Source organism: Falco cherrug, chromosome 12 (genome assembly GCF_023634085.1).
Source record: "Falco cherrug isolate bFalChe1 chromosome 12, bFalChe1.pri, whole genome shotgun sequence".
NCBI lineage: Eukaryota > Metazoa > Chordata > Aves > Falconiformes > Falconidae > Falco > Falco cherrug.
Window position 1 is genome coordinate 29,085,842 of NC_073708.1, and position 223,256 is coordinate 29,309,097.

General features: G+C 41.0%; 1 protein-coding gene across 3 annotated transcripts; it reads right to left on the bottom strand.

The window, feature by feature from the left end:
• Positions 1-4,261: 4,261 nt before the first annotated feature.
• On the bottom strand, positions 4,262-215,391 carry GLIS1 (GLIS family zinc finger 1). Of its 3 annotated transcripts, none has more exons than XM_055725190.1 (11): positions 212,839-215,391; positions 211,706-212,089; positions 117,547-117,745; positions 110,173-111,274; positions 47,064-47,225; positions 43,524-43,634; positions 39,569-39,701; positions 30,912-31,062; positions 15,882-16,066; positions 8,417-8,584; positions 4,262-4,838 (listed from the first exon to the last, which is right to left on the bottom strand). In XM_055725190.1, exons 2-11 carry the CDS (start codon positions 212,055-212,057, stop codon positions 4,702-4,704), a joined length of 2,700 nt encoding a protein of 899 aa, XP_055581165.1. In that variant the 5' UTR covers positions 212,058-212,089; positions 212,839-215,391; the 3' UTR covers positions 4,262-4,701. The 3 variants fall into 3 exon arrangements, with proteins under 3 accessions (XP_055581165.1, XP_055581166.1, XP_055581167.1); XM_055725191.1 differs by having other exon boundaries at positions 4,331-4,838; positions 43,536-43,634; XM_055725192.1 differs by having other exon boundaries at positions 4,331-4,838; positions 30,912-31,017.
• Positions 215,392-223,256: the final 7,865 nt, after the last annotated feature.

A 223,256-nucleotide genomic window follows, 5' to 3' on the forward strand; every position in this document is an offset into this window, starting at 1 on the left:
GATTATATTAAAAATTTAGAAGTCTTGCTGAATGTTTGGCTTGCATCCCAGCTGGTGGAAAGTGCAAAGAAGTGCTATAGCTGCTTCAGTGTCAACTTGAAATTAATTTTCTTTCTCCCAGCTTGATCAGCCACTGAAGGTCATCTTATTTCATTCGTTCCTAAAGTGTCCTGCATACACACAGAGTACATACATGGGGTAAATGGGGTTTACATTCACTGGGGAAATGATTTGTAGCTATTTATAAAGTAGTGTTGTAATTTATTATTTGAATTCTGTTGCCTAGATTGAAAAAGTATCTGACAGTCAACTGGAACCAGCAGTTCCATTTTAATTCCACAGGGTAATAATTTTCTACTATTATAAAGCCTCACTCCAGTTATTATACGTATTAGTTGGTAGGGTTTTTACAGCACCACAACGAGAAACTTGCCAAGCAATAAATTCCATTGAAAGGTTTCTTTGTGTCTTTAGGAAAAGCTTACATGAGATACTTCCCTACTTACATGTAATAAAAGGAAATAATGAAGTACACAAGCACACAAGTAACCATTAACTTGTGCTATTGTGTATTTTAATGGTTTTATTATGGATAACTTTCCAAACCATACAGACTTAAATGAGTGCCTTTGCATTTCTCTGAATCTATCCTTTTAATTTACAGAAAACCTGATTCACACAGATTCTGGAATTAAATCATCACTCCAGCTGCTATGCTTTAAGTTTCCCAGACCTTTGTGAATCATTGTGTGGTTTTGAACAGCTTGGTTGTTGTGACATAAATATTTTTGTAATTGATCAAATATGTTTAAGGTTTGGTTGGCTTGTATTTTTAACTAAAAAAATATCATTTTTAGAAGGATTTATTTAATTTTTAGGAAATGAGATTAATCATGGTTTTAAGGCACGATTTCCTTTTAATGTCTCCAACTAATTGAAGCACAGGAATTATTTTGATGTTTTTCTCAGCCATTATAGCTTTGTTGGGGTTTGGATATGTTTTTTCTAAGTCCTCCTTCAAAAGCTCTAGAGTTTTTTACTGTTTGGTAGTTGTTAAGCTACCTGCCTCCTTGTTTAATGTTCTAGGAAAGAGTTCTGGCTGCTTATGTCTGAGACCAGAAAAACCCAAAATTCTGAGGCATCGGAGTAGATAAGGAACAGGACAGAAAGCCAAATGCAGCAGTGATCAGAGCAAAGCCATTGTGTAGTCTTAAAGCACAATTTGGAGCCTTTATGCATTTTAATTCTAGGAGAGGAATGATGACTCAGTGCTGCCAGGGACTGCTTGGGCCAGGGAGGGTAGCCACAATCACCAGGTTTGCACTGGGATTGAGCGTCCTTGAGAGCTAGAGATCTTGAGGAACTGTTTATTCAAGAGTGGGTCATATAACCACATGCACCTTGTTCTGCAGTGACTAACTGTAAAACTTCCTGAATGTCTAAGTTTCATTCAAATTTCTTGAGGACAGAAAGCTAAATTGGATACAGAGGCACCTTCATGTACTCTTAACAAGATGCAACCAGGCCCTGGAGAAACAACGAAAATTCATCCCTGTAGGCTTTGTGGTTAGCCTGGATTATCCTCAGAGCGGTGCTAAATGTGCTGCTGTGATAGCATGGCATCCAGGGTTTTTCCCGTGTTTGCAGAGGCTTCCGTGGCTGAGGAGAGGAGGCACAGTAGCACTGAGGTGTTCAGTGCTCACGCAGGAGCAGACCCCTGGGCTGCTGGGTCCTGAGACTGAGGCACCAGGTGCCGTGGTGGACCTGACAGTGTCCCGTGTCTCAGGGCAGGTTGGTACGAGCCTTTGACTGTGACTGACTGCTGGTCGTCCTCCTTCAGTGTCATTTTTTTGTTTCTTTCTCAGCTGCCACCCGAGCACTTTCCTTTGTAGTAATTTCCCCTGCTGCCCTGTCCAGGTTTCCCTCCAGCTCCACCTCCACCTCTGTGTGAAGTGCCTGACAGAGGCAAGGAGCCATTGGCCTCAGGCTGTTGACTGGCCGCTGGGGTAGAGGGCAAGGTCTTGGTCCCCCAGGAAAGCTGCCATTCAAGGGTTGTCTGCAAGCATGGGACACCTTCGCTTTACCCGTCTGATCCCGTACAAGATGTTCGCCAAAGCTGGAAACTGTCAAGAGTTATAGCTGGCATTCCCTATTAGTGCTGCAAAGGACACGTAAATAGAGTGGCTGGGGCACTGGAGACCTCCAAGTTTATGCTGCTACTGTGTTTTCCCCAGTACTTTGACTGCTGGCTTCACACGTTGCCACCAAATTGTGCTTTAAAATATATATGTTCATTGTGGTTGTATAACTTTGTGACTGTAAGGGGAACCGCTGGCCTGTGGACCCAGTAATGCCACTTCTGCAAATGCTGCCAAAGAATCACCCCATTCAGCTTGAGGCCTGCTCTGTGGATTCGGATTATGCAGCTGCAAAATGTGGTATTTTCTTAACGTGCCACTGAATTTAGCATTTTTTTTCCTGTGGAACTTGCTATTTTGCTGAAGCCAGGTGCTTGACGTTTTTCTGCCAGGCCCATGGGGTGGGGTGGGGGAAGGCAAGAAATCTTCCAGCAGCTGCTTCTTGTTTTAGGTTATTCTCTGGGGAGCACCTAATTGGATTACAGGCCTGACAACTGAAAATATGGGGGCTTGGCACTGGCATACCTGGCACGAGGGAAGGACCTTGACAGCACGGCACGGGCATACTGCTGCTGTGCAGAGCCTGCTAATGGGGAGAAGAGAGGAAAAAAAAAGAAAGTACCATCCTCAGTCACTGACTGATTTCAGCCCAAGGTGAGCTTGTCAGTGGTGCCCCGTGGTAGCTTGAGTAACTTTGAGCTATAAATGAAGGGGTGTTTGCCAGACAGTGGTTGATGTTCAGTCTAGGCATCCTTTAGTGAATGGTGCTTGTGAAGATTTGCCTGGTGGTGAAAAACTTCTCAGGTGTCAGTGGCATTTCAGGTGTGCAGCCCTGACTTGGATGGGCACAGGACAGCCTCCTTGGGCACCTCTGCTGCTGCAGGCACACTGGTATGGGAACTTGGTGTGGGCATGGCATCCTTTTGCAGACTTTGCTCTCAGACCTGCTGTAAAAATGTCCTTCAGCCTTTTCACAAGAGCTCTACCCTGTGACCAAGCTCGAGCCCTCTGGCATCAGGCACAGGAGGCACAGCCAGTCACAGCTGGGCACTGCCAAGGGTAGCTAGAACATTTATTGTCATTTGTCCAAGAGCAAGTTGATGCCAGTTCTAAGTACCTTCCCAGGGATGTGGCACATCCTTTAACCCCAACTTCCAGCCTCTTTTTCCTTGGTGAGGCGGCACCCACACCTTCGGGTCAGCAGGTTCCACATGCAGCAGCATTTCCTGGGGTTGAGGTTTCTGTGTTTGGAATAAAGCCTTTCAGATAACCATACATTGCTCCTAGGGTGCCTTATTAAGCCCAACTAGCAATGGTTTGCAGATAAGAACTTTTTTTTTTTTTAGTTAGTTTTTCCTTATTGTTCTATCAAACCACCATGGGACATTTTCAAGAGCTCACATCTTAATGTGCCTGCATTGGCACACGTTGGGAGTGCCTGTTCACTTGCAGGATGCCTGTCTCTCCCAGGAATCATGACTAGGCTGGGAAATGCAGCCCAGTGGAGCCAGGGCCACTGTGTGACAGGGAACAAAGCCACTGCAGGTGACCTCTGGAAGCCACTGATGACAAGTGCTTTGGATCGACAAAAGCCCTCTGAAGGTGAAGGTGTCCTGCTCTTCTCAGTTCAGAGTGCCTGCCGGGTCTTGTGAATGGACCAGCCCCACACTGAGTGTGCAGTGTAAATGTGCCACTGATCTCGCGTGGGATGAGGCCGTATTTAATTTTCACCCACACTACTGGGACAGCTGCATGTGCTGGTGTACCCACCATGGCAGGGGCAGCAGGAAGGCTGGGTGATGGTGCAAGGCTGGTGGGTGTGCAGTGCTGGGAAGCCAGTCCATAGTGCTGCCCCATGCTGGAAGGCTTCTGGTCCTTTCACTGGAAGTCTGCAGGTCCCTTGGTTTTCTTCATGTACACTTGGGCTGCTTTAATTTCACAGTTACTGAAATGTTACTGCTTTGTTTAAATCACCCTCAGGCATTTTAAGAATATTAGGATTTATCAGGCAGACCTATGGTGTTAAGAAATGACAGTACACTTGTTTCCAGTTTTTAATGCTTTCTTGTAAAACTGAAAATATAAAAACCAGCCGAGCAAATGAAGATCTTTATATACATGAGGTCTGTGATTAAAAAAATCCTTTTAGTTAAAAAAAAAGGAAGAAAAAAAAAAAAAGAATTGACCAATGAGTTAAATGAAAACTGATTAAAAGGAACAACATTCTCAAAGTGAAACATACTTTTCAGGAAAAAAACCCCCTTCTTTACAAGTTTATTATATAACTTACATTTACACTTTACTGAGAGAACTTACAAAACAAGCTGCTTGAAATGCTCCTCATTCCCTTTAAAGCATGAATTTCAAAGTGCCACAGCAAAGGAACAGGTTCCAATATTACCTTATACAGACTATTCATGTATAAAATGGTTTGGTAAATGTGAGGTGTTTATTTAAATGAGCACATATAGGGATACAGACTAAATAAAAGTACTTGAACAACATCTTTGTTATTACATACACAGTTATAGGTATAATAAAGGAAACAAGGTCAGCACTGCTTTTAGGTATCTGTATAGATGGAAGGAATGTGATTCAAGCAGTGATCAAAGGCGCTGTTTTGGAAGAATCCATTTTCATCAGTTCCACTGGAGACCATGTCTTCAGATACACACTGCGCTTCAGAGATTGCATCATAGCCTGAAAGCATGACAAGTTGTATGGACATGATTTAGTACCACAGTACATATAAGGAAGGAAGCATAGTTTGAGGCTTGGGATTATACAGTACAGCACAGCGTTAATGAAAAGACAATAGGGTTTACCATCAAAGCCTTACCCAGGAGATATACAAACTAAATCTCCGTGGGCATTTGTGTCAGAGTAGATGAAGCTCCCATTCATTTCTGTGGAGAGCTACCCACTTGCAAGTGAAGTGCAAGTATCAGAGTATGACTCTCTTGGGACTTTACAGTCATTATCTGAATAGGATGTCAAAACAATGAGTGGGCAAGGATCCTAGTAAGTGCGCACTAAAAGTGATGCAGTCCTCTTGTTCTGTGTGTTTTTCCTTTTAATGGCACTTAGGAAAAACATTCCATGTGTCTCCCAGCTGCTCTTAAGATCCAGAAGAAATCTGGATCCTAAATTTATTGGATGCCCACATACTGCAGAAGTGAGGTCTGTGGAAGCCTGTCTGGGTCAGGCTCACAGGACATGTGGAAGGAGCTGTGTGCCATGTTGTTCTCAGCCCACCAAAGCCCACCATGCTGCTGGCTCCTCACCTGGCTGAGCTGGCTGGTGCTCGCCAGGCTACCAGAAAGCCACTGTGGTAGGGAAGAATTTCTCTGTCCTCCACTTATAATGCACAACTTCCACAGCGGTTACAAGCTTCCCTGAGCTATGCATCCCTGTGGAAAGGAACAGGTTTGCATGCTACCAGGCGCTATGGCAGCTGGAGTGCCAGGAAGTCTGAAACAAAAGGTTTATTGCCTACCCCAAAGGACATGAACCTTTCCTGTTATGCCCCACTGCAACCTGCTTTTGCAACTGGCCAGTCAAGGCTCACATGCACGTATTCATTTTACTGCAGTCCAGCTCTTCCCTTACTGTGTTCACCCCTTGCCCTGCCCTTCTTTCTGCATCTGTCCCTCTGCCTGCACTTCTCACACCAGCCAGACTCTCGTATCTGCCCCATGGCCCTGCTGTCTGCCTGGGGGCTGGGTAACCTCCTAAGCCTTCTCCTTCAACAGTTTTTTAACCCACCCCACTACTCTCTCCCCAAACTCCTGCATGAAACGCCTTACTTTCATCCTATAACATACATACTCTGTTGTACCCTGTACCACCTGATTTGGGTTGGGTCTTCAGAAAAGCATCTGTGTGAGCTTCAGTGCAAAGTTTTGACCCCTGCATCCTGCCCACAGAACCCCACCTATCTATTTTAGTAACCACCATCAGCACCAAGTCAGCTGAGGAAACACATGGAACAAGATTCTTCTAGTTAAGAACATGCCTGTGAACTACGTGCCTGATGTAGAAAATAAATCGCCTACAAATCACATTTGTGAGAATTGCAAGTCAAATGTGGATGGCTGATCCTTGTGGTTAAAGCACTGGGACCTAGCTCCATCCTCTGCTTGATGGAGGAGCTCTGTGGAGCCATGGGGAAACAACTGCTTCCCTGTGCCCCTGTTCCCCATGTGAAAAATGAGGCTTGGTCTTCTCTTTAGCCTTTCTCTTATCTCTTCTGCCTGCTTAACTCTGCAGGCAAGCATGTCTAGATATGGCTGAATCAAACACTCACACAGCCAGTCCTGATTTCAGAAAGAACCGTCGGCTCAGTCCTTAGAATTTAATTATAAGCATTTTACTATTAGGTATATTTTTATTATTTGAGACCAAATTCTCTACTTATTTACATTTCTGCATTTTCCTATGATGTATTAATTTACTGTTAGTTTACAGGTCAAATTCTGCTGCCTGCCGAAATCTGGCGTGTAGCATATTTCCAAAGTCTCTGGAAATGAACTTGGCCTGTTTATCTGCCCTGTGGTGCGTCAGTCTAAGTGGAGTGACCAGTATTTTGATAAGTTTTGCGAGTGTTTATGTTATGCTAATTTCTATTTGATGAGCCTGTATACAGGGTGGATATACAACCACAAATGGACAAAACCCAAGATAAGCATACACCCCAGAAATCATTATTAGATTCCAGATAGAGTAAACTCTCCAAAGTCCTGAACAGAAAATAAAAATTTATTGACTGTTAATGTGATTCATGGAACAGCTGTTTGCCAGTCACATTTGGCATTCCTGTGAGATGAGATCTCATTTAATATTAATGGTGCTATAAAAGCCTGAAAAAAATTAATGCATAGCCTTGATGAATCTTGCAAACCTGAATGGCTCTATTCTACGCACAAAAAGATGAGATAAGATTTATATATTTCATATAGATTTATGTTCCAGCCTTTTAAGTATTTGCATACCTCAATAACCACTCTAAAAACAAAAATATTACACAGAAACATTTCATAATAGTTTAGCCCCAGACAGAAAAATCAACTGTTGTTGAAGTTGGTGTCTTGCCATAGTATTATTCTTTGCTCCTACAATTTCTTTTGGAAAGTTTATTTAGTCTGTTCTTTAAATATTGCAGGCTGTCAATCTAAACTTGAAATTTGATGTTAACATGAAAAAACTATGTTATGGTAACATCAAACTTATGAATAACACAAAAGAATTCAAAGTTGAAGTTGAAATTTAATCTTAAACTTTTCCCTTGTGTTTGTTACTGATGCATATACTTTCTAGTATGGAACACCAGACAAATGCATCCATGCTCTCTCTGAACAGAGTCTCCTTTAATACAAAACAAACAGGAAAGTCAACTCTAATTTTGTGGTCTGACTCAGGCCCCATTTCAAAAAGCATTTAAACATATGTTTTCAGTATCGTCCTTAACTGAGATGCCCTCCTGAATTCAGACATGAAGAAAAATTTCTTAGAGATATGTAAGTAAAGATTGTAGTTAACAGTAGTGTTTCATGGCTCTAACAATACAATTTTGATTTCAGCAATTCTGTCACTTCTTAATTGTGTCTTTAAAAGTAGAAAAAAATGCTTTATAAAAATGAATACATAAATATTGAAGTATTATAATAATCTAGCTATAATGACTTCTTCCAAATTTTATATTATGTAAAGATGTAGATAAGTGGGAAAATACAATTGCCATGAATGTGCAACAACACAAACACAAAGGAACTGCTGAACAGAAACAAACTAATATTTTTAGCTGAATTTATCAAAGCAGTGCCTTTCCATTTTGTAAATGTCAGTAGTGCAAACCAAAGCCATCCTTTTATTCTTAGACAGACAGGAAGTCCCTGCTGCTGCTATTTTCTTCAGAGTTGTGTTAACTATCTTCTTAACTTTGATCTGATTATAAAAGCCTGCCTGGGTATACCTAAAGAGATGTACAATGAATAGCCCGCACAATAAATGTGAGAAGTGCCTTGTTTGTCAGCTCTCCTGAAGGTGTATGTTGCCTATGACATCCAGCAGAACAAAAGGAGAATTTGTCCATCAATCAAATATGGCAGGATTAAAGAAAATGTGCTTTCCTCTGGGATTTTTATTGATGCAAATGAATTTCAGCAACTGAGCTTTTTATGCAAACATACTTTTGTAATAACATCGACTATAAAATGTGTTCTTTTCTCCTCCTGCTAAAAATATCATATGGATAATTCTTTATAGGTGGAATAAATTACCTGTTGAAGCTAAAGGTGCATTGAGTATGTGATAGCCATTCTGTCTCAGAGGATTAAAGCAGTGGGATTCCCCTGTGAGCACATCACTGGTGACAGACTGGTCCATTGTTCTGTAGCAGTCTCCATAGTGGAAACAGTTTTGTATTGAGTGAAAGCTGCCTTGGTAACCTGAAAACAGATATTGCACACACATTTTAACACTACTGCAATGGTATCAGCTCCATTTCTGTCACGGTATTTCATTACTATTGTGGGGGCTTTTAGTTCCTCAGTTTTAACTATGGAAAAATGATCATGCTATTCTATAAGGCGTAATAATATAAAAGCTACATCAGACTTGGTCCCGCAACATGCTGTGGACTGTGATCCCCATCAAGCAAAAATCTCAGTGATGTGCTTCATTTCAAGCAATAGATTGGCTGAATGCAGTCAGCAGCCCACTTGTGTTCAAAGCTCAGTAGTAAGCACGCCAACTGAATCAGGTCCAGGATGCTCAGTTCCTAGAGGAATTTATCTATAATGAATTACTTTTAATTTAAATACAATAATGCAATATTTAAATGAACAGCACTGCTTTGTTTTCTGTTGAGCAAAGTCTTTTTCCCATCCAGTGCATTATGGAGACAGCACTATTTATTTGAAATACCTTTAAGAGTACCTTACACCTCTCCTTTCTCAGACTGTTCTTATTTCAAATGAAACCCCTTTCACTGAACAAAGGGGGCACAGCCTCCAAGTAAAACTGAACTAGAAGTGCAGGACTGACTCCAGATGGAGATCAGGTGAAGACTAAGTTCAGCTAGAGGCCCTTCTTGCTTCTGAAAAGTACTGAGATAAATCTGTATGGTCTCTGGCAGCCTCCATCATTCTGCTTTTGGGGTATGTTTGACTTTTATCCCCCACATACTCTACATTTCTTATGTCCTTTTTTATTTTTTTAAAGTATCGTATTAGCAGTGGACCAGCAGTTTTTGCCAGCAGTTGTGAATGAGTTGTACACAACAAAGTAAGATACTTAGCAGTAAAGAACAAACAAATTGCCAAGGAAGGGATTTTATGACTTCCAAGTTTGTGCCAACATCCTAAAAGAAAATGTTATTTGCTCCCATAAGGATGACCTCAAAGCATGCCACAAGATTTATACCAACCATGGCCTGATTTAATTCTCTTCCCTTCTCCTGCCTCAATAACCTCTTCCTGATTCTAGATGCATTGCATACTGATTGCACATTCATATTAATGATCCCTTTTCCTACTTTCTCTGAAAGTCCCTTCTGAAATAATGCTCCTTCCCGTAAATGCAACTGAAGTCAACCAAGTCAGGCTTAAAGTTTAGTAGAATGTGCTATCAGGATCATCCTCTAATTGCCAGAAAAAATACGAAGCTGTCGTCTTTCTTCCCTCAGTCTTACTCAGACTGAAACATTTCCTAAGGAACTACTGCAAAAGCTCCAGGTAGTTCAGTCAAACACAGACACAACCAGAACTTCAGCTGACAGAAGTCAGCACAGCTCCACTCACCAGTGGAAGCCTTGACTTGCTGGGCCAGTTGTGCAGCTATTCGGTCTGTTTGTTTAGAAATCAAATACCTCCGCCTATCACCAGAGCACCTGGGTGCTGTACAGGGTGGAAATTGTCCCTTACAAAGCATGCAGTATATAAGCTTTTTCCTGTTAAGAATGATTTCCTCTCTTTTTCTACATTTTCCCATTACTACCAAAGTTTGACCAAGTAGATGGTATCAGGCAAAGCTGAGGGTCTGTCTGTTCATTCTGGTCGTGTTTTCTGAGGTGGTCATAAATAAGTCTAAGTGAGGCAGTTCTCTAGTAGAAATGCAATGAACTCATCGAGTGCTGAAAGATGTGCTCTGAAGTTTCACAGTTTAATATGTGTTTTGGCAGAATCTGCAAGGATTAGGTGATTCATTTCTTGAGAACCTATGATCCTCCACCACAAAATACCTAAATTGTTGATATCCATGATTGGTGAGGTACTAATGGATAACTATATTAGATAAAGACACTATGCACACTGTACCAAAGCTGTTCATATTTGCTGCTATGTAGAAGAAGGCCCAGAAATTTGGAAAGCTGAGGATTAAATGATGCATGTCCTTCCTCGGAATAAATAGACAGCCACCTCTATTTAGTGCCTGGAGAGTCTGGCTCAAAAAACCAAAGAGCTCTTATGAGAAGTAGCAAAGCCATCTTATGATGTGGTTTTAGGTACAGTGCTTTATTGATTGGCATTTGGTAATTATCCTGACTTTTCTGTTTACAAAACAGAAGCTGTAAGCCTTCTAAAAATATATCCTTTTCAGATAAGCAGTGAAAAAAATGAGACTTGGCTTCAGATGAGGTGTACCTGGTTGCAGAGGGCACTTGTATGCATTGCTAGAGAAAAAAAAATGAACCTTTTCCAGAATCTCTGCTATACACATCACTTCTAGGGAAGGTATGACGTGTATTTTCTCTGTCTCTGTAATTGCTACCCTTTCGTCATGCTCCCAGGCTTGCCTTTGTTAAATCAATTAAATATCTTTATGATCTACAGGGCTGGCACAGTGGCTTAGAAAATCAGAGAACAGCCAAGCATGACAGAACTGGATTGAAACTAGTTGGATCCAGGGTTTTCTCAAGACCTGTGGGTAAAGGTTTCTTTTGAAGTGTTTTAAGTTAACACTGTCTAGCTGGTCAAAAAAAAATACCTGAGGCAGAGAACTGCCCCAGAATCAGAAGTCTGGAAAAGAACTGCCATAAACAATCAAATTCTCCCTTGGAGTGCAGTATCTATCCCTCAGCATCACTGTGTGAGAATCTGAAAAGGCAGCACAAAAAGCGTTACTGGAACTAGCCAATGAAGCAACATGGTGTAGGAAAACACTGGTGTTGTATTCACCAGGATGAGTTTTCTGCTAAGTGCTTCCCAAAGAAAAGACAAAGAAATACACCATTCCTGTTCTATTGTGCTTGCAGATGTGAGGTAGCAAATTAAAGAAAAAAGATGGAGTAAGGGAGGGGAAGGTTACAGCAGGAACACTGGTCAGGTAAAGCAAACCATGACACTAAAAATAGGACTTTTATCCCTTCCGACCTGAGCAGTATAAAGAAAGCTTACTTCCTTTTTCATTAGCTTCCTAGAAATCGTGAGACAGTGGGACCCTATAGGAAAGGGATAGAGGCTTTACAGAATCATAGAATTGTTTAGGTTGGAAAAGACCTTCAAGATCATCAAGTCCAACCATTAACCCAGCACTGCCATGTCCACCACTAAGCCATGTCTCTAAGTGCCATAACTGCATGTCTTTTAAATACCTCCAAGGATGGTGACTCCATCACTTCCCTGGGCAGCCTGTTCCAATGCTTGACAACTCTCTTGGTGAAGAAATTTTTCCAAATATCCAATGTAAACATCCCGTGGCATAACTTGAGGCCGTTTTCCCTCGTGCTATCGCTTGTTACTTAGGAGAAAAGACCAACACCCACCTCGCTACAACTTCCTTTCAGGTAGCTGTAGAGAGCAAGAAGGTCTCCCCTGAGCCTCCTTTTCTTCAGGCTAAACACTTCCAGTTGTCTCAGCTGCTCCTCACAAGACTTGTGGTCTAGACTCTTCACTAGCTTCGTTGCTCTTCTTTGTGTGTGGAAAAAGGCACAGGGATGGCTATGGGAGGAGTGGACTAAAAGGCAAGTAGGTGCTTCCTTGAGGATGAAAGGTGAAAGACAAAGACTCCCAATAGCTTTTGCAATTGCAAAAGGTGAGGAAGAGGTGGAGACTCAAGACAGCAATTCTGCATAGACAAGAGCACTGAGAAGATAACTTAAGTGCCTGCTTTATCCCTTATGCAGGGATCCTGCATCAGACAGTTCACGGCCTGTTGGAGACCTGTCAGCAAGCACTTGTATTCCTCTTCTGTGTGTTCACATGACTCATCGTCAGAATAACTTCTCACGTGACTGCACAGAGGTTTCATGGGGAGTGGCAGTGGCAGCAGTTTATTCAGGAGGACTCTGGCCTTGTATTTGAAACTAAAAAGGACTAAAGCTGCAGCTGCTGAGCCTGATCTGCAGTTCCACTACGAGGCTGCATAGGAACAATTTGGTGATGTTCCTTGCACTTAAACTGGAGATGAAACAACGCTTGGGTAGGAAGAATTGCGCTTGCAGTATTAAAAGCTGTATTTCAAAATGTAGCCAGCTGAATGCTAAACTTGAAAGGTGGACATGAGTCTAGGAGTGACTGAAATTGCATACCTCCAGGCTGAAGGACTGTCAGTGAGTTGCTATTTTAGTAAGATTTTTTTTTTAATATATATATTTTCTATACTCCCACCAACTGCTTCAGAGGCACCACTGGAGAGTTTCTTTTGGTACCAGGTAGGTTGGCTCTTGCTGAGGGCCTTCAGTTGCCTCGCATGGCTCAAGAGGCCAGTCAGTCTGTTCCACAGTATCTGAGCCTCACACATATTTTACACAATTAAAAAGGGAAAATTGGTAGCTTGTTTAAATGCTAAGTGTTCCCAAAAACCAAAGTAATTAGACAAGAGGTGGAAAGGCCACATAAGTTAAAAGAACCACAAGGACTTTTTGTAACAACGGGTGCTCTTGCCAGATAAAGTTTCATTCATTTTACAGAACCACAGGAAATGAAACTTGTTGCTTGCAGGCAACACGATGTTTGATTTGCATATGTCAACGCAATACAAGTCAGAGCTTTACTGCATTTATACATTTTTAAAATGTGCTGTATGAAACAAAGCTGCTTTTGGTTCATGCCATTTAGTTGTGGTTCCTTTAGATTTTTTTAAAATGCTTTACACAGAAAGTATTAAGAATTAAGATATGATTAAAATCCCATAACCAATGGTTCAATTAACAACCACATATGGTTGATTAGAGTAAACTAAACATGGAGCATTTGTTACAAGTTCTTAAAACAAGACTCCCTTCAGTGGTTAAAATATGAAGTAAGCAAGAAGGCTTGCTTGGTGCAAACATCCCTGCTCCTTCTAGGAGAGCAGAAGTGTAGTACCAATTTGGCAAGAAGTGTTTCACCAATATTTTCTTTTCCACATGGATTTCAGGTTTTCCTTTAGCTTTGATTTAAATCAAAAATTTTCTGAGGTTAATTTTCAAATGAAGAATTTACTAAATGCCCTGTCAGTTTAAATGATCACTATTAAATGTTTTATGTACAGTAGATGTAGAAATATAACAGTTAATAAGGGAATAAACTGAGTTCCAAACATAACACTGAGTTAAAATTTTGCTTTGAAATAATTTGTGACAGAAAAGCTGCAGTTAGCCACTTCACACAGTGCACTGGCTGCCTCTGTTCCTCTAACGCACAACCTAGAAAACTTCAAGCAGCTTTAAAATGTATGATGTAATGAGCAAATAATTGGAATATGCCTATTAAATGCCATCTTGTTATGTCATGTCATTTACATGTATGTGCACATAAATCTCAGCTTTTCAAATTCCATAAAATTTCTGACAAGAAATCATGTCAGGTATAAATAACTACAGGATTCCATTGCCTGCCAAATTCTTTCAGCATGTAATAATTTCCATGTGATCTTACTACAACTAGGTTTAAACATATAAATAATGTCAGCTTATTCTTTCATTATCGATATTTCTGCTACCAGCTTGATGAAGCTTGCTGTCTTCTAAAAATTTCACATCCACAATGTTTATATGCCTCTCTACAGATGCCTAGTTCTACAGCTAGGTTTATATAATGTTTCTTTTTTTCAGCAAAAATTCAAAACTCCCAAATTACGACAGACTCCATTAGAAAAATCTACTATTAATGAACTGAGATGCAAAAAAAGATGTAGAGTAGGTACAGCTAAGTACAGGTTACAGATCAATTGATTTCAAAGGCTGCTAATCAAAATTGATTTTTGAACGACCATTTCCATAATGAATTTATAATAATACTTCAACATTTGGCCAAAGTGGAAAATTATTGCTTTTTCAAAACCACACGACATAACACTTAGAAAGCAACAATTCATTCAAAAGGAAATGTGGTTTTCTTAAGGAATAAAGTCAATTTATTTAAGTGGTTCAAAACTTGTTCTGTCTATGCATTTGTTTCTGCCATAGTAATGAGCTGCTAAACTTTCCTCTTGTGGTTTATAGTTATTTAGCTCATTATAGTAACATAATCATATATCATTATATGCTATCATAAATCTGCCACTTTTCCCTTACAGAGTTAATCTTTTTAAATTGAATAATCTGTTGAGCATCAGGTTGAGTTAGTTTTTCCTTCAGCACAAATCATTTAACATAATATGCTTTAACTTTTCAGTCTAAGTCAGTCCGACCAAAGAGCAAAAATACTCCTCAGAGAATGAAGGGCAGAGGGAACTGTTGGGTACTGAACCCCATTACAGCTGTGAGTTGCTCATGGGGTTTGTGTTCAGCTCCTGTGTTTCAGACCTAACCTTAGCACATATTGAGGGAAAGCAAACCTCCTATTTTGCCCACTCGTAAATTGATTACACGTGATACTTTGCCAGCCAAAAATGATCTTATACAAATGATAGTACAGCTGTGAAACGAGTTTCAAAAAGCTGGTTATCTGCCTGTATAAACTTACACGCTTGGTTATACTTGCAACCAGACAGATGTCCTGCACACTTCTTTATTGTGAATATGTGCCACACTCAAGCAGCATACCATCTGGATTATATAACATATTTCTTAAATATGCAAGCTCCTGTTACTGGAAGAATCTGTGATAATAATATCTCTTGCTAATATATACCTCAAAAATTGCAGAAACATTAATTAGTTCCCACAGAACTCCAGAATAGGTAAATAAGCTCCCGATTAAAAAGGATGAGTAATTCCAAACAAAAAATGTTTTAAATTAAGCCATGGGACAGCTGCTTAGCTGCTCCCATTCCTGTCCTCAAATCACACGAGCACTCTACAGTTGTACAGAGTGCCTTTGCATATTACTGTATAAAATACTACAGATGCCAAACTTCCAAATAACAAAGAGCAAAACATTTTTTCTTTGTCTAAACTCATGTCCAGTGAGTCACTATCAGTGGACTGAGCCAAGGTGTGCTTCAGCCCATGTATTTTGAGACTAGATGGCTCTTGCTTTGGCAAGGTCACCCTCTCCATGCTGACGGAAGGCTGGATGACCAGTCAGATGAGGTGCATAGCTATTAGCTATCTACTGAAAACCTGAATAAATGCAATAAATCTGCCATTGTGATAGCTTTCCCCATTATGATAACATATCACAGGATGAACTGCTCTGAAAATTTTGCTCTGTATATATATCAAGCCACTTTAAAAACTGGAGTTCCTACTGAAATGCTGTCAGTCCCTTACTAAGACAGTATTGGCCAAACGTGCAAAAACTGAAATAAATTCTTTCTCCCCAGCTAGGAATTAGGAAAGTTTTAAAAAAACCAATTAAAACAAACAGGAAGATTTACCTTGAGATCCCTGCTGTACAGACTGATTTTGAAATTGACCGTATGGTTTATTTGGTATTCCAGAAAATTGCTGCCCATTTGGTGACTGGCTGTGTGATGACGGAGAGCCGTGTTTCTGCAATAGGGAAGGTGGAACTAATGCTTTCAGGGGGCTGACAAGTGGAGAGATTATGTTGGAGGCAAGCCTAGAAAAAGAAAAGACAGAATTAACTTCACCTATCACATCACAATATGGGAAAATGAAATACTTGAAAGGCCCTATTTCCACAATGGCCAAACTACTGAAATGTTTATTTTGCAGGTAGAAATTACATTGTTTAAAAAAACAAAAACAAACAAAACCAATTCAGTGCTGCTTTCAGGTATTCATTAGGAGGAAAGGGACTTAGAAAAAGATGTCTATTCCTCTATACTGACTTCCTGTAGTAGCCATGACAGGATCAAAATGACACCACTCCTTGGTTAGCAACTTAAACACAGCTCTGTTTTAATTTAAAATTTTGTAAGTTGAGATTCTTGTCCAGAATACAGAAGCGGAAAATGCAGTTAAGTGAGTAAATGCAAGTAAATTGTTTAAGTGCCTTTGTAGCAGCAACAGGATAAAGCTTTACACCCAAGTTGAAGCCAAGACAAAGAAAAGCATTAGTTTCAGTTACTCCTCACGTACAATTTTTTAGACTTAGAAATACAGTTTTAACTGCAACAGATGGTACTGTCCTTTCAAAGAAAAAATCTGAGAAAGTGTTTGCTTGTGGCGGCACTGCTCAGTGTAAGACTGAGAAGTGGTTATACCTGAGAGGTGGAAAATTCCCCCAGATGTCTGGGACTTGGGCCAGCACAGGAGAGATGTGGCAGTCCTGCTCAGGGAACAGACCCTGACCCAGTGCTCCCACCAGGAGCTGGAGCACCTGAGGAAGAAACTCACTAACTCACTTCCATGAAGTCCCTGGGCATCCTCTGCCACTGGCAGAGCAGAGAAGCTTCAGTGCTTCCTCCTTGCTGCAACGTGACCATCCCACCAAGGGGTGGTACAGCAGCTGGCCCAGAAGGGACGAGCCCTTTGCCAGAGAACTGCCTTTTGGCCATTTACAGCCAGAAGGATGGCATGGTGCATAAGGTGGGACCAAAACTTGGCCATGCATGTACAATCCTCTTTTTGAGCTGCTTTAAACTAACTGTAAATGAGTAAATAGGTAGAAGCTGGATCTTTTACCCTCCTATGGTAGCTGTGACAAATGGCCTTTTGCTGCATAGCCCAGTGCTACGCTGTCAAATGGGCAGGCTGTACAGACCGTATGTACACCATATCCTCTCTGCTGCCTCTGGAGCTTTTCCTAAACATAAGAAGTGGCAATTTGAGCAGCACTAGAACCTTCAGATGCTTAGAAAAACCACCTGTCTGTCTAAGAGCCACCCTGCTGAAACTTCACAGCTACAGGTCCTGAGGCATAGAAATAAAAATACCCCTGCAGGTTGTAATACATGTCACCAACTGGAAAAAAATACTGAGCACAAACCATTGCAGGTGTACAAAGAATCAACTAAAAACCAAATTAAATCTCTCACTGGTGCCGTCTTCTACCACTGCACAAGCCGTTCAAACACCATAAACTATGATTTGCAATAGCAGATCCTCACCAGTTTACACGACTGCTTCTTGGAGCAGTTAGCCTCACTCCCCAAGTTGAATCCTATGCTTGACTTAGGGCTAAAGCACTACATGGGAGCATTCAAGAGGTAAATATAGATGAACTGTGAATTAATGGTGACAACAGCTTAATCAAATTTAACATGAGAGGCAGAGAAACACTGCCAAAAGCTGTCACAGTGACACTCTATTAAAAGGGGTTTTAAATAAATCAACCCCAGTCAAAGCCCATCCTATGCTGAAATAATTCCATCTGCCAAAGCAGGAAAATAAGGCATATAATACAAACCACAGAGACTCTGAATATCCCAAAACTAAACTGAAGAATTAAACCAGTATTGTTAAATGGGTGAAGGCACAGATATTTTCAAGCCAAATATGTAAGAACTGGAAAATAATTTTTTTTGTGGGAATGACAGTACCCCACCTCCCCAATAAGCGATGAACAGTAATATGTAAACCGAAGAAGACTAAAGTAGAATTTTAAGAGCCAACATGCAAAGAAAAAAAATTCTTATGTGTTTTTTATTTTAAGTGCATATTAAAAAGAGCTCAGCAAAAGAGCTGGGGCGGCCCTTCCCGTACCCGAGGGTAAAGGCTTGGGGCTGCAGAGGTGCAAAAAAGGGCCGTGGGGAAGGCAGGGGCTACCTGTGCCCTCTTCAGGTCAGAGACAGAAAATGCTCTCTGGAGTCTGAACTGCTACAAGAGCAGATGCTTGGGGGAAAATGCCGAGTTTATTTGTTAAGAAGCAGCTAAACACTAAGGTCAGCTCCCATGTGGCTGTAGTTTTTCCTCAAATGTCTCAGCAGAGAAATAGTTTAACACAAATGAGCTGTCATGCAGCCCAGCTACAAGTTCATATCTTCTGTAAATGCTCTCAAATGCTTGTCTGTGGTGAACTACTGCATGAAGATGGGGCTGACATTATGTGCTGGGACCTACAGAAAGGCCTTTGCGACGGTCTCTTCCGAGGCTGCAAGCGAGTGCTGGCAAAGCACAACCACAAATTACAAAATGGTCACCAGCCCCTTCAAACGGCACACATGGAGACATTGTCTCAACATGCCAGAAATGCTATTAGAAGCCTGGAAATGCTTCTATCTGAACGGAGATTTAAAAGATTGCAGTTGTTTTCATTGGAAAGATAATAGCTAAAAGAGATCATGATAGTGACATTTATATGGCTAATGACCACACACACATTTAAAAGAGAAACAAAAAATGTACTAAAAATTCCAAGGCCTGGATGAGCCAGAAACCACTCTGAATGAGGGAGGAAAATACTTCTGGTGAGCCAGCACTCTGCAACTGTCTGTGTTGGGTTTCCTCAGCCTTCTCTTGAAATGTCTTGTCCTGGCTACTGCTGGGAAATGTAGCACCCCATAGAGGCCTGCTGGGCTGCTCTCTGTCAAATGCTTTGTTAGGATGGCTGAGCAATCAGATTTTTAAATTACATGCAAATATGTTGCACATCAAACAAAAATGGTACATTTAAGGTGCCCAGCTGTGGGAATACTGAAAAATGTAGCTTCCCTACCCAGTTTTCAACTACTCCTAGATGCTATTTAAATCTTAACCACGTGAGAAGAATTTAACAGTTTTTGCTGTTATTTTAAAAGCAGCGCTTCTTCCCATTCACTCTTTTGTACGCCTGTTTTCCTGTAGTTGCAATAGCGTTTGTGCCTCGACACCTAGGACATGTCTGGTTAAGAGCAGGTGAGACTCCTCATGCGGGGCAGGAGGTGGGGGGTGCGGTGGGGGCGTGGGGAGAGGTGGGTGCGGGCCCTGCTCCAGCTGGGCAAGCTGAGCAGCTGCACAGAGCTAGAGCTGCCAGCTCCCTGCTCCCGCTGGGCACTGCTGTCACCGTGCTGGAGCTCAGCACACATAGCTGTCTGCGGGCAGCCTGTATCCTAGGAACTTACTGTAGCACAGGAACTTGGGCTGAAACCCTGGAAGCACCGTGTAACACTTGACCATCGCTGCCTCCTCTGCATGAAGAGAGACTTCAATGCAATTGTGCTGGTCACCATAAAATCTACTATGCTCTGCTCAGTCTCTCCCCAAAAGGGAATTTAACATCTTTCCCATAACTTAAGGCACAGTTTTTAGCTAGGAAAGAGCTTTGCTCAGCAGAAAAAACTGGCTATATTAGCTACAAGTGGCCAACACAGGGATTTGTCTCCATAAAATACTCAGCACAATGCCTGAAGCTCGAGCTGGTCCCTAAGATATTATTTTGTGTGTGTGTATGCATGGGGAATGTGCCCTGGCACGCTCAAGGAGAGTATTTTCATCAGCTAACTGTCCAGTTCCAAGTGCCGTGTTTTTAATTCTCTCCTGAATATTTGCCTAGTAATTAGGTTGCTGTGATACTGAGGCTGTTAAAAGAAAACCAGAATCATTCCTGATACAAATTAAATAGATAATGCATTAGCAACAGAAAAGCGCTTAAAAGAAGATGCCTTGTGTGTGGAAGAAGAAACACTGAACTACTTACACCAGGAACTCAGCTGGATACATTAAAAATTCCCAGGCAGTAGCTCAGGCGTGTATGTTTCAATAACTAATAGCCTGGACATTTCCTGTTAATACCATACTACAACCACAATTTGCTTTGGTTTGGATATTAATAATAAATATATACCATATATTTTACTTTAATTGTAACTTGTATAATTCAGTAAATTTGCAGGTCCTTTCGGGGCATTTAAATATATACCTGTGCCTATATATAGCTATATATAGAGATACATAAATAAATACTCTCACACACATGTAAAAAAAAAATCCTTATCTTTCCTTCGTTCATTACATTTGAGGGCTCCTAGCTATGCAGCATGTTTCTGTTCAGGAGTGTAAATCTTTTTGCTATCTCCTTAAACCTTGTGACAAAGCTAAGAAGAATCAATGGTTCTTAGATTGCTTCCACTGATGATGTAGTCTGGCTGTTAATGGTGTACCCTGTCTTAAAGGATGCTTGATGGTAACTCAAGCAACAAATTAACCCACTGCAAGGTTTTACTACTCCATTGTTAGAAACCTATGTCCCTTACGTGAAAGATAATTTACCTTATTTCTAGCCATTACCTGCAGCAGACACTAATGAAGTTGACTAGCAAGCCCTCTCTGAATCCAGCAGTTTTCCAGTTGTCTACTGATGAAACTGCTCCTGCTAAAAACTTTGCTGTGTGCAAAATATGATGCAAGTAGGAAAGCTTTTTCACCTGAACATTCATTTTGGTGACTTCAGACCTAATGACAACAGGTGCTTTTCAATCCCTGTCACACAGAGAGGTACAGAATCATAGAATCTTTTAGGTTGGAAAAGACCTTTAAGATCATCAAGTCCCCAAAAGGTCTGTGTTCCTTACACGTGTTGACTGGTTTTGAACTTTCAGTGTCTTTTGGGAACGGCAGTGCTGTGCAACTTTCTTGAGCAGTTATAATAACAGAAAGGGATTACACAGTGGGATGCAGTAAGAATCTACTTATAAATGACCATATATTAACAGTGGTAAAACCAGTTCTGTTTTGATGGATTAAGTTATTGTGGGAGTTAAAAATATCTGAAGATATACTAGAATAGTAAGTAAAACTTCCAAGACTACAAGCATGCCATTGAAAGAACAGAATTTAAAATGCAGTTTTTTCCGATTACAAGGGTGCAGTGGAGAAGCCAGTCTTCTCTCCACCTTGTCCAAGACACAGGAGCAACAGGGCCTGTACCACAGAGAGAGGCAGGTTGGCTTAAAACAAAAGGAACATTTTGCTCACACAGCATGCCCTGGCCTGTGGCATTCATAGCCACAGGAAGTCACAGAATCAAACAAAATGCCTGTTTTTTTAAAAAGGGACTTAATAATTTAATGGGCAAAACCAACATTTCCATGCTAAGCGAGGGCTAATCAAATCTTGTGCTTCAGGATGTAAACTGATCACCCAAGGAGGCAGAGAGGAATTCTCCTCTCTCTTCACTCATCATTCAACTTTGTATGATTGACCAGGTATTGTGGGTTTTTTCAAATTCCCTTTGAAGCACCATGTGTAGGATGGCGCTGAAGACATAATACTAGTCTTGAGGGACCTATGATTTCAGGTGGAGCTGCAAAGCTAATGCATTCCTCTCCTGAGGATGCATCAGCAGACAATTAAGTAAAAGGGCTAATCAGAAAAATCTTGTTTATGTAATACTTTCATCCACACAACCAAGAGAAAACTACTGGAAGAACTGATCCTAACTTGATAACATCCCTTGTCTATGGTACTGTGCACATTTCTGCACTTTGCTGAACAGTCTTAAAATTTCAACTCAGCTTCACAGCCTTTCCTAAGGGAAGCTCTTTAAGTTAGATGAGATACCTCCCACCAAGTCATCAAACCAAATGTTAGACATCGACAACAAGCCAATTCCTCATGTCTACTGCAACGCATTTGTCGCACACATCAATGGGAATGCTCAAAAATCTTCATCTTAACAGGATTTTTTAAAAAAGAAAATGAAAAGTGACAACAGACAATATTAACCTGTCTTCTCTCTCATTTTATAAAAGTGCATACCTTTAGGAAACAAACATAAATCCCAATAAGACTTTCACATAATTTTTTTTTGTGATCATGTTTTAACAATACAATTTTGGATGGTGAAAGTTTATATTTAATTGTAAGTAAGGCCCATGTGAGGGAACTATCTAGGTACGCCATGAGCTAGCTGAGCTATAGAAAAGACATCTAATAGGCTACAAGTACCACTGCCTTGTTTTAGAATTACTTATCCTGCCTCCATTTTCAGCCTCCTGAAGTAGGCAGTGGTGTATAAGAATCTGTGTACTTGCAGAACACACACCACCAAATGTCTTGTCCCAATATTATCGCAACATAAAGAACCAAAAAATAAATACATATCAATATTGATTTTTCTGAGCTTTCTGTCAAGATGTCTAGACGCATATTTTCTATATTCATCCACAGTACTTATTCTGAGTAAGAAACAGATTCACACTTTAGTCTGTCTTCGTTCAATAGCAGTTCCTGGACAAACTAACACAGGGTAAGAAATTGTAAAGCCAGATTCTGAGCAGTTTTAAGATGAGCTTTTGCATGATCTAGTTGATCATCTCTTGACTGCCAAAACCTATAAGCAGTATACTTAATTAGTAAATATTGAATGGAAAATAGAAAAATAATGAAAATAAATTCAAACTAAGATTCTTGAATAGTAAGTGTAACAGCAAATGAAGTGTAACAGCAAAACAGAAATATCTAAGGTAGGGATGTTTCCAATATGAAAACTGTCTGGGTTTGGGGTTTTTTTTAGTGATGTGATGGCTTGATTGGCAGATTCCTCAGCTAGACAAAGAACCTCAACCCATATCCCATTGAGTTCAGTGGAAACAGGACCAAATCCAGACTGAAAAACATCTGTCCTTTATCTCAGATATTTTTTTGTATATTTTGGGTTATAAGACCATTCTGTAATAAAGTTCTCATGCATAGCATATAGCCATATCAAACAATCTTGACTTTGAGAATTACGTTTCACTCATATTAATATGAAGAAAAGCATATAATAAAGCACCAGAGTAAGAAGCACAAAGCAAAGAAGCTCCATGTTTTATCTTAAGTGACTTGTACAGTATTGCAGCTAGTTAAAAAACTGTGATTTGCCATGAAAGCAGGTTCTACCCTAAAATCCAGCATGCCAGCCATTTCATTCATAAAATCTCTCCCCCAAGCATTATAGTTACTTATATTGTGAGAAAGTCCAATTCAGTTCCAGGACCAGGAGATTATTTTTTTTTAATGGAAAAAAAAGTTAACACTGATTTTCATCTCTTCCCATAATATTAAAAATGATGTGTAAAGCTCTGCTAATCTGGTCTCTGGATAGCGCCCAATCTCTTGCCACGTGTTTCTGTTCTGGGTCTTGCCCTACGGGAATTTCTGTCAGCACATGCTCAGGAAACAGTTATACCGTTCACTCTTTTTTTTTTTTTTTAAGGCGGACTCTATCTGAAGTTTGGTGAACCTTTGCACTAATCACTGCCAGGTGCCTCTGGCTAGGTTTCTGGAATGCAAGGAATCTTTTCCTTCTCTCCCTCTTTCTTCCTTTCTCCTCTTCCCCCTCCTTCCCCTGATATATAATAAATCCTTCAGTGCAGATCACCTTGCTGGGCATCACTGCATTTTATTACCCTTTTCTACAAACAATGAGCAAACAAGTTACTGGGCTGTGACACAGTGCCCTTCTTACAAGGCCTTCACTGCAAGATATAACACTGTGTTTCTGATTTTCTCTTTTCTCACTGTGCTTGTGGCCAGCTTGAGTAGGTGGCTACTGTAAGAGACTCGGGCTTTATTCCTGGCTCTGCTACTAACACAGCGTGTGACATACCTCTCTCTGTAACATCTTTAAAGTAGGACTGAGGCACTGTCAGCCTTTTCCTAGAAATACCAGATAATATTTTTCATTCAGAATACTGTCTGGGATTACTTGAATCCAGCTCTGCATCTTCCCTCACCCACACTCTGAGCAGTGATGACAACAATTGCCTGTACAAAGAGTGCAGGAGCTAGTTAGCTGTGAGGAGTAAGAGGGGCTTCAGAAACATTATGGAGAACACCACCCATGGGACCTTTAATGTGACTGAAGAGTCTTAGGTCATTTAATTGCTCTAGAATATTTTTGATAATACCAGTAACAGTGATAGGAAAACAGCTTTGGGTTCAAAATTACACAGGAGCCATAGGAGCCCTTTCCTGGTACACTCAAAGGCTTTCTGTGTGGGCCTTCTCTTCAGGTACAGAGTGACGTACTGAAATACAGTCTTTTCTAACAAATACGCATGTAAGTCTCAGTTTGGTATAAAGCATAACTCAGTATTTTTTAATGCATTTCATTACCTACACAAACTCACACATACACGCAAACACATTTTTTCTATGTTAAATGAATATCTCACAATTGTTCCGACCTAATATGTGCAATTTCTGCAGAGCAGTTAATCATAGCAATCATGATGGGAACTGTGCCAATCTAAAAGACATTTTTATTTATAAGCATTTGTTCAATGGGTTTGAAATGAAGCTGATGAATCACTACAGTGGAAGCCACTACACATAATGGGAAATTTGAAAACTTAATCTTGCTAATAATCTACCAGGAAAATATATTTCAAAAGTTAAAAAATCCTTATTAACGTGGTCAAAGAAATATCAAAACATATTTAAATAAAGAGCACTGCCTTAGGTTCAAGTAATCGCCAGGAAGTCAATTACAAAGACACGCAATCAAACACTCAGTATTATCCAGCATGTACTGCATGCTTGACTGAGCTATCTTATTTTAGTCATTTAAGGTCATTATTGTCTGGCAAGTATGCAGCAAGATGCTTCCAGGTGCAGGTGGATTCTGTACAGGTAGTTGATGTCTGCTTTCAAGTTTACAGTCTAAAAGCCACTATACCATACAGTGGGAGATGTTGAGATAACTTAATCACTTGTTATACCCTGATAAATTATTGTGTTTGGCATATATGGTTTACATCTAACTGCAGAAATTTTGCTAAAAAGAAAAAGAAATTTGAAAAGGAAAGGAACAAAAATCAGCTTTACAGATGTTAAGTGTAAATTTAACTACAGATAAAACCAGTAATGGCTAAAATAGTTAATAGAATGCAGAAGACCTGTGGTTGAATCCACATTAAATGCTTTCTGAGTTACTCTGACCAAGTCCTTTAACCTCCCACCTTCTCCCATAACTTTCTTATTTCTTACTCTAAGATAGTTTTGCTTACAGTGTCTCTTCTGGGCAGGTAACATACCATTTAATTTGAGATGCACTGATGAAAGCTCCCTAATGAGTGTCAACCCAGCCCTTTCAGAAACACAAATTAAATACATGCCCACCTATTTCTATGAATGGCCAAACAATATTTTACCCTGCGATCAAGCACTAAGTTATTCTTAACCACACATTGTTGAAATAAGCCTATGCTAGTGCTAATTTTACTTTAAGGGCGGGGGGGGGCGGGAATTGTATAAGCCTATCTGGACATGATTATAAATGAATTCTGATCACATTTTCTACAATGAGATAAATGACTTGGGATTTGAAACCAGATGCTTTTAATTACCAATTTTCTTTGTTACATGAACCTCACTCAGCTCTGCACCTGTACATTGTTCTTTCTTTGGACAGATGTACTGATGCCCCTTTTGCGTGCTCAGATCCATAACACTGAGATAAATTATGATGGGTTCTTGGCTTCCAGCATTGAAAATGTTTTCAGCTGTCAGAGATATCTGTTTCTTGTTATTGGTTTTAGTGCTTTTGAAAGAAAGACTAAAACACCGACTTGTGTATTCTATTATAAATGAAGAGTATTCTCCAGCGGAATCCACAGTGAATGAGTGATGTATCTCCTTGGTCCTTGGAACTGTTATAAAAACTGTGTAGGTATTTAATTCTCCAGAGTACTTCTAGGGAGTAAAACTTTGTTTCCTACAAAGATTGTAGCAACATGCCCATTCCTAGTCAATTTATTTATGTGAGCTCACAAACTAAAATATTAATTAAAATTAGACATAAGTAGTTAATACACCTAATTGTCTCTTGAAGTAATGAGAATTAGGTACACAAATGCATTTTCACCTCCTGGTCGGGATTCCAACAGTTCAAAAAGATAGCATAACGGATTGAAAAGCCTCCTGCATTTCTTTTATTGGTTTTGGGGCAATTTCTTAAAACTTATCCCAGAAACAGTCATGCTTCAGAAAACTAGCTGCTTGCAAACACCACTAAAACTCTTACAGCCAGAATGTGAGTCTGGTCCCATCTGATGAGCAAGCACCCACCAAACCCTTTGTATACCACCACCACCTACCAGTAACGCTGAAGCCAAAACCAATCCCACAGAGAAGAGATGTGGGCTTGATCGAGGGTGCCATCTCCCAGCTCCGCAGCTCACTGAGAGCGGGTAGAGGGGCTGGGCCAGATTCTTATCTGAAGTGGAGGCACCTGACAGGGTCCTGGCTATGTATGTAACAGGGCTTACAGTCTCTTTTCTTGCCAAACACATACAAATCTAAACCACAAGATTTTATCCTGCATATTTGTTTTCAATCTTAAAATATCAAGAATTTCAAATCTGGTGTCCCCTGGTTGAGCAAGAAGAGAGGCTCTGTGTACTTTGTTTTACCTCACGTAAAGAAAAATGAAGGACTAAATTTTCAACAGAGAACCTTCACATTTAAGTATTTCTGTGGTGTTTGAATTAGCAGGTGCTAAGAAGCAAGCAAACAAAAATTCTGATGTTTAAGCAGCCTGATTAAAATGTCTCTTTTCACCTGACTGTTTTTAAGTCCTGTTTCTTGTGATGTATGGGTAAGTGGCTCTTCAGGGAAGGTCTGGAACTGGTTGCAGTTAGCTGGTGAGAAGCCCAGGCAAGCTCCTTCCTCTAACCTTGGTTACTTAATCCTTTATATTAAAGGGGCTCACAAGACTGGATTCAGAGTTCTCATGAATCATCACCTATGGACATCACAGGTGCCTTAATTCCACTAGTTCTTCATTTACTGTTGTGTTTACAGAGCAGAAATGACCTAAATTACCAAGGGAATATAAAAAAAATAGTTTCACTTTCTTTTCCCTTGGAGACACATCACCTTCCCAATAAAGTTATTATTTGTCAGTACCCCCAGCTTCTTTTGAGAACATAAGTGCTGTTTGTTATGGGTGACACAAGTGACAGAAGGCCTCACAGTCACATATAGAGGGACCATGTTCAGATCCTACAAAGTGACCTTGTTAGGTCATTAAGTTAAATTGGTGCAAATCCCTAACTTGGTGCCACCACTCAAACTCATTTAACTTTAGTCATATCGGTTTCATTTAAGCTGATAATTTATCACACTAAATATTCTAAACTGGAATTCACAGAGATAGTTTACAAGTGAAACTAATGACATTTTTAGATTACTTAGATAATAACAGCTAAAAAAATAGTAGAAAGCAAGCCAAGTGCAACATTCACCTCAGATGTAATACTAAAAGCTGTTTTTCTGTCTCCATTCTGCTACAAATCAAAATAGACTATTTTTGCAATGGGCAAAATGAAACCAAGGTAGACATTATACATGGCATATTCTACAAGAAATGCTAAAATAAACCTTTGCGACCTGAAATAAAAAATAAATACATATTTAAACCTGGATCACAACAAGCCCACTTTCTGGATGCCAGAATATTTCTCAGTCACACACTTTTAGTTTAATTAATATCAATATAAGTAAAATCTTTTGGTCTAGCATACACTTCATACCAGAATTTGAAAAAATACTCTCCAGATTGTATAAAGCCAGTATAAATACATTTGGTAATGAAGTCAGATTTTGTTAGAACATTTTCAAGTGAATTAGATAATTTTGTCAAACTATTTAAATGTCTTAGCAAACCATTTGGGAAAATTGACTGCTGCACTTGGTATTGACTTTGGCAAAGGATGGTATAACATAGGGCTTTTTTTTAAAAAAAAAGAAAAAGCCCTTAAATCAAATTCTGAATCTTATGTCAAACTTGAGTAGACTATTTGTACTCCGCCTCATGTAGTTTTTGGCATCTTGCATATTTGATGACTCAGTAATTAGATTTCTTGATAGTAATCATTTGGTTCATGCCGCAGACTTAAACTATGCAATCCAGTCTTGTCATCGTACTGATTCACAGTATAGAAATTCTTCACATTTACTTAAACATGAATGCTGCGACAGCTGACAAATGAGGCAAAACATTATATGTGTGCCAGAAAGCTGGAGCGGTTGATATGAGGAAAGGTAGTGTTAGGTGTTTCTTTCCTATTGTAAACTATATATATTTTATATGAGTAATGCCATACTGCTATGAACTGGCAAAGGTGTAACAGTTCTATAATTCAGTGGCTCCAAGCATTAGATTATTAAGTGATTTTGCCCAGTTAAATGGATGAATGCTTTAAACAAAACTGTGCTAAGTATAATTCAAGGCCTATTAGTTCCCATTATGTTTCTGTACTTGCAATTAAAATGTCATATACGGGCTGTATTTCAGGAGTCCTTAATATCGTAAGCATAAACAATTAATTTAATTAGCAAAAGGATCTTGGGCTGGATATTGACAAAGCTGAATGCAGATTACTTTGAGTTTAGGAAATGGTATTTGAGATGCTGAAAAATTCCAAGTAATTATGTCATGAAACTAGATAGCCTGTTTTAAAATAACTATTCAAAAATACATTCCACTTTCCATTTCCTGATGTTTGGTTCATGGTTAGAAATCTGTTATCATCTCACATTTTGTCATAGCACATTAACTACGGTGTTTCTGCAAAGACTTTACATTACTTAGGTATATAAGCATCTAGAACTGAAAACGGCAGAGAGAATTCTGATGTAACTGTGGCCTAAGCAAATGACCAAAATGTTGGTAGAAGGAGTTCCGTGAGCAACTCTGCTCACTCGGCTTTGTGTTTCTGCTGAGGGATGAGTGCCGTACTCTGGAATGGAGACATGAGGGGCAGCAAGGAGAATTCCTCTGGGAGCTTCAGAGCCTTAAACTGAAAAACTGTCTGTTGCCCTCATTCTGCTGAAGTCTTTGCTTTCATTTCGTATCAACAGTACCAGAACATGAAGTGCCTTAGGAACAAAGCCACCTTACTGACAGCCTGTTAAATCCTTCCCACAGTATATCCTTACTTCATTTTATTCTTGTTTGGGACTTTTTGCCTTACCTCCCCTAGGAACCAACTCAAAGAGGAAACAGCTGAGCAGCACACTGGGGAGCAGTGACAGGAGGGGATCCTACTCCCCCAGGCTCAAGTAGTCCCATTCTGCAGGGAAAGAATTGCTCATGGATTACCCTCACTTTGGACTGTCTGTCTCCCTTTCTTCCTATTTGCGCTCACTGCCTTCTCTGCTACAGAAAACTTCCTGTTTATCTGGTGTAGCTTCCATCTAAATCAGCATGCCCAGTGCCTACAAAAATGCCGTGACTGCCACAGGCATGAGTCTGCCAACAGGAAACACATAGTTGGGAATGTGGGTGCCATGGCAGGGAAGGCAGAGGATTGGGCACAGGCATCTCATGACAGGGACAGAAGTCTATTCCCGTGATGGGCAGATATGCATCATACGTTGGGAGGGAGCACTGGTACCTGCTGCTGGCATAGGTCAGAAGAGATGGTCGAAGGAGGAACAGGGTACAGAAGCTAAGCTTGCTACAGCATTCGTTCCCCAATTAAGAAAAAAAATGGAGTAATTTGTTCCTAATTGAATTCGCTCAATCAGATAGATTGTTCTTCAGCTACTCCAGGTGCACCTTTCCTTATCATGCCCCTTCCATGCCACATAGATTCTGCCTTCGGCCTTTTGCTTAAAGCATACAATTAAAAAATTTCCGGGCTTTTCTTTCCCCATATAAAAGAAGGGGTAGGTCAGCCCTGGACTAGGATGGGAAAACTCTGCATTCAATTGCTGTATTTGCTAAAGAACCCCAACATATTTTTAGGGGAAAAAAAATCTCTTAATCTCTCTGTATCCCAGGTTCCCATCAGTAAAGCAAAATCAGAGTCCCCTCCCTGCCCAAAGTGTGGGAATTAAAACTGTAACTTTGATATTTAATTTGCATGAGGCTAGGCACCAAAAAAAATCTGAGCAAAAACATTAGTGCAGAAGTTTGTGGCTTACAGAACATTCTTTACTGTTGAGAAGACGTTATGAGATCCTTGAGCAAATGGTCCTTTAGAAATATCAGGTACTGTAGCAATGCAATGCAATCCATACTGTAGCAATGCAATCGATACCATCAGTGGGATAATATATTCTTCCCTGATTAGGATCTTGCTAGTGAATGTCTGCTGCTGAGACATGTATTACAGAAAATCTTATCAGAGAGCAAGGAAGTGAGAAAGCCTGCCACTCTGACACTACCTAAGTCTTAGCTACGGCAAACACCCCTTGTTCCTGAGTGAGTCATAGTTTGGGTTTTTACCCTTTGTGAGATTTCTCATTTTTGCTGAGAAATGTTCTCCGCACTTATCCAAACCTACAAGAAGTCATCAAGGAGGAATTAAAAAAAAAAAAAAAAATCTAAGTGCTATGAAGAAAAACAACTCAGTGTGTTTTGTTGAAGACAAGTACAAGGACCTGAACAACCTGCTTTGCACAGGGGATGGATGACATCACCTTCTGAGGTCTCTTCAAAACTAAATTATTCTATGATTCTAAACCAAACAAAATTGCTTAGTTTGGGCCAGTGTTTTCCACTTGAACAGCACCCATGCAAAATAAAATAAACAATTAATCATTCATTATCATGCCAGACAAAGACTGCACATGTTTCTCACACGTACCCTTCCCTCGCACTCTCCAGCGGTGACTGATGGTGATGTGGACTGGAAAGAGTAGAGTCGAGTGGATGATGTCTTGAAGGGATGTCATGAGGAGGCGGCAATATACCTGGTGAGGGACCGTTATGGTTAGCGCTGGAACCACTGTACATGCCTGTGAACACACATCATTTTGCAAAACACAATAAGCAAGGAAGCATACAAATAAGTCCTTGACAGTCCCCAACTCCTTCCCTATTCCTCCACCGAACACTGAGACACAACCACACAGCAGCCCACTTCTGTTGGGGGAGTCATACTGCCAGGGGGAGTCACCTACCCAGAGAACCAGTATCAGCAAACACTGCTGTGCTTGGAACAGCACTCAAAGCTGTATCAGTGTGTTCTGACACATGTACATCTCCCCTCCAACCCTCTCAGGTGGTCCATTTCTTCCGTGCTCTGACAGCAGACCTGTAAGCGCTCCCCCTAACAGCTGGCAGGCCTTGGCAGGACTCTCACCCTGCCTTTACCACACTTCTGAGGGAGAGCCCGCAGTGCTCAGTTGTTTGCAGCACAATGGAGCTCATACTGACAGCAGAACAGTACATGATACCTTGCCGACATTACATCAGACATTGAACTTGGAGCACTGTACTTGCATAAGGGGGACCAGGACCTGGGTTTTTTCGTTGTTAATTTCAAACTTTTTAATTTGAATTTCAGTTAGTATGCTGCTGGACATCCCAGACAATTCAAAAATAGCAAATATTGTACAAATGAAACCCCAATAAATTAAATCCAAAGAGGAGTGAGGAGAAATTTTTAATAAGAGCATGAAAACAAAAGGTTTACTAGTACACAGAGGTACTGAAGGAGTGTGGATGTCCCATTTTTCTGGGGACTCTGGCCACTCTCCTCTACCGTGGCAGTCAGACACCAAGAGCCCACCACATCCTCAAGCACACACTTTGTTGAGGAAGCTTTGCCCAGCACTCTAAGATGCTGGGATTAAGTTTTTTTCTTACAGCCTTCCTTCTAAAGAGTAAGCCATGCACTAAAAGAGCCTGGGCTGTCTGGGGGTCAGGGCCTTGGCACTGACTTTTAGCATGAAGGCTGCACTGAGGGCAGGTCTCTGTAATGAGGGGAGACTGCAGAAGTGCTTGCTGCCTGGAGGTACAAACGCTGTTTGCAAATGCTACTCCATGGCAGGGGAAAAAAGGACTGGCTCCTAGATGCAATTCTTGGAAAAGTCTAGTCCTTCTGTTCTCAGTTTCTCTGTCTTTCTCCTCCTCTTCTTAAAGTCTGCCTATAAGACATCTCCCAGCGTCCTGGCCCACCAGGGCATGCCCCCCGGGGAATCTGAACACAGAGGAGGACTAGAGCAGCCACTCGACATTGTGTTCTGAAGGCTGTGGGGAGCAAATGAAGTTTGCCAGCTCCCACAGTGTCCAGCTATACAGCACAGAAGACCTCACGCTCCCTCCAAGACGTAGTTTCTTTGCCTCCTCTGCTCCTGTAGCATTCATCTTTCCTCTCCCACTCACTGTGTGCAGAGCTACACAGTCAGGAAGACAGAACTGTGTCAGCTATGTTTGGCCATGTCCCGTGTCACTGACAGGGTTCTGGATGGCACTGCTCCCAGACCCTCCCAGTGACATGGAACAAGCAGAAAGCAACATGAAAATCTGGAGCTGTGGGGAATGTGTGACAGCCCTCTGGGCAGATAAGCAACGGCTGAATGTCAGCATCTGTTTCTGTGTGACTGAACAGCAGAACCACTAAGGCAAGATTCCAGCCACCTTTGTCAGGGACTTCAGATGAGTCAAAAACCTCTCATGAACAATGACTCCTCAGCTGTTGACAGATCTAAAGCAACAAAAATGAACCACATCATCTCTGTCTCCTGCTAGACAGAACATTTGTCAACCAGCCAGTGAAACCAACTTGCTTTCTGCACGGAGAGCCAGACAGAAGGGGCTTTAAAGAAGTCAGATGTTCCCAGGTGATGCTAGGATTTATTTGTCAAAGCCTCTTCTGATAACAATAAGTCAGTAGCTAGAATGCTACATTGCAAAACCACTGTTTTTCTGCTGGTGGCTTCAGTCTATTTTATAATACAATGGTTTCACTTCCCCCAGATCCTTACTGTTTATACATTTATTATCAGGCTTGGAAGATGAGCCAAACACCAATTTGACCCTGACTGTGTAGTGTCATTTCACACTTCAGCTGTATCTCCTACAACATGCAGTTCAGGTATATCAGCAGCACAGCCCGGAGGAAACTGCTGAACATAAAAGGAGACGTTTATGCTCTTTAAGGCTAGCAGACTATTACTGGCCCCTGTCAGTAACTTGAACAAAAAGCTCAAAACCCCCCAAAAAGTAGTTTTAGCACTGTGGTGGCCAGTAAACACACTCAATGTTTTATCTCACAATCCCACCCCTGAACAGTTCATGAATATTTAATATGTCTCTCCTGGCCCCTTCCTTACTGTCTCAGCTACTGAGGATAGTTCAATTCTTTGCCTGAGGTGGATTAGAAAGACAGAGTAGCAGAGTGCCTCCAATCAGCATACCCCTGTAGAGAAGCAAGAAAATGTTAAAAAAAACACCCCACACATCCATATGTCCAGGAGCCAAGTCCTGTATGATCCCATGTATCAAACCCGCCCCATCAGAAAATGAAATGAAACCAGAATCCCTGTCACCTTGAGCTTCTGTCATAGCCAACCACTATGCAGAGGACTTTAATCATCTGTGGAACTACTAGGGTAGACACCCATTTCCCACTCCTGGGCTTGAGAAGTTGTCTAGCTGTGGACCTGCTCTCCTAGGTAAAGTGGGCCTTCTTCCATCTACCCTCAGTTTATCCATCTTTTGATTTACTGATCACACCTTCTGCAGAAAAGGTCCCTGCTTGGGGAACGCATGTGCTGAGGCTTGTAGGGTTTGCTCATCAGTGAGTTTTCCTTTTCCTGCATCTTTACTTACCACAACACCCTCGCTCACGCTCAGTTTGACATGCGGCATCTCTCGTCCTCACATCCCCCCACCCCGCTTCCACACCACAGCTTGTGCTGCCTCACCCCAGAAGCCACTGGCTCCCCATGCACTGACACCCCCTCTCCACGGCACTGCTAGATCGGCAGCCCACCGCAACGTCGGCTGAAGCATGTTGGGGTAAACCCAGCTGTCCCCATATCCTCTGCGACACTTAGACAAATGTGGCGCTACACGTGTGCTGCCTGCTGCCAAGCAGCATGTGTCACAGCTGAGCCCTGCCCGCCTCTCCCACAGTGGGAACACTAATTTTGGGTGCCACTCTCTGGTATCCAGCTGCCAGTATTCATGAAACTTGTCAGAGCGCAATTATCTTTGAGGCGTTTGTCAAATGTGGTTGAGCTCGGCTAATGGATTTAAGAAAATACTGTGGGGAAGGGGACTGCCACACATGTGGACAGAGAGGCGAGCAAAATGATTACGTAAGCCTTGCTTCCTAAGGAAGCACAACTAAACCCGGAGCCCTGACTTGTGCAGCATGCATCCCTCAGACACAGGGCTACTGGGGAGGGGTGGGGGGAGCTGCGAGGCTGCTCTGGCATCAGACACGGCGATGCGTGCTCCTGGGCCTGGTGGTGAGGCTCTGAGACTGCACAGCCGACCATTTGGATGAGGGCTGCATCTGCTCCTGAAGCTTCTGGATAGTGAGAAAGCCAAGACACGAGCCAACGTAGACAAAGAATCGACCCTATTGTTCACTTGCTTTGCTTGCATGGCGTGTCTGCCTATAATTAAGAGTACTTCGAGGGCCATGTGGCACAGACAATGGAAGATGGGATTTACTACAAGATTCCATGTGAGCCTGCAATGAGACATTAGTCATTTCTGTTGAGTCACTGAGGACCAAATTGGTACTTAAGTTTAAAGTTATTTATCTCACACAGTGCAAAACAGGGGCACTCCAACAGAACATAAACCTCCCTTCCCTCAGAGGGACAGACCTTTCTCTGGCCGTGGGCACTGTGCAGGGTGTGCTATACTAGGCACTATGAATGCTATCAGCTACCAGCCATTTATTCTGCTACCGGCATTCATTTTGACGTATTTTATTCCAGACTTAAGGGCACTCAGAGTTTGGAGCTGCTGTCACTGTGATTCCATGACTACCTAATGGTATGTTCATGGGTGTTAAGCCCAAAGATGGTGCTTTTAGAATGAAATATTGGCAGTGGCAGTTTATCAGGAAAGAGAGAGTGCGAACTGCCTCGTTCAGGGAAGCAGGAAGTATCTGCTGATATGAGGGTGTATGAAATCCTTCCCACTGCCAAGCCCTAATGGAAAGGAAGATCTTTTCGAAGGGAGAGAAATGCTGCCTTTGCTGCGTGGATCCCTTTGCCCAGGAAACTAGGTGCCTCTGTGGTAGAAGAACTCAAGGCGGGAAGAGCAGTTGCTAGTCCAGCCTCAGTATAATTTTCAATACTTCTAAAATTTCACTCGTTTTACAGTTTTTCTTCCTTTTTTTTTTTTTTTTCCAGCAGCAAGCTATAATATTCTGATTATTTGAAGCCACACAGAAGCCTTTATAGCTGTTATGAATGACTGCTCCTGCAAGTGCAACCACTTCAGGACTGTGCACCTTGAGCCTCTTCACGCATTGACCATCTTAGCTTGTAAATATATGTCATCAATCAATATTTTAAATGGCTTGGCCTTTAACCTTAACATCCGTTGCCAAAACAGTACTCTGAACATCTGTGACTAGCAACTTTTTTCCCCCAGCTCTATGCTGAGACCAGAAAAACAATAACAAAATGTGCCCAGAGAAGATGCCCGAGTGGAATTACCTAAATGGAGACGCTTCCTTTGCAGGGAGAGTGATAGGAGCTCTTGGGCACAGCTAGAGTTGAATGTATGCAGCCATGAAGCATCTTAGTTATGAGGAGGGAAAAAGGAGGAAGATTTAAGCTAACGATGGGTTCCTCTGACTGCAAAACAGTCTTTTGCTCACTGTCTTACCCAGTCCTAAGCACAAACCTGCTTTGAAGTCAGACACAAGGAATGAGAGCTTTTTAAATATTTCATTTTTTTCGGTGATTGGCTTTCATCCCTGACATATTTAAAATGTGCTTTAACTCGGAGAAAGACAAAACTGAAACTCTCCAGGAATCCAGGCGATCCCTAAACCCCAGAGCTCTGCACATTAATAATGTGGTTTCTTCAGGGAAAAAAAAAGGGGGGGGAGGGGGGTGGGAAACCCAAACTCAAAAGCCAAAACCATGAACATTTTCATAATTTGACCTGGAATCAAGAGGACATCATATACTGTATTGATCCATGTATATCCTATATAGAGTGTTACAGATGGTTTCTCCAGAAATATTACCTCTGCTTATTTGAAAGAGCCTATGTGCAATGATTGCAGACTATAGGTGGCAGCAAGAATGTCCTTATGCTTTGATTCTGTAAGGATCAGCGCTCTAGCTTATGTGCCCTAAAACATGACAGAGGAACAGTTTTGCCTATGGAATTGTACTATGCACAGTATGAAGCAACTTCTTTTTCACTGTAAAACAGTTGTTCAAATCTTGATTTATTTTCCCTGGCACTTTTTCATACTGTGCATGTGATGGGGTCTCATTGGTTGACCTGATGGAAGTATCAGGGATGATTTACTAGTTTTTTTACAACATCCTGGTGATGGATTGATATAATCAGCAAAGAAATCATATCAGAGAAAGCCAGTATTATTGATAGATAAAATCCTTAATTTCACAAGAGGTTCTCAGAAGTGACACAGAGAGGTTAGGGCTGGTCTGTTTATCTGTAAGTTAATAACTCTTTTCCTGTTTTATTGTTTTCACTTGAAATCTGAGGCTGTTTCTGAGGTTCTTAAGTGCAGACTGTTCCGAGGGAAATGTCACTGTCTTTCCTGTCCTGCCTGGAAGCGAGACGCCAAGCCATGCTTCAGCTACACTGGACTGCCAAGGGTGGAGAGCTGAGGCCACGGACTGCTCTCACAGATCTTAAAGAGTGCAGAGGACAAAGACAGAGGATGGAAATAATGCCCTCAAGTCCCTCCAGCTTTCTGCCACTTTTTGAGGAGCTAGGTATAAACCGTGAGTGCAGACTCCCAGGGGAACAATGTTAGAATGATGGGTTATTTCCCCTTCTACTCCGTTCTGTTAACAAGTCATATTCTGACATTTTAGCATAAATTGAACTAGAAAGGAGAATAGGACATGTCAACCAGGATGCATTTTTTACTTTTTAAGGTTTGGAGTGAGAAAAAAACCAGCAGATTCTTGCCTAAGTAATTTTTAGTAATTTATTACTTTGCTTTTACAAAGCAAAATGTATTAATAAAGTGCATCAGCTCTTCCCTGGGTGCAGGGGAATTATCACCAGGCATTTTTGTTTTCTAATCCTCATTTACAATTGGATTTCTCTAAGCCTCAACAGAAACAAGCTAGGGTTTGTCTGGAAAGCTTGTACTCAGTTACTAAATCGATTTTAAACATATTTAGTAATACCAAGTCAAGCCTCTCCTCCACAGTGGAACTGAAAGAAGATAAAGTGCATCTTAAAACAAGATAGATTAATTTTGCTTTAAGTTAAATAATTTTAGGAATAATTTTGGATTTTAATAGCACTGAACTTTTTATAATATTGACCAAGTTTGAGAGTAAAGTCTTCAAAAATGGCATCCCTCCCTTTTTGTGTCTCATCTTGGCTCTGTTCTGCAATCTAAACACCTCCTCCTATGAGGAAAGGCTGAGAGAGTTCAGCCTGGAGAAGAGAAGACTCTGGCGAGACCTTATTGCAGCCTTTGAGTACATGAAGGGGGTTTATAAGAAAGATGAGGTCAAAGCTTTTATCGGGGCCTGTAGCGATAGGACAAGGGGTCATGGTTTTAAACTAAAAAAGGGCGGATTCAGACTAGATATAAGGAAGAAAATTTTTTACCATGAGGGTGGTGAAACACTGGCAGGGGTTGCCCAGAGAGGTGGTAGATGCCCCAGCCCTGCAAACATTCAAGGTCAGGGGATGGGGCTCTGAGCAACCTGATTGAGTTGAAGATGTCCCTGCTCACTGCGGGGGGCTGGACTAGATGGCCTTTAAGGGTCCCTTCCAACCCAAACTGTTCTATGATTCAGACTGTCCTCCACTCTCAGGCACAGCATGTGGTATACCAGACTCCACATTCCTGCCCTAAAATTAGGAACAGTCTATCCAAAACTGGGTTTACTATGCATTATTATTTAAAGAACTACAGAATGAAAAAGTGATTCGTATCTGTTACATCTTTTTTCTGGAGATTCTCTCCAGACCATACAAAGTGCTAGATATAACATGTTGCCATATATCCATCCCATTTCTAATATGTAACTGCCATTAAAAAATTAGTAAGGTATTAGGATAGGTCTGTAACATAACAGACAAGGACACAAGGAAACACGACAATGACAGCTTATAAATCAAGTGAATGGTGTAATCTGGATTTTTTTGCATGGTATTGGTTACCCCATCCCAAAATGGGTATTACAGAGTTAGAGGACTCTCAAAGGCAGCAACATGAATGGTTTTCCAAAGAAGGTTCCACCGAAGCAGACCAGCTTAGAGTCCATGTGCATATTCTTTTCATTGAACATCATCTGAAAGTTGCACATGCAAAATTAACCAGGGGAAGTATTATTTTCACAGAAGTGTGGGCTTTGCAACTCACTGATACATGATGTTGCTCAAGCCAAAAATAAAATAAATATGAAAATTAGAAAAAGGGCTAAATAGTTACATGGACAGACAGAATCCAGAGTGAAAACACCTAAGTGAAAGGTTCCCCACTCTAATCTCTAGAATCAGTGAGGGGATATGGGTGCCTTCACAGCGTGAAGCAGATTGCAGTTAAACTGATGACCTTCCAGAGTTCCTCTTTCTCTCTGCTGGCTAAGCAAGAACCTGAGGTTGTTACACCCCTGATTCAGGATCCTCTACTGAGGTTCAAAAGTTGTGAATCTAGATCTCATTTTCAGCAGAAGGGAATGGAAGCATTTTTTCTCTTCCTATAAAACGCATAGAACAGTCTAACATCCTTGAAAGGGGCCAGCTTTTGTTGAAACCACAAGAAAGAAAGAAAAGACAGACAAGAAGGAATGAAAGGAAGATGAAATACTAGCAAAGATAATTAAAACACTATGTTTGACATTTGAAATTCAAGCTTTTGCTCCATTCATACATCACCATATTATTTGTTATAATCACACAGTGCATGATAATACACGGCCTCATCAACTTCTTTGCAGCTCCCAAAGAGCTGGAAAACCTTACTGCTGCGTGCTTTTGTCTTTGCTAGAGAACTCATTTGGCTTTAGCAAAGCTCATGCACCTGCATTCTGCCGAAGCCAAGGCAAACTTTTAAAAAAGAGAACAAATGGATAAAGGCAGACTTTCAGCAAGGCTGCTACCTCCTTCATGTGACATTAATAGGAGCTCTTGGGCTGACTAACTCTGAAAAAAAAATGTCAGGCCGTAGCAAACAACTCACAAAATTACTTCATTTTATTGGTTTTGGTGGGTTTTTTTCATCTTCCATAGTAGCAAATTAGACCCATAACTTTTTCTGTTTTAAATCCTGTATTATATGACATATGACACCATACTTATTAGAAGTATTCTTACCTGTAATTAAATCATGGTGGCCTACAGATCTACCACATTTCCCATCCAAAATGTGTTGTGAAGATGTGTGGAGTTGTTGTATAGCTAAGCATTCGCTTAGGACATCTTGTTCAATATCGGTACATGAATTTAGCTACAAGAAGAGGACAAAACAAACATGTTTATTTCAAAGCAAATCCAGTAACTTCTAATTAAATTCATCTGTCTCTTTGCTTAGAGATTATGCATAGAAGGAAGGAATAAAATGTCATTCTTAGGAACTTGGTGTAATTGAGGATGTATCTATTATTTGGTATTTTTAATTAGAGATTTTTTTGGTTTTCTTAAGTGCACAAGTGTGCTAATCTTAAATCAACAATAATTTGCTTCAGAAAATAATGTACCCTGTGTTTCTTCAAACCTTCCTGAGTAATGTAACTGCATATTTTCAGGCTTTCTGTAGTTTCTTGGGTTCTGTGGCAAAAGGATTGCATCACCTTGTAACTGTGACACTTGGAAAGACATTCGATAGGGAAAAGCGTTTGTGCTTATCAGATTAGAACTGGTGGAATAATGCGCTGTCAGTAACGTGTAAGAGGTATCACTGATATGTCAGCTGTTCTCCATGTAAATTAAAGCTCTGGCAGAAGTGTCTGAAGCAAACTCTTGCAAACCACAATGTCGATCATATTAAAAACAGCAGGAGAGGAGAATTAAGAAAGAAAAGCATTTCTAATTCTCTTTCAAACATGCTGATGTTGCCAAGCTTTTGTCATAATATAGTGCTCACATTACACAAACAGCCATCATATTCTATAGCCATTAATAAATAGTTATTGTCTTTACGTTTACAGTTTTGCATACCAATCTCCCCTGGGTTTGGTTATGCTAAATAAAAGGTCCAGGCAAACCTATTTAGAATTCTGCTATACAGCCATTTGTTGGTTCAAGATAAACATCTAACATTTGGACCACAAAGTGCATCTGCAGCCAATTAAACTTAAACTACTACTAAATTAACAGCTAACTTTCTCCTATTTTGTTCTTGTAAAGCCTTTCAGAACAACCCAAATATTATCACCGCAGTCATCTTCTAAGCTATGAACTAAATATTCAAGATTCTTTTGATGTAAGCCTAAGTTCAGGCATTTTATTTTATATCAGAGGTGGCAGATTTTGGTAGCATCTCTCAACCAAGACATGTGGGCAGAGCAGCCTGTCAATTTTTCTTTCTTGGCTAAGTAATTTCCACTCAGAACTCCTGGGAAGCTGATACCAACAGACAAGTTGCATCTTCTGAGTTAAACCAAAAATGACCAAGTGAGCATAAAGTCTTTTCCCTTTTTTCCTAAACCTGAAATCCAAAGTAGATTGTCACCATTTCAATAACACCAAGATTTATTTAGTTGTGAAAGGGGTTTTTTTTCCCCCATAATACATTTAAGTGAAATAATTGGGGGTGGTGGTGGTGTGTGTGTGTGTATTATTCTTTATGAGTCAGATTTGCTTTGGTCCCTTTTAAGAGAGCCTCATCTAAATGCACTTTAAATCTGCTGTTTTTTCAGATGCCTTTTAAGTTCAAGGAAAAAAGACACAGGATCAAGTATTCATGATGTTATCATGGATAAGTGAGACAGGAAATCTGAAGATGATTTCAAACCACTGGACGAGTGCAGATTTAGACTGGTCTACCAAATAAGGTGTGGGAGGCCAGGAACTAACATTATTTTAAGATAGACTTGATAAGTCTATGGGAGAGTATATATATGCATGGAGGGAAATTCCTCAAGCCAGGAGATTAAGAGATATGAAACCCCAGCTATTTGATGTCTTGGTACATCCAAGCAGCTTAAGTTTGCAATTGGTGTGTACTGCATTTGTTCTATATTGATTCTGTGCTTAAGGCCTCCCGCTGCTTATGCAAAGGAAGAACTTTGTGCCCCTTAAGACAAAGTTTGGATTTAGGGTTTTTTTTCCCACCTTTCTTCATAGAACTGGAAATAGGCCTCAGCAGGTGACGGTATAACAGTGGGGACTGTTCCTTTGTCCAGATGTAAAGGATGTTAACACATTAATGCATTCAGCGCAGTATACAAGCTGAACAAATGATACCCATGTTCAGTATTAGGAAATAATTCCCTCTTTCTTCCCCCAAGAAGTACATCAGCAACCACAGGAAGCAAAGATGGGGAGCTTCTCTCCTTTGGCATAGGGAGCATGGCCACTTTCCACAATCAGCTGAGAAGTTCCCGTAACAAAATCTTCCTGTCACAAAGAACTTGCTATTGCAAAATAACTTGGTGCCACAGTCAATCTTTTTTCTGTGGCCAATTACTGCTATGGCTTTCTGATTCTTACTCTCATGAAGATCTAAAGGTTGCTCTAGGGAAGCGTTGGGAATTTTGTGACCTGTGCTGTGGGAGGTGTGTGCACAGCACACCCTGTGGAACGTTCTAAAATAGAGAGCTGCAGTGAAACCACATGGCCAGATAATACAAAATTGGGCTTGAAAACTAGGCAGTCCTTTCCAGCTCTACCAAGCTAAAGAGAAGTTCTGACTGGACCCAATATATGGAGAAGCAGCAGACTGGACGGGTGCGGGCATTGGATGAGTGCTAGGCATGAATATTACTCCACGGCACAAAGCTCAGCATGTAATGGGTGTTTCTTGACTGACTATTTGAAATAACGTGCACAATTCTGAACACTGATATTGTAGGAACTGTTACTCAGACTGCATGCACCTGACACAGAGGAAGGTTACAGGAAGAAGTGGGGGACAGACAGCTGTCCTAGGAAAGTGGACTATAAGTTCAGACTGATGAATCTAGCCAAGTGAAAATTGTAGAAGAGGGGCAGCAGGGGGGAAGGAGTGTAAGACAGAGGGTATGGCTGGACAAATCAGTATGAACTTATCACAGTTGTATTCCAGCAGGATATTTAGGCCTTTTTGACATCCTTCTTACTCCTCCATGGCTCATGCCAAGTTCTGCAACTAAGATCACCTGTGTTCTCTTATTGTTTCTTCTCTCCACATGTTCCTCTCTTTGCTCTCTGGTACTTTGGTTCCAACCTTTGACATTTTTTCAAACTAGCTGCTCCCTAGCTCTATCTTGCCAGGCTGTCATTTCTGCTCTGTCCTCCATCCTTTAAACATGCTTTGCTGTCTCATCTGTGATGCTCTTGGTAGTGGCGAGGCAGCTGGGGGAAGACATCATTGCTGCTTATTGAACTAACTGTAAGTGTGCACTAAGGCTTGCATTCCTTTCCACTCCTGGGCTTGAAGTATGCTCATGGTCTGTTCTGTCACAGACCAGCTCTGTGGGGTCCCAATCATCTATTTACAAACTGTGTGTACAAATGTGTAATAAATAAGTGTCTGATCCTGGGCTGGTGTCCGTGAGCATCCCCATTTAATAATAAGTTCAGGATTTTGCCCACAGAAACCAAAATACTTATTTGAATCTAATACTAGTGAAAACATAACTACCAGTCTGGGTTTGGAATGATTTATAAATGCATTTTAAATACAGATGTGGTGGGAAAAGTGTGTGGGGGGTTCATTCTCAACTATTACAAGTGCTCCTTTCCCGACATTTCCATAGTATCTTGGTTTAGTTCCATTTGTGTTTTAGATGATCTGCCAACATGTACTTACTAGCTGATTGCAGAGACTCAATGCATGGCCAGTTTATGTGAATGACAGCAGAATTTGGGCTTGCGTATGAAAGATGAACAGGGAAGAAATGCTTGGAGAGAAAGTGGGGGGCAAACCAAAACCAGGGTGGTAGCCTTGAAAGTGCTAAGTGTAAGATGGACTGGTTAACAATAGTGATTAAAAAACAACAGGAAAATTAGCTCAACTTGTTTTCTTCTAGTGATATTGTAGAATAACTCTGATTTGAAAATATATAAACTAAAGGTAAATTCAAAATAACTGTATCAAGGAGATCTGGAGATGACTAGTGGGTCTTACCTTCTTACGCACCTGTTGTTCTTTGGCTGAATGAGCTTTCACATGTTTGCGCAGAGAGCTGGGGTCAGTGTAGCGTTTGGAGCAGCCAGGAATCTGACAGGCATAGGGTTTCTGTAAATGTGAGGAAAGGGAAAAGATTTCATATTCCTCTGCATCCCTACGATCAGCACACAGAGCGCCGAAGGATGGCAGTTTCTGTGAAACGCAGTGTTAAGCCTGTGCTGTTTGCTCTGTTTGCTGTTTCCACATTTGCTCTGTCTCCTCTGTGTACGCAACCAGACCTGATGCAAACAGAAGAACCACATTGATAGCTCTGGTTTTGCGCTCCGTGCAAGCACCGAGAGCACTTGACACATCTATACTCCGGCATGCTGGATATAGATTACTGGGCTGAGTTAAATGCTAGAGATGTAACTGGATGGGGTTTGAGAGCATTACTTTTTTTTCTAGATTTTACAGTAGACAAAATGATCATGAGATCACCCAGTATAGTTAAAAATATAGTAGCTCTGGTTTTGAGTTCTGATTTACGAAGTTTTTACAACAGCTCCATATGCAGCAGAGCAAAACCTGTGGCATAGCACACATTTGGTTTCCTTCATACCTCACCCCTCTTTTGAATAACAGCAGCAACGTCTTTCTTTTTATAACTCCTAACCAAACAACCTGCATCAAACATTAACATCTGAGCAAATCAATACAGAAAGAAAAATCCACTATTGTTGATTTTGTCGGGAAGACTTTCCAGCTGATTCTGGCATGTGGCAGAGCTTGCCACTTTTATGTAGCACAGTTTGAGCACTATCTCCTGGGAAAACCATCTGATTCTAGGCAGGCAGTTCCAGTGCTCTCTTCTCATAGGAAAATAAAATTAAAAATAAAAAAAGGATGCTCCAGTTTAACCGCTGATTCTGGAGTCCCAATGACTGAAAGCCTCATCAAGTTCTTCTCTTAGTTATGCCTAACTCCCAACAAATGAAACACTATCCCTGTGTTACAGTACAGCCACCAAATGAATGTGCAATTACCAACTGCAGCGAAGGGGCTCTGGTGCTTGTTATTAAGTAGCCGTCGACTTCAGTGATAGCGAAATAGCGCTGCCTGTCAAAGCTCACAAAGTTTTAAAGTCAAGTGGAACATTATTTTTTTCTGTTTTCTTGCCTCATCTGTCAACATTACCTTAGCCTTCTCACTTGGACTAGCAAGTCCTTTTGGAGTCTTACCAAAGTAGAAAACTGGTTTGTTGTGACCTCAGTGCCACATTCTTTAATCCCCAACTTGGTTTCAGAAAGACTATGCACAAAATGGAAAAAAACCCACCAGTTTTGGGGGAAGTGACTGAGAGGTCCTTTAAACAAGTTGCTGTGCTCCTGGAGGAGTGATGACATGCCCTTTTTACCACAGGGACAGACACGTTCCCTTTGTTCTGCGTCTACCCAGGAGAAGGATCTACTTCCAGATGATTTAGTAGAGATTCGATCAAACTAGCATACACTAGTAAGTCTCTGAAATGATTTGCAGATTCTCCTTTTGGAGAAGATAAATGATGGAGTGACCTACATTGAGCAGCTTTAAAACCAATTCCAAATGCACTCAATAAGGAATAAGCAGTCTATATAAACCCCTTTTCTTTGTAAGTACCTCCAGAGGATAAGTATTGCTGCTCTGTCCAGCCAGCAGGAAATTTCTGAAGGAATAATAAAATCATTCACCAATCCATGACCTTACAGGCTAACACCGCACCTACCCAGAAAGTTACAGGGCAGAGCAGATTTATTGAGAGTGTCTGGAACACAGAGAACTGACACCTGAGGAAAAAGTATGGAAAACTTTAACAAATCCCTTAGCAGAAAAACTAGCAGAGTATTTTTCACATCCTTGATGTCATTCAAATTAGTGATAGAATCATTCAACTTGGTGACAGGGAAACTAGACGAAAATCTGACTGCCCTTGAAAAGGTTTGTGGCTGTTTGCTTTGACATTCCAGGCAGTTACTCTGTCCACTGAGCTAACACAACGTGCAGTCTGCACAGTAGCACCATCCTGCAGCTCTGTTCCTTTTCACATTCACGTAAGCACACCATACAGTAAGCTAAACCACAGAACTTCAATTAAACCAGATAAGTGGAAGTTAGTTACTGTGTTGTAGGACTACAGAAACATTTTTAAAGAACCTGCAACAGAATAGCATGGAGGTTATTTTTAGACACTTAAGAAAGTTAGAAAATGAGTACTGTACCTTTTTCCTGATTTATGAGCATTTCAGACAATAAAGACAGAGATAAAGGGAAAGGAAAAGAAAATAGAAAGTTAAGAGATTTGTCTTCAATAATGCACAGATCAACACATATAAGAATTTCTACTTATTTGAGTAACCATTTGAATTCTCCTCCAAAACTATAAACGGGATGCCATTTGTGCCTTTCGCTAATACAAAATATATATCTATTAGAGTCAAGCAGTTAAATTTCAAAACTGTGCACCCAGTTTAGTATATCCACTTTCAAAAGAGACGCATTTTTTAACTAATTACAAATTCAAATATCTCAGGTTGACTCTCAAATAAATAAAACATTGTTATTGTAAGTGTGCTTTGGTTTGGAAAATGTGACTGACTCGCTTCTCTTACTTGTTTGTTTTTGCAAGGCATAATGTACATTAGACATTCCTTAATGCTGCACTGTCTGAAATGTGTAACTGCTTAAAAAGTAAATATCAATTAAACTCAAAAGTTCTGCCCCATAAACACTTGGCCAAACGTTAAACCATACATTCACTTCTTTGAAAAAGACAAAGGAACAAGTCTGCCTGCTATTCTTTAGAAGCTTTATGCTGAGGACTTAACTGGTCTGCAAAGTTGTGTACTTACTTTCCTTCCCCATAATAGGGTGATTTAATTTTATTGGAGCCAAAGACACGAGACAGGCTCCCATCTTCTCTGCAAGGCAAGTGAGAAGACTTGTACAGTTAAGCCAGAATCTACCAACTGTACATAAGGAAAGAATTTGTTTCTTACAGTTAATTCTGATAGTGGGCACTTAACAAATTTCATATAGTTATGAAATAGAAGCATTTTACCTTTACAAAATTACACCCAAAACTGAGATGCATTTACCTTCCACTGAGACGTCTGAACTGCATTCAGAACAGACGCTACTGAAGCAACACAGGACCGGAAGCAGGACAATGACACACATTTAGTACAGCAGCAATGACTCAGCATTCACTCACACTGTACCTTATTCTACTACTGCCTCCTTTTACTGGAAGAAGAACAATGGGAGAGTTTGCTGAGTAACTTGCTCCTGAGCAACTTATTCCTCAGCATGAGTGAGACAGATGAATTGGCTTTTCTGTGATCAAGATTTTTTCATTTCTCAAAGCACATACAATTCAAAACAGAAGTACAGTTTCTTATAGCTGAGTTTTCCAAGGCTTTTTTTTATGAAAAGAAAAAGTCACCCTCCAGTTGCAGAACTGATTGTGTACAAGGACCATTGGAAAACTCAGTGCCACTCTCAGTATGAAATCATGCTTACGGTATCCAGGTGTGTTCGCTGATGCTTTGCCCGGTCACTGGAGTTGCTGAAAGCTTTCTGGCAGCCAGGATGCTGACACAGGTATGGCTTCTCCCCAGTATGACTCCGGAGGTGAATCTTAAGGTTCTCAAGCCTAGAAAATGCCTTGTTGCAACCTTCAAACTGAAAAATGTCATAAAAAATTGTTGTAAAGTACTATTAAATAAACCATGTACAGCCACAATGAGAACAGTGTAAGATCCAAGTTGGACATGCAATAAATCAACCAACATTCAAACATCTGTTGAAATTTATGGATGAAACACAACATTTTGTGCTGTTCATTTAATCTGTCACTGAAGACATGGTGTGTAGCTCAATAATAATACAAGGGTTATAAATATCTCACATGTTCTGTCTGAAGTACTAAATGCTTAAAAGACATGGTGTCAGAACAGAAAATCTAAAGAACAAGTGTTCTGATGAGTTCTCTTAAGATGTTAATTGGCACAGGAACCACTGTGGGCAATAACAATTAGCTACTACAGACGGAGAGCAAGAGAAGCTATTTGTGGCGGGTTAGAACCTGGTTTCAGATGTCTGAAATACTATACACCGCAGCAGATGAGCACAGACTATTACAAGAAGACCTGATCCATTTGAAGATCAATCCAAAGGAACTCTGCTGTTATTCTGCACCCTTTTCTTTACTAGCCGTATCATTCAGATCTGTTCTCAGCATTTATACAGCCAGTAACCTGAGCAATTCTGATTTGTTAAGCACCCGTTTCATTAGGGAACTCAGTAATAAAATGCTGCATAGCATTCATAACACAAGTCACTGTTTCAAGTTAAATTGGAATAAATAAATAAATAAATGAAATTTCCAGCTACTAGGCCAAGGGAAAGGTGTTTCGTATTGCTCACTGATAAGTTTCAGTGTTACAGACAACAGGCGACTGCAGTGGAGGTACTGTCTCTAGGACGGGCTTAGGGAGCAAACTCAGGTGAGCACAAACACATGCCTGTGCAAATTCATGCACTAGCAAACCCCTAAAATGCACTCACTATACACTATACAAATACCTACATGCACACATACTCACAGTATGCATACGCTTTGCCCACTCTACATTGCAGCCTCATGGCACTGCAGGTCTTCTGGTGTCTCTATACAGATAAAAATCTGACTCCTTTATGATTCAAGATCTCAAAAATGTATTTGAGAAACACAACCCAATTCACCTTCATATCAACACTAACCACGACTCTGAAAGAAGGTAGTTGTATCTTCAAACCACTACTTCTGGAAGCCGGATTTTTTTGCATGATTCTTGTATGTAAGAAGTGAAATCCTGGCCCTCACAAAATTAGCGAATGCTCTGTCACCTCCTTCTGCTGAGTCAAGATTTTGTTCAGCAGCTTTCCATTCTCTAGCTGTGGTTTCTCAGATGGCATCACAGAAATTACCTCTTGCCAATCCCTGACACATTCTATTTGTTACACATATACCTCTTATATACATTGGTGTATGTGTAACAACCTTCTGACTCAGCTGTTGCATCCAGCGTTGCAGGCAGAGGGATGGGAAGGGAGAGCAGATGCAGATGGAGCCTAGAAAATGCTGTAAACCTGATCTGGTGCCTGACAAAGGCAATTAAAACTACTGATGGGAAAAGGTGCATCACATCCTGCTCAGACAAGTGTGTTTTAAGTACTTCAACGCAGTGAACAAAGTGATCTGGATTCTCCAGCTAGCACTTCATTCTGCAGGCTATGTTCCGTCTGCGGATGCAGATCAGCTCTGCGCACTACAAATTAAACACACCATCGCACTCCGACATACAGGGGGTTTCCTGGCAGACTGCAAATTTCTGCCTTTCTCACTCACTCACACATGAAAAGATCACTATGGCTTTTACTGCCCTAAACATTTTACTGCCTGGGCAGATATTTGATCTGTCTGAATGGCATATTTGGGTCTATGTGTGCAGACAACTATCTGATATGTATATATTTCCCTCTTTCCCCATCACAACTATTGTGATAGATCCACAGAGTGACCTGGAGACATGCAGTCTATGTCTTCAGAAGTTTGTTTGGCCATTTGTTTGACTCCCCTCTGAGCGCTTGAGCTGGTGCAGGGAGGCAGGGAAGTTTTGGAAGTGATCAAGCCACCAAGGCTTAAAAATAAGCAAACTTTCTTCTTGATCATCACTAAAAATCTGGCAAGAATTCAGAACGAAGCAATCTAAAATGTGCAAATATGCTGAAGTCCATGAAAAATAAAGCAGTTTGGCAAATCCCTACTTCTCATAAGACATTCCATAAAGCCAGTCTCTGGCAAATGGAGTGAATGTTCTGAGCTCCTAAAGACCACTTGTTTCTTCTCTGTTCCCCTGCTTGCTCTCCTCTCTTCTCCTCTCCCTACCTTTCTTTGGTCTCCTTTGATTAATGTTGTGTCCAAAATGTCACATCATCCCCTTCAAACTATTATCCTTCTCATTTTCAGTGCAACAGACCATCTCTCCTCAGTTTTAATTACCAATATATAACCACAAGGTAGGGTGAGAATCAGACCCAGAGTCTACAAAATTATTTTGCAGTTCAGCTCTGCAACTTCATTCACCTAAATCCCACATTAGCAGGAAGACCAAGCTTTTCCCTTCAGTTGTTCATGCTATCCCCTTCATAGCTCCCATTCCGTCCCGCCTACCTGAGCAGACTCTCTCCTGACTCTGTCACGAGCCCTTTTTACATGCTCCACTCCCCTCTGTAAAGGAGTTTCTGGTTCTCACATACAGGCATCAAAAAACCCAGCCCAGAAGGACATGATAAATATTCCTTGTTATTGGGTCTTCAGGACACTTTGTACCCTGCTGGCACCAGAATCACTACAGTGACACTCCACAAGATCCTTCTTGTCTCCATGTTGTCTCAGGTCTGAAGATCTGCTAGGTCACAGAAGTAATTTCACAGCCATTCAGGCACAAATGGAGGATCACAGAGTTATAGAATCATAGAACAGTTTGGGTTGGAAGGGACCTTTAAGGCCATCTAATCCAACCCCCCGCAGTGAGCGGGGACATCTTCAACTAGATCAGGTTGCTCAGAGCCCCATCCCCTGACCTTGAATGTTTCCAAGGTTGGAACATCTACCACCTCTCTGGGCAACCCCTGCCAGTGTTTCACCACCCTCACAGTAAAAAATTTTCTCCTTATATCTAGTCTGAATCCGCCCTTTTTTAGTTTAAAACCATGACCCCTTGTCCTATCATTATAGACCCTGATAAAAGGTTTGACCCCATCGTTCTTATAAGCCCCCTTCATGTACTCAAAGGCTGCAATAAGGTCTTGCCAGAGTCTTCTTTTCTCCAGGCTGAACTCTCCCAGCCTTTCCTCACAGGAGAAGTACTGTGGCCCCCTGATCATTTTTGTGGCCTCCTCTGGGCCTGCTCCAACAGGTCAGTGTGTTTCCTGTGCTGAGTGCTCCAGACTGGATGCAGCGCTCCAGGTGGAGTCTGGCCAGAGCGGAGCAGAGGGGCAGAATCATCTCCCTCGCCCTGCTGGCCACGCTGCTTTTGATGCAGCCCGGGATACAATTGGCCTTCTGGGCTGCGAGCACACATTGCTCATCCAGCTTTTCATCCACCAGTACCCCCAAGCCCTTCTCGGCAGGGCTGCTCTCAGTCCCTTCATCTCCCAGCCTGTACTGATATTAGGGGTTGACCCTAACCAGGTGCAGGACCCTGGACTTGGCCTTCTTGATCATTATGAGGTTCACACGGGCCCACTTCTGGAGCTTGTCTAGGTCCCTGAGGCGTGTGTCAGCTGCATCACTCAGCTTGGTGTCGTCTACGAACTTGCTGAGGGTGCACTCGATCCCACTGTCTGTGCCACTGATGAAGATACTAAACAGTACTGGTCCCAGTACAGACCCCTGAGGGACACCAGTTGTCACCAGCCTCCAGCTGGACATTAAGCTATTGACCACTACCCTCTGGATACGAGCATCCAACCAGTTCCTCATCCACTGAATAGTCCACCCACCAAATCCGTATCTCTCCAGTTTAGGGAGAAGGATCTTGACCATCAGAATGTTCTTTCTAATGGATTACCAGTCTTCAGCTTCATATCTACAGCCTAATGCAAAGTAGGAAAGTATGCAGAATAATCCAAACTAATTAAAGGTCCAGCTCCATTCTCATTGATGTCAGTAGCAAAAATTCCAATGGCAAATGTCCTAAAACATCTAAACATAAGCTTAATTTAAAACACATGAAAGCACATATGTTTAAGAGTTGCTGGATCGAGACTTTAGGAAGAGAAGGAACAGGCCCTACCATAAATGCTCAGAGCTACAATGTAAGCACCAAGACTCAAACAAATACGGACTTATTATCTTTTTACTGTGGTCAACAGCCTTTTTTTTGGTACTAACATATAATCCAAAGGTCTAATGCTTTCAGCAGTAAAGTTCCTCCAATACCACTGATGCCTGGACTTTAAAGGCTCTTCTTATTTATACTATTCCCTAATTTATATTATTTATATTATCGAGCTCTATTAAGTTAGATAACAGATAGTGGGACAGTTACAATGCTGTGATTAATTCAGTCTAAACATGTAAGGTGGAAGAATGCACTGGCAAAGAGAATGATACGGTGCCAAGGCTCCTATCTTCAAGGAGGCAGGGTTGGCTAAACAGGAAAAAAACCAATGGAAAAGTCAAGAACTTTGCTGGGAAGTGATGAGAAGGGGGGAAGGTGAGATATAAAGGTGAAGGTGAAAGGCCTGAGAGGGAAGGAGGAAAGGAGGTGGTACAAAGCGCTGAGAAGCATGGGGTTGGGAGAATCCACCCAGAGCGGCAGAAAGGTCTTTACTTTGAATGACTCCAGGAAAACCTATTCCAACTCTGTTACTTCTTGCTGGATCTGCTGCCTGTGTCCCTTGCAGTTTTTCCCTACAAGTCCACATGAGGAAACAGCATTGCCTCCCTAAAGTGGAATTGTCTCCCTTGTACAGATTGTACAAGGACAAGATAACTTAAACTGGATTGCTGAGAGACTGTGTTAGGATGACTTTGCAAGGTAATGCTTGGGCTTCATGGCTACTCACCAACACTTTTAACCCTTCCACCTACACTTGCTGCTTGGAGTGCATTTCTATTTATATATACACTAAATAAAAGTACTTGTGGAGAAACGGGGTGCTCATTCTCCTTTTCAAATAACCTCCAGAAAGACCCATCAATCCCACAAGTGTCTCAGCTTCAACTACAAAGAACAAATGTTCAATTTCAAAAGGGCTATAGGATGGTAAGAGCTATTTGATCAATTGAGAAGGCTACTTATAGTATCTCCCAGACATCTGGTCCCAATGTGTCACTGCTTAATCCTACAATCTTAAACATTTTGTTGACGTTTGATGCCTGGGATAACTCTAACAAACGCTGCATGATCCTCAAAGTCTGTAAATGTCAACAGAGCTCTTAAACAAGTTCATCATAAAAATAATAATTATATTACAATTATTTATTGTGAGATTGTTAATGTGTGCTTCAGACACTGCTATGCTACACAGATTTGAGCGCAGACACAAAACAATGCCACATGATTACAGTAAATAGCATGATGCAATTATTGGATTTTATAACTACTGCCGCTTTTAGAATAGCGCTTCTACCAGGAAAAACTATGTTGTGGAAATTTATGGGACTAAATTAGTTGACTACCATATGGAAATACACGTGTTATCTTTATTTTACACTAAAATCTCACCGGAGTGTAACTGCAGCAATACCATGCATTTGAAAGGCACATTTATGAAAACACTACATTATCTCACAGTGATCTGAATACATCACAACTTCCTAACAAAACACTTCAACAACTGTAATTGCTTAAAATGCTTTTTCTTTGCTTCCACATTATACTCTGAATGCACCTGAGAATGTTGCCGTGCAGAAATAACAGCATATTCTCATGAGAGTTTATATTATCAAATGTTTGCCATTTTCATAAGCATATTTAATCACAGTCATGTCTAGAATATCTGTCAGTGGTACAGATCAGAAGAAATAAACTATAAACTAAACAGCTCAGACCATAAGGTGAAGCAATAACTGACATTTTCTTAGGAAATGAGTTATGACTGAAAAAGAGAAGCCTTCACAGTTGTAGTGCTAAATAGGTCCAGTGTGCCATTAGAGAAAGCTCATTAATATACACCTCTGCTCTCTGCTGCAAGATCAGTTAAACAAGCTGCCTTTTATTTATAGACCTAAAAGGGAAAGAGCAGGTCATATTGGCTGCTGACATCTCAGACAGCCTACAGATGGAAAACCCAAAACATTTCATTCCAAAGCATTTAATACTATCAATAGGAAATCTTATGTCTGGTCAAAACATCTACAAGCCTTATGAACATTGTGAAATGTTCTTTCTTCCCAACTGATTACAAAATCGCTAACATTTTATTGAAAAACATGTTAGGAGAAAAAGGATCCTGTACGGATATGTATCCTTTCTGGAGGGGAGGAAATAATCACACTGCTCTTAAATAGCATCTGTGTTTTATAGCACACTGAGTCTAATGTTGGGGACATGGCAGGAAGCATACAAGGCTCCAAACTGTTATGAATGTCAGTAGCTTAAGCACATGAGTTGTCCTACCCAACACAGAACCAAAATGTCTGATTTGGTGCTTTGTTTTTCCTAGCTAACTCCTGATCGGATTAGTTTTTAATTCTCTATTGTAGCTACAGTGTAAAGCCCTGATCCTGCAAATACTTGCGCATGACTAACAGGACTCATGCAAGGCGTTTTATTAAACTCAACAGAACTATTTGTGGACACAAAAAGCAACCCATAGGACTGAGCGCTCAACTTCCTAAAGAATCCTCGTTCATATAGCCAGACTTATATTTACAGATTTAAATTGTTAGAAGCTGCTTTTTTTCTGTTGTGGTAACAAAAGAATGAAAGGTACCTGTAACAGAAAAAGGACCTGCCCATTTCTATGGGTTTGGGTTTTTTTTAAAGTCTGAATAATTTGTTTGCAAAGTGACACTTCTACATGATATTAATTATGAGTCCTGGGAAAAATTGCTTGTACTTGTTTTATTTCTATTATAAAAAAGCATTTAAGGCTTTAGCCAGACTATTGTACAGTTGCTGGTGAGTACAAGAAGAAAAGGTAAAAAGGTTCAGAACAGGAAAAAGAAAAAAATCTAGAAAAGTAAGCCACAGTACAAATGCAGCTACCATTTGTTAGCAACACGCTGTACACCAGCAGTCCATTTTTCTTTATGCTGTTAGACAGTTTGCATGTTTCCTAATTAACATGAAACTGGGAAATGCTAATACACTGAAAATCCTGGAGGAGGTGTTTGATCTGCGTATGTCACTGAATTAAACAAGACTTTGGGTTGTCTCTTTTATTTCAATTTTATGAATTTTATAAGCCCCTAAGTCTGCATTCCTGAACCCCCCCTCTGGCAGTACCAGGAGTTATGGGTGTGCGAGGAATGCAGACCTGGCCCACTAAAGGTGTAACAACAGACTCATTTAAGTCATGAGGCTTTCAAGAGCAACCAGGTCTGATTCTGCATACGAGGTAATTTCCACACACAAACAGACTACTCTGACTGCAAAATCCAACCACCTGCCTGCCAACATCCCCTGAGATGGGATTCCTCCACTCTCACTGCACTGTCTAAAAAATGAACGTCCTCCTTGTTTGAGCTCCCCGAGTCCTAGCGGATGGCAGGTCAGCCCAGCATGAGGTCGGCAGCTAGGAGAGCTCAGCGGGATGCATCCTGCTTGGCAGGTGCCTGGCCCTCTCCCCGGCTACAGAGGCAGCCTAGACTTGACTTCAGGGCTTTGTCTTTTTCAAGATAGTTGTTCCTGAGTATAGCGGGCATTACACGTGAGCTCTGCCCATCATCACTCAAGGTCTGCTGTCATACCGAGTGCAGAGGACCAGCTCGGCAGGACAGGCCTTGAGCCTTAGCCTGGCTCTAAGTGGCACTGGCATGTTTTCACTCTCAAAAGTCTTGCTCACGTAATTGTAAATTATCATCTGTCCAACAAAGGGCTAAATGTTGTTCAAAGCACTGAAATAGTCATACATTTATTTCTTCTAATACCAGTAGGTCAGGCACTTCAGTTACCACTTCAGTGAGCAAACAGAGCTTTCCATACATTTTCCAGCAACCCCCAAAATATCCGGGAAACTATCAGAGCATCCTATCATTTTCACAAGTCCTCACTGTTAGTCTTAAAATTCTTTTTAGCAATCCTTGTTTAATCAAGTAGAAGCATCAACATTTGTCAGAACAGGGGTACTTGCATTTATTTGCTGCAAAATACAACAATGAAGCAGGAAAGTTTGGGATATCTTACTATCGGCAGCATGACAGCCACAAATTTTGCCATAAGGTTTTACTAAATATGTCATTTGGAAACCAAACAATTTTCTGAAACCTCATTACAGCTGGACTGAATGCAGTATTATGGCTTGCAGGCAAAAATAACATTGCATGGAGCAACATTGTAAAAAACAAAATGTAAAATTCATATGGTCATGTAGTAAGCAAAGACAACACCCCTCCTGAAATCTACATGTCAGTCCCTTTATTTCCTCACATGTAATTGGGAAATTATTATTTATTTGGGATTTTCTGAATAGCTTGCAAGCTATTTGAAATTAAAGGACAACACACAATCCAAGATTTGCTGCTCCAGTATCTAAAGCCAGATCTGCTTGTTTTGGGGACAAAATGAAGATTGAAGAAAATCAATTAAAAACCCTCCCCAGCTGTGCCAGCAAAAAAAACACAAATAAAATTAAAATGCTTCCCTCCAGTTCTTTTTAATTTTTTTTAACAAAAAGTATAGGTTACTACACATACTTCAAAAACTTGTTCCTCTGGACCAGTAAGTCGTTGTCTTACCTCACTCTCCCAGGAAACATTTCAGTTCCAGTTTGCGTATTTACACCTATCTCAGCTGAAACATCACTGTAATTCTGTCCTACGCTCTTGCCTACGTCTTTGCATTCTGGTCCACATTTCAGTCACATTTTTAATTAACAGTCTGTGCTTTTGGTCTGGGAGGCAAGTTACACTGAAAACAGTTCTATACAGACTGCACCTCACTGACATGCAAGATGGAATAGGTGCTTATAATTTACTTGGAGGTGTAAGAGTTTGCAATTTAGGAGTGAAGAATTAATTTGCTTAAGATAATGAATGCAGCCCCAGGACACAGGGAGAATCCATTATAGTTTATGTAGACTAACCAGTTGGGGGGGGGAGAAGAATTAAGGAGAGGACAACAGCAAGAAGAAAAAAAAGTCACTACAAAAGGAAAAAAAAACCCACCCCGAAACTTATGGCTGATTAGCATAGTGTAGCATCTTAAAAGGCCAAAATACCACATGTGTGGCATGTTACAAAAGAAGATTAAAATAAAGGAAAAAATATCCAGAGAACCATGAAGTCTCAAAACATCTGGAGTTTTATAGTAACAAGGAGGAAAAAATCAAAAACGTAATTGAAAAAAGTCCACTGTGATACATTATTGTACAATGAAGCTTAATGGAACTGAAAGGAGAAGAGATGAAAAGGCAAAATAAGCGAAGGGGGGAGAAATAAAAGAAACAAGAAAAAGCATTTATATTTTAAAGATGTCACTGAGGGGTTTTATCCCAGTTATTAAAAATTACACACCCTGCTTCTGTAAGCTGTTCTGTTATGTGTTGAGCACTCTCTATCAGCGTACAACATTCATGCATGCTGGGGAATTCATCAACCCTTTTGTACCCAGTGTAGGGGCACTTTATGCTCCTGATCTTTGAGAGACATCTGCAAAGAGAATGGCAGAAAAACTGCCTGTCCTGGCTTATATTCTGAATCCAATGGGAGATCTGAAGAGAGGCAGGACAAACATGTAAATGAAAAATGTTTGCTACAAACAATGCACACATTCAGGAATTAAGCAAACAATCTTAAGCTGTTATATTGGCACCAGGCACTAGAATCAACTGTAACTGAAACACTCAGAATGTATTCACTAACAAACATTATATGGAAAAGCAAAATGAAAAACTTCCCTCTTTTTTCATATTTTTCTGGTTTTTTTAATGAACCAGTAAAAGAAGAGAAAGATCCACACATAGTCCAGTCTGCCTTTATAACATGCCCACAGTGCGTCCATGAACAGGAAGGGTTTCCAATGCGCCACAGGCACGAACATCCTGGATTAGGTCTGTGCTGTGTCTGTCCTCAGTCAGAAAGATTTGAGACAAGCATGTGCCAAACCCTGTCTGTTAAAAAGTACGGTGTAATCTGGCAACAGTGAGTGTCCATCCTAATTTCCCACTTGTCCCCAGACTACTATTTTTTTTTTAATCCTGGGAAACCCAGCTTATATCTTTGTCAAGGCCAATAAATAAATATGTTTTAGAGTCATGGCTTGTCACATCATCACAGCTAACAAAGCGGCTCCTGTCCTTGGCAGATCAAACACAGGAGGATCCTGTGGGTGAAAACTGATCTACGGCTGGAAATTGCTCGCTACAGCTCACTAAACCAGTCAACCACAACCAAATTCTCTGTTAGAAAAGATGAAAATTAGCAGCAAGGTAACTCTCCACCTACCTATGTGGTTTATTGTTGCAAATAAGTTTTTGTGTGTGGTTCAACATAGATCATTATTTTTCCTCACAAAATCTGTTTCACAAAGTGAATAGCTTTATTGCTGGGTTTTTCTTCTGTTTCAGATAGGGTGGGGGTTTTTATCTTAAAAGGTATTGTCTTCATACTCTACCTGTATTCATTTCCACATGCACATACTGCACATACTGGAGCTTTTATCTGAAATTGTTGTTTCTAAAGATCAGCTAAGAACAAAGCTTCCCTGCAAAAAGGTGCATGAAATGTTCAACGCTGGAATCTTTAAACAAAGTGGTAAGAAGGACATACAAATTTCTCCAGGGCTCTTCTTCGCAAGGGAGTAGACAACTCAGTGGGATTTTCTGTGCTCAGAAGGCTCCTGATCTTTTATGTGCCATGCTGGGCCAATTTGATTATCCATAAATGAAGACTGAGGTTCAGCCTGCAATCCAAGGAAGGCAAGGGATCTGCTAAGACGTATGTGATTATGCCCAATGCTTTCTCACGTGTAGAACTGAGCTCTGGCAAAAAGCCCTACAAGAGCTACTGGTGAACCACCAGGAAAGAGAGATTGCACAATGTGGTGGGAGCTTGTTACCATCTCAGGGCTGTTACTTTATTCTGCTTTTTCTCATCCCCTGGTTGTGGAGCAGCACCTCAAGAGACATGGCTCCTCCTTCACCCACTGACCCACTGCAGTCACGCTACAACAGAACCCCCCAAGGTGACTTTACACTGGGAGAGCTGGAGGGTAACAACGTGGAGAAGAATCATTTTCTCTTCCTGAGAGAACAGGCTTTCTTCCCTACAAATGAGAAACTTCTCCTCATTTCACCCGAAGTCATTAATTTCAGTCTTGCAGTGTTTTCATTTCATCTTGTGTAGCCATGCTCATTACATGAAAGAAAACTGGTGAGATGTATTCTGAGGAAAATGGCTCCGAGACCTCACCTCTTTAAAAGGAAGTCAGCTTTCCAGCTTTGCCAAAATCAAATCAGTGTCTAGGCTTGGTTGGGCACTGCATTGTTGGAAGAGCCACGGTTTAGAGTGTGGTAACACAGTTCTGGTTTTGTACTTTGTAAATGACTACCATGCTTCAGCTCAGCCGCAGCTATGGTCCATACCTAATCTCCTTCTCTCTGGTAAATCCAATAAAACATAAGGCCTTCTGTTAGAGGCTGAGCTCACTCCTATTACCTCACACTTCCTTGTGCTAATTGCACGCGCTTCAACAGTTGCACTGGCTGATGCACGCCAACCTGTGAAGCAATTATATTGGATTCTGTGCCTAAGCCTCCAAAGGAGAGGTTAAATCCAGACCGCGCTAATGGACACCTCAAATCTATGGCTACTTTTCACTCATGGTGACTTACTACATCCTAGCACACTGAACTAGTGTGGGTAGTTACAATCTTCACCAAACCCTGCTCCAGTTTTAAGTGGCGAAGTTGCCTTCTAAAGTCTATTGTGAAGATGAGCTCTCTGCTGAAGAGCAGAACGCATGGCAGCAGTGCCAGGTCCCTTCGTTCTCTATAGCACTGTGGGATCCTTTGCATAAAAGGCAGTATAGCAATGTTCTTTTCTCAATAGCACTTAATGTTTTCCCACAGTCTTATTGTTTACAGGGAGTTTAGCAAGTCACTTCACTAATTTAAAATAGATTGTATCCCACATGGGTGGATAACAATAACACATATTGGTGAATCATATGGCTTTCAAATGATATGTATGAAAAAGAAGTGCTACACATATTGTCTGAAATTTTATTGTGTGAAACCACAGCACTTAGCTCCCTACCAGCTGTGTCAACAATTCACTGTAATAAACTAATACAATATAGAATAACAGCAAGGTTAGTTCGAAAAATGAAAAGCCAAGATTAAAAAAAATGCAACAAGAAAATGCAAATGAATACAGATGAACAGTGTTTCAGGTGGGAATAACCAGCCTTGCAAATGACACAACCTCACAAAATTTAGATTCTTTGCTTATCTAGGTTGCCATCTAGAAGCCTAAGAGGAAAAGTGATTAAATGGATGAAATTATTTCTAAAAGAGAAGAAGAGCAGGTTTTGGTATCCGAGGAACCTGGTGTGTTAGACTGCACAACCACTGCAGAAGCAGTTTGTCTCACCACAAACTACACATGCAGGGTCAGCTTTAAAATGAAAGAAGAGTGAGAATCTTTCCTGGACTTTGTTTCCTAGATTCAGATCAGCCTCATATCCATGCTGACTCCTTCATACAGGCTGTTTTACACACATGACGTAGCTCCCAAGGATGCTGCCAAAGGACATTCCTGACATACTTGACCAATAGAAGCCCATGTACAGGAATGGCTGAATGAGCCAGGCTCAAATAACAAAGGTTCCACATTGAGCTGTCTCACATAGTTTTTAATATGCTGCTAAATAAATAAATAAATAACTTAATAAAAGACATTTTCTATGATAATACTTTTAGGGAAAACTGGAAATGGAACTCAACGGAAATAGGTTTTAAATTGAAATGTTGAACTGTAGCCCAGAAATGACAACAAAATTAAATCTCTTTTTCTCCTGAACCCCAATAAAAAAAGTCTTAAACACTCTGGGTAGACCACAGTTTTGAAAGAAATGAAATTATGTTATTGTCATGCATGATTATCCAACATTTAGAAGGTATCTGCAAGGTTTTCCTGAGAGTTATACCTCCATCCCATAACCTAGCAGGAAACCACAATCACTTCTGTACCTTACGTGAAGGACTTTGAAATGAAAGTGCCCCAAAATCAAATATAAGCAGCTTTCAACATGTGCATTTAATCTTCCTAGGTTAAGAAACACCCTGTGGCCACCACACTAAAGAACTGAAAACGTAAATTGAAGAAATTATATCCATATGATTAAGTAAGATTCTTAAAGAGAAACATGTTGTTAAGTACTTCATTGAGAATAAAATGAAATGCAGTAAAATAGAAGCTATTTGGAATAAATCACTGACGCACATGCTTTCTATGCAAAATGGCAGCGTTCAGCACTGAGTGGACATCTGGAGCAAATTAGCATTATGTTGAGAATAATATAAAATTAAAACATTTAGTTTCAGCTTCTAAAATTAAATATAAAATCAGAGACCAATGTTGTGTTGGACAGCTCGCCTTGTGACTCTGATAGCAAGAGTTTATTTTGTTTTCAAAGTTGTTTATGCCTCCTATCATTGTTGTTGGAGTCCTAACACTCCCAGATATGATCTATGCAAACAACACTGGGAAGAACAGTTGTATCTTGAAATGTGCTCCCGAGTCCTGCACTGGATCTTCAGAATGAGGAGTCCAAGGCCAAGCGTGAGCCAAAGCGGCTTGGGTAAAGCAAGAGGAAACAACCCAAAACTATACGCAGAACTCAGACCACACCCAAGCCAAACCTCCCAGGGCCTGAATACGTTTCGTTTTTACATTCATATGCTGACTCCGCACTTTCTGGCTTTGGAGAGCATCCAGGGTTGATGTGTTGAAGGTGCTGGATGACTTCAAGCCCTTGTGAGGCCTCTCTTAAAATATCCTGAGCTCCTCCTGGCTGCTGCTGCTGAAGCTACTCCGTTCACGTGAGGTCTGATACGGCCAACTGAACTCTCCCAGCTCCTACTGAAGCAAAGGAGGGAAGACTCTGCTCCTGGTGGGACCTGTCCCTATTTGTTTCAGAACACATGCTGTGCAGTAGGCTATCACAAACCTATTTCCAAACCCAAAGAAAGCTTCTGTCCCCACTCCTATCTCTTCCACGTGCAAACTCCAGGCACATAAGACAATCAAGTATTTGTACTGCTCTTTCTCTCGCTTCCTAGAGAGATTAACCACTATAAAGGAGGCGTATAGGGCTGTAAGTCCCTATAATCACTCTCCTCCACAACTGGGTCCTTGGAGTCACTTGTGGGGAAAGGCAGCTGCCTTCAGCTTTGGGCTTGCTACAGCTGAATACCTGGTCTGTGCACTCTGGTTCTGAAGCAGGAAAGGAGTGCTTCTGCTTCCTCAAGTTGCCAGGCTCAGCAACTGATAAGACAACAAATTTCAGGGGAGAACTAACTTTTTTCCTGGACATCTTTTTAGATCTCTTATTCCTGTGCTTTGCTTCACACAGCTTTCGGAAGTTACTGGCTTGTAAAACTGTCTATCTCCAACTAGACAAAACAGCTACTAGCAATAACATTTCTGAAAAACTCTGCAGCCAGAAGCCATTCACATCCCTAGTACATCTCTGAACCACTCATGCCTGATTCAAGGAGGCACGCTTGCAACTGGCACCATGCCAAGCACCCCTACTGCTCCTGTCTGCCTGTAGATCTACCTAAGGGATCACTTCAGATCTGCCAGCAGCCCAATAGCGTTAACAACAACAGCTGGGTGTCTAGGAAGTGTGGAACTGGAAATACAGTTCCATGCAACGGATATGACCTGGTGCTCAGCTGTGGGAGATCTGGTGTTTTACTAAGTTCTACGATTGCGTGACTCTAAGCAAATCCCTTCATCTCCTGTGCACAGTTGAGTCCTTCGTGCTTTCTCACCACCGAAATGCCTGCTGAGCAGGGACTATGCAACGCCAAGAGCCTCATGAGGTACTATCAGAGCATCCTGAACTCAGCAGCCACTAGTATAAAGCCACTGAGCTAGGAGCAGTGCTCTGGAGAATTAGGCCTTCCACCAGAAGATCACTAACCGTAGCACTGGAGAGAAAGCCAGACATAATGATCTTCAGGTAGTTTGCTAATGCAGCACCTTTATGCTTTGAAATATTCTCCTAGATGTTTGAAAAAGAAAGAACGTCAAATAAGCAACCACCATTTACTTTATAAAGCATAAAAGTAAGTTCTTTATAGCATGGTTTATCTCCTTTCTGATATAGTTGGGAATGTGCCAACCTTGCCACCTGTTCATGGCCGTCCTTTAAGGTAGCTCCGTCTTTCAACATGAAACCTAAATTGGATGTGCACAGACTTGCTCCTGCACTTTGCAATGTAAACACCTGCACATATGTTTCAAATAGTCACACACCTCTATATGTAAAATTTCAAGACACCTGTGAATTGGCTTTAAATAGCCCCACTGGGTTTTGTGGATGGAGAACAACTTCCAGGTGCAGATGAACAAGGTTATTTCAAGGGCACAGGCAATGTACAGCCTCCAGTCTGAACATACAATACTGCATTTCCAAACTTACAGCAAGACTTTAAACACTTGTCCTCTTTGTGACTCATTAATCGTCTAGAAAATGCGGATATAGATTTGTGTTTCTCTGGATTGTACTGAGCCTTAATTCATTGGGTTTTAATTCTCTAAAGCACCTTGAGATGTTTGCACTGAGTGTGCACTCCACAGGCAAGAGGAGTCACAATCTTGCTCTTCATACAGCTGCACAGCTAATTTTCATTGGTCTAAGGCTACACTGCTTTGTGATTCTTCTGGAGAGAACTTTATTTCCATGTCTCTATTATTAAACACTGAAAAGATTCTGTTGGTTTTATTCCAATTCTACCAGTACCTTCACACCAGAACCTCACAGGTGATTTCTTATTCCAAAATTTTAGCCCGGTTTGGCCTACTATTTACTCACACAGAATTCTGATAAACACTTCCATTACTTTTGCAAATGATACTCTATGTGAATAAAGCCTGAGAACTTGGAATTAATCTATAGCACGTTTTTTTAAATCCCTACCTTTCCTCTTGTGTCTCTTCTCCAGTCACCTCATAATGGAGAAAAAAATGAGAGTGTTTATTTTTCTGTGTAAGAGAGGAGTTCCGCAGTGACCACAATGCATTCTTTGAAAAGAATTAACTGTTGCATTTAATGAATGATTAGAACTTTTCCAAAAGCTACCATCATTTTTTTTAAAGTCATGCCCTTTTCTCCCTCCCCAAAAGATTGTCCAAAACAACCTCAGCTTTCCATATGCAAGCACATATTTTAATGACAGTGAGGAAAGTTTTGCTGGGAGAAATAGTACCTTTTATTAGATCAGCTAATACAGTTGAAAAGATAGACAGGCTTTCAGCACAAAAGCCCTTCTTTGGATGTAAAACTCTCTCCAGACTGAGCACAAAGAACTGTAGCCAGAGACTAGAGAAAAGATACATGCATCAAATTTCCATGCTGCTCTACAAAGAGAAGTCAAACGGGCAAGGGGGTCTTTCTGGCATATCTACACTAGGCTGAACAACGAGTGGCATGAGCTCACTTCTGCCTTTCAGAACAGTTCATTAATTCCGACTCAGGCCACCACAGCTGGGCTAGTAAGCTTCCAGCTGTGGAGCAGGCCAGAGCCAAGCTTTCTGAATGGGCACTATATAGCGCAGAGGCATGACGCAGGCCCAGGGAGATGACTGCTGACAGCCATCCTTTGGGGTGGAATGGGTATGCCTTGCCTTGAAAGCAGGCGGCCATGTAAAGACAGCCTCTGCCTAGCACTGCTCCCCTTTCTTTTTTACTTTTTACCCTTGGGACCGGGAAGGAAATTTTGTGTATCCCTCTTACTCCAACTCATCTCCCACTGGTCGCAATCCTGGAAATGCCAGGGCCCCTGGGAATAGAGAGATGCAGCCCTTCTTTCTGTCCAAACAATCCTGGATCAATGTTTTGTGTAGAGAAAAAAAAAATAAATCACATTCCTCCTTGTGAGCTTTCTGTGTCTTTTCTCACTGCCAAACATAAGCATATGAAATAAGAACTCTAAATTTCATCTTGAAGACTGGAGCCTTTTTAATTAGCCCCTAATTACAGAGCAGATAAAGAGCAAGCAAGTGAATGTGCAGTTGGAAAAATGCATGCAAGGAAAATAAAAAGGGCACGAGTGGTGGGCCTTCTAGTTTTTCCTGTCTTCATGATTTTTATATTCATGTAACCTCACCAATTACATGATATGACATCAACAGGTTCATTCTCTCTGCACTGACTGTCTTCAAAACATTCCTGGCCTGAGAAATTTATCTCTGAAACTGCTTGCTAGTATCAGCCTTCTGCACAACCTGAAACAGGGACTTCACATACGATCGTGCTTCTTCCAAATAACGAGAAACATAACAGGTTACAGAGCCCTCGTACGTGTGACCACACTCACAACTACTGATGCATGCATGCATGCGTTAAACTCACTCGAACTGTCACGGCAACTATTTTGCCCCCTTCAGTAGAAAATCTTTATAGAAGACTGCCTTAAAAGCTGAGTTTTGAGCTACTGGCTGGCAGTCTGTTACAGAAGCGCAGAGGACTGGGGTTCAAGATAGCACAAATGCCATCCCTTGCCGAGGCCAGGGGGCCTACAGGTGTTCACAACTACTTCAGCTATGTGACCTCAGCTTATCTGCCGTTAAAGCCTAGCCAGAGTGATGGGCTTCTGAAGTTCAGAATGGCTCACTACCACTAGAATGCCTTTTCCTAATCCTCACCAGGAGCCAGTACTTGGATACAGCAAATAATTCACCTCATCAATCTCCTAACATTTTCCACCAAGCCAGGCAAGTAAAAGAGCTACCCAGAACTCACTATGGGACAACCTAAGAGCCTCTATACACTTGAGGGTCAGGGTTAACTTCTGTGAGGCTTCTTTAGCTAAATGCAGCAGGGTAGATGAAAACACTGACTTTGAGAAAGCTGGACTACTGTTTTTAAGGAGATAAAAGGTAACTTCTTGAATGGCCTCTAAAAAAAAAGGTCTCAGAGAAAATATAATGAGATCTTCTGTCTGGCACAGGAAGAACAAAAGGGCATGCAATGAAATTAAAAGATGGCAAATGTAAAACTGCGGAAAAGGAATACTTATTCACCAAACACAGAAGATTGCAGAGTTTGTTGCTGTGGGGAACTGGTGTGGAGAGAAAGTGACATTTAGAAAACCCTTGGACCAATGCAAGACTATTCAGACCTGTCAAACTTCAAACAGTATGGAAAGGATATTAAACCTCCTGCTTCCAGGCCTACCACCATTCTAACACTTAAATGAGTACTATGTGATCACACCTGTTTATTCCAGTTTTCATACCTGTTGTAAAGCATTTGCTGCTGGCCACTGTCACCTGTTGTAATCTAGGTACCTGCTGTACTGTTGGGCTTCTTACCCACTGTTGGTTGGAGGCAGCTTTAACATTTTAAAGATCACAGACTCCCCAAATTCATGTTAACCAGCCATTCTGGGAGGACGCCTCTTACCCACTTCAGACAAGAAACAGCTAGTGGTCTCAGTCACTGACACCCTCCTCATTAACACTGAGGCAAAAAGGCATTCCAGAAAGTGACTGAGCCCCAAAATCCTCAGAGAGCTGTCCAAGACAGCTGGGATATACTGCCACCACATTCCTCCTTACGGACCATCAAGAGAACAATATAATTAGGAGAGCTCCTAAGGAGGTAAGGCTTAAAACGCCTAACAGACAAACAGGCTAACAAGATGCCACTGTGAATTCTGTGGCACCTCCCAGTCAAACAGCTGGTGGTGGCAGGACAAAATTTGAACTCAATTTGGTGGAGAAAATAAGGCTTGGAAGGACAAAGAAGAGAACAATGACCTCTGGGAGGGCAAGAGCAAAGTCTGATTGGCTTGGAGGGCAGGCAAAGACAGGGTGTGGGAAGATAAAATCTAATGATTTCAGCTAAGCAAACAGAGCCCTTGGGTCTCAACAGAGTCACCTGCAATCACTAACTTGCTTTCACTGTGGGGTCACCAAGAAAAGCAGAGCAGCACAGAAAAGCAAGACAGGGGAAGCAGAACAAATGCTGAGCCAACCTGTGTTGCAGACTGTCCCCAATGAACAGAAACAATTTTTAAATTAGAGCCCAAGGTCGGGATGACAGAAATCATAAAAGGGGTACAGGATACTCCTCCTGCCTCTGAATCCTGTTTACTGATGCTACTGATGTTGACATGTGAACCTAGTTCTGCTTAGGATCAACCAAGTCCATATACCTAAATACCCCATGTCAGCCAGTACAAAACATATCCCAACTTTTTGTTATTGTGTTTGGTTCTCCATTGACATTTTTTACCATAACTAATGCAGGATTTTCCCTCAAAGCTTACCATGACAAAATCACAGCTCTTAAACATAAGAATACAGCCCGCAGGCTCTCCGAGTTAAAGCACACCCTGGCACAACAACGACATGAAGGACATATTCAGCCACAAAGGATTACGCCAGCAGATTACTACAGACCCATTTGTGCATTTACCCTTAAAAGCCACACCTACCAAACTCTGGCAAACATCAATGACACCAGGAAATGACCCTTCATCAGGGCACAGAAAAGATTTGGCCAGCTGAGGAGAACGACTATGAGCACCGGGTAAAATCACCTTCTCCCCTAGGCTGGCCTTCCCTGCAAATCAGCTGAATCATCACACTGCAAGACAAATGAATCAGATCAGTGGGTTCAAGCCTTAATTAAGCTTGCAACCATTTCTTAAAGTCCTTTCCCCTTGCATTAAAATCATTTTTCTCAGCGTATAAAACATACTTGGCATAGGGCTGAAAAACAAAAGGGAAAAAGTATGTTCCTGTAGCCACGGCTGAAAGGGTGCTTTCCCACAGCAGCATCTGTGAGGAATATTTTGTATTATCCCTAGTTGCCTTGGAGACACTGTGCCAACCTGATGGGCTGCTCACAACCTCAGCTGTGACCTCTTAAACTGACCCACAAAAATGCAATGCATTTGGGCATTACAGGCTATCCACCTAGCCTACTATAACGCTATCCTGCTCTCTGCTGTCTTCCCAGGATCACTATGAATTTGAACCACCCTGGCTGTTGGGATCCCATCTTTCTATCCTACGAGGCACTAAATGGTATGGTCCCACAACATGTAAAATACTGACCACGGTCAAAAAAACATTTCTTTGGCTGAGAGCCTCACTTCTCCAGAGAATAATAATAAAAGAAACCCAACAAACCTACTCCAGGGGGCAAAAGAAAACAGAAAACTGTTCTCCCCAAGACTGTTTCAGAGCTATTCTGTGATGCTGCCTCAGACAGGGCTGACAGACAGAATGCTGACCTCTTTCTCTCTTTCTGGAGAGTCATCATAAACAGGACAACTCTAAAAAAACAGAGGCTGGAAATGGCAGCATCTTACTCCAAAGACTGCTCCTTGTGTAGAACCACCATGTTCAACTTCCCGCCACCTGGATTACTGGTTTCAGAATGGCCTGGCAATCGGCTGCAAGGCAAGCCAGCTCACCCCACGGACCTCAAAGGCAGACAGAGCTTGATGGCAGCATCAGGCAGCTGTAGCTGCTGGTCTGATTTCACCAAGAGAACTTTCTTCACAGTGATGAAGAAGGAACAGTTCAGAGTGAGTGTGCTGTCAAGTTTAATAGCAGGAAGAAATGATTTAGCTTTTACCAAAAGCATGTAACTGTTGTATCCATTTGCAGGTTGTTCTGAAAAGTCGCTTTTTTTTTTTCTTTTTAGCAAAACAAGTTTTGTGACTCCTTTCTTGTTCAAACAGTCAAATTACTCAGCTGTCCCATTTCAGAGAGACAAAAACAAATTGAGTGCTAACTCACAGGACTGCTCTCTTTTGTGTGTAACCCCCCTGACAAATAGCCCAGCACAGGAAGAGCACTGTAAAAATGCAAAGTCCACTGGGGTCCACACGCAATGTCAACAAAGCCCGGCTCCCACCACCCCACCTGGGATGCCCTGCCTTTCTCCCCTTAAGTTGTAGGGTTGGACTATTAGCAAAAAGTTGACACAGCTGTCCCAGATGCAAACCCAGTGGCACTTCATCTGATATCTTAAAGTGACAACAAATAAACAAAACCAAAAAGTTTTTATGCCAAATGCAACAGTCCAGCTCCAAATGCATGCTAACATTTATGGGAGGACAGGAGATTGGGAGGCAGGGACCACAGGATGTCAAAACTTTATTTTTTGGTGCTTTGATGCCAGCTGAGAAGTTGGAAAAAAACAGTCAATTCTAAACCCTAGGCACAACATACTGCTGGCCAAATTTCATGCCCTTCCAATGCTGGGTAGGTGATCTAGGATACAAATGTCAATGTAATAATGGTGATGATAAAAACACGTAATTCTAAAGAAAAGTAATTATGACACACTTTTTGCGGTTGGCCACTGTTCAGTAACTGGCAATTTAGCCACGACAGAGCTTATTGCTACGCATCTGCGATCTGTCAGAAACAGTTCTCAGTTGAAACATAAGAGTTACTGCTCTTCTTTGATCTACTGTTGCATATGGGACTTTATACCCTGTTTGTGCGCAGAGCGCTGCTAACTGGAAAAGCGTGTGCTCTTATAACACAAGGGCCGTACACTTTCTGTGATGTAGTACATTGGTTCATTTATAATATTAACTGGTCTTTTATTTTACTTTAATCCTTCGAATTGACACTATCAGCATGCAGCATACATGGTACACATTTCACCTGGTATCAAAGCCCCCTCCCCCCCCAAAAAAGTCCTAAACATTAAGTAATCTGAAGGTCTTTCTACTAAGGTTTTCATGTAATAGAACCCGAACAAACTCCATTTGGATTTTAGTCCAAAGTTTGGATAATGATTTTATAATTATTAAAAATAATAGTATTTTTTTAAAGATCTCCTTATTAAGGTTTTTTACATGTCCCCTTTTTCTCTACCACAAGTTCATTTGAGAAAGAAACTGAACTGGTTGAAGAGAGCACAAGCAATTCTTCCATCAAATCCTCTTCCAGATTAACCTAAAACCACACCACACTTCTTTTTTAGTAGATTTAAGTGTGCTTAAGAAAGATTTTCTTTTTTAAAAAACTGTATTTTCTTGTTCTTGTTTTCCAAATTATCTTTGTGGGTCTAAAAGCTCAAACCTTTGTTTTGTTTTGCTTTTAATGAAAATGTAGATTCTGGCAATCACAGCCATGCCAAAGGATCTGGGAGCTGCCATAGGAATTTGGCCCACTGTACGAATACCTCTTAAGTGCCTGTATCTGGTTTACTTATCTCACTTCCCTCTGACCCAGTAATTCCTATTTCAATACAAGTATTTAATGGATTTATGTGTAAAAGAGAGAGAGAGAGATATGTACATATTTTTGAATCCAGCCCAGTATGAAGCAATCATTTTCAATTAGCATGTCCTTAGATGAATACAATAAGCCAGTGTTTTTCATTTCCAAATTGTTTTGTTCTATGCAAAAGGAATTAAAGAGATAAAGGACATATAAAGACTGGTCCCAGATGCAGCTGTAAAGCGATTTATCAGTTAGTCTGTTAGAAGTACCAGGCTGGCCACCACTCCTAGGGCTTCAGATTCCTGTCTTTTAGTTGTATCAGGTTTTCTGCTTTTAATTAAATACTGAACATCAGGCTGGTTACTTGAGATAGCATCAAAATATGTAGCTGCACCCCAACATTGTTCTATAATCACTAGATTTAGTGGCATACACTAATTTATTTTAACCATCACAATTAAAGGAACACGAAGATGCACTAAATAAAGACCTCTTTCCATTTCACTTCTAGAGGGAGAAACTTTATAGAGCATTAGGTACAGAATATTGCATTTTAACAAATAATGCTGTTCTTACTTCATTCGGTACACAGCAAAGCCATCCTATCTTTGCACTCCCTGTGATGTCCCATAACACTGGAAGTCATGCTCAGCACTTGTGCTGAATGGGTAGTTCTCTGTTAGAGCAAATGAAACTTGAATGAGCTGCAATCAACAAAAGGCAACTATATTTGTCACATATAGGAAGTATGACCAAAACCCACTGTAGGTGTGTTCATCATGTGTCATCTCATCTGAACTCTGTAGGCACTTTGTACCAACATTGACTTAAGGAATTCTTGCCACTGGTTTCTACCCTTTTTTGCTCATTCCTACTTTGTTTTACTTGCCTTCAGTTTGGCCAAGACAAGTGTTTGCAGAGCCATGCTGTGAACCAGACTAGTGATTTTATCAGAGTGGAAAACTAAGAATATTAATTTTCATCAGGATCTGTTCAGTTCAAACTGTGGATCCCATAAACACAAATAATGGAAAGAGCGGACAGGAACAATTAAACGCTGGTGCATGAATGAACAGCCAGGGGAGAACTTTTTAAACAACGTTTGCTGCTGAAACCCCATGCACTGTGAAGCTATATTTGAAGTAGCAATGGACTAGCCCCGCCAAGGTTGCAGGGCGCTAATCAAAAGCATAGAGAATCACTTCCCAACCTCTTAAGTAAATATCATTCATACAGTAAAACTGCAGCCCAGTGTACTGCTCTTATCCTTGCCTAGCTCTGTACGATCTCTCTCTTCCTACCCTGAACTGCCAGAAGTCTCCATGCCCTGCAAACAGTGTTCCACAGACGAGCAGCCTGACCTATGCCTTGGTGAAGCAATCTTAGAATTGTTGAAATAAGACTCTATACAAATATAAGTGGTTATTACTGTCAGAATTTCCACGCATTTTCAAGAGCTTACATTTTCACAGGTACACAGACATTAGGCATCATATCCTCTAGTAGGTGCAATGGGAAATGTCTGCTACATTTTTAAAGAATATGTCTCGATAATGCTTGTCATTCCACACAGTAACAGAGGGGGAGAGAGCATCTGATTATCCTGACTTAAATCTCTGCAGACAAACAGCATTCTGTGTGCCCCTAGTATTTGCTGACAGAACCTTTTAGTGCTCTCTTCCTCAGTATCACCTAAAGAGCAAAGCCAAATTTCCAAAAGCTGAGAGGAAAAAACAATGTAAAGAGGGTCATAATTCACACTCGGAAAACCAGAAAAAAAGTGCTCAGCAAAGCCATCCTGTCTCTGCCCTCTCTATGCAATGGCCCACAACACTGGAAGTCCCACTCAGCACCCGTGCAGAATGTGTGCTTTTCTGATACAGCAAATGTAAGGTTTGCTGCAACAAGATGAGCTGCAACAAACAAAAGTCACCTATACTTGTCATATACACAAAGGCTAAGGTTTGATGTGAAAACGAACCCTGTCACCTTACCATAATTTCTCAAACACTGTGCCTATACCAACGGGGCTCTTTTAAGCAGCTGGTTGATATGCAGGTTAACATCCACACGTTGCCCCCATGCTGACCATCCTAGGTAAGAAGAGGCCAGGGTATCCCTGCTCATGCAGCTCCACACTGAAATGAGGCAAACCCTGTGAACACCTGCAGCTGTCGCCTTCTTTCCACTGCTGCGCTGGGAGGGGAGGAGATGAGAGGCTGGCAAAGGTAACTTCAAACATCCTCCCTTGACTGTGGGAATGGCCCTTCTCAGTTTGTCATCTATTCTTAGGGTGCTGAAGGCAGTGAGAAGGCAGGCAGACAATGCCCAGTGGCTTTTGCCAGCTCCTGCGGGACAGCTGAGGCTGCACTGGAGTCTGTGTGAACCATGTATTTTCTCAGTCTGGCTTACATTAACTCTTTGTTCCATGGTTTCCAGATGCTTGTGCTTACCTGAATATTCTGGATATTCCAGAAGAGAACGGGTAAGTTGTGAGTAGGTAACTTTAGCTCCAGGTTAACTAAGCTTCGGACTGGCAAGTCTCTAGTTCTGCTCTGTTTGATAATAAAATAATGGGGGGAGGTGTTAAACAGCTGAGACTCGCATGTAAATCTTCAGTTAAGTCTCTCCTGTAGCTAGACAGAGATCAATAATGCTAAGTAACTTCTATACATCCCTGTCCTCTCCTGTGTTATCTTAGAATAGCGAACTAGGCATAATCAGTGCCAGAATTCCTCATGTCTTAAATCTCAAAGGTGCAAGTTTAGCCACTGGGCAATCTCAACTCTGTGTTACCAGAATTGTGTGCCACTTGATTTCTTTGATTTTAAAACAATCATTTCTCATCACTCATTCACTATCCCTCTACACTCCCTCAACCCCTCGGCAACGACAGCCCCAGCCACACAATGCCCATTCTGTCTGTCTGCTCTGCTTTTCTCTGCCTCTCCAGTGCTGCTTGACCTTCCCTCCTCAAGCAACTTCCCCCAAAGAGACTACAGAGCTGGGAGAGAGCACGGAAATAGTGCAAAGCGTGGTGTGGTCTGGAGAACATTTCTGATTTTTCATGAGAGCAGTCAGAGAAGCAAGAGCAGATACTCCTCAGTAGGACAGGCAAACCCAAGTGAACTGTGCTGATTTGCCTGTGCCATGTCTGCTTCACCCCAGTAGCTGTGCTGCCTCAAAATCCTTCCCATGGCGCGAGTTGTAACCAACTTTCATCCTCTCTCCAGCACACCAGTGCTAGTGGTTCAGTCCATGCAATCTCTCTGTAGTAGCAGTTCCTGAGCGGAAGAAATGGCAAATATGCTGATCAATCCCAAATACATCTGTGAAGACTACACCACCTGTAATTTATTACCTTTCAAGAAGAGCCTCTCTAATGTTAGCTATGCAAATTAGCATGGCAAATCCCTACACACACATACACAATCTGCAGAATGAGGTCTGATCACAGTGAAGGACAGTTGCAATGGGATGCCAGAAGACTGTCAGTGTTCTGCCAAGAGAAACAGATATGGCAGTAGAGTAATTGGTCCACTTGCTCTGCTGAAGTACTGTGACCACACACAGTCTAAAAATTCCTTTGCTTGGTCTTTTTGGTATGTACCTGTACAGCCAAACTTTTTCTTTAAAAGAGTGTTCAAAGTTGTATCCCCAATGGTGCAATAGAAGCCCTGAATTAGCCAAGACAAATCTCAAAAGGGTGAGATCAGTCAGGGTGGGAGGTACAAGAAGTACAGTTTCATGACAGTACAAATACCCTGTCATAGTAAAAGCACCTTTTGAGATTGTAAAATTTATTTTTCTGGGTCCAAGGAGGAAGAGTTAGATCTGACACCTTGCTACAGTGCTTCGGTTTGGTGATATTCCACACAAAGAATTCAAGTCTGAAATAGGATTTACCTAGTGAGCCTGAGCCTAGTATCTCCATTATGACAGGAAAAGATACAACCTGCTTTTCAACAGGTCCAGTGAAACACGTAGGACGTCCCCAGCAGTTGAATTCATAAAGTGCCAATCTCCCCTCCTTTCACATTACCACAGTATGGATGCAAGACATTAACACAGTGTTCCAAATACATTTTCAGAAGGGTATTTTTCAAGAAAGATACTGCTTCACATATACTTAGATACCGAAGAACAAATTAACCAGCCCAAAACACTTTTGCTTGCTTAGATCCAAATGATGTGCTCAGACATGGCAGGAAAATGTTCTTCTGTATGTGCAACATCAACCTGCTCAGGCTCAAGTTCTCAAACATGGACACATATTTAGCATATTTTTACTTAATAGGATTAAGTAAAGCTGGTTAAAAAATGTGTACTGGTTTGCACAAAATAAGTACAGGTATTTTCTGTGATACTTTCACCATAAAACTAGAATTCAAAAGCTCAGTGCATGTAATTCCATCCCACAGAATTACGCATGCATAGGAGAGTAGGAGAGTAGGATAGATCTTGCACAAGATTTTTTCAATTTCCAAGTGCTTTGCTTTGCAATTCCAGCATTTCTTCTATGGTATTTAAAAAGCTGGGTTAAGAACTGTGCAAGGGCTGTCAGCCGGTGGGCAGAAGGGTGACAGGGAAGGGGCAGGATGTTGGCAGGTGGACAGGGTCTGGCTAACTGATCAGAATTAGCCTCCCAGTGTTCACAGATACGCCACACCATGATCACGATCTGCAAAGGCTGAATTCCTCAACCATAGCACTAGCTCTGAACAGTCAATAAACTGTATCCATGACTGAGCTTTCAGGTCAGAAGCTTTAATACAGTGATGGCTTAAACTGCAGCTGCAGAATTGCTTTCATTCCTGCCTGTATTCTCCGCATGAGAAAGGCTGTACCTGAAAATCTGATCCACAAGATCTCTGGTGTCTTTTGCAAGAGCAGATGCATTACATTGAATGGCCTGGTCCAAATTACAATCAGTCCTGCTGCATAGCTCTGCATTAGCTGCTTCACTTTATCCTGCTTGATACCTGTTTCAGCTGTGTTTCTGTACCCAGAAAGCTGGAAAGCTGCACTGGGATTATTCAGGCTGAAAGATGCTATACGCTGGAAGTATAATTACACAATATGCACAGTAGCCACTATTTAAACACTGATTTCTTAACTAGTTTTAATTCTTTGTAATACTCAAAGGCACCAGTAGATGTTTAAAGCTGTTTTGGGGCTAGAGAGTATTAAAAAATGAAAAAAAAACAACTTTCTGAAACAATTAGATTTCTATTTCACTCGTCACTCTCTTGCAATCTGAAAACAGGCCCATCAATAAACCAAATGTAGCTTAAATAAGAAAAGCAGTATGCTCTCAGGCTGGAACCCTGTGTGCCAAATTATAGCTTGCAGTAAATTTTTATGAGCAAGTTATAAACCCCTGAAAAATGGAGCTTACAGCAGAAACACTGGAAGAGCCATCACTGCAGCAGCCCTAACATGCTGCTTGTTCTTGCCTGGCAAAGTCTAGCTTCATCCCTTCCTCCTCTTCAACATCGATATGGCTTCCCAGGGTGACTGAAATCAGCAGTCACCTCTGAAACGGCTGTATCTTCCATCTCCGTTGCTGCACACTGCTCTTGGCACTGAAACACAAAGCGTTACCTGTCCTGTTACGCACCCTGCTCTACACTGACTTCTGTGGCTTATCCTTAGGGAACATCTCCCTCTCAGATTTGTGGTTTACCCTGTGAAGCTAAAGCCTACTGTTGGCCTCTCGCTTTCTACCTTGGCAGAGTAAATGTGCTTCTATTTCATGCATCACTGACTGCCTATAGGGCTAATTTTGGACTAGCATTTTCAGAGCAAGGGTATATAAACAAAAGTGGAAATTCAGAAGAGAAAGAGCATTCCAGAAAGAAGAAAAGCGTAACAAGTGAGCAACCAAATAACAGATGGGTGTTCATTGTGTAGTTAAATTGGCTGTTTCATGAAGTTGCCAACATAAAAGCTATAATGGGAATACACTAAATTTGCCCAATAGGATTTTCACCTGAGTTGAATGTAGAACCTTGTCGTCACAAATTTTCCCTGAAAACTGGGAATGGGAAACTTGGGTTCCCAGCCACAGACTGAAAGTAATGCAAGACTTCATCATCTCTACTTACACAGCAGGTCTGAAAACACACCTCTAAACTGATCAAAATCAAAGATGGATACAAGGGCAACAACACGGGTTAACGAGGAGAAAATGTGCAGGTTTAAAGGCAGCTGGACCTGCTGATCAGATTCAGAAGTACCATGTGGTTTGTTAGTTGATGTATTGACACAAAGATAGGTGGAAAATACGTTAGACAAAGCTATGCACTATTAACCTGGACACCATCAAAGTCTACAAAAAAACTATCTAATGGGAAAAAAAGTCACACTGGCCACATAAATAATTCTCCTCAATAATATCTTGCATTTGTTGTGAGAAGTGAATTTTTTAGGACCTGGAGCGGTCTGCTTTTTCTTTTTCCATCTTTAATTTTAAATGACATTTTCCTGTATCTGAAAATGTTCATGTGTTTTAGATTTTTCTAAAAGATTCCCACAAACTTTTAAATATTCTGTGCTGGTTTTCCTTCCCATTTTCCTCTTCCATATTTCTCTTCTTATGATCTGCTCCTTCTCCTTTTCCTTTTTTCATTACTGAAAAGGGACTGAGGGGAGACAAAGCGAAAAAAGCTGTATTTTGCATTGGGCAATCAGGACATTTTTTGGTCAGGAAATGCTAAATTTTTTCATGAAGCATAACTTGGCTCTTTTGCCAGCTCCAATCTGTGACCTCCTTTTTCACAGAAGGGAAACTTTCTACAACATCACCCTATTCTCATCAGCTTCAACAGCAAGTTGGGAGCATCTTCCACAACCATTTTTTACTTGTCCTATTATGTCACCACAATGAGCTGGTTTTATTCCCTCATATAGCATGGTATATTTAGCTTAAGTGAAAACTAAATACAATTAATGGATTAATACCAACCGTCATGACTGTACTTTAAAACCTGTTTGACAAAAGCATAGTCACTGTCATGAAAAACTACCTCCTTCAGGACTTCTGTGGTCTCTGTGCTAACAAACACAATGACAGTTGTACACAGCACAGCCTACGAGAGCACTCCTTATTTTCTCATTGTCTCAGTACATCCTCCATGATTTAATTACAGATTTTGGCTCTGCTTTGATTTCAGTTTATACTAACGATATTTGATTGACAGTAACTTAAGAAAAATCACAAACTTATGTTAAATTACCAGATTATTTATGTATTTTCTGCTGTACTGGTAACAATGACTTCAGTGAAACATATGGAACAAATAACAGGATATTTAGAAATCAGGAGTTTATAAGAAACTGGAAACAACTTGATATAAACCATTTAAAAACTATATTGTGCTTCATTAAAAAAGATATATATTTACCTAGTCTGTCTGGTATTACAGGAAACAAATAAGAGAGAGGTACTTGCAACTGTAATTGGAGTGACAACATATTTCATGGTAGCTGGAGATTTAAAGTATCTCTAAAGACTGGATTCACTTTAAAACTGCACAGCCTGCTCACATCACTGTCCAACTTCAAAACACACCTAATATTAAGAGGAGCTGGCAATATGTTCCTCAAGCCAGGAAAGTACTTTACAGTATTAAGGCACAGTTGATTTTGATTATCCTGTTGTTAAATGTCACCCTTTAGGCACAGCTGCACAGCCCCAGGCCATCATTCCTCCAGTGAGCAAGGTAATACTGAGCTTCCACGCACATGGGTTAGGCTAATCTAGTTTAGTATTCGCACTGCTGCTGAGTCAGTTCTGCTGCAGATGAGGATATGACATGTCTCTACTTCTTCTCACCCTGTCTGGTGATCTTCACAATTGCTGTACTGGCACAGAGCTTCCCACAAATGCTGAGAGTCCACAAAACACATCGTGTTAACCTACTCAACAACATCCCGTCCTCTTGGGCCCCAAAATCAAAGAGATCATCAAGCACATGCTAATAGCAAACATGGTAGAAAGCCAATGGCAATTGAAGACAGCACTAAAGTGGTGTGGCAGAATGATTAACACACTGCCAGACACCAATTAAGGTGAAGTAATAAGTTGAGAAGTTACATAATTAATAAATAGCTTGGTAAAAATACAAAGTATTAAAAAGTAGTTTATGTGCTCTGTCATTTTTAATCACCACATTTAGGAGCAATTATAAATAATGATCCCTCACAACACTATGAAATAACAATACAGCTGTGCTACAGGCAAAGTAAAAGAATCCCATCATTACTCCTGGCTGCTAGAGATGTCAATAGCTTCTACAAATTGGATTTGCATTAGGTGGCATCTCCTACTCATGTTGCAATCCAATTTCAAAACATACCAAATAGGTATCGAGGATATGTTTCCCACAACAGAACAGCTTAAGTGCCTTACTCGTGGCCACTCACAATCTCACTTTCAAAGCTCATCTAGAACTAGTCACTGTAATTCTCCGGGCCCTTTGCTAGCCAGTAGAGAAATGCCCTCCACTTCCCAAAGAGACACTTCTATTCTTAACAAAGACTGACTTTGATTTGTAACAGTTCTTCTGTGAAAGCTGGAAGGAATAGTATTGGTGGAAAGGCTTCTTACTATGTATTGCTGTGAGAAGACAAATCTTGCTCCTGGGTAGCTGGTAGGGAATACTTGATATTATTCCATGAATTATTTGGTAAGATGTAAAAATTAAACAGCCATTCAATAGCCTTGGAGAGGGGTCACACTGCATAGCTCAAGACCCAAACCTGCAATCATGCTTTAAACCCCCAACACAGATTCCCACCGCCACCTGTAACACAGGACTGTGTCAGCACTGGGCACAGCCCTGGGAAGCCACCAAAGGCTCTGCGTCCCACCCTGTCAAATTTGAACAGAAATGAACTCCGCGTTTATGACATGAGCCTAGTTCCTGGCTCTGTGAATACAAGGTACATTCCACTCCAATTATTCCTAATTGCCATGACTTAATGTGTAAATATTTGCAACACACGAATATAAAAGTGCTTCCATACTGTTAGCTACAGACACATTACCAGCTGCTAGCATGTCTCCTAAGTCTTTGCAGTTTCTCCAGATACAGGCCACAGAGCATGGCTCCTCAGCTGACATAAGCCCTTTGAAGTGAGAGGCTGTCTTGTTTTGTTGAGGTTTTCAACAGATAGTTGAATGGGAACCAGTGCAGTTCTGATGCCTCAGTTTGCACACACCATCTTCCCATAAATTTCTCTTTTATCCATTTGTTATTGTTTTCCACAGCTGTTGGACATCCATTGTTGTGCACCCCACCTACCCTAAATCTGCCTTTGCACTGTCCTGACTGCTCCCCTGGTATTGAATATTCTGCCTCTCTGCCATCCTGCTTACACTGCTCTGATTCTAGTATATCGGAGAACTTAAACGGGCAAGATGAGGCCAGCTGACAGTAGAGCAGACATGGCCCAAGCATGTACTTCTCAATTTAGTCCCTTTTCTCGGTAGAGCCAAACCTGCAGAGAGAGTCAGAGACAAATTCCAGGGTGGTCAGGGAGGGGGCTGAGCAGTGGGTGGCACTGGGAACAACTGAGACTTTGGCTGCCAATTCCAGAATTTCAAAGGATGGTTCTGGAGGCAGCTGCCCCAGGGCCAAGGCAAGCCTTTGGAACAGAGCCAAAAAAATGGACCATTCTTAAGGTTACCCTGAAATGCTGCAATCAAGTTTTCCATGTCCATCAGACCTACACCTCAAGTGGGTGTGCCAAGCAGTCTGGCAGCATGAATCCCTGTCTACAGAGGTCAGATTTATTGACTGAATGCACCGATTGCCATCAGCCGTCAAGCTCTCCTGAAGCTGTAATGATTCTCAGCCTCCTTCCACTTGGACCAGTAAATCGGAGCAGCTGAGACACTGTATGCAGACACAGTGCTGGAACTCACTACCAAGTCCCCTGAGGCATCTTGGGCCATAATTTATACAGCTCTGAGTACTTTTATATTATATAGAACTGAGAGCTTGAAGGAAAACCAAACCAAATGAAACAAAGCAAATGCAGACAATGAATAGCCTGAGAAATTAAAATAGCCTCAAAACTTGAAGAACCCAAACTGTCCCCCTAAATGACTCACACTAAAGAAGATGCCTCATTTATTAGGTTAGAAGAACTGTAAAAATAAGGACAGACTTAAAGAAACAGCAAGCTTTTAGGAGATTCATATGCTACTCAAGTTTTTCTTTTTTATTCTAATCTCTTATTACATGTTACATTCTAAAGCCATGTAGCTGCCCCAAGGCAGGGGCTTTCACTATGGTGGTAACAGGGCAGCTGGTTCTTCCTTCTTTCTTTGTGGGTAGGGAAGGTACCATAAAGGGCTAGGCGCTGTCACCACCTAACAATCTGTTTTTTCTTTTCCATCCCCCATGGCTAAATGCCTCTTCCCCAAGATGTGACACAGAGCATGTCCCACACCAGGCCCTGCTAAGGGGCTGGGGAAGAGGAGGGTGAGATAGGACAGGTCACAGGATGACTGAGGATGACAACGGCTTGAGTCATCCCCCCTGAATCCTCTCCTTGTCCACTCTCACCTCAAAGAGCTCACAAGGTTTTGGCAAAATTGAAATAATTTTTAATGAACAGTAATAGCCAACCTGAATTAGTCTAATAATACAAGCTAACACACACAGAGGTCATACTTCTCGCAGACAATACAATGCACACACTCTCCCGTTAATTCTCCTTATCCATGCCATTCTCCCCAGCATTATTCTGCAAGCTGAATGGGAGTTTCCTTCTGGGACTAACAGTCCTCAGCAAACTCTGAGTAATAAATAAGAATAATAAATAAATTGCAAAAGCCCTGAAGCAGTCTGCTTAGTCATCTCGTTAAATGTTACCAACACTTTCACACTGTTGAACAGGCTTTAGTCATTCACCCATTCCTGTAGAAGACATGGTTTTCTCATCAATAACCCTCTGCAAAAGTGCCAGAATGCCAGGGCTGGAAGGGAATTGCTATGAGCAGAGAAAGCAGTTCCCCTTTGACCTCTCCCACTGGTCAGGCAGCAACTAAAGGTTATTCTGCACTTTGGAAGCCTTTCTCTTAGTGGTGATTTCAACTATACAACAACATTTAATCACTTCTGATTATCAGTGAGCTCCCACACCAGCAAAAATGGCTGCAGCTCTGTCTTTGGCTACGAGAAAAGTAAGAGGAAGATGCTGGATATGAGCTGGTGAGGCACTGCAATTAATTTTTATACAAATTTGCTTCTAAAAATGAGCAAAATCTTTTCTCATTTTATGCAAAATAAAGCGGATATCATAATGACGAGGTAAAAAAGAAATCAAACAGTAACCCTCAAGGGTTTAAATTTCCAATGCTTTGAAGAGCAGTTTCTAAACCGTCTTTTGAATTTTAGAGCTTGAGTCACACGATCATCCTGTATGTGACCAGAGGTATTAATCAGAACGAATAGTAACAGCCTATCACAGTGGTAGTAAGTACATAAATATTATTTGACATACTTTTTCAATAATCTTATACGTGCTTTTTAACAAGCCTCCATAACACAGAGAACATATGAGCCCTGCTAGTATATACTGTACGGCAAGGTAGTTAAGAATATATTGCATTTATAAACTATGCACAACTTTATGAGTCTCTAGCTATAATTTCATCATAGCACAGTAATTGGAAAGTCTGCATAATTTTGGAAGGATATGTGTTTTAGTTAAAAGAACACTATTATTGCTAATTGGATACCAAGCTTATATTGTAAATCAGAGCAAAGTATGGGCTCCTAATTACAAACTTTTTTTGAAACAAGCACTGTATGTCTTTACATTATTTTTGGCTAACAAGTGACTTAAATAATCTTAGTGTTACAAAGTCCATAAATCTTTTCTTTAGCTGTGGCTGATGAAACGTTGCAGGATAAGAATGTGTGTTCCCAAGGTAAATATCTGGCTTGGCAGCCTCATCTCCTACAGCGAATCAAGGTAAAGGGGTATGTAAGTGACTGGCACTGGCACAGCCCCAAGCAGAAAAGGTAAAAAGTAGAAAGCTGGTATTAACTTACGTAGCATATTGCAGCTTAACACGTTTTAAACAGACTGGGCTCACTCTTTGGCATCTGGAGCTAAAAAACTTACAGCCGTGTTCTTATGTGGAACGAACTTGTGTATTAGAGTTTTACAACACCAGCAACAAGCTTTTATGAAGTTGTTAAGGCCCTGAATCCAGAGCTGTTATGTAAGACTATTTTTAAAATTATTTTTTCCAAACTGTTTTTCCTCCACATGCCTTGATCCACTCTTATCGCACCTGTGGCAGCGGAGACAGCACTCACCACTGAGCAGGGAGCTGGGCAACAAACACCAACGTAAATCAATATGCTTATTGGACATGATGCTTCATGAACTCCGCTAGTCTGACAGAAAGTGCCAAAAGCCTCAACTTCCTATCAGAGTCCATGGGAGTGGAGAACATTCAACAGAAGCTATGAGCCTCACGGGATCGGCTTGCTGAGCACAGAGGGGCCAGGCCGTATACATCAATCCTGCAGCCAAGGTACAGAGAAGGTGGTTCATTACTTGGGTAAGGACGTTAACACACCGGTTGTTCACCATGGCCTTAGAGCTTATCGCAATATGGACAGAGTGAAAAGCATTGTGTGTTAAAAGGCATGAAAAAGAGGCAACTTAAAAAACTGGGTCTCTTAGAACATGTAACGTGGCCCATGTAGTTCAACAGTGCCAAGTCTGAAGTCTATCTTTCATTCTCTCCCCACTGAAAGGAAATTCATGCCTATTTTAAGTCTTATGAAGACAATGTGCTACAAATCTCTGGAAATCCTTTTGATTTCTCCTTTTGATTTTCTACATATTATTTATTTACTTATTTATTTTAAAAAAACATAATGTAGCCTTTGCTATGGTGATGCTGTTCAAATGTCAGCCTGCACAGCACCAAGACAGCAGCCATGTGTTCCACATTTAAAAGCTGTATTCACTTTGTGATAATACCATTCAGCAAGGACTCACTGTCAGACAAGCCTTCTAATCTGTTCAGCATGTTTCCACCTCTTCTTCTTCAGGGAATGGTTGTGGTACATTTCACCAGGTTACCTAGTAATTTTGATGTCTTAACAGCCAGTTGGAGCAGAAGAGGTCTTTAATAGTCTCAGATAGCCTATGGATCCTCTAGGCTGGAAAAGTCCCCAAGGTCTTGGAGTTCAGCAGCTCTGCAGGGTATACGTATTTAACCTTTCATCCTGGCCAGGTTATTAAAGAGAGTTCACTGAACTTGATTCCAGAAGAAAAAACAGAAGCAGTGTGCTTGCACTGTTGCAGATGAGTAAGTATGGTTAAGTCCTGTTTTATGACCACCTTAATTCCTTTCCCATAAATTCACTGACCTCAAATCACAACTGTGAATGCCCCTGACAAACAAGACTTGTCTGCATGGCAGCAGAACACTGGAAGCTCCACTTTGCTTGTACCTTAAACTGGAAGAGTTCAGATTTAGATTAGATATTAGGAAGAAATTCTTTACTGTGAGGGTAGAGAGATACTGGCACAGGTTGCCCAGAGAGATGGTAGATGCCCCATCCCTGGCAGTGTTCAAGGCCAGGCTGGATGGGGCTTGGGGCAAGTGGAAGGTGTCCCTGCCCATGGCAGGGGGGTTGGAACTAGGTGATCTTTAAGGTCCCTTCCAACCCAAACCATTCTATGATTCTATGACACTGTTAATGCAGGGCCTGAAAATTATTTCTGTCACAAGTTCAACCACAGTCTTCGCCATCAAGGGTTAACCCAGGTTCAGTCTTGCAGCATAGATAACTCAAAATGTATGATTAAAAATACAGCGCTCCAGGCACATCAGCCATGGAATCTGGCTTGTAGCCTTCTTGCCACCACCAAACAGTAGCACAGCTTTATCCAAAACCTATGTATCTAGCATGGTCAGAGAGGAATGGCAGACAAAAATCAAACTGCACTGCCAGGCAGAGAGACTAAAGGTGAATTTCTCTGTGTTGATTTGACCACCTTGTCCAGGCTCAAATCTTTAATATTCAAAATCAACATTTTAGCATCCTCCTGATAACTGACGATACCATGACACTACCTTGTCTCTCCCAGAATGACTGGCTGAAGTACTACAGTGTGGGAAAAGCTGCTTTTTGGAGCTTTTCCTCAGTTTCAGGTTGGAGGCGTTTCCCATTGACCAGAAGAACTGGGAATTATTCTGGAACAGAAAACAAGTCCTTTGAGACCTGGTGTAAAATGCCAACTGGAAACCTTTAACAGGGCAAGTATGGCAGAAACCTTAGATTAAATCATTACTGTGTGATCATAAAAGAAAAGTGAGACAAAATCAGATGTGGACAGAAGGACATGACTCATCCTTTCTTGATAACTTTCTCCACTAGAGAATTCACCAGCTTCAAATAAGAACACATTCTTATGAAGCTGAGCATAACATGTGTTCTTCATAACCCCCAGAAACCCAGGACAGACCAGGCACATAGAGATGGGAGGCAAGCATATGTAGTTCAGACCTCATTGGAAGGTAATCTGTAGCCACCTCACATCACATGGGCAGCTGCAAACACACTCTGAGAAGCTCTCATCTCAGCAGCAGAGGAAAGATTTACTATACCTGGCAAATAACCTTTCTACACTGAGCAGAATTTGCTGTACTAAAACCAAGCTTAGACAGCCACAGATTGCACCATCCAAACTTCACCTGCGATGCATTTTTTCAAACTTCCAGGTAACCGCATTTGATGGTTTTATTTTTGTTCTGCTGTTCTGAAAATCCCAGTGTTTCTGTTTAACGTTGCTTCCAGAGAATCATTATTTTCAACTGAAACTAAGCCAAATTCTTCACCTGAATCCTTATTTAAACACCTTTAAATGTAGTCTGTTTTTAAAGGTGCTGAGCACTTTGCACCTCTGAAAAAAATCAGTGTCCTTCATTAGACACCATTTCTCTCTTGACTCAAGCTGACTGCATATTTCAGACAACTTGAAATACTTTGTTTTCAAGTAAAACTGTCTTCTCTATCCTTAGCGCTTTCTGATGATTCACTGGTTGTTTCTTAACAGTTTTTTGGGGTACAGCAATCACAATGTCTTCCCTGTCAAGATAAACACTTTCCTTTTCTTATTGACCACCTGAGCACACCAGTGAGGCTAGGTTCCAATTAAATTATTAAAAGAATTGCTTCAAAACCAGGTCAGGTAAAATCGCTGAGCAACCCTGCACACAAAAGAGCAGAGAAATAGCAGGAACTTAGAAGAATGCCTCTTTTGCACAGGATATCCTGACAGCACTGACCACTAACTCTGCTCTCAAAGCAAACTGAAAGAGTCTGCTAAGAGTGCTTTAAAATCAACTATTAGATCTCCCATGTGCATGTTGCATGCGCATGTTCTAGACTATCCCCAAGTAACACATGACATTCCCATTAGCTTTTGTTAACTGCCACATCAGAGTAAGCCAGAATCTTAAGAAGATTAACCTCTGTTCCTTCTAACTGTTCCTTAATTTTTATTAGAACAATTTTTTAGGGTAGTTTTGCGGGCTTTTTCTCCTTTGGATGGATACAGAAATTTCTCTGATGAAAGCTTCAGACTTTTTTAATTAAAAACAAAACAAAACAAAAAGCCAAAAAAACCCAACCCTGTAAAATTGTTTTCCTTAAAGAAATTGCCAAAACTCTAGGAATCAAATTACAGAACAGAAGCAGACGTCACAATTCCAGCTTTACTCTGCCTACTCAGGCAACCTGAACGCCTCTCTGAGGTGATGAGTTGATGGGAAACAGCACAATTCTGCACTGAGGAGGGAACTTCTATTTGTATTTAATGATCTTGGTGAAAGTGAAGCTTATGAGTATATGTAATGGATTTCTGTGTTCTTAAAAGCTGGAAAATAATTCTTTTACCTACTGCTGAATAACTCCTATGCACAAACCCACAGCCATCTCAGAAAGAAAAAGAATGGGTGTTTCCATCTGTGGTCTGCAAAGTGTTAAGGTTAACTCTCTGCAAGACTGCCGTAAAACATAATTACAAAAGCTGATTACTAGTGGACGTATGTTTACTATACACAAGTCTGCAATTCTACTCAACCATTTTCTAGAAATCTGAAAACTGAAAACTACTTCGAAGGGCCTGATTTTAGCCTTCTCCTTCACTCATGATACTGTCTCTACTTCTTAAATTGGCAAAAATTCTTCATTCATAAGCTTTATTGTTTAAATGGTCAGTGACTTAAGGAAAATAAGTCTGTGTTACATTCAATAACTGCTAACCCCATTTATCCAACCAATAAATAATGCTTCACCCTCTCCTCCCTCTTCGACTCCTAGGTTATTGTACTGCAACATCTTGGCTCTATGCCTACTTAATCTTGGTAATAATGACCAAAACCAGAGTGCACAGATCTCACTACCCTGATTAGGATCACCATCCAACTACACATAATGCACATACTTCATTAGAAAAAGAAGGTTCTGCCAGAGGTTGCCATATTCAATTGGAACTTGTACATTTCTCAGGATTTAATATTATCATCAGCAGTTTAGATCCCACTGGACTTTAGATGGTAAATCATTAAGCTTTATTAGGTTTTGCCATTGTTAGAGGCAAATAAGGAGGTGTGATTTTTTTCCTTTTTGCATTAACTTATGTCAAGAATGATGACTCTAATGTCATCAGAAAGCAGAAAATGGAGCGTGATTACAGTACCTTACAACTGACAAGGCTCTGTTCCTGCTCTAACAAATAAAAAATGTTGGTGAGTCTTCACAGTCACATGTACAAGAAACAGGACAGTCCAAATTTAATGTCTGGGTGATGTCTCTTTGAAGCTTTTTGTAGTAAGACATTCGAGAGTCCACTCATAGAGGACATGACTCATTTGCTATCTGTGACAGTGACCAAACATTTACCGACCAAAATTGTACGGGTTAAAGGTTTCATTTGTCAGTCTCATGCTATAAATAACCAGTCTCCAGGTGTACAGTCTAGTTTACATTGGCAAGGAGAAGATGGCATACTGATTTATACAATCCAACTACCACCACCATGTCTTGTGCACTGATGTGCAGCAGTTACCATTTAAACAATAATCCCCAATGTTTGGTCCCAAAACAGTGGATAAACAAAGGATGCACTGCAGTTATGTTGCTTACATTTTAAAGTAAATTCTACCTTCCAATATATGTGGAAATGACAGGAATTAATTAGGTTTCGCTGCACACTTACTTGCTGATTCCTCTGCAGATGGTGATTTTGTTGGTTAGCAGAGCCTTTTCTTCCACTGATGTGCTGCTACATTTAAAAAAATTAAGGCCTGAGGGTTAAATGCAATTGTTTGAAGGGAAAAATGCAAAGATTAGTTTTAAATAATGTTTTGCCATGATCCTGCCTTAAGTAGATTAAAATCAGCTTAGAGCCATATTCCTTTTTGCAGGGAGTTGGTGTCAGTGGGGCTCGGAGCATGAAGAGAAATACCAAACCTCCAGTCTTGGCTGTAGATGGCTTGAGATACCCAAGTTTGTGCTGACATGTCTCTGACTCATGACCACTTAATAAAAAAGAAAACATTTTCCTTACCAATAGGTTACCCTAATGAAAGCAACCTGGCTTTCCTGAAACACTTAGGTGTGCGAGACTTTTCTGTAGAGAGAGAAAATTCCAGGCAACTTTAACAGAGGATTGCTGGTTGCAGATATTAAGTTCCTACTAGTTTTTATGAAAATTGGCAGCTGAGCAGGAGAGAGGCTGAAGAAAAGCCCTCAATAGGAGACTAGCTTTTCCTAGACATCAGAGAATCCTCACAGGCACTTAGCCTTGAGACAACCGAAGGAAAATGGGCTTAATTAGCTCTTCTGTCCAGACTTGGTTTTAGGTTAACTAATTTATCTCCTCTACAGAATACTAAAGAGTCCCTTACTGTAAAAATCCCTGTGGTATGGGATGATACTGTACAAAGTGTTTCTATCTACTGTCTTTGCCCATAAAAATTATGAAGTCCCTTTGTCGAGTATGGACCGGGGAGGGCGGGGGCTGGGCAGGAATCGAGAGAGGAGAGATTTGCCTGTGCACATGGGTTAAAAGACATTTAATGAATCACAGAAAATAACAGCTTTACACAGTAAAAGCATTCCCTCTCCCTGCTTCTCTCCCCCTGCTTTTCCACATAAATTATGTGAACATATCATCAAAACATGATGATTTTTATTTTCATAAATAGGGCCATATGTCAGTTAAAACAGAAAATGTGTGCTGAACTGTGATGTGGGTTACATGATACACTTTAATTGGATGTCACTTTAATGTAAACAGCTTTACATAAAACTCAGCCTAAAAGAAAACTTTTTAAAATTGTCAAATATTAGTTGCTAAAACAACTTGATGCTGCATGTGTCTTTTGCATTGTCTAGTCAATCAAAGGATCTCAGTCATGAAGGGGCTAGATTCTGATCTCACTTACACCAAAGCAGTCACAGAGACTTTGCTAGAGGTACTTAGAATAGGGAGACAGGGAAAAAAAACTTTTTTGCAGAAACATTTTTGCCTAAATTTTCCATGGAAGATTATTTTTTTTAATTGCAGATGTCATTTGTTCATCTAAAAATTTAACAAGTGCAGTTCACTTGCGGTCAATGGTATGCCAGCATCCCTTTTTGCAGTGGAAAAGCAGTGGAAGAAATCTTAATCTGAAAAAAACAACCAACCAAAACCCAAGTACTGTACACACACTCTTATCTAGGTGAAACAACCAACTTTGCCTTATACAACACACAACCTCTGGCTACCCATACGGAAATAACCTCTGACTAACAACAAACTACCATAATAATGAACAGCTGAAATTAAAAAAAAAACCAACAACAAAATAGCTTTGGTAATGCAAATAAAACTTCAGCTACTTCTATTGGGAAACATTAAGAAGTCAGTATTTGCTAGCAGATACCACAAGGTTACCACATTCATTTTCTACCACAGAATCACAGAATGGTCGGGGTTGCAAGGGATCTCTGGAGATCACCTTGCAGGTTCACCTACAGCAGGTTGCACAAGATTGCATCCAGGTGGGTTTTGAAGGTTTCCAGAGAAGGAGACCCCACAGCCTCTCCGGGCAGTCTGTCCCAGTGCTTGATCAACATCAAAGTAAAGAAGTTTTTCCTCATATTCAGATGGAACTTTCTGTGTTTCAGTTCGTGCCCTTTGCCCCTTGTCCTGTGGCTGGGCACCACTGAAAAGAGCCTGGCCCCATCCTCTTGACGCTCACCCTTAAGATACTTGTATGCATTGACAAGACCCCCTCTTGGTCTTCTCTTCTCACCCACCTCTCTCAGCCTTTCCTCATAAGGGAGATGCTCCAGTCCATTCATCACCTTCGTAGCCTCCACTGGACCCTCCCCAGCAGCTCCCTGTCTCCCTTGAACTGGGGAGCCCAGAACTGGACCCAGCACTCCAGATGCTGCCTCACCAGGGCAGAGTAGAGGGGGAGGATCACCTCCCTCGACCTGCTGGCCACGTTCTTCCTAATGCACCCCAGGATCCCACTGGCCTTCTTGGCCACAGGGGCACACTGCTGGCCCATGGGCAACCTACTGTCCACCAGAACCCCCAGGTCCTTCTCCACATAGCTGCCTTCCAGCAGGTCAACACCTAGCCTGCACTGGTGCATGTGACTGTTCCTCCCCAGGTGCAGGACCTTACACTTACTTTTCATTAGGTTCCTCTCCACCCAACTCTATATAGCCTGTCCAGGTCTCGCTGAACGGCAGCACAGCCTTCTAGTGTATCAGCCATTCCTCCCAGCTTTGTATCATCATCATCATCATGTATAAGCATAGGAAAAATCAGTCACATCTCACCTGCTGCTCTATGGCAGCTGCTGGCAAAGCCTTATTCTTTGATGCCATTGTGCTCTACTATCATAGCAATACTCAGAATGGGACCTTCTGAATGATGCTGTCAAGTTCCGTTTCAAGTAACAACTGATTCTTACTACCTTGCAACAACAAACTGATATTTTTATAACAGATATGCAGCTGGATAGCACTTGCTATCTTTTAAAAGTACTTATGCATGTCAAACAAAACTGCTGGCATCAACACATATTCACAGTAAACCATTGATGGTTTTATGAAATATCTTTGGTTTCTTTTAGCAATTCATCAGGCTTGCAGGCACATACTGCTGTGTACAGACTCTCTAATCTTCAATGTTATCCCTAATACTTAAGGCAGAATCCCATAGCATTGTTAGAAGCATCCACTATAAGCTACTCCACCAGAATTCGAGGTCTGCTTTGCAGGAAAAATAACAGCTATCATTCCTTAATCTGCAGCTTTCTACAGCAAGCCCACTGCACTTCAGAGCCATAGCAGAAGCCTACATGATGCCATCTTAGGCCCAGACTTCTCTTAAAAGAAACGAAGCTGTATGCCCCTCTCTGAGAGCCATCTAACATATTTTGGAATTACATCTAGGACCACCAACAAAGCTGTTGGAGAAAAAAGGGGAGCTGTGTTGTATTACAAAGCTTTTCCCTACAGTTACTGTTCCTAGTTATTGGACATCATTATGGCTTTTATAATGACGGCAGCGTAAATCAGCAGGCAAAGGCTGAATAGAATGTTCTATCCTTGTCTCCTGATGAAAATTCCTGTCCAAAGAAGGGATAAAATAATACATTTGTTTTAAAAAATCACTTTTTTCCTCGGGTTTATTTTGGTTTAATTTAGCAGAATGCATAAAAGAAGGATAAAAAAAATCCATAAAGCCAAGAAAACCACAAAATCCCCTTAAAAATGAGATTTATGTTCAAGTTTGAAATGGCATAAACAGGCATTACAAACATCATCTCTGTTCCAATCGGAGTAATAAAAATTGTCTTACAAATTGTAAGGCTATAAAAATTGAAGATGACTGTTTCTGCAGTCCAGTTGGCTTGTGCTAACTTCAGTATTTGGTGTTCAAATGTAAACAGCGCTGCTGATTCTTCACATGCTGCCTGTCACTTAGGCTTGCCACAGTGAGATCACAATGTATGTAAGGCGGAATCATGTCTGCATGGCTGCTTCCTCAAACTGTACAGCACCTGAGCTGACCCCATGAGCAATGCCAGGGGCAGAAATGATCAGAAAGATACCCCCAAAGCAATGTGCCTTTTGCACTGGCTGGTACTTAAGAGAAACATACCCTCATCACGAGGAAAATTTAGGGGAAATGTATTGCTTTACAGCATCATTTTGCACATTGTCTGCTGAGATGGAAACAAAACTTTAAGCACATTTTGTGGAATGAAAGAATGTTTGAGAATCTTAATTTTTCTGGCTGTATTGAAGTGGGCACCTACTAATTCAGCCCATAATCTACAAAAAAGGCAAAACTTTCATAATAAAGCTGCTGTAGCTGCAACAACACAAACAGAAAAATCCAAGCCAGAATGGCTTTTAGCCCTCATATCAGGAAGACTTTGGATCTGCTACACCTGAGCAGGGCAATGACAGCCCTGCATATGCCATTTGTTACACGTAAGCATGTCTACAGATAATCATGCAGTACAGCCCAGCTGCCCATGCAGCAGCGTGCTACTCGTTCTTACACCTCCCATCCTGCCCGTTAGTCAGATGGATTATTTTAACAAAAGCGTATTTACATCAGCAGGATATAAAACTCATGCATAAATGCTCACTGGGGGTGGGCACTGCCCTAAGCAAAGTCTCACCAGGGATGGCTGTTGGACACAATATTTATCCCAGACACCCAGAGCCTGCAGCACTCATTTCCACATGGGGACTGTCCCAGCAGTGATGCCAAGGCTTGCAAGGGAGGAGGCATTTTTTCTTTCTCCCTCTGGCATAGCCCTGGAAGGCCACAGCCCTGCTGTTCTTCTATATATCTTTTCAGGTAAGCAGTAGGATCTAGCGTCTCATTATTAGCAGCTGCTAGGGATATAAATCCCTCTCAGAACAAGGGTTAGGGACCATTCTGCAGCAGTTCACACGAAAGGTTAACTCAGACACTGTAAAATCAGTTTTCTCACTCTTGCATTCATCTGCAGTATATAGAAGAGAACGGGCACACTGAGATGTTAAACATGCCTGGCAGCAGGTGAATGATTTAACTGTGAGTTGGTAACATGTTTTGCACAGGCGGTGGGATTTTGTATGTAAAGCATGACCCTAGTTCAGGGAATATATATATATATACCCTTCCTTTCTCCAAGAGCCTGGATGGGGAAAGGGAGTGGAAGGAGTATGCACATATATACTTACATATATATATACATACATGCATGCATGCACATATATATATAAAAAAATATCTATGCTTTAAAATATGCCCAGAATACAATACAGTTATCTAATGAAATTACTAAATTTTGTCTCCATTATAGCAGCACTGCAATCTACTGCCAGGCATTCCCTCTTTCATATAGAATTCGGTAAACATATCAATCCAAATCTAAGACCCATAGCCAAGGTATCAATAACAGTGACATATTATGAAACTTTCATTCCCCTTCCCCCTCCCCTTCTAGCCCAGTAATAACTGTCAGGCGATCCTGGCAATTTCACAAGCATAGCAATGATTCAGCTGGCAGATTTCAGTGGATTATTGTGGCCAATTTGGAAAAACACTCTAATAAGCATTACTTTCCAGAAACCAATATAAATCTGGAAGAGTGGATTATTAAACCCAGGGAAACTATAACAAAAGACATTAATTGCATTTTTGGAAGGACCTTTTGAATTAAATTATTACCTGTTAGTTTATAAGGCAAATATATAGATAAAACCACTGCCGTGACAAGAGTTTATTTATATTGGCCATATATACTGTAGGAAATTTATATATAAATACAATTTACACAAAAACACTATGTTAATTTATGGCATTATATAAGCAATACTTTTTGTTATATGTCTATAAGTATATCTTCAGACAATTAGGATAAAGTTATTCACTCTCACATACACACATATGCACACAAGTGATGTTAAGTAAAACAAAAGATCAAAGGTAGGAAGTGACTACAATGAATTATAAGCCTTGCTTTGTGTATTTGTAGGTATATTTTAGGGTTCCTAGATAGTCTTACAATAGAATACAGCAGTTTCTACTGTATTCTACTGCATCTACAAGACTTGGAAAACTTTCCTAATTTGCTTCTCATTTGCTGCTTATGCATAATATTTAAATATCACCAGCCTGCTCCAAAGTCTGTTGATGTATATGAGGAGCTTTCTCCTGACAGTAGTAAATGCTGGATGAGGCCATTAATATAGAAAGATTAATCATTGCCTCTAACTTTTGTGTCTTTGGGGATTGTGTGAGAAGAACGATGGAACAACCACAAGCCATTTGGAAGTCCAAACACGAAATGACTCAAGGATTCATCCCGCTGTTGAATAACAGTTTTGCAAACAAAATAATGTATCCTTACAATAATATGATGTAACCCCTGATTTTCTTATTTTCCCTGTTGTGAGACGGTTAGCTTGTATACATGTTCGTCACATTTTGTCTGCATACTCTATGTATCTTTCCAAACGCATCATGAGTAGCTTTGGAAGTAAAGGAGAAACTCTTTCACTTCACAGTGAACTTAATTCCTCATTGCATCAAGTGCTCTAGCAGGCTTAATAAGGCAGCAGGAAGGTAGTGCAATGAGCAAATATTTAAATAACAGAGATCATATAGCCACATATAACTAAAGCTGGTCACAAAGACTGCATTTATTTTGATAACTCAAAAAAAGAGCTAGGATTTTACACTGCATTATTATTAATGAATAGATCCGGAACAAACACAGGAGTAACTACTGCATAGGACACTGCTGCTAAAGCCCAAAGCACCAACCAAAGAGGTAATGAGATCAGAAACATCCAAAGAAAACACAAGCAGGAACTGCAGCTGAGCCATAGGACTCTCACACAACTACCTTTTGCCTTCCTGAAGGGGAAATAGAGCTTGTCTCCTGAACCCAAACACACTCAGCACCTCTCCTGTGCCAAACACCAGCCTCATCTACCCTGTCTCTGTTATTTCCAAGTCTGTGTCTTACTACCACAGGGACTGAGAAAACTTTAAGCTTCTATAAATGCAGGTGTTCTTCACAGGTCCTTTCCTGTTCTCAACCAGCTCCCTCCAGAGAGTGACCATTATCGAAGACAGGTGGAAAAGGGGTAGCTGAACTTTCTGCTGACCTTGGCAGTTGACAAGGTCTCCCCACACCAGCACAGAGGTGAGACTGCCCCTTATGGATGCTCACTGGCTCATTGTGCTGCAGCCACCTTGCAGGCCTGACTTCGATACCATCAGGAGCATGCTAAAGGGGATACAACTAACGAGTCGCCTAAGCAATACTACCAGCTGTCAATTTTATTAACTCCTGACTTAACTGATACACTGTGCTAATAAATAATGAATGGTCCTTTCCCCGCTAACTCTTAATTTTTTGTTTCCTGGATACCCCAAGATCAAAAATTAAATCAATCACTACCGTGGTAAAGTTAAAATTCTGCATCCACCATGAAACAGAGAGGGCCAGATTTACAAAGGAAGAAAGGATAAAGGAGTTGTCTCCCTTTCTTCTCCTTTTAGCACTGCGCACTGACACAGTCAAATAAGACATGCCCCCACCCCGCCCACCCCCAATCCCCAAAGGACCGTCAGACATGAGTTGTCTGCTTAATTTGATGAACGCTTGGCTTTCAGTGGGATATGACTGGCTGTAACAAAAGGCTCCAATGTCTTACACTGTTTTGCCCTAAACATTGCTCTAATGTGCAACTACCATAGAATTCACTGAGAAAACAAAGTCTCTGGATGATTAACGTTGCATATTTTCCCTAAACCTGAGCTAAAACCTTCAAAGCTTCCCAAACTGAATCGCCCAACTAAATCACCCTATTTTCAAACACATGGAGCAACTTACGGAGAGCAGCATTTGGAGGTACTGTACAATGGAACTGTGTGCAGTACAGCAAAGTCCAGGGAAAGCCATCCACATCTGCAGCAGAAGCACTCAGCATCTTGTGAACTGGGGCTTGATTATTAAGCTTGTATCATTCCAGCCTTGGCTATGCTCCTGCTTGTTTAAGGCCAGTGGGAATTTTGCCCCTGCTTTCAGCACAGCTGAAATTTGCTTTTAGGAATTGGCAGAGCCTTAGTTTGCAGCTGTGAAGGCTCCGTGCAGGTGCACAAAGAATGGAGACCCTGCCTTGCCTGGGGAGACCCCAGCTGGGGGCACCATGGGGAAGCAGAGGTGTCTCTTCCTCACAGCTTAGCATGGTCACTGGCTACTCGAGAGCAGACAGGCCAAAGCAAGGTGTACATGGGAGGCTGGGAGAGCAGCATTAGCTACAATCCCATCCGGAAGCTGCAATGGCCACTTTATGGCTGCTTCAGTGCATCTAACAGCAGAGAGCTGCCTTCACATCAGCGAGTATTTCTACATATTTAGCAGAATAATCACCCCCTTTGCTCTCAGCCCTTCCCATCAACCTCTCTTCCCCTCATATAAACCCAACAACTTGATAGCTAAATGATTTGTCTATAATTTCTACAATAACATTATGAAACATTTATCAAAAGTTATCAGAACCAGACTCAGGTCATGAATAAAGCTACTGTACACTGATAAATGTTGTAAAGAACTGGGAAGCAGGATTCAAAGGCTGTTTGTTCTTCATCTTTCATAATGTAGGTTTAAAAATGGCTGCAATCAGTCCTGGAAATTAGACAGTCCAGCTATGGTTGTTTACTAGTAACTGTATTTAAGCTACATTTGCCAGTATTCCATATTTACCATTTTCTTAAGTATACACTGGTGTCTTTGACTGTATGGAGGGACAGAGAGCTGAACCAACGACAACATTTTCAGTGCAAAACTGCAATCAAAAGCACTCGATTTAATATATAGGTTTGATAGTTTGTTTTGTCTAAGGTGGCTATTTTGCACACAGGGGTTTTTTGCTTGAAATGGTTCCTGGGCAAAGCACTGTAGATTTAGAATGATATGCTGTCATGTTTTTAAGGAAAATATGGTTTTGTTTAGGCTACAATTAGATGCTTTCACAATTTGTCTCTGGCAAACTGAGACTCAAAACTCCAGAGTCAATTTGTTTAGTGTGAACTAAAGTAATATCTATCTTAGTAAAGAAACTTTTACAACAAAAGAGCCTTCGTCACAGTAAGACCTAAGAGCTCTCCTTCTAAAAATGTAGGGCTGCTGTGCAATTCTTAACATACACCAATTCACAAGGCTACGAGCCATGTATTGTTTAGAAGCCATGGGGGTAAATCAAATTATTATGAATGACACTAATGATCCCATACTTGCCTGAACATAATGTACGTTATATAGTCTTGCCTTTAGGGATCATTTTTTTATATATATAATTAGTATAAATGCCTCACTCCTCTTTCGTTGAATTTACAAAGAAATGCACTCAGGTACAGTCTGCCTTTCCCAGGCTAATTATGTGAGCCAAATTGGCTGTGCCTATCATGTGAAAAGACTCCAGATAATGCCTTGGAAAGACCCAAGTGCAATAAATGAAGTAGCGTATCATAAAATGCATATGACTACCCTCTACTGGATAGAGCTAGAGCAGCTGAGCTGTGTCAGTGGATCCTCAAAGCCATGATTTAATTGAAGTCCTTTCACACTGACTGGGAAGGGTTTGAGTTTTCACAGAAGTGGATCTAAATGCAGTTGTCAAAGGGAATTCCTGGGCGATTGGGGTATGCTGTCATTGGACAAAGCAAACATTTCTGCTAAGTACAGGTCAATTATAAACACAACATACCAAAAAGTGAAGGCTATATAATGAGAGAAGACAAGCATCACAGACTTTCAAAAATCCAAATGGTTTCTTTGCCTTGCACTTTCCTTTCCCAGCAAAATCAGGGCAGATCCTAGCTGGTAAAAACTGGCAAATTTCCATTAGCCTGTGGGTCATTAACTCTGAAAAAAGGGCAGTTTCAAAACCAGTTTTGTGTATAGTGTTAGTTTCTGTCAGCATTGCTATAAACAATTGAAATTGAAAGTATCTGGGATGACTACAATACCCATTTCTTTCTCTTGCCATTCAGAGAGATGTGTTCTAACATAGATTTTCCTAAAACAATTTACACATATCAACGCCTATATCTGACAAGCTGAAATATTCAAAACAAGATTACTCTACCTTCTAAGTTTGCAGCGCTGGTGTTACACAAAGATAGTCCTCTGTTTCCCACCTATAACCATTAGACAAATTCTTAATGGGGGTGCTTTCACCTGCTGAAGGGAACAACTAATTCAAAATGGCCGGTGCAAGTACTGAGAGCAAATAGAGAGCTGGCATGCTCTGTACTTCCTGATCAGCAAGTGCCTTTGCAAGGAATCTCAGTACATGCCAAATGTAGAACAGGAAGGCAGCAGCATCACGATTCTCATTACCTTCCTTTTCTGCCATGTCTATCATGCTCAACGATGCCAAAAAAATTGACAAACATAAGCCCAGGTACAGATTTAGCAGAGGAGATGTCTAGAAAGGAGCTGGCTTTCACTCTCCCCAGATTCTGCTCAGCATTATCTGATTGTGAACCTGTATCTGTACAGCTCCCACATCCCCAGTGCAGCCGTGTTCCCCAGCCAAACACAGACAAATCCCCAGGGCTTTGGGACACTGATCAACGTACACCAAACAAGCTTGGTCCAAAACTTGAATTTCACTGCCTGAATTTTGAGGAAATTGGACCAGAAATCTGCACATGAAGCTGCTGTGTTCAACAGTCTACCTGCCCAACATCACAGCAGAAATAAATTATTCATATGTCATGGCACAGTCATTTCTGGCACAATGGTCCATGCAGTACCTTAGTATTCACTGGAATCAGTAAGCGAAGCTTTCATTCACAGCGAGGAGAAACTTTTTGTTCTATAAAGGTCAAATCTGGTAAGGGCAAAGCAAAACAAAAGGTATCTTTCTTGGCAAACTGACTGTTCTAGCTAGTCATCCCTGATTTCATACTTGCCAGTGTGAAAAGTAAGCATCCATTTGTGAAATGGTCTGAGAGTCTTGCCTGGAAGGACAGTGGGGCCTGCATCTCTGGGGAGGCTGAGCACCACCTCTCTGCATGATGACTATCCCCAGCTACCTCACAGTGAGATTAGGAGGACAAAATATACAAATAATATCTTGAGAGTACAGATACCTGAAGCTTAAATTGTACTCCTGCGCCTGCTAATGCAGGTCCTTGTCTTATGACTAATGAAGCAATCAATTTTCACAGAATGGCAGAAATGAGGAATAAGACAGTTTACCTTCAAAATTATTATCTACAATGTATTTTCCAGTTTTTCAGACAGTCTAGCTTGTATTATTCATACAGTCAGGCATCTTCTGTTTCCACTATGTAATTATTCCGCTCTAAAATACACATCATTTTTAGGAAACTTCTACTGAAACAGTAGCTTCAAGTTTTCCTTTGCTTGATTTTGCCTGATCACCCCTACTTATTCTCTATTCTCTTATAACAATCCCTTCCTTTCCTTGTTCTCCCCACCCCAGCCCTTGTTTAATTCCTTTAATCTTTCATTAAGACTGTCTCTCTGTCCCCTTAATATTTTTTTTTTATTTCCCATCCTTTAGGAGAGTGCCAAAGATGCAAAAATGAGAAATGGCTGCTTGCCGTACAGCAACAGAACTCATGTAACTCCAGAACAGCTGAAATCATGAGAACTTGCAAGCCATTACCCCATTATGTGAATGGTATTTTTACAGCACTAGAAATGAAGTAATGCAGCTACAAATATTCACGTTTTAAACATGCTGTCAGTTCTAGTGGCCCAGCTACAAGTTGCTTAAGCGGTACTGATGGAAGGTTAGGGATATCCCAGTCTAGAGTTAAGAACACCCATGCTTCATAAAGGCTCCTTCCACTCTGATCCCTTTAACTGCTTGGTGTTAAAAAGTCTTTCCCTTAGAAAGTCCTAAATTTGCTGCTTTTCAATATCATCTGTGAGGAGAGATGATACAGAACTCATCACCTGGCCTTTCCTGTGATGTTCACTGTATACCTCCGATATCCCTCCCTCTAAATTCAGCACTCTTCACACCTGGAAGTACTTCTGATTGCCTCCTTTCAAAATCTGAACAAAAATGGTCAATGGTCATCTAAGATAACTTTGGCATATCATTTCAGCCCAGAAGTAAGATATATACAACAGAAGGTCTGCCAATCTGAAGTGTAAGGCATGCTATTTAGTATCTACCTGCCTAAAAGACTTACACTAGCTAAGCTAGTGTGCTCTATGCATCTGACGCATATGTCTGGTTTCTCTATGTTTGCTGTCATCTTTTCACTCCTTGGCCTTGAAGACAAAGCACAAGCTAAAAATGTTTAGTTAGACCAAAGCATTGTAAACAGTGAACTCTCAGATCACCACAACCATGCAACTAAAAATGTCATTATGTTTGAGGATATGCAGGAAGATTAAAGTCTGCAAATAACTGTGATACTTTTAAATATTTTCACATAATCTGCTTTTTTCTGCTCTCCCCATGTCTTGTCTGAGGAGACAATTTATTGCATGGAGGCAAGTGGGCAATGTGTCAAGCATCAGATGTGGTTTTGTTGAGAGCACCCCACACTGAGTCAGGTCTACTGCTGTTTTTCTGTGAGTGCAAGCAAGTATCACAAGGTAGGTCTCTTGCCAGATCCCTTCTCCTTGCAGTACTAGAATGTGTTTTCAGGCATCACGACCTATGCCATTCTAGGAGTAGCCCCTTGAGCCTTGTTTTACCTGGAGATGGTGTGCTCGAGATCATTCCGGTAAATGGGTTGAGACTCTCTCTTTATAAGGGAAAGCAAAGCAATTCCTACAGCTGGCTAGCTCCTGCACAAAGGCAGACAAACATAGTTGTACCCATTTTGAAATCAGGGGAAAAAAGTGCAGGATTTGCTTCACATGGGTTTGAAATATCCTGACTTACAAGTCACAGTGTTGACGACACACCTTTCTCAAACCTTTATGTCTGTGCCTCTGGGTGTTCTGAAGGCATTATAGTGAGGTGACATGATAACCTGGGATCGCAGAGGCTGGGCTCAGTGACCCAGATGGCCCTACTAGTTCTGCCTTGTGCTTTCCTTTTTGTAATACTCCATCTTCCTCATTCTCTCGCTGCAACAGAGTGAAATCATATCAACATGGACACAGCAGATTAGTTTTACAAGGTTCCCACCAGTCTGACATTCATCAGCTTTCTAATCTAATAGTAACACAATACCCTTTACAAGTACATGTTGAAGCAGCATGCTCTCAGCCTGAGCCCAAGGACTGCAGGTTAAATTGATACCCAGGCCCTGCATCCTACCAGCCTCTGACTGACTAACGTTATTTCTGACATTCCCAGGGCCTGGCAGCCCTCCACGCAAGGGTTAAAGGAAAGTTGTAAGCAATGGTTCTAAAACACTTGGAAGAATCTCCTTGAATCAAAACCATTTCATAAAAGGCTCTCTGCCAGGCAATAAAGTATTTTTGATGGACTCTTATTTTATCATTACCCATGTAAGAAAAATGTATTGCAAGAATCCCAACACAATTCAGGGAAGTAATCATTTGCAGATTTAGTAGGCATTCTCAATTGGCAAAAATGAAAGATTTATTGTAGGCATGATGAAACAAAGAGCAGTTGTGCAAACTTTACTGAGCTGGATTATGAGAACATGCTTTTTCCATTTCCCACTTTTAAATGCTTTGGATGCAGTTTCAAAAGACAGATCAAGATCAATTATTTAACACTGCAGCTACACTGTACCTGAGTGTAGGATCTCTTCACACATATGTTATCTGTACACACCAATAAAAGAAGGAGATCGAGGGAAGACACTACTGTAGACAACAAAAGCAGACTTTGAAATAAAACTCCTATTGTTCCTTGATTCCACGATCAGCCCAGGGATGCAAACAGAAAAGTCAGGCAACGACAAATGTCTGTGATATAAGTGCACAGCTATTTGAAACTTTTGACTTACCCAAACACAGAAAATACAGGTGTCCTTGAGACAGAATAAAGGGTGCTGAATACTCTGTAATGGCAACATTTTCTTCGAAAGCAACTGCAGAGCTGAATAAAATCACTGTATTGCATACCCTTACTCACTGGAATCATGCTCTGAAGTAGAAGGGACTTTCTGGTCAGCAAAGGTGCATAGTCTCATGCTGACTTTAATAAATAGGTGGAATAGAAAACACTTTGGGAAGGAGGTCTTTTTCTTGCCTTTTCTGCCAGGCACTCGATGTGTGACTTTTGGCACTTTGTGGCTGAACCATTCTGGGCTTACATACCCTGGTGTAAATTCAAGGTTTCTTTACAATTACCCTAGTGTAAACAGGGACAGAAAGTAGCAGAGTAATCTGCCTTAACCCAACTGTATCTGGAACTTGGGCACAAGAGTTTTAACCACACAGAAAATGGCATAGGGAGGCAGAAGCTTGAGGGAGCTTTGAGATTCTCAGCAGAAAGAAACGTTAGAGATGCAAAATCGCATTATAGATGCATTACGTTACTGGCCTCACTACCTCACTGTGATTATTCACCCTCACTGTGCTCCAGAGAGATTTATTTCATTGTACTTGTGAGGAAATGGAGATCTAAGGTCAACATTTCCAGAAGTGCTGATGAAATTTCAGTTACTCAGTTACACACTGTCTGGTTTGAGAAGAGGACCTCAACTTCAGAGGTGCCCTATTACAGTGGGGCACCACGAAAATAACGCTAGCCAAAACCAGGGCCTGCTTTTGAAGATCTTGCTTAGTGTGAGTTGTCAGACGCCAGAAGATCAAGTTTGGATACATTTAGTTTAAATAGCACATTATTTTTTTTACAAGGCCCGCTGGGCTACTTGCTAAACAAGTGAGTGAAGGTTTCAGAATCTGGCCCATTGTGAAGCCCAAACCAACACAGACGCCCTGCGCTGTGGAAAGATGTTTTTTTGTATCTCACCTAGTTGTTAAAGGCTAACTGTTGCTGGTTTGCCCCCAAGTAACAAACAAATGCATCACATTTAGAACTGAGATCCAACTGCATAAATGACTGTATAAAGTTTTTAATGTGCACTAAATTCCTCTTTCTCCCCTGGGACTATACTATACAGCCTCTGTATTGCTTGCAAATGCAGATTAACATTTTTATTAAATGACACATGTTTCACTAATACCGAGTATTAAAATGTATTGGCCTAATAAGAAACATTAATGAGTATATCGTTGGCACCAGTTTTAAACAATATTTAATTTTACTGCTTTTTAATTTGACCAAGCCTTCTGCCAGGTGATTCAAACTATTTTTCCTTCTTGAGGTTAATCACTGTTCAGAAAGGCTAAATCACTGAAAGTTCAGAACAGTTCCGTGCTGTTTTTAATAATCCCCATAGAACACATACATAGAAATAAAATAAAGCCCAGCACTTAACCTCAAGAACACAATCACAAAGGGTTTGTTTAAAATTTTAGAACTTTCAAGCTCCCACCTTCTAAATGACAAGGCAAATAATATTGAGATGCATTTTTTAAAAAAAAAAAAGATATTTCAGGGAGAAAAAAATTCTTCTCTCACTGCTCTTAGATATTAAATAACTGCAGACAGCCTTCAAATCACTGAACGCAGCCTTCTTTCCCAGATCTTCTGAAGACAACTCACCCTGCCAAAATGATGCCGGACCCTGCAGAATGATAGTTTTAGGACTCAACTGCTGGACACATCTTTGAGGCATTCTTGAGGTGTATTAAGACATTCCTACAGGAAGCAGTTAGCCCACTATTATATTTACTGCTCTGTAAAACTTATGACTGGAGTGGAGAATGCATCTGACTAGTTGAGGGTCTATCACTTTACTACTGTGCAGATTCATATAGTGAAAGTGACGGACAACTCACTCCCAGACAGGATATATAGTGAGAAAGAAATCTTGTCACACTTTTGTTACATGGGAAATGGCGAGCTACAGAAATCCTTAAGAGTTATTACAAACCCAGTGCTTAGAGGCTGGAAAGTCTTCCCCTTTTTGCATCTTCACATGTGATTATTTGATAGAATTCATTGATCTGTATGGCAAAGAAAGTGATCTTGTGGTGCAGCTGGAATGAATTGGGAGTTAAGAGGCTGCCTGCAAGGTATCTTCAAAAGGTGATGCCCCATGAGAGGTTTATAGTTCTGTGCTGAGACTGGGGTTTGAATAAATCTGCATGTGGAGTATCATCCAAAGCCAGGCCACAGCAGAGCTGGAAAAATTCTGAGTGTCTTAAAATGAGAAAGAATCACTATTTACTGAATTCTGTGGGACAAGAGGATAAAGATAAAAACATGGTATCGAGATATAATTTTTGTGTGCAAACTGGGCAAAAGGAAGGGAAAGAAGCCTAGCAGAAATTTTCCAAAAGACCTGGGAGACATGCCTAAAAATCTGTCTAGCAACCAGACATAGGTCACAACTAATAAATTTCACTTTTCTAAGCTGGCCATACTTTAGCCTATATTATTTGACAAAGAACACAAATGACTTTGCTTGGTGTGGAGGAGCTCTGACACGACTACCTCTATGCTACGCGCCACAATGGTGCCAGACAGAATAGTCACTGTGGAGAACCTTCTAATAAAATGTTTCCTTCCTTTTAGATGTTCTCTGTCAATCAGACCACTGTTAGGAATTTTTCAAAAGCTCAGAGTGTTTAGGATTCTGACAAATACCTGCTGCTTTGTAGGAAAAAGGATCATTTTCCTTCTTCTCAAATCATGTCACAATTGGAATTGTAAAAAAATATGTATATTTTAGTAGTCAAATCAAAACACCAAAGAATGAAGAAAAGAGAAATCAGTCCAGGATGAACTGAAATATAATTGTTTGGGGGACTGCACTAATAAAAACACCGAATAAATCAAATGGGGAGAGCTTTTAAACAACAAAAAAAGAGTTTTTGTTTAATGCTTTTTCATTCTGAAATGGAAAGTAAAAAAAATATGGGCTAAAATATATTTCATTATTTCCAAAATAGTATACTGTTTAGAAAATGCCAACGGTAGCAAAAACCTCCAATCCTGTTCCCTGTCCTCCCATCACTCTGTTTTCCAAATTGAAGGTGACCCAGATTCACTAATAGTTTTCTTCTCAAAGCTCTGTTTTACAATGATACTACTACTGGTTTGAAAAAACTGGCACGGAATACCTAGCATATTTGCTAATGTGGAACATGGAAATGAATATCCATTCCTGTGTCACAAAGCTATCTGTTCCCTAAACCACTGTCTGCTTAGTCCTATCACCTTACCTTCAGCAGATACTAAGTATTGTTAGGTGAAATTATCCAACACTGAGGACCATAATAGTGGTAATTAATTACCTTCTATCCTATGGCAGTGAGTTTCATAGGGTGAGTACCCACTATGTGGTGGTGATATTACTGTTACTATCCCACTCTGTTTCCTACTTAAAAGACTGAATGAGCAGCAGTATCTACACACAGTGACCAGCTCAGCATAAATATGCCAGGAAAACTTCAGGGTAATTACGTTTTAAACAGGTCCTGAACTACCTAATAATTAATCACGTCAAATGAAACAAAACCTTGTGGAATTAAACGCTCTTGTAGGATAAAAAAGTATGTATTTGAAAGCTCCCTTCCATGGAAGTTCCATGCTATACCTCTAACTCCCATATTCCACTTATCAGATCTCTTCAGTGTCCTGTATTAACATTTTTAAGGCACACTACTAAATTTGAAAACCATTCTCAGTGCTGGCAGCAACAGTTGGAATTTACTTCATTTGTATTTATTCAGATTTATGCGAACAAAAAATCCTGAGAGCATGCCAGCCAGACCTAACCCATATCAAACCGCTGGAAAATAACAAAAAGACAGCTGACTCCGCTTGGTCAGAGCAGAAGTCCATCTGGCCCAGCATCCTACACCTTTTTCTATCAACCTGATAAAGCAGATGCACCTCACAGAATGTCCCGAAGGTCAGCAATTCCTGGGAAGCTGATAATCTCTCAGGGAAAACCCTGGCAGCTACTGTCTCTGCAGCTCAGCCCAAGAAGGCATGTCTGAGGCCCCTAAAGGCACCATACCATTGCGCTGTACTTGTCTCCACTAAGAACGGCAGATTTGCATTTCTGTCCTACTGCACTGAAACATAGGACAATCCCAGCCACAGTGGAATCTGGACCAAATAATTTCTACAGCTTTTGCTTTGCAAGATCTGCTGGTGTAGAGCTCTCCTGTGGACAGACAAAGAGTTCAAATTCACCAGCTGCCACTGGGCATGAGCTGACACAGTGCCAAGCCTAAAGCCATTTGCCAGCAGGCCCTCCAGTGCTGGTGCATGCTTAAACCCATTTGTACTGTCCTGTAATCTGTCGTGGTTTTTGTAAACAAACAAACATTGTATTTTCACAAAACCGCTGAACTGATGTCTCCCTCTCTAATCAGAGTGGTTTTAATGCTGCAGTTCCTTGAGAGTATCGGGAAATGCCATCAGAGACCTAATAAAAAGAGATCTCTGGTGAGGCAGCTTTGATAGAATGGATGTTTCCTACTATTGACTTCAAAGGAAAGAAAGTGAGGCCAATATTATTGGTTTTTTAAAGCACTCCTTTGGCATCAGTGCATGACACCCTCCACTCCAAAAGCTGAAAATACTTTCCAGACTTCCACAACATTCCCTTGAGTCAGGCATGGAAACCTATTGTTTATGTGAAGTAACTCAAAAGCATGTAAGCTGGTGCATGCAGACCTATTTTCCTTGCAGATGCAGGATTGTCCCTCAGACTCATCTGTAGATGTAGCCTGTAGAGATCTCATTACTCACCATGCATTGCTAGACACATGCTCCCCACTGACCACAGACAGCATAATACTTGCTATCTACAGAGAACAGAGATTCCGCATTGGTTTCCTTAGCAGCAGAAGCAATACTACTAATCTGCTCAATAGGCGCCTTTCCCCCGTAATTGTAATGTTCAGGTTGCTGCCCATGAAGTTTTACAAATGTAGCCGAGCCTTCTGATGAAAGTTTTCACAGGTTTATGACATGTTAAACCACCTGCGTCAGAGATGTACAGTAAAAATAAGAGGAAGTACAGCCAGACAGCTATCTTTTGTGTAATCTGTACAGAAATCTGTTTCATAGGTAAATGCAAATGGTTAGTTTGTGCGATGTAGTGATTTGAACACAAGATCTGCATTGGAATGCTGGAATTGCCTAAAGGTGCCTTTAGGCAAGTTACTTATCTCTTCTATGTCTCAATTTCCCCATGTGTAATGCAGTACCTATAGCGTCTTGCCCTTAGGGATTCAAAAGACCTGACTACAAACAGCACAGGTGCCGAATTTCACTGTACAATACAGCATCCAAATCATTGCACCAAGGCTATTCCCAAACTGATTATGTTGCAAATATACAAGAAAAGATTCTGCTTCAAAGTCTTAACTACCTAGGCAAGTACACAATGTGACAGACAGGTCTAGAATATACTCAGGAGGCATTTGATTCTTTGAAATACATGAACTGGAGACATGAACAATGGCTATTATCACTGTCGATCTCCCTTCATGGATATCACACATATTACGATACCAAATTTCTATAAACACTAATTGCATATGTAGAATTATGTACAGATAAATGTATTTATCTCAGTCATGTCTGTGGAGGCCTGCAACATAGGTTCCCTGAGCACATATGCATGCAGTGATGGGAACTTAATTTTCTACTCCCTATGAAGCCACAAGAATGCAAAAGGGTAAACTATTAAGCCAAGTATGGATTTGCCCAAATCAAACAATTCCAGACAACTAAATGAACAGCTCTATATTTACAATTGCAAGCAGAGGCTTAAACTAAGGATGCAATATCTAGAGATCAGCAGGGTTCTACCCACTAAAGTATTGGAAGAACTGAAAGATAGAAAAAGATGCATCTATGAGAATATATATATATTTTTAGAATAAAACCATTTAAGCTTGCTAATTTTTGCTGTCTCAGACAATCAAAATTCCAATTGTCTGGGACATCAAATCTAAAAAAGCATGAAATTAATCTTCAGAAGTTAAAGTCTTAAAGGCATTGCATCATTATTTTTGTTGGATATATTTTTGATTATAATGCAGATGAACCCCAAATTTAATAAAACTAAAATAACATGAGTTAAGTATGAAACATAACAGGATATTGCAAAGAGATTAGGTAGTTTCCTTTAGACTACTTGCAGAACCCAAGGAAAAACCAAACTGAGGGACACAATGACGAGAAGGCACCACTTAATTAGAATATTAAACAGAATATGAAAACAGAATACTCATAGTACCGGTTTTGGCAAGGAAACACAGCAAGCAGGATATGGACCCAAAACATCAGTAGTTCTCTACACTAGATACTGTTTTGCCTGTCGACTCGTAGTAAAGAAAGAAGCAGGCTAGCTAAATTTAAACCAGCTGTAACGATGAGAGTGTTACAGTTGGACTGAAGGAAGCTTACCTCATGAAAGTATTGTGGAAACTGCTGTTGGAAAGATAATAAAAGGATTAACTGCAGTTTTAGTGAACCATTTACTTTTCAATCAAAATGTCTCATGTATTTCCTGTTCTCAAGTAGCTTGAATTCCAAAATTCCTTTGTCTATTACAGTACATAGTAGCAAAGCCTGTCATAAGAAATTAATAATTTTACATGGAAAAGTACTTTTATGTATGAGGGTGGGGTGCTGCTCACTGTTAGCTTCTCCTGAGCAGTTCAATACATAGTCAGCCAGTAATCTTACAGAGGGGAACAAAATCAAGGGCTTAAAAAGAAAATACAATGGGTAATTGTGAACAGAGAAAGAAAATCTCCACTACAAATACCAAGAGATGTAAAGTAACTTTAACAGGGCTACAGCAAAAATGAAACAAAATCTCAGACCTCTATAGACAGAGAATGAATTGCCTTCCTAATTTGCAGGAATAATAGCACAATTATTACCACATCAAAAGAAAAACCATCATTTAAAATGACATGACATCACTGCACAATGAAACACTGCACAGCAACCCTTGTTTAAAGTGGAATGGAATTCACTGGGCAAATAATCCCTACTTGATATTAATAACTTTAAGGAGCTGTGTTGCAGCTTTGGATCTTGTCCCTGCCAGATCAAGGACTTTCCAGGGTAGAAAACTAAATTTGTAAAGACAACATATTTTTCACGTGCTTCCTTGGATCCAGCTTTACTTCACATAGGATTCCAGGTTGTAACATTTAATACATGGATACCTCAGCTGACAGTGGAAGGCTCTTACTCTGGGAATAGAAGAGTTAACTGCAACTTGTGCAATGTAAAACTCCTAATTCTGATTGGGCCATTCCATGTATGGGAACAACTACAATATCTGCTCAAACAAAACAGATCTTTATGTACTTATATGCCAAGGCTATATACATGTGCCATGAAGGCTGTCTGCAATATCAGGTGCAAAGGTTTTTCCAACCTATTCACAATATTAAGCCTTGAGATGTTATCAAAAGCCAGTTCTTTAACGCAGATGAAAATAATTGAAAGTTGGAAATTTTCAGCATTTGCTAAGATATTACATGATTTACTGTCTCTGGTTTATCCAGTTTCCTGCAGAAATGGGAATGTAACATTAGAAATCTGCTATACAATACCTGTCAAATATGCATTTGGCAGAAAAAGACAAAAGTTCCCTCACCCATGGAGGGAATGCTGAATCTTTCAGCATCATAGTAAAGCTAATCAGGGTTTCATATTTTAAGTATTTCTTTTTAAAAGTGTGAGATCAAAGTGGGAAGAAGACTGACCTCATTCCACATGATAAAAACACTAAAACCAAAAAGTAGGCTAAAATAAAACCTGTGAGTATGCTTTCACAGCTTGCTTATGCTTTTGTTTGGAAAGAAGCAAGTAACTTGCATTATCCTTTGATGATTTATGCCCAAATAAAAGATATACATAGGAAGTTAAATTCCTTTGTACTTTTACAAATTGTGATTGAGGTATTTCTGGAAATGAGCAAGTCAGTTCTTTCTCTCAAAGGAAAAAGAAACAGGTAAGTCTTAGAGTATTTCCATTTTATCTTGGACAACTCGATGGTGTTCTCTAAATATCTGCATTGTTTCCAGTATTGTTTTAGGGAACACCCACTGAACATTAAGATAATCATTCTTCATTTATCCAACAGAAGTAAAAAGATAATCAGGATGACCACTTAGAGAGAAAATTTTTCTCTGTAGAACATTTTGAATACTGTTGTTTTCTTCCTTCTCCCTTCCATAACCATTGCAGATCAGCAAGCTTTTTCTTGACTAAATGGAAAAAAGTAAGCTTTTTACATAAATATTCTGTCCTATTCCCCCATAGAAAGATACAGCTTGTCATGGAAAAGTTTGTCTTCATCTAACTTCCTTACAAGCATTTTCCATTATATTATTCTCTGATCAAAACAATAAAATAGACATATAGTAAAAAAATCTGCCTATCAAGAACCACAACCTGCTGCCATAACCATTCCCTTTGTTTGTACTTATTTGTGTGTATGTGCGTGCATGCACGCACGTGCGCATGTGGGTGTTACAAACAAGACTTTCCAAATTTCATGGCCCAATTTGGAAGCTTATGTCAAACTTGTTTTGCTTCATCTGTTTCAGTCAGGGTCTTATATCATTGTTGTTTCAAACATGTGGAAAGCTTAATGGAAGTAATTAACTTTTATTTTAATTTGGCCATATTGTCATCATGGTGGGCAGATGCAGAGATGGTGCTATTCCCAAGATCCTCTTTTTGGAACACTGATGTTGTTTACATCTTCTTGATCAGAAGAGAACAATGGGTTTTCCATATTTTTAAAGCTCTGTTTTGCAAATTAAAAAAGCCCCTAACAACCTTTGAAAATGTAATTAAAGATATTCCTTTAATTCTTTTAACTGTTTAAAATCCTTTAACAAGTTTCTTTTTCTTTTCTAAACTATCATTTGAAAAGTTTGCACTCATAACTCTATGGGTTATTGTTCAGCTGAAGGAATGAAAAGAATTTCATTAGATGTGTTTTATGTTTCTTGATTAAAAATGTCACCCGAGGCTCAGTGACTTTGTTTTACGTTAAATGACTGCTGCGTGCTTTGATCATCACTTTATTAATGCTTTAATGAATATTAAAAAAACTAAAGCACTGTATTAAAAGTTAAGCTCTCAAATAAGGAAACTGAATCTCTTTTCCAAGAACTACAGTATTTCTTACTCAAACACTTCCTTCTAGATTAAGGTTTTCTCCAATTCCCCTTCAGCCTGCTGCAGACTAAGTTACAGGAAAACACAACAATTATGTTGGAATAAGACTGAAAAGAGAGCAAGAAAGAGAGCAGAGCAGTATGTTTCTATTCAAACAAATATATTCCAGACTTACCATGCACTTGTTTGGTTTTTCTCCAGAATGAACCCTCATATGAATCAGCAGTTTGTAACGAGCATTGAAGGGTTTATATCGGCGGACACAGCCTGCCCAAAAGCAAGTGAAGTCCTCTCCTTTCCGTTGATCAATGTGGGTCTTTTCTATGTGTCTGACCAGTTCGTCTTGTTGGTCGTAAGTGGCACTGCAGTCAATCCACTGACAGACCTGTTTGCCATTGCTGAGGTCCTGATCGTCCCCATCGCTGGGCTGAAGGGACTTCGGAGACATAGAGGCGTGTAAGTGAGGCAGTGGCCCTTGAGTCTGGGTTAGTTGCTGGTGTAGATGGTAAGGCGGAGGCAGCCCCTGATGATGTCGGAAAAGATCAGCAGCAGAGGAATAATCATCAGCTGGTTCTTGTTTTAAGAAACTCACCTTCTGGGTACTGTGCAAAGTGTTTTGATGAGGAATGCTAGTACCATTCATCATAAGGCTGAGGCTTCCATTCTCCTCAACTTGCTGCATTGGTATCTGCTCACAGTCACTTCTGTCACATTCAGTGGAAACAGGTACAAGACATGCTGGAGGGGAGGGAATACTGCAAGGGTTTCCAGGCTGAGAGCAAGACTGGGGCCGAGAGGATTTTTGAGCACTGTGATGACTGATCTCCACTGGATGAGAGGAAATGCCAGCTGAATTAGTTCGCAGTCCATTCACACAGGTGACCAGTGACGTCTGTGATGTGCGGATGATAGCTGTAATATCAATTCCTTCAGCCGAAGACGGCACAACAGAGATGCATCTCTTCTTCAGATTGCTTGTTTGTAGCCTGGCTGAGTGCTGAGGGGTGCCAAGTGACAAAGGACTCAGGGAGGAGCTATGTTCATTATTAAACAAGTAGGATGAAAGTGAATTTGTAAAGCTATTATTCATTAGGTCTATTTCAGGATGCAGACTACCGGAGGTTCTCAGCTCCATCCCCTCCGTAATCCTCCTATGTGTGGAAGTCTCAGACAGAACCTTATAATCACTCGGGCATTCTTGTTTAATGTGCTGAGCTGGGTGACTTCCATTCAGGCATGGAGCAGCAGAATCTACTGAGTCTTGAAACCTGGGTGACCTGTAATACAGTGTTCATTAAACATCACTAACTACCACAGGATTTATGATTTTTGTATAAGACACAACACTTGTTAAGCCCTGGAGAATGGAAGCACTTGCTCTCTGCTGAATTTTGCCTGTCTAATACAGCAATTAAACCAAAAAAATCTGCAGTGCTTCCTCTACAACCCTTGTAAAGGCAGCATCATTTTACACAGGATTAATTTTACACACTGGGTTACGCACAGAACAGACAATCTTCCCTCCACTGCTACAGGCAGTTAATCAATCACAATCTAGGTTTTCAATGCATAATAGATCGGGCAAAACAATAGCTGAGAATGAAGTTTGAGAGCTTTGGGCATTTTTTAATTATTCAAATATCGGCATTTTCCTCAGAGCACACTGGGAAAATGCCTTGGCATTCTTTTTCACACAAATCAAAAAAGGCTAGCTGAACTTTGCTTACATGTCAGAGAGATGCCTTCCTTCACTAAATTAAACAGGGAAAAAGATCAGTGGGGGAAAAAGGAATACAAAGAGAGAACAGCTCGCTTTCAAGCAGTGGTCCAGAGTTAATAACAGATCAGCTGAGTATTTACTTCTAAGAGGTCTGCAAAAGATAACTAAATAAAGTTCACAACTGGTAGATTTAAACTGGCAGTCTATGCATTCCCATTTCCATTTTTCGTATTAAAGTCTACATGGGTCTGCAAATCAAAAGACTGTTCTGCAGAAGTGATTTTTAATCTTTTTTGGTGTGCACTGAATCCAGTCACTCAGGAAGCAGAACCTCAAGGAACGCCATACAGACATCTCAGAAAAACCTTTGGGAATGCCTTTAGGAAATGTTTCCTCCTAACATTTTCTTCCAAGCAGTTAGCAACTGGTTTATGCCTTAAAATAAAACATTTTATCTCAGCTATAAACATTTACTGTGGATGACCCAACTGTGTGGTTTTTCTTAGGACCAGAGGGTGTTTCTTACATATCCCTAAAGCATGGGAGGGTTTAACCTATGGCTTCATCATGCAGAGATGTGCCAGACCGAGAAAAGGAAACAGTACATCTGTGTGCAAGAAAGCTGTATGTGAACTAATAAACCCTCCAGAGAGGCGCTCCATGGCTCTTTTGCTGACATGTTCCACTTAAATGAATTTTATGCTTTTTTGATGCTAGCACCGAAAAAGCTGAAGAAAACCTGGCCATTTGGCAGCTTGCGTGTGACACAGCAGCTAAGACAAATCTAACACATTTTAAAGCATGAAACACAGATATGTAAGCTATTTTGGACACATAGATACATTAAACTGATTATATAATAAAAATGCTCAATAACATACATTTATTTTACAACTTAGATGATTTTATCACTATTATTTCCATTAATCCACCACTAACGTTAAGACAGGAAGCTGGGACAGCTTCTAACACCTCCTTGGTAACAGCTCTCAAAGAACTAGCAATTATAAAAAACAAAGCAGCAAGAAAAATCCTCAAAAAGATTTATTTCTCGTGAAATTAAGGTTGTCAAAAAATGACACCTGTGTGAGGCACACAACTGGCAACACTGCATTCACTAGTGACAGGTTTCTAGAGCTCAAATGGTTTGCAGCCAGTAGGGCTTGATATAAAAAAACCCAAACTTTAATGTCATGAGAGAAGTTAAATCCCCCACCATTCATTGCTATAGAACAATCAGATCTTGCATTTGCCACCAGAAATTTAAAAAGAGTACACTGCAAAATTTTAGAGGTTTCCATAAACCATTAGTTATAATTTCTCCCTTTAGGTTTGCACAGTTGGTCTCAGGGTAAACTTAAAGCACCTGGTTTTGCAGATGGTAAATTTAAAGAAAAAAACAAACCAAACAGTATTCATACATTATTTTTTAATATTTATAGAACCATATGTCTGTAAAGTATGTGTCATAAGCATACGTAAAAACCTTTTATTGCACATGTTTGGGAAACCCTGCCCTGCTTACTAGTAGCTTCATTGCTCAGTAGAAAGTGTGCTGTTTTGAACTCATTCTGAGAAAGGTTTTACAGAATACCATGCCAGGCACAGTATTTCCTAGTATTTAGTTTCTTCTGTATGAGAACTCTTCTAAATAATTCAGTTTGTATCACAGTTTAGTGGTCCCAAAGCCTCAGGCTAAAGTAAACACAACACACTTCTTACATCATATAAAGCTAAACCAAGCTTTACATTTCAGCCTGTGATAACTGGTGTCATATTATTAAGCTTCACGTAAAACTCCCATTTTGCCAGAAATCCAGGTGAGGAGTTCAAGCTGGAATCAGAGCAGAGTACCTGCAGGATAGATATGAACATCCCTGTCCTGAGAAATACTAGGTTCCCAAAACTCCAAGGGACATTGATCTGCATTTCCAGCGCAAGATCTTACTCAGGATCATATTGCTGTGATGCTGCAGTGCAGAATATAAGACACACACAAGAGGGGAGTTTTGAACCGAAAGGTTCAAAAGCAAATGAGATGAAGGCACTGACTTCATGCTTGCCATTCCCACAGCCATGTCTTATCCATGCTCTGCTTGCATAATGATAAGCACAGGCTTGGTTGTGCAGGTCAGAAGCAAGTCTTTTCCAGGAGCTGCATTTTTCTCTGTAGCACTGTATATTTAAATACATTATATACCCTGTGTTAGTTAACTCTGTTGGGAGAATCTGGCTTTCAATTTCCCAGTGTTTGAGTGTTTGGGTACTTAATGTCGAGGTTGCATTAATGCAAACTTCCTGTATTCCCAGCAGAATTTTGCCATCACTGTTCTAGGGAAAGCCCTGCTCGTTCCTTCCAGGCCGGGGGGGGAAGGGGATGGGGGCAGAGGAGTGGCACAGAAACTAAACTGATGTGAGAGGGAAACAAGGTGTCTGGCATCCAACTTGCTGGGTGACTCCTCTTATACGCATTTGACTACGGGATCAGGTTCCAGGCCTGGTACACACAGGCAGTGCTGGGTAAGGATTTACAATTGCTGGACAGTAGCCAAATAGAAATACCTATGAAACAAACAGCCAAGAGGAGAGCAAGAGGGACAAAGGATAGCAGGACAGTGTACAGAGCACTGTGTGGACATGCATATCAGCACGAGCAGCTCACAGAGGCTTCCAGATGAGCAACCCTGGAAGGGAGTGCAGTCAGCAGGAGAATACAACCCACAAATCTCTCTTTGTAGGGAACATCCATGTAACCAAGGATGGACAGTCAGAGGCAACAGAACTGCTGCTTAAGCACATGAAAGCTGAGTGTGAGGACTTTGAAGAGTAACAGCAGCTTCTCAGAGGATACTAAGGCAGTGTTTCCAAAGAGACTCCCTTACGTGGTAATTGGAGCCAGAGCACGAGGCCAGTAACACCATGCCAGAAGTACTGCAGTTCCCAACTGCCCTCAGAGGAAAAGACGACTGTATCTGAAATCTCCAGATTATTTACAAAACATACATGCCTTCAATTGCCACTGTAAATGTGCAATCAGTGATAACTGACAGTTTTAAGAAGCTGGAGGGGATTGTTCTGCTGCACATCCAGGGAAATTTTGCAACACTATCTGACTGCTCTCATGTCTTCCCCGGGTTTTATATGCCGAGCACTGAGCACAGTGTGGGCAGGTTTGTCGTGTCTGATAATGGATTATTTGACAAAAGGCCAACAGTAGCTGTGAGTTGACTCCAACTGTGGTAAGGAAGGTATTAGGACTCCAGTCCCACACACTTTGCATTCACAGATACCATGTAGCAGCAATTATGTTGCACAACTTAAAAACTATTAACTGAGTGGGGAAAAGGGGCCAGGAAGAAGAGTGACTGTGATTCTTGGATTAAGGCAGTCATCCCTAGAATAGTTTCCCAGAGAAAGTGATTCAAGGAGAAGCTGAAGCTGAAGGGGATAACAAGTTTCAGTGCACTGAGGGAAAAAAGGACAAAGCCAATCATAACCCCAAATCCTGAGGGAGATTTTGGATTGCTAGGGGAGGTGCTCTCTGGTTCGTTTGGGTTTTCCTTGGGCATTCCATATCCTAGAAATGCAGAGTGGTTCAAAGCTCAGCTCAGAGAGATTGTCTGAACTTGTACCTCCCTTTATTTCTGTGTTGGTCATTACAGCCAGACAGAACAACCAAATAAAGTTTGCCCTGACTTCTGTGCGCTCCAGTGTCTGTCCACTCCAGCTCTATTTCTCTCACCTATTTTCTAATGGAGGGTGAAATCTGGGGAGGCACAGAGCACTCTTGGCTCCCATTGACTTCACTGGAACCTGGTGGCATTCACCACCACCTCAGTTATGTTCTCCTGCTTTCAGATCTTCAGGGAAAGACCATGTTTTCTGTTACTTGCTTGTCAAGTCAAGAACCTTTAGCATCATAAACTCCATGAACAGAAATTGTCCCAAATGCTGTCCACCTTTTCTCACATGCCAAAGTTTTAGCTCTGTACCTGTGTCTCGTGAGTACACAGTGACAAAATTAGACACTGTGCCTATGAGGTCCATAGAGCAGAGGTGGGAATTGGCTTTACCTTGCAAATCCAGTGCAGACAAAAGTATTAGCCAGGTGGACGTACAAGCAGAGCATGACCAGTGACACACACAAACAACCCATAAAGGAATGGAAGGGTCTTTCAAGATATTCTCCAAACATTTCCAAACAGTTACAGCAGAGCTTCAAGGCTTTAGACCATGCTACAAAGCAAAGGGGAGGGAATCAGGCCTATCACCTGCTACTTTCTCATGTTATGCAGCAGACAATCCTTTATGTTGTTCTGGGAATCCTCTTCCAAATGGGGGCCGGAAGGGGTTCATATTTCTGAAGGTGGGTACTGTGATGCCTGGTATGCAGGTGTCTATCATTTCCTCATTATAGATTTTACAAAAAGGTTCAAAAAGATCTAAGCAGAGTACTCTCTTCCTCCTTTTGTTTGCTCCTTCCCTAATTATCTTTGTTTCATAATTGACTTCACTGACAGAATAAAAAAAGGTTGATAACTGCCCGTCCCACGTTGAACCATAAAGAAGCTAGGGAGGAGCAGACTTATATCCAGCTGCAAAAAGCATCTACAAATCTTTGTAGCAATAGCAGAATATTTTGTTTTATGGCATGGATATTATGCCCTTTTCAAACAAACAAACAAACAAACAAAAAGCTCTTTCCACTTGCTTGTCATATTGCCGTGCCTCCTCCTCCTGAAAACACAGATGTTCTTACCCAACCAGTAAATGAAAAAGGGGAAACAAGACATAAATACGTAGCATAAAATCAGAAACAGTCAGATTTCCAAGACCAAGCTATAGGCCGTATTTCCTCTTGTTGTGACCATGGAATTTGGGCTAGATAGTTCCATGCACAGAGTGCCAATTATTCCAAGTATCTAAGATAAAGGCTGCAACATTATTGAGGTTTTTCTTTTCTACAGCTCTTCAAAAACGTCAGGATTATTCCATATTACATCCCCTGCCAAAAATCAGTGTAATTAAAATAGATGGACAGATTTTAATTCGTAGCAGGCTTCTATTCACAATGGATGTCTGTTTAGGGTACTTGTTTAAAATCTGGTAATGTTAAATTTGTAACAACAACAAAAAAATAATGGAGTTCTGTGTTTTCATATAATTAATTTATAGCAAATGTTTAAATAGATATTCTGTTCATAGCATATCCAACTACAGTGTGTATATCAAAACCAGAGACCAAATTTTCACATTAGGGCCTTAAAAGCAAATACCAAGGATGTGGCTGTATGGGAACATTGAGAATACTTCATTAAAGGAAAGGCTGTAGAAATAAAAGTGGCATTGGCTTCCTGCAGGTTTGGTGGTGGCACGCCAAATTGCCATATGGGAGACATTGGTCTGAGGGTAAGTATCATCCCTGCCTTCCAGGCTGCAATTTGGAAACAACATGGTATTTGGGTGGAGGTATAGAGGAGGCGAGTGTGACCCTACTTAAGCCCCTAGCGAAACTCTCATTGACTTTTGGGCATGCTGGAAGAGCCCCCCCCAGAGAAGCTGTATTTAAACTTCAATTCAGGGGGCTGCGGCTTCATACTCAGTGACTCTTCCTGGCACTGCCTCGGACAGTTGCCTGTGCTCATGTGCAATGCGAACCTGCAAATGAGCAATGCAGTTAAATCGGCATCCAAAGGACTTCCAAGATGAAGTGAAAGCCAAAAATACTCTTATAAATGTAGCACCCACGGAGGCTATCAGGAAGCAGTTGCAACACAGAAGCACTCCAGAAGAGCAAAGTATATCAACTGATAAAACTTGCAGGGATACCTTATATCCGAGTGTGTCAAGTTCAGCTGACCAACATGAAGCAGTCTCTCACAGGACAGTGGGTGGTCTCGCATAAGTGAGTTTCCTGTGTGGATGAACAGACCTTGTCTGCAGACAGGTACTGAGCTACTTGTCATCTCCATGTCCATCATGTTCTTCTTCTCAGAGATCAAATTACAATGATTGTAGCCACCGTTCACTGTCAAAAAAAAAAAAAAAAAAGCAACAAAACCTTAAGGCTTTGACTAAGAACCCTCTACACTGACTATTGCTTTGTATACTCATTTTGAATCTCCTTGCAAAATTCCTGTAAACGACGTGGCAGTGGAAATGCAAGGTTTCACAAGGAACCAAAAACTAACTGCAAAGGAATTTGGATCTGTGAACTATGACTGTTTATTTCTCATTTTAAGTTTTGTGGCTATTTTACACTTCATAATCTAACTCAGAAGAACTTAGTCTAATAGCTTCCTTTCCTTCTGTGTATTTCTATAGTAGAGTCTTGCCTGTGTTGAATTTTGGAGAGGGATGTTTCAGAGTCCCTTTATTTTCAGGGAGAGAAGCTCTCTGAAAACAGTGACGTAAGTCAAGTTTTTCTTTGCAGACAATTATCTCTGTGATTATGACTTTAGATGGGCATGTTTTACTTTACTGTCAGGTCAACAGTGTGAAAAAATGTAACTAACTTTGTTTTGATGTATATATTTAAACCGTATTTTCCAAGTAAAATATTACAAAATGCTCATACTAATAATAATAATACACACTGCTCTAGTGGATATTAATTTTACTAGACTTGGAAAAACAGACTAGAGCTATAGCAATAATCTTTAGAAATATATATATAACCACAAATTATAATCTAGCTAAAAAGAGAGGACAACGAGGGAATTGAGAATTTTGATTGCATTGGTCAAACACTAGCAATTCCATTTAAAGCATAAACTATAGTTGAGTTCTTTACCTGTAGTGAACTAGTCAAATACTCATGGATAAGTATGTATAAAAGTATTTGTGAGAGGTATTTCAGAGGCTAGCTAAAAAAGTACAATAGCCATTCACCGTCATTTTCACTACTGTATATGAAACATGCTCCTAAAATACTAGAACTCCCTCTCATCTGTTTTTTTCATGGAGACAAAATGTAATGGTGTCAGATACTAATGGAAAGCATATTTCTGTAGTTTTCATACAGAGCCCAGAAAGTAACTCCTTCACCCTTGTACCCAATGCTCATGGTGATGGGTACTATAGAACTAGACTGCATTGTAGTTAGCCCATTCTCTACGGAGGCACTGAGTATTGCACACTGAGGAAGAAAACAAATTCTGCAGTCAAAGTGACAAAAAAGATAAAACCTGTGCTCAGTTTCATGCAAATCACTGATGCTCACAAGCATCAAGGTTTGTCCTTTATTAACATATCACAAGGCATGATTCATCTCACCATAGTTTTGCTGTCTATATATCTGCAGGTATATACTGATAGAGAGTCATGGAATTATCTAAGTTGGAAGGGATGTTCAAAGACTATCTAGTGCAATCCCCCTGCCATGGGCAGAGACGTCTTTCACTAGATCTGGTTGCTCAAAGCTCCATCCAACCTAGTCTTGAAAACCTCCAGGGATGGGGCATCCACAACTTCTCTGGGCAACCCATGTCAGTCTCTTGCCACCCTCATCATGAAAAATTTTCTTCCTTATATTGAATTTAAATCTGCCTTCCTTCAGTTTAAAACCATTGTCCCTTACCTTGTCACTACAGACCCTAGTAAAAAGTTTTTATCCATCTTTCCTATAAGCCCTCCTTTACATACAGAAAGGTCACAATCAGGTCTCCCTGGAGCCTTCTCCAGGCTGAATAACCCCATCACTCCCAGTCTTTCCTCACAGGAGAGGTGCTCCAGCCCCTTGATCATTTTTGTGGCCTCCTCTGGACCCACTCCAACAGATCCATGTCCTTCTTGTACTGGGGGCTCTGGACCTGGACACAGCACTCCAGGTGGGGTCTTAGGAGAGCAGAGTAGAAGGGCAGAATCACCTCCCTTGACCTGCCAGCCACGCTGCTTTTGATGCAGCCCAGGACACAGTTGGCCTTCTGGGCTGCAAGCACACACTGCCAGCTCATATAAAATTTTTAATTCACCAATACCCAAGTCCTGCTCTGTGGGGCTATACTCTCAATGAAATCATCACCCAGTCTGTACTAAGCTTTATACCTATATAATACAGGTATTCTATATTTTATAGATGTATTACATAATTAAACAGATACCACAATATTCATTAATTATATTTTCATTATATAAGGGTAAGTAAAATTGTACTCCTGAAATTTTGCAATTGCTGCCGTTTTGTCACATCATTTACAAAGTTCCAGTCAGATATTGTGCTCATTTTAGTCAGCACAGTAACTCAGAGCAAAGGTACCCTTAACATACATGAACCCCCATTTCCTCTTTTGGACAACTGCTAATGCTTGTGGACTTGGCAATGTTAGGTTTACGGTTGGACTCAATGATCTTAAGGTCTTTTCCAACCTAAATGATTCTATGATTCTAATCCTACAGTAAACGAAAGGCAAGTGGGAGAGTCTGAGTTGCTGTGGTCCTCTATAATTACAGTCTATGAATGCTTTGAAAGCAATGAGAATCACATTCACAGTTTTGGTAAGTATAAATGAGAAGAAACAGGTGACTAGGGAAAGCAGAAAAAGTCTTTGGTAACTGGAGAATTTGTGAAAAGGATCACAGCACAAAAGTCCATTCTCCTCCACTGGCTGGGCTCCACAGCTTGCCCGTCATGCTCCACGGCACCATTGTATTAGGAAAGACCATAGCAGATGAAGACGTAGTCCAGGCAAGCATCCAGACCCATAGAAAAGAGTGGGTACATGTGACACCCAAATTACAAGTTTCATGAGGCATTATTGTGACATTTACAGAATAGAATTTCCTGTTTCCAGTTAAAAGTTTTCAGTGTTTGGCTGATACACTACATTTCTTGACCATTTATTTATTTGATTTTTATTTTTTTTAAGAAGTCAGAATCTTTAACATTGGAAAAACAAGACTGGGTTTTTCCTATCCAGCTCCATCACAATACCAAGGCATACAGTAAGTCTTAGGAAGTATAGGCCAGAATTATTTTATATAAACAAAAAGCCCACATACTTTTTTTTTTTAGGAATGTCACATGAGATTTTAAAGAGAAACCAATTTGTTTTTAAACTATACAACATAGGCCATTAGCCTTCTTCATGGTAATTAATATATATGTTCTAGTTATTTCAGATTTATATTCAGAGACCTGAATTCAGTGATACTATGTGATTGTTCTGAATGACTGAGGAAAGTAAGAAGCTGTACAAAAACAGCATCTTTTGGCCTGTGCAGGGCAGTCAGTTGTGTTCGGTGGTTTTGGACCAAGGCATTTAAGAAGATAGCTTTGGATGCCTTTCAGCTTATAGTGGGTGTCTGCCACAACTGGCTCTGCCCTGCTTGTAATCATGACATAAATAATCATTATATCCTCTGGAGTCCACAGCTCCATCAGGCTTTATTCCATTCCTATTCTGGCTTCATCCCATCATAATTTAACTCACTTCAGTGGTAGTATCTACCTTAGCAAGACTATAATTAGACTTGTGGTTGTTAATTTGTATAGACAAATCACATTTAAAGGGTATGTAAATACACTGTAGAACACTGGTGAAGTAAGTTTTATACACTTTTAAAGGCCACACCACCAAGAAGTTAGTAAATCAGTCACACTTACAATACTCAGTTCACAATTCCTCACTTTTTCCATCAGCAATGTTACCTGGAATATATTCAAGGTGTATCTTCCCTCCAAAATACTGTGGATTTTTTAAAAATGTTTAAGATTTATACTGGATTCATAATAAAAACACTTTCTTTCATTCCCCAAATGACACAAGTCTGAAATTCATTAGGGCTTTCTAAATATGCATTTTATCAATTTTATCATATTAACAAAACACAGAAACCTGAAGCTTCCACCAAAGTTCAGCAATACCAACTGTAGCACACACCAGTTCCTATTTGTGTGAAGATGGATATTTCCTAGAATAACATGAACATTATCCCTGGGTTGTCAGAAATCATCATCTTCTCTTGTAGCTGTCAAATCAGAAAATACATTTTCTTCCTGCAAAGGAACAGACCACTTATGCTAAATCCATGAAATTATGTTTCAGCCAATTCACCATACATTTGCTGTCACAAAGTACCTTACAGATTTATTAGCAAGAGCTAAAAATTTCTTGCACAACAGTGCCTTGAGTGAAGTTGCACTTGCATCAAAGCCCTCTGAAATGTGCCCACCACATGGGAGTTGGAACAATGACAGACAAGGAACAACACCAGCAGCTCACTTTTTTTTCCCCTCATAGCAACTAAAAGAAGAATCTAGAGATTGTCTCTCATCACAGACAACCAGAGTCACACTCAACCATTCAAGCACAGGTGAAAGCAAATCCATTGCCTCTGAAAGAAAGGAAAAAAAGTCAGAAAAAAACCTGAGAACAGAATCTGGCCCTTTGACAACTGGCTGGTTTATACAATATTAATATCACTGGCTGGCATACAAAAGATTTAAGCATTTTCCATGTCTGGAACTAGATCTCTTCTTTCACTGGTATCAAGGGGCCTTTAACCTACATACTGTAATTTAACAGTAACAGATGAAAAGAGCACATACTCCCTGCCTTCTACCAGAGGGTTCACCCTGCTTTCAGTAGAACTATAGCTATTTCATAAATCCATATAAAAAACTAATCCTAATTTACAAAGAGTAAATCTAATAAAAGCAGAATGGTTTCCAGAAGGATCTCATGGAAGTGGAATCCATCAAGGTAACTTTTGTCTTTCCCTTCTTCTGTCCTGCAGTTTTGATTTATATCTTTACATTTAAATGCTCATGAAGGGAACGGAAGAGGTTGATACAGTAGTGTGCAAAGGCTGCAATCAGGCAATTCCTTCCATATGAGTAATCAAGTTAGTTCAATTTTGGATATCTTGCTTCTTTCATTCTGGTGTAACTGACTTTGGGGGAGTTTTTTCTGGATTTATGCCAGCTTAAGTCATGTGAGAATTGGTCCCGTTGATTGTGATAAGGCTATATGCCTTAGGAAGGATGGCTCACATCCTCAGGATCTGCAGTCAGCCCTACATTTCTTGCTAGGGGTAAATTCTCCTAGAGGAAAACAGAACATCTCCTCACACAAAGGGAAACCTGTCTGTATAACACTGAGATCAAAAGTTAAAACAACCCTGCGAAAGGACAACAGCTGTCTTCCCTGGGGAACACCTCATTTACCATTCAGGAAGGCTTCGTTCTTACTGATAAAATTGGCTATTGAGGCTAGGAAGATAAGAGCAAGAACTTACCAAAAGGGTAATTATTCAACAATAAACATGTTGCTTTGGAGTTTACCTAATTAAAGCCAATGAGAAAATAACTGAAATGATGTATAATTGAAATGACTCACATTCAAAATAGAGATAGATTTGAAATATTTGCCTAACATAGTTAGATATCCCCAGAGCATTGTGTGTTTTGCGGCGAAGACCAAACTAGGTCATTTGCCTTTTTTTTTTTTTTTTTTTTTTTACTGCCTCATTCTCTTTAATTACTTCTTTTTTTTAAAAAAAAAATGCCATTCTTGGTTTTGTTTAGACGCAACATCCAAAATTTACCACGACAGCATTGAGAAATGGAGCACTGTTACTGGCAGCTGGATGAGTCACGTGAGATGAGTGAAAGACCAAACAGTACCAGATTTTCTCAAACAAGTGAAAATCATCCACACTGGAAGAGGGCATGGAAGCCCTCCACTGAGAGAAAATATTAACTCAAAAGGTGCCAACACAGTGAAGCCATGTATTGTAGGGAAGGTACTGTACCTTAGCAACCTGTTCCATATAACTAGTGCTGGATAATCTCCATTACTGTATGGCTGCAGTGACTGCCACAACTGTACGGTCAGTAATTTAAGAGCATCAACAGAGATGCACAGCACTATGCTGCCTGCTTGAAGGCTCCAATGAATGAACTGAATGCTTCAAAACACAGTGTCTTCAAAATGATTCATGAACATAGAGCATTTTCAACATTTTCAACAACAACAAAATCAAAACTTTCCCAAAGTTTTTATGCCTGTCATGCCATTCTCTGTGGTGAATGGGAAGGCTTGTCTTAACCCTGCAACACCAAGCTCAAGGGACAGAAAGGTAGCATATAGGCTGGAAAACATGCACTATAGTTTTCTTATACCTCCTACAAGGCAAGTTCAACTGTGTGATCATGTAGACAGATTTCCTATACCTTGTGAAAAAACATGGTTTCTCCTTTAGTGAGAAAGGAGAAAAAAAATAGTGAACCACTATTAGAAGGGATATGAGTTTGGGTCTAAATTTTTCTACTATGGACACAGCTTAAGAGAAGGAAAAACACTTTAGTAGGCTGGTGTGATCAGCCATGTATGACATTACAGACTGAAGCAAACTTTCCTGAACCATAACATTGTTTTCACTTAGATCTTCAAGCTCATAAGATACCCTAAAGGTGGACTGCCAGATCTTGCCTGGAGACCCAAAAGAGGGCATGTTCAGATCTTTTCTTGACCTCTTTGCAGTCATTTGCACTATCTGGTACACAACAAACCTCTAGACATTTGGGCTTCTTACCACCTGAAAGAGGGAAGTTCTGCACTTAAAGAGATCTTTGCAGTAATTTCTAATTCAGCAGAAGACTTCCAATAATGCTTGACTATGAAAGATTATTTTTTGAAAATCACACAAAGATGGTATGGTCCCAGATTATCCAGCCATGACTCTTCACGTATGTAAATGTATACTCTCACAAAGCTTTGAAAACTTTTTATTACAAGCTAAGTTTTTCCCTGTGTATTTTTGGAAGTCCTCTCTGTGTTTTGATTTCATCTCTGTGTGCTATCAATATTGTGCACCACTAGGTTTCTTTCCTGGGGTAGAAGGTGACAAGAAACCCCTTATAGATGAACAGTCCCACAGCAGTTCACTGAGGTGGCAGAATTCCTTCCTTGTTCCATTAATTATCTGAGTCTTCTGTGATGCACAGGTAGTAAATGCAGGATCTGAACATCATGCTGAGGAAACAACTAGTGACTACTAAACAAAGTCAACCCAAATGTAACTGTGCAGTCCTTTAAGCACATTGGGCAGCCCGTGGGGTCAAACATTGATTTTCAATATGACCATTTGTCACCCATAGCTCATTTGGTTCATTTAGACTGGCAAAGGCAGGCAATTTTTTCTCTCCAAAGCACCAGAAGAAGAGATCTCTGAGTCCCTTTTGTTGCTGTTTGTCCTTAACTGAGGACTGAAGTGGTTAACAAGAGCAGCACTAAATTTTCACTGCTGGATTCGAGAGTTCATATCTCAAAGATGAACGAAGCACCTCACACCACATTCCACGTTCACCCAAGATCTCTGTATCATTTACAGCCTGTTCACGTTTTACAGACTTGGCTTCGCTTGTTTATACTGCTTGTACAGTATCTTAATAAAAACACAGTGAGAGCCAAAAGATTCTTAATTACAGAGCAGACCATACTGTACAGTGAGAGTCAAGTGAAGATCCAAATTGTCCTACATTTGTGTATCAAAACAGAAGTGGCAGACCCTCTGCCTATCTGAAAATAGATACAGGTGATATGAATCTATAAAAGATCAGGGTTAAAACCAACAGCATTCAATAAGATTCAAATAAAAAAAGAAGGATTTCTTTCCTCCAAATTTTTTTGAACGATGCTATAAAATCCTGTAACAGAAATACTTATTTCTTTACTTTTACACTGATGTATGAGTGAAGACAGAAGGGCTAAGAAAACTCTTGTAAACTCAAACAACATAGCTAGTGAAATAAACTGTCAAGTATCAATCTTGGAAACTTGTGAAAGATAAATATAACCCATGTGTGTCTTTCTAGTAAATTCTGGACCCTAAGTGTTGGCTACACCTATATTTGTTATTTCATGTTCAATTTATTTTTAAAACAAGTTATTTGGATTGCATTTTATTTCTGTTCTGTAGAACTTCTTTTTGCAGACTACACACAGTATTTTAGAAGTGAATGAGTAGGGTTGGCATTACTAAATAAAGAACCATGGTTAATTTTATATCGGCCTAACTTAAACAATTTCAAAATATTTCAGTAGTTTAGAGATCTGTAATCTTTTCACCTTCGAGCCTGTGGATAGATATGGCTCCCATATTTTGACTTTTTCATGATATTTTAAAGGCAATCTTGGAGTCCAACAGGCAGGTGAAGAACGCAGTAACAACACACTACATCTTTCACTGCTAAAATGGCTTGCAATATTATGTAGTTTAGACTTCCAGCTGAGACCTTCACAACACTTTTTGAAGTTAGTGAGTATGGCTGAGATTCAGGAAAACACATGCCAGGTGCTTAGGTTTCAATGACATCACAGCCTTAGCTGATGTTCTGAGTTAGGCTCTAGATGCATAAAGAATATAACCATTTTAGGCAACAGTGAATAAGTTGTCAGAGAAATAAAATAACTGTCTACTATCACAAGGAGTCTTTCACTACACTCAAACTTGAAACTGAACATTCTTGGCTTCCTGTTTGATCTCAGAACTCTAAATTATGCCCCTAAACAGAGCTGAGAGCAGACTGAAGATGACCATTACCCTCTTTTGTGGCAATCAGTACAAAACCTTTTGCAGCCTGATGAAACACAGGTCTTGTCATTACTTTCATTGTTACAGAGTCTCCTCGGCTTGGAATCACCTTTTGCCTGTTGCCAGGCAATCTGAAAAATATTGTTCTCAGCACATCTGGCCTTTTTTGTGGTCAGTTATCTTTCCTCACTACTTGGATTTTTAGTAACAGGGGGAAAAGACATTAAAATAAATGTTTTAGGAAAATATTAAGCTCAACAAACATTATTTTAATTAAATGGAAATCCTAAAAACCTCCTAATGGGCACTTGGAGAATATAAGCTCAGTGCAATGAAATTTGATGTATTCTTTTTCTTTTTTTAAGAAGACCGTTTTTGGAATAGGTTTAATTCTCAATATTTGTGATAAGTAGGTTATATCATTATGATTCTCTTAAACACAGGAGAATAGGGGTGCCTCTGCCACCTTATGAGTAAACATGTTGAAAGGAAACGGGAATACAGCCACCTCATTCTCCTTTCCCACTTCTCCACTCATCTCTATTTCCCTCTCATTTCTAAGCTCAGTTTGAGACTCTCTCTTCCACTGCCATCTTTAACCCTCTCCAACCTGTCTCTCACCTTCCAGTACATGTTCCAGGATGCCTTAGATGCACAACTGCTGCCACACCATAGAAATCTGGCTCTACCAAATCCATTGTACTACTGAGATGCACAAGTTCTAACCCTAGCTGAAGGTGGTCACACTACCTGGGTACCAGACAACTGTATTTTTCAATGTGAGCAACATGCATAACATACAGAAGCTGTTGTCAGTCTGTCTGGTTGTACTGGGTCTGGCTGAGCCCTACAGCAGCCCTCATAGTGTTGGTGTGGTAACACACAAGTGCTTTGACTACTGCTGCACGTTTCTCCAACCTTCCCCCCACACACACCAGTAGGCTGGGGGTGTGCAAGATCTTGGGAGGGGACATAGCCAGGACAGCTGACCCAAAGTGACCAATGGGATTTTCCATACCATATGATGTCTTCTTAGATACAAAAGCCAAGAGAAAGGAGGAGAAAAGGGGGGCATTCATTATTTATGGTGTTTGTCTTCTGGAGCAACCACTGTGCATACTGAAGCCCTGCTCCCAGGAAGTGGCCAAACATCGCCTGCTGATGGGACGTAGAGAATAACACCTTTTGTTTTCCTTTGCTTCCACATGTGAGACTTTAGCTACTGCTTTATTAAACTGCCTTTAGCTTGACCCACAAGAGTTTTTCCCCCCCCCCCCTCCCCCCATTCTGCTGAGGAGGAGAGTGATAAAGCAGCTTGGTGGGCACCTGGTGTCCAGCCAAGGTCAACCCACCACGCTGGTTTAAACTCCCTGCTCTCACACATGAGACTGATCAACAACCTGTGCTCTCAGAGACCAGCTGAACCAGGATGAATCAATCCACACCCACAAAATAAATGCTGTTGTGCATATTGGTGTAAGGTATAAGACAACTCTACACTGTTTAGGGTTATATACACACTCACCTGCCCTTGTCCCCTTTGGTTTGTCTTTTTTGTTGTTCTAAATGGACACCACCAGGGTTTTCACAGCAGCCTGTAGTTAGACAGGGCCTGTAGGTTAAAAGAACTCCAGAGTGACTCTTTCAAGACAGTAGTTCACACATTTTGTGATGAGGGTACTTGAATTGTTCCTATTATAACATGCTTTCATCATCAATTATATGACTTCATTGAGAAGACAGGTTCTTTCCATACATGCACAGTTTGAGGAAATCTATTCCTTTGGTTTTTTTCCTCTAAGTCATTTAATTCACTAATAGCCAGAGCATGCCTACTATGAACTGCATGTGTGTTATTGCTTTCCCATTTACTTATTAAACCCTGAACTTTTAAACTCCCAGATCTCCAGTCCCCTATATTTTACTTAGTCCATTTAGTCTCTCTTTTCCATGGAAGTTCTAGCCAGCAGACCATGTAAAGACTCCACAGGGGTATATGCTCTCCCAAATATCTGAAACACAAGGATGTGCAGGGAATGAAAGCTGGGGTTTTGCCATATGGCACCTTGCACGTGTCTTGTGTAAACATCTATGTCTCTATGTCCCAAGAAGGAATTTTATGTCTGCCTGGCTCAGCAGTACACTATATACATTAAAAAGGGAAAAACCCACCACTCAACAGGGCACAACAAAAAATATTTCCATCAAGATGTTGGGCTCAGAGATTTAGAAGCCTGTAAGTGTCACCAAGTCAGTAAAAGCCACAGAAACTAACTGCTACAAAGCCAGAATCACACAGGATTTTGCAAAAAAGGTAAACTTTAAAACAAAGGCAGAAACTGGTAATTAAAAAGTATTTTGTTCTTTTCAATGCAAGCTAGATGGAGGAAAATGTCTGGTGGGATGCATATATATTTTTTATTTTATTTTATTCTAGTCTTAAGAACCTAATTTGGATCCATATATTTGGAAACCTCTACTCATAGTCAAAGGAGACAGAAAATGACTCATAATAGGAATCAAAATGCACTGGGAATCTAGAAAGAACTTTCCATATTGCTATGTGATGGGAATGCTCCAACATGTAATGGTAAGGCAATGGAGGGGAGTCAGTAAACCTCTACTGCACATCAGCTTCCATTTGCTGGCCCTCCAAAAAGCACAAACTCAGTTCCCTTCCTATGATAGACTTCATGAGTCTCTCCTCATCACTGATATCTTCGCTCCAAGCTCAGCTGTTATAGAAGCTTTCTCCAGACTTTTTTCCTGGTTCTTTATGTATCAGAGTGATGAAAAGTACAGTGAAAAGGCATTTGATTGCTGAAGACTGCACATTCTCCTAATGCAACCTGCATTGGTTTCTTCATTCTCTTATTAAAATATACATTTTAATTAATTTAATTAAAACATACACAACTTCCATCTAAATTCACTGCTGATCTCTCACACTTACCAATCTGCTTACACAGTTACCTACATTGCTATCGACCTCTTTGTGCTCTTGTGTAAAATTTTTTACAATGAATTGCTACCACAAACAGGCAACCATTTCACCTACGCAAGTCCTTGATCATTTAACACTTGATACCTAATACAGTAATGGTTTCTTTGCAGCTTAGAATTAACACTGCCAGAAAGAAAATTCAAGTCAAACTGTTTCCCCAATATATGCTGCAAAGAGCAACAGCCCATCCCTGCTACTATTCATTTGTCGTTTTCATTGTTTGACATTTCTTTCTGCCAGGATTTTGGCATTATTTCAAGGGTTGATTTGAAATATATTTAACATCAAGTGATTTGCAATGTTGTTTTCTATTTTACCAGAACTATGCTTGGGAGTAATTCTATTTACCCTTCTGTGCCTACTGCCAGTGAAGAGGCCTCTTCCAGGCTCTCCGCAACAGAGTGCACCTCTCCCTAATTTTACAGAAGTCTGAGAATAGCAGTTATCTGTAACTGCAATGTTAAACATACCCCTTAATGTCATCACCAGTGTCAAACATACGAGTTATTGGTGCAATAAACATCTATATGCGATGTAACATAGTAAGAAGAAAAACTCTCCTCTAGGAATTAAATATAACTAGTTCAGGTGTCTATCCAAAATGGGGCAGCTTCAGACAAGAACTGGGAGGACTAAACATCTTGGCTCTACCAATCTCTTCAGAAAGTCAGATCCTGGTGATAACCATGCCACCCTCACCATTACCTGTTCTTCTGTGGGGTTTTTTCACCAGACTGTGAGACACGGTACGAATGAGGCTATTGTGGAATCTCCTGTGAAGAGGTAAAGGCACAAGGAATAAGAAAAACAGAAACAGAATGATGCAGAAAGATTAAAGAGTACAAGGGCTGCTCAAAAAGGGAAAGTGTTCTCAATGAATTGCACTGGCTTACATGAATACTGAATAAACAATAAGTTTAGCACCTGCTAAAAGTCCTCTGTGAATCTTTCAGTGATGGTAGTGGGCAGTGGATTAGGAGGTATATGGAGTACACTCTACTTTCATTTATCATCGCTACCTTCTATATCCTTCTGTAAAATGAGTCTTCACTTTCCACAGAAGCCATGAGAATAAGGTATCTCAGTTGATTACATGAAGCTGAGTATTCCAGTGAAGAAACAGATACATAAGTGTCATTGTAATCATGAGAAACTCTTTACTCTGATACACATGTTATGCGATCACAGAAAACAGGGCTGAGAATCTTCAGAAGGTGATTTACTCTATCTTGTGTCCCTACAGCATAGTCCAATCTCACAAACTGAAGGGGATGTTCGGCCAATCTGTCCTTTACAACCTCCAGCAATTCCCCAGCATTCACAGCAAACTATTCAGTTGTTTCACTTCACTTAGAAATTTTTTTCTTAATGTCTAAGTAAAGCCGCCTTTGCACAATAAGTCCGTTACATATTGTCCTGTCTAAACTGGACATGGAGAAGAGTCCATTCTCTTGCCTTCCACAGCAACCTTTTGTGTATTTGAAGGCTTTCTTCACTCAGTCTTCTCTCACCAGTGTTACACAGCCCTGATTATTGCATTTTTTTCTCATAAATCATGTTTTCCAGAGCTCTGATCTCTTCCCTCTGTCTCTCTTCTGAACCCTCTCCAGCAGACCTTTTTCTGTACTTAATACTACCCTTTTTTCTCTCTACATTTTACACTATCAGATCTTGTTCTTTGCAGATGGTAGCAGGTAACACACTTCCTTCACTGTGAGCCAGCAAGGAAGCAGCACAATGGCAGTTAGACCCAGTAGTTAAATCTCATCTGAATTATTCTATCTTTTTTCTTGGATAAGACACAGCATAATGACATTAATGAACCTTTGGTATGACCCAGTCTTCCCGTTGGTTCTTACTGTTGCATTAAACTGCCCTCCGAAAAATACCCAGAAATCTCAGTATAGAACTTACCAAACACATCCATGCAGAGGTAAAGGTTACCTCCACCAAGGTCCCATCACTCCATCATTCAACTTAGCAGCATAAACCACTAGAAATAAACTCTCAGGAAAGTGCACATACTTGCACACTGTCCAGATCCCAGTGTTATGGCATTCTCAAAACTGTAGTAGGGCTGACTTCAGATTTACAGCACTTTTTCTGTTGACCGTCCCCACCATCAAGAATACGTGAAGGGCATGAAATCGTTCTAACACAATGATCTAACTGACCCGGTGAAACTGAGAGCAATTCATCAATCATATTGTCACCAGGTCCAGTTCTGTTCTTGTCTGGTTGTCAATCAGGATTCACATCCATAGCAGTGAAATAACAGTACTACAAAACTAGAAGGCGCAAGCTCAGACTTACAAAGTCTTCTAGAACTGAGTATCTAAAGATGCACACTGGAGGGGCAAATTCTAACACCTCCAATTTAATAAAAGCTTCCAGTGCTCAAATAGAGATATAAAGACTGCAGCCAGCAGCTTAGTAAATACTGTTGATTAACCAAACTGAGCAGAGAGCCACAGACAGAATGATCATCTTCTTGTTCTAGTCAGACCAGATTTGAGGGCCTCAGACTCAGAAAGTTGAGCTTGTTACAACTCTGGGCAGACATCCCATTCCTTTCCTCTTTCCCATCACCTTGGCACACTGCTAACCTTGATAATGAGGGATGAGGATTTGTATCTGGAATGTGCATTTCTATGTGAATTTAGTGCTGGGAAAAAATGCCAGATTAAAAGCTGTGGAGATGGAAATGCTCCCATAGCAGGTAAAGTGTGTTTAAAAGGTGTGCGAGGTTCCCTAAATGCCAGGACCAAAGAGCCAGAAATGTGCCCTATAAGCACTACTACTTCTAAGTGGGAAATGGAGACCCTATGGTGAAGTGACCGAGTTCGTGAATAGCAGGCATAGCAAAGGAATTGAAAGTAACTTCCAAAGACCACACAGTTTACAGGCTGAACCCTGAAAGAATGCCAGTGTGCTTGGTGCGTTTTATTTCCTGTGGGATATCTGCATCTAGTTTAACCACATGCTGTTGGATCTAGAGTGTATCTTTTAGGAAGACATCAAATCTCAAAGTGGAATCTTTAAATGATGGAGAATTGCTTCTGTGGCAGTTTGTTCCATGGTTCTCAGCTATATTTTATATAGTTTGAACTTGTTTGACTTCAGTTCCCAGGCACTGGGTCTCATTATGCCTTTGTGTGCTAGATTAAAACACAAGACATACCTGGTACTTTCTCCCTCTGTAGAAAACTTTAGACTTTGTTCCTACATTTTCTTCAGTGACTAACTGGCTGTCTTCCTCATTTTCTCACAGTATAGTATATTCTCCAGACCTTGAATTGTTTGTGTGAATCTTCTCTTAAACACAGACAGTTTTTCCAAGGAACCTTGTTAAATTGTCAACACCAGAACAGTACAGTACTGGAATCATTAATAACATAAGACAGCAGTGCTGTTTTGCTACTTCTGCCTGATATGTGCCTAAATACAGCTCTCCATTTTTTTTTTTCTTTAGTTATTATTGTGCTGTAGCATCAGAATAGGAACTCTCACTGAGCCAGCAAATTGTTCGTGTTTTACCTGAGACTGCCATGCTGGGTCCTTCAACACTCTCAGAGTTTGGTGGAAGGGAGGAGGATGGTTATTGTGGTTTTGTGTGTGCATGACTTTAATACAAGTCTCTGCTAAGAAACAGAATAAAGTCACCAAATTATACTACTGTGCCTCCAAACTTAATGACCCAGAATGAGTTCTGCTGTCGATGGGCCTAACTCAATAGGCACCACTGAAAACAATGGAGTCTCCCAGTGTGTGACCAAAAAAGAAATAACAACTTTTTAAGGAATGTAGCAACTGCAGAAGCTCAGTAACCACTTAAGAAACTGAGGGGGGAAAACCAGCCATTTGAATTTTTTGTTTACAGGCAAAAAGGGCTCCAGCAATAGAGTCAATGAGTGTGAGATTTCTGTTGTTTTAATTAAGCCTTTCTTAGGTTTGCCTTGTTTGGTTTAGCACAAGTTCTGCAGAATACATCTAAACACTATGGCTGGTTTGCAAAAGACAGTAGAGAGGGAGTAACTGAAGCCATTTGAAAAATAAAGGAGCTGGAAGCTGAACATGTGTGTCATCTGAGCCCCGCGCTGAGCCATGGCCTTTTACAGCTAAAATGATTGCCGACAGAGCAGGGTACAGCTCACAAAAATCTGTATTTACCTGGCAGAAATCCATGTGATCTCAAGCACGCCGACTACGAAATTAGCTGAGATGAAGAGGGAGGAATGCAACCTCAAGCTCCCAAAAAGAGAAAACCAAGGAATTTTTCTTTTGCATTGTCATAGCCCTTCATTTGCATAGATCCTGGCAGCCAGCAAGAAGGAAAAGATGAGAGCAGCAAAGCTCCAAAATCACTACATGTGATATGACAGAAGCGAGTATCATGCATTATTTGCACTGTAAATCATTAGCTGTAGTTTTCCAAAAAGCAAAGCAAGGAAAAGAAGGGACCAGCAACAGCAAAGCTGGGCCACCTCAGAGCATGCTGCAGGGATCTCTAAGCTGGCACGACTTAAGCTACCAAGTCCTCACGCTGCAGGGTAACACCCGGGGGGATCCCAACCCCCAGAAAGAAAGGCTGTCTCCAGAGGCTGTATTTGCCTGGGTCCAGGGCAGCGCTGGCAAAACTGCTCAGAGTCTGGTTCAAAGGCAAGCCCAGATGTCAGGCGCTGTGCTGTTGGCCACATGTGCTTACTCCATGGATATGCTTAGAAAGCACTAAGCTCTACAGAAACACCAGTATGCTGCAGCAACTACTCCCACACAAGCAAGAGTGACTTCCCAAAGCTCAGGTCTACATCCCCCGTATGTCAGTGTGTTTTCCTCTTCTCAGTCAATGTGGAAAAGCAAAGTATCTTGTTTCTGTGTAACTGAATCCCAGCCATGTATATACAGCTAATGACTGGTTACACCACACATAATGAAGAGTCATGTTTTGCTAACTGCATAGAAAATAAACAAGCTTAAAAAAAAAAAAACAAAACAAAACCAAAAAAACCAAACCAAACAATTACTGGCTTTGGTAGGAGTCTCTCTTGACCTTTCTTCTGGACTCAGACCCTTGATGCTCAGACTGCTACGCATTATAGTTGCTGTCAGGCACATGTACTGCCTGCTCTGGTTTTGCTTTCCCTTTAATGCCCATTGATATTTCTTAACTTTCTTTGCTGCAAAACATCCACCTAGCAGAGGCCTGAGCATCAAAATTACTGTGGTCTGCTCAGGGATCATCTATGGCCTCTCTCCTCACCGCACAGTGTAGCCACAGCAAAGGACCTGCCCCCAGCTTTTACCTCTATAACACAGGTAGTGTTTGTCTAAAACACAAACACATGCCATGGCAGAACTGTGAGGGAACCTTGCTCCCTTCCTTCCCACTCAGCACTGGAAAAGGGATCATTCTTTGTACATACAGTGAGAAATGTGCAATTCTGCAGCATGCCCTCTTATTTTCTTATTAATATTGCCAAAGTACAAGGGACTTCAATGCCATTACAGTTTACTCTGCACAGGAATAATGAAAAATATGACTCCTGCTTCAGAAAGTTCACAGCCTAAGAGACCGACAGATACAAGCAGTAGAGCACAAAGGAATCATGAGCCACTGCCACTGAGCACAGCAGCAGTGGCCTTGGCACAACTGTAGCTTAAGGTTTCTATGTCTTTTGTCTGCATCATAGGCCATGCACAGCATGTCAAACCTCTTGACATGCAATAGAAACAACTGTGGTGCTGGGATTAGGCTGTGGTAGTGAAGACCAGCAGTTAATGGTTGGCAGGAGACTAGGGAAGGGGTGGAACCATGAGAAGAGGCAGGGAGAGAGCTCACACATTCAGACACCATGTTCTGTCCCTGCAACTCGTGCTTAGTGCTAAGGGAATATCATGGTTTAACCCCGGCTGGCAACCAAGCATCACACAGCCACTCACTCCCCCCTCACCCAGAGGGATGGGGAGAAGAATTGAAAAGGAATATAAAACTTGAGGGTTGAGATAAGAACAATTTAACAGGTAAAGCAAAAGCCGCACATGCAAGCAAAGCAAAGCAAGGAATTCATTCACTACTTCCCATGGGCAGGCAGGTGTTCGGCCATCCCCAGGACAGCAGGGCTCCATCATGTGTAACAGATACTCAGGAAGACAAATGCCACAGTGACAAATATCCCCCCCCGGCCTTCTTCTTCCCCCAGTTCATATACTCAGTATGACGACATATGGTTCCCAGATAGGGAACCCATCACATTCTCACATCAGTGCTTTTAGTAAAGCAGGAAAACAAGTCCCTCCTAAACATCCTATCATCTGGTGACCTGTGTCTCCCTCTGCTCTCATATAGTCTAAGGCAAGTCCTGTGTCACAGCAACGTCTCCAGAGGTGACACGTGGCCTGCACACCCCTGTGTGTGTGGGCACTGTGAGTACTCTCTGCCAGGGAAGCAGTAGCTAATCAGTTGTTTCAGTCATGGTTGGACAGGAACATTTTACATGGAGGAGTGAAGATAGAAGAAAAAAAAAAAAAAAGAGGGACTTATTCTGACAAGTGGCTGGTGGGGATAATGACCCCAGTCAGAATCCTTGTGTTTTTTATAAGAAACTCTCGACAAACCCCAGCATCTGGTAGTTCAGCTGTGGGTTTCCGCTGTTTATTTTTCTATTCCAGTGCTCTCATCCCTATGCACTGCCTGTGCCTGGCTCAGTTAAGCATTCCAAGTGCTACAGAGCATAATTGAAAGAATAAAAACCCCAGGCTCAGCATCAGGCACGTACAGAAAAAAATGAAACTGCTTAAATCCTTCCTTACATTGATGAGAACACAGGCAATAATCCCCCAATGCCACACCAGGCAGGTCCAAGGCAAATGCAAGCCAGGAGCTTCAGCCCCAGCAGACTTCTCTGAACTGGTGATTGCATACATGAACACCAGGTTATTCTGTTTTAATTAGTGGGAAACACGAGTAACCCCTGTGATGCACAGGGATAAGACTACTCCAGTGAGCTGTTCAGAGGACAGATCCTGTTCATGTCCTCTTAATTTCCAATGAAAATTTCATGTCCTTTATTTCTCTCCTCCCTCTTCACCTTAACACTGATAATCTCAATTATAAAACCAAGCATAACCACCCTGTCTTCCCTATTGTCTGTCTACCACCACTTAAAAATTCAGTCTCTGATATCACTTCATGGATGATAAGTCATCAAAGGTAGCTCCATCCAGCTAAAAAACTGACCACTGCACCTTCAGGCTGCTTCTTCCTCTCACTCTTACTTTGAACAGTCCCTACCACAAGGTCTTCATAACATAGGTTTTACCTCTGACTTGGAACTCTCAGCCCTCACTTCACTTTCAGGCCCTTCTGCAGAATATTCCTAAAACAATGTATTTTTGATCTACCTCACTGCCAGCACATCCATCCAGCTCCCCATAACCCTGTGTTTCTATTGCTAATACACCCTCTCATGTGATATTTACTCCCTTTTTTCTTTATTCCCCTACTGATAATCATCCAGACTAGTGCAGGAAACAACTAATATACAGTGACAGTAGGGATGAAAAAATGCAAGATGGGGAAAGGCTGTTCTCATAAAAACAAGCCTATGCAGCTATGATTAAAAACTATGAGGACTGCAGGGGAACACTGAGCTGTACGTGTACTTGCCAAAGATTTTTTCTCTTACAACTCAGTGAAGCTACAACACTGTTGTAGGGCTCACCACCAAGTACCTAACTCCTTCTTGCTGTACCACACGCCTCCACCTCCAATGCACTGTTCTCCCACTATTCCAACTCCACAGCTCAGAGTCAGGAATGAGTGGTGATCAGTGCCTGAAAGGCAGAGTCTGGAGAGAAGCTCAAAGTTGTGGCTCTGCTCCTTTACTGCGAAGGGGGAGCAGGAAGAGTTTTATCAGCTCCAGAGATGGCTCTCCTGCTGGAAGAGGTAGCCTACACTGTGAGGTGCCTGTGCAAAGCCTGAGGGCCTGTTAATGCCGCATGCTCAGGAATGCAGTCTCTGAAAGCAATTTTAAAAAAAATCTTTGAGAAATGGCCTATCTTTCAGTTTGGGGAAACTATTCTCTGCATCTAATCAGCAGGCCACCGGAGCTGTTAGTTGTAATTGGTGATAATCACAGGAGAATTTTATTCAGTGACAATTCATTTTCTGTAATTATTACTCTATTCTTATAAAAGTTACCTAAATGCTGTGCTCACAGCTACAATAAGAACATTTCCAATGCCAACTCTCAAATTGTTTTCACTTTTAGAGATGCATAATATTGAAAGCAGATGTACCAAATTGAAACTTTTGTTCTTTTTTTCAACATACTGTAAATGTTTTTAAAATGTGACTCTGGTACAATGCATGTCAAACAGTTGATTTCAAGGTAAAATGTGCTGCCAAAAACAGAAGACAAATGAAGTTTAAAATCAGTTTTGACAGATTAAATGGAGACACTTTGAAGCCATAAATCAGATGGCCAGTCCCTAGGAAGTTAATAATGAATCTATCTTTCCTCTGTATTTATTATCCCAAAGACATACAGAAAAACAAGCCAACATGAAAAGCAAATTTGTACCTCTGTGTCTAAAATACTTCACCCGAGCGGCAGTGAAAGTATGAGCAAGTTCATCTCTCAGTATTTGCTTGTTCTGAAGACAGATGAAAGCCTAATATTTGTATGTAAGACACATAACTTCCCAGAATTGTTGTCTAAAATAAACATTTGAGCCTAGTGCATTTTCAATAAAGTGTGACTCTGCATTCACAAACCAGTGGATATCTGGATATGGGGTTTTTTTAACATTAGTTATGAGCAAATCAGTGTCTGTTTCGAATCGGGGTGGGGGTGGGGTGGGGTGGTGGTAAAATTATGTTCCAGAAGAGAAAGGACACGAGGAAACAAGTTTTGCTTGTAAAACCTTACTCTACGTTCTGTGCAATCTGTTTGGTTATATTGGGTTAATTTCTTCAAAATGTAAAACGATGCATCTAAATAAAATCAAACCAAAACAAAGAAGGCAGAGCAAAATGTTTTCCAAGCTTTGCAACAGAGTGCTTACAGTGTTTATACAAATAGTAAAGGCTGGCTAAAACAAGCATCTGACAGTTCTGTGCTGCTTTCAGACACATGACTCCTATTTGCCATTTATTCCATGTAGGCAGGACTGGGTGCCCAGGCAGAGCCCCAGTGAAATCCCTGGGGCAACGCATGAATGCAAAGTTTTGCTTGCACACATGCCATTGCTAGATTAGATCTTGTGTGTTGTGCACTCTGTTCCATGCTCACTCAACACGCTCCCACTGAAGCTGGACAAATCTAGATACAAACTATCCTGGAGGAATTAGTTACTACAGAATACATAATTAAAAAAAAAGGCCTAAGAAATCTGCACACAATACCACAACTTTCACCTCTTGGCTTTTTTTTTTATTATTATTTTATTACAAATTATATTCCACAATCTGATGGCATGCATTCTGCTTGGACATCAATGACCTCCCTAAAGAGAGCAAGGTCCAGACAAAATGGATTCCCCAACATCGGACACTTAAGATTCAGGTGGACATGGTGCTGGGCCATCTTGTCTAGACCGCGCTTTTCCCAAGAAAGGTTGGACTAGATGATCCCTGAGGTCCCTTCCAAGCTGGTATTCTATGATTCTATGATGATTCAAAATCATCATAGCACCTGACAGTAAATTCGGCAAGGGCTAAATGAGGAAGCCTCCACAGGTTGCAGGAGAAATGGCTGTCACAGCAGCCTTCTAAATTACCAAATCAGGAGGGAGAAGACTGGATTTGCACATACATCTGTAAACATGTAAGTGCCAATACAAACATTAGCATTTGGGAATATTGCATGGATTTGGGACACTCCAGAGAGATTAATACTTTTATGATACTCCTGACATATGGGGAAATAAAATTCTCTTCAAATAAATTTGATACTGATTCATGAAAATTGTTCTGCCATTTCTCTCTCAAAAAAAAAAAACCCAACACAAACTATTCCAAATTTTAGTTCATTTGTGAAACAAAATCAGGAATAATCATGAAATCTCACCAGACTCTCTTTGAAATCACCATTTTGAATTAAAACAGGCATCATTTTCTTTCAGCTGCTTCAGATCACAGTACCCCTCTTAAGTGATCTCATACATTATTCTTACTTAAATTTTATAAACATACTGATTTTATAAAATAGTATGTATGCAGCAGCCTGATCTCACCACTGCACAGCTGAAAGAATGGCAAAAACGCAACAGGATGGCCAGTTCTCACAGGACTGCAGGCTGACACCCTGTCACCACCCTGCACTGGGCTCAGCCATACACAGCAGTGAAAAGCCTTTCACCAACACCAAAGGTCTAAGAAGCAGGCATTCTATGCAAACAGACTTTGCATCCTATGCAAAGTCATCCATAGCCAGTATCTATTAAAAACATCTCTCTTTGCTTTGACCCTGACATAAGACAGTGTTGGTTCCACTCCCAGCATAGGGCACTCAACATCACTGATTACCTCAAATCAGTATGCACCATCACTGGCTCTGGTAATTACTGCCAAATTCTCCTAATCATGAGATATTAGCATTTAAATGGCAGATACTTGAGTTTTAATCCTATCACACACATCTCTATATAAGTAAAGTTCCTTTGGAATTCAACAACATGCCATAAGGCTTGTGAAAGTCACTACATAAATCATCTGGAAGAAGGGGAAAGATACACAACACCAAGACAAGCAGAACTTGTTTTCTTTGTAAAACAGCATTTTCCATACTTTGTAGTACCACATTCTTCTGTTCTTTAGAATATTGTATTTATAAAATCCCATAAACTAGGATTTTAGTCAATGCAAGGTTTTCCTTTTCGAGTTCTTATCTTACGAGATAATTTATGTTATTTTATGGATCACTGAACTGCTGTTCACAAAAACAACCTAAACAATACATTTTGTAAAATAAAGAGGGAGCTCAAAGCAACTCACTCAGTGCAAGATCCTGTACCGTGCCTATAAACAGCGCAAGTACACTGGAGCACAAGGAAGGCAGCAGGGCCCCATTTCATTAGTATCAAAATTAATCGTTTTGCAACACTGAAACCTCCTCAGTACTGTTGGTTTAAGCTATTTTATAGATACAGCAGTCAAAGGCAAAACTGGGAACAAGAAGTGTTCCTTCTATAAACACTGTTGCTTAGAAACCCTGTATTTTTAATAACCTAGCACTCTAAATTCAGCATGGCCTGTCAGTATGGGATTTCAGCACAAGACACAAAGGTATTTTGAGGCCAGTTTCCTAATTTGCACTGTACCATACACACAGTTCCTCTTCATAGCAATACAGTGACATGATCAATTGGGATAAGGAGACAGGAAACTCAGTACTTGTTCATTATTCATATTGCCATAGTGCCTGAAATCTCTAGTCCTAAAGTGAATTTCCTTTTGCTAGTAACGTGCAAATACAAAACAAGACAGACAAGCCTTACCCCCAGACAACTTAGATGTACAGGAGACCAAAAAAGATACAAATGCATATGAATAATAACGTACCTTACACAAAGATAAAATAATTTTTTGTTTTAGTTTGTTATTTAAGTGCAGTTATTTGTTTTTCCTAGAATAAATATATTTCCTTGAAACATACCCTTTGTTTTTAGAAAAAAACAAACCACACAGGTGTAGCTACTCTCTCTACTAAGTGGTACCTGACAGCTTACAGGATGCTGCTGAAGCATTCTTAGTATCTTCACTCTTTATTCTTATAGAATATATATACATATATACACGTCTATTCTTAGTATCTTCACTGTGTTTCATTATCACCACCCTGCTGTACTGCTTCCTTGTCTGTTCAAGTTTTAAAGTTAAAACATTTTGTTTTATTTAGAGAACCCTAGAAGAGTTGCTTTAGTTCAAGCAGTTAAGAGTTGTACTAAGGGAAAAGCAATTTTTATAAAATTAAACATGGTATCTCAGACACATCTGTATTTTTTCAGAGATACACAGACATCTGGGGATGAGAACTATATTGGTACTAAACTGTTATAAATGAGAAACACTGGACAAAGTTCCCTCTGAAAGACAAGAATGTGAGGCAGAATCAAGGTCTAAAATCACAGCTCTCCCAGACTTAATCATCCACGTTTTTATTAGAAACTAACTACGAAGAATAATTTAAAATATTTAGTGAACCAAATCCTGGCCTTGCAGCCAAAAGCTTCTTTGAAGCCTACAAAATTTTACCTAAGAAACAACCAAATCAGAAAGAAGTATGGGTATTAGGATTTCACTCTTGTGTTTTACCTCAATTGTACCTATTTTAATTGCCACTATTTTCCTTCTGGCACTTCCACCTATCACAGAACTTTGGCCACATCCCAGAAACATTACTTTACCTTCCTGTAATCTCTCTGTGCAACTGGCCAACAGAAATACACCACTCCTAGCCCTAAAGGATGCACTGTTGTTGCAAGGATAAGCTCCGCTCTACCTATAAATGTCCCTTCTCATCCTGCTCCAAAGGGATGGCAAGTCTTGCTGTCCTGCCAGGAAACATTACATCTAAATCTGACACTTACTATGACCCTGCCCCTCTAAGGCATGTTACATCTTGTTCTCCAGCCATCAAGTTTTAACATCTATTGTGTAATTCTGTAGTAGTGATGCTTTCAGAAGATACTGAAGGCCACAGTTTTATTGCAATGTGACGTACGCTGAAGTCAATGATGGGGCCTCAGTTTAAAGAAAACAATACACTTTTACATACAGTTTATAGGGTTTAGCAGAGGGGCTCTAACTTCCCATGAATGAACAGTGCACCATGCACATTTCTGAGCATTTCACTGCTGAAAGTTGCCTAATGATTCTCCAGTAAAGCATTAGCATTTATTAAAATAGAACTATGCAAAAAAATCTGCGAGACAGAAGTCTGTATTAATTATACAGCAAGAACAGTCACTACCAACTCAGTTTTTTAAATTCTCCCTCTCTACTGGTATAGTGCTCGAGGTTGCTCTATTGGTTCTTTAATAAGGATTCTGGAAGAAAACTTTACAGTCAGTCAAGGCAACCCTTAAACATTAACAGTCTATGCTGAAAAAGGTTAATTGATTTACCTGACTCTAACCTTTTCTTTATGATTACAGATTGGCTGGCTCAGTGATCACAGTAAGGTTTATATGACAACTGCCTTTTACTGAAAGCAAGTAGCAACAATGGACTCATGGATAAATGTAACAAAACACAAAACAAAAAGAGTGCATCCTGCCAGGAATTACTTCTTTTTCCTTAGGTTTTCATCTTGCCAACACTTCAGTAGCTTGGAAAAGTCTTAAGATTATTTTTTTTTATTAACTCAGTTGAAATTCAGCAGAGACCAAGTTTTTTTTTAACACAGTCGATATTTTTTTTGAAAGATATTTTATGTGGAGAAAAATGACTGCTAATTCCCCAAATGTTTTTAAAATCTTCAAAACCACTCATAATTCTTTGCCAAAGCTAATGCAGCCAGAATTTCCACAGATGCATCAGTACTGTTGCCACACGAACCCATGCTTTGAACTTGACAAGCAAACCAACATTGAACAGTCAGGTTTTGGTGGGAAGTGTCCATGAAAGCCTCAGGCACTACAGAAAGTGCTTCTGACACCTAGAAAGCTGCATGTTCCGCTGCAATCAGTGCCTTTCAGATGCTCCAGGGTGGTTTTAGTATTACTAGCTGCTAGGATACCGATTCTTAATCTATATAGCAAACAGAGGTCCTGCCTATATGAATTAAGTGCACATACACACACAATTAAGTACTATTTTTGCAAATTATCTTTTAACAAGAGCTACTAACTGCAATGCAGGAAGACTGAACTCCTCTATAAGAGGAAAAAAACCAAAACAACCATGCACAAAAAAGTCACCTTATGATCACTTCAATTCATGTCAGATTACAGCAGAAACAACTCTCTATTGGTCAATTATATGCAACAGAACAGGCAAACCAAGAAGCCGCACAGATTTTCTAAACTGCAGATTCTGTCGATGTCCAGTACAAACTCCAGCTTAGACAGATTCCAGTAACATGAAATAAACCTTACAAATTCCTCTAAGTTTTACTGGATCACCTTGATGCAGAAACCACTAGCATGGCCAGCTAACAAAAATGACTGATAGAACTGATATGCTTTCAGGGATTAATGGAATTAATCTGCCATATGTTCCATCTATTTTACTGTTCTTTCAAAAATAACCCTTTATTGTTTGAATCTTTCAGGCCTCCCTATCAAGCTCAACACTTCCATCACAGCTGATGTCTTTTATTGTTGTTTTCTTAGGACACCTTAATTAGGGTACAGTTAGGGCACTTTCAGGTTTTCCACCAACAGTATATGATTTCTCTTCAAACACTGTGTTGCCTATGTCCACTTGAAGGCCTGGACGGTCCCTGGATTACAGCGAAGATTGAAATATTGGAGCTGACAGGTTCACATTTTGGATGGTCATCATACAAGTCATTGAATTCAGCCTGCACATTACACCTTTCTGGTAAAATGGGAGTAACAGTACTTCTGTATCTTATAGGGATACCAATAAAGTAAATATATTAAAGGCTGAGAGACACCCAAGTTCTACAGGACCATACAATCACCCTGTACAGAGAAGTTACTGTCAATCTGTTGCTGTCTGGCCACCTCCATTTCAATGCTTTATGTATTTGCTGGCAAGACCTAATACAAAGCCTTCACAAAAAGTATATTAAAATATAGCCAGAGAGCACACAGGGAATTGCATGATCTTTGTCAGGAAGAAGTATGGATAATTCGAACAGGCTCCAGAACTGCATACACATATATATTTTGGGATACTCACTGGAGCTAAGTCTGAACCTCCTAAGCCTCTGCTGTCACTGCCAGACAGGAGAAACCTTCATGGTAAATTTTAAAGGAGAAGTAAGGATCTTTGGAAGCATCTCAGGGAAACATCAGTGCAAGTATCCCCCACAGATATGCCTCCTATCACAAATAAACTGATGAAAAAGCAAAAAAAAAGGGAGAAAGTAAGCTCTTTAGAGTAGGTTTCTATACCTTCTACAATCTGTCTTCATTTTTGGCAAATTAGCTCAGACTGCACTGCCTTGTGTGCTGCAAGGACCATTCCCCAACAGATTACCAATTAGCGAAAGGACAGCTTGTCAGAACCTTGCTGAAGCACGTTTCACTGAGGGCAAGTAAGTTGGATCAGAGGATAGAAAAGACTGAGAAATGCTTTCTGGGAATTAGGGTTTTGATGGGGGCAAAATAACAGCTCAAGCCAAGGAGCAGTCAGAAATGGGGCACAGTGCAGTTATCCCCAAGGCTCAATCAAATCTGAGATCTGGGCCTATGTGAAAGTCAAGTTTAAGAGAATAATCCAACACATTTTCTTGTAGCATCAGATTTCAGTAACTTCCCTTTCACCTTAAGTTGTGGCCTAGTCACATTTTCATAGCTGCATCCACAGGGTAAAACAATAGGAAGGGACAAAAGGAAGGGAATGAAGAGGAGCCCTGGAGTCCCTTGTCACCACTTCCTCCCTCCCTTTCCCCAGCTTGTTCCCTGTTGGATCATCCCAGCCCTCACACTCTTATTTGCAAGGCCTCAAGGCCTGTCATCACCAGGGAACCAAACTATCACATCTCTCCCTCCAGCCTGCCTTGGGACTATGGTATGTTTGTGCCATGACCATCAAAATGACTGCTGCTAGCAGACACTCACAAGAAGAAGGAATGGCTGCAGGAAATGTTCTGCTCCATGACTGTTCACAGACTAAGAATATACCCAGGCCAGGGCCTCTAATCATAAACCTCCCGACAATGATTTACTGTTCTAGATTCTAGCTAAGAAGAAAGCCAAGCATCTCAGCCTCACTTAAACACAAGTCTTTGACCAGGACTGAGTATACAGATCTTCAAAACTGCTGACATTAGGGTAGGTGGAAAAGAGCTTTCTCCAGGTGTTGCTGCTGGATTGATTTGGTAATGCTCATGGAACAAAAACAACTGTGAGAAATAACTTGCTTTAAAAGGAGGACAACCCTCTTCCCATCTCAGTTCCTTTCCTTCACTTCCTTCTGTTCAGAGCACTTGTGCAATTCTGGGATAAACACTGAGTTTCGTGTCCTATGTTCGTCTGGAGAAAGACCTTAAGGAAATCAGCCAATTCAGTCAATAAAGCCCAAACCTAAGGAGTAGTTGCTAATTTTTTCTCCTTCTGTTTGAGCACTCAGGGAAGAAAAAGAAGGATGATTTTTCTGAGGGGGATGCTGTGGTTTGGGAGAGAGTGAAAATTAAATGTCCAAAATTTTATTCTATCTGAAATCCTCTAAGGAAGGATATTTCTTCAGTGGAGTATCAAGAGCATTTTTGAACTTCCAAGGAAAGTGAAAAGAAATACAAACACATTCTGAAGTCAGAAAAAGATGAAGAAGATTAAATTGGGTTTGATTTCTTTGTGAACTGGGGGGAAAAAATGCTATAGTTGAAGTAAAAGGAAACAGAAACTCATAGGTCTAGAATTCTGCCACACAGAATAAGTATCTGCAAGGTGCCAAGCTACTACTTACCGACCACTTCATACTGTCTTGTACAGGCACTTTCCTTAAGTAAGCATAACCTAATTTAAGGTAGCTTTCCTTCAGGAAAAGAGAGCTGAAGTACCCTCCATTGACAAGGAGGTGCAGCAGGGTAAGAGTGTGCATATGGTTACCCACAACTGAGCAACTGACACACAGTGATTTGTTACTCTCTAGCAACCTATACTGATGCCAAAGCCCTGACACCCAGTGCCTCCATGAACACCTCTGCTCCTATCCACAGGCTCTTTAAAAGAGCTGAAACATCAACACAACAGTAATCTGTCTCCTAGTAGAATCAGAGACATTTATGCACCTCAGAAGCAATGACTGTACACAAGGAAGGGATATTCTTGGAAAACCTGTAAACTTCAGGAAAAGTCTTGGGAAGAAAATATTGTCAGTGCCATGAATGACTGCCTGACCTGCCCGCGATGGTTCTGTTAATCCTACCAGTTGATCAGAATACACATCCCCATAATTGCTGTTGGTGCCTAACTTGTCCTCCATTGACAGACATGCATGCACAGCACAGTCACATTCTACTGCAAGGAGACCATGGGACCAGTTCTCAGCTCATGCAAATCATCAAAACTCCCTCTACTTCAGTCAGGCTCTTTGATGAGTGAACTACAGTAATTTTACACAGAGGCAAACACTGTGTAGCTGAAGGGGGCAGAATTTGAGCTGTTACATCCTTGATATGGACTAAAGAGCACTTTCAACCTAAAAGCAGACATCATCAACTAAATGGTCCATCCATGGGTTAAATGGATCCACCAAGTCTTTCTGCTCTTCAGAAAATAGTTTCAATTATTTTTCAACATCCAAGCATGAGGTGAGAGACTGCATGAAACATGTTCCTGCCATACCTTCTTCTATAGAAGCAGTGAGAGACTAATGGGAGAAGATTCCCTTTTGCTTTAAATAACTGGATAAACAGAGGAGACATGTTGTTTGGCAAAGACGCATCTCTTAGAATACTGCACTGAAATGCTTAAGAATTATCAGTTGAAAAAAAACATGTAGCTGCTTCACACAACTGCAGAAAAGCAAATAAACAGTTACGCTGACTTGCTCTGCCTCTACATCAAATGTTATGGTGTCTAGGCATTCAGGCAAAGCCTGGACAATGAATGGAAATAGCTACAGTGGCTATTCTGGGAAGGACTGACCTGTCTGGCTTTTGATGAGGCATGAAATGCTCCTTAACCATGGAAATTGGAAACTACAAATGAGGAAATAATCTTTTCCTATCTCCTTTGCTTAAATGTTATATGCAGAACCATAAGGTTTCATATCCATCCCACAACTCACATCAGCCAGAGACTCGGCTCCATTTCTAATACTGACTAATGTATGCCACATCCAGATGGTTAGAATAAGCTCTGTATGATCCCTTATTCCTGCAGACTTTGTCTTGGCCATGAAATGTGCGATGGTCTTCCTTTTCCCACAGAACACTGAACTTGGTATCGCACATGCCGAGGGAGGAGAGGAAGGAAAGGAGAAAGGATCCATTCATATCTGTTTTCAAATTCCTAGGAAAAACAGATTTTACATTTGGAAAAAGGGGATGGGGGGGGTGTGGAGGAAACAAAACTGTTTCTGGAATACCTAATTCCTTTCCCACAAATTTAATCCAGTTCCTTCTGCAGGAACACTCAATTTTAGGACTAACGAGTAATTCAGCTTATACTTTCTATCTGCTTATCATGTAGTCTCATGTGACGCCTGACTGCTCAAGTTCTGTGATTGCACTGGAGTCTGTTAGATACAGCCTGAGGTGAAAGGCCACATACAATCAATTGGCCAAAAACAAAGTCCTGAATCAAATAAATCAACCATTTTTAAAGGCAAGGACAGGTTTGCTTACCCAAGTTCAGACAGAAATATAAGCTCTTCACATTCCAGGACAGCCTCTCAGTATTTTCCATTTTCATTTACATACCTTATAAAAATAGCCAACATTTCATGATATATACTCATAGAAGTTAGTCCCTGAGGACAGATGCAATTTTTGTTTACACGGAAAACCTGTCATAGGCATTAGGGGATATATGAGCATTACTGTTAGCTGTTTGAATTGTGTCCAAAGAAAAAAATTAACTTTGTAATTAAAAAAACAAATCCTGCCTGAGGCTAGGCAAGGAAACCAAACAACAGTGGTGTAGATGCTCTGTACTGGGGAAAGAAGCATACTGTTTAGTATGGCATCTGGCAGAACCACAATACGCACAAAATGGAGCTGCCTGTAGAAAACGGCAAAGTAAAAAAAATCCAAGGAAAGCAGTAAACCACACAAAGAACAAGATGGGCCCTTAAAGTCAGCCCAGTTTAAGTGCACCACGAGTCCCTTCAAACATTTGACTTTCACTGGAAAAATTCCACAGAGACAGACTCACTCTGGAGTCCAACTAAGTCTTCACGTTTCTCCAAATAGTTCCATCACCAGCATAACAGCATGGTGCTTTTCAACCTGCACAGTACTAACAACTTGAAGCACTTACTAATGACAAGATGAAAGTTAGTAACAACAATTCCTGGCAGATCGCGTCAGTTAAGAACCAGTCAGTATTGCAGCTCCATTGGAGCAGGTGCTATATAACATACTATGCAATCTAAGAGATACAAAACAAACAACAGTCTGGAGATAAAACACAAGCAAGCATACTACCATGCAATTCTGGAATCATTTTAATATAAATAAAAACAAGTTTAAGGATCCTTTATACCAGCAAATGGATGGTAGCTTCTGGATCAACCCAAAACTTGTGATGCAAAAAAATGCAAATGATTTTTTCTTACCATTATGTCATCTATTTAGTATCTAAAGAATAGTCTTGATATGTCATTCATCATATGCTTGACTTCATTACAGGTCATAAAATATGTGTCCTTGCAAGACAGGACTGCACCAAACAAAATACCTTCTTAAGCAAAATGTGACAGTACAAGCTCTTGAACTATGAAAAGCTATTCCAGTAGTATCTGCTCATGTACACAAATGTTAGCTTTCTGCACTGCTTTTTATGGAACTCCTTGACAGACTCTCTAACTCAAAAACTGGAATAAAATAATTTATGTTCCTTGTGTATCTATTGGCAATAATACTTACACAATTTTAATGAATTTGCTGGTAAATCAATAGCCCTGTTTCTGTTCTGCATTACAAGTATCGCTGCATGTCAAATAAATCATTGTAATGAAGTTTGATGAGTAAAGGGTTTGATGGTGGTGTTCCATAATTATAAACATCAGCAGTAAGACTTTTTCAAATCATGAAAGGAAAAGTGCTTTGATGATGGCAAGTAAATTCCCTGATTAAAATTACTTTAGACATTTCAGGCAATGGAAGTCTTCAAATCTGGCCCTGACCTTTGCTCTTCAAAATACATCTCTTCATTAGTAAATTGCATTACATTTAATCATCAAATAATAAAAAGACACTGAACATCACAAAAGCCACAGTACATAGTTGATTTATTTATGCAAATTTTAGAGATGCAGTTGCTCAAACCATTTTGAAGGTATCCAACTTCTAAGAAAAGAAATGACCATATCAACCTGATGGAAGTATTTGCTGCCTTCATATGGAAAGAATCAAAGGACTGAAGAAATGAAGTATCAGCTGGAACAGACACCACATTATCGAGACTATAAAACATGATTTATTTTCAAGTTTCTCCTTGACACAAGCATTATAAATTTAAAACTCTAGCTAACATTGGATCAGGTGCAAGATTCAACAGAAGTAAAAATCACATTCACCACTTATATAGTATTTCATCAGATTCCCCTCATCCACATATCAAACAAACTCCTGAATGTCTTACACACCTGAAGAAACAACCAACCCAACTAAATAGCTCTTGCTGTGAACTGTAAATAATTTAGGTGTTCCCATCAAAGAATAATAGCAAACAAACCTAGACAGTAACATCAGAACGGATGTGCAAATTGACTGTTTGGAAATAAACAGGGTTTAGGTCATTATCCAACAGGAAAAAAAAAAGGGGGGGGGGGGGCTTTTATAGGACAAATAATTTTATTTTTTTGACTTTGTAACATCCTGAAATACTTCTTTGTATTCTCAGTTATTATGTTTATTGTTCTTGGTTACAACAATAAACTCCAACTGTACACCAAAGACATTTTCCCAAACTCACAACAACATGAAACATTCCCACTGCTCCTCCCTCCCTACATTTGTCCACACCTCTAACCTTGCAGAGTGTAACTCTTGAGAACACTTCGGAAATGGCATAGCAAAACAGCTGTTATTCCAGCCTTTCTCCAAAACCGATCACAAGATTTCAAGGAAATCTGACAAACTGCACATGTTGGGGAAGTAGTTACCCTCTGCTGCATTAGCTCAACCAGCACCTATGCAAGCTCAAAGACTTACGAGCAACAGAAACCTAATCCAGACATATACATTCAGGAATGTCTTCTTCACTCTTCTGATCCAGAAAGGGAATACAGGAATTCAGGACTCCTCTGGCTTTGTACCTTTCTTACAGGTCCGTCTGCAATTTGGGCAAGGATGGGAGCAAATCTCTCCTGAAAGCAGCATTATATACACAGTAATGATAGCGAGAACACTACATGAAGCAAAGCTTGAAAGAAAAGGCAGCATTCCTGCTGAACAGTGAGAAAGAGGGCTCCGGGGACCTTCTTTACTAACCATAATCTGGAGGGAAAAAATAACGTGAGAGAATGCAGTTGCATATAAAGGACAACAACTATCCTCTATCACACATGTGTACCCCTCTGATTTTCAGCTGTATTTCAAAGATGCAAAAAGGAATTGTTTATTCTGAGAGTTGCTTCACAAGCTGTATGTCCAGAAGGCTGCTTTCCAGAATAGCTGCAAGGCCAACCCACCACCAGCTATAGCTGGAAAAGTGGAAGGATACATTCTTCATGCCTAAGCCCTTCCAGACAGCAGACATAACCCAACCCAAGCAAAACCAGGAGACATTTTTTTAGTATAAAAGTCAGAACATATCCACACAGAAGTCAGAGACATTCTCCTCACACATGAAATGTCAGTGACAAGCAACCTCACTTCAGAGGGCAGAATATACAGCAAACTTGCATCAGCCCTATCAAGATAATAAAGGATGTGATATATGATGGGTTTGTGGCATGAATTCCCTATCACCGACTGCAGATATGATTCAAATAACCAAACAGAAAACAGCACTTGTAAATGGGACCAGATATATGGAGAAAGGCAAATATTCAGGCATCAGTTGAGATGCTTATCCCTAAATGCTCATCCCTGGGATGCTCAATTAAATGAGGGAGGGGGTTTGCTGGAGACAAGACTGGCCCTGCGACTGCATGTAAGGGCATGGCAGGCAGCTCATTCCAAATGGTGAGGGCAGCAGATTGGAAGAGATAAAGAGAAATGAGTCTGGTGCTTTGGCTGCCAGGAAACATTTGAAATATATTTTAAAGTACCTTTAACTTAAACCTGGCTCTTTTTTTTTCTCCAATCATTAATACCAGTACAATGAGAGACAAACTAAAACAGCTGCCTATACTGCCACGTCCAAGACATTCTGCAGAGATCACGTCAGAGAGTCAGTGGGCCAAATCCAGGGATGAGTATAAGCAAGGCTACAGGAAACCTATGGTGGTGTGACTTAACATCACCTCCAAGAGCCCTTGGCCTATGCATCATCTCCACTCAGACTCCCTCCAGTATGCTTACCTGTGGGTAACTCACACATCCTTGTACCCTGCATAGCCCACCCCTTGAATTTGGCTCTTTGCATATATACCCATATGAAGGATGAGCCCAAACCCTGAGATCTGACAAGAAAGTTGAATGTTAAGCTTATACTGAATCCTAGAGTGGGGGAAGAGTGCAACTCTCGGACCAACTACCTGGAATGTAAAAAAAAAAGTGCAGCTCAAAGAAGGGAAGACTACTTCAATTTACAGCATAATATGACTGTTGTGTGTATAAATTAGAGCAACCCATTGTAAATCATTCTAAAAGCACCTACGTTAGAGGGCGGTACTTGTGACGTGTCACCTCTGGGTTAGTCCCAACTTCTGCCAAATAACAGGGAAATCTTAAAGTTTTCCCAAGGTGGTTCCCAAGGACATTTTAGTATCTAACCCAGTGGTACCCAGCTGGTGCCTAGTGCAATTTCCCAGGAAGTAGGCAGGTGGCCAGTCTCCGTGTGTACCAGACCCAACCCTTTTCCTTCACCTTCATGAAGTTGTGCAATTCTAACTAAAACTCGTCACAGCCTCTTATGCTTTACTTCTAACCTCCAGAATCATTTTAAGTAGCACCCACGTTAGCCAAGTGAGCTAACATTTTCCTTTGAACTCATGAGCCTTTAGAAAGGTTGGTAAATTTTTATACAGTATAGAAGTGTGGTGTGCTTGCTACTTAACAATCCAGTTCTGTGCTGGATCTGTCACCACTACAGTAAAAAGTTTAAGTGTATAGTGTGCTTATAATAAATACTTTGCACAAAATTATTCAATCCACAGATGGGCAAAAGGGACTTTAATGCTTACTTTGTTTTCAGAATGCTATATAAACCCTGCTAGTTACAGGCAAGAATATGGAAGTCGTTTTGTTCTATTAAATAAAGGAAACAAGGTTCTCATTTTAAAATTGATTCAATGAAAACTATTAAGTAGCTGGCTGTGAATGCTTTGGGAATTTATATATACACACATATATATACATTTTTACCTGGTACTAATTTCCCTTCCCCCCTTACCTCTTAAACAAACATACTGTTAACCACATCGTTTCCAAGGACCTCTACATGGGAAGAGCTTGCAAGTCAAGACAGCATGGCAACATTCACTACCCAAATATTGCAGCCCTACACTGTATCTTCCAGCAGGCACAAAGGGAGCATAAGCCAGAGGGTTTTCTCCCAGCAGATACAATTTGATCTCTCCCACAGTCATGCTAGTTTAATACTAATAGCTGAGGAGGAACAGCCACAGCCTTCTTGTCTCTTGGCAGTATCAGCCTCACTTGGGGAATTAGCCCAGAGCAACTTTTGGCCAAAGCATGAGATCCGAAAGGTTGTCTGTGCTGGGTGTTTGCCTTGACTTCGGCTCCCCTTCACTGGTTTCAGGGCGACTGAGCTTTTGTCCTGAGCTGAGACAGACAAAACAGCCCCATGCTTTCTGCAGTCTGTTGTGAGTTTACAATACAGACCTAACCAGGCATTTTAACTGCTTTTTTGGGGAGGTTCTCATCTTTCCAAAGCAAAGGTGCTGGCTGTGAAGTTATAAGTTTCTTCTGTGAATACACGCTTTCTCTTTTATCCTCAACTGCTTCTTCAGTTTTTCTACTTAACACCAAGAAGCATGTGTGATAACATTATTCCTGAACATCCCCACAGTGACTGTGTGAGGCCACAAATGATGGGTTGTGTAGCTAACCCACAAGGATGTTGAGGGTTTAGGGAGAACAGACCTTCAGTTTAAATAAAACCAATTGTTTATCAAGAGCCACATAACAAAGCAATAGCCAACAATTTTAGAAGAAATTAATGCATATAATTAGGAAATGTCACTCATATTTTTAAACACTTTCATAGAACTTGTATCTATCTATGCCTCTTTGAGTTTCCAGCAACATATTTCTAATCTGTTACAGCACAAGTCACACATCATAAAAGGCAGTAATAACACGGCCAAAGTCAGAGATCCCTGCATCACTCACAGATACCCTACTGTGGAGTTTTTCACGCTCTTGAATGGTGCTTCCCACATCTCCTCTATCTCTCAGGGTTCAGAGACAAATTCTGGCTTAAATTAAGATGGCTGTATCAGGATGAAACGTGCATGTCTTTGAAAACTATAAGGATAATATATCAAATCTTTTAGCTGGCATGTTTTTTTCTACAGCTTCACTGCTGATTTACACTATCTAATGAGCTGTTTATTCACTGGATTGTGTGTAGTCCACAATGGTTTAAATTACTCATCTGCTTGCACTTAAGCATTTGGCCTTCTAAAAGACAAGATAGGTAAGTGCAATGCAAATGTACTTTCCAATAATCAGTGCCACCCGGATCAAAATTTCAGCTAGGTAAATGCAATTCAAGCACACAGATTTATGCCACCTTTAATAGAAACCTTTGGTGAGGATCTGTGGAAATCTCTAATAGGAATGTTAGTTTTTAGTCTTGGTTTTTACTACAGGAGGTTTTAACATAGCAGTCTCCAATGACATATTCTGAAGCTCAGTCTACTAAGCCACATGATCCCTTCAATGACACAGCAGCAACCTCTCCAGACAGTTACATGAAAAGAAATGGAATATTCATCAGATTGGCTTGAACAAATGCAGAATTTGGATAACAGTGTAAAATTGTATTCAGCTCATCTGATCTCATCAGGTAGCTCATGAGTATTTCACGGGGACATCAACATCTGCAATTATAACGTTTGCAGTGGGAGATTAAGGCAAGGCTCTAGATTATTTTTCTCCATGTTGCTGGGCCACCTTGCCTTTGACACCAGGAACTTCTGCCTGGAGAATGCCCAGGAGTCATATATATATATATATGTGTGTGTGTGTATGTATGTATATATGTATCTATACATATGCACATTCAGACACAATACCTCAGCAGGGATCGTCTATATTCTTACTGAGATACATCTCAGGATCCAAATGAAATTGAAATGACCCCATCCAGGGAAGCTTCCCAGCAACAATTATATATGTACCACAATTACAACCAAACCCAAGCATCTGGAAGCCGGACTGGATCATTAAGACCATTAGGAATGTTTCACTATCCATAAGGTAAGCATGCTGTTCTTATGAAAGCTAGAATCATACAGAGTCTTAATGTGATGCTCTTTTTTTCTAGAATAACCACATGTATTGCAGGTCAGAGTTAAACTTATGCAGAAGGACCTAGAATCTCACCATGACATACTTCTTACTGTGGCAAGCCTAAAAGATGCCCTTCAGCACAGATCTATCAGTAGTTTAACTTCATGAAGCAAAATGGCAGGGAGAAGCGAATAAAGGAGAAAGAACAAGAGAACTATTGTTAAGATCATTTAGCTATTCAGAGAAAGAAAAAGAAAATGCAAGCATGTTTTCTTAGGAAATAACAATAACAATTGGCTTTGTCAGCTAACTCCCTATAGGCTTTATTGGTCTCCAGCACAGACTCAGATGAAGAGCATCGTGTAGATGAATTCAGCGATGGCCTGGCATGTGTTTGGGAATTCCATCTAAAGGAAGGGAGGTAGTTGTTTCAGACACAGGAAAATAACCTAATGTGTGAAGCCACCATAGAGTGAGTAAGAGGGTAACAGGATTAGTGATGAAGACAAATGATCAGGAGCAAAGCAAATTAACAACTTTCCTGAAGACAAGGCAAGAAGTATTATACCTAAAGCAGAGGAACATTGAAAGCCAACAGCAGGATTCTTTCAGGACACAATATGATCTAATCACTGGGAGGAAATGCTGAAAATTTATGCCACCCATCATTTATCCACTCCCTCCCCCAAAAAAAAATCACTGAAAAACAAGCAGTTCCACTCTTCCCGAGTGCAACAGAACCCAGATTGGGCTCAGTATAATCAGGGACAAAATGTGGACAGAGTGGACTGCATAAGCGAGTAGGAGACAGGCTTGTCAGATGTGAAAACATTTTATTAGTACAAGGTCAAACAAGAAAATGAAGGTAGGTGTCATCACAGCTATCACACACTAGAATTGTGCAAGATTGACACAATAAAATAAAGTATTGCTTTAGTGCATATGCTTTGGAAATATTAAGGGACAAAAAACATGGAAATCTTCAATGCCGTTTTTAGAGCTGCTTTTCAGGGAGGAGCTGCCCTTTAAGTTTGAGTGACTAATGGCAACGAATGTAATCTGTTTTTTATTTGCAGTGCCAGGCTCATTTGGCTTGTGTAAAATGCAACCCTTTGTTTGGTAAACAAGAAAATTAAACTGGTGATCCAGAGAATCTTGGAAACTTTACTTAAATAAAGAAGCTTCTCTCAGAGTCATGGCTTAAAACCCGTTGGAAGGTGTGTTTCCAGATGTTTAGCATGGGCTTTGCTGTCAAGATCAAATAGGTAATCTTTGCTAATATAGACATGCCATATTACAAATAGAAGTAGTGAATAAACATCTATTTATTCATAAAGCAACGGTGGCCTCAGCATCTTGGTTAAGCCAGAACACTGCTGACCAATGTATTATAAATATGAGTTAAAATACAGTTACATCATTGGAAATAGCCTCAAAAAAGACAAACACCTACACTAATGTTATGATAGGAAGACTAGTATAAAAAAATAAGGAAACAGGGCAAGAGGAAAGAAAAATATGCACAGCAAGAACTGGATAACCCCTCCAAAATCTCAGTAAGGTTTTTCAAATCTTAGGAAAGATGAGCTAAGACATATGCTGAACCTTGGGGGAATATTCCACATAAGAGGTTCCTCCCAGGCAATGAATAGGTCCATGCCAGCCAGGGCTACATGCTGGCATCCCAAAAGGCACAAGGCAGAACCACACAACATCAACCTGCTTCAGCTGAATTCTGTCCATTTACTCACACTGCCAGCCTGCCCACCACAGAAGTCCAAATATTCCCTAGGATTCATTTGAAGCAGCAAGCTTCCCATGTAACCGGGGCATAAACAATTCTTCGTTGATAAAGCTGTCTGTCCTAAAAGCACCCAGAGACATAAATGCAAGTGCAGCTGCTCATGCCACTAAGAGCAAACTGCTTTGTTCCCACCAGATCTCGGTGATCCTGGGCAAAGCAGAGGTTGCAGTAAGAAAGCCTGCTGGTTTTAAGCATGTCCATAGCTATTGCAAGGAGTCTCCTCATAGGCACTGACTATTTCCACACACACATGGAAAATGCAGTACTGAAAACACCACATTGATTCTCATGCTGCAGTTCTTCTAAAAGATAAATTATGCAAAAAATGTACCCTATAGCTCCCTGGCCAGAGCTGTTGTTTAACATTTTAGACTGGACTGTTTTCAGGTACCGACAGAATTTGGAAAATGCTTGCTACAGAAACCAGAAGCTAAACAATACCGAGACATTCTAAGGACGTCACTGGCCAAAACTCTTGGTTTTCCACTTCCTGCAGAACTAAGGGAGCAGTAGCAGGATTCCCTCTGCCACATTATCAACAGACCACTGTCTTGAATTCCAGGTAGTTGCACATATTTAAATGCATAATGCTTGTTTAAAGGAACTGGGGAAGATCTGATCTTGGCCCTGTGACATACAAGATGAAATAACTCATTCTTAAAGATCAAGGTTAGTTTGAGAAACAGGCAGTCAGAAAACACATCTTTCTATCTACAAATGGATAAGCTCTTAAGCAACCAGAGACGTGATAAATCTAGAAGCCCTTGCCATTATTTTCACAGACCTACTTTTCATAGCGAGGTTGGAAGTGACTCTGATTTATGCCCAAACAACACAAAGTCTGACAAATCAAAATATGCAAAATGAGATAAATTAAAACAGGTTCCTTTTGAGCTGGGACACCTCTTCCATCTCTAGTGAGTAATGCAGTGGAGTACACATGTAAATCCATTTTATCTATTATTTCTCGTTGTGAGGTTAAGCTCAAGACAGCAATAAACTCCATTCTGTTTTGATTTTGTTGGTTTAAACTTGATCCTCAACATTTGGATTTTTTTTTTTTATTTGATTATACACACTCTTCTCAGAAAGGAATGCAGAGGGCTTTCTCCAGCTTTCAGTTAGGATGATGAGATTACCTTGAATTTCGTAACACTGCAGCGATGCCCTAAGTGAGGATGGAGTAGCCCCTTTGCCCCAGTGTCACTGGAGGTACATATGATTTCTAAGAATCTACATATACTAATGCTCGCTGTTTGGATATTAACTCGTAATGCAAAATCCACAGCCAAAACACAAATTAGAGCTTGTGGCAAATCGCCTCCTGATCTGTTTGGGACTGTGCAATGAGATCCCCCAGGAATTCACTGTAATATTTTGGCTGCTCAATCCGTTGCCTGTGTACATGGTCACAAGCAGGCAGTAAGACCAACACCCTACTAATAAGCAAACTACAAATACCATGATAGCTCCAGATAAACACTGCCACAAACTCCTGCACTCGTTGTTCTTTTTCCTTCCCAGACAAATCATCAGCTGTTAGGGGGAGGGAGGAATTTATACCTTTTTCATCTCCTGGATCTTCCCTAACCCAGCACACTGCCAACACCATGTTAACGGTTTTTGAATATGCCCCTGAAGAACAAAGATACTCCTTTTGCCAGATCCCAGTATTTACAAGCAAGCCCAAATCTGTGAGAAAATTCAATTGAATGCAGATGGCAGGAAATTCCTCTAAAATGACAGTGGCCAAATTCAAACCACAAGACATGAAAATAACCCAACATACTAGACATGAAGAACATATCTTATAGATTTTTCCTCATGCAATTCACAATCTGTGATTGATTACTGGGAAGACAGACTGCAGATTTATTGGACTTCTGTAGAACAAGTATTCCATTTGCAACAATTAAATCTTATGTGGTTGAAAAATAGGTTGGAGGAACCAGTGGATGGCTCTGACACCGAGGAATGCATTTCTAGGTTGTCCGTAAGACTGTAGCTCATTTAATTTTGCACTAGACCCCACTGTGCACTGATTTGTTTAGTGTAATTAACAGGCAGGGCTGACTCAAATTTTTTGTCATTGTATCAGAAAATCAGACATGAGAAATATTGTTTGTACTGCTATAATTTCTTCTCATTTTTTCAGTGACAGAAGATGTCACTCTTTTTGTCATTTAACAAACTAATTTAATCTTTATGTGCCCTTCCAAAAAAGCATGTGCTACATACATGGCAACATGCAGATGGAGCCTGGACAAACTACAACAATGCTTCAAACTCAGATGAGGAGAAAGGTGAAGCAGTTTCCATGCCGAAGGGACTGACTACATGTTGGTGGCTGGACTAAGCTAAATCCTGATTCACTGAAACATGAGGAATTTATACTTTGCTGTGTGTCTGCTGTAGAACTCAAGTGAAAACCCGAGGACAGAAAGGCACAGTCTGATATCAGACAAATCCCAACAACATGAATCACAGGAAATTAATAGTCATCTTCTTTCCTTTCGTTCTGCCTCAAATCCAGGTGACCAGGGAATTCTGAAGGGCAGCATGCACACATTATATTTCTGCTACTACTTCTGGTTTTGTTTTGTTCTAGCAAATTTTCAGGATTAATACGCATTATGTCAATACTCATGTGAACTACTTGCCCTGTAGCTACAGGTACTCTGGTTAGCCAATCAAAAGACAGAAACATCATCACGCAGTTTACCAACACCAGGAAATATGGAAAGACCTTGCTGAAGAGAGAGTGTGCAGGTAGATCCTGTACACTAAAATATGTATGTGAAATTCTGGATAAATTCTAGTCCCAGGCAGTTCAGACAGACAGAAAGAGCTGAAGTGACCCATGCAAACGTTCACCTGAAATGATCCATTCAGCCCTATCGCACTTCCCTGAGCCTATGGAGTCCGTAACAACTTTCCTGGTATTCTCTTAAACTGACAGCTTCTCTCCTGTCCTTCTCTATTCTCATGCTTAACTCCCATTCCTTTCCATCACTCTGCTGGCACCTCTCCGTTCAGAGTATCAAGGCAGACAAACTCCAAGTTTGGTCTGAATGTGGCAGCTTCTGGGGGAACAGGAGTATAGTAAGAAACAAAAAGTAAAGATCTCCCTCTCTCACAGAGCTGTAGGAAGCCATCTGGGCACCACACAGAGCACTCCTGCCTCTCAGGAACACCCTGCCTGGGACCTTGCAGTCACCAGCACAAGCCTGTGGCTCCATTTCCCAGGAGGCAGTAGCCTATGAGGCTCAGGTATATTGCCCATTAGGTACCTACCGCTCCTCTCACTGTCCCTAATACAGCTTTTTTTCTCACCACCTAGAGGAATACAGCTCCTTCCCCTCAATTCCTAATACATCCCTCCTACTAAGACAAGATAGGGCAGCAGAGACTTCATGCTAGCCTTCATGGCACGCTATGTCTGCTTTCTGGCTGCAGTGTGCATTGTGCACACAGCAACAGACAGAAACTTGGCAGTCCCTTCGCTCACTGCACCGACCCGCAAAGCCCTCCCCAGCCTCTTCTACGGCATATCCATTAGCTTTCATGGGAATTTTGCACGCACATCGAACAGAAAACAGAGATCCTTGCTGAGGCCTGCAAAGAATACTCGCCAAATAGCACGCAAAACAAACAAATGCACACAATCTATTTTCAAATGAAATACCATCTCTTCTCACAGTCACTGGGAAACAGGTAGCAAAAGCAGGAGTTTGGACTCTGATCAGGAATTGGCAGACTCTCCTCCAGGCAGAAAGAGATACACAGCATGGATAATCCGTTATACAATAACCTGGTGAAATGCTCAAACAAGAGCTGCCCAAGTATGTTGTTAGGCACCACCGTCTATGCCGTATTTATGAGCAACAGTAACTTCTGTGCTGGGGCTAGGAATACCTCTTCTTTTTATTTGTCTCCAGGTACTTTTTAATGTAACTGTCGAGCCTGGAAAAAAACCTGCCTTGCAGACAAGCTTTGACTCTCTCTGCCTCTATCCTCCCCCTTCTCCCTGCACTTCCTTTTTCAAAATAATTCTTCAAACTCAAAAACCCAAGGAGATCTCCATGGAAAGAACAGTAAAGACACAAAAGCAATTACAACTGAATCATGCAAATATAAACAAGTCTTGATTCTGATCTTTTAGTGAATTTGTATGCATAGGAATACATAAAATTTATTTCAAATATTATCAAATGACACTGCAAAATGTAATATCCAAATTCTAATGTCTGTGTAGGTCTTGGAAAGATAATCAGTCAAGTAACTATATACCAACACTTTAAAACTGCAAAGGGCTGCCTGTATAAGAATGTGTTAGTGAATCCCTTGGACTTGATATCTGACGTGAACACTACCAAATCAGAGTGCTTATCTGGGAGTAATGCTATTTTGACTCACTCATTTTCACTGAAGCCAATGAAAATCCTCCCACTGAGCTAAATCAGACCCTTTTAAGGATGACAAAGAAAATCTGGTAAAGGTTAGCAGGAATGTGATATGATTAGCATCTGCCTTTACCATCCACAAGAGAAAACTGGCTCTGCACCTGACCCTAATGCCTTAGGTGATACAATTTTTCACAGCTTCTTAAAAAAAAAACAAAACCAAAAACTGCTAGACCCATTGAATCCCATTGCCCAACCCTGAATTCCTCTCACGTTACCCCTGATCCTGTAAACTCATGTTCTGAACAGAACTGCCAAAAAAGCATTCAGTCTTGATTTCAGGAGGCCAAGAGCCTTCACTTGTTCCAGGGATTCTTTACATCTTTTATTACAAATTTATTACTTTTTTCATTTTATTTGTCTGATCTCAGTTTCCAGCCCTCAGTTTTTGGTATGCTTTTCTCTGCTGCCTTAAGAATCCTTTAATGTACAGAGTTTTCTTGTCATCAAGTTACTTACCAAAAAAGCTAAGTTAGAAGCTAAAGCCCTCAAGTCCAGGAAGGTTTCTTCCTCTTTAATGTGCTTTCTCCAACTTGTCATCATTTCTACTGGAAGCAGCATAACACTATGCAACACCTCACTGCATGTATCACCACTGCTCCCCACAGCTGCAGAACCCCCTAGAGAGTTCAGGCTTTCTAGGACAAGATGCCTCTCCTGAAGATACCACCTGCCTGCCTGCCTGTCTTGTTTCCCCAGCAGGTGCAGGACCCAGTACCAAGCTGTGCTAAAAATCATTTTTTCTCAGTGGGTTCCAACTTGTCAAGTGATTGACAATCTAGCTGTTGCACCACTCTGCTCTTGTCATTATTTGGCATTGGATCAATCTTCACATCATGCACAAACTTCTATCAGCAATGGTTTAAAAGCTCTAGCCTCAAATAGAAAAAAGAACTAACCACCCCATATGCAAACCCACTGTATCCACCTACTTTCTACTTGCTACTGTCAGCTACTCTGAGCCAGTACTTAATCTGTTTAGTAAACATTTCAGCACTATCATATAATGTGTGTTGGGGTTTTTTGGCTTTTGATTGTTGAGGATTTTTTTTAAGAAAACCTCAATGCATTAACCTCATAACCTCATGTAAATCTGACATCAGATTTCTCGGACAAGATGCACTTTCCTTACAGCTATGCTAAACTAACTGCATGCCTATCCTTCAATACTTCATCAAACCATTATATTGCCAAATATGAAGTCCTACTAACTGGTCCACCACCACCCTATTTGTTCATTTTTTATATTAGTCCAACATCCACTTCATGCTACCGCTTCACAGTGATGCTGTTAGTAAAAGGTTGAGGTGTAAAGCAAATAGCCATGCTGCTGTGCTGCCTGCTTATTCTACCGTAGAGCCATTCAGCAAAGACCTGACTCTAGTGATGCAAAATAGCAGCAGCCTCCCACAGCATTCATGGTAGTCAAGGCTCCTTTGTGCCAGAAACAAGACACATACCCACTGATTTTGTCCACACTGATCAAACAGAAAGATAGGTGAAAAGGGGTGAGAGGGAGGGAAAGAAAACAAGTGGAGTGTGTGTCTTGCCCATACTCATTCAGTCAATAGCCGCTTAATATCCAGGGAACATACTGCAGCAGCAGCTGGGGCCATCAGAACCTATCATGGCTATTGAACACCTCAGGAAAGCTATCCTTTGGTTGCTATATAGTGTAATTATTTTAACAAGATAAGGAGAGCTCTGAGAAATCCCCATTACTCTAATTTCTTCTTCTGAAGCTCTGCTTCACAGTGAGCCTTGGAAGACTCTTTCTCCCATGCTCTGCTCTCTGCTCCGAGCATAGGTTCTGCAGTAATCTGAACTCCTGCCAACACTGCAACCAGAGACAGGATTCAGACATCTCACAGCTGTATGCATCAATAGGATGAACTCACTGCAAACCTCTGGGGTCAGCCTGGGCTTCATTCAAACTTGTGCAGGAGTCAGCAAAGCCAACTGAGTCACATGCAATCTACTTCCCACAGAGCCATCAGCCATCAGCTTTTGAGGATGAAGCAGTTGCCACTGCTGCAACACCGTTTTGTGTCACACTTCTGATCCCATGTGACTCACGCTCACATTCCCCCATGCACCCAGCTATCTTATCCCTGCAATTTTTTGTCCCAGTCTCTCTGTCTCCTGGCCATGCTGAGAGCAGCACAAGACAGCTATGTGGCAATGATTATCCAGTCACTCACTTCCCACTGCTGATGCAGAGAAAGCACCAGAGTAGCTCCTGTCTTCAGAGTAGACACCAGGAGAAGGAAGAGATCACTCTAGCTAGTCAGAGAAATAACAAGAAATGGGAAGAAAGGCCTGGAAAGTAAAAAAAAAAAAAATCTGACATTTGGTTTGGAAAAGCAGAGCTTAGTTAATCTGGGGAGAAAGAATGGGAGACACATCCTGGGAAGGTGGTTGGAGGGAGGAAGGCAAGCGAACAGCTATGCTCCTACAGAACACACTGATAATTGTTGTTTAAAGAGGGAAGCATAGATAAATGCACGGGATGAAATTAAGGAGAGAAAGCAGGAAAACGCAGCCTGATGAGGAAGATCTATGCAGAAGTTTCTCCAGAAAATGCACTCCTTGGCCATATGGATAAGTCACTAGTAAACCTACAGTACAGAGAGAAACCCCACATTGGCAGGAGGAAGAACATTTGGCCAAACTCTTCAATCTTTGGTTCTTTCTTTGACAGAAGTTAGCATAGGGCACATTGTACAACTTTGCATATAAGGCCCACCAAGAAGAGCTAAGAGGTCTGTGGAGTGATTCTCAGTGCCTGTTTCCCCTCTTACAAACAGTGATAACTTCAGGCCACAAGAGTAATGTAAACTTTAAAAAGAACCAGGAGAGCCTGTAATAGAAGATGCTGTAAAAAGTATAGAATGCCGTGGAGAATGGGAGAAAACCTAGAGGAACAAAGACAAGAGAGTACCACCCAGGAGCAGAAAGAAAATGAAAGGATGAGGACCTTAAAATCATATGACAAGTCCTACAAGGGCACTGCTGTGTTTGCAGAACTGTCTGAGTAAGCTCTTTAAGGGAAACACACTTACAGTAAGTGATGTCTAACTTGTGTGTGAATCACCCCCCTCCCCATTCCCTACTTCTTATAGAGAGAAGAAAGAAAAAAAAGGTATGTACTTCTGTACTGCTCTTTGCACAAATAATTCACTCAGAGCTGTGCTGGCTGGACATTCACAACACAAATACTTTCCACTAATGTTGCTCACGGTGACAACTTCTCCACCAGCATCTAGCTGGAAGCTCTATTGGGCAGCTATTCTACCAGAAGAGGTGAAGGTAAAATCATCCTCTACAGCCTACTGCTCGGCATCCTCTATGGTCAGTATTTTTAATTTCATCAGGTTTTTTTCCTTCTCTTGCCTTGCGCTGCTTCCTGCCCATATACTGTCAGCACACCCATGGATCTTGGAACCCTGGTAAACACTCAGCTATTACTGGAACAGAAGGACACAAATTTGATCGACTGTATAGGCAATACTCTTAACACCTTCCATACCAGGTGAACAGAGATGAAACAGTGCCCGCACCCGCAGTGGGTAGGATCTCCAGTATCTCAACCCTGGAGCCAAAAGATATTTCCACTGCATGAATTACAAATCAGTCTTTAGGGAAAACAAAACAAAGCAAAAGAAACAACCACACACACCCCCCTTTAACAAGTACTGATGATGCATATCTATCAGGTAAAACAATTCTGGGGCAATTACAGATCCCTGGGGGGGAGCAGATAAAAGTGAACAGGAAATAACCAGAGGAATTCCAAAATCCTGTAACTGGGAGCAAGATTTCTACAACGGGCTGTAAAAGGGCCAGTGTGCATCAGCATAAGCAGCATCGTTGCACGTAAACCCTCACATTACTAATGATCTCAGACAACTTCAGGCACATGCTGAAGCACGGAAATAGTCAAGTGAGCTTGATCCATCAGCAAAAGACGACAGCAGACTCTGGAAGTACTGTCAAGGTAGGTGATGTTATGGAGCAGCATTTGCTTTTACTGAACAGTGAGTCACTTTCCCTGGGGTGACTGGGCAGCACGGTATGTACAACCCTGTATTTAGATGACATTGCCTCTCTCTGTGCCTAACAGATCAACTGCTTGATGGGGCATTTTTGTTCAGCAGCTCCTAGAACAGTTTCAAGGTCATGAAAATTCTGCCTAGTCACAGTGGAACGCTGTTGCAGTCGTAATTCAAATGCTAGATTCTCACTTGAAGTACTACTGACGCCATTCTCCTTTTCACGACTAAAGAACAAAGGAGTCATTTCAGTTTCTGTAAACATGTTTTTCTTCATGAGCTAGCCTGTTTGGTGTGCATTACATGCCATGCTGGCATGGGCTGGGATGTCTTACAAAAATGCTTTCCACTAATACTGGAATCTTGCTACTCTGAGGGAATGCTGGGTTGCACAAGAGAGACATCAAGAATCAACTCTGCATTTTCCCCCACAACTTCAGATAGGAAGAATTGGTTTTATGTTAATTGCACATTCCATTTTTACTAAGCCCTTGGGTGTGAGTCAAAACTTCAAAAGAACTTCTGCATTTTTTTCAGAGGAGAAGAAAATGATAATATTTAAATAAAGCAAAATAAGTACTTACTAGGCTGAAGTAGAGAACACTAATTTGTTACACGACAAAGCAGCTACATTCTGTTCTCATTCTAACTGAAACTAGAATAAATACAGTGCACACCATGAGAGCAAATGAAAGGCAATTTTACACCTAAAATTTTATATAGGTAATAGGCCAGTAGATGACTGATATGGGAACATGAAAATAAGCAAAGCAGGAAAATCTGTTGTTTAGCAAATGGGATGGTTTTTTGCATCCATAAAATGGCATTATGATTGACTCCACTGAAGTATATTTTCTTTCCCCTCTGGTCTTCTCTCAGCCTGATTCTTACAACTCCTCCAATTGAACTGGCAGAGGACAGTGCCCCTGGTTTTGATGAAACTTGTTAAAATAATAGTTTCATTTTTGCTTTTATTTAGCTATTAATGAATACTCCAGAGTTTCCATTGGGGATCTCCTGTCAGGCTACTCTGACAAGAATCCCTAGTCTTCCTAATATTGCATACAGAACTCACTTCAGGCTTGTATGTGTGTTATGATCTTAAAACTAAAATATAGTCAGCACTGCAGCTAGTCTGTGAATCTTCCAAATGATGCCACTTCCCAAGATAAATGTAGCATCTAACTTCTTGTCTGTCACCCCTCCCCCGAGCTGTCATTCACGCGCTTTGTACAATTTCTTATTAAATGAGCAAGGCTTTCCGAGATGCTGTCCGCAGTAGCATACTGATCAGGATGACAGTTCAAGAAACACAAGTATAGGAACCGTTGTATACTATGGGCAATAGATCACAGAAGGAAGCTGAATATAGCGTCCATTGGAAGTCAGTGGGATCCATACCATTCCACTTTAGAAAAATAACTTTTGAAGCCAGTTTTGATTAATGTGGACTTCCTCACAGCCTTTATTGAGATTCTTCATGTCCATAACTCATCTGTATCTGTCCTTTTGTGCAGAGAAGTACCAGGCTGGCTCCACCCTCTTTTGAAAGCTAATCAAAATCTGTGGCTCAATTCCCTACAGCTTACCCAAAACTTTACACTTAAATTCAGTCCTGCAATTCATTCTGTCTAATTTGGGACCAACAGAGCCTTGCATGAAAGTCAGCAGAGATATACGTGCAACTCCAGATCTCAGATGGCTAAATCAACCTTCGGGAAGTATTTTCATTAAGTTCAGAACAAGACTGCAGATTTGGCCTCTCAGCAGAGATGGTTTTAATTTGAAAGTCTAAATTTAGCTGGGATGCCACTAGTAAGATGTCTTAGTCCAGAGGGACCTTATAGTGTATTTGATTCTTCAGCTGGAATAGATCTCTTATTTTTATCTCCAGAATCACCGGTTTGGGTTGTTGGTTTTTTTTAATTTATAAATATAGGCTACAGTTTTCAAATGAACATTTTGCAAGCAGACACCTACAAGCACCTAAACGTAAAGAATTTTGCTTCCCAAGAAGCTGGCTTTTCATATAAGTGCATGAATGAAGACAAAGAATGTAACTTTACTGCATTCTGGTTTGAAATTGCGAGCCTCAGTGCCATTTCTCACTGCTAAAAGTTACTTTAGACAATTCGGAAAGCAGGCAACCTGCTGTATGCAACAGAAGAAGCCTCCTGTGCCTCAGCTGTAGCTACCAGCAGCCTGTGCACGAGTGCAGAGCAGTGCGAGGGAGCTCAACAAGTGAAAAAATCCCTCTAGTGGGATGACATTGCAATAGTCAACCGAGCACAGGACTGGACTTGCTCAAGCTGCATTGCTGCAGAAGGTATAGCACAGCTGTTTCTCAGCGACTTCCACTCATGCTCTGTGGCATCCCAGTCAAAGGGCTGCTCTCGGCTCATGTCACACAACTGCAGGATTCGGCTTGCTTTCACCGTACAAATTCTTGCTTCTTCCTATTTCAAGACTTCAAACCGCCTGATGGGAAAGTTTCTCTTAGACACAATGTCAGCTCCTAAATAAAATGGATTTGACTTCTGTTTCAGAAGCATTCTGAATTCAGAATCCAGGAAACAAAGAACCCTCAAACATAACTACAGAGAAGGTACAGAAAAGCAAGTTTTCTAATGAAGTTAGAAATTTCTAATTTCTGCTCAAATTGTCCCTATTATCCAATTATCCTCTCATTGCACTTAGCCAAACTCCTACCAGCTTCAATGACAGCAGGATCAAATCATTAGGTCACAGCTGCACATGTATCTTATAACTGCATGCAAGAGCTTTACAGCACAAAGCATGTCACGTTGCTCTGAGATGTCACAGGTATTGTAACTCAGCTCAGCTCCTTGTATCACCTTTCCAGCAGCCACTATCTTATCTATTATCTTTGGGTTTTAGTCTTAAATGCAGTTAACTCCAGTCAAGCTGCAGCATTTACTCCAAAAGCATCTTATTTCTTGCTGAGCATATTCTTTGGCCACCAGAGTGCTTCTATGCCAGATGTAGTGTTCTGTACACAGTAACGGGCTTCATGAATTATAAACTATTGTGAAGGAGGAAAACAGACTCTCAACTGCCCCTTGAAACAGTGAATGAAAACACAGCAAAAGAAACATCCGCCCACTGGGCTTATGTCCATGTTGTGCTAGAACATCTCACCAAGATCAGCTTGGCACTGCATACAAGAAACAGCTGTAAAATGCTGAAGGAGAAATCCTTGTTTAGAATGCAATTAGAATGTGCTTTTCTTGCTTAAACAGATTGTGACGTGAAAATAATTATACACAGGAAAGCTGAGATTTACTGCTCTGTTAACTAGATAGGTCTCCCATGGCTTGGATCATTCAGTGACAGCACCTGCCCTCCCCCTAAACTCCTCCCCATTCTCAGCATCACTCTATAGATGTGTATCACCCTGTTTCAAAACATCATTATTTTCTCTCTTCTTTCCCTTTAGCATGATGCAGCTCCTTCCTTGCAGTTCAACTCCCTTGCTTCCCAACCTGCACACCAGTCCTATCTCCCCTCAGAAAGGCCACTGAATTCCCCTAAGGCAGATTAAGTTATCCAGGAAACAAAGTCTTAGGTATGGGACATGAATAAGCCACAACAAAGGCCCCTGGGCATTTATGTACCCCTGTAGAAGAATTACTGGCTGTTCTTTCAGTTGTTCAGAAAAAGGGCACCTCTGATTTTCCCCACGTTGTGCCTGCACACTGGACAACGCATGTACATAAACTCTCAAACACAGCGAGTCTGTTATGTCCAGAGTGTGACAAACTGATCATAGGCTCTGTAGTACTTCTCTGAGTATGTCTGATAGCCAGGACAACTAAATAGCCAAAAGCATTCTAGAAGCCTCAGACAAGCCTCCCATCTTTCTACCTGGGACAAATGTCCTGGAAAGGAATAGGGAAAAAGCAGGGATAAAAGCCTGATCTGGAGAAGCCTGGGAAGTATAGTGCCTGTACTGCCACAGGAATGGGACTGCACCACCACCAACACTGTCAAAGGCACTGCTTCTGAAGCAGAAAGAGCTGCCCGTCCTTCTCACCATCCGTACTGGGAAACACTTTGATGACTGGCCATTGATGTATGTTAAATCATTACATCTCAACCCATTTAATGCATATAGCGAGCTAGAGCCTAATCACAGCACAAGCACAAGTACAGTGAAATAAGCATGCTTGGATCTTCAATTGTTATCTCCACAATCATTACTGAGAGGGTCCCTACAGGTCCACAACTATTGTTTTAGACTGAACAGCTCATTAGTCTTACAAATAAATAAACAAAAATAACAATTAAAAAATGCCAGTTCTTGATCCCAGAGATGCCCATCCTGCCTCTCCTTAGCTTTTAATCTGAGGCCTCCCTTGATGTTGCTGAGAGGTGATGCTCCTTCCTGCACAGCAGGATTACAGCAGAGCCAAAAGCCCACAGCTCCCCACACTGCAGCTTGCTCAGCCATGTCTCAGCACCACCAGCCCAAACTGGTCTGCCTTCTAGTAACTGCATCCTTACTAAACCAGAGACTCCCTTACTAGTAACTGCATCCTTACTAAACCAGAGAAGAAATCCATAGTTCAACTGCATCCTGCATAGCATACTCTACATGGGTACTTTTTCTCAGGAGTACTTTCATACCAAACAGTCCTAAAGAAAAAAAGGGAAATAAGAAGGTGGTGCTAAGATCAGACTCTCAGATAACTATTCTGTCTGTTCAAATTAATCAGAAGAGGTTTCTGGAGACAAGGTAATCATCTCATAAGCAAATCAAGCTTACAGCTCATAAATAACTTGAAGACCACCTCCTTTCTTTGAGCTATTCTTGTCAGAAACTTACCTCTTTCCTGAAGAAAAGCCCAGTCATCTGAACAACAAAGAGCAGTCAAAAAGTAGCTTTATAAAGGATGAGGTGACTTATGTAAGGATGGAGTATGTCCTGCCATGAAGAGCTTACAAATGAGAAAAGAGTAAGATACCAAAAGTAAGATACACCAAGCCTCTGGAAACCTCTGCATCAGTTTGAGGAAAACTGCTAGGTAGCACAGAGCAGACTTGAACTCCTCTGCTGAGAAATCAGTGGTCACCAGTCTTTAGAGGTGATTGATAAGCCACTTTGAATTCCTTTTTGCCAGGATCAAAACCATTTATATTCCAAAAGATACAGGTAACAATAGCATTTTCAGAGTTCATTTTGCTGCTGATGTCCACACGTTTCTATTGCCACCTGCCCTCCACAGCTGCTTCAGCACCTTGTGATGAAATCAGGCTCCTCTTCCAGATGTTTTTGTGTGATGTTAGAAGTCTCAGTTTATTCTTTCTCTCAGCACTTCACGCCATATTCAGTAATTCATAGCTTAGCTGTAGCTACCTTATTTCTCAATTATTTAAAATATTTCCTCTCTCTTCCCATGCAGTTTCAACCTGAAACAATCTGCTTCCTCACTCAGACTAAAAGAAAATAGAAGGAACAGGATGGATGAGGTATGAATGGAATAAGTGCACAAAAGCATGTTTAACTAAGTACCTATTCAGATGCATACTTGCTCATCCAAGGCACAATTTTCCCATGTACTCCGACAGTGCCACAAGCCACACTAATGACTTTCTAACATCTATGACTGGTGAACAGTCTCCACTTCCAGTCAGGAGAAAACTGTGACCCCCCAAAAATCATTCCTTTGTCAAGTATGTAAAACTAGTCCTACTGGTAAATACAAGGAATCTCCGATGGCACATCACCATGCTACAAACCCAATGGAAGAGCACTTAAGGGTAGTGAACACATCAGAATAGCAAAAATCTCTGTTTAAAGTATCAATGGCTGCCTTTTATCAAGAAAATAGTTAACACTCAAGCCAAAAGGGACACTGTAGAAACAGCAGGAATGTCAGACACAGGTGGTAAAGACGAGCAAAAGCAGAAAATATACCTCCACTCAAGAGATCCCGCAGAGATCTGGAATTTTATCTCAAAACCAGACATAAACAGGAGGTGACCGAGCTACGTTCATTATAAATAGTCTAAAGCTAACCATGGAATAGTTAGTTCTAACCTCCTCTTATCATACAAAGAGGATGATCAACAAAACTTCAGTAGAAAAAGACTGTCCCGTAACCACCCTGCTGCAGTATTTCTTCCTCTGAACCATCCAGGACTCACCACTACCTAAGATGGGACTCTGAACTAGATGGGTCAATGGTCCAAATCTCTTTGGCCAAGTCCTTTGTTCCTGCTATTGTAAGTTATCACTCCTACAAGGAAAGGGCTTTTCTTTTTAAATTTGAGTTGGTTTATAACTGTTTTAAGAAAGCAATGCAAAGCTAAAAGGGGTAGAGAGCACAGGGCTTCTGTCACCTAGGGAACAGACAATATCCTCCCAGGAGCTGGTGTATAATCAGCAGTATTAACTGGCATCAGCTAACAGTTACCTTAAGCAATAAAACAGTCTCAAAGCTGGAAGAGTCCATTAGAGAGCAATTACTCACAGTAACAGGGAAGGTAATAATTTTCCATATCATACCTTCAAACTTTCGGACACATGGCACTGAAATCCAGTACAGTTCAGCTGTAAATCAACAGTGCATCACAGGACTATTAAATGCTTTCAAACTGTTCAAAAATTGTTTTCCCCCCACTTGGTACAAATTGAATCAAGATGTATTCACAGCTGTATGAATATCAGAAGGAATAATAATTTATTTTTTCTCCATTTCAGAATCAATTCCTACTAGTGTATCTAATTTAGCAGATTTTTTGATCCAATTTCACAGAACACAGCTGAAATGCAGGAAAGAAAAATGGTTGTTGATCCAGCAGGCATCTTTAGTCATGAATGGAAGCTTATTCTGCAATTAAAATAAAATTTTAAAAGATAGTTAAAATAATTTAAAACGCATTTTAGAAAGCTCACAGTGATGAATTTGATGCTTGTTTACTAAGAAAATCCAGCTTAGATTTAAGATGAAAGTGGTAGAGAAACCAGATGTTAGGACAAATATCTGAGCCTAACGCAGCGCAAAAACAATTTAGTACTCATGTTTTTAATGATTCCCCTCATTTCCCACTCCATTTTGGCTCCCCTGTAGCAAGATGGCCTTTTAAAATTATCTCATTCTGCCATAAAGGTCATGCTATAAAATTCAAGTGTGTGTCTATACCCAGCAAACTGAGTTCAATCCTGTGACAAGTTTCCTTCCCTAACATGTCATTAAATATTGTGCAATCCATCCAGTAAAATAATACTAAGCAGCACTGGGATTATGGACCATGCCACTCACTCTCCTATGAAGTGCAAAGCAGAGGAGGTGTCAAATGAAAACATCATGTGGCAGTTTCTGTATAATCAGAATGGCTTAGCTTTTAATGGGGAGGTTAACTACCATATAGTTAAGTTATGAGACTTACCATCAGAGCATATTGTGAATATTGTGAATGCATATGTTCAAAAAGTTATTAGAAAAAATTGTGACAGTAAAACTGGTCAAGGTCTAGAAAACAGAGTAACATGGGTACTAATTAAAGGAGTCCCTAGCCTGCACACTATTAGTAACTGGGAGAAGATATTCAGGAAGTTTGACTACATGAATGCACCCTTCTGCTCTTCCTTCAGCGTTTGCTCCCAGCTCCAATAAGATACAGAATATTGGAGTTTATTCCAATATGGATGTTCACACATCAGAAAGGACCAAGTAAAATGATCAGTCTCATGGAAGAGAGATTAGAAGGTTCCTTGAGACGTTATCTATACAACTCTGCCTCAGCTATATCATATCATGGTGCCAAGAGCTAGACTTTCTACAGTCTTCCTTCCCCAAGTAAATCCATGCCTATCATCTTATACTAAGTAGCTAGGCATTGCCTCCTATATCTAACAAGAAAAGCTGCAGTCAAATCTTGTTCCTTGTTACATAAAAAATCAGGAAACAACCATCTCACCAACTTATTTTAAAATTATTATTATTATGAACGGTAATTGTGGGTGGCAGTCATGTTTACTGACAGAAACATCCTTAAATTTACCTTTCAAATCTAGGGGAAATACTGTAGCACAATGGCATTAAATGTTTATATTGCTTGTAAATCAAGGCTGTGCATTTCTGAAACTTCACCTCATCTACACTGTGACATAAGCAGAACAGGCACACAGTCATGTACTGACTCTCACACCAAGGAAGTGGTAGGTTCTAAACCACACCTACATGATATCAACCCCTCATCTTGAAGTCAAGCATTACTAATCACTCAGTGTTGTGGAAAACTAACAAGAGGATTTGATTTGTATCAAATCAACCTGGGATCTAAACCTCAACTCTCTGGAGGCCTGAAAGCATCTCAACAATTTTAGGTAAGGTTTATCTTTGCCTTTAGTACAGCAAGAAAACCAAAAATCTGAACCCAGATTCGAGAGTTTTTCTCAAAAAATGTGTTCCTGAGACATATATCTAGAAGAGAAAAAGAACAGGACTTCCATAAAAACATCTTTACAGTCTCCTTTCGAACATAGGCCCAAACCCCTATGTTACCTAGATATACCACAAATATAGATTTGAGGCCTCTTTATCATGGAATGATGTAATGCAAAAATAAAATGCCGAGTTGAAATTTTCTACTGGAAAATAATCCTGTCAAGTACAGCTGGGAAAAATATATTATTTGTTTGCAATCAACAGGGTCCATTTTCAGCTTCAACAATATCACCATATGATGGATCACTGTAGGATCATGGGTACTATGTAAGTCTTGACAAACGTATTGGCTAAAACTGAGCTTTCACCACCTGCACCATAAACATAATCATCCCTTGGCTGACGATGAGAGTACATTACAGTTAGTAAGGACATATGCAATTCTCTTTCGATAAAGGCTCATTTGACACAAGCTACTTACAGATTCCCAGACCTGTAGCCTACTCCCCAAAACATTTATTTAAAAGGGACCAGGGTTATGTCAAAGACAGTGGCAGACCTGTGCCCCTGTAGGGGACTGAATATGTATGAACTGAATTCTCTCATGCTGCACTTCTCTACTTCAGTGAGTTATGTCAGCAGAGAACATGCCCTTTGCTCAAAGGATGCACTCTTTTCCTTTGGTTCTCAGACATTTTGCATTTTTCCATGATAACTCTGAGGCTTACTACCAGATGGAGTTGTTGAATGTGTTACATGTTTCCAAAAGGATGCTCACTGCTGGATCTGTTACTCCATCCATAAGGAACATCAGTGGCCACTGACATTAATGATAAGTTTTTCTCGCTTCACAAACCATTCCCTTTTTTCTTCTTGTGATCGCCCTCAACAAGGCTGGCACACCAGACACTAGAAAATAGCATCTCATCCTCTCATATTGTGCAGACATAAAAGTATATCACACTGATAACACTCCTCTCTCCATCCTTACATTTATTTGTAATGGGGGACAGAACTCAGAATAAAGTGACACCTACATAGTACCATGCCTAAATGAAGATCTACACAGCAACTCACATCCACCATTTCCTTCCTATATATATTCCTTGAAATTACCTTGTATCTATGTCATTTTCCCCTCAGTGACCATACTTCATTTTCTCACATCGCCGTACACAGTCAGCTCAAGATAACAGTTTTAGCCAATGCAGTTAGTAGGATCTAGCCTATTCTATTTTTTGCATAAAATACATAAACCAAATGCATCTCATTACTCTCTTATATTATCCATAATTTTATACTTTTACTTTAGAAATGACATCTCCATTTAAATATTTTTTCCCTGATTCTGCATTTTCAAAAGGTACGTAACATGCAGATGAGATTGTGCCTTTTGATACTAAGTTTTCTAGCTGTTGCATTGCTTTGATTATTTCTAACGTTTGGGATCAGCATGTGCCATTTCAGCACATGAAAAAGTTTCTACGATAGAATACTTAGTTCTGAGTTAACGATTCCACAGCTTGCACTATTGATACTATGTACCTCAGGAGAGTCAGAGTGCACTGAAAGCACTCCAAAAGCACATTTCTTCCTGGCTTTTCTCTAATTCCAGGCTCTGACCACTTGAGCAGTCAGCCAACAAAGCCTTCTAGCATCAGCTCCTAAATTCTACCAAAAAGGCATGTTAGGTGCCTAAGCATTTTTCTTACGGCTGGCCCTCAGAATCTGTCTGCTTTGAATAAGCAGTGCTGCAAGAGGTCCTGACGTGTTCCTTTTAAGGCAAATCATTTGCCACGGGTGTAGACACTTGTTTCCATGTGAAATAGAGTAGAGGAGTGGGGAGAGACAGCTTGAGGAGGAAGGCTGATAAACCATTTTTTCTATTACTGTCAGCAAGATCAGTCACTTCGATATGCAGTTTGCTATTTTCTTTAGTTCAAATGCATAGGTCTTCAATGGCCTCAGCTGCTGCTTCTCCCACAGAGTCAAGGGGCCGTTGGAAAACCATGGTGAATGGATGGGCCTTTTCTGCTGGAAGAATAACCCAACATGGCCTTCCCATTTGAGCCTGGCTAAAATTTACCTGCCTCTGGTTCTCCCATTTCTTCTATACTATTGCCCTGCTTCTCTCAAAAATGGCTTGTTTTTCACTGTTCACAAGGATACCCACTATCTAAGGAAGCATGGTGTAGGTTTGGACAACTTTCTCTGCTCTGACTTTTTTTTCTCTTCTCCCGTCACCAACTTTCAAGAATTATCTCTGCATGATAAGCAGCCAGATAGCCAACAGTAAGACCATGATTTTTAGTAGACTTCCTGCAGCTTGAAACCCCATACCCATGAAGTCAAAGGATTTCTTGCTCCTCTCTTAAATGTAGTTGTTCTATGCCAGAGGAAAATCCAAAGAACTACCAGCCCATCACTTATGTTTTGTTCTTCTGTTGTAAATGACAGGGATTGTTCTTCTCCTTCTACAAAGACTGCAGTAGCTATATAAAACTTCCATTTTTCCAGACAGGATTACCTAAGTGATAAACAACCTAATATTTACTATATCACTGTGTCAGTAGTGACTGAACAAAGTACAAAATTAGTATAACTTCCAGGCACCAAAATGAAAATGACTTAAAGCTTTCTGATTGCTGGGGGGTGTGTGTGTGTGCAGAAAAAAAGGGAGAGAAAAAAACCACCAAACTTTCAGCAATATGTGATTCAGCTTTTGCTGGCTAAAGTTATATCTGACATAGTCTGCAGCAGAATCCAACTACAGCTCACTACAGCTCATCAAGAAAACCAGAATTCCTTGATCCGATTGACTGTGTGCACAACTCCCTAATCTGAAGCTTTTTCATAGTTCTCCTATTCTCAAGGAGATCACAGATCATGGGGTTTCTACTGTTGTAGCTTGTACCCAAAACTAGAACTTTTGACTAACTGTGCAGATGAAGCTGTTATGCCATCCATGTTTTCCAGCTGGGAGAAAAAACAATCTTAAAATCCATCCGAGATCACTGCAAAGCAGCTGATATGGTTCAAAAGACCACAAACATGTGGGTGAAACGCTAAATTTTCAATGCTCTCTAAAGAAAAAAGTAAACAGGAAGATCCTCATGAAAACACTAAGTGGGAGATATTATCATGCCTGACAAAGGCTTGCACTGCAAGACCACTAAACTAAAGAAACTGAAAATATACCCTTTAGCAAAGAATGAAGTTGAAATCAATCTTAGCTGTCTTGTTTGCGAATGGAATCTCATCCTCATATTTCAAAGTAGCTGAAAATGACTCAAGACAAATTCACAAATCCAGTTACTCAACATGAGATAATGGAAATTATGGCTCTAAAACTCATGAGGGATGCTTCTGAGAAAATTTCTGGAAAGTGCTGTACAATTATGAATGATGAAACAATGGATTTCTCCAAAAGACAGCTAGCGGTTTTATGTCTGCAGTATGTGGATGACAGCATGAACATTCATACAGAGTTCACCAGATTCTGCAATCCATTCTATACTTGTGGCAAAATTCCATCAATAATTAGAATGTTGCATGCAGATCTACGGGACATCCAATGCTATGGATAATGCTACAACAGCACTGTTAAAATGGGAAGCTTTGCATCAGCCTGACTCCAAAAGGAAAAACTAGAAGTCATTAATACTCACTACTTGGGATTTTCCTTTATCTATACAGACATTTCTGAAAATGTTTAACTTTCTTGGAAATACCAAAAAGGGATAAAACATACTAACAAGGATATGTTGCATATATCACCTAGCATCTGTGTCCTATCTAGCAAGAGGAACAGCTTCATATTCTGAGAACTGCTTTGCACATGTGAAACTTGGGAGGATGTAAAAGGTATAGTGCAAGATCTTGAATTTACAGCACAGCAGCTCAGATGAGAAAGACTAATACCCTCTTTGGTACTGAAGTAAGTAAAAGAATACTAGACATGGTAAACAACCAAACTTTTCACAGCCCTGGAAGGGCTGTGTATATTAATAGAGAAGGCTACTTTCCTACACAAAGACATTGATTTCCTTCAGTCAGCCAGCTGGGATAAAAGTTACAACACGTTTGTATCCAGTGGCTTTTCACCAAAGATTACTGAAGTGCCTGAATGCAGTTACCAAAAATTAGAAGGGAGTTGTGTATCTGTACTGAAGTAATTGTTTTTATAGCATCCAGTATTCAATCAGTTTGAATGCACAGGCTTAGAAAATTATTCAAGATCTTTAAACTCACATAACAACTCCAAACATAACAGAACTACAAAACCAAAATGAGCTTCAAGTGGCTGAATCTGATTTCAGCTGTAATTGCCCGATTACTCAGCCTCTTCTGTTGCAAGCCAACTGCAAGCTCACAGAAAGGTCCTTGTAGTCAGTTCAGAAGTATCTTAGCTGGCTCAGCCAAGGCTGGCTTCCAGAAAAGCACAATTGATAAAGATAATTTTGATGTTTATATCACCAGCCATCAGTGCTATAAGCAAGTACAGTTTCAACATTCTCTATCATATTAAAAATACAGCTTCAATCCAGGATGACAGAGTTTTTTCTTGTGTTGTATGGTTTTAAAAATAAGAACAGAACTTATGACTTAGAGCTTACATATGTTTTGGAGGAGCTAATATACCAAGAAATGGAGGGCAAATATGGGTGACTAGAACTTTTGGGGGCCTGCATTTCTTTTATACACATTTTAAAAACAGCCTTTTGTCATCTCACAAAGCAATGCTGATGTGCCTCCTCATAGGCTCAGGTGGCTCTATGAGCAGTTGCTTCATCTGTTCCTCCAGCTTTCAGAAATAACCTATTCCAAGCATGTATCTGTAAGACAAGGCTCCTCTTCTTCCAGAAGTTCATACACTCAAAACAATCACCTGACCCAAACAGGTACTTGTTCAGAATGGCAACTTTTTCTCTAAACATCTACCACATGCATGTCGGGAGCCTTGCCACCTTGCCTCATCCCAGGACCTTACAGGAAAAGGCGTAGGTTTCTTCTGCCTTCCCTTCTTCCAACAATGTCTTCAAGCATTTTCTTCACATTCCCCTATTTATCGCCTGTGTAAGTGGGACAGGTAAAGTGTCTTCACTAAATTAACAGGCTCTCAAATTACTATCTTGAGCTATAAAGGGCTAGTCCCTTCCCTATCGAGACAGACAGCTTTCCCTTCCAAACTCGGCATTTCCTTAGGTTATAATCATAATCCTTTTTCTGAAACAATTAAAGGCCTCAGAACCTCAAATTATTCGTGCCTATGCTGGTTCTATTCTACAGCTAAAGCATTTAAAGTTCACACATACTGTGAAAGGGACATTTCCTCAATTCTTATAAAAGCTACAATTAACAGCCTGAATTTTGCATTGAGATACTCAATTTGGTCTATAGGCCATGTATTACTATTTTTAGAACTACAACGACTGCTCAAAAGCTGAGATGAGAACATCTTTCATGACATTTTTGTTTAAAAATACTGGTCTTGAGTCCCTCATTCCCTGCTCAGCCTGACACCAGAGGAAACTTTGAGAAAAGGCCAGAGTTTCAAAAATAAGAGTGTCCATTACCTACCCAGTATTTCTCTCCCTGTAGGACATCCTGCTAGACTGATGCCTTGACTCTGCTTGCCAAACAGTAAATATTTAAGATATATAATGCCTGATCCCTCTGTGTCCCATAGGAACTACTTCAACATAAACAACTGAAGGAACTGATTTGTGTTCCCTCTCCCATTTTAGTACAGAAAACAACAAATAAGAAAAATCCTCATAAAGCAGTTTGTCAGAAAGCCTTGGCTTTATCACCAGCACATATATTCCTATGATTTGCAAGTCTTCCTTCCTTATAAGAAGTCTGACTTCATAGTTCAGCACAGTTTGATCCAGAGACAGTTGGCATCTTTACAGTGAGTAGATAAGTAATGTTTTCATGCAATGTGACAGTAGTTACTGTGCATATAACAGAGTAAAGTAATTGACTCTCCTGATTTATTACAAATGCTATCAACACAAAATTCACAGTAAGACTTTCATTATATTATGTTTTCTGTATAAACATCTCCATGGGCTTTGCTGATCCATTTTACATCCAAAAAAACGTAACAGCAGGGATGCATAAAATATAAATATGTCTGAGTCTGTATTTTGACTATTTCTAAGAAATATGCTTTAAGCAATTAAAATGATAAATAGAATAGGAAAGGAAGCTACTTCATTGTTTAAATCCAACATTTCATGCGCAAATGATTTCACAGGATCTTTCTCTTCTTCAAATTGTCCTTCCATCTACCTGGACTTCCCCCTTCCCCCATCCCCGAAGGAAATGAACTACTGACAGCTTGGGGGGAGATAAGATTTATGTGTCTTGAACACTATAAAGACTTATTATGTATTACAGACAAAAGTTAGACAGCTCCTGCCAAAAAACCCAGTCTATACATCCCTAGCTACAGACTGAGCTGGTGCCATAACCTGCCATTTGAAATGTGTTTAAATCAGGCATTACCCAAGGTACAGATCAGGTGCTTTCAACCACCCAAAAACATCTGTACGGCACATAACTGTGCTGGTGCTGCTGGCTTTGAAGAACTACAGCACAATGGAAAAATTTCATACCATCTGGTTCATGACACCTGACCCATCTGTAATATCCAACAGTCTAGGAGTTTTCAGAGAGGTGGACCACTCCTCTGCTATAAGGTACCTTCAATTCAAAAAGCTTCAGTTTGAGTCTCTCTCATACAAGGTCAGATTCAAAGCTGGGCTTTCAAAGGACAAAACTGGGGGCCATGCACAAAATGTGTCACTGTATTCACACACCTGTCTGTGTGTCAGATGCAGATGAAAACTGAGTATTTGAGGATGTAGAAGTCTAGTTAGGGTATTTACATGAGCAAACTGGCTACACTCCTGACATCATACTTGGCCTTCAAGGTGTGAAGATTCAGTCCTCAATGAGATAATGCTTTTGCCTTAATTGTGAAAAACTTTATGCAGCGTTTGGGTTAGGCTTTCAAACATCACTTCTTTGCATGGCTAGACATGAGACATTCATTAACTGAAGCGTCAAACAAGAGCAGATGAAAGTTCTGTCACGAAGTATTTTTTCCAATTCCACAATTCTTTCAGCAGCTATAAGCAAACAGTAGCACTCTTGTCCGTCAGGAAGAGTCTTGTGGGCCAGACAGATCCTATTGGCTGGAAATCAAGATAACTCCCACAGAGATTTAAAAAACAAGAAGTAAATTGACCATTCTAAAATCTTACAGACGTTTGTTGGCAAAAACGTATACACACATAAAAAGCAGATTCTGAGTCTGCATCTGAAAAAAGATCATGCAAATGTTTACTTTGCAAAACATCTATTTCTTCTATTCCCACCCTTAATATGCTAGCAGTAATTTAAAGTATTTATTTGCAAGTTATCATTTTTAAATTCAGGCAGCAAGTAGTATGCATTACTGTGGCTGCTGGTACAATATCGTTCTAGAAAAGTAGGTTTTCCATAATCCTCATGGACTCCACCTTTAGAAAGAAGTCCTAGAACACCTTAAAATCTCATTCCTCCTTAATGGGGCTTGTATATCTACTTTCTTGCACATCTGAATAAAATACAAAGATGATCGCTAGCTAGGAATTGCTGCAATTATCAAGACATGAAAGTCCAACAAAACACTGCTTTCCATCTCTTTCCTTCTTTGTGATATTACCATGCCTTCTATGGACCAAAATGTCATTTAACTCTACCATGAGAGGTAGGTGGGAGAACAAACTATGAGTGGGTCTAACCTGGAGATTTCTTTATGCTTCAGAGACAAGGACTGAGCTGATGATCTATAGTAAAAGTCCATCAGTAGATCAGAAAGGTCCTCCTTACGGAAGGACAATAAAGCTCACTCCAGCATCATACAATTTGTTTATACAGCTAGTCTGGTTTAAGATTGTCAGGTTATTTTTTTAAAGACTTTCATGTGATCTTCATGAATGGTCACTGTTGTGCTGCTCACTCAGATCTCCAGAAACAGGAGTCACCACAAGAGATCTTATTACCCATTGTTGAAAACAAAACAAAACTCTCCCTTCTGTAGTGGAAGTAACCATAGGCAGCCTAATCGCCTTAGCTCCACAGGTGTCTGCCAGTGGGATCTTAAATGGCTGCCTTCCAAGCACATGTAATTTGGTCTAGACCCCAGCAGCCAAATCTTTGTTTGAACACTAGATATAGAGCAACTTTCAAACTCTTCTGCAATTGCATGGCGTACGGTATGCATATGTTCAGCAAGGCATGTCTAACCTACTTGTAGATAAACAGCTCTCCTATCATTGCCTTGTTCAGGCCTAGGTCCAATGACAAAATATTCTGCTAATGAAAACAAAACATGACACTCAATCCTGCCTTCCCACTGGCTGAGTGTGAAATATTGCCTTGCAAAGTAGTTACTGCCACCATTTTAATGATGACAAAATTAATTCCAAAAGTTAATCCTTAGCTTGAATGAAGTTAGCTAATCTGTCTGTTGTGTCACTTGTGTTCAGAAAGGAGGTCTGACTTTATTAAGCTGTAATGTTGAATTAGATACTCATAGGAAACGGCTTCCTTACCTATTCCAACAGCCAAAATTAGCATAGATGAAGAAGTGGTGCTCTCATACTGGGAAATGTTATAGGACTTATCCTCAGAAACAGCTATTATAGGATTACAGAACGTGCATTTAAAAGTAGAAAACAGAAGATGGCAGGAAGAGCACTGATTCACATTCATTCTCTTTCTGTCAGACCAATACAGCTCTACTCCCTACTCTCACTGAGCCAAAACCTCTGAAGAAGCAGAGCAGAGAAGACCTCTAGGAGCTTCCTCCCCAGCTTCAAGCTTTGCTGAAGAACCCTAGCCCTGGCCTGCTGTCCTTAGGCTGGTGTAACTTGGTTGAAGTAACTTCTGCAAATGCACTTCAGTAATGACCCAACCGGAGGCCTTTATTATTCAAGCCCCCAACTTCCACTGAATACAACAGCTAGTATTAAGTCAGAATTCAATGCTCTCTAGAGACATCAACAAATCTGCACAGAGTTCAGGGTAGTATCAGGATAGATATAACTTCCTGCCTTTTACAGATGATGGACTGGAAGAAGGAGACTCAGTAAATCAGTCCAGGACAGGTTGTAGGACTGTGTTCAGAATAATGCTCTCCCTCAAGTTCACAGTCTTCTCTAGCTGCCTCTCCTTGTGTTATGCCTCAGAATGCTTTCTGAACTATCCAGGAGGGTTTCTGAACAGAAAGGATGAGACAATTTCGTTCCTAAGGAAGTATACCTCTTCATCCAAACATGTGCAAAGGGGGAACAGTACTGCTACAGACCAGGGCAGGGATGGGTGCAGTTGGTCTGAATAGTCACATAATCAAGATGTTCAAATGAAAACATGGAGTTGTAATGGTTGACATTTCTGCTTGCTAATTTTTCCCGTTACTGCATACGTAACTCAGCTTGCCTTACATGCGTATGTACGTGACAGTTTTGTAACTGTCAGAACACTTACAAATCTTTCTATGGTCAAAGTATCTCCAGGCCCCTATTGAGATGCAGTACCCTTTGTTTAGATAACATATGCAAGGCTTAAAGACAGTTCCTCCCAAAGGAACTTTAAAAAAAAAAAAAAAAAAGTCTGAGAGAGGGAAAGAGGAAAACTGAGGCACAGGGAGTTCAAGTAACGTGTTCGCAGTTGTACAGAAACCTGGTGAGACTTGGGAATTAAAGCCAGACTTACCAAGGTCCAGCTTAGTTCATTAACCACTAGACCCTCTTTCCTGAAAACCCTACTTCCATTTTCAGTTGCGTAGAAAATTGGAGCATTGAACTAAATACTTAGCACCAAGCATCAATACTGATGGATCACTTAATTTCCTGATACCTCAAATCATCACTACACACATCGTGGTCTCTTGCTCCACAATATATTCAATATATAGTCTATTTTCACAAAGCCACAAGTAATTGTTTCTTCATCTGTTAAGATTATTTTGGCTGAATAGAGGTTTTTTGTTTTGTTTTTGTTTGGAAATTCTGCCAAGAAACCCTTTTTGGTGGATAGTAACACATTTAGGGACTTGTTACATTACAAGTTAAAAGGAAAACTTGATTAAAAATTATATTCAACAGAATGGAGTTGGCTGAAGAATCGGAGCATCAAAGAATGGGAATCTTTCCCAGTAAGGCCAAAGTTATTGCCCAGAGTCCATGGCAAACAATGGAAGTATTCATCAGAAGTAGTGCACCTTCCCCACTGAATGTTTGTAAGAGCATAGAAAAGCAGAGCTGACCCTGGTAATCAACAAGCTAACTCTAGCTCAGAAAAAAAAAAAATTACAGTCACAATGTCCACAATATATTTCAAATTTCAACCATGCTTCACAAGGTCAGGCAGATCATGTTTCCTAAACAACTTAAAGTGTTAGCTCACAGGGCTTCAAAAAAAGCTCTTTAAGGAGAAATGAACCCCTGCAAGTTTTACATATATCCATATATATACATACAGAAATACCTAGCGTAAACTTTCAAGGCTTTCAGGAGACCTACGTATATACAATGGGTTGCCAACATGAGCCGAAGCCCACAAAACCCAATTCTAAGACAGAGTAAATACTACAGCCCTGTTTCACTGCTGGAACAGTAGATAGTGGCTTCTTACCACAATTGACCTACTGACCTCGGGATCTACAGGTCACTGAAAGATCTTGAGATGGTCTTCAATTTTGTTGTTGTCTTTCACTGTAATAACAAGGGAATGATTTGTATTCAAGTACATACAAGATACTCTTGGATTGGAAGATTCTCTTGGTTTAAAACAGAATCCAAGCCAGCTGCAGGTAGTATCAGCAGTCACCAGCATTGAGCTGCAACAGTTCCATGAGCTCAGTAATCTAGCCAGCTCCTTTCACACTGCAGTTTACCCACAGATGCTAAAAATACCTCTCCATGAGGGTGAATTTAACAGTGAAATGGAAGACAGACAACCATAATTTTCTGAACTTACAAGAAAGCACAACACTTCTGCGGATACTCCTGTAGGTATGTTACCTATGGGTTGGAAAGTCATTCCATTCTCAGTCATCAGAGGAACTAAGCCTACCTCAGAGACAAACCTGTCCTTGAAGAGGAACCAGTTGGTGAAATACTATGGTCCCTTTCTAACTGGTGACCTCCATGAAAGGACCCAGTTCACTACATCATAAGTCAACGTTGCTGTTGGGAGCCAAAGCAAAGGATCAGGGATTGAAACATTCATGGGAAGAAATCTACTTCTAGGAGGGAAACAAAATTCTCCGAGTCTATGCAAAAATGCAATGGATTACTGCATTGATCTGTCAGACCTTCTGTGTGGATACATGGCAGACCGAACTGCTATACTGCCATTACCAGGCTGCTTTGTGCATTACAGACACATCTCAGCTTTGCTTATCTGTCCATGTGGTCAAATCACCACAGCTTAACAGCTGAGCCATTCTGTCTGTTCATAGAGTAAGCATTTTTAGCCTGAAGCAGGTGTGAGATCATTCCTCTCAAGTATTTTTTCTATGGTAAGCCAAACTAAGTTGCATTGTCTCCCCATTTCCACAGGCCAAGAGCACAGTAGGGGACAGTCATCAGTGTAGCTGGCACATAAGAATTTTCATTTTGCAAAAATGAACAACAGTTACAAAAGCAGAAGACTTTCATTGTCCCCTGTCCCTGCAAAAAAAGCCCATATTTGTCAAAAAACCAAACTTGTATATTAAACAGGGATGTCTCTGGCCAATTAAAGTCACAATTTTAACCTGTGGTTAAAAAATTGATCAATTTAAGTGACAAAAATACATTACATTATACGAAATTCCAAGCTGACATGAAGAAGAGAAAACAAAAAACAAAGAGCACAAGATGCTCCCAGTGGCTCAACTCCATGAACATTGTGGGTGTAGCACATGAACCCTTCCTCATTGAAAGATCAGGACTAGTTCTTCACAACTCTGCTCTAAACGGAAGAAAATGCAGCTCTCTGACATTTAAAACCTGAACAGCCACTGGTCTAGTTCCAACTCTCCATCTTTTCTTTTCTTTTTTTTTTTTCCTTCCCCACAAAGCTGAGTTTATAGTGAATGAACAACTTTCTTAGCCCTGACTGCACGCTGCAAACGTTGGTGCTACAGCATGGACATTATGACTTTAATAAAACTAGAAGCAGCTAATGGTTAACAATAAAAAATAATATTTTTCCTTCAAGCAATTAAATTGTAATATAGGGCTCTCTAATTCCTTCCTGTCTGGTCCCACGGGCCTAAGAATAAAGCAACATGAGAAATAAATAATGTGTTGCTGTTACGCTGTTTCAAGCAAATCTTAAAGTCTCTACAGGAGAAATATTGTCTCCCTCATTAATTCTGAAATCTCTTTTATGGTTTCATATATCAAGTTACCTTTCTGCTAACCTTTTATTTATATGCTAGTTTACTGCATTACGTTTCCAATTCAGCATTGTTTTAATGAGTAATTTGGCTTTGATAAGTCTATGACACATCACAGACAAATTCATGTTATGTTTAGCCCAGCAAACACTCCAAAATAAGCAGACAGCCAGCATTCAAAGGGCCTGCAATATTTTGCAACCACACCTTAACATTAGTTTGTTTTTATTTATTCCCTTCCAAATGCAAATAACTTCTCAGCCCACTTTAACAAAGAAGTACTAGCAGCAGACAAGAAAGGGATTATGTTACAAGGAAGGGAGAGTTCAGTAAGCATTTAGACATGAGTATTAAAATATCAGAGTCTGATTTCTAAATCAGACCCTGAATAACCTATGTGGAATGAAAGAAACAACCCCAAAACTGCAATTTTAACGATCTGGCACTCTACTTAATCTACTATTAGAGAAGCTGTATAGGGTCTGGTCAAGATCAGTCTTTCAGCAGCAGGTGTTGTGTGAACAGATGCAGCCTCTTCTAAATGTTTTTATGCAATCTGGATGGCAGTTACACACAGGTACCAGAAGGCTCTATGAGCATAACAGCAGCTTCTCAAGCCTACAGAGTAATTTAGAAGCATCTGCAAGATTGCACTTACATGAAAGAACTAGATAATGTACAAACAAACATGCAGTGGAAATGAAACCATCACATCAAGGGATCTCAGGCAAGAGAAAGAATCTGTATCTTGAAGTGCAATCAAAGTGGGATTAAAAGGGTAAAATGAGGTGAACTTTCAAAGTGTCTGCTGGACTAAAAGGAGATGAGAAACCCTCTAATTCAATCAAATATATATATGGGTTTGGTTTTTTTTTTTTAAGAGCTATGAGACTTAGCTCAGAAACTAACCCCAGGTTGAACCCAAAAAGACTGCAAGCTGGGGGTTCTGCTTTCACCATACAGCTTCTTCAGGGTTCTTCTACCAGTCACTATGGCCTGTCCTGTGCCTTGGACTTGCAGCTATTCATCCTAGACAGGAGGCATACTTGATCTCATTTACTGTCACCACCAGGGACAGACATTTCAATGAGAAACATCCTTCTCATGCCACCTGGGTTGCGAACCTCCTACACAATGTAACCCTAACATTGTTACAGAACCTGCCCCACAAAGATTCAGAGAATCTGCTCAATGCATCACCTCTGTTCAAAAAAAATGGCAAATCAACTAAGAAAGTAAGTGTTAAGTCTCCAAACCTGTAAAAAGATTGTTAGCCCAATTCAAAAGGGGGTTGGCTCTGTTTCTTTTTCTTTATGAAAGCATAAACAGCACTGAGAAGAGTCTGTCTTCCCATTTCAGAGGAATTGCATTAGGATACAGATCCTAAGGCACAAATGTAACAAAAAAATTAAGTTTTAAAGTGTTAGCAGATGTTTAAAGTACATGCCTGAAGTGAGTGTGTGTCAACCAGCTTAGCTTTGCTTCAGAGAACTCTTCCATCTGGTAAGACTCCCTAGTATTTTACAATGACACACGTGCCCCCACACACCACCATCATCTTCAGTGATAATGGGTGTCCTGGAAACACTACTTACTGTAGCTTCAAGCCCTGCGTTTTATGAGCTTTGAGTAATTCTGAGCATTCAAAAACCTCATTCCAAAGGAGAAGAATAACAAAGTTAAAAAAAAAATAAATAAAAGGAAGGATGGATAGTGGTTGACATCAACAGAAATGGGCACCAGAAGTTTCTTTCTCCCTGCACATAGTTTTGGTTGCACTTACAGGCTGCTGCATTGAATAGCTTCATCAGTTTCACATTAAGTGAAATTCTACTTTTGAGCACTCTTCTAAAAAAGTGGAGCTCTAAGGATTTCTGGGTTACAGTATTTACTTATATGCAGTGCTCTTGGACCACATTTTCTATCCTCAGTCAGTAAGCACTTTGCAAAAGCTGGTAAGTATCACCTGCATCATTCTATAAGCAGCAAGCCCAAGGTATGGAGAAGCCCAACTCATTTGAGATTGTAACGACGAGGTACAGTTGGGCCCCAAACTCAGATCTGACACACAGCCACATGACTAGACTTCAGCACTGTAAACAGAGACAGATGTCATTCAGTTGGGTTATATACCATGCATACATAATAAATTTTACTGGACTTAGGATGCAACATATATCACCTTTGTTGGCAAAATGAAAATGCTAAATTAAGGATTCAATCTTGTAAACACTGACTCTGAGCCATTCCCAAGGATGTCCCTGATCTGTAAATCCAAGCTCACTAATAACACACTTGTGCAAGCAGACCTTTGAAGTCAGCAATACTACTCAAGTATATAAGGACAATGAATGTACTGGAGTATGAGACTGATCTTTCCAAAACTGAAATAACTGATTTCATAGAATCATAGAATAGTTTGGCTTGGAAGGGACCTTAACAACCATCTAGTTCCAATGCCCTGCCATGCACAGGGACACCTTCTACTATATCAGGTTGCTCAAAGCCCTGTCCAACCTGGCCTTGAACACTGCCAGGAATGGGGCACCCACAGCTTCTCTGGGTGACCTTTTCTAGTGTCTCATCACCCTCACAGTAAAGAATTTATTCCTAATATCTGATCTAAAGCTACCCTCTTTCTAGCTTAAGGCCATTACCCTTTGTCCTATTACTACACGCCCTTGTAAAAGAAAATTTTAGAAAACATTCTGGAAATAAAGAGTAGCACAGTGAATTATTAAATGTAAGAACATTTCATATCCACTGAATTATGTCTCCATTTACACAGCATTACAGCATACACAGCATCAGGTTCGTCAACTACTTTTCACTTAAAATTTAAAAAAGAACAGTATTCACATTTTATCTTCCTTCTCCCTCTGCTTCTCAGTTACTTCAGAATGCAGAGAAGAGACAAAGAATATAATGAAGCCCCTTTTTTAAGAGAATTATCTGCTGTTGCTTATCAAAATTGTTACTGTTGCAACAACATGTAGGATACTTCTGTATCTTTTATTCACAAAAAAGGTTATTTGTATTACACATATTTAGTACATTTAAATATGTAAGTATATAAACATGTACTACAGTATACACTGAACTGTTCAGATAAAAGGTTTGTCAGAAAGGACAATGTCTTAAACCACACAGAGCGGAACAGAATTGTTTCTGTTTCATGGAGTGTTTATTCCACTCCATGAAACTATTTTTCCTGGTTTTTTTTCTCAAATGGGGCTCATCACTCTCACCACCAAAACTGTATCTACAAAATGCTCTATAAGAGCCTGAGTTATACTACCATGGTTTAATCAGCCCTAACCTAACCAGCTTAATGAAGAAAATTGTGTAAGTAGGAAAACTACTTATCTTGGGACAAGGCAGATAATTTTGGTTACATTTTTCCAGATGGCTTCAAAATCTGAAAATTAGCCAAACCCTTTACCCTACCTACTGAAAGAACTTGGATGCCTTCCCTGGCCAATTCATAAAAAAAACACGCTGTATATACTCTATATGGCATGATACTCTCCATTCTTGGCCACTAGCACAAGGATATAATTAATCAGTATAAGCTGATAATGTATTTTTCTTTCCGTTTATAGTAGAAATGCAGATCAAACACAAACTTCTTACAACCTCTGGATTTTGTATTTTTCCCTTGTTCTCTTTGATCCAGTAAGCTCTAATGGTGGGAAATCAGGCAGTGTTGCCTCCCAGCAGCACAGACAGCTGGGATAATGCTAGTGCTATATGTATATGTACTTATGTATATATTTATGTATACATCTCTCTCTAACATAGTGCCTTGAACATGCTTGATAACAAGGACTCCAATAGGGCTGTTTCTTACAATCTAGAACACACCACAGAAGACAGTGATGCATGTTAGACATGGACTTTACCTCAGTGATAGCCACTGCTCAGTTATCCTGCAGCACAGCACCCCCTGTGACTGTCTCTGTCTGCATACCAGCTGGGTTTCCTTGGAGCTGTCCTCTTCTTACAAGAACCCTCTCTGTACAAGGACACACCACCACAGCCAATAGGTCATCCTTGCTTCCCAAGCACCATCCAGGGAGATCCTGATGTATGATTTGGCTTTACAGGCATCTTCTAAAGGCTTCCTGCCCAGCCTGTTTAGATTCTTTCAGCAATGCCCCAGCACCATCATTCTGCATCCTTCACAGCAAGGACATGCAGAAACATGAATCAGCAGTAAACAAAAAAAATTATGCAAAGGAAAAGTAACAGGTCAAAGAGGAACAATGCTCTGGCAAAGTATGGCAGGACAAAGCAAAGGAAGTAGACAGCTAGGGGAGCCAGCAAGAGCATTTCCAGTAGGAATCCATGTTGAGAGGTAGGGTTTCCTGCCTGGCAGCCTGGTACCAACACTTTGACTCCAAGGACAGTTCTTTTATGAGACATGAAAACTAGTGCAACTAGTTTTCCTAGTAAAGCAGTATCTGTTGGTGCTGGAGGAACTTGGGTTTCCTTCAACTTACAGACATAGAAAAATCTAAGTCAAGATGAGGATTTCTGGATCCAGTTTCTGTCCTATCACTTGCACCACTATGTAAAACTCAAAATGAATTTTGCTGACAGAAGTCAAGCTTCGCAGATGAGACAATTTAAACATCAAGGAGAGGGCTGTGAAAGACAGATAAGCATTAAGATAGAGGGGATGGAGAATCTCTGTTCTTCACGGCATGTAAGAATTGACTTGGCAAAGATCTACCAGAAATGGTGTGGGGAGCATTGATTGTGGCTGCGGAAAGGAGGATGTCTATTGTCTCTACAGTTTTGGCCATCATCACCAGCCATTTTCACTGGTGACTGAAAGTGCTATTTTCCAGGAGAACCTGACAACCCAGCTACAAGGGCAGAGAGTTGTGATGTCCTCGCAAAACTTAGGGGTATCATTACTAGTACAAGCCAAAACACAAGAAATACTCTTCTACCTGCCCTTTCCATTGAGTATCCAGTTTCCTATTTGAAGTTACCATCTTCCTAAAAGTGATACATTTTTCCATTTTATGTAGGACTAAGGGACTAAGCTACATTTTGTTCAGTATTAAGCTACATTTTCGCCTCCCCCCCCCCCCCCCCCCCCCGGGCTTTTTTTTTTCCCACCAACATTGTGCATCTCTAATCTCTATCAATTCCCAACAAAATCATTCCCATCCTTTTCAGCTTCTTTCTTTTTTTTTTTTTTTGTCTCTGATCTAGTATTCAACCCATCTTTGAAGCCCTTTAAATTCTGCTAAATCCTTTAGGAGGAAAAATATTAATATAACAACATTGTATTACTTCCAGTACTATTTTATATTCTCTTCTTTTTCTTCTCTAACATCTGTTGTTTTGGCTTATGCCATATGGTAAGGGAAGGAGGGCCGAAATCTCTATAGAGAAACATCCGCATTATGAAGATTTTAACTTTCTAAAGGGAAAGAAGGCTTATTCTAAAGTCTCACATAGGTAGCGATGTTTTAGTGAGCAAGCTGGAGGGGGGGCAAAGAAGAATTCCCACTGGATTTGTTGGAAAGCAGGAGTGTACTTTAGCTAACATTTTCAAATACAACTTGCTCTGATGATACTAGGTGTAAGGTCTTGCTTTAACTCAATTAAATTGCACAGTTTATAAAAACATCTCTATTCACTGAAAACTATTTCTTATATAGCTTTCTTATTTTGCAAATATTTTTAGTTATCTACCCTGATAAGTCCAAGCGAAAGCAAATCATACATGTGCCTATAATTTGCATTCCTTCCTGTAGAAGACATTGAAGCATTTTTTTCATTTAAATACTTGAAACCTATAATTTTAACACATTTTTACCATCTCATTCAGAAAAGATACTGCTTTTAGATGAAAAGTAAACAGCTATTAATTTGGCACAAGTCTTTCAGTTATGAAAAGGAGGTTACAGGAAGGAGGTGAATATTGCACATCAACATGTAATTTTAATTTGTTGTCATAAAAACTATACTTAAAATGTTCTTATATTTGTAGTGAATGGTGCTTCTAAAAGTCTAAGCTGATGGGAAGTAAAAATGCTATAGAAACCAACTTATGAACTCACGGTTATCTTCTCATGCAGCCATTTCTCTGTCCTAGAGAAGATGCAGCTTTGAGGAGGATCCAGGTTAGCACAAATTCAGCCACAGAAGGCTAAAGCTCAGGAGTGAAAATGCTGCACCAAGCCAGAATGTGTCCTTAGATATATCTGTGTAGTTTTAATCGGTGGAAATATTCCAGGTTTGCACCTGTGTAACTGAAAGCAGAATGCAGGTATCTGCTTTCCCTTTAGACGTAATATCCAGTTAAGACAAGAAAACAAATTCAAGCTGTTCCCAATTCTTATGTTCACCAAAAATCCTCTAATTGCTCTCCATGGGAAATACTTCAAGGGTACTCTTACACTGACATGCAAAATACTAGACAGGGTGATTCCCTACTAACCTATTAGCAAGAACTCTGTGCAAAGCCCCAGATATCAAGGTGGGGACAAGCAGTTCCATCTGACTCTTGCTGATTTACCCAGTTTGCACCCGTATAAACTGAATTTAGAGCATGTTTACAGAGAAGTTTGTAGCAATATCAAAGGCTGCTTGCACAGATCTTCTGACTGCGAATCCTGAAGCATACAGAACACATGTAGGGCCAACAGTAAAATCAGTAGGCCATAAAGGGTCACAAGTTCTTAAACAGAACTGAATAAATTCACTTGAAAGACCAGAAATACGAGGTAGCCGGTGGCTCACAAAGGGAGAAAAACAAAACTCAAAGTTTCCAAAGAGCAAAAGCTTATTAATCTTTTTCTGTTCAGCTTCTAAAGTTTTATAACCACATATCTCACCTATAAATACTCAGTCTAAGACCAACGTGTCTTGTTCCGTGTAAACTCCCCAATCAATGCTGCCTCCTTTTCTATTAATCCACCCTTTAAAATACGTTCTTTTATCAGGTTTTAATGTCTAACATGATTTAATCAAGAACACATGCCTCATAAATATCATCTGTCATGTTCCATTAGTTTCATGTGGAAAAGTACAAGTCAATAAACAAAGGTTGTGCCATAAATCTGCCTTGAACACATTATACCTCAAATAAGAAAATAAAAACATGTGTGTCCTTTGACCTGGATATTCTTAAAATGGAACTTCAGGTATTGTCTTATGCCTTTAAAAATGTCTAAAGCATTCACAATTAATTGCATACCTAAGCAATTTCAATTTACATAATGTTGATATGGAGACGGTGATTAAATAAGCACTATGCCTTTAAGGCACCTGTTAAATAACATCACTGCCTCTGGGTTAAAACTGATATCCCGGACTGCACAATGAAAACCAGGTCTCTCCACCATGCGACTCTGCTGTAAAAATCCCTCATAACTCAGAGGAGCCATTGGGTTCAGTTATTAAAAGAGAGAGGGGAAGAAAGGGAAAGGAGTTGGGGGGGAAGGAGGAGAAAGCACCTTCTCTTGTGCGCTGGATAGAAATGTGGTTGCTGTAAACACCAGTGAGTCCAGACAGCACACACAGGATCCCTGTGAGCTCTCCTCGGGGCCCCTCCACTCCAGCACTGGTGGGCACCAGTTTGTCACCTTTCCTCTGATTTTCCAAGTATGCAAGTAACATGAAGTACTCAGTTTTGGTACTTACACCAATGATCAAATTTGATGTTTAGGTCATCTGGGAATTTTATTTAAGGAAATTCCCAACCTTTCCAGAGTTGCAGGCCATGGTCAGTGCTTCCAGCCTCTCCTCTCTTTATGGCACACAGCAGTTTGTGGCTTTTGGTATTTTCCACTAATGATGTCAGTTTGTTACAGGCTGTTGGGGAGTGCTTTGTGGCTGGTGGGTGGTGGGACAGACAGCCCCTTGCTCCTACCAACCCAGTGGGCTTTGGATTAGACAACTTCCTTGCCTATCCTTCTGCTCTAGAGCAGCACAATGAGAAGGGCCAGAGTTTTCACTGGGGTGCCTGTCCATCCCCCAGCACCTTTCTGTGCAGTATGCTGCCCATTGTGCTCTAGAGCCAGCCAGCTTGCTAGGTGGCTCACTCAATTTAGCTCTGCCTGAAACAAAATTCTTTTCCTGAGGTCTCACTGACTTCTGCAGGATCTAGAAAGTTGTGAATGGATTCCTGGCTAAAACCAGGGAAACTGGACTGTCAACAGCTCTAGAGTCCTTGAGAATAGAAGTCAAACATTTTCCTCTCATGCACTGTGAAATCTGAGGAACAAGCGGCCTACAAATCAATAGTGCAATTTTGAAGCTTTAAAAAGAAAATAAAGAATATCTGTTTTTTTCCTTAATGACTACTTTGATCACACACACACCTACTTCCTGCAGGTCCAGTTTGACCTCTTTGTGCAGATGGATCTATACTCATGTCCACAGTGGTTGATCTCCATTGGCTTCTAACTCTTCCTGTTCCTCCTGCCTTTTCCCAGCGTTCCCTCCCTCCCATGTCCAATCCCACCTTCAACTTCTCCCAACCCTTCAGCCACCAACAGATCATGTACAATGTACACAGATTGTCTGGGTGTCCTGACCTGCTCATCATTCACCTTTCAGAAGGAAATGGGTCAACACATTGCCTCTCCCTGCCCAACTCTGCAGTTGGAGCATTCACTCCTGTGGGGAACAGCTGAAGTTAATGTCAAACAGTTTTATGCAAGTCCTCACACAGAGTTTTCTAGGTTTCATTCCTTTCTCAAACATTCACCTTTGAAAAATGGGAGCTGTATATCTACAATCTGAGTAACTCTCTGATTCCTCTACCACTGCATTTGGAATTACAGGGTAATACTATTAGTCAGGAACTGGTAAGGTACAGCACTTCTCTATATAGTTACCAGGGTCTAACATTCACTTACCCAAATCTCTGCCAACCGTGTTTTGTTAAATAATCTGCCAGAATTACATCTTGTCGCAGGAGTGTCCACTTCCCTTGTTCCAACTAAAACTGCCCAAAGAACATCCATGTGCCTTATGACACTGTGCTTACCTGTGCAGGGCAGCAAGCAAACCTCAGCTTCTGCTGCACTCACAGCACTGCCGGTCTGAAGTTGCACCTGGGATATACACCTTCTTATGGGTTCCTCCAGTTTCCCAATCATGGCTTCCTGGTACCAGGCAGGTCAGTCCCAGCGTAGGTCAGCCAAAGCTGTGACTGGGTGTTGTGGGGATGGGAAGAGGCCATGTGATTAAAACACATGAAGACGACAATGACAGCAGATACAGGCAAGGGAGGAGGAGTTGGGCAAGCAAATCTCACATTCAGCCAGTGATGCTGATGTGGCTGGCATCTCATGCAAAGCCATAAAGGCATTCCAGCATCACAAAATTCCTGTAGTATTGCTCAGCATCACTACTGAATTTACCTGAAAATAATCAAAACAGATTGACAGCCCACTATTGTGAGTCTCTGCAAGGAAGGGGCTGACAAAGGATATTCCTGTCACCACAGGAACTACTCTCCCATTGCTCAATTGGCAGTACTATCAGACCTGTGGGCCCATATTAAAACTGTAAATTACACAGTACCACAAGACAGCACCCACAAGACAGCAGGGTGATAATCATCACAGCACCCAGCAGAGGAACTCTCACAGCACCCCGATGCAGCCCTTCATCACAAGTCAGAGTTTAGAAACCAGCTGAAATGGCTGGGCAGCAACTCAGACCTCTGAAGCGTCTCACAGAACACACTGGGAGTACATGAAGTATTTTATCTTATATGTTCAGTGAGAGGACACTTCATGTTCTCAGTGCCAGACACATAATTGGTGTATGGTACACAGTTCACAAGTGCTTACTCCCAAGCTACATCTAACCTGGCTGAACACCAGTGTCCTTTGCTAGCAAAGGAACAAGTCTCTTCCAAAAACCTGCATTAATTACAGCTGCTCTCAGGGCCCATATAAACCTCAGGTTCCACTTCTCAGCTCTTGTGTTTCCTTTTTTTTCCAATAAGAAAATTTTAAAAAGAAAGCTCATTTTCTGGGTCAGAAAACTACACTTCAGAACAGTTTGATAGGAAAGTCTTTTATCTTTTCTTGTAATTTCCTGAGATCTTTTATCTTGCACATCTCAGGTGGACCCCAATGGTATCACCTGGCAAGGAGCCAAAGGAGCTCTGCTACTAAACCAATGTGATAAGATCAGCACTGAATAGAGGAAATGCCAACAAAAATCTCCTATTTTTCCCTAGATTTTCATTCAAACAAATTAGTATGTCACTTCAGTTCTCCCCTCAACAAAGTCCCCCAAGGTCAAAGTCATCCCACCTCAGTAACACAAAATCAATAAAAGAGCTGTGTATTTTCTCCAAGTCGATCTCCCACCCCACTGCTTGCCTACAAGGCCTCAACTCCTTTGTGGAACAGATTATTACATGGCATAGCTTTCTAGGCAACTGCCTGCATCATGTGCTGGAACTCACGATGGGAAGAATACAAAATTAATACTATTGCACCACTCACAGAAGACGCCATAAAAGGAGACCCACAGAAAGCATGAGCTATGTAACATTCAATGCCAGAAGTCTAAACACCAGATCCAGAGAGGTATTTAGGCACCCAATTTCCACTGACGTCAATGGGAGTTAGGTGCCTAAATACCCCTTCTCTGGATCAAACATTTAGCAGAGCAAACTTTAAGGCTTGGGTTTTTTTTCAACAGTTCTACAGCTCCTACAAATTCTTCAGCACCTCCTTTGAGGAGCAAGTCCTTCAAAGGAATGCCTAGGAGACTCACCACCTTGTCTTGCCGGAAAATAACCATCCAGTTCTCAAAGGAAACAGACTGGATCTGGTAAGTAGATGAAAAAAAGCTCACCGTTCATAACATTGTTCAGGTGTCACTGCTTGGCTTCCTAGGAGCCATTCAACCCTGTGGATCTCTAAGGCAGGATCCTGTCTCTACTACCAGGCTTATGGAGAGGCAACACAATACGAGGCATCTGACATTGTCGAAGAATATCTGACAGACACAAACTGCTTGTTAAAATTTACAGATTGTTTTCAGTTAACATAGGCATCCCCCCGTTTCACTGGCTCTTAAAACGAAACAAAAAACCACCAAGAAACCTGTCCACACTAACATAAAGCAAGAAATGGATAGGGTTCTGTAACTGATAGTCTATAAAGAAATTGAACTGCACATGCTCTTAGTGGGCACCAAAAGGCAATCACTTGCCCCATTTGGAAATATAAATCAAAGATACCACCCAAAGGAAAAGGGAAGGAAAAAAAGGCCCTTGTGATGACAGTTCGGATTGAAATTAATTTGCCCACTTGCAGAAATTCTGAAAGTGTTTGCTCTTGATTTTTCATCCCCACCACATGGCAGCTGCTTTCTTCCAAAGCACACACTCATACTGTTGTGGGCTGTTGGAGCAAGACAGCCAACACTGGAAACAGCCATGTCCCATGGTGGCATGGCAAGCAACGGGCACAGCGGCCACACCACAGGGTGTGCGGAGCCCTAAGTACATATACAGACATAGACTTGTGTCTGGCCCAGGGACTGACAGAGGGGGAAGGTGTCACAAATATAAATCTCAGGCCAGGGAGCCAAAGAACTCAGCCGAATTTTAGTCACATGGGTATCTCTCAGTTTCCTTTGGCTGACTCAATCAACTGTGGCCTGAAGTTGTAAAACCTGCCCACAGCTGCTCTGCTCACCCCCAACCTGATGTTTCACACTGTGACTTTATGCAGGCTTGTTTGGGTCTAACAAGGTCCTTATTTTTCTACAATGCAGGAAATAAGGAAACCAGCCATCAATTATTAGAAGCGCAGCAGATCTGAGCCGTGTGGCTGTAAAACAGATTTTTCTTTAATGAAACTGAGCTGGCATTTGCCAGAAATAACAAGTGCCCAAGACCAAAATGTAAATCAAAACTAAAGGAGAGTTTTCAAAACTTTGAATCATTGGTAGCAACAGACAAGCTCAGAAGGAGGTTGGTATGATTTTGGAATGTCTTAAAAATGTGTGACTAATATGACTTCTAAAGACATTATTTGTGAGTTAGTATTTCAGTCTCCCCACAGAAAGAAAACATCATGACCAGAGAGGGCCACAATGTTTGCTCTAGTAACTGTGTTAGTATGTCACTATTGCTATGCTAGTAAGGAGGCTATGAGCCTTTGTTTTCATTTCAGAAAGCAAAGAAAGGGAAGACATTAATGTTGAAAATCATCAGCGCTTAGTAAGAAAAGGAAGATCACAGCTGTTACCCTTTCCCCACATGTCCAGGTTTTAAACCCAGCACTTGGTTTTAGTTGGTCTCAGCCCAGGTCCTATGAGACGGTAGGTTCCATCACAAGATCTCTGAATAGAGGCTAGTCTAGTCAAGGAGGAGTGGTGCTGTTTGCTGAAGAGAGAGACATAACAAGAGGAAAGAAAGGGCGGGTTTGGAGGAAACATTAGTTGCTAGTGATTGCCTTACCATAATTACTGTCAAAACTGTGACTGTGGTGCAGTAATGCTCCTCTTTCCCCAGCCCTCTACTCTTTGTCATGAAACCCAGAATGAGGTCCTAGATTTGGTCTCAATATGGGTGTTAGGCCCAAAGATTGCAATGCAGAGAGCACATGAAGAAACATGCTGCCAGTTCTGGCAGCAGGAGATGGCCTGGAATCCCATTTTTTACAGAGTGCAAGTGGCAGCTGTTGGGATGGTCCAGCTTGTTCATCTAGTGATTCCACCATTGAATGCAACTGTCCGTGGTTGCAATTAATCATTTCTTCCATTGGAACTTCCAAACCTGGATCAGCAACTGCAAATACCAGAGGATTTATCACATTTTGCTATGCTTGCAGTCAAAAACACAAGTCTTCCTTCTTGTTTGATCTTTCTCAGTTTCCATCCATGAGATGCTGTTCTGCATTTATCTGCATTCAAAAGAACCCTCAAGTATCACATATTTTCTCCTCTGGTGGGCTTCCAGAGCAGACCACCACATTGCCTCTAATCTTTCATTAGTTCAGCAGTACCACATATGAGTTAGAACCTTCCAGTTCTTCCACAAATTCTTTGATACTTCAAAGCCATTTGAGCTTTAATCTGTCTTCCTGCAACTACAGTGATGCTTAACAGAAAGCTAACATCACTTCTCTATGCTTTTTAATAAAGTGTCATATCATCTTCTACCCCATTAGAAATTTATTTTGTCATACCAATTGAATATGACATCCCAATCCTCTTCAGCATCACTGCTTTCCAGGACAATACAGCCTCCCATCTATAAAAAGAGTTGATACTCCCCATACCAAGGTATAGTGTTTGACCATATGAAAATATTCATTGTCCAGTTCCTGATCATTGCTTAAGAAATCCATGCCACACGCCAGTCACTTCCTAATTTTTACTCATTATTCCCTTAATCTGAAGCAACAGACAAACTTTACTGGCAGTGTTTTTCTATTTTCTGTCAGAATTTCAGTAGAAACTATTAGATAACACTGGGAACAAAACCCAAACTTTCAGAGTTGTATACAAAATACTGTCACTGTACAAAACATTATTGTTACGCATCTCCATTTCTATAGATAAGTCAGTTTTTACTCCATTCAAAAGGCAACATTATTGTTTTCTATACCACCATTTTTCTGTCATCAACACTGCTTGTGACAATTCAAAACATATTCCAGAAGCTTAAGTCTAATCTACCAGCAAGTTTACCTCTGCCAGCCTCACTCCAGGCTTGTTGTAAGAAACAAACAAGCTTATTTCAGCTGCTCTGTTAATACAGATTTCCACCACAATACATCCCCAGTTCTAAGCAGTCTAAACTCCACATGGACCATAAGGATGCAGATATGACGAACAACTTAAAGGCCGATAATGCTGGAGGACTTCAGCATGGTCAGTTAATTTTTGTATTTGGAAAACAGGATGCATTGTGAATGAGTAATAATGATAATAATTCAATGTGAGCCTAATTCAGTATCAATAAGGCTATTTCCTTCTTCTGAACAATGGTTGGCATTTTCTATCCCCAACAGGCAATCATTTGCTAGCAATGGCATGTCCCCAGAATGCCACAGAATGTTTCACAACTGCTTTGCACATAAAAATCAATCATTTTCCATGCCCAGTTGTCCCACCACTGGCTCTCCCAACTGCTGCTCTTAGAGCCCTTCACTCAGTCTGGTTTTTATTGTATGCTTTCTCGTTTTCTTGACAAACAAATGAGTGGCCAGAAACACCAGTGTTAGACAAGGAGGGATTTGAACTTTGTTCAGTAAGTCAGAGATGACAGAAGGCTGGAGCATCGCAGTTTGAGACATCTTGTAACTCTTTGTAGTGCCGAAGCAGTTGAGTGTGGGAATTAAAAATGTCACAGGAAAGAGATGGTCAGGCCCAAACAGTTACGTCCCACAGTAGGATTTCCATCCAGCCTGTCTTTAAAAACTCCAGTGACAAACAACCCACAGGCTGCTTGGGCACCATGTCAAAAGCTAAGCATACTCCTAGTTAATATCCTTCCTAGTGTTGTGCCCACATAATCCCTGTGGAAGAATAAACCAATGTAGAAGAGAGAGAATGTGCTGAATACCAGGTGCATTTCACACTCGGTAGCAACAGGGAAAACGTACAGCCACACTCGGCTTCAGAAAGGAGATTTTTCTCCCATGCCAGCAGAACAAGACTGATGCATCTGAAGGATGTGTGGGCACCATGCATGTGAATTACAACTCTGATCTATAAATTGGTGGATTCCATGTTTAGAAGGTCTTTCTCGTATCTAGCTTAGATTCTAAACCTCGGTTGCTCATAAAACTAGCAAATGCTGTAGTTAGGAGCCTTCATGCTAGAAGCCATATCACATCTTACAGATTGTTTTCTCTGGCGGTAATTAGTATCATAATTCATTTTTACCTAAATGTTAGTTGGTTGTGAGGCTATTTTTCACCAAGTTTCCTCTCAAGTCTTAGATTATCCAGGCTCTGAAACTGCCTCTGTGTCACTTCAGAGTGACTGCTTGCTGCCGAAACATCTACCCCATGCATAAAACATCTTTATCACCTCTAATGTTTACTGTTCTTAATTTTCAAGTCTCCCAGCAACTTCTCCAGCAGCTAATAAAAACTCTATTGTTGGCATTAACACTAACGCTTAGCAAGAAAAGTTCCCCAAGCAGGTTAGTCCCATTTTGAGAAACTTAACCTGGGTACCACTGAAGCAGCAAGCCTCTGCAAATCACCAGTGTTTTCACTCAAACTTTCCAAATAAACTGTACCTGTAGCTAATGACACTAATAGACTTGGGTTCAAAACACTGTTGACGATTAGTCATTCCAGCAGTTTGCCCTCACTTTCTAGATTTTGGTCCCCTTTATATATTGGCTTTCTACAACTAATCTTGCAAAATTTACACAAATGTAAAAGCATTTGTGGAGGCAGCAAACTTACAAGCAAATAGGCATAAAAGCAAATTTTGACAAAGCAGCCTGAGTATATATGCCAGTAATCTCTGCCTAACCGCTTCTGACAGGATGCAGTAAGAGAAAGGAGATCTCATATGAATAATGTTTCCAATAAAAGCTAGCCAAATCACCCTGGCAGATTTTGAGTATTTACACATTCAACAGACCAAAAGCTATTTACACCAGTTGCCATACTTCCACATATTTAGCCCACAATACAAGTTACAATCCTTTACATATATTTAAAAATAAGCCAACAGCAAAGTTGCGCAAACTAAAAGACAGAGGCAGGAGGCTAAGAGAGTAGGAAGAAAAATTTATTGAGACTCATGGGCAAGGAAAGAGCAAGTGGGCTCTAAGGGTAAACATCCCCTTAAATTTCCTGCACGCCCATTCAAATCAGAGAGATGCTGAAATGCATGGGGATCTTTGTTTTGAAAAGAGAACCATTCACACACATACTCTGTAGCTTATCCCCACAAAAATATGTCAAGTCAGCAAACCTTATCGAATAACTCAAGAACTCAAACAAAAAGAATATAAGCCAATTTGTGGCGAGCTGGCAAGAGGAAAAATAAGAAGCAAAACTGTTCAGATTAAAAATGTGAGACATCTTTTTCTTTTGCCAAGTGAACAGAGTCCATATTTACAGGAAAAACTTATACGCATTGAGCCCTGGAAGGCTCAAGGCTGCCTCCTTTTTATCCACATCTTGGTTTTAAAATGGCGTCACTTCAGATTTGCACCAGAGCTAGGGATAATGGAATCAGGCCAGCTCCATTTCAGTTGAACATAAACCAGCTCTGATGACTTTAAGGAAACTAAACATTGTAACAATCAGATATCCAGAAAGGAGGAATTTAGTGGTGCTTTTTCTTCAAGTCCTGGGGGACAGTCTCAGCTGTGTGCAAACTGTTCTGCAAGAGTGATGATTTCGGGAACCTCATAGTAGCTACCTGCACCTCAAGCCCACGGGGCATACAATCTACCAGGTGATTTCTGCCTCAAGAACAGCTGCTGTAAGAGACTTTTCCATCTGATGGAAGTCAAGGGCAACCCTGAAGTTGCTTCATCCAGCAAACCATGAGGGAGACTTTCCTCCCAACAGGTACTTATTAATGGCTATTTCCAACACAGTTCTCTTAATGTAGCCTCCTTTCCCTCACCTCAGCGTGTCAAGCACTAAAATAAATGGGAGAATTTGTTCCTCAGCAACAATTCTTCAACTGGCAGCATACACCAGATGCCAAGCAGTAAGAAGCCCGACTAAAATGTTCCATTAAAAACCTTACTCTCCGAAAGAAAAAAATATGTATTTTGCACTTTTCACCACCCACACTCAAGGAGACTTACCAACAAGGGCAAGTACCACATACTTCACATAACAAAGAGAGAAATCTGGTCCACATGCACATTGTGTAAGGGGGGTGCAGCCACGCTGAAGCAAGTGCCACCCCAGGCTGATACAGCCACAAGTTGTAGTGCCGCATCCTGCAACAACACCAGATCAGATCTCAGAGCACAGCCACCTCACCCAAACACTGCACCTGAACTAACAAACTGTCCCTCAGCATAAAAAATTAAGCTGGCCCTGATGGCGTACCACAACAACTGCACTGTTTCTGGCTCTAAAACTGGCTTGTCTTTCTCTACACCACGCTCTGTTACATTCTTGCAGTAGAAATATCACAAACAGTACACAGACTTACTCTAAAATGTAGTACAGCCTACAACAGAATTCAAGCATCCTAACTCTTTTCATCCAGAATATTTACATACTTGGCCATGTCAACTGCTGGCACAATCCTTCACCATTTTTGCTTGTTTCATGTATGATGGCAGATCACACCAGCTTTAGACCCATGCAGGATCTTGAACAGGAAGAAAAATTAAAGGTGAACGTGCTATGCTGACTGACCATGGCATGTGAGCTACTGGGCTGCTTCTGCTGGCACATTTTTCTCTCTGGTAGAGAGTTTAACACTTCCATCTTCTCTTCTGTGCCCCAGAAGCGCATGGGTAGGACTTTCAAAAACATTCAGTACTGGCCTCCTCCTGAAGTCAATGCTACAACTCCCTGCAATTTCAGCAGGAGCAGCAGGGCAAAGCAAGAGTTATGAAACCTCATGTTAAATCCTTTCTGGGATTTTCCCAGAAAATACTGAGTATTAAAACAGAAATTTCCTCTTTTATCTGTTCTCACTTTAACTCTCTCTTCTCTGTCCAGCACAGATGGCAGGGGTTGGGTGGTAGGCAGGACCTACATAAGGAACAAACAGTAAGGGAGAGCTGCTTTAGACTGAAATGAGTCCTGAATGCAAATTGCTGCATTCCTCAAGCACCCTTCCTGTCCTATTTAGTCTTCTCTCTTAAGTGTCTTCCACTATGGAGATGTACCCTCAAAGAGCATAACACAGTCATCAGTAAGTGACTGATCATTTGCTCTCAGTGAAGGATTCAGGTTAAATCAAAGCCAGCTGCTTTAGAGAGGGGCAGGCGGCTAAAAATAAGTTAAACAAAATAATAGTAAGTAAATGCAATCTAGAACTTACATACATAGGAAATCTACTCTTGTATTTCAAATAAATAACTCGAAGGTATTTAAGCCTCATGCACAGAAAATTTTGTAACTTCTTTTAAGTCATCCTCTTGCATTGTTGTTCTGCCCTAATAACTCTGAAATGTGCTACTCATCTCTTGCAGTTAAATATCCTGTTTCACAAGCCCACTCCTAGATATCTGAAACTGCACAGCATTACTATCTAGCTTTAGGCATCTAGCATTCCAAAGAATTAATATTTAAACTTATTATAAAGGAATGGAGATTGTGTTAAGCATGTAATATTTAGCAAAACATCAATAAACTGTTGTGTTGCTTGTTTGAAGCACATTTATCATTCTTTAAACTTAAAAAAATATTATGTTCCAAAACTGACACATGTATCTACTTTCCTTTTAATACAACCACAACTTAGTTAGGATTATAGAGTGGAAGCTATCAAATTTCAATTTTTACAATACGCTTAAAATTATATTATCTTTTTTTGCCTAGGGGATTGTTGACTTCAGTATTTAAGTGACATAACCACAGCAAACTGTGAAAAAGCAGTGAAACACAGCACTTTATTTAAAATAATCATAGACCCTCTACATCGTCTTGGGAAGCGCCTTATGTTAACATTGTTATATACATTACTGCTTTTATATCTCTTGATTATAGATAAATGAATAAAAAAACCTAATTGGTTACAAGATATTACTAATTGGGGTTTTTCCTCTTATATTAGCCTTTGATTTACACCTCAGATATGTTCTCCTAAGCCAGCACGTGTAATTTATTTACAGCATTGGAAGGCAAGCAAAATACATCATCTACTGTTATACAACCTTCTACTAGGTATTAAAATACCAGGCCCCTAGAGACACACTTCATATAGTTCAGCAAGTTCCAAAATAAACCAAACCACCAACCCCTTAAGCACTTAAAACAACAATGGAGATCTGTATTAAAAAGTTAGTTTTACAGTATGTGGTGATGTCGCCTTAGTGTCGTTTTTCCCTCTGGCTAAATATGCAAAAAAACACATAAGAATGTATTTGCTTTCCCCTCATTCTAAAACAACTGGCAAATCTATAGCTCTCACAAAGCCCTCTTATCACACTTAAATGCCAGAATTAAATGCAGTTTAAGATGGTTTGCATTCATTTAACCCTTAGAATAAATTTGATCGGGTAGATTCAATTACAGTGCTCCTTACCAATCCACTATGCAAAATAGTCACACATACATTCAGACATAATGACAGAAAAGTCAGACATAATTATTAAAGCAAAAAGACTGCCAAAAAAAAAAAAAAAGAGAAAGAAAAAGATTGAGCTCAAGCATAGCACTTTGTGATGATTTCACTGAGATCAACCTTATAACTCCTAAATGCTCAAAACCTTAAAATAATCTAAAACACAGAATTTGGATCTATTTCTTAGTGCAGCTCTGGCAATGCCTCATCTGTTTTTCAAGTAGTCTCCTTTCTACAAATAATCATCATTAACAATCATTTAATATATCCAAACTAATGACCTCAATTAAAAAAAAAAAAAAAAAAAGTCCTTGTTCCAGGTTACTAGTGAAGCGCTGATTCTGAGAACAGAAAGTTCCAGGTTCCAACTGAGATTTCACATACTGGATGCCAGAAATGTAATAGCAAGGGAAGAAAAAAGGAAAATTCTTTGCCCCTATTCTGCAAAGCCTGTGCAGAAAGGTAGTACTGCAGTAGGCTGAACTGATAGTTATCTGAATGGAAGAACTGGCCCTTGCTTTTTTTACATGCCCCATTTAAACGCAATAAACCAGCACGAGCGGTTTTAGCTGGTCATTCTGTCTATGTCATTGTAACGCTCCCTGCTCTCAGGAGAAGATAACAGCTGTGCCATATTCAGAAACACATACTTTTGCTATTGTTTGCACATTTGTAGGGCAAGATTACACTGTACCACAGTTAGTGAGCACTGCCCTTGCTTTGGAACCCTGTACTCTGAGTTACATCAATGTGCTAGGAAACAACATTTGGTGGCTGAGAAAAAAAAGCAAACAAAAACAATCTATTAAAAGCAGTTTCATGCACTGTGAAATGATTACTAGATTGCATGCCTTGTTCGAGCTTGTTGACATATAATGATAGAAACCTGGAGCACAAAATGTAGTGGTTTACATCTATATTCCCTCTCCAATTACTCTGCCATCAACATCTTCAACAGTTCTAAAATCACTAAACAGCAGAGGTTCACATTTCTAGAATAATGGTAATCATGGTACTGAACATGGAAATTATATTCACAGTACTACAAATTTCTCTTTATAGTCCATATATTATTCCACTTCCCAGTTTACAGATGGATTTAATACAAGCTTGTTATTTGTTCTACAACTTTTTTCCCTGTACACAGGATAAAGAACTTCTGTAAGACTGAAATACTGACCCAGCTAAAAGTTAGTGGCAAGATTCCTACTGATATTAATCATTTAGAGTAAAATGTTGTCCCTCGTATTCAACATACTAAGCATTTTTGCCCACTGCAAGTGGAAAAAAACCCAAAAAACAAAACACTTTGTTGCGATGAAGTACTACTATCTCCCAGAAGACACTCACTTTACTTTTAGCAGTTTTACTAAACAGAACCTTGAAGTACTTCCAGAATATAATCTTAAATCTACTAAAAACCCTCAGCATACACTTTAACAGCTTATATGTGTACGGGGTTGAACTCTTACATACGAATAATCATTTAGATATAGTTGAATACATAATTTAGAATATTCTAAGGCCAAAGTATTTGTAGTTGATGAGACTACTGACAGGAACACAGTAATGTGCATACTTAGGCACTTGAAAGATTTAGATCTTAAATTTTTTCTTACTTTAAAAGAAAAAAGATACTTTTCTTCACAACCCATTTAGCAGAGTATATAATTATCTCATTTTTCATTTCATGCGTTAAACTAACATTTTAAAGCCAGAACAAGTAAATTCTTTTTTTACTTCTACCTTCAAGTAAAACTCAAGAAGTTATAAAATCTCTTCCACAGATCAGACTTATTTCCTATAATCTATGTTGTTACATATACTTCTACATGATACTAAGATAGATACAATATTTATTCTCTTCATTTTTTCCAGTAGCTGTAATTTTTTCCTGAAGCAGAAAGGAGAGCTTTTTGTTTTTATGATATAAGTACTGAATACCTTTATATGACAGGTCAATCATCAGATCTTCTGGTTTGTGTTTACTAAATATTCTCTACTACCAACCCTTAAATAACAAGGAATTCAATTATTAGATACAATTAAACCTCTTTTAAATTAAATCCATGAAAGGGTCATCTTCAATTCAGTGACTCTGATTTTGCAACACAAATCATTAGAACTTCCTTCAGCAGCAAGTAACTGAAAGTTATTTTCCTTTTCAAGACAAGTAAGTATTTTAGCCAGTTTAAGGAAGGACAGGACAGTCACAATTTATCCCAAACGACTTTATGCACACATTCTCCAATCTGCAGTTTCTTCTCCTTTCTCCCCTTACAAAAAAAAAAAATTAAAAAAAAAAAAAAACAACAAACCAGACCATGAAATAAAAAGGAGTTCTGTAACTGCAAGTTCTATTCAAATAAACCTTCCAATTCCTTTCTATAGTGAACAGTTTAAATGCAGCAAGCAAGAGAACTACAGTGAAAAGAAAAAAAAAGTTCTTAACTACAGCTCTATATAAAATTGAGAGTGTTTATAGAGATCTCCATACCAGTGAGCCCATTCCCTGTCTCCTTATCAGCCCATACAATATTTATCAACTCTAGACAGTCCCATTTGCTCCAGTGGGATAATTCAGGTGAACACAGACAAGGTATATGAAAGCAAATGGCAGAATCAGGCCCAAGACCAGTTTATACACCTAATAAGTCATATAATCAAAACATATGCTTTTGCTCAAGATCCCAACAGTATAAGCTGTTACTTATCCAAGGACTGTCCTGTTAACCAAGGGAATAGTCACAGAGGGTTGAAATGGCAAGATTCAACCCTCCTCAACAGCAGAGGAAAATTAATACACCTCAATACATTGTATGTTTGCCAAAAGCAGCTACAGCTGAAAAAAAAAAAAAACCAACAAAAAATGCCACAAAATAAACCCCAACCCACTTTCTTCTTGTCTGAATAAAAAATACTCTCAACAAGAAAATATCCAAGTACTGCAACCCAAACAGCTTATTGTTTTGCCCACTGTAAGTTAATATCTGAAGTGGTTACTGCAAAGGTCTGGGCCATTTGGATGATTTCCCAGTGGCACAACTAACAGGATAAATCTCGTCATTTCTACTGAGTCACAAATTAGGTACACTGAACGAAACTGGAAAAGAATGAAAAGGAGAAGCGTTTCCTGGTAACAACCATAATCAATGTCATTTAAAAAACTGAGATATTTGATACCTTTATAGATCACTCTTGTCACCACCAAACCTTTCTTTCCCAAAAGTTTCTTTCCTGTTGACAATAATTATTTTGCCCTGTGTTACTTTCAAAATGGTAATACTGTAGCATGAAATTCAACAAAACAGAACCAAAACCACAGAATCCCAGGAAAACGTAAAATGGACTTTATACCTTATGGTACAGTTATTCTATACCAAGCAGACCACAAATGCCTCTAAGAAGCACTGTTTGGGTGCAACTACTCTGCTGTGTGACACGCAGGGAAATCAATGATCAAGAAAAGCACGGTGTGTATCACAACCAATCATACCAGAAGGGGGAGGCTGGGTGAAAACTGAGTGTTTATTTTAAACAGCTCCCCAACAGAACAAAACATGAAGTACAATTCTAAAATGCTGACATTTTTGGTAAACAACCAACAGCTCCATACTGCAAAGTTTAGACCCAAATGATCTGATTCCCAGAAGTAACCCTCACCACCACCCCTCAAGTTTTTGTTTGGCTGTTCATGCAAAAAGATTTGCTCAGGCACGGAAGCATTTTGCAGGATCATAACTTAAACACTGTGAAGCAGTGGAGTAACAGCACAGAGACATTACAACAGCAGGATGCATTTTCCCCATTGTGATCACTTCAAAGCTGACCTTTTTATTAGTAGGGTAGTGTATCATTTTGATTCATTCTTTTTGAAAAAAAATAAAATAGTAAAGGCATGTTCAGAAAAAAAAGGGGGTTTTTTACAGACAACTATAAAAAATTGGTTTTGCTCTTGTTAAAGAGCGTCTTTTACCCTCCCTATTTGCAGCTTTCAACTGTGGATAAACCAAAACCAGGAGGCACATTCTGTAATCTAACCCAGATTGCAGAGGGAATTACTGGGTACACGGTACTCTGGGGCTGGAAAGCAGGGGATGCACAGCACAATGATCTGAAATCAAGCTGTCATCAGTTTCCTTCCCAAAATCTTTTACTAGGTAAATCTGAATATTTCCCTTATTCCCACTTCTTAGCTATACCTTGTTATATCGTATCCACATACAGCTGTCCCTGCTTCGTTATCTTCCTGAGAGAACCAAGGTTCTTGGGAGATGGTTTACACCACTCCTTGAAAGATCAGCAGCGCTCTCATCTGCAGCGTAGCTCGCTTCAGATACACAGAGCTCTGACTTTACAGTTAGCTCAGAGTGAGCAATTGAGTGACTTCTGTTATTTTTGTGGAGCTGACTCAGAAGCATAGGGTGCTGAGCAGGGGCTGGCAGCTTGCAGCAGTCAGTGGGAGAACTCCAAAATGCCCAAGCGGACATTAAGGCACTTGCTGACACCATACAGGTCAGAAGCAGCACAGCCCACACATTTCAAATCAGACTCTAGCCTAAAATTTTACTTTCCCTAGCTTCTGAAAATATCTTCACAGTGAAAAAAGAAACAAAAAGCAAATAGAAAACAAAAAAAACCCATCCAAAAAAACCTAGTGCTGCTGTCTTTAGAAAAATCCAACATTATCCATCAAATCACCATGCTCAGTAAATGAACCCTATCCTGCCCATGGATAATTCCTACTTAGACCCATGACTCAAGTCACCCATACACTGAAGCAACCACAAGGTAACACCCTGGACAGAAAATACATTAAACAAAAAACAGCAACAAAACTTAGAACACAATTTTTTTCCCAGTGGTGAAAAGGGGAAATTGATCAGTCAGGAAAGATGAATTAGCAACTTTCTCCCACACCCACCTACACCTACTACAAAAGTCCCAAATGAATGGAAATTACTCTTTTCTTCTTTCCCTCCCTACACCCCTGCCCTCTGCACAAGAGGAATATGCATGAAGAGAGGACTAAGTAGCTCAAAGGGAAAAGGCCGGGGCAGGGGGGGTGGGGGTGGAGGAAAGGGCTTCAACAGTCTGCTTGAGTAGGGCAATGCACAAGTAGGATTTGAAGCTGGCACAAACCCTAGTCAAGTGGCACCAACCTCACTCATGGTACCACAAGGGCTTGAACATCTCATGAGTCCCTTCTACAAGCAGCAGTCACAGCAGCACAGCAGTACTAGACTCGTAGCCGTCCCTTCATACTTTGTGAATCCTCCTTCTCCCCCCTCCAAACCTGGTTCTGTGTAACAGACCTTCATTTCATTCTTGCCAAACATTAACAACCTTTTTTTTTTAAATCAGGAGAGGACAATTGCAGCATTAACAAACAGAAAAATAAAAAAGGTAATTTATAACCTGCTGCTCTACTCTCTATTCACTGGTGATGAACAAACACATCCTACAGTTTAGCTGGACAGACCTAGCACAGATTGAGGTGTTCATTAACATAACTTCATGGCAATGAAAGGTGCTATCGCCCTAGGTAACAAGCTCACAAAAGAAAATGTTACTAGTTCAAGGGCATGCAGTCTACTTTTATTTTTAAGAAGAATGGATAGAAAGGGATGCACTGAAAAAATCCTGGTGGGAACTGTCTTACACCAACAAGATAGCAGCATCTACATCTCTAAAACAGAATGAGAAAGGACTGAGAAGAAAAAAAAGAGAACCACCTTTTTAATGTTACAGAAAACATTGCTTTAATAATTAATAACCTTAGATGCACATGTGTCTCTGCAAGTGGCTTTGTAGCATAAAGGAATGCTTGAATTCCCTCTGATCCCATCCAGTGATACCTTATAGGGATTATTTTAAAACTAAATTTCGATTAACAAATTCCAGCCAATTAACAAGTTCTAGTTCAAACAGATAACTTACAGATTTTAGTGGGCAATTCCTAACCTAACTTCAGCGCCACTTCTTTAACAATGGATAGATGAAAATTAGGCATTTGTTAACTAGCAGAATTTGACCTTACGGCATGCCTTTCCAGGCACCAGGAATCCCAAGTCTGAGGAGCCACTGCCTGAATCCAGCATTTGTAACACCTCCTTGAAATACAAACTATAAATCCAAGCAACCGTGGTGAAACTGCTGAATAAGAACTAGGCATTTATTGTCAGTCAGGCATACTCACAAACAAACACCCCACACGCACGCTCAGGCACAGGACAGACTAACCCAGTCTTCAGCACCATCCTCAAAACAACTGCCTCCAAGAAGCAACCAAACCAAGTAGCAGTCACTCAGGAGAACTAAAGAACATCGGGTCTTGGGATTTTTAAAGAATATTGAGAAACACTCTGCTTCTCATGGCAAAAAAAGACTGTTATATCCTCTGCTCCAAAGTGCACAGAAAAAAAGTTTTAAAACTTACAGTTAAATAAACAAATTAGAAAACATCGGCGCGGGTGTGTGCGGAATTAAAAACACGACACACGTTTTTGGTCGGTTGGTAAGTATTTTTTTTTGGTGGTGTTAGCATTCAGTTCATGCATTTTTAAACTCACCCTTCATGCTTTGATGTTTCTGCTGCTGAAAATAATCTTTAGAGCCTCTAGCACATCGCAGCTCCTGTGCCCTTGGCAGAATTGGGATCCTCTCGAATATGCTTGGTCTTTTGGGGATGAAATCTAGCAGAGGTGCTGACATTTCAGGGGCGCTCTGCTGAGTCTCCGTACGGTCACTGCCGTTGCTGACACTTATTTTAAAGGACATCTGAGGATTCAAGAGAGCTTTACCAGTGCTGGGACGAGTCACCCGCGGCAGTTCCTTCAGAGACGCTCCCTGGCATTTATCGGTCCCCTCGAAGCGGGCCGGCCCGGCGCTGGCTTTCTGACCCCCTGAGAGCTCACAGTGCATGTCCGCCGGCTGCCAGGGCCCTCGCCGCTCTCCTGCACCGAGCGGCACAGGGTGTCAGCGCCGGCGGCAGCCGCAGCCCGGCCGCCTCCAGCCCGCTCACCTCCAGCCCCGCTCACCTCCAGCCCCGCTCACCTCCAGCCCCGCTCACCTCCAGCCCCGCTCACCTCCAGCCCCGCTCACCTCCAGCCCCGCTCACCTCCAGCCCCGCTCACCTCCAGCCCCGCTCACCTCCAGCCCCCGCTCACCTCCAGCCCCGCTCACCTCAGCCCCGCGCGCGCCGCCAACGGCCGTTAACCGCCGCCCGCGGGACGCGCAGCGCGCCTACAGCCTCGCTCGCGCTCTCACGCGCACACGGCCGGAGCGGGAAGAACCGGGGGGGGGGGGGGTGGGTGCCGTGGAGGTCGTTAGAACCGAGTGGCCGCTCGCCCGTGAGGGACAGGGAGGCTGGCGCCGCGCGTCCGCTTCCCTCCCTCTCTAGGCAACACCGCCGGGCTTTTCCCAACCGCTCCCGTGAAGGAGAACCGGGCTGGGAGGGGCGGGGGGCCCGGCCCACGGCCGGGGCTGCGCGGAGGCCGGTGCCTTTCAGCTGAGGCATCCAAGCAGCGGCCGCCCAGGCAACCGCGGACGCGGCGGCAGCGCACACAGCCCCGTGCGGGGCGTGTTTGCCAACGCCGGGCGCTCACGCCGGGGCTCACGGCGGCCCCTGGGTCACCGGTCGCGGCGACGCGTGTGAACGGGCAGCGCCCCGGCGGCTGTGACAGCCGCGCCCCCGCGCTCCTACCTGGGAGGGGCCGCCCGGGGGGACGCGCCGGCCGCCGGCTCCCGCCGCCCCCGCGCCTCGTCCTGCCGCCGCGCCGGGCTCATGGGCTCAGCCCCGCTCCCCCACCGCAGGGCCGGCTGCCAGAGTGAAGGCGGCCCGGGCCATTACCCCGGCGCGGCGGCGGGGCCAGCCCTTCGCTCGGGCCAGTCGGGGCGGGCAGGGGGAGGGCTGTGCCGCCGGGGCCGCCCCTCGGGGCTTTGACAGCGGCGCGGCGGGGGCTGCCCGCCGGCCCGGCCTTCACGGCCTCGCCCAGCTGGAGAAGGGGAGCGGGCTGGGCACCCCATACCTTCGCCGTGCCCGCCCATAGGCCCGGACCCTTCCCCCGCTCTGCCCGCAGGCCCCGCGGGTCTCAGTGCCAGTCCCCAGGGAACCTGCACCCGGCTGCCCCCAGGCCAGGCAGGCACCACGGGGTGCCACAGGGCCCCCGCGAACACCCAGCCACCCACCAGCACCCTATAAACAACTCCTGTGCAAAAGCCACAGCAACTGCAGCGGGAGAGCGCAAAAGCCTGGCCAAGGGCCTGGGAAGCAGGAGATGTGGCAGAGGGGGGTACAACCTGGCCAAGGCAGCTCCTGGATGACGCAGGTTGGGGTGCATTCAGTGCTGTTCTCTATACGGTGGCCATGCATCACTCCCTTCCTGTCCCACAGGTGCCTGGAGCTGGCCCGCTCCGGCAGGGACAATGAGGCTAGCTCAGAGCATGCAGCACAGAGCAGTGACATTTGTGCTGGCTCCTGGGCCAGCTCAGGTCTGGAAGCAATCTAGCTGGGTTTATTAGCTTGGGCCTGGTTCCAAGCAAATGCAGGCTGAGCTATGATGTGCAGCTTTGCACCAGCGAGGTTTACCAGCCCACTCTCTGCTGGCTCAGGGGTGTCTGCGCCCTGCTGCCCTACATGCTGCCATCAGCACAGGTACAGCACAGCAGCTCTGTAACACACCAGGACAGCTCAAAGATAGGAGTGACTGAGAGTCACCCCTGATTTCCACAGGTGTAAATCAGATCTGTCTGATTTACAATCTGATTTACACAGGTCTAAATGAGACCTACCTCCAGCTGGAAATCATGCCTGTTCACATCAAACCTACAGCAGAGGCTTGGGAGATTTAGCACAAGCAGGAGGAGGGACAGCTACTGAACTAGCATCTTGCTACGCCCCTCCTGAGTAGTGTCCCACAGCTAGATGACAGATATCTTTATCTTTTGGCAATGCACATGCAGCACAGAGTGCCTCGCTCGCAGTTCTGTCCAACCCCTTAATAACATATGCCACCCTGTGGAGTAAAGGAACGGTCAAGACAGGAGGACATGACTTTTTCTTGGCAAATGCTATGAATGCTGTGGAGGCAAGTTTCCACAAAAGACACGAGACCTTGAGATGGAACAAGCAGTTCTGGGAGCAGCAGTCCTAATGAAGTCTCATTTGCAGTGCCTCTCCTTCTTCCTGCCCAGAGTGAATGCCCTGAGGTCTACCAAAGGAGGAGCTTGCCAGCCTTTCCCCTCAACAAGGGCAGTAATAGGGTCTTTTTATTCTCTAAGGCCACATCTTAAATTGTCAGAAGGTAATGGCTCTCTGACAAATGCAGTTGAAAACCTGTAAGTGTCCTCAGAATATGTTAGTGGGAGCAAAATGCTACAAGGGAGAGATTCCCACCTTACCTCTACTGGAAACAAAACTAAATATCAGCTAGCTGGCACAAACACTTAATTTTAAGGGTGATATCCTGGGGATTTATTAAAAACAAAGTAAAAGTTTCCAGCATACATTATCACTCTGCATGGCTGTTCTCTACAGCCACACAACACGTCTCAGTGCTCTGCTAACCTACATCCATTCCCCAGTCCCATCCATCTATGGGGCCCTCAGGACCAAGCCACTCTTTCTCTTTGATTTGGAAATGCTAAAGGCACCTGGCAATGCTACCAGAAACAGCAGTTTAAGACACAAATACACTGTGGTAACAGTCTAAACCCCAGTGACGTGAAGAGGCTGTAAAATTTACTGAAGGAAATATTATTCCAGAACACAGTGTAACCAGGGTGATCCCACTGCTTCCTGTACAAGAAAAAAGTAGTGTTTAGGTGGATCCTGGACACGGGCTCATCTTGTGCAAATTATTACAACTATATTGATACGCACTGCCCAAATATCTAAACTAGAGGGGGTTTCCTAGAAAACACATAGTTTTGCATATATGGTGCAACTTCCTAGAGAGATTTTCTTTCCATGGTTAGGGATCTTCCCACAGCAAGCAGGAAAAAGGACAGCTTCGGCACCTCGGATGCTCTGACCTCGTTACCCCACATCATTCTGCATTCCCTATCTCAGGCCAGGCGCATCCTGCTCGGATACACTGATTAATTCTATTTCTTCTGATCACCATTATCCGGCATATTCTGCAAAATACCGGCAGGTGCCGCCACTCGCTCAGCAATAGCCCAGGGCTGGGCTGCTCCGCGGGCAGGTGGGGGCACAGAGCCTGCCCCGAGCTCTGGGCACCCTCTGAGCTGCCCAAAAAAAAAAAAAAAAAAAAACCACAACCACCACCACAAAAACACACACAAAAAAACACCCCACACAAAACCAACCAACCAACACCCCCCCCCCCAATAAAAGAAAAAAGAAAAAACCACACACACAAAAACCCACAACAAAACAAAAAAAACCAAACACAAAACCAGGAAGGCTTCGGACTGCAGCACATCACAGCTCCAAGCTTCAATAGTGTGTAGGATTAAGGCCCTTCACAGCAAGGTAGATTTGTCCATGGCAGATTATCTCAAAGAGATGTAGACTGCATAGCTCAAGCTGCTTTCCTACATTCCTTCAATAGGAAATGAGGCCCCACGGGCTCAAACTTTCTCTTACACCACCATTTCCTCAGTTTTGAGTGAGGCATTTGGCAGCTGCCCTGTCTTTGCTGGGAGTATCTGGCTGGGAGTGCCCATCCCTGGGTGTGAGCAAGAGAAGCAGGCAGTGGATGGACATCCTCCTCCAGATCTAAGATGTGCCTGATAGACACACCACGCCTAGAGCTGTTCCAAAGCAATTACTTGGCTCCTCCAGCAAGCCCACAGACATGGGAGGAACAAGTACCCCTTGAATCATTGTACTGATGAAAGAGTTAAGCAGTTCCCCTTCTCTCCCTGCTGAATCAGAAGACGCTTGGTATGTTTTGGTTCTGGAACAAAGGCCAAGCAAGTGCAATCGTGGCTGCTAAGACTGTTTTATGCCCTGGGTCACCATGACTTCGCTGTATGCACAAGCTGTACAACAAATACTGATTCACCCAGTGTTGTCACTACATCCATGAGCTAGACAGGTGTCTCCCCTCCTTGTGTCCTTGTGAATACCAGTCACTGGCCTCTCTCCCCATGACAGCAATACTCTCCCTTTAGCAGAATGGGGAAGAGATTTCTCCATATTAGCCTTTTTGTTCAACATTTCTGGTTGCCAAGGGCTGTGGTCAGGGGTCATAACATGACCCACAGCTAGCCCAGTTGCCTCTTCCCTCTGTTAAGTCACCATCACCAAAGCAGACTTTCCAGTTGAGGCAGACAGGCCATCTTCAGTCCCTGAAGATAACCCCTGGGGGTTGCTTCATTTCAAGTCAGATATGAAAGGTGAGGTTGCAATCTGGGATACAAAAAACATCCAGAAGAATGCAACTGCTTGCCTGAATATCCTCTTGCTGGGTCAAGTGAGTAGGACACAATCGATAGGTAACCAGAGACTTACCCATCCACCCATTCAACTCTTAGTTGGTGACCAAAGAAAGAGAAAACAATAGTCTAAGACTAGCTCAGGCTGGGGTGAAATCAAACCTCACAGCAACTAAGAAAAAGCCAGGACACAGACAGTCGCTGGCACAACTGGGCTACTTTTGCCAACTGGTGTCTTGTAGCCTGACAGCACTGAAACATCTACAAGTTTTCTGGGCATTGGTGATGGTAGGACAAGGCTGTGACACCAAAACCACCTCCTGGATGTGTCAGCCACAGAAGGCAGGCAGTCCTGCACCAGCACAGTTAGCATAACTGTGCTGTGAGCACACACAGGGTTGTATCATACCAGGCCCAACTCAAACCTTTCACAGAGCAGTGAGGAGAAAAACAAAGTTGAAACAAGTTAGATACTTCAGTTTTTCCCTGCTGATACCAGCCAAGATCAGGTCATCACCATGACAGTGATTTTCTCAGGGTCTACAGGTGCTTTTGCAGACATGCAGCCTCTTTGTTCCAGCCAGCATGAGCCCCTGTGGTCACAGCTGCACAAGCAGAGGAGCAGCTGTCCTGCTTTGAGATGATGCTGCCTGGGCAATGAATACACATGAGGACAATGAGAGATCATCTGTAAAAGGAGAGGGAAGCAGGAGAGGGGAAAAAGACATTATGTGAAGGGGACCCCAGCTCACCAAATCCAGTCTTGAAAATGTGCTCTTTACCTTTGTCAGGAATGGACGGTTGTAACTGCCCTCAGCATTATAGCTGGTCACAAACCGGATCTTCGAGAAACTCATAGAAGCTGAAAACTCCAGTTCCCCAAGCAGTTCTTCCGTGAGAGGAGAGGAATGAAGCAGAACGGATACAGGTAAGGTGAGCTGCACAGAGCAAACAAGCAGAGTTGAAGTATTAAATCTCTAGTTCACCCACTGAAATCCCTGCTTCTACTCCAGCAGGCAACAAAATTAAATTTCAAAAGGACACAATTGGAATTGTGAGGCCTTTGTCTAACTGCTGCAGTATAGACAGAGGTGGGAGGTGTTACCATATGCATTCTGTTAATACAGGGCAAAACAAGCTCTCCAGTGGGAGAAATAACCAACTTTGTTATAAATAACCTGGTTGCAAACAAGCTGTCGATTCACACACAGCAGTTTATTTACAAAGGTATGCCAAGTCCAGACTTGTTTTTGTTTTAATTTACTGCACCACAGATAGTAAAAAAGAAACAACCAAACAAAAACTGAGTCAAAGGGATTGTCTCCATAAGTATGCCCGCTTCTTAGAGATTGCCTATATCCCTTTAAGGCAGCACAAAGTCCCTCTTTATAGTGGTTTTAAAATGACCTCCTAAATTAAGACAGCAGGGTCAAACTGACCACACATTATCTAGCAATGCCCTCAACTATTGCCTCATAACTTACAGATTTGTTTATAGCTCTTGTAGTTAGAAAAAAGAAATTCCTCACTGTGACTTATCTTTTAAAAACAAGTGTCTTTTCAATAGCTAGCACATTTTGGAAAAATCATACGGTAATCTTGAATCCACCTTCGTCTTTCTTACAGTGGCTTTTGGAGATGCTCGTCATTTCTTGTAGTCTTGCAACACTACAGATGTGTCCCTCCCTCCTGCCTCTCCAGTTAATGGGCAGATCTTTCTAGACAACTCTCAGGAAAACAACATCTAAAGAAGGGTTTGACCAGCCTCCATTCAGGATATGGTTGTTTACACCTGCAGTTAGCTTCTTCAGAAGTTCATCTGTACTATTTCTCAGCATCAGTCCATAAACAGATTCATCTCTCACACCATGCATGCACAACAGAGGTAGTAAAATAAACTTAACTTGTAAATAAACAAACAAAAAACCCAGGACAGCACAACTTAAAAATGTTCAGCTTGTAAAATCCAGTCCTCAGCACTGGGACATGCCAGGTCTAGAACTGCTGGTACAACCTTGATTCACATCTACTATAAATGAGTTACAGTACTAGCATTATAACATGTTCCCACAGTTATTTTGCCTGGGGATCCATATATCCACTGCACTGAAGATAGTGACTGCTGAATGTGCAGCTAGATGCTCTTCTGTTCTCTCTTTATTGGTGTCTGGACCACATATTGAATTATATTTACTGCACATCAACGAAACCCTGTGCAAAATACAGAACTGTTAGTTTACTCCAGGGCATTTCTTTGGTGTCCATCACTGCAGAGGCCTACCAATTTGCAAACAAATACTGTGTTACCCTCATCGGAGGTGAGGGAGGGTGGAGTTAGACTAAGCCCCATTTTACAACGGAGACCCACAAGCCAAAAGCTTCAGTCTGAGTGCTAAACTTGTGACAAAGACTGACTGCTTCCCTCACTCCAGGTTATTTAGCACTTCTCTTCATTGTATGTGGTAGAACACATTTCCAGTCCCACCAGTTAAACTCAACTCTTGGTCTCCCAAACAGAGCATGCAGAAACCAGGAGACTTGCAAAGAGTGGCCACCCGTGAAGAGCTGCACAGGATCTCTGTGATAGAGGCAAGGACAAACCCATTTCTCCCTGGCAGGGTTCAACTTGCACTGAGACTGGGCTTTCTCTCCCTACAGCACTCGTTGTGGTTGCTGATGAAGCCTTCCCCAGACCTGACTGCCAGGGTCTGCAAAGGCAGCAGCTCCCTCCTGTATCTAACGGTGAGCTGCAGCCCTGTGCTCAAACTTTGTACCACCACTGACAACAAGATCCGCAGCCCAGCGCTTCCCCAAACCTGCTTTGAGCAGTGATCTCTGCTGGTAAACTGACAGGGAACCCAGTGGTTTACAGAGCTGTTACCCCATCTACCTGGTCCTCAAAGCTTGCCCTGGAGTAGGCACCCTGCCGGCCTCTTGATCCAAAACATCCAACATTTGCTCAGCAAGCTCCAGCTGTGGGCTTAGTAGAGTGGCGAATGATGCTTACACACAACCTGTAACAATCTTTGACTCACAGGCGGCTATATAGTCCCACTCCCCATTCCTTAAAAATTCACTCCAGGGCTCTTCACCATGCCTTTCCAGACAAGATGCAGTTAAATACAACAGCTTGCCCCATCACTGTGTTTTAATAGTCGGAATTAAAAGTTATTTAAGAAGCAAAGGGCAAAGCCTGTATTTTCTGTGTGTTTGGGGCAGGGGAGGGAGGCAAACTCACTATACGCTCAGCACTTGGTTCCCTTGATGAGTACACGTTTTAGGCCACAGTTTTCTCTGAAATTCTTCCTACATCAGGAGCTGAATCTTTAGGGGGATTAAAAAAAAAAACACAGAAAAAAGAGAGAGAACTCCTATGCCATCATCACCTATTAGAGGAATCAGCTAGCATATCCAGCAGGCCACCCAAGAAACTGCTCCCCCTCGAATTTGTGTTTTGATCTCATGGCAGGCTCCAGAGACACTATGTTCATTTTTCTACTAACTAGCTCTTCTGTAGTCCCAAGATTTTAACAAGGGCAGAAAGGTGAGGTCTTCTCTAATTTATTTTTTTGTCTCCTGAAAACAGAGTATGGTGTAGGTTTTGCTCTCAGGCTGTTCTCTTGGACACAAGGGAGCTGCACGGTTTGTTTGTACTACAGGTTTGTCCAAAGCAGATATGCCAGATGCAATTCTCTACCATGAGTCTGCAGCAAGGGAAAGCAACAGTTCTGATGTGAGAACATCCCGTTAAAACACAAGAGCTTGGCAAACAACATTTCAGGTACATCCACAGCACCCAGATGCATTTGATCCACATAGCAAATAACATTAACACAGTACTGGTGATGGAAAATACCAAGACCATAGGGGAAAATGGGAGTATGGGTTGTGGGAGAGGGTCCTGGGCTTGCAGCATCTGTGATGATTCCACCCAGACCTTCACCTTTTTATTGCATCTTTGTAGAAAGGTGGTGTTGGGAGTGGTAGGAGCAAGGCTGCCATCAGCGTGCCAAGCCCTGCAGCTATGAAATGCTTGCCTGAACATGCAAGCACTGCAAGCTGCCACCACTTATCCCCTGGGGAATGCGCATAGCAAGAAGAGCCTCCGCAGCCAAGGGTGCTCCTAGGGCCACCTCACATGGACTCACATATACCCAACCCCCCACCCCCGCCCCCGGGCAGAGCATCAGGTCTCACACACAGCCAGTTCCAGCAGCTGGGGGGGGAGGTCTGGTGAGCCCATAGCCCACTGATTACACAACTTGCCTGTGACCGAACAGGTACCAGCAAATTCATCAGCAAGAGATTGATACTTCCATAGTTGCAGCTGGATGCATCTGCAGGGGTGCGTGCCTTGTCCTCAGAGCCGTACGTGTATCTCAGTAGGTGGGAAGATGGCTGCTGGAGGCCCGAAGACACCAAGTGCAATACACACAATACAGCCTCTGTTCAAAGTAAGCAGCAACAGAATCGAAACCACTTCATTTCAAGGGTGTATTCAAGCCCTGAGCTGTATTTGGCATCAAGACAATTCTCCAAAGTGGCAAAGTGCTCCTGCCCAGCTCCCTCGGGTACAGCAGTGTGCAGTAATTCCAAGGACCGGGGCCACTGCATTTGTCCACGCACAGCCCAAATTTTAAAAGTTACATCTCAGTATTAAGCAGGACAGGGTATTTTTTCTGTATTTACATATTTAAGAGTTAAAGCTTCTATTTCATTACTCCATTGCAACAGGAAAACAGACCTGAACCATCAACTGCACACCCTTCTGCAGCTGCAGTGGAAATCATTTCAGATAAGTCTTGACTACAGCTGACCTGTTGGGAGAGGCAGGTAGTTCACAAGGTTACCAGCACACTGTCAGCTTCACTTGTACATGTGATAGGCAATCCAGCAAGAAGATGCAGCTCAGCTTTGAGATGATTAAACAGATAAGAAATATTAATCAGGCTTGAGGGCTCAAATTTAACTGCAGTTACATAAAAACCAACTGTAAAAAGGCTTTATTTTTTCCCTCGCCCAGAATGCAGAAATGAACTTGACTCTTCCCATACCTCACTGAAGCTTCACAGACTGATTATTTTTATGTTAAGACAGAAGTACATAAGAGGACTTGAAACACCAGCAGTTTGCCAGAGGAATATAATTATTCCCAAAGCCAAAACTAGAATAAGATGGTATCCCTGTTTGAGTTGTGCACCGAGTTACCACATCTTCAGAGGGCACCCAACATACGCTTCATATTCTTGTAAACTTATATTCACCAGCACAAGACACACTTAAAGATGCACTTTTAAGTAAATGCTTAAAGTTTACAGCTCTTTAAGAATTGGAGCTTTTAAAGAAACCACAAAGCAATCAGCTTTGAAAGCTCTTCTGTCATGCACAGAGAATGCCATGAATCACACACACATTAGCAGATGTCATGTGCAAATCTCTACTGCAACACAAGGAGGACAGACCTCAAGCACTTAGGCATCAAAAAGAAGTCTACATTTTAAGCCTGCTGCTGACAGCCATAACACTGTTAATTACAACTTACAGCTTATAGTTGTGGCAGTGTTGCAGAAAATACCAGAGCAATAAAAAAAAATAACTGCACCTGTTTAAATGCATGAAAAATTTATTGGAAACTTTTGGCTGAATTACTTGGGTCAACAGTTACACCTGAGGTATTAGCTAAAGCACCATTTTAACTCCAGGTGGATATTGCAACACCAGAAAATCAGCAAATTAAATTATTTAATAAGGCAGGCAAGCAAGAGACTGACATAATAGTCAAACCTGTGGTAGAAGTTAAGCCTGGGGAAGCTTTAAAAGTCTTTGTGCTTAACCTTTAAACAGAATGAAAGGCTGTCCATCACCTTACACTGTTTGCTGTGAGCCATCTCAATGCAAAAGGAACAATATAGTTCAAATTTTCACTATAAAATCTAACACATGCAGTGTCTGCATTACAAGAAAATTACGTGGCTCTGGTACTGAGGAAAGCAAGATACAGGCCTCTGTAGATTTGGGGTTTTCTCTTTTACCCAAACCTCACAGGCCCCCTAGAGAATTATTACTATACAACCACTCACTGTCAGCTGATCATTTCATCACACCAACATAACTGGCACGCTGGTCATCTTCAGATCTTAGGTACTCTATCAAAAACAACCCAAAACCATAGGACTAACAACACTGAAGAGAATGGAAAGAAAATTATCCCAATTTTCTTTCCCCTTATCACAGTAAATTAATTTGCAAGACTACTTAGCATACTGTTCTTTCAAGGATATTACAGTAACATACTGCAGCTACATCTAAGCTCTTCATACTCCAATACATGTTTTCTAGTGTAGATACCACAATAACTGGAGTCAGTTTAAAAACAGAGTAGTTAATTTTCAAACAATTTAGACAGGTTTACTTCCAGATAAAGAGCTTTAAAAAAAATGCTTTAAAAAGTGTCATTTTTCACCAGAAGCTACAAATAATGTATATTATTTTAAATATGCTGCAAATATCCTTCCTATCCCCCTCAACAGAAAACTGTCGACCTAAACTTTTAATTAACGTCATTACTTGGGAGTTTTACTAAATGCAGTAATGTTTCCTATATGTTTCAGCACAGATTAGAACTTAGTTCCCTAGGTCACCTTAAAGATAAAATCCAAGCTGCTAGCTTTTCAAGCAGTATTTGTGTCTTAACAATGTCTTTCTGCACACCCATTC

Bases quoted from the DNA above. Each gene is read 5' to 3' on its own strand.
- GLIS1 (XM_055725190.1), bottom strand. From the start codon at position 212,057: ATGCACTGTGAGCTCTCAGGGGGTCAGAAAGCCAGCGCCGGGCCGGCC. The intron at 43,635-47,063 runs GTAAGCATGATT...TCACATTTACAG, and splicing joins AGCGAACACACCTGGATACC to AAACCCTATGCCTGTCAGAT. The intron at 8,585-15,881 runs GTAAATCTTCCT...ATCTGTTTTCAG, and splicing joins TGTACAGCAGGGATCTCAAG to GTTACCAAGGCAGCTTTCAC.